Genomic DNA, 219060 nt, shown 5'->3' on the forward strand with positions numbered 1-219060 from the left:
CTCTGAGATAAAATCCCCATTGGTTTTCACAGCCAGATATTGTGGGGACTTCGCTTCCTGGAACTGGTGCATTGGGCTGGGGAGCCTGGTGTTGGGCTGTGATTCCTTGCTCCTCAGGGGGTCACCTCCAAAGCTGAGACATTCTTCCCAATTCTTAATTGCCACCATGTAGTTGTGGGACCTGCTGGTTCTGTCACCACCCCTCCTACCAGTTTTGACATGGCTTCTTTATAACCTTGGTTATAGGAATTCTGTTTAGCTAGTATTCTGGTGGTTTTGTTATGGTTGTTCTATAATTTGTAATTTTGATGTGGTCATGGGAGGAGGCAAACTGAAGAGTACTCTGCCATCTTGACTCCACCCCATGGGTTTCTTATTAACATTTATTCACCCAAAGAGATGAATATAAAATGCACCCTCTGCCCTATTTCCACCAATGTTCTTGAAGATGATTATCCCAAGCTGGATTTAAGATAAATTTGGGGCAGCCGAATCACAACAGAATAAATAAGGGTCCACTAATAGTTTGAATCCTAGCTTCCATTTACTGTGTGCAATGGGCAGTTCCCTTCATTCTTCTAGGTCTGTCTCAAGCAGAATACACTGTTGTGTGGATTAAATAAAGAAATGTTATTCAGAAAAAAAAAAAATAAAAAAAAATGTTGGGCCGGCCCAGTGGCTCAGGCGGTTGGAGCTCCATGCTCCTAGCTCTGAGGGCTGCCGGTTCGATTCCCACGTGGGCCGGTGGGCCGGTGGGCTCTCAACCACAAGGTTGCCAATTCAATTCCTCGAGTCCTGCAAGGGATGGTGCGCAGCGCCCCCTGCAACTAAGATTGAACACGGCACCTTGAGCTGAGCTGCTGCTGAGCTCCCGGATGGCTCAGTTGGTTGGAGTGTATCCTCTCAACCACAAGGTTGCCGGTTAGACTCCCACAAGGGATGGTGGGCTGTGCCCTCTGCAACTAGAAAACGGCAACTGGACCTGGAGCTGAGCTGCGCCCGACACAACTAAGACTGAAAGGACAACAACTTGAAGCTGAACGGCACCCCCCACAACTGGGAGTGAAGGGACAACTTGACTTGGAAAAAAAAAAAAAAAAGGCCTGGAAGTGCACACTGTTCCCCAGTGAAGTCCTGTTCCCCTTCCCCAATAAAAAAATGGAAAAAAAAAAAAAAAAGAAATGTTGCAGTACCTATTTATAACAGTACCTGAGAAAGAGTGCTTTTTTAAAATAATCAGCCCGTCTTATATGAATGTTCAAAAAAATATTTATTTATAAAAAATACAATGAGATAAGTTTATGCTGAGAAATGCAGCAATAAATACAGTTGAAGAAAACAGCAACTCTACATTGATACATTGGCACAAACAGGAAGAACACATGCACCACCCAGACCTATGTGTCTGAAGGCTGATTTTGTACACGCTCCTTTAGAAAACACCTCTGAAAAGATACTGTCAGCTCAGGTGAGAGAATGAGTACACATATAATCACAAATGCACACAGATCATGATTTTATTTAAAAATTAGCAAACAATACTGTAGAAACATTGATATGTAAATCTCTAAAATGCTGCATCTTAAATTTAGCTGGCAAACACCACCTTAGCTATAAGCATGAGTTTAGTCTTCCACATAGAAACCAGACACTAAACTGTAAAAAAAAAAAAAAAAAAGCTTCCTATTATTTGAAAACACCAGTTTAAGTAGAAATTGTAAAAATGCATAGATCTGTAATAAAAGAATTGGCTGTACAAGAGTACTCCCCTTTCACAGTATTCCTTTTTACTTCATATGCGAGTTATTGGTTATGCTGTAGGAATTAACCATTACAGCACTAAAAGGCAACTATTTAGGGAAGAGGCAGAAAAAGGAAAAAGGAATGTATGTAAGGCAATATTTGTTTTAGGTACAATAAGCATAATAGTGTTTTAGGAAGACAAGATAAAAATTACTCAAGGCTAGCTTGGTTCTCACTGGATAAAAACAATGGGCTAAATACTGAGCTCCTCTGTGTGCATCTAATAATCAATGCCTTGGTCACCATATTGGTAATCTCTGGGGTAGTCATCTTGGTACTCGCCATGGTACTCATCTGGGTATTCTGCCTGATAATCGCTATCACTGATTTCTGACCCATTTGTTCCTGTTCCTTGGCTTCCGTTGTGAATGACGGGTTCTGTTGGAGCAGCACAGTATTTGGGATCATATACTTGCCGCCCGAGCCCATACACACTCATTCCTTTCTGGGAAGCGACTTTGTTGGTACCCATCTGTAGAGAAATTGTCGAGTTGTCCACTGGTTGTAAGGTGAGCTTCTGATCATAGATGTCTCTTCTGGTACCGGGTGCTAACATCCCTGCCTAGAATCAGAGTATAAAAATTAAAAGAGCAGCTAAAATCTACTCTTGTGAATATTTTATAAATGATGAAATTACATTGAATGTGAGCACTAATATAGTAACTTTCCTTTGGTTCAGGCGTAAAGCTAGCTTATCAAAATATCCTGATGGTGAATCTCTCTTACAAAGCAATATTCATTGGCTTTTGAACTAGGTCGCCCTGCCCTCAAATCCTTGCTCTGCTATAGAACTGCTATGTGCCTCAAGCAAGTTACTTTCAGTTTTAGGTTTTGCATAGGTAAAATGGGGGCAATACCACCTGCTTGGATTCAGTGGAGGATTAAACATAAAAAATGTAAGAACAAAGCATCATGCTGGCACACCTAAAAGTTACATTTGAATGTCTATTATGATCACATACAGGAGCTGGGTTACCAATTTCAAAAGGCTGAGACCCAGAAGAGCCATTTCTTCAGAACAGCCACTCACCTCCTTTTCAGAGTACAGTAATTCGTACTTCATTTCTCCGTTGGTGTCAGGCACACACTTCCGCATTTAAGTCAGTAAAAAAGCAAACTTGAGTGGCAGCTATGAGAGATACAATGCCACACGTGGCAGGACGTGGCCCATAAAGGGTGAACAACACCAAATCTCCTCTTGGGGTCATTAAAAACAAGCACACTCTGGTTAGATATAAGACCTATCTGTTCACCAATGGGTCTGGGAACCTCCTTATGAGGTGCTGGTGGTCAGTCAACAAGGAAATAATTCCATCTTGTGTGGTGTTCGAATATTGGCATTCTCACCACCTGCATTTCCATCTATTGTACTCACATCCACACATTTAATAGGAATGCTAGCTAAAAACACTTCTTAGTAGGACACCAGATAATAATTTTACCTACCAAGTTAATTAAGAGCTCCTTTAAAAATAAAAATCAGAAGCATTAGAATGAACAATTTACTTGGATTTGGAGCAAGAACACTGTAACAAACATTTCTTTTTTCTTCTGGTTGGGTAGAAAGGCCAGCTGTTCTCACTGCCAACAAAAGCCATGAACACACACCGTACTTGTGCTGCTACAGAAAAGGTCCTTTCATTCTTTTACTTTCTCAGCAAAACCTCCTTTCCTAAAGGAATATACTCTAAATATACCACATAAAATATACCTACTTTGAACTTAATAAGAGTAAGATAAGTGCTCACTGAAATAGCCCTTTTGTGTGTTTTGCTGCAAGTATAAAAAGGGATTGCTTACCTGGCTGGCTCCTTTGTTGGTACCCATCTGCAGGCTAATCGTGGTCTGGTCAAAAGGTTTGTCAGTTTGCATTTTAGGATCATAAAGATGCCTCCTGGTCCCATAGGCTGTCATACCTGCCTGGCTGGCGCATTTGTTGGTTCCCATCTTTTAAGTTAAAAAATAAAATTAGCACTATTACCAGAAGTTAGCAAGATATACGAGACAGAGAAAACTTTGTTCTTCTCAAAAGATGCAAGTGGCTCGATTAAGTCCCTTCCTGTGCTGAAGCTGTGGTCAACTAGATACAAAGTCTCCTCCATGCTTGCACAAAGTTCAAGGTGCTCATCTTAAAAAGAATTTCAAACAATTCAATGGATATAAAAACTTTGTAATTAACAGTATAACAACATGCACAACAGGAAGGGATGGACAGACACAAAAAGTTATTACAGTGGCTGAATTATGGATAATTAATTTCCGCTGTTACTCTTCCCTCTTATTCTCTGTAGCACAGACAACCAAGTGAAGGGGTACCTGCTTCAACCACTTAAAAGGACAGAAGCCAGGCAACATGCTTTTCTACTCTAGGTATGTTTTGCTTAAAATGTGGTAGCAAATGCTAGATGTCTTCTCGGGCAACTTAACAGGGGCTTTTTTAAGCTTCATCAAAATCATCCACATTTTCATGGGAAAAGAATCCCATTTTATTCCTCCAACTCATGTCACTGGACAGAGTCAGACACAGAACAAAGAATGTGAACTCAACCAAGTTCAGAGGAACAATAATTAACTTCCCTTCCTCACTGAGGGTAATATGGCTTCAGAACCAACCAGTCAGTACACTTTGTCCTACTGGTTGGGGACATGTTTCTACTGTTGGTCTTTTTTCCTTAAAAAGATTTATTACAGGAAAAATTTATTACTAAAAGTAAAACATGTTCATTGGAGAAGATTCAGAAAATATAGGCAAAAAATGAGGGGGAATCACTATAATCCCACCACCCAGATATTCACTGTAAGCATTTGTATGTATCCTTCTAGTTTTACCTTATGTGCCTGTGTATGTATCTATAAATACACTTACATATAAATATATACATATACATAAAAAATGCACATGAATCTTTTAAATAAAATTGTGGTAACACTGACCATAGAATTTTATTACCTGATTTATTTTCCTTAATCTTTGAATTCTTGTCTATCATTTTTATATTACTAGTTCTTTGTTTACAGAGTTATCATAATTTAACCAACTGACTACTATCTGGAAATTCAAGTTTCCAATTTCTTACAACTGATACAATTTTGTACTGTATAAAAATAAATCCATCTCACACAGACTCAGCAAAGACAGAAGGGCACTGTATCAAGCAGGTGTCAGATAGTAAAGCCCATAGCATATTGGGCATTTAGCAATGGTGTTTTTGTGACACTTTTCAGGGAACAATGTGAAAGGAAAGAAAATACCTAAACTAAGTATTTCTGAGAAATTAAATGGACAAATTCTAATAGTGTGTGTATAGTGCTTTCTTAGTTTAAATAAATGACTTTGGCATTGAGGTTTTGTAAAAACTGCCTCATTTAGTCAATAACATTTAGTAATTTATAAAGTGCATTTTCTTACACAGCAAGTATGTAAGTAGGGGGGAAATCATTCCCTGGAGAAACAACTGTCAAGTCAGATAGCATGCCTAAGTTTCTCCTAAAAGCATCATTAGCTCATGAGCTTTAATTGGACATGCATTGTATACACCACGTATTTACCTCCAAAAACCTACATTATAGTCTTATCTATTCCTTACTTATAAGAGACACTTTGCATGGTGAGAATTAATGATATAGAATAACTGATTAAGCAATACCACATTATTTACCTGCAAACCAATTACACTTTGGCCAGCTTTTAATTTTCCTTCATCAAAACGTCTTGTTTGTTTTTCTGCATACTTAACTCCAATGTCAATGGTTGTGTGGAAGCCTTTTGTTTTAGCCTAGACAGAAATATGCACACTTACTGAAAAGAAACAATTAAATGAAGATTTTGCCAACAGAATTTTACAGAAGTAACAACAAAGAAATGATATAGTCCATGGATGAAGACTTCATTAGATATGACCCAAACTAGGGGTTAAGAACTTATTTAAGACCATTCAGTAATACACTATACCTCTAAAATGTGAGTATGCTAATTAAGCTCTTTTGTATGAGGCAGCTGATGTCAATAGCCTTTCCACAAAGCTAATAATTATGAAAGAGATGGGCTCCTCCCTGCCTAGTCTGAATTCCCATGGGAGAGCAAAGAGATAATTCATCAACATGGTGGGAATTTTTTAACGAGCCATTAAAGGCATATACGTACCAGACCTGCTAGAGCCACCAGTGTAGTCTGAACCTGCGTCATGTTTCCATTCTCAAAAAGATCATTTGCTTCAAATATGTCATGTGGCTTCATACCATAAGCCTGAATAGCTTTAATAAAGTTGCCAATGTTCTCCAACTATAAAGAAAAAGAGTCATAATTTTTGGAGGTAAATAGTGACATTCATATTATCTAAGACTTCTATGTCCTCACGGTTCAATACAAGACTCTAGGCAGAAAGGTACCGGGCAAGGACTCTTGACCATACATACTAAGTACAGCTCACTCTGGAAAAGGAAAACAGTAAAGAGAGTACTTCATATTGGGTCACATAATGGTCTTAATAGTATTTTTAAGCAGTAAATTTTTTTCATTTCCTCAAAGGCAACTTCTTCCTTACATGCTTTTAAGAATTCTGTGTCACATTAGTAATCAGAAATGAGATATAATTCCCCAATCCCTCCCTGAAAAATTTGAGTAGGATCTTACTGTAAATTGAAGGGAGTTTTGCCCTACCTCATGGATTGTGCAAGAATGAATTGCTCTAAGGCAACTCACAATGCTTAATAAAAAATCTTTATTTTAGTATTAAAAAATAATTTATTATGTTTTAATTTTTAACTTAAAAGTAAATTTGTGGTTACTAAATGCTTATTCTATCTCCAAATACATACTCAAGACTAAATTATGCAATTTTCCTTTAATTATACATATTCATAAACTAAGACTATCCTTAATACCGTGTTCTACAGTCAGCCATTAGTTATGTTAAATTCCTTGCTTTTTCCTTCTTTTGTCCTTCTTATGTTCTAGATTGTATTTCTCTGTACAAGCTGTCAAATCCCCTGAGATGAGACACACTAAATGTAAGAAAAATTCTAGGTTAAACATCTAATAATCATAGAACTAATTCTAAGTAATTATGGAAACATTAAAAATAACATGGTAAAACATAGCCATGTGCACACATTTCTGCTAAACTGTCTATTTTAAAATGGTAGTCAAGTTTTCGCTGTATAAAAATTAACCAACTAAAACAAGAGGTTGCTTGTTTGGCTGTTACCTGAGGCCAGTTTAATGAGGACTCATTGACCTTCTTCACGGAGCCTGGCTGTAGCTTGTTTATGAGTCTGAAAAAAAAAGTGTAACACCGTACTTATTGGTCATACAATAATGAGGATTGGTATGTAAAGTCAGTTCCTTTAATATCAGTAAAGGATGTGCATTTGTAGAATATCAAGGTTTCACACCCTGGACTGTGAAGCAGGGCAAGACAGCAGCTTATGGAAAGGACTAGAAGAACAGAAATGGCCAAATCAGAGTCAAAACTTACTCGCAGAGGATTATGCCATCTTTTAAGCCCAGCTGAAAGTTGGTGCCAATGCTCATGCCGGTCACTTCTTCTATCCAATTGCGAAGATCTTCTTCTGCTTGATGATCATATTTGGAAGCGATCTGAAACACAAGTAACTTTTGAGAATTTTCACTAAATCATCGGAACTCCTGACTTACGACTTGCTCTGTGATCCATTAAGACCACAGCTGTGACACGCAGCAAATTACACTCACTGGAATACATTAGCTAATCTAACCCACTAGTAAAGCTTCAGTAACTAATAAAAATGTTTTTGGTTAAGTCAGTGTTACATAAAATTTGAACAGCATGTGGAGAGAAGCTGGGACTGAGAAAATAATATGGATGGAGATACAGGAAGTGAAAAGGGTTAATAGCATATTACATTATGGCACCACACCAGCCATATTAAACCTGAAAGATTAAGTCATTATTTACCACATTTCAAGAAAGAGGATGACAGGGTTCTGATGCATTCAACCATTTTATATGGTATTGCAAGTGGCCAAGGCGTTATTAATCCAACAGTTTTGTTGTCTGGAAAACTCTGGTGTTTCTATGCCTTCTATTGAGCTTCCCTCCCTCCCTCCCTCCCTCCCTCCCTCCTCCCTCCTTCCCTCCCTCCCTCCCTCCCTCCCCCCTCCCTCCCTCCCTCCCTCCTTCCCTCCCCACTAGTAATTATTCTACAACTCTGTTTATGTTATCTATATCCTATTAGACTACTCAGAGTTACTTTTGGACCCTTAGTACCTGACATCCAAACATTTAATAAAACTAAAAGAAAATTTAATTCTTTACTTACAAAATTCTACAATGAAGGCAACTTACTGACACAGATGCTATACTATTATTGTACATGCTAAAACTACCACAGGTTTTCAAAGATCCCTTCATAAGACCATAAACCTCAGTTTTTAAAAAAAGGCAATGAAATTTATACAAAAGATGGTTAAAAATCATATATTCAAGTTCTTAGGCTTGTTCTTGTACTAAGGTCCTTAAAGAGGCAGGTCCATCAGAGTTATTAAGGAGAAGAACACAGCTGGGAAAAGGGACAGTTTGTGTGTCATTTTCCTTCTCATTAGCACAGGTGAAAATGCCAACATCACGCAGCCAGTGGAGATTATAATGAGCTTGGCAGTTACAACACTCTTGGAAATGGAAATAAATGTAGAAAGGTTTACTTCCACAAAACATGATTCAGTTTAATTACTAAAAAGAAACGAAATGGGATGATGACATTTTTGTCGTGCACGAAGCAGTCCTTCAGGTTCTAGTCTACACCAGTCAGAGGAAGTCTCTCCCCCTGGAGGGAGAGTGATCTCACCAATGTCTGTGTCATTTTGGGAGACAGCAGTCTTCATCATGGCATTTTCCTCCCAAGTTAGAGAAATGGCTCTACCCGTTTGACAGAATGGATAATTCGTTTACATTGTAGATTTACTTAACCAGGATTGCAAATGGAAATTCACTGAGCTTATATTATTAACTAACACTGTGCAGTGTTTCCTAGACCAAATTTTGGCCTGGAGGTTAGCTTATAAAAGATAAGTTTAGGCACAATGTAAATAAAGCTAGTACCTAATGTCTGGTGATTTTCTGCCCCTGGTATCTCCATCCCCTAAAAATCACATATCTATTCTGGTTTCCTGCCAGCCTGGGTTCCAAGGGCATCTGGACATGGGAACAGGGATGGAGGACATAGTGGTGCTGGAAGGTTTTGCCACAAGGACACACCGGCCTCTGGAAGCAGGAAGGAGCTACTATTCCTATTACACCTGTGATAAGTATTCTTAGATAATACATCTCCCAACATATCAAACACATGTATTCACATATGGCACCTTTAGAAAATGGAATAAGTTGGTGGAAAAAGATTTAATACTTGACTGTATTTTCACACTTGAGTCTTATTATAAATGGATAGAAGAAATTCTATATAAAAAAAATTGGGGGGGGGGTAATGGACAGAAAGAAACAGGCAAAAGAGAAAGGAGAAATTAGTACTCCCTCAACATGAACTATGGAAGGCAACCTCTAAGTTGAATTGTTTTCAAAAGTGAAGCATTTTCAACTAAGAGATGCATTTCAATAAACCTAAAAACAAAATTGATATGCTAGGGTATGTGTGTGGAGTGTCTGCCTTGGCTCTGAGCCTAGCTCCACCCATCTTGTTATGGGCCATTTGTTAATTCATCTTAACTTCTGATCCATTTACTATCTATATAAAAGGAAAGCTGCTGCAACAACATGGATGGACCTAGAGGACATTATGCTACATGAAATAAGTCAGACTGAGAAAAACAAATACGATATGATCTCACTTACAGGTAGAATCTAAAGAACAGAATAAACGAGCAAACAACAGATAATAGACTCATAGATACAGAGAAAAAAATGATGGTTGCTAGATGCGAGGGGATTTGGGGGATGGATGAGAAAGGTGTAGGGGTTAGGAAGTATACATTGGTCGTTACAAAATAGTTACAGGGATGTGAAATACATTATGAGGAATATAATTAATGTTGTAAAGACTATGTAGGGTGCCAGATGGGTACTGGACTTATTGGGAGGGGGGTCACTTCATAAATTATATAAATGCCTAACCACCTGAAACTAACATAAAATATTGAATGTCAACTATAATTATATATATGTAATATTAGTCATGGGATGTAAAGTACAGCACAGGGAATACGTCAATGGTATTATAATAGCTATGTACAGTGTCAGATCGGTAGCAGACTTAGTGGGGTTATCACTTTCTGAGGGGTATAAATGTCTAATCATTATGTTGTTTTGTACACTTGAAACTAATTTTTAAAATGTTAAAAAAATAGAGAAAAAGGAGAGGCATACATACTCGTATGTATTGGAGCATATAATAAGCACACAATGAGAAATGTTACTGATTTAATTATGCTCTAATAATAGTTTTCAATTTCTTCTAAAAAAATAGTTTACTGTTCTTTGTTTAGAAATTTAGATTCTCCAAATAACAATATTTGCACTTGCGGAAAATGAATAAGGCCACTGAGTGGGAAGCTGAGTATTAATCTAAATGTTTTAGGTAAAGAGGTAATAAATGAGTTAGGTTTTTACTTGGGATTATTGGCTCTGTATTTTAAGAAAAAACAAAGTTAAAGCTACAAGATAGCGTCATATGAGTCCTGACTATACCCAGGGACTGCTGATGTGCCTTCTTTTCCTGTCATGTCAACAGTACTGTTATGGAAGACCATCAAAAACAATACCGATGGAAACAACAAAGTCTTTGAAATCAAAGTTGGGTCTTCCTTGTTACTAAGTGAAGATCCTACAGAATCAGCTGATACACTGGCTAAAGCCACAGAAAATATGGAGTGGATTATCAGAGTGTAGTTCATGAAAACCATTCTCAGATGGTATATAACTACATGAAAACCATAGCCTATACTTACATCCCCATCTTTACAGTAACTGTGTATGTATGTATATCTAAGCAGGTGCATAAATTTTTCCTTTTTTTATTTTCATCCACACCACTTTATACAGAGGTTCATACGAATACATTTTCCATTGAGTTTATCTCAGTAGAGGACAAAGTCATTATACGACAGGGGAAAAGCACTATCCACACATCCAACAATGCACTAAATAGAACAGAGAATTAAGCCTCTGTGGGTAGGAGGTAAATATGGATTTAATTAAGCACACATTGTTGATTGGCAAGTGGAATTTTTAAATCAATGAATGTGAAAAATGGTGTGTAGATGTCAGACAACCAAAGTATGGAATAAATATAGTGGATATTGTAAAAAAAAAAAGGAAAGCTGAATTCAATGAGTACACTAGGTCTCATTTTAAGCTGTCTAAACAATTTAGTCAATCAGCAAAATTGTAATAAAACTCTATCTCTTCACTTTTTCCAATGTAGAGATAGAAGTTATGTTGGAGGGCTTTTGGGTGTTTTGTGGGGTGGTGGTGGTAATTGTTAACCAAATGAGACCAATTATTTAAACAGAAACTATAAAAGCATATTTATGTTTCCTTTGTTCAAAAAGTGTCTGAAAGACCCAACACCATGCCCGAACCACAAAGATCAAACTTGAACTATCCCAGTAGGAACACCAGAGAGGAAATTTCATCTTCTCTGTTGACTGTTCTCATCAAGGGAGTGATGAGAGAAAAATCAAGGACTGAAGTCAGATGAACCTGGGCTCAAACATGACTCTACCAGTGACTAGTTAGTTTACAGGGTGGGGCTCTAGACAGCTGACTTTGTCTCTGAGACTTAATGTAATAGCACACGCACAGAAAAAATTCATAAGCACATACATGCAAAGCTTAAGGTCCCAAGTGGTAAACTAAAATGAAAACTAGGTATGCATCCACGTGATGTCACTGTTGGTTTTGCCTTAGGGTTTTCCTACCCAAATCCTGCTAATATTTTTTAAATAAGTGAGCTTTCTGCAGTCAAGCCAGCTAACTAAAACTCAAGATTTACAAATATGTACTTCTTTTTTAAAAAAAGTTTAAAATGAAAAAAAAAAATTGTCTAGGGAAAAAAAAATCAATTCCAAATTGCCTCTTAGCTCGGTTCCACAGGATACAGAAATCTTAAGTGTTTCTTTTAAAAGTATAATATATCAGAACACAACCCAAGCAAATCTGATACATAATATCTCTAACTACAGACGTTATTTTTGAACTGTTTGATATACATATCTTAAAATCCAGGGACTGAGAGCAATTAAATATAAAAATAAAAAGTAAGCTTTGACACATAAAGTTTATTCACTGTTTTCATTTAAAAAGCTTTAATTTCTGAACATCAAGCAGAAAATGCTGACATTTTCTTTCTTGCAACAAGAAAGTTATCTTAAATTAATCTCCTCATTAATACCTCATGGAAATTTTACTCTAATTTGTTTAGAAGTCACTCTTCCAAGCTGTTTATAAACATCATTTTCTTTACTCTTCTTCAAGATTTATTTGACCTTCCCCAGCGACTTTCAGAGTTCCTGCCTGGTTCTCTCCAGTCCACAGCAGCCCCTTTCCTCAATGCCCGTACCTCCTTTCCTAAACACCCAGATTTCCTAAAGCAGTGCCTCTCCACCCTTCTCACATCAAGGCACACTTGCAAAAGACTTCCGTACAGAGGAGAACACCTGCTGGAGGCTTCTCACTAAAGCTCACCAGCATCCCCCTTGCCAAATATAAAATCAAAAAGCAAAGGCAAAGAATACTGCGATTTGCAACAACCAAGGCTGGATCTTGAGAATATCATTCTAAGTGAAATAAGTCAGCTGGAAAAGGGCAAGAACCATATGATTTCACTCACATGTCGGATATAACACAGAAAGCAATAAACGAACAAACTCAGACACACACAACAGTATGGTGGTTACCAGAGGGGGAGGGGGGAGGGGGGAGGCTAAACAGGGTAAAGGGGGTCAAATATATGGTGACAGAAGGAGACTAGACTTTGGTTGGTGAGGATACAATGCAATACACAGATGATATATTATAGAAACTTACATAATGTTACTAACCAATAAATTTAATTAATAAAAAGGGGCAAATAAAACTAAAGATGAACAAAAGCCTCTGGGGCCTTCAGTCCAGTTGACCATCTCCCTTCCGTGCTCCTGTTCCGCTCCCACCCCTGGCGCCCTGAGAGGCTCCTGTCTTCCTTCCCTTGAGCTCAGGCCCAGGGTGTCTGTCTCCAGCCCTCTGCTCTTCCTACAGTTCTCTCCGCAGAACAGCTCAGAGCACCAGTCTGGAGTCACCCTCGTGTTCAAAGGCAGCTCAGTCCTCTCTAGCTAGTGACCTTCTTTTGGATTTCTAAAACAACACTTACTAAAAAAAAAAAAAAAAAGGTAAATGGTATGTAGAGCAGGCATTCTCAATGGGGCTGATACTGTCCCCCAAGGAGGGGACAACCTTAGATACGACAATAATTTGTGACCCTCTCCAACAAACTCGACTCCTTCGCATTTAATTTCATGGAGGTTGGGAAGTAATTAGGAAAAACATCTACAAAGACTCTGGGAAAATGATGATGAAAACAGCCGAGAAACACTGAGACAGAGTGAAAAGAATAGGTCTCTCTTCACCCCGCTCCCCCCAGTCCTGCTCCCCTCTAAGAGGTAAGTGCCCACCTGCTAACAGTGAATCATGTCTGAAGCAGCACTAGAATTCAATCCCCTTCAAAACACAAGTACCAGGGCCTAAGCCCCTCCCAGGCACTGAGGTCTGTGAAGTCTCCCTCTCAATCCCTACAAGGGGTACAGAGTAATGAGGGAAACCAAGCTTCCAAAACCATCCCAACAACTGATCAAAGTGCGGCCCCGGCACTGTTTTACAGGGCTTCTCGGCATAAGCAGGGGGCATCAGCCAACGTGCAACTTAGTGAAAACACAGGGTGTACCTGGCATGAGGCAGAGTGGTAATATATGTGCCCAAGAACTGTCTCATGGGCCCGCTTACACCCAGGGATATTTGAGAATCTACTACACAGTGGAGACACGTCTTTCCCATATATTCCTTCTTACAATATATTCTCATCACAACACTTGATAAAACCTGCAAGCAGACAATTCCAGGTTACCACCTCTGGTGGTTACAACAGTGTTCTCCAAATTTCAGTCACACCTGAACTCTCAACTCTCACCAGTCTCCCTGTTTTGACCAGCAGGCCAATCCAGTATTACCCCAAACGCTCCATGTAAAATCACATTCCACATCAGCTTCCCTCTCTGAAATGTTCCTATGTGTCCTGGACTTCTCCTTCAGTTGCTTTCCCCATCACTCCTTCTTTCTGTCCTTCCAATGGCTACTCTGTACCACGCAGGGTTCAAGTGCAAAATCTCTGCCCTGAAAGCTTACATTCCGGTGGAAAGATACAAAGATTAAACAAGGTGTGTTAAGATATTTGCCAAAAAAATAAAGTAGGCTATTGAAAATAAAGGGAGAACAGAAAGATAGGAAATCGAAAAATAGGAAATTTCCATCTGAAATATCAAGACGCCTCTTCCCCTCCTTTTCTTATCACTTGCCACTTTGATTGCTCGTGCAAGACAAGGAACAGGCATTTTTCACCCACCTTAATTAGACCCCACAGTGGAGCCTCCAAGCACATCAATACCTTTGCAAGTGTTTAAGTTTTCACGTTGGGAATACAACAGACTAGTGATCACATGCTTTGAAATCAAACTTTCAATAACTTCCAAAAACTGTGTTCTCAAGTAACTGTGACCTAAGTAACTTAACCCTGGTGACCCCATTTCTCGCAGGTAGTCAGTCTCCTTCCTTCCAAGGTCACTGTGACATGAAACCCATGCCATAGGCAAAGGGGCCAGTCTAAATACCTGACACATGTCAGAATTAATACACTCTGTATCAGCTTGAGTACAGAGGTGCAAAGCTTTCTAGTCACTGAACCCCATTGAAACTAGTAATAGTTTAGCTTATTGTCTACATTTAAAAAGAAAGTCCCACTGCAGAAAGGCTCATCTCAGCTACTGCCCATCACCAATGTCTATCACCACTGTCCCTCCCATCACCGTCATCTCCATACTTGTTCCTACCTCTGTCTGTGCTCTTCTTTCTACTTGGACTGTATTTGCACCCCAAATTCTCATTCCCCCCCCCCCCCCCACATTATTGCTGATGAAAAAGATGAAGAAACTTTTTTAAAAGCAGGTTTGTATCTTACGGGGGGTCGGGGGATGGGAATTCTAGAAACAATCACTTTCTATTTGTGACAATGATGTCATCGTAGATTGCATGCCTTCCTCAAGATCATTATATAGAATCTGAGACTCCCTCTATGGCATAAATTTGCTAAAAATTTGATGGGGAATAACTACTGAGGGGAAGTAGACTTTCCCACCCCAAAATATGCCTTTTGGCGTAATATTTTAAGCTGGTTATTTTTAAGAAACAAGATTCAGGGGAAAAAATGTTTGACCGTCCCCCTAACTGCCTAAAAGAATTTAGATAGAGAACCTTCTCCAGGAGGGGAGTTATCATCTTAGATAACTAGTTTAATGTGAACTAAGTGTGATAGATAGGGAGGAACCTAGCAAGGCCCATTTTATCAAAGTCCTCTCTGTGTCCCACTGTTAAAGCTTGCCCAGCAAACTTTATTTACCAAACATTTGCTTTGCCTTCTGCCCTTGTCCTTAGCTTCATATGGCATATTAGTCTCAACTGCCCAATGCATCCTTAGGTCTCATATTCTTATGGAACCCCCATATGTACATACGTAATTATTTTGGGGCATTTTCTCCTGTTACTCTGTCTCATGTTAATTTATTAGCCCAGATAGAACTTAGAAGGTGGGAGGAAAAGTTTCTTGACCACCCACCCCGCAACACGATACATTTAAAACTATGAGAAATCACATGTGCCTCAGGTAAACAGGTATGCCAGGTAAGAGCGTTTCAGGCCCAAGTGGAGCCCTTCTTTCAGAGGTACAGGCAGATCTTCCGGTCAAGGTACCAGCATGTGGCACCAGCACAATTGTTTCCCCTCCAAATATATATACATTCAAATAAATACAAAGACATTATGACTTATATACGAACACTGTGAAACTCAGAAAAATTAAAGCTTTAAAAATAACTTAGGAGGAGTTGGTCCAGTGCCTAAAGTAAATAGTGCAACTAACAAACAGAAAGAAACATGTGGAACCAACAGAATGTCAATTTTGTCTTCTCTACCTAGAAAATGACTTTCGGACAACAAAATTTAGGATATACATAGTTAAAAGTGGATTTTGAAAGTTCTAATTTAAACAAGGAGGGAATAAGGATAGAGACTGAATTCCCAGAAGCATCTAGACTCAGAATAATGATTAACAAAGATGTGCATATTCAACAGCTCACTGTGAGAAATCTTGACAAACAGTAGTAACAGGGCCTCAGAGGGTGTGCAGGCACTTGGGGGGCAGGGCAGTCGTCACCAGGAGCCAGCACAGGCACGCAGGGCACACGTAAGAACACCTGCTGATGTCTTCTTGAGGGCAGGACAGGCTTCATTGGTCTTTGTGCCCTAGAGCCCACACTTGACACACAGTGGGTACTCAAATGATTTTTCATCCACTGACAGCATTGCTAGATGAGGAAAACACCAGATTTACAGATCTCCCTTGTTAGGGAGGCATCTGCATTTGAATGCTGTTGACTTTCACAGGCATCACATCTCCTTGATCTACCCATCTAGTAATCTTAGATGGATCGCTAGGGACGTTTTGTTTTACTTCGTGATAAAGGTCCCTTATGTCCACGGGCCTCCTTAAGTCCAGCTGAGTAATCCTAGAAGTGGGGCCTGGTCAGAAGGAACAACCATGCCCACTGTGCTGACCGACGTCAAGGCAGGAGGAGCCCCTGGTGATGCACCGAAGGCTGAGATTTAGATCTGGTCTCTTCTGTTCGGGTAACTTACGATTTGGAAAATACGTGGCATACTTATTAAACTTATAGAGTGTAAAATTCAGATAGTTTAAAAAGAAACAAAATTTGGATTCAGAAAGACAACAGCTTAATAAACAAATTATTCAACATACATGCAAAATCCTGCCCCAAAGTTCTAGAGCTAAATGGTAATGTTTACTCAGTGCGCCTAAAAGAGCTAATGCTACCATGGTCTGCACAGGTGTATAATTCTTTATAAAATACTATTGCTTGTCATATTTGTTTGATCGCAACAGCCTCATGAGGTAACCAAGGAAAGGATTACTTAAATGAAATATCACCCCTACTACAGACAGGGAAAATCAACTTGCCAAAACAATGCTTAGAATCCTCCTTTGATGGGGAGGTGCTTTGTCTGCCTGACCAAGTGACTGCATTGACCAAAACAATGTTAGGCCTTTGTAGTCAAATACAGGAGATAGTTAATAATCCCACTGTACCCTGGTAGGTTACACCGCATCTGTGGCATTACCATGATCAATTCTGGGTGCCACACTTTGAAAGAGGGCACTGAAATCAGTTTCTAGAAGGAGCAACTGGGTAGGGAAAAGATTAGAAAAATCAGACAGCCTACTGGGAGAGACTCGGTTAGCCAGTAGTGGCCATATACGACCTAGAAGGGACTTTGGGGGCAGGAGAAATACCATCTAACTATTTCCATGAAGCCATATAGACGAGGGAGTTGACTGATTCTGAATGTCAAAGGAGAGACCCAGATAAACCCGTAAATTCTCAGGAGATGGACGAGAGAAATGGAGGCGTGGAAAGCCAGCACGTGAGGGCCGATGAAGCACAGCTGGGCAGGAGGCCACAAGAAGGCCGGCTAGACAACATGCTCTTACTCCAGAGGCATCCGCTGGGTCTTGGACTTTATGTCACTGTAGAGAGCTTGCTGAAAGAGGATCTTAACTGAAGCCCCAGGCAAAATAAATGAAAACAGAGCTCTCACCTCCAGAATTCTGAAGGGCCTGCACCTTGCTCATCACAGTATTTGCAGGTATCAAGTTTTTGCTGCTCTGCAAATGTTCAAGCATCTGCACCTCCTCAGCAGCTCTCTAGGTGCCTCCTAAATAACCTTGAGTTGGACACAGGAATAGCAAAAAGGGGTTTTGTCTTTTCCCATAGTTACAAGGGATATCATGGTAGTAACTTTTCCGTAGCTTTGGAATGTGCACTCACTCGCTCCTCGTCAACTGTTTGGCAAGTTCGCCTCACAGGATGAGTCTCAGTCCATTATGACATGAAATCCACCTGCACTGTCCCAAGTATAAATTGTAGCTCATCTGTATCAACTTGGGAAACCCTGTCCATTGACCACATTCATCTGAGAGCTCCCAGCTACCTACCCCAAAACTGAGTCAACTCACACTGCGCTCCCTTCCTCTGAGCTACTGATGGGACAAGGGCAGAGAGGAGGCCAAGGAGAAACAGATCCCAGCATTTCAGTCAGCTTTCAGTAAACTGGGAGTTCCTCTTGGGGACCCAGGTCTGCATCCAGATCGTGAATGCTTTTCCCGCTCACTACTGTGGAGTCTACCATTTGAGAGGTGGCTTTACACAACCAGTGAAGCACAGAGTGGGAGCACATTGTTTTAAACATAGGACAGATGCTGGCTGGGGAGATTCCACAGGAGTCTTACAGATATATTCACTGTGCAAGGTACAGCTAGCTGCCTTTTACTCCCCAGTGAAAATTAGGTATGAAATTCCATTAAATTAAGATGTAATTTCCCATTTGCTCTTTTTCAAAAAAAATTATATTCTACCTCATATACATACAAAGATATATGATACTCACTTTTTGAGACCTTAATTAGGTAAAAACAGGGTTGGTTTATTCGGTTTTAATGGAGAGTGTGAAAAAAGGTGAAGTCAGGAGTAAGGTTCAAACACCTGCATCCACCAAGTCCTTGCTCAAATACCACCAAAGACATGCTTTATACAAAGGTTCTTGTACATCAAGACAAAGAAGGAAATAATCAAGTTACAGATTGACAGATGTCCTAAAACAGGAAATAAAAAAGCCTGCACATGGCACCCTCCACACCTTGACAGCAAACACTTCCCTGCCTGTAATGCAACCCGAGCACAGACAAGGAGGGAGAGAGAGCACTGCGTCCTCCAGCAGGTGCTGCACCCCAACACAGGTCTCCTGGAGACGGGTATGAGGGCTGGTTAAAGACCCCAGCACAAGGAGCAAAATAAACGCAACTTGGCATCCCTTCTAGATCAAGGGCCAAGGGGTGAGGACAGAGAAGCACGCAGGCTACAGAGGGGACTCAGCAGAGAAGCAGCCCATCAACCGTGTGCTCCACGCAGGCCTGGCCTGGACCATCTCCTCCAGCCCCGCTGCCTACACCATCAGACACCAGTGGCTCCGTGGCAAGAGGAATACAGCAATCGCAATGGAACAGGAGATGTCTTCCCATCAAGTTCTGTGTTCTCCTGGCCCTCTTCCTTTCCTTTCTAGCTTGCTTTGGGAACCCTCGTCCCCCTGCTACTTTGCCCCCACCCACCATGCACATCAAGACCTTCCCTTTATTTGGTACATCGATGGGCACAAACCACCCCCAGCTCGTCTGAAACAAGAGCATCTTGGATTGATCGAACATGTGGCCAGCCTGAAATACTGTCTTGTTTCTCTTTGATTTCATGATGAACCTCTCCATTTCCTCACTTACTGCTCCTTCTTACTACCCCCCACCCCTGGGAAATTTCTGAATATGATCATTCGAAGTACACCTGTGACTTCTCAACAGCCAAATGCAGTGGTCTGTTTCCAGTCCTCCTGCTGTCCTCTCTGCAGCGCTCTTGGGGGCCCCTTCAGTCTCTCTTCCTCTGGCTTTTTGTTCAACGATACCAGCCTAGAGCTTTCCTCTTTGGTCTGCCGTCTCCACTTCCCCTTGAAAGGCAGCAATCCTTCTGAGTTGTGGCTTCAAATTAAAATGTTTAGGAGCAGGGGCTCTGGAAATGGAATCCCATCTCTATCATCCCTCAGTTTCCTTTAAGTCAGAGATCATTAATAGCACTTACATTAGAGGGCTGTTGGGAAGAATCAATAACTTAATTGATATAAATCTTAAGAGCTCAACAAACGTCAGTCCTTGTCCTTCTAACCTTGCTTTGCTGGCCAGTCTTGTCCAGATACTAAATACTCTTTTGAATTCAATATATCATAAAAACCAATTACTTGACACTATTTAATAGCCATTTTGATGAGATCATTTTGATGCCGCTTAAGCTTTCTATTTAAAAAATGATTTATATTATCAAATAATTTGCAAAAGGGATGCCCTCCCATTCCTTAGCCTTATCTCACTGGCAACTCCCACTGGAGTCTGGTGGGAGTGATGGACAGAGGAAGGGTCACATGTGTCAGTGACTCAAGACTTGATACTAAAGAGCTAAAGCAATTGCCTTGAATTTTGACAAGGCTGCTCTGATATAGTCTTGTCCTAACATCAAGAGATCTTCCTTCTCTTTTGTACCATTGGTGGGAAGTATAAGCTAGTTTTTTTAGACAGCTATTTGGTAATACCTATAACACATGTAAATGTTAGGTCAAAAGTTATACACTTTTCCACACAAGTACTTTTTAAGGAAATATCCACCAGTAGGACAGTAATAAACGAATAATGGAAATCCATACAGTAGACTATAATTCATTTTCTAAAATGTAGAAGTTCCAAGTTGTGTAAGTGGTTGAGATAAGGGTTATAGGATATTTTCGCTTCTTTACTTTTATGTCTTGGTACTGTATGCATTCTTCACAACAAATATTTCACTCACAAAATAAGGATAAAAGAGAGAAGAGGTTCTCAGAGGCGAGGAACATGGCACCCCGAGGTAGATGTACTGTCTTCATGAAGAGATGACTTGTCCAAAGGGCTCGGCAGGGATTTGGAGCGAGGTCTGGCTTCAGAGCCTAAGTGTTCCTCACCACTGGACGTTCTCCCACACCCGCCCTCCTGACCCAGCTGAGAGCAACTCTATGAGGACCACAGTCTAGGGCACAGGTAACTAACTATGCTTGGAACTGTGAGTTCCAACTGTGAGTAGGAAAAGGACTAACAACAGAGCAGGGTGGTGGCATAGACTCTGCCTTAACACAAAGTCCTTTCAACTCATGGAGAAGTGACAGTCCAGAAGCAACCACCACCACCATCACTGTATCACTGGTGCACTGTGAGTAAGCTGTGGAGTTGGAGAGAGTATGGATTCCAACCAGCCCCCGGGAATCTGCAGCCTCAAAGGGCACTACCAGCATGGTTCAGACGTTCATAAGACACTTGGCAGAGATGTCTCAATTAAAACACTTTAAGTCTTCCACTCGCCCCTATAAAACGTAGCTGCCTGCCTCAGGCATGTTTCAGAAGGTGCTATAAGACAGGCTGCAGGAAAGGGTGTCAACGGCGGAGATGTCACTGAAGAAGAAAAAGAAAATTTCAAAATCAAGCCCAGAGGAAGAAAACGGGACATGAAAGCCTGGCTGGCAAAGCACATGCCTCTGTGTGTGTGTGTGTGTGTGTGTGTGTGTGTGTGGCCTTGGGGTGGGGGTGGAGGGGTAGGGAATTACGCAACATCCTAGTCTTTGAAGAAAGGTACGGAAAAAGCAGAGACAAATGCACGTTAGTCTTTGGAGCAGAGAATGGGCCCATCGGGGAAGGATCTGTCCACCTATGGACTCTGAAAAGCAGCCCTGGGGTCCCAGCTCAGTTGCTAAGTAGGACCGAGGGCCTGACAAGCTCACAGTATGATTAATATAAGTATAATCTTTATATTAGAAGTATGATTGTTGTTGCTATTTTTGCATTCAAAGTAGACTCACATGTTTGAATTATAAGAGACTTACAACACATGGTATTGATTATTTCCTCTCCTATTTCCTCCCACGTGAAACAAAAGGAGGGAGGGAATGCTGCAATCATAAGGCACACACTCTATCCATCTGTGGAGCCTTCTGCAGCACTAAGCAGGCTGAGATGCTTGGGGTAAAGAAGAAAGATCAGCATGCAAACATCTGAGAAGGGGAGAAGAAACAACAATGATATCACAGCCAGCCCCATCTAGCCACTCAGCATCTAGGATCCCTTGGAAAATCTGACGAGGAAAAAAGGAAAATAACCACCAATACTTGGGTTTTGACTTACCCGGAAGAGTACGTCTAAGCCCCAAGGACCTCCCCTGTTCCCCACACTCATATCCCCAACGCCTGGCCTTCCCCTGCTGATGCGCCCACCCAACAGGCAGCCCCTCACATCCTGAAGCTCCTGGTCCTGGGGCAGAAGGACAATGTTGACGAAGTTCCCTTCCTACCACATGGGGAAACTAGGAATTAGTCCTGTCAACTCACGACTCGCTTCACACAGTAGCCTCCAGTAACCAGCAAGGCTTAAGCACTAGAAGGTAAATATGTTTATCAGTCACTGTGGAGAAATACGAGCCCTCTCTGAAACCAAGAAATGAAAGCTGTATCTTGTTTAACAGAAATCGATCTTTTAGGAAGAAAACGCCAAGTAATACCATGACCAGAAATAAAGGCCTCAGCTCTACACAGAAGTCCTGGCCCCGAGGGCAGTGTGGAGCAGAATGAGAACAGGGTTAAACACCCTGGGATTTCACTGAGGGAAAACATCACAGGCTGCTGGGGAAGAGCTGTGGACAGGGACTCTGGGGGCAGATCACAGCCCTGACAGAAGTGAAACAGAGAGGTACAGCGTGGGCAGTGCCTTGTCTGCCGAAGCCCCATTCAGATAGGAACAGATTCATGCATGAATGTCCAATTCCTGGAGATAATCTCAACATCTAGAAGAGAAAGGAAGCTCAGGAGAACACAGGACTGAACCTAACCAGCAGAGAACCAGCCAACAAATAAAACTTTACATAATGTGTATGTATTCTTAGTTCCAGGCATTATTTTAAACACTTCACATGGATTGTCTGTCTTATTTATGTCTCCCAACAACACTATAACGGTGGGCATGACCATCGCCTCACTTTACAGATGAGACATACACAGGTTACTTGCCCAAAATTAGATTAAGAGCCAGAACCAAAATTCCAACCCCGTCCCCGCAGATCACGTTCTTAGCCATGAGGCTCCACTTTCTCACTGAGAAGAGCCTGGAGGAGACCTACCCAACATCTTCATGTGCACAGTGATTCCCATGGTCATGTTTTTATAACATTTGCAAGACATTTTTGTATGTTTTTGTAATGATGACCCCAAAATGGTATAAATTTCAGGCCCTACAAACAACGTTGATCTACCCCAGGCTCAAGAAATCCTCAAAAATCTGAGCACAGTATAGATGAGTAACAGTTAGAGTCCACGATGGCTATGCGTTCAGAGTTAAAAAGAACCAGAGCACATAGTATATATGTTGTAGGAGCCTAATGCCGAGAATAAAAGGAAACGTGCCAAAAAGTCTGAAGGACAAGCTCCCTTCCACGACCTAGTCACACTGAGAAGGGAAATAAAGCATGCTCACTCTGCGGGATATAGTGATGGCGACTGAAAAGCCAAAACCATACAATTGTGTGTGTGTGTGTGTGTGTGTGTTAACGTCACAGATAATATTAATTGTGCTTCACGACACATTGTTAAGTAAAAACACTCATTAACCCTCATGATTCCATCCGGAAGGGAAAAAGGCATAAGAGGAAAAAAGGATATACCTCTGGTTGATGATACTCTTAGAAATGGCTTCATTGTTAAGATTATTTTTGAAATGTAAAAGAATGAATAGAGGCAGATAGTACAATTTCCACAAACAGTATGTAGCTGTAGGTCACAGGATAGGGAGCTTGATAATAATACTTACTAACACTCCAGAGTAGATAAATATGAGCATTTTAGAGAAACAGCATGGCACCTCAATTCAGTAAATGTATTTCTCAATTCAGTAAAATGTATTTTCTTTATCTTCTCTATCCTTTTTGGTCAAGGGGGGACCTCTACTGTTCCTCCCTAATTTGGGAGTCTAAGAAAGAATCTCAGCAACAAAGAAAGAATTATGTTAGTAATAACTTTTCAATGTAATATTACTAATAAGAGAAACTGCTGAAAAAAAAAGCTATAAAAATCACCTCATCCTTCAAAAACATCTCACTTGCACTACAAAATTCCTTCACATAGACTACTCAAGCAGGGTTAATTTCTAAAGATAGTAAAATCTATTGCTGATGGATCAATTCATTAAATCCACAAATATTTATTGAGCATCTACTATGTGTCAAGTTCTATTCCAAAATATAGATCTTACGTATCTCATCAGTGAAAAAGAGCGAGATCCTGGTGCAAAAAGACAATAAACAAAAAGTTTTGAATTAAAAACCTATTTCTGAACTGCAAAGTGAAAAAAAAAAGATAAGCTAAACCAATCTATACATCTTTACCATGATTCTGGTGTTCTAGCTGCAAAACAAGGCAGACCACCTTAGAGTACGATTTACAGCTGGAGTCCACAGTCATCCTGGGGTTACTCTGATCGGGGGCACCCTAGGAGCAACTGCTTGATTAAATGGAACTGAGCAGGAAGGTCAGCGGGGCCTCATGGGACACTGGGCCCAAAAAGGTTTTTAGTTGTTGAGTGATACCATTTTGTAACCAAGCAGATTCTGTGAACTCAGAGCTACTTTGCTCCAATTAGACATTCCACGGGAGCAGAAAACTGTTAGATTGTGCATGCCAATTCCAAGCTCAGTATTCCCTCCCAGAAAACATACCAAGGTCAGGTCATCTCAGCTCCACCCACTGCTCCCTAACAACCCACGTCTCCTAGTTTCCTAGAGACCTACAAGAAAAGCTCCCTGAAGCATCTGCTCCAGGACATGCTTCACTGCGTGCTCAGCTTTACAGGAAACCACCCCGTCTCCAGTATTGTGTTCAGAGCCAAGTATCAGGAAAGCCTGTGCTTCCCCTCAGGACCTCTCATTTTCTCACCGCTTATAAGGCATGGAGATGTTTCCCCTTACATTCTCATCTCCAAAATACAGTCAAGGGTCTGCATACAAGATGCAGTCAAGGGTCTGTATATACATGTTGGACTTTATTACTTTAGGTTTCCATTCCTCACCGAACAACCTATACCAGCTTCTGTATTTTCCCTGACTCTCTACTATGATCTTTGTAGATTGTAAGTTACTGATCCTTTTGTTATGAAAGAGACGTCGTTCATATTCCAGGCTGAAGGATTCTACTTTTTAAGGAGGTTTCAAATACTTCCTTGCCCATTAAAAAAAAAAAAGTATATTCTACCAAGCATTATCATCTTGTCAAACAAGTATCTTAAGTTTATAGATGTTTCCCTGAAATTTTACTAAAAGTACCTAAGATCAAAGGCTTTCTCAATTCATTGATGAACTGCTTTCACAGATCAGAAATGAAAGACCAAAAGTTTATTTAATACAAATACAATTACTTAAGAGGCAATGATATACAAGTCTAAGAAATACCAACAGCTACAACATAAGTTCATTGAGTACTTACTATAAGCCAGGCACATCTCAACTACATAGAGTTTAGGGGTAGTAATTATTATCCCCCCCATCTTACTGATTAGGAAACTAGAACAGAGATATGAAATACCCTGCCCAACACCATACAAGGCAGTAAGCAGCAGAGGGGACTAGAACCCCTGTCTGCTTGACTCCAAGGTCCATTCCACATTGCCTCCTCAGGATACCTAGGCTTTTTCAACTCTGTCAAATGAGGTTTCAAGGAAAAACAAATATTCTTACATTTAAGTGACTTAATCTGTTATGTAATACATAAAGAAAAAGCAGGAAGGACTTGAAAGGTGTCCAAACCAAGCAAGGATCCTGTTCCATATACTCACTCATCAGGTGGTTCTGAGCCCTGAGTGGAAATGCAAGAGCTCATACAAAGGCCCAGCAAGCATGGAGATGTGATTCCCAAGCCCAGGACAGATTAAAACAGAACTATAGGAGTAATCATGATGACAAGAGGTGACAGGTGGGCAGAAAAATGGGTGTGGGTGGCAGACAATAGTGATCCTTCAGTACTTCACTAAACTAAGACACACTCTTAGAATTAAAATTCTTATAATATTCCAAGTTTCTTCTACAATCTTGGGCAAATCACACCCTTCCTGATTTGTAAATGATATTGGATAGTCCTCCTCACCTCACAGGGCTGTTGAGATCAAAAGACTTCCTATGAAAGGATACTGTATGAAAGGACCATGTAAATGAAAAGGGTTATTTAAAAAAGGGGTTTGGTGCTTAAAGGGATAAACCCAAAGTTATAGCTAACTTTCCAATGTTTCGGAATACTGAAGTTTTACTATTTTAAAAAAGTCTAACAGTGGTCTAGCTTCAATCTATGCCTCCGTTCAGTCTGCTCAATAATAAGTAGGAAAAGGGCAGAAGCTGCTTTATTAGTCAACAAAAAGAAATTAATATGGATATTGACATCTAAGAGAAGCCAGTCACTTGAAGGACTGCCAAAGTTATCAGCACCTCATTTACAATGCAAAAGGTAGAGAGTAGACTGAGGCCAGCCAAGAATCACAAGAGTGAATTAAAATTAATGTGTACAAGCCAGGCCAGGGTATCACATTCTACAGTGTGGGGATGCAGATTCCTCTGAAAAGATTCTTAAAGCTCCATGTGTAAATCTTGGAAAGAAAAGAACACTATTTTGCAAGTTTTTCAGTGGTTGAGGTTTGTAGTCAACCATAAAAAAACACACACAAAAAAAACACAACATAAAACTTCGAGTGAGGGCCAGGCACAAGACAAAATAAAGGACCTAAACATTTCAATTTTAGAGATATGGACTAAAATCAACTCCTTATTCCAAAGATTGCTCAGAATTTATTAAGGACTGAATTATATATGAGGCGTAGACTGTAACAGGGCATGAGAAGAGCCACAATTCTCCCTTGGGGTTTGACAAGGGTGCGCCTCCTCACTGCACAGCGCACTACAGACCAAGCACCCCCCCCACCCCCACCCCCAACACTGGGATGCTACAGCTCCCACAATGCCAGGGTACTCTAGGTGCCGTGGCCATCCCAACAGGCAGCGGCTCCCGGGAGGCGAATGGGAATTAAAACACAGCGGCTTTCCTTTGTGGCGCTTTGACCAGAACAGCAGAAAGGAGACAATGAGCGTTCTGTGCGCAGTTCCGCGCCGATTGGCTGGTCTCTCCCCCCAGAAACCCTTGATGTCATGGACTTGGAATGTAGGGAGGGAGGAAGGAAGGAGAGGATTTGGGGAGGGGGACGCCTCTCATCTCTTTCCCAGACCCAAAGTCCCAAGATAAACCCGAGGCATTCTTCTGCTAGGCAAAATGGCAAAACTGAGCGCGCCCAAAGCCAGATCACTCTAAACTACAACACGCCTCCACGAATTAACTCTGAACAAAAGAAATCCACGAAGACACCCTTGATACCGTTAGAGCCTCATGTATACAAATTTCTCAGGGTTTCGTAAAAAAAATCTCTAATCTCCAGCTGATATCACTCCAAAGCGGTGCTGTCGGGCTTTGTCTCGGTTTCCCACAGAAACAGCAATTCGCCCCAAGGCACCGAGATCCGGAAAACTGTGAAGGGTCCCCGGGGTCGAGGAGACGGGCCCCGGGAAGAGGCAAGGAACAATGGGGGCCCCCTCGTTGGCCACGTAACCGCCTAACTTTGCTTGCGGCTGCATTCGACCCGGGGATCGGGATGGGAGAGGACGCTGGGTCGGCAGTAGCCCCGGCCGGCGCTGCTCTCGGGGTCCCCAGCCGTTCGGACCGGCCCCACCTAAGAGCAGTGACCGTGCAGGAGTGCCCCCTGCCCGGAAGGCCGCGTCCTGCAGCCACGACCGGCTCCCATGCCCCAAGGCCCGCGCGGCGCGATTCCAGGAGCTGGGAATCCCCCGCCCGCCGCTCGTCCGGCCCCCGGCGCGGGAACAAAGCCAGGAGAGCGCCCAGGGCCGGCGCCTCCAGCCCGGGACAGGATACGGACGCGCAGCCACTCCCCGCAGCCCCGACGCCTCCGCTCCGCAAAGCCAGCAACCGAGGCGCGCGGGAGGTGGCGCGGCCCGGCGCCGCCCAGTCGTAGGGACCCCACCCGAGCCCGGGCGCACCTTATTCTTGACTTCGGCCGAAAGCCCGTAGGAAGGGCCCTTATTGAAGTGGGTCATGGTGATCGGCTGTGGGAAGAGGCTGCGCTCGGCTCGGGGGTTCTCCCACTCGGCTTCCCCGCTCCTGGCCCCGAGGAGTGGCCGCAGCGCCAGAGGCTCGAAAGTCGCTCCACTGGGCGTCGGACGAGCGCAGGCGGTGCCTCAGAGGCTCGATCCGACTAGGTCCCGCAAAGCCTCGGGTCGGCTCCGGAGTCCCGCACGCACTGCCCCCACCTCCGCCCGCGGCCTTTGGGGATTGGCCCGCCAGCCCGACCAATGGAGGGCTGCTTGCTCCCGCCTCGCGGGCTAGGGGCGGTGCGCTCCCTCCCCGCGGGGCCCAGGCCCCAGCCCTGCGCTCACGCCACCGAGGCTGCGGCGAGGTGGCCCCTCCTCCGGGCGGGGCAGGCCGGCGCCCTGACTGGGAGCGCCTGGGGGGTTCCCGGTAGCCTGGAATTCCCGTCAACTTCCAGGCCTCCGCCGCTGCGCCCGGGGCAGGGGAGGGAAGGGTCGCACTACCTGGGCTAGCCGGTTGTTGACCTGCAGCCTCCGTCTGCCACGTCCCCGGCGAGCCCAGAGGGAGGGCCGGGCCCCTCCACCCGCTGCAGAAAACCCGGGGAGCAGCCTTGGAGCCGGGATGCCCGAGAAAGGGGGGCCCCTTCTCCGACACCTGCTTTCTCTTCCGGTACCTCGCAGACTCCCACACCTGTTGATCTGACCTCTACCCTGCTGCCGCCACGGGGACAGTCGAGGCTTACGGGAAAGCTGGAGATTTCCAGTCCATTTTTGGATTCGCACCAACTGCTTTTTAGAAGCATCTTCACCAGGAATTCTGCTAGACCAAAACCCAGGTTGCTCGGCTTTTTTTTTTTCTTTCTTTCTTCTTCTTCTTTTTTTCTTTTTTCTTTTTTATAAATCTGGCGGCGTCTTTTAATCAGGACACTTTTGTATAAAGATAAGTAGTACCATTAAAGCCAGAAGCAGCTTCCTACTCACCACTCTTCCCTCTGATCTCAAAGAAGTAATTTAATAGAGCGGAGGAAGGGAATAGAACTTTCTTTACTCACCTGAGCGCCTGGCACAGCGGTAGATGCCTTCCAAACATTATCTCATTATCTCAAACAACTAGTAGGCATACACCAGATCCGTTGCGGAGGTGAGAAAGTTGAATCAGAGACTTATGTTCCCTGGCCTAGGTCTGACTCCATCCAAAGCTTTGCCTCTTGCCATTGCTTCCTGGGGCTCACGTAGGACATGCTCTAATCCCTGAGATTCTAGTATGAGGTTTTGTTGACTAAATACCAGCTACTGTGCCAGACGAGCCCATGGAACCAGGTGTGTGGCCACCTGCTTGTGAGGAGAAGCCAAACATCTAACCATAGTTGAGCCATCCTGGAACAGAAATGAATAAGGCAACTTCAGAAGAAAATGGATAAAACTGCTATTAACTTTTCAAGGACTTTGGAATGACTGTGGGGTGGAGAGGTGGAGGAAGCTAATAGGGAGGAAAGTTATTATGTGATTTGCTCATTTAGTCAGGAGATAGTGATGATAATTAGGTCATTCTTCCTACACAATAATGACATAATTGACCCATGGTTAGTGGCAAGCAGTTTGGGCTGTTTTTCTGCTAGCGTGATAGTGGCTACACATCATGGCAAGACCTCATCCATGTTTCTTTGGGACTACGGAGTGTGGGAAATGGCCAGGTTTGAAGTACAAATCACAGTTCTGTCACATGTCCCACCCATAAAGCTCTCCTGCTGCTATCTAAGCCTGACTGAGTGCTACTCCACAGTGAAGATGGAGAACATAGGGTCAGTTATTTTAATCTACATAAATGTCATTCCTTGCAGAATGTTCAAAAATTATATTCAGTTTTTTCATGAAAAACTTACACACAAAACGTGAGTTTTGTTTAATGGGAGTTATTGTTTAATGGGTACAGAGTTTTAGGGTTGATGAAAAAGTTCTGGAAATGGGTAGTGGCAGTGGTTACAGAACAATGTAAATGTACTTAATGCAATTGTACACTTAAGGCACACTCCTTAAGTAGACAGCTGGGTTGAGAGAAGCAACGAAGAATCCATAGGGGCCAGGAGAGCTGGAGAGAGGAGTTCATGGAGTCAGAGGGGCTAGCAGGAGCAAGGGAGTAAAGTGCTTCTTCTGGACTCCAGAGGGAGGGCTGGCCACCTCTCCCCAATCACCCACCTCCTGCCTCTATCTCCCTTACTCATGATGTCTTTCCTTCCTCTCTTCATTCCCTTTTCATTCATTAATCATTCATTTTCTATCTGTGTCTTCTTTTCTCCTTTCTCTTGCCTTGTTCCTGCTGGAAGCAATGGGTAACATCCCAGTAATTTTATCTATCTATTCAGGATCAAAGAAATTGCTGACTGTTGAGGTTTGGTGTTCAAGATAAAACCAGTCTGGAGAAGGAGCTTAGGAAGAGGGGAGAGGCCACAAATCAGGGGTTCATAATTTTTGCAAGATTTTTGTGTAGCAACTTTTTTGAGTAATGTGCTCAATTGCATTTTGGGGGAGAAGATTCTACTATTTTCATTGATTCTTAAGGGGAAAAAGGGTCAAAAAGTCTCAGGGTCTCACTGCCTTTCACCTCTATCAAATACAGTTGCTTAGTTGTAGCTTCTTTACAATAATGTGTGTTCTTGATTTTATAAGGATGTGGTTTAAAAGCTTCTGTTGGTAAGGCAAAGGGTTAACATCAAGAATCTCAGCTAAGCATTCATTTTGAAGTACAGAATGACTCACATTCCAGTGCTACATTCCAATCTTCTTTGTTGCTTATCAAAAACTTTAAATAACTTAAGATGGTATCAAAATACTAATGCAGTTTAATTCCTTTGTAAATTTGTTTACTCTAAAACATAAAGGCCAGAGTTCCCTAACGAAATGCAATTCCTTTTCACTCTTTGAGGAGTCATTTTCTCAGTGGTTTAAATTTCAGCACATAGCACTGTTCTGACAAAGGAGAGTACTGCTAGATTATGTGAAAAGTGGCATCGCACGTGTTTCTTGAAATAAATATGTCTATCTTTTGGCAATGAAAACATCTGGAAAAAAGTCTTTTCATGCAATAGTATTAAAAGCATTAATATAGTAAACAAAAAACTAAACTAGCTGAGTTTTTCTTTTATTTCTCATTTTTTAATTTTTAATTTTCTTTTATTTCTCATGGAGGTTATAAATTCCATGAGAGCAGGAACTATTCTGTTCAACATTGTATCCCCCACACTTTATACACAGTAAACATTCAATAAATATTTATCTAATGAATGAAAAACAACAAGCTGATAACAGAACGTACTTTATGGAAAGCATTTTTGAAGGCATGTCACTTGATCAACCCTTACTTCATTCAATTCATCCATTATTTGCTGAATGCCAACCCTGTACTGGGGGCTCTTGTTGGCCCTGGATACAATGGTAAATGGGACAGTTAAGATCTTTCTTTGGGAGCTTTCTATCTACTGGGGTTGGGGCACAGGTCATATTTAAGGTAGAAGAATAAGGAAGATAATTTCAGGAAGCCATGAGCACCATGGCGGCAGTAAATGGATATTGTGCTGGAGAGTGTGTGTGTTGCTTCACAGAAGGTGGTCAGGAAGGAAATATTATTCAAGCAGAGATGTGAATGTACAAAAATAACAGGGAAATACATTCTTGGCAAAGAAAGTTGTCAAAGCAAATGTATTGAGAATTAGTGGGAGACACTGAGCAAGAGAGAGAAGGAGGAAGTGGGACAGCCAGGCAGAGGCCAAGTCAAGCAAGGTATCAAAGGCTGTAAGGAATTTGGCCTTACAGAAGTAACAGTGATGATCTGAGGTCCTGAAAAATCCTTCTGTGCTTGTTTTCTGAATTAACAAGAGATTAAAATAAGCCTAGAGAAGTTAGGTATTGAGGTGACTTAAAAATATAAATTATTGAGTGATACATCTGATAATTCATGCAAAAAATTGAAATTAATAGGTGGGCCAATTTTCCAGCCATAAATAACCACCTATTATATTATAATGCTTGTTCAACTGAAATGCTTATTACTTGGGGGACAGTCAACATAATATGAAAAAACATTTCCACTTCTTTTCTGTGTTTAGAATTGGCCACTATACTAGAGTCCACTTCTTTTTCCAACTTTGCATTTTAAAATGCTTGGATCATGATTACAGATTAAAAAGATATTTTGGTCTTACTTAGTCTTTTTACAAAAAGTTTTCAAGGAAACTGCTTTGTGGATATGATTTATAAGCATTATTACAAATAAAAAATCAATTTCAGCTGTTAAAATTTGCCTTTTAATTGCTTGATTTTATTACTGTCTTATTGAAATTTATACAGGAAAAAAAAAGGGATACTTACCTCATACGGTTTTGTGAGATTTAAATGATAATATATTATTTTAAAGTTATGTTCCCAAGATGAAACTACACTTACTTTATTAAAAACTAACTCTCATTTGATGTCACAGAAATGGCAGCGTGAGGAGTGCTTCTTGAAATCTCCCCGGAAATTTATAACAAATTGAATGGCTATAATTCAACAAAGGGCTCCCTTTGTGGCATACAGGCATGGCTGAGAGACCCGCAAATCGAAATATCTAAAGATGGGCAAATTGGGTGAGCGGGGAAGAAGGGAAGGGGGAAGTACAGAGACGTGGGCCTTGGGCCTCAGAGCTCCCAGCTCCCTGCATTCCAGAGCGACCGCAGTCCTAGGAGAGGGAAGAATTCAGGCTGCTAGCTCTCCCCTGATGGTCCACAGTCTCACCTGAGGGATCAGCATATAACACAGTTGAATTCAATGCTCATGGCAGAGACCTCAGAGCAAAGACTGAGTGCGATGAGGTAAGAATGGTGGTTTAAGCCCTCACTGCCAAGCAGAGGACAGAAGACATAGACACAGAGCCTGGCTGACTCCCCCCACACCCTTCCAGAGCTTGCTCCACCCTCACCTTCCCAGTGCTAGAAGCAGATTCCGGAAGAAATGGTAGCAGTGTCTGATTAAATAACAGAGTATTTACAGCTCTGAGAACTGCAGCCCCGCAGCCACAGACTCACAGCACAAATAATTCTGGTGAAAGGGAAAGAACTGTAAGGGCAAGACAACTGTGAGCTGGTAGTTGCCATTGCTCAGAGCCACCTCTCACAACCTACCTAGCCCCCACCACCACCTATGTGTGCAGATCCCTGCAGGAGCAACCAGAGCCACTGAGACACACAGCCTCTGCATTGGGGGCCGGGGGAGCATTGGGACTTCCGAAGCTCAGAATCTATTGCTTTCCATATCCCCCGATGGAGGTGGTACCCTGAGACCCAGGTGACCTGAACACAGAGGAGAAGCCCACCTTCCAGGGAACACCCCCATCATGTGAGACACTGGAACAGTACAAGAGAAAATATAACACTACAGCATGAGAGAGAATAAAAGGCTGCAGCAGGAAAGAAAATAAAACATTCTACCAACACCTACTGGAAAGCAAAAGAAAGACCTCCTCCTATCCACCTGCTGCAGAACCCACTCCTGTAGATGCCCAGTATGAGAAATAATAATTCATTAATTGCCATGAATAACCAAGGTAACAAGGCAGCTCAGAAAAAAATGAAAACCCTCCAAGAAATGAACTTAAAGACATGGAAATATGTGACTTAAATTACAGCAAATTCAACATTTCAGTTCTAAAAGAACTCAACGAGATGCAAGAAAACACAGGCAGGCACTTTATTGAACTCAGAAACACAATCAAATAACAAAATGAACATTTTACCAAAGAGACTGAAATTTTAAAAAAGAACCAAGTAGAAATTCTGGAGATTAAGAGCTCACTAAAAGAAATGAAGAATGAAATAGCCAGCTTAGGTAATAGAGCTGACCAGATGGAGGAAAGAATCAGTGACATCAAAGACAGAAATCTGGAGATGACACAGATGGAAGAAGAGAGAGACTTGAGAGTTAAAAGAAATGAAAAAACTCTACAAAAATTTTCTGACTCCATCAGAAAGAGCAACATATGAGGTCTAACAATTAGGTTTGCGAACTTGCCACCATCTACTTAAATTGACAGCACTGTACAAAGAGTTCGGTAAGATTTCATAACCTTGGTATATCAGCTGTGTTTGTGTCGACGTGTCACGGTGTCTTGCTGAGTGGTGTTCATTATTGTTGTTGCGTGTTTTTGTGTGCCGTCACAAGAATGTCTGACCTTGAATTACAGCAACAAAGAAATATTAAATTTCTTGTTAAACTTGGCAAGAGTGGAAGTGAAATCAGGGACATGTTAGTCCAAGTTTATGTAGATAATGCCATGAAGAAAATGGCAGTGAACAAATGGATTAAATGTTTTTCTGAGGAGAGAGAATGCGTCACTGATGAAGAGAGGTCAGGATGGCCGGTAACAAGCAGCACTGATGAAAACACTGTAAAAATTCATTGAATTGTGCATCAAAATCATTGGCTGACCGTGAGAAGCATAGCAGACCAAGTACACATTAATAGAGAAAAGTAAGGAAAATCTTAACTGAAAATCTTGGCATGAGAAAGGTGTATGCAAAACTGGTCCCAAAGGAGCTCACCAATGAACAAAAGCAAAAGAGAGTCGAAGTTTGCTAAGGCCTTTTGGGGAGGCAGGACAATGTTTTGGGCTGTGTTATCACTGGTTATGAAACATGGGTGTAATAATATGACCCTGAAACAAAGCGTCAAAGTGCAGAATGGAAGTCAGCCAACTCTCCACAACCAAAAATTTCCTTAAGTGCAAATCAAGAGTCAAAACGATGTTGCTAACCTTTTTGATATCAGAGGGATTATTCATTATGAATTTGTACCAACTGGACAAACAGTTAACCAAGTTTACTCTTTGGAAGTGCTGAAAAGGATGTGTGAAATAGTTAGAGAAAAATGACCTGAACTTTTCCTCAACAATTCATGGCTCTTGCATTATGACAATACACCAGCTCCCTGTGAGGCACTGTCTGTGAGGGAGTTTTTAGCCAGTCAACAAATAACTGTATTGGAACACCCTCTGTACTCACCTGATCTGGCTCCCACTGACTTCTTTCTTTACCCAAAGAGAAAGGAAATATTGAAAGGAAGACATTTTTATGACATTCAGTTCATGAAGGATAATACGACAACAGCTATGATAGCCATTCCAGGAAAAGTTGCAATATTGTTCTGAAGGGTGGACTAGGTGCTGGCGTTGGTGCATAGTTTCCCAAGGGGAGTACTTTGAAGGTGACCATAGTGATATTCAGCAATGAGGTATTCAGCACAATTTCTAGGATGAGTTTGCGACCTTAATTGTAAGACTTCTCGTGCCCCCAATCAAGGAGCACTGAAATATACAAAGCAACTACTAACAGAACTAAAGGGAGAAATTGACCAAAACATAATTATAGTAGGGGACCTATATACATCATTGACAGTTATGGATAGATCATCCAAACAGAAAATAAGGAAATAGCCCTAAATGACACATTAGATGAAATGGACATAATTGACATATTTAGAGCACTTCATCCTTCATCTGACTATACATTCTTTTCTAGTGTACATGGAACATTCTCAAGGATAGACCATATATTGGGACATAAAATCAGCCTCAACAAATTTAAGAAGATTGAAATCATACCAAACATATTCTCTGATCACAATGGGATATCAACTGCAAAAAGAAAGCAGGAAAATCCACAAATATGTGGACATTAAACAACACGCTTTTAAAGAATGACTGGGTCAAAGAAGAAATAAGAGGCGAGATCAAAAGATACATAGAAACAAATAAGAATGAAAATACATCCTATCAAAATTATTGCAATGCAGCAAAAGAAGTCATAAGAGGGAAATTTATATAATTACAGGCCTATCTCAAGAAAGAAGAAAAATCCCAGATAAACAACCTCACATCACATCTTAAAGAACTAGAAAAAGAAGAACAAATGAAACCCAAAGTCAGCATACGGAAGAAAATAATAAAAATCAGAGCAGAACTAAATGAATTAGAGAACAAAAAGACAACAGAAAAAATTAGTGTGACTGGGTCTTTGAAAAAATAAATAAAATTGACAAACCATTGGCAGACTAAGATAAAAAGAGAAAAGACACAAATAAAATCAGAAATGAAAGAGGAGAAGTTACCATGGGACCACAGAAATACAAAGGATCATCCAAATATACTATGAAGGACTATATGCCACCAAATTCAATAACGTAGAAGAAATGAACAAGTTCTTAGAAGCATTTAGCCTTCCTCGGCTGAATCACAAAGAACTAGAAAATCTAAATAGACTGATCAACCATAAGGAAATTGAATCAGTCATCCAAAACCTTCCCAACAGCAAAAGTCCAGGACCAGATGGCTTCACTAGTGAACTCTACCAAACCTTCAAAGAGGATCTAATACCAATTCTACTTAAACTCTTCCAAAAATTGAAGAACAGACAATACTCCCTAACTCATTTTATGAGGCCAACATTACCCTGTTACCAAAACCTGATAAGGACAGCACAAAAAAAGAAAATTACAGACCAACATATGTGATGAATACAGATACAAAAATCCTAAACAAAATTCTAGCAAATTGACTACAACAATGCATTAAAAAGATTATTCATCATGACCAAGTGGGGTTCATTCATCCCAGGGACACAAGGATGGTTCAACATATGCAAACTGATCAATGTGATACATCACATAAACAAAATAAAGGACAAAAATCATATGATTATATCAATAGATGCAGAAAAAGCATTTGACAAGATACAACATCCATTTATGATTAAAACACTTAATAAAATAGGTATAGAAGGAAAATACCCTTACATAATAAAGGCCATATATGACAAAACCTCAGCTAATCTCATAATTAACGGTGAAAAACTGAAGCCCTTTGCTCTACGTTCAGGAACGCGACAGGCTGTCCCCTATCACCTCTGCTTTTCAAGATAGTGTTGGAAGTCCTAGCCAGAGCAATCAGGCAAGAGAAAGAAATAAAAGGTATCTGAATTGGGAATTAAGAAATTAAATTGTCACTTTTTGCAGATGACATGATGCTATACATAGAAAACCCTAAAGACTCCACCAAAAAGCTATTAGAAACAATAAACAAATACAGTAAAGTTGCTGGCTACAAAAGCAATGTACAAAAATCCATTGCATTCCCATATACAAACAATGAAATCTCAGAAAAAGAGGCAAAGAAAAGAATTCCTTTTGCAGTTGCAATAAAAAGAATAAAATACCTAGGAATAAACTGAACAAAGGATGTGAAGGACCAATACACTGAAAAGTATAAGACATTTTTGAAAGAAATTGAAGAAGACACAAAGAAATGGAAAGACATTTTATGTTCATGGATTGGAAGAATCAACATAGTTAAAATGGCCATACTACCCAAAACAATATACAGATTTAATGCAATCCCCATTAAAATCCCAGTGGCAGTTTTAAAAGAAATAGAACAAAAAACATCAGATTTGTATTGAACCACAAAAGACCCTGAATAGCCAAAGCAATCCTAAGAAAAAAGAACAATAATGGAGGTATCAGACTTCCTGACTTTAGCTTGTACTACAGGGCAACAATAATCAAAACAGCATGGTACTGGCAGAAAAACAGACACTCAGACCAATGGAGTAGAATTGAAATCCCAGAAATAAACCCACATAAATATGGACAGATAATTTTCAACAAAGGAGCCAAAACACACAATGGAGAAAAGAAAGCCTCTTCAATAAGTGGTGCTGGGAGAATTTGAAAGCCACGTGCAAAAGAATGAAACTAGACTGCTATCTGTCACCATGTACCAAAATTAACTCAAAATGGATTAAAGACCTAAACATAAGACCTGAAACAATGAACTGCATAGAAGAAAACATAGGTACTAAACTTATGGACCTTGGATTCAAAGAAGATTTTATAAATTTGACCTCAAAGGCAAAGGAAGTAAAAGCTAAAATAAATGAATGGGACTATATGAAACTTAAAAGCTTCTGCACAGCAAAAGAAACCATCGACAAAACAAAGAGGCAACTAACCGAATGAAAGAAGATATTTGCAAACAATTTTCTGATAAGGGGCTAATATCCAAAATATATAAGGAACTCATACAACTCAACAATAAAAAAAACAAACAATCCAATTAAAAAATGGACAGAGGACCTGAATAGACATTTCTCTAAAGAAGACATACAAATGGCCAATAGACATATAAAAAGATGCTCAACATCACTAATCATCAGAGAAATGCAAATAAAAACCACAATGAGATATCACCTCACCCCAGTCAGAATGTCTGTCATCAACAAGACAAATAATAAGTGTTGGAGAGGCTGTGGAGAAAAAGGAACCCTCATACACTGTTGGTGGGAATGTAGATTGATGCAGCCGCTTTGGAAGGCAGTGTGAAGGTTCCTCAAAAAATTAAGAATAGAATTACCATGTGATCCAGCAATCCCTCTTCTGTGTATATAACCTCCAAAAAAACTGAAAATATTTATTTGTAAAGATACACGTGCTCCAATGCTCACTGCAGCTTTATTTAAAGTGGCCAGGACATGGAAATAACCCAAGTGTCCTTTAATAGATGATTGGATAAAGACAATGTGGTATATGGTATATATACAATGGAATACTACTCTGCCATAAGAAAAGATGAGATAGTGCCATTTGCGACATGGATGGATCTTGAGATTATTATGCTATGCGAAATAAGTCAGAAACAGTCAAGAACCATATGACTTCACAGTTATGTGGGATATAAAACTGAAAGCAACAAAGGAATAAGACAAACAAATAAATAAACAAAATCTCATAGACACAGACAATAGGTTAGTGGTTACTAGAGGGCAAGGGGGAGGGGAATGGTAGAAGAGGATAAAGGGGGTCAAACATATGGTGATGGAAGGAGAACTGACTCTGGGTGGTGAACACACAATGTAATATATAGATGATGTATTACAGTATTGTACACTTGAAATCTATATAATTTTACTAACCATTGTCACCCTAATAAATTTTAATTGAAGAAAACTAACCCTCAATTATTATTTACCTTGCACTTTATTTACTCATATGTTCTTATTTTTGCATGTATGAATTAAACCAGTAATCATTGTCACACAATTAGCCTCGGTAATGATGACCTTCTTTCACACATGTGTATAGGAGGAAAAAACTTTTCTTCTACCATCTTAGTTGTGTAACTGGTGTCTGCAAATTAAACTGATAAAAGATAGATTAACAGGAGAAAAGATTTATTATGTATGCACATGGGAGCATCACACAAGAAAAGTGAAAACCCAAAAAAGTTTTTAGGTTTCAGTACTTATATGCCATTTTAACATCGGGCAATAAATTGTGGAGAGATGACAAGATAAAGAAAGGGGGTTTGGGCTTCTAGTGGTGGTAAATTGTGGGAAAGTAGATATATGGGGGGAAAACTAACGGATATAGGGTTTAGCAAACTCCAGTGATAAGAGTCTCCAGTGATTAAGAATCCTCTTCTTCCTGGTATGGGAGAGGGGAGGGCGACACCTACATAAAAGGGTATGTATGCCCTGATTTTAGTCAGAAAAGGAGAGGTCATAAGGTTCCTCCTGTACCTACTGTTTCTTAATTGCCTTCACTTCAAAATAATCCTTATGCCAAAGCAATATTTTGGGTGGCATATTCTGATCTTCTTCACGTGTTATTGCCATCTTTCTATTATATCTTAAATTCATGGGATAGAAGTCATGTTTTATATCATTTCCTTACTGGATTCTAGTTGAGTTCTGAGTACAAAGCAGGAATCCATTTATTATTTATGAGTTAAAATGCAGTATCACCTCCTGAGGAATGCTGAGTCATTTCTCATTTATATAACCATCCAGAAGATTGGTTAATATATAATTTGATAACTTCTCAGCTCCTTTAGGTGTAAGCCAAAAATACTGTTCTAGTCAGCATTAATCCACAAAGGATAAATGAAGGCTGGCGAATGGTGCTCTTAAAATATACACATCTTTTCATCCAACTAATTTATTAAGTTAGCAAATATCTATTGAGCATTCACTGTGTGCCAGGTTCTGTCCTAGACGCTACAAAAAGATAGCAGTGAGCAAGACAAAAGTCTGTGCCTTCAAAGTCATGGCTTCCCCTGCTTCGGTTTTACTATATAAGAAAAGCCAAGAGGTTTGCTCTTATATCTTTTTTTTTTTTTCAAGTTTCAGATGTTTTTAAATCAGTGTAAACCCCAACATAACACACCAACATGATTTCGTGCATTTGGAGGGGAAATATTTCCTGGTTAAGTGGAAAATTGTGCAGATGGCTTCTGGAAGACCTTCATTCTAAGCAGCTTTTTAGTGAAACATTTCATTCAGAAGTCTGGACCTTCTTTCTTCAGTTTGCTGTAATCTACATTCACTGAGTAGAACTTGTATTGCTGTTTGGGACCCGTTTTGTTCCAGGGTTCTGGGTTATTCTTTTTATCCCAATAGACATCTGGATTGAACAATGCCAGGCACATGACATACAGCGCTGCTCCAGTACCTCCAGCTCCAATAAATACAAAGAAGGGGGATCAAGCTTGGATGCTTCTTAGCCTGACCGATGATTTGGCGCAGCATGGTTATGGCAGTGGGCTGGGGTCCCCAAGCACAGGAAAACAAAACTATGAGGCCCCTGCTCTTATATCTTTGATTTAACTGAAAACACATGTGCCCAGGGATAGCGGCATACCCAGTCTTGTCCATCTATTGTGGGACCTACCTGTGCTTCCAGGGTGAAGTCTAAACATCTCAGGTTTACAAAGCCCTCTTCACAAAGAATGTCTCACATAACTAGCTTGGGAAACAAAAAGATAGGAAAAAAAGCTCTCTGAGCCTTGTATATATTTCATCTTCACATTCTATGTTCTAAGTAATGACCTGCTTTTAGTAATTTAGTAAAACAGAAAGTCTTTTCCCATATGTCTGATTCTGCTTTACCTGGCTCTCTGTCACTAGGTTCTTTAGTCATTTCCTTTAGGAAGCCTTCCCTGCTACCTCTTCCCGCTGCCCCCCTCTGGTTAAGTACCCACTCTGTGCTCCCATGACTTTTAATTTATAACCTCTGTCATAGAAATAATTGTACTATGTTATAATTGTCTAGTTCTCTTTTGCTAGACTGTGTGCTCCTCAAATCTAGAGATGAATTCTTTCACATCTGTGATGATCATATTAATGGAAAGAAAAAGAAGGAAAGAACAAAGGGAGGGTGTGTGGTGAAATTGACAAGAATTCCTCTCACAGCCCTCCCTTTTTTGGCAAGGAGGGGATTCAGACCCACTTGGTCCAAACCTAGCATTCATAATTCTCAGTTGTAAGACTTTAGGCAAGTTACTTAACTCAGCTGAGTCCTTTATTCCCGGTGCTAAGCAGGGGCTTAATAAGCATTTATTTGCTTACTGAAAGAATAATGATTATTAGAGGGCTAATTGATAATGATAGCTAACATCCATAGTACTTACTCTGTGCTAGGCACTGTTTTGAGCACTTTTCACATAGTTCTGTGAGGTGGGTACTATTATATTACTTCTACAGATGAAAGTGAAGAAACTGTGGCCCAGAGAGGGTCACTCAGGGGTCTCCAGAGTCCATTCTGCTAACAATTCCACTCTACTGCTGGGTGCAGGATGCACGGGCAAAGCAGGGGAGAGGATGAACGTGAAGAATCATCTGCCCTTAACATGAAAAACATTCTTCACCACAGTTAGTATATTTCATTTCCTGGGGATGACCCTACAATATCCCAAAAGTGCTAATCTTCAGTCTGACATTTTTTTTCTTTCATCTAAAATTCCCCTACCTACTAAAAACATTTCATATTAATTATGTCTGATTCAAGGATCTAACAGAAGAACACAGATCCTTGAATATGCTTGACTGAAGAGTCTTTCTTCTCTATTTAGGATGTCATCCTCTTTGGCAGAACGAGCAGCTTTGGGAGATCTGTATGGGGGACAAAGCTAGCCAGCCCACCCTCACATCCACAGGAGACCTGATTAACTGTGAGAGAGATGTTGGTTTCCTTTCAAATTTCTGAGACCTCCTTCTCACTCACTAATCCACTTAATGCATGTGCTTTGCTTTTACGTGTTATCAATTATTTCTAAAATAACAGATTGTCATGCAGGGTGTCATGCAGGGTCTCATTTCCTGCTCCCCACATAAGAACACAGGACATGGTGAGGCCAAAAAGGAACACCCACAGAGCCATAGATAGGGGAGTCATACCACTGTAGTCTTGCTGGCGGCTGGGTTGGAGACACAGGAAGCCATACTATCCGCAACCTGCCGTCCACTTCTCTCTGCCAATCCACCTCACTTGCTAACTGCAATTCGCTCTTGCTAGCTCAGCCACCATCTTCTTGGCAGCCCCCATTTTCTGCTAGCATAGCATGGCAGTTATATTAGTGACCAATGGCTCATTGGTCACTAATATAACAGCTTACAGCTGACGGCCAACTAGTCACAACTGATGGCCATCCAATCACAATTGATGGCCATTTACTACCCGAGTGAGCACTTTTCCACGTGAGGGCGAGAGCCTGGAAACTGCACTCCTGGCTCTGTCCCCACACAGATATATGCCTCTAGGACTTGTTAGTCTCAGTCCAGAAGCCTGGGTCCATACAGTAGATGGCCCTCAGCTGAGGACCCTTCCCATTTCATTCCCCCAAAGGGTGAGCCCCAGAAGCTGGGCTCATACTGTTTGACTCACCCCTCTCAGTTTAGCTGACTAGAAGACCAAGATGGGGCAGTCATTCCTCTTTCCTGAGTATTTGATGCTTGGTTGGTCACTTCAACTGAGGTCTTCTAAATTTAGAGGTGATAAGGTGGTCATTTTCCATCTTATATGTAGAAAAGCAAAGAAAGTAGGTATATTAGTTAAGTTACAGTTTCTGGCTTCTTTAATTAAGACCCAATATAAACAAGACCCAGCATAAACAACATAGAAGACTAATTCCTTTTCCTATGAAAGTCTGAACCTAGTCACTCCTGGGCTAATATTATGTCTCCACAGGGCTGGAGACGCAGGCTCCTCCTGGCTTGTGGCTCTGCCATCCTCTGCCCGCAGCTTCTATCTCTAGGTTCAAGACGATGGCTTCAGCTCCTGCTACCTTTATCCACACCTAGGCAGCAAGGAGGGAAAAGGAAAAGAGGAGCTCACTCTTTTCTGTTTAAGGGCATTATCTGGAAGTCGTGCGTATCACTTTTGTCTGTATCGCATTGGCCAGCACCTAATAAGTGACTATCATTAGCAGCAAGGGAGGTTTGGGAAGGGTAGACTTTAGATGAGTAGCCTTATATCCAGTTAAACCTCTGTTCTCATAGAAGAAGGGGAGGGCTGCTAGCGGGTACAAGAAGTCTTAGCTAGTCTCCAGCTCACACAGCTGGTCAGCAGGGAGTCAGCATGAAGTAGAGGCTCAGAGAGAACACAGAGGTGAGAGACTTAAAAACTCCAACAGACAGGAGAACAACTGTCATGCAGCGTCTCTGGTCCCGCTCCCCGCACCAGAACACAGGATATGGTGAGGTAAAAAAGGAACACCAACGGAGCCACACATAGGGGAGTCATACCACTATATTCTCGTTGGCAGCTGGGTTGGAGACACAGGAAGCAGGAGCCGCAATCTGCTGTCCACTTCTCTGCCAACCAACCCCCCTGTCAGTCTAGCCATGGCAGTTATATCAGTGGCCAATGCCTAACTGGTTACAGCTGATGGCCAATCAGCCACAGCGGATGGCCATCTGATTATAGCTGATGGCAATTTAATAACCTTTCCACATGAGGCCGAGAGCCTGGAAACTGCTCTCTGGGACTCTGTCCCCACAGCCACACTGGTTTTTCTTGGCACCCAATTCTTGCTTTTAGTCTCTTATTGACACCCAGCTGTTTTCCTTCCTTTGCTTATAATAAGTACTTTGCTTTACATCAGCCAGCCCAAGTGGCCTTCTCTTCCTTGACACCAAAAAGCCTGTCTAAAATAGTCAACCTAATTATATGTGCTCCTTGAAGGCAAGGACCACAGTTCATGTTTGTTCTTGATTCAGTGTTCCTGCAGTACTGATGCTCAGGAGATAAATATCTATTTGATGTAATGCATTGCCTCCTTTTGCAGCTGGATGCATTTACTATCTGTCTCCATCATTTTTGCCAGTTATAGACTGTAAACTTCCAAATCATTTCAAAGAACAGAAAGGGTGGCCCTGCAAGGGGAATAGGAATGTCTCAGTTTGAGATTTAAAAAGGAAAATACTAACCATTGTGGCATGGCCCTTCCCTGAAATCTGTCAGCACTCAGAGGGAGGGGATGTCAGCAGCAGCAGCCTTCACCCACTGTTGTGCAAACGAGGAGAACTATGAGTGAGGGCTTGCCTCCTGACTGTGTGTGTGTAAGTGTCTGTAGACAAATGTTCTAATGGATATGTGTTAAATACCAATGCATCCAATTCACTCTCAAATGAAAATGCTCTAGTCCAGACTTGGAGAAGAGTCTTGCATGAAAAATTTTCCAGTGTTCTAAATTTAACCAGCTGGAAAGAAGTTCCATTCTATTAAACGTTTTCGGGTTTTTTTTGTTTTTTTTTTTAAGTGAAGAATTTGCTTTTTTAACGGGAAACCTGCATTTTATCAAAGCGATGGAAAACAATACTCTTGACTAGATCATCTGATACGAAGTCCAGCACAACGACATACCCAGATGCTTTTGTTGACTATCTTCAGCAGAAAATAAGACGAGGGTTGGAGAGGCTTGCCTAACAGGGCCTGTAAGCTGCATTCTGCGGTATCATAATAATAACAACAGGATTTAAGTTAAACCAAAGAATTTTATGTGTCTGCCTGGAATATAGAAGGTGTTCAACTAACTCTTGTTGAATGAGTATCTTTCAAAACTGATGCTGAAGACATGAGTCTAGAAATATGAGTGATCAAACAACACGGTGAATGTTTAAATTAAAAAAAAATGTGTTACAGTAAAAGACACATTGACATTAATTCTCCTCAAAATACCCCCCTTTGCTTTGAGCATGCTTATCCCATCGTTCTTGCCACGTTCTGAAGCTGTTCTGGAAGTCCTCCTTCGTGAGTGTCTTTAGCTGCTCTGTCGTGGCTGCCTCGATGTCCTGAATCATTTTGACTTTGGGGAAGAACCAGAAGTCGCTCGGTGTCAGATCCAGTGAATAAGGTGGATGAGGACACACTGTCATGTTTTTATTTGACAGGAATTGCCGTATACCAGAAGCGATATTGACACAGAGCATTGTCATGATGGAGGGTGATTTACAGCACAGTTTAAAACACACCTTCTCTCAACTGTAGCTCACACCCAACTGATTGCACAGAACAAGTTGAAACTTGTCACACACTGTCAGTAGGGTTCAACACACTGCTTTCCATATTGAAAATCCCTGCCTTTCCATTGGATGGCACTCGGCAGCAGTATTCACTGTATATTTTAATCACACCTCATATCTACAACATGATACATTTGCATTTAACTCTGAAAACACACAGTATTTGTGAGTGGATATCAAAATTAACCATCCCTCTCAGTAGAGTCATGTGACTAGTTCCCAGCAATAGAAAGTGAGTGAAAATGATGTGTGTCAGGCTGGTTAAGAAGCAGATGGACCTTCTCTAACTACACTTTCCTTTCTGCTGGCTGGACATAGAGAACTCCGAGGGCCTGGAGGATAATGGATCATAGGATAAAAGGATTCTGGGTCTCTGAATTACCACATAGTTCAAAACTGCTCCCTGACAAAAAAACCCAGCATCTGGCTGCTCCATGAGCAAGACATCCATTCTATTGTGTTCAGCCACTGACATGTGCAGGATTATTTGTTATGGCATTGTGTTGGTCAGGGCTCTTCATAGAAACAGGAACTATATATATATATATACACAAATATGTATATGTATATGTGTATGTATATCTATACATATATATACACATACACACACAAGATATCAATATAGATAGAGAAAAAGTGATTATAAGAAGTTGGCTACTATGACTATGGAGGCTGGCAAGTCTAAAACGTGCAGGGTGGGACAGCAGGCTGGAGACCCAGGAAGAGCTGATGTTGCAGTACAAGACCAAAGGCCACCTGCTCACAGGATTGCCTTGTGCTTGGGGAATCCCAAGGTCAGATTATTGTTCTACTTAGGTCTTCAACTGATTGGATGAGGCCCACCCACATCATGGAAGACAATCTGCTTTAATCAAAGTCAAACAATTTACATGTTAATCTCAGCCAAAAACACCCTCACAAAAACATCCAGAATAATGTTTGACCACATATTTTGGCACCGTGACCAAGTCAAATTGACACATACAATTAACCATCACAAGCTGCTAACACTTCTTTACACCAAGATGTGTTGAGAACAGCAACCCACACATGAAGAAATGGCATATTTCCCATTTCTCTGTTTTCACTCAGAGGCTATTCCTACTCTGGTAAACAAGACACATTATTTTCAAAATATGCTGAAAACATCAAACTTTCAACAGAGCTATAAAGAATTATTTGCAGAAGCAATGGGGAATAAACTATAATGTTTATGCCGTAATCTGTCTGTCTGGATTGGAAAGGACAGAGCCACCTGAGTTGTGATGAACGACTTAGCAAGAGTCAGGCACAGTGAAGACAGTCCTGAAGGTGCCGCCTCACACACTCATCTTCAACAGAAGTGATTCCTGTGGTGAGTGGCCCTTAGACTGACATCACCTGACCCCTGCTGTGTTCATCACAGTGGCTTTCATGTCTTCGTTCTTATGATGGAGCTTGTAAGCAGAGTAGAACCACAGGACTGAAAAGGGACATTATACTCAGGGATCAACTAGAAAAAATAACTTCCTTACCTTCAGCAGCAAAAAGATTACTCAAAAGCTAAGTGTCTTCCCTGCCCCCAACATATCTTATAAGAAAGAAGTGGAAGGAAATGTTTACTGCTTCTTAATATTTTCTGACTGCTACAGGTTGTGTAGGTCTGAACATAACTTAAAAGGTTTATTATAAACAAAATTCCAGCCAACGGCCCACAATGATCTAGATAACTTACTACCTCATCCACAAAGCCCACCCTCACCATTTCAGGGCTCTTTATTTCAACAGGTGTGTAGTCATTTATTCAACAAATATCAATTAAGCATCTACTATGGAGATAGCACTGCAGCAAGAATTGTAAAGGATTCAAAAAAGGATAAGTTGTAGGGTCATACATCTCAATAAACTCTTAATATATAATCTCCATGTACACTAACTGTGCGTGTGCATTTAAAGGAAAATGCTGTCCTACTTTGACACTGTGTTCTTCTTGTACTTTCCTTTTGTGGAGTATCTAACACTTTGTTTGCCTGTGACCAATAGGAAGGGGCTAGTTTTCTGGGGCTCCTCCCCTGAAGGCCACTCTGTCTCTCTGATCTCTGAATTATACACTCACTACATGGACAAGAGGGGACAGGGAGATTTTCTCACATGCGGGGTCAGGGTGGGAGTGCCCAGCAGCCTGTGGCCCGTTATCCACTTCCAGAGCACAAGATTCAAAAAAGAGGTCATGGCAGGTGTGGCATGAGGAGGAAGCCTGTTGACTTGCAAAGGTCTTAGCACAGGGCCAGGGCTACTGCAGCCCCAGACCACAGGGAAGCCCACCCAACAGACAAAGGTTGGCTGGTGCACATATAACCAGAACTGCTGGAGACCAGATTCTGGAGCAAGAAACACATCTGTCTGTTACCTCCCTCCCTGCTTCAACCTTTTTCTTCTGTCATGGTTTCTTGAAGCTCAGTGGGGGTTGGAAACATGAATCTGGAACAAATGTCCCTCTTTAGCAGTGCTGGAGGGATACTCAGGCTTTCAGCCTAGGCTTGTCAGTCCCTCAGGCAGCTCTCACCCCTCAATCAGAGAAGAGGGGGGCCCTTAGGAGGAAGTTTTCTACCTTACCATGTGGTGCAGCTCTTGGTTTATTTATCAGAATGAAAGTTTAGGTGTTTTTGTTGAATTGAACCTCTAACAGTTTCCCTGTCTAGGCTTATTACAATTCCAATATCCAAGCTTACCAATCTTTGATCCCAAATTTAACTGCCTTTTTTTTTTTTCCCAGCTGATCCTTGAAAGGGCAGTCTGGAAAGTCTGGAGGAGGGTGGGATTTGCCCTTCTCTTGTCACATAAACAAGGAAATGAAGGCGGCCTCTGTACTCTTTACAGCTCCAAGCATGAAATGCTGTGAGTCTAGGCATTTCTATTGCTTGGCTGGGATTAAGGAGGAAAAGCTTTCTTTTTCATACCAATTCAATGTGAGCCTCCATGATGCACTTTCAGGTCTGTAGTTATCACTGTAATTATAATTGTACTTCAATTCATGTACTGGATGTTGTGAAAAGCTTTAATGAACAATAACAACAACAACAACAACAATAGAATAGCAGCTACTATCATTTATATCTAGGCTCCTGGAAGTGTACCAGTTGCTTTAATGTGACAGCTTTACCATTTCCAGGTATTCTTATTTTAGACTGGGTACTGAGACACAAAGAGGCAAAGCTAATAAATAAACAACAAAAGCCTGCCCAACAACATACAATAGGTCAGAGGTAGAAGCAGAATTTGAACCCAGGGTGTTTGTTTTACCAAAGTTCTTTTAATCTATTCAACCATCTGTCATGCAGGAACTCTGGTCCCGCTCCCCACATAAGAACACAGGACATGGTGAGGCCAAAAAGGAACACCCACGGAGCCATATATAGGGGAGTCATACCACTATATTCTCGTTGGCGGCTGGGTTGGAGACACAGGAAGCAGGAGCCTCAATCTGCTGTCCGCTTCTCTGCCAACAAACCAATTCCCCTGACAGTGTAGCCATGGCAGTTATATCAGTGGCCAATGGCTAACTGGTTACAGCTGATGGACATCTAGCTGAGTCAGCACCTTTCCATATGAGGTTGAGAGCCTGGAAACTGCTCTCTGGGGCTCTGTCCCCACACTATTTCATAGGAAAAACGAAGTAAATTAAATTATACTTTAAACCTGCTGAGGAGATTTGCCATATATAGGGATCTGGTGAATCCCTTCATCAAGTAAGTAATCCTTATCTGTGTAAATCCCTATGTATCTATGTATACTTGTGTAATATATAATTTTTGGCATGTTTAAAGTGAGCTCCAGGAAGCGCCCTTCTAGTTGCTGGATGGGATGCTGCCTGCTCCATGAATCGCTTAATAAAGCCAATTACATTTGCAAATTTACTGTTGAATTTTGTTCTTCACCAGGTTTGGTGGCAGCTTCAGAACCAAAGTGAACTTCTGATAGCGTTCTGGGACAATGAGAAACATAGGCCTGGCACCCACAAACCCCATTTGAGTTCACTGTCTTTCTCTCTATTTCCCCTCAGGCTGTTGGGCAGGTCAGATTGAACTGGGAGACTATTCTACCTGGAGCCAATTGAGGTGGCACATGGTTCTACCCGTAGCCAAGTCCCTACCTTTTCAGACCAAGGAAATTAGGATGTTTTTAGCTACAAAAAGACATACTCATCACCCCAACCCACAATAAGATGGTGGTAGATCCAGCAAAGTGGCCCAATACACTTCAAAGTAAGGCTACTGGATTTGCTACCAGGTTTGACAATTTTAAAATACGAAAGCACACCATGAAATATATCCTCTGTTTAATGATCTGATGGATGTGCTGACCTTGTCTTAAGAGGCCTTGAACTTCAAGAGTTCTGAATTGCAACCAGCATAACATTTAAAGCCAACTTCAATCTGATCTATCTTGCTTTTCTAAGTTTTCCTGTATGAAATAATAGTATCTGTTACCAGCAAACAAAAAGCATACTCTCCAAGTGAGCATAAGGCACCAAGTATCCAAAAAGTGAAAGTGGTATTCCCACTGCCCACACTGTATAAGGTGCCTCTTTGAAGATGGCAAAATAATTTTTTTTTTCTTTTGAGGACTGAACTTTCTCCTGGAAAAGAGGGAGAATCTATTGCTACCTTTGGTTCCACTCTCTTTATCTTTGGCACTGGAAGCAAGAGGTTGGTAAGTAAAGCCGGCCAGAAACAGAACAAACACGAAGATGCAGAGGACCCTCAGTGTGTAGAAGAGGCCCACGCTGTCAGTCAGACCCCCTTAAAAGGAAAGGCAGCAAAATTGTGAAGATGTGGCTGCCGGCAGTGACAGTGCCACTCACCAATCAGTCTGAGGCACTTCTTGAAACAATGTCCCAAAATGACCAATGAAGGCTGATATGCAAAGCAACAGCCACAGGCAAATATGTTTCCATAGGTGAGGTATAGAGGTTTGATGGAATTGTGTAAAGATGAAAAAGAGGGAAAGCAACTTACTTTATTTTTATCATGTGCTTGGTAGAATAAAACCTTAGCATTAAGAAAAAAAAAGTGAGCTACAATGTTCTGTCTTCCTATTTGGGAAAGTAAAGATGTTTCAAAGAATACTTCTGTTCTGTGCAGCTCTTCACCGAGTGTTCTGTGGGAATGCGAGAAGGCGAGCAGCGGACGGTTCCTGTCCTCACACAGTGCAGAATCTCTGGCTTGCTGGAGCGTGGCACTCCTTATTATTAGCTTGCTTAAAAAGAGAATGTCCATTTTACTTGTGGCAATAAATCAATAGCTTAAAAAACTTTATTTTCTTTTCTGTTTTTCACAGTAACACATCTCATTGTAAATACGAAAATAGCAAACATTACAAGAATATATAGCATAGTAATAGTTTGCAGTATTGCCAACCCCAAAGAGGAACGAACAGAATTATAGATGAAAAATTTAATATTTAAATCTCTTCTTCCAAAGGCGGACAGAGCATACCAGCTGGTAACCCCTGACCCTGGCTTGAGCAGCCCTGCAGGACTCTGGAGACTTTTTTCATAAGGCGGCTCCTAAGCTTGGGGCAAACAGAAACACAGCTGAAAGTAAATGTGAAACAAAACTGGCCAGAGGATCTGACATAAGCTTTTCTCCCCTGCCCTGTTAATTTATTTCCCTGAAAAACCACCAAAGACCTTTAAAGTTAGGATTGTTCTAGAAAATCCAGTGTGGATGGACACAAGATTTACTTGGGGAACCGGGGTACAGTACAGTAAACACTTGGTAGATGTCTGCTCTGAAGGAATGAAAACTCTACACTGATGTTTAGAAAATTAAAGAAGAACAAACCTGAAATGCAACCTGCTGGACTTCATAGGTTTTATAGGTTTCTAATTTACCTTCTTTTTTTATGCGTAGCAAAGGGAAAAACAGCCAAGTATTTCTTAGCTGAATTATCTATTTTGCTTTCAGTTTCTGCTATTTCAGTTCCTGTTATCACACTTTGAGATACACTGAAGTGCAGCAAACCCCAGGGGTGTCCAAGGCCGAGCTGAAAAGCCTTGACTGCAGCACAAGCAGCAGGAGATATGAATAATGCAATGTCAACACAGTCTGCACTCAGGAACCTCCAGGAAAAGAACACAAAGATATCCCTGGATCCAGGGTACACAGCCCTTTTTGAAATGCTGTACTGCAAAAGGGTGGTGAGAATTTACAAGGGCTATGAAGAAACGCATCTAAGTTAATAAAGCTCCTCACTGAGTGTTTACTGTGTATTGCAATGCTCTTTACATCTACTAACTCATTTCATCTTCAAAACAACCCTATAAAGAAGTCAAAACTATAAGCCCCACCTTACAAATGAAACAACTGAGGCACAAAGAAGCTCAGGAACTTGCCCAAGGTGAGGGTATGTGGCAGACTGGGCCCAGGGCCCCAGGGTGCAACCACTGTTCTACCGCCTGTCAGACGACAGAGACAGAGACATTGGATCAATTACAGGGTTGCCAAATTTTAGGTTGTGTGGGTTGTTTTTCCCTCCACAACATAGAAGATGTGATCAAAACAATACGGTGAATGTTTAAATAAAAGAAATTTATTACAGTAAAAGACACATGGCCATTAATTCCCCTCAATATACTCCCCCTCACTTCGAACACACTTATCCCATTGTTCTTGCCACTTTCTGAAGCAGTTCTGGAAGTCCTCTTTCGTGAGTTGTGCTGTCACGGCTGCCTCGATGTCCTGAATCATTTTGACTTTGGGGAAGAGCCAGAAGTTGCTTGGTGCCAGATCCAGTGAATAAGGTGGATGAGGACACACTGTAATGTTTTTATTTGACAGAAATCACCATATACCAGAAGCAATGTGTGACACGGAGCATTGTCATGATGGACGATTTACGGCACACTTTAAAACACACCTTCTCTCAACCATAGCTCACGCCCAACAGACCTCACAGAGCAAGATGAAACTTGTCACACACTGTTACTAAGGTTCGACGGACTGCTTCCTGTATTGAAGATCCCTGCCTTTGGGTTGGATGGCACTCAGCAGCAGCATTCACTGTATTTTGTAATCACAACAGAAAGGCTCCGTGTCACACATCTCTTCTGGTATACGGCAATTTGTGTCAAACAAAAACATTACGGTGTGTCCTCATCCACCTTATTCACTGGATCTGGCACCGTGCAACTCCTGGCTCTTCCTCAAAGTCAAAATGACCATGAAAGGTAAATGTTTTGAATCGATTCAGGACATCGAGGCAGCCATAACAGTCCAACTAAAGAGACTCACGAAAGAGGACTTCCAGAACTTCTTCAGAAAGTGGCAAGAACAATGGGATAAGTGTGTTCGAAGCGAGGGGGAGTATATTGAGGGGAATTAATGGCCATGTGTCTTTTACTGTAATAAATTTTTTAAATTAAACACTCACTGTATTGTTTGATCACACCTCATATCTGAAATGTCGACAACAACATTGTTAGAAGTTTTTACGTTTTGTTCTTAAATCTATCATTTGTTCGTTCTTTTAAAAAGCATTTATTGAGTACCTGGTATTTGTATAGCAATATGCTGGCACCTGTCAGGAAAACAAAGATGAATAAAGCATAATTCTACCCAATAGTGTTTCCAGTGAGTTCTGGAATCATACAAGTGTAGGTTGAAATCTTAGCCCCACCACCTACCAGCTATGGGACTTCAGGCAAGTTTCCTCACCCCTTTGAGTTGTTTCCTCACATAGAAGAGAAGGAGAGTGGCAGCTCTCCTTGCAGGGTTGCCCTGAAGAGTAAATGTGCTAATGTCTGTCGTGTCCAGCATAGTGCCTGAAACATTGTAGGCCGGGCTCTGACTCAGACACTTGCACCCTATGAAGATGACATACATAGACACAATGAAGGATGACTTCCCTATTGGATAACGCAGTGTGAGCTGCAGAAAACCAATGGGAAGTAAAGTCAGATGACTTCTGCCCAGGATTGTCCTATTGTAAGAATGAATAAAGTGATAATGTGAAGGTCAGTGGGAGATCGAAGGCCTAGATTTAGACCTCGCAGCCTTATTTACAAGCTGTGCTAACTCTGGGAGTCTTTAGAGGTCACTTGCTCATGTCTAGTAAGTTGCAGTTTGTCCCAAATGATGCCAAAATTTCTTCCAGTTATAAACTCTATTTCAATCAACTTTTTGGTCTTCATTCTTCCTTGAAGGCACAGAAAAAAGGAATCATGACTGACTTGCTCCACAAATAGGCCGAGGTCTTTTTTCTTTTCTTTTGAATTCCACTGATAGGCTAAGCATTGAAAACAGACAACTGCTAGCTTTGGATCTGTAGATGAACACATTGGAGCCATAGCACAACAAGCAAACACCTCAGGGTGTAGGATTCTTTTTTTTTCTTTTTCTTTAAATTATACAAGTAATCAGGGAGAAAATTCAAATTCAAAGAAATTCATACACTAAAAAAAATTAGTGTCCTTAACTTTCCTAATTTTATTTCCTCCACAGAGTAAGTATAATTTCTTTAAAAGAAGAAAATGACTTTAATAAAGTCAGTTTTAAAAACTGGTTTCTGGCCTAAGAACCAGAACGACAAAGGTCCACCTCATCTCTATGTCATGTTCTTGTTATGAGTTACTCAGTGATAGTACCTTTTCAGCTCTCACGGTAGTAGTCATGCCATTGTCTGAGTTCCAGTTATCATAAATGTGTTTTGACTGTGTATTCTTTAATAGTACTGTATGGTAAGTCAAGTCAATTGTTCTCACTTTAGGTTTTTTTAAAAAACTAAATGAGGTGGAAAGTAGGCCTGGGAGTTACAACACCCAAGTTTTCCTTAGAGCATTTGTGAACAGCCAGCTCTGCATCTTTGGTCCTGTGTCTTCACCTGTTTGAAAAAAAAAAAAAAAAAGGTGAGGATGTCCACATAAAAATTTTCTACCACTAAATTCCATGTTTTCATATCTGAGTTATTAACTTCTTTTTAGAAGAAAAATAAAGTTTCCAATTGAAATTATTTTCCTTTTGCTGACTGCCAGCAGAATTTGTTTATTTGTACTTTGGCGAACTGCTACTCTTATGGTTCTGTCTTTCGTTTCGACCCTAAAATGGCTTATTTTATATCTCAAACTTATATTCAAATAATTACATCTGATTTATTTTGCATGTCAGTCTAACCACTAAGCATATGTCATCACAACACTTAATTTACAACAGGACATAAATTTGCTGTGTCGGCTCTTCTAGCTAAAATAGAACGTAGTAACTTACAATCATGCACAAAAGAATTCACAGAGAAGACTACTAAATAACAAAGACTACTAAATAACAATAGCAACAGCCAAGAGAGCAGGAGAGAGATAGAAAATACAGGGCAGATTCCTGCAAAAAGAACAAAAAATCATTTTCTAAAAAAAAAATAAAAAAATTCCACGACTCTTTTTCCCCCCTTTTTCTTGCATTTTGCTACCCCACTCCCCAGAGAAGGCTTTACACACACACACACACACACACACACACACACACACACACACACACACACTGTTCATTTTTGGAGGAATGGGAAGATTGAATAGGCACAGGAGGAAAATAAATTGTTCGTTTGTCCATTAAATTTCAAGCCTCAGATTGAAATGTAGATTTCAAAATAAGTAAGTATATCTTTTAAAAGTCTCAGGATCTTAAGTGTAAGTTTCATATCCTTTTTGGGGGGCAGAAGAAGGGTTGCAGAGAAGCTAACGAAAACTATGGCCTATCATTGCAGACAATGCATAAATAAATCCCCAAGTTTGAGAACATTTCCATGGACCCCAGTTTAAGTATCCCTGGCTTAGTTGTTGGGGAAAAAAATTAAAAAAAAATATTGGATGTATGATTACCAGATATATAACTAATAGTGGTAAGCCAGACCCTTAGTATTCCAAAAATACTTAATGCATAATTTGTGTGTGGTATAGATTAACTGCCATTTACAATCCAGTAAACATATGGGAAAAAAAAATCTTAGCAGGCTTGGTTGAATAAAACTGAGTGTTAGATCACAGTACCCCTCTCTGGAATAGTAGAGGAAAAGGTTAGGAAATGCTTCCATTGTGTAACTGACTTGTTTTCTTCTCATAACTGAAAAATGCCTTGTAACATGTTTTGCCTTAAATCTATACATTCGGCATTCTATGTAAGCCAGGACTCATGCGGTGGCCCTTAGATACTTTAATTATGTGGACATTCACCTCTAAAATGCTGTTAGACGATAGAAGAAACAACAAATTCTTAAAATCCCTGACACTGAATCAAAATTGTCTCAATTGACAATCAAGTTAGATCCTCCACAAAAATCACTAATGCTTGTAATTCAATGATTTCTGTTGCTCAAACCAGATCACTTTTGCCAATGTCCATAGGAAGAACATATCGGCAGCTCACAAAGACAGGTTGCCACTTACCCCGTTGTTTTTAGGACAGAAATAAAAACCTGTCTTAGTTCTTTATGAATTCCTCCAGGGGTTTGCACTGATCTACACAGTAAGGCAGAATTCTAAGAAGACTTTGTTTAAAAAGAAACTGTAACAGACAGGAGGTTATACTAATAATTTGCAACATGGAGTACATGGAAACATGTGTAACTAAAGAGGAAGAGAAAAGAGACTCCATATTAGGGGTCTGGAGTGGCATTATTGAGCCCATGACTTTAAAGCATGTTGAGAGGCAGACTAGATACTTCTGTAACCAGCATCAGGAATGGAGTGTTTTCCATCAGAGAAAGGCCTTTGGTAACTGATTAGGTGATGAGGGTGGAGCCCTCACGAATGAGGTTATCGATCCTATAAAAGAAGCCCTAGAGAGCGCTCTTGCCTCTTCTGCCATGTGCAATTACAGGCAGAAGACAGCCATCTGGGAACCAGGAAGGGGGTCATCACCAAACACCGAATCTGCTGGCTCTTTGACCTTGGCTTTCGCAGGCTCCAGAAGTGTGAAAAATAAATTTCTGTTGTTTATAAGCCACCCAGTTTGTGGTACCATGTTTCCCTGAAAATAAGACCTAGCCAGACCATCAACTCTAATGTTTCTTTTGGAGAAATAATTACTATAAGACCCGGTCTTATTTTAATATAATATAAGACCGGGTCTTATATAATATAATATAATATAATATAATATAATATAATATAATATAATATAATATATATAATATATATAATATAATAAATATAATATATATAATATAGTAAATATAATACAATACCAGATCTTATATTAATTTTTGCTCCAAAAGTCATATTAGAGCTGATGGCCCAGCTAGGTCTTATTTTCTGGGAAACACAGTATATATGTCATAGCAGCTCAAACGGACTAGGACAGAGACATGGCAAAAATGAAAGAGGAAAATAGATTCTAATACCATGTTAACACTCTCAGTGATACCATGCTTTGGGTAGGAGAAGACCAGGAAGGAGAGATGGTGCAGAGAGCACAGAGGCTAAAAGCACTCTCGAGGCAGGCACACCTGAGTCTGAATTGTGGCGCTGCTGCCTGGTGGCTGTTTGACTTCAGACGAGTTATCAAGTGTCTCTAAACCTCAGTTTCCTCGTTGAAGAAAGGGACATAATAGTACCTATAGTTCACTGGGCTTTGAGGGTTCAATGTAAGGTAATTAGTGCTAAGGGACAGTTAGTACCCAAAAAATGCTTGTTATAATTATTAGTGCCTTTGAAGGAGACACTATTACAATTTAATTTCATAGAATCATAGAATTATTTTTAAAAATAGAGCTGGGAAGTCCTTTGAGAGCAAGAAGTACTCACCTCTCATATTATTTATAACACTAAAAATATGATCAGTAACTAAAATCCTCCCTATTTCCCCATAGGCTACTTTTGGCTGGATGCAAATTTAAGAACCCAGTTAGATTACTCTCTATAAGAAAGGGAGGGAATATAAAGTCCACTCCTGTATCCTTCAGCACCAAGAATAGTCCTGTGTAATAGTAGGCATGTCATAAATATCTGCTGAATGAAAACAGACTTGGAATAGGGAGAAATCTTGAAGAGTGTCACTTAAGAAAGGAAGGGGCAAAAAGTTTTTGGTTTTTGTTTTGTTTCTTAAGGGATAAGGAAACAGAAAAAGAATTTGGACACCTGGTAGTAGGAGAAAGTTTGGAGGAAAAGAGAAGTGTTTAAAGGAAACTGTACTGATGTTTTGCTGGTGATATGTGATGCCATCCTCCTCCCCCTCATCTTCAGTAGAAATCAACATTCAGAGTCTTTGGAATCATACGTGGGGGATTTTGGATGTGATAGCGCAGACCCCTCGTCTCCAGGACCAGCACTGGGCCTAGGAAGCAGAATTACGTTTGTGTTGTATCTTGATGAACAAATAGCAGCCCATAGAGGTCAAAGGATTTGCCCACAGACCTAATTAATGGCAGAATCAAGACTAGAACTCAGATCTCCTGGTCCCTATTTCCCTGACTTTCCGGTAAACTGGTGAGAGGCTCCCTTAGTCAGCTGCCATACTTGATCCATCTGATGCTGAACAAGTCACCGCATGAGCAGTGTAACCCAGTCCTGGCTCTGCCCACACATTGGGCCTGTGTTCAGATCGTGCACTGTGATTGCGCATCCAAGACTTCACCTGGCTTCACGCTGTGCTATCTGCAGAGCCTTAGAAAAGTCACAGCCTCTGAATTATTTTCATCATCTGAAAAATGGGAGCTAAGACTATTTACCTCTCAGTGCCTTTGCAGGATCGAGTGAGATGTTGTGAAAGCTGCAAGTAAAAGAATAAGTTTCGGACATGTTAATTCAGTAATTATTTCTATTATTATTTGATACACTTGCCAATATGGTATTTCTTAGATGACACTAATGAATAATGTTTCCCTTTTTTAAGTTCCCTTAACTAATGGCTCACAGTTTTTTAAAAACTTATTTTCTTTCATTATGTAGAACATCATCAAAATAAAATTTAAAAAATTAGAGAACTTTTATACATGATTCCTAAACTCAGAGATAGCCATTTTAAACATTTTATATGATTTTAGCCCTTTTTAAACTTTGCATATATTTACACATATTTTCAAATTATGCTTATAACACTTATTTGCATCATTAAAAATATTTTAATATAACATTTTAAGCATTGTTCTATGTCATTAACTTTTCCCCAACAACACTGTTTTTAATGACTGCATGACAGTCCATTATGTGGACACATCATACTCTATTAAACACTTTCCAATTTAGATCGTTTCCATTTTTTTCTATTATAAGTAGTACTTGGATTTACCCCTTTGTGTATAATCTCAGTTCTAAGCTTACTAACCTCTCCGTACCTCAGTTTCCTCATCTGTAAAGAAGCCATAAGACTACTAGCTACTTCATGGGGTTACGTGAGGATCAAGTGGGCAAATCCACGTGAGCAACGAAGACTCGTGTCTGGCACATAATGAGCACTCAGTACTGTTAGCTGCTACCATTATTATTAACGAGATAGTTGTGGTTAGTACCCAAAATATAACTAAATTGACGACTTGGTATTAAATTATGCCTTCTGAAAATACTGTAAGAATATTTTTATAGCTTTGTTCAGAAATTTGCTTTCTCAAATTACCTATAATTTGCTGGATGCTTCATTATGAATAATAATTGAAAGTACGTTTAGTTATTTTATTTTTGTGCTTCAGGATGACCTTCGAGGAAAGGAGTGGTCTTAATATATTAAAAGTCATTTCCTGGTTTTGCAGTTTAAAGGAAATCAACAAAAAACACGTGTTTAAGAGGGTTAAAATCGAGTTAAGGTGACTTCTTGATATTCCGTGGTTGGACTAGCAGCTGGAGTCAGAAGTTCAGAACAAAAAGTGAAATCTTAGGCTTAAGTGTCATACGCTTGGATCAAATATTTTCCTGTTGAATCAACTTCCCATGGTAATTTTTCTGGATGAGGCTTTGCCAACACTGCTATCTGCCACATTCTGAGTTGGCACCAATAATATAGCATGGAGCAGAAAAGCCACTGAACTGGTGGAAGACAGGACTGTCTGTGTCTCTTCAAAGCCGCAGGGATCTGCGGATTCTGCAGATTTTGTTGGGTGGCAGCATGAAAGGGAAGAGCGTGGAATCACACCCTGCTCCACACTGCAGTTTCTTCAGCAGCACAAAGAGTTTGCGGTCAGCACCCACTTTAATATTCATGGTCCACAGAGGTGACGTGTCTATTGCAATCTTTCGTAAAGGGGCAGAGGGTGTGTCCTTGGAGAAGGGGAGGACTCCATGGGAGTCAGTGCCCTTAAACCTCCTGTGAAGGTCTTGTCAAGTTGATATTGGAACACCTCAAATATTTACTGAACAATGAGGAGCAGAGCCGGAACCTGGATAAAGAAGAAGGTGACATTTTGTACTTGATAGCAGGGTTTTGAAAGGTTCGGACTTAGTATCTTAGGTCAGAAATACCTATTCAGGTTCAGGAATTAAGTTTGCAGACTGAATTGTTTTTCATGAGTTAAGCATGAAATAAAAGTAACTTTAAAATTTCCTTCCCTGTGCTCATTTTAAAAGCTAGTTTATTTCATTTTATCTATAATCAACACATTCTTTGGCTTTTGAGCACATGAAGAATTCTTACATGATCTATATTTTTAAAACTTCTAATTATGGAAAAGCTCAAACATATGCAAAAGTGGAGGAAATAATATGATGAGAGTTTGGTATAATGATGCCCTGTGTCCCCACTGTCCCCACTCCCTCACACCCCGCCCCCCACAGCTTTCATAGCAATCCTGTACAGTACATCTCGTGTCACCTATAAACTCCCCTTCCTCCCCTTGGCAATGATTTCTGAATCAAATCTCAGATCTTTTATCATTTTACCCACAAATACTTTGTTTTCTAAAAGGTTTTGTTGAGCATTTTACGCTCTCTCTCCACCTAGCTCTTTAGACTCAGCTTGTTTGCCTGGAGAGTGGAGACCAAATCTTGGGCCTTTCTAGAGACCTTGCACGGTTTAGAGATCCAGAAAATGCAGGGCCAATCAGCTTGAAAACCGAGCCTCTTTTAATTTGGCTGCCAGGCTAGAACTGAATAAGGGAACATTTTAGATACTTTTTATTCCTTGCTGAATTTCTGCCAACTCTGTATTTGGTATTTACATAAAAGTCTTGTTTCCCTTCCCTTTTCTTTGAAGAATGAAACTTCTTTTCCCTTTTTTTATGACTGTGGGTCCAGACCCCTGCCTCCCTGCTGCTGCCGCTGTGGCTGCCGCTGCCGCTGGGTTTGATTCCAGCACTGGTCTCAGTTTGCACACTCTGGACTTTGGCAATTCACATGAGGACCCAGGGATGGGGGTGGGGGTGGGGGTGTGGCCCTGATGGACGTCATGGAAGGATTATTGTACTTCAATCACTAGAGCTCAACTGAAAACTTTAAAAAGTTCTCTTTATAGTCATTGAATTTTAAATCGTTGTCCTAAATAGACTGGGGTGGGGGAAGGATTCCAAGTTAGACAGAAAAAAGATTTCACATTTCCCTGCCAGAAACATTGTTCTTATTTTCAGATGAATGGCGTGACTATTAATTAAGCCTTCCAGCTCAGCAGCTATCTCCTTTTCTACATTCTTGCTGCTAATCGTCATGTATGTGACACATGACTTCTGTTTAATGCTAAAGTTTATTAGAGTGGGAAAAAAACTCCCTTGGTTATACAGGAAAGGAAAAGAGATTAGGAATCAAGTCCAACCGTTTGCTTATTCATCTGCATATGGTTAAAAGATTTAAAAGAATCCACTGGTTTCTGTTTCACTGCTACATGCTAGCCAAGGAGCAAGAGAAAAAAAGCCTTTTCTTATCCACAATGTAGGAATACAGTTTCCTCCTTTTGCCTTGGGGGCGAGAAATCATTTCCTCTCCTAAGCCAAAGTAACCAAAGTTTGGAGGCACCAGCTCCTTATGAAAGGTTATTGTTCTAATTACCTGTTGCTTTGTAACAAATTCCCTCAAAACGTAGTGCGGAAAATAGCAACTATTTAATTCTGCTCATGGACTCTGTGGATCAGAAATTCAGGGCAGAGAAGGAGGGCTTTTTTCTGCTCCATGTTGTCTGCCAGCTGAGAGGACCAGCAAGGCTGGGGGTGACGCCCATGACAGCGCCATTGTGTGGAGGCTTCTCCCCTCCCACATCCAGCACCTGGCCTGAGATGACTCAAAGTCTGTCCTCAGAGGCAGCTGTGAACTGGAACACCTACACGTGGCCTCTCTGGGTGGTTTGGGCTTCTCACAGCATGGCTGGATTCTGAGGGGGCATCCCAAAGGTAAGCATTTCAAGAGACCAAGTCAGAACACCATTTCCCCCTCTTGCTGCATTCTAGTGTATGGCAGGTCGCTTGGGCCAGTTTCCAGGGGGAGCACCCTGACTCCTCCTCTTGATGGGGAAGTGGCCGGGTCATACTGCAGAAAAGTACACAGATGGTCAATTCTGGAAAATACAATTCAGCTCAGTCATCTTGGCTCTTTGCTGGAGTGAGGCCCTTTAATGAGGCATCTTGGGTGAGGGGTGTGGGAGGCAGTTATTTCACGCTGCCATCTTCTGCTCCAGGCCCCCTCACTAGACTCTTGGCATCCAGGTCTTATTCAGCTCATCCCCCAAAGCCATGCTGTCTCCAGCACCTTCCATCTTTGTTAGTCTCTGGCTGCAGGCCGATGGAATCACAGTGAACACTCACTCTCCTTGTAGCAGCTTCCAGACTGCTGTGCTTAGTTTATGTTTTGTCTTCTGTCAGCTATATACACACCCACAAATACTCGTATATATGGATATACATGGATAGAGTCCTTTACTATGACAGTTTTTATTTTCATTGTGAAATAATTCGCATATCATAAGATTCACCCATTTAAAGTGTATATGAGTAATTCAGTAGTTTTTAGAATATTCACAACCATCATCACTATCTAATTCCAGAACATTTTCATCACCCCAAAAATAAATCCCATACCCATTATGAGTCAGCCCCTATCTCCCTTACAGCCCCTAGCAACAATGAATCTATTTTCTCTCTATGGATTTCCCAATTTTGGAAATTTCGAATAAATGGAATCATACAATATATTGTCTTTTAAGACCGGCTTCTTTCACTGAGCATGTTTTCAAGAGTCCTTCACCCAGGTCACAGCATGTCATGTATTAGTACTTCATTTCTTTTTGTGACTGAATAATATTCCATTGTATGGATAAATCACATTTTGTTAATCCATTCATCAGTTGGTGGACATCTGTGTTGTTTCCACTTTTTGACTATTATGAATAATACAGGTATGAACATTTGCATACACATTTTTGTGTGAACATATGTTTTTAATTCTCTGGCGTATATACCTAGGAATGGAATTGCTGGGTCATATGGTAGCTTTATGTTTAATTTTCTTAAAGAATTGCCAAACTGTTTTTCACAGCTGCTGAACCATTCTATTTTTCCATCAGCAATGTGTGAGGATTCCAATTTCTCTACACCTTTGACTACACTTTTTATTTTCCACTTTTTGTGATTACAGCTATCATACAGGGTAGAAGTAGTTGCTGCACTTAGTTTAAGGAAAGCTTTCCTTCAGGCCACTTCCACACCAAGGATGTCCCCTTGATTACTTGTAGACATAAGGTTACTGAATGCTTACTGTGTGTCAGGCTCTGAGCTAATGGCAGTACACGTATCATCTACTTTGACGCTCACCACTCTATAAGCAGACACCATTATTATGTCTATTTGACAAGTAAACAAACTGAGGCACCAAATAACTTGCTAGAAAAAGGATGGAGTGTGGAAGACATACATTTCCCATATATTAAAAAAAAGAGAGAGAACTTGGAAACCAAGGCAGCAGTTTGGTGGTCTAAGTGAAAGGTTAAAAAAATTGCTTTTCAACACAAAACAAAAACCCCTGGCAGATTGTGGTTGGCAGAATTCTAAGATGGCCCCCCAAATCCCACCCCATAATGTACACACCCTTATAATCCCCTATCCTGAGGTATGGATGGGACCTGCGAGTATCATGGGATGTCACGCCCCTGATATTCTTACATTAATATGGCAAAGGGATTTTGCAGATGTAATTATGATCCCTAATCAGTTAAATGTGAGTTAATTAAAAGGGAGTTTATCCTAGTGTGTCTGACCCAATTGTGTGAGTCCTTAAAAGAGACAAAAGCACTAGTAGAGATTCTCCTGTTGACATTTAAGAAACAGGTCACCAAGAGTCCTACAATAGCAAGGAACTGAATTCTGCTTATGACAACCTGGATGAGCTTGGAAGAGGATCCAGAGTTCCAGATCAGAAAATAGCCCTGGCAGTCACTTTGATTACAGCCTTGTGCGACTGAGTAGAGGACAAGCAAAGCCCTGACTGGATGAGTTTACGTACAGAACTGTGGGACAATAAGTATTGTTTTAAGGCACCAAGTTTGTGGCAATCTGTTACACAGCAAAAGAAAACTAATACACAGACCATTGACTGACTAAAGGCTGCTGGATGAGATGAAGTCATTGATGTGCCATTATGTAGAGCAGCAGTTCTCAAAATGTGGCCCAGGGACTCCTTGGGGCTCTCAAGACCTTTCCAGGGCTCCATGAGGTCAAAGCTATTTTCATAATAACACTAAGATGTAACTTGCCTTTTTCCTGCTCATTCTCTCATGATTTTATAGTTTTCTAAATTTTACCTGATATGTGATATCATTGTTTTTATGGCTAATGGAATGTGTCCTTCTGTATTCTTGTGTTTAAAACATTTCTGTTTTAGTCTCTATTTTTATTTAAATTTCTATTATATTTAATTGACAAACATAGCCCACATAAACAAAAGTTCGTTGGGGTCTTCCATAATTTTTAAGAGTGTAATAAGTTCTTGAGACTAAAAAGTTAGAGAACCATTGTTCTAAATGAGAACCATTGTTCTAACTAAGTAGGCCTAGAAAAGTCAGAAGGTATAAGAAGTCATGTTTACCTAATGCCTACATTTTGTCTAGAACTTTGGTAGTTCTGACCAAGGGTGGAGCAAGGAAACAAAAATAGTATAAGGAAAATACAAAGAAATAATTAGCAAAATAATTTCTTCCTTCCATAGGTGTTTCTTTTCTTTTTATTTTTGTTGTTTGAATATTTTTTTTAATTTTTCAATTACAGTTGACATACAATATTATATTAGTTTCAGGTGTACAACAAAATGATTAGACATTTCTATAACTCATAAAGTGATCCAATAAATCTAGTAATCTTTTGACATCATACATAATTATTATAATACTACTGACTATATTCCCCATGTTATACTCTACATCTGCATGACTATTTTGTAACTACAAATGTGCACCTCTTAATCCCGTCCCCCCTTCACACATCCCCCAGTGTCCCCTATCTGGCAACCATCAAAATGCTCTCTATATCTATGAGTTTGTTTCTGTTTTGATTGTTCATTTATCCTGTTCTTTAGACTCCATATATAAATGAGATCATATGGTATTTGTCTTTCTCTGTCTGACTTAAATCCACTCAGCGTACCTTCTAGGTCCATCCAGGTTGCAAATGGCAAGACTTCATTCTTTTTTTTATCACTGAGTAATAAATATTCCATTGTATATATGTACTGCCTCTTCCTTATCCATTCATCCATTGATGGACACCCAGGCTGGCTCCACATCTTGGCCATTGTAAACAATGCTACAATGAGCATACGGATGCACATGTAACTTTGAAATAGTGTTTCGGGTTTCTTTGGATAAATATGAAGAAGTGGGATTACTGGGTCTTTCTTTGTCTCTTGTTACAGCCTTTGTTTTAAAGTCTATTTTGTCTGGTATAAGTATTGCCACACCAGTTTTTTTTGTTTTTTTCCAATTTCCATTTTCATGAAATAACTTTTTCCAGTCTGTGTGTGTCTTTCAATCTGAAGTGAGTCTCTTGTAGGCAGCATATTTAAGGGTTTTGTTTTCTTATCCATTCATCCACCCTACATCTTTTGATTGGAGCATTTAATCCATTCACGTTTAATTGTTAATAGATATGTAGTTATTGCCATTTTATTATTCATAGTTTTAATTTTTTTTCCTTCTTCTTCTTAAAGAAATCCCTTTAACATTTCTTTTAATACTAGTGTGGTGATGATGAATTCCTTTAGCTTTTTCTCGTCTGAGAAGCTCTTTATCTGTTCTTCAATTCTAAGCTTTGCTGGGTACAGTAATCTTGGTTATAGGTCCTCACTTTTCATCACTTTAAATATTTTGTGCCAATCCTCTCTGGCCTGCATGTTGAGAAATCAACTGACAGTCTTAAGGGAGCTCCCTTGTAGGTAACTAACTGTTTTTTCTCTTGCTGCTTTTAAGATTCTCTGTCTTTAACTTTTGGCATTTTAATTATGATGTGTCTTGGTGTTTGCCTGTTTCATTTTATCTTGTTTGGGACTCTCTGTGCTTCCTGGGCTTGTATATCTATTTCCTTCCTCAGATTAGGGAAGTTTCCTGTCATTATTTCTTCAAATACGTTTTCAATTCCTTAATCTGTCTCTTCTCCTTCTGGTACCCCTATGATGTGAATGTTGTTACACTTGATGTTGTCCCAGAGGTCCCTTAAACAAACTGTCCTCACTTTTTTTTTTTTTTTTTTTTTGGGATTCTTATTTTTCTTTTTCCTGTTCTGTTTGGGTCTTTTCTGCTATTTTATCTTCCAAATTGCTGATCTGACCCACTGCTTCATCTAATCTGCTGTTGATTCCTTCTAATGTATTCTTCATTTCAGTTATTGAATTCTTCATTTCTGACTGGTTCTTTTTTATGTTTTCTGTCTCCATTTTTATGTTTCCTATCTCTTCGTTGAAGTTCTCACTGAGATCATTGAACATTCTTATAAGCAGTTCTGAACCCTGCATCTGGCAGATTGCTTGTCTCCATTTTGTTTAGTTCTGTTTCTGGAACTTTGTTCTGTTCTTTCATTTGGGACATGTTTCTTTGTCTCCTCTTTTTGGCTGACTCCCTGTGTTTGTTTCTATGTGTAAGGTAAAGCTGCTATGTCTCCCAGTCTTGGTAGAGTCGCCTTATGTAGTAGGTGTCCTGTGGGGTCCAGTGGCCCAGTCTCTCTGGTCACCTGAACGGGGTGCTCCTGGTATGTCCCTTTTGTGGGTTGTGTGTGTCCTCCTGTTGTAATTGAGCCTTGGTTGCTTTTTGCACACCAGTGGGAAGAATTGGCCCTCAGGCTGATTGGTTTTGAGGACTGACCTCTTGGGAGGAGTTCTGTTGCAGGCCAAGGTTAGCCATTGCCTGTGACCAGCTCGGGGCCGCTTGGTGTGATTTGAAGATGGTTGTCACTTGTGCTGGACTTGGAAGTGCCTGGGAGAAGTTAAGCTGTGAACCGAGGCTGGCTAACCCTAGCGCCAGGCTTGGGGCTGCTTAGCAAGAGTCTCGGGGCACTCCAAAGTCACATGCTGCTTGTTTGGTGTTTGTGAATCTTAGAGGGATTTGAGGAAAGTCTGTAGTATGAGCCAAGACAGGCCATTTGTATGGAAAAGCCACTGGAAGCGGCTTGGGTGGGCTCACAAGTTAGGCGGGACAGAGTCTCAGGGAATCACCAGGGCAGGACAAATGTGCAGTGTTAGCCAGGTTGATGGAGACTTAGATATGGTGGCTGCCTTTGTCTGCACCCTGGGATGGGGGAGGGCTCAATAAAGGAACAATGGCATCTGCTAGCACTTCTGTCTGGAAGAAACCTGCCTCCCCCCCAGCCCATGCCCTGCAGCCAGACAACTCAGTTCCTTCCTATATGTCCCTGGTGTCTTTTAAGCTGCTGCCCCAGTGCGAGAGCTCAGAACAAGTTAGTCCCGTCGGCAAGTAAATCCATCCGCAGGCCCTTTAAAAGGAGTGCATGGGACTCCAGCTGTCTTCCATTTCACTTAGCCACAATCTCTGCTGGTTTTCACAGCCAGAAGTTGTGGGCACTGGAATCCTAGACTGGTGTCGGGATGGGACCACTTACACCTTCGAAGGGGGTACCTTGGAAGCTGAGATATCACTTCTAGTTTTTACTGCCACACATGGGTGTGGGACTATCCAGTTTCAAGTCTCCACCCTTCCTACCAGTCTCCATGTGGCTTCTTCTGTATGACCTTAGTTGTAGGACTGTTCAACTAGACTTCAGGAGATTCTCAATGATCGTTGTTCTGTAGTTGTAATTTTGATGTGGTCGTGAGGAGGCAAGCACAACACTTAGTTACCCTGCCATCTTGACAAGAAATTCCACAGGTGTTTCTATGTACAAAATATTGCAATATGATGGTATGTATTTCATCACTAACCTTAGGTATGGGTGGCTATGTCACAGAGGTGTTTAGGGAAGAAGTGGCTGAAACCAGGCTATGGGAAACAGGGAAGATTTTGTGGGAGAGGTAAATGTAAGGTGAGAGGAAAAATGGAACAAGAAGGACAAATATTTAAGGCAGTATCCTTCAGATCTCAGCTAAAATGTTGCTTTCTTAGAGAGGTTTTTCTGATCCCTACCTAGAGAACCCAGCACCTTATTCTTATCTCAGCACCCTGTCCATTTCTTATCTAGCACTTTTTATTTTAAACTCAACATAGGGTGAAGAACACACAATGGGACTTATAGATGATGTGATGCAGAATTGTACACCTGAAATCTATGTAATTTTACTGACAATTGTCACCGCAATAAATTTAATTAAAACAAACAAACAAACAAACAAACAAAAAAACTCAACATAGTTGTTCAGATCCATTATATGTGGATTAAGGAAAGAGAGTAAAAAGCAAAAAGTATTCCCAAGTTTGTTGTTTGATAGATATGATAGAGGACAGCATCAGTTAAGTACCATGGAGGGAAAAGGAATAGCAGTGTCAAATCCATGTTTGAAGTGAGTTGGCAATGAGAACACAAGTGTAGATAATTTGTTTTTAATTTTATTATTATTTTTTATTATTAGTTTCAGGTGTATAAAACAACATAATGATTAGACATTTATACCATTTCACAACATGATAACACCTCTCCCAGTCTAGTACCCCTCTGACATGCTATATAGCTGTTACTGTACCATTGACTATATTCCCTATGCTATACTTTACAAACTGTGACACACACACACACACACACACACACACACACACACACACACACACATATATATGACACTACCTAATCTATACATTATTAATTATATTCCCCATGACTATTTTGTGACTATCAATTTGTACTTTCGAATTCCTTCACCTTCTTTCCCCATTCCCCCCCCCATTAGCAACCATCCTTTTTTCTCTGTATTTCTGAGTCTAATTTGTTTTGTGTGCTCATTTGTTCTGTTCTTTAGATTCCACATATAAGCGAGATCGTACAGTATTTGTCTTTCTCCCTCTGACTTATTTCACTTAGCATAACATTCTCTACGTCCATCTATGTTGTTGCAAATAGTAAGATTTCATTCTTTTTTATGGCAGAGTAATACTCCATTGTATAAATGTACCACAATTTCTTTAACCAATCGTCTATTGATGGGCATTTCTGTTGTTTCCATATATTGGCTATTGTGAATAGCGTGGCAATAAACAGGGGTGTATTTATCTTTTTGAATTACTGTTTTGGATTTCTTTGGATAAATACCCAGGAGTGGACTTGCTGGGTCACAACGTAGTTCTATTTTTAATTTTTGAGGACCCTCATGTTGTTTTCCATAATGGCTGCACCAATTTGCAATCTCACTAACAGTATACAAGGGTTCCCTTTTCTCCACATCCTTGCCAACACTTGTTGTTTGTTGATTTATTGATGATAGCCATTCTGGCAGGAGTGAGGTGGTATCTCACTGTGTTTTTTATTTACATTTCTCTGATGATCAGTGACTCTGATGATCACTGTGACGTTTGCATGTGTCTATTGGCCATTTGTATATCCTCTTTAGAGAAATATCTCTTCATATCCTCTGCCCATTTTTTAATTCAGATGTTTGCTTTTTTGGTGTTGAGTTGTATGCTTTTTTTTTCCCTTAAATAAATTTTGGATGTTAACCCTTTATCAGATGTACCATTGGCAAACATCTTCTCCTGTTCTGTAGGATATCTTTTTGTTTTACTGATGGTTTCCTTCGCCATGAAAAAAACATTTTAGTTTGATGTAGTCCCACTTGTTTTTTTTCTTTCACTTCCCTTGCCTAAGGGAATGTATCAGTAAAAATATTACTAAGGATAATGTCAGCAAGTTTGCTTCCTATATTTTCTTCTAGGAGTTCTATAGATTCGGGTCTCACATTTAAGTCTTTAATCCATTTTGAGTTTATTGTTGTATATGGTGTAAAAAGTTGGTCTAATTTCATTTTTTGCATATATCTGTCCAATTTTCCTAAAACCATTTATTAAGTAGACTCTCTTTACCTCAATGCAAATTCTTGCTTCCTTTGTCATAAATGACCATATAGGTATGGACTTATTTCTGGGTTCTTTATTCTGTTCCATTGTTCTATGTGTCTGTTTTTATGCCAATAACATGCTGTATTGATTACTATAGCATTGAAGTATAATTTGATATCAGGTAACATGGTACCTCCCACTTTGTTCTTATTTCTCAGAGTTACCATGGCTATTCGGGGTCTTTTAAGCTTCCATATACAGTTTAAAATTATTTGCTCTAGTTAGTTCTGTGAAAAATGTCATTGGTATTTTGATAGGGATTGTGTTGAATCTATATATTGCTTTGGGTAGTATAGACATTTTAACTATATCAATTCTTCCTATCCATGAGCATGGTATACCTTTCCATTTATTTGTATCTTCTTTAATTTCTCTCTTCGGTGTCATAATTTTCTGAGTACAGGTCTTTTACTTCTTTGGTTAAATTTATTCCTAAGTATTTTATATTTTTTTGATGCAATTGTAAATGGAATTATTTCCTTAATTTCTCTTTCTGATACTTTGTTATTGGTGTAAAAAATGAAACCAATTTCTGAATATTAATTTTGTATCCTACTTTTCTAAATTCAATTACCAGTTCTAATAGTTTTTTGATGGAATCTTTGGGGTTCTCTATATCATGTCATCTGCAAAATCATGCCAGTTTTACTTCCTTTCCAATTTGGATGCAATTTATGTAGGTATGTATGTATGTATGTATGTATGTATGTATGTATGTCTCATTGCTGTGGCTAGGACTTTTAGTACTATGATGAATAAAAGTGGATATCCTTGTCTTTTTCCTGATCTTAAGCAGAATGCTTTTAGCTTTTCCCCATTGAGTATGATGTTAGCTGTGGGTTTGTCATATATAGCCTTTATTATGTTGATATATGTTCCTTCTATTCCCACTTTGCTGAGAGTTTTTATCATAAATGGATGCTGGATTTTGTCACATGATTTTTCTGCATCTATTGATATGACCATATAATTTTTATTTTTCATTTTGTTTATGTGATGTATCACATTAATTCATTTGCAGATATTGAACCAACCTTGCATACCAGGAACGAATCCCACTGGAATGATCTTCTTAATGTATTGCTGAATTCAGTTGGCTAATATTTTGTTGAGGAATTTTGCATCTATGTCCATTAAGGATATCAGCCTATACTTTTCTTTTTTGGTAATGTCTTTATCTGGTTTTGGAATCAGGGTAATAGTGGCCTCGTAAAATGAGCTTGGGAGCTTTCTCTCCTGGATTTTTTTGGAATAGTTTGAGAACAGGTGTTAATTCTGTTCTGAATGTTTGGTAAAATTCACCTGTGAATCCATCTGGTCCAGGACTTTTGTTTACTGGGAGCTTGTTGATTACTGATTCAATTTTTTTGGTAGTATTTGGTCTGTTCATATTTTCTGTTTCTCCTGGATTCAGCCTTGGAAGATTGTATGTTTCTGGGAATTTATCCATTTCTTCCAGATTGTCTAATTTGTTGGCATACAGTTGCTCATAGTGTTTTCTTAAAATATTTTGTATTTCTGTGGTGTCTCTGGTCACTTCTCTTCTTTCATTGCTGATTTTATTTATTTGGATCCTCTCTTTTTTTCTTGGTGAGTCTGGTTAAAGCTTTGCCAATTTTGTTTCTTTCTTTTTATTTTTTTTAAAACCAGCTATTGGTTTCATTGATCTTTTGTACTATTGTTTTATTCTCTATCTTGTTTATTTCCACTCCGACTTTTATTATTTCCTCCTTGCACTCACTTTGAGCTTAGTTTGTTGTTCTTTTTTACAGTTTCCTTAAGTGTAAAGATAGACTGTTGACATGAGATTTTTCTTGTTTCTTTAGGTAGGTCTGCATTGCTATGAATTTCCCTTTTGGGAGTGCTTTTGCTGCATCCTATAGATTTTGGGTTGTTGTGTTTTCACTTTTGTTTGTCTCAAGGTATCTTTTCATTTCGTCCTTGATCTCATTGTTGACCCATTCATTATTTAGTAGTATGTTATTCAGTCTCCATGTATTTTTCAGTTTTTTTCTTGTAATTGTTTTCTAGTTTCATAGCACCGTGGTCAGCGAAGACACTTGATATGATTTCAATCTTAAATTTACTGAGACTGTTGCCTAATATGTGGTCTATTTTGGAAAAATGTTCCATGTGCACTTGAAAAGAATGTATATTCTGTTGCTTTGGGGAGAAATGCTCTAAAAATATCAATTAAACCATTGGGTCAAATGTGTCATTTAAGATCACTTTCTGTATTGAATTTCTGTCTGGAGGATCTGTCCATTGGTGTGAGTGGGGTGTTAAAGTCTCCTACTATGATTGTGTTATTGTTGATTTCTGCCTTTATATTGGTCAATATTTGTTTTATATTTATGTACTCCTATGTTGGGTGTATAGATGTTCATTAGGGTTATGTCCTCTTGTTGGATTGATCCCTTTATTATTATGTAATGTCCTTTTCTGTCTTTTATTACAGTCTTCATTTTGAAGTCTATTTGGTGAAATATAAGTATTGTTACCCCAGATTTCTTTCTCATTTCCATTTGTGTGAAATATCTTTTTCCATCCCTTTACTTTTAGTCTGTGTATGTCTTTCTATCTGATGTGGGTCTCTTGTGGACAGCATAAGCATAGGTCTTGGTTGCTTATCCACTCAGATTGGAGCATTTACATTTAAAGTGATTATTGATAGGTACATAGTTATTGCCATTTTATTACTCTTATTTTTGGTCTTTGTTACTTTGTTTGTTTTTATCCTTTCTTCTGTGCTAAATAGGGGTCCTTTTAACATTTCTTGCAATACTGGCATGGTGGTAATGAATTCTTTTAGCTTTTTCTTATCTAGGAAGCTCTTTATCTTTACTTCAATTTTAAATGAGAGCGTTGCTGGGTAGAGGAGGCTTGGTGGTAGGCCCTTGTTTTTCATCACTTTGAATATTTCCTGCCACTCCCTTCTGGCTTGCAAAGTTTCTGTAGAAAAATCAGCTGAAAGTTTTATGGGAGCGCCCTTGTGAGTAACTAGCTGTCTTTCTCTTGTTGCTTTTAGGATTCTTTTTTCGTCTTTAACCTTTGCCATTTTAACTATGATGTGTCTTGGTGTGGGCCTATATGGGTTCATCTTGTTTGGGACTCTCTGCACTTCCTGAGCTTGTATGTCAATTTCCTTCACCAGGTTACAGAAATTTTCCATCATTACTTCTTCAATTATGTTCTCAATCCCTTGCTCCCTCTCTTCTCCTTCTGGTACTCCTGTGATGCTAATGTTGTTACACTTGCTGTTGTCCCACAGGTCCCTTATACTATCTTCATTGTTTTTTATTCCTTTTTGTTGTTGTTCTGAATGGGCGTTTTCTGCTACCTTGTCTTCTAAACCACTGATTTGATTCTCTGCTTCATCTAATCTGCTGGTGGCTCCTTCTAGTGTATCTTTTTCATTTCAGTTATTGTATTCTTTATTTCTGACTGGCTCTTTTTCATGGTTTCTATGTCCTTATTTATGCTTGCTATCTCTTTGTTAAAATTCTCACTAAGTTCCTTAAGCATTCTTATAATCAGTATTTTAAACTCTGTCTCTGGTAGGTTGTCTCCATTTCATTTAGTTCTGTTTCTGGAGGTTTCTCCTGTTGTTTTATTTGGGACATGTTTTTTTGTTTCTCATTCTGGCTGCCATTCTGTGTTTGCTTCTATGTGTTAGGTAGATCTCTTATGTCTCTCAGTCTTTGCTGGGTGGCCTTATGTAGTATGTGTCATGTGTACTTGAATTGTGCAATCTCCCTAATCTCCTGTGCATTGGTCCAGGAGTGTCCCTTGTGTGTTGTGTGTGCTTTTCTGCTGTAGTTGGACCTTGATTGCTTTTGGCGCATCAGTGGGTGGGAACGACTCCCAGGCTACCTGTGAGGACCTGCTTCACCCACAGTGTATGAGCTGCTGTCTGGGGGCTGACCCCTCAGAGGAGGCTTTGCCTCTGCAGGCTCTTGTGCCTGTTGAGACCCCCCTTTAGGTGTGCTGCTTGTGGTGCTAACCAGGTAGTGCTCCGGTGTGGTCCGAAGCAGCCTCTGGGTGTGTTGTTTCTGGTATCTCTTGTAGGGGCGCTCCCGTGCAAGGCAATTTTAACCTTGTCTGTTACTGGCCTGTGGCTACCTGGTAGGTGCCTCTAAGCCATATGTGGTTGGCTGCTGTGTCCCTGGGTCCAGCACACACAGCAGCCAACCACACCATGGATGGCCCTGCTGTGAATGGAGGCTGGCTTCCACCAATAGTGTGCCTGAGGCAGCTTAGCAAAAGGCCCAGGGTCCTCTAGGCCTATTGCCACCCGCCAGCTGCCTGTAAGGCCCAGCTGTTGAAAGAGGCTCCTTAGGTGTGCATGCCAGACTGGTTGACCCAGTGTTGAGAGTGCCTTCAGCAATGCAGCACTAGCTGGGTGGGGTGGAGTTCAAGGGAGTCATGAGATGTGACTGGTGGTTTTTATAGTTAATGCAGATTCAGTTCTTACTCCAGTGCCTAGCCTGTGACCACCTTGCCCAGTGCCTCAAGAACACTGCAGCACACCACCACCACAGATTCCTGAGAGCTGCTCCCGAGTGGCTTCAGTGCAGTTTTTGGGTCACTCTCCACCACCAAAATCTCCCCAGGCCATTGTGGATTGTCCGTTGCTGTAAAAAACCTCCTCCATGGCTTGAGGGGGCAGGGTGGCCACCCAGGTGCCCAGAGTGCCTCTGGCAATGCAGCTCTAGGTGGGCGGTGTGGGATTCTAGGGAGATAAGGGGTGTCCGTTGGTAGTTTCTACAAATTCAGCATAGTCTCAGCTTCCACACCAGTGCTGGTCCCAGGACCACCCCACAAAAATCCCCCGATAACACTACAGCCAGCCACTGCCTGTCTAAGGTCTGCCACACCACCTCCAGCCTGTGCTGCGGGCTGGCGCAGGTCTTGGCTTAATACCCTCCAGCAAATGCTTCCTGGGCCGCCACAGGCCATCTGCCTACTTTAATCCGAAACCTGATGGGTGGGGCCAGCAGCCTGGCAGTTAGGAATTTCCGGGCTGACACAGCACCAGCTGTGTGGAGGGCAGGAACCCAGGCGTCATCAAAGCAGTGCGCATGCGTGGATTCTACCAGGCCAATGTGGTGTCAGACTTGGCCTTTTGGGGGAGGGCATAACCCTGAAAAGATGGTGCCCCATCCCCCTGTAAGCCACATGTGTGCAGGCTCCACACAGGGTCCCCTGCATTACTGGGACAAAGGCATTCAGTTCAGTCCTTTCCCACACATCCCTAGATCTCCAGAGCTGCCACCCACTCCACCAGAGACCAGGTGAATGCCCACCAGCAAATGTGCCAGTTCTACATGAGAGCATTTCGAATTCCAGCCACCTTGTAATTCCAGCCACCAGGAAGGGCAGACATAGTCCTAGCTGATTTCCACTGCCAGATGCAGTGGGAACTCCTCTTCCCAGCACAGGACCCCTGATCTGGGGAACCCTGTGTGGGACTGGGGGGCCCCCTTCCTCTTCACGGAAGGGGATGGGGGGCCTTGGCCTCGGAGTTGACCCTCCCAACTTCAACCTCTCTGTGGGTTTGGGTCAGCCCATTTCGCGTCTCCGCCCCTCCCACCAGTCTTGATGTGGTCTCTTCTTTATATCATTATTTACAGGAGTTCTGTTCAGCTCGTGTCCAGATGATTCTTAAGGTTAATTGTTCTGTAATTTATTTGCAATTTTGGTGTGATCCTGGGATGCAGCAGGCACAGCGTTACCTAATCCGCCATCTTGAATCTCCCTAGACAATTTGTTTTCAGGGTGCTAGAGGGATGGGCCTGACAGAAGAAAGTTCAGGACAGACGAGGAAATCTGGGAGTCCGCTCATTGTGTGTCAGAGCTGAAATCTGGGGAAGAAACTCCACAAGGCCCCCAAAATTGAGCTGAATGGAGAAGGACGATCTTATTTTACACTCACAATGATGTTATTCTTGTGGATAAAATGTGCTTAATATGTTGCTATCGAACTCTTTTTGGTGAGGTGGAGCTTTTCAGAAGAAATAAAGCACTGATTTAACCTAAAGAACTGCAAATATGGGGTAGTACATTTCCCAATTTTAATCTCTCTTTGGAAGGCCAAATAAAAACGTGTTTCAAGTTGCTTTTATGAGGGGAGGCTTGGGTCATCTCTAGCAAGGACCTCTTGCTATTCAGTTTTAAAATTGTACAGTATTCCTCTTGTTGATATGATTCCATAGCACTTTTCATTCCAGGCTAAAGCTTCCTATGGTGATTTTTGGATGTCCTATTTGAAGCAGTGAAGACTTTCTGACCTGGCAAACCACCGAGGCCCTGTAGGGGCCTGTAGATAAAAATCTTTCAGGGAAGTAGGTGTGGGCAGGATGTGTGGTTTCCCTGCCTCTAATTTAAAAACTGATGCAATTAATTTTTCATGTACAGACTCTTCCAGTAAAAGCTGCATTCCAGAGCATTTCCAGAGAAAGTGGGCAGGACAAGTAGCTACTGATCTTCTTCAGTTTGAGTTGAGACTGCAGCACTATCTTTCTCAATGCCACAGACATGCACACCAGGGAAATTGTACATAATCTGCTATAATCTCAAACCAGTCCCTTTTGCTAATGTGACATTGAGGACTCAAATTAGCCATAACAACATACAGCAGAGTGTGCACTTATTTTCCAAATAATCTGAAACTGAGCAAGAAGGAGTGGTAACATGTGCCTCAGCCCGGCTCTGAATGTGTTCACAGCAGCCTGAACCCAGAGGTATTTATTTTTAAATTTTTAATGATGTAACACACACAGATTCTTTCTCTCACATTCCAGGCTAACTAACCACTGTCTGAGTTAAGGCTCTGTAAAACATCTGGGACATATATTTCTGGAAAAAATCATGGCATCTTTTCTACAACTCTCTATTGCCTAAGCATTGTGAGCTCTGGCCCGACAGGAGCCTCTGCAGCAGGATTACCTTGGGTGCCCTGGGAAGGCTGCCCTGGAGCACAGATAGGCATTAATTGTACTCAACGCAGTCCAATTTCACTCATCCACTATTTATCTAGTGCCACTTAGGAACAAGGTACAGACCAGAGCACATTTCAAACATGACTAAAATGCATGTGCTGCTGTCCCTAAAAACATGACTTTCTCTATAGAAAAGTAGAGGCTTATTTTACCTCAGCTTGTGGTTGAACCACACAAATATGCTGTCTGACGTTCCAGGCCTTTTGTCCATGGAAACAGAGCCAGTGCCTGAGATTTGAGAAGTAAAGCCAAAGCATGATAACTACCATTGGGCTGCCCCATGGCTGCTGAATACAGACAGCAAAGTGCTTTCACTATTCTGAGAGTTTTCTGCCATGTGTTCCTCCAACCAAAAACCTAAGACAATGTCCTGCTGACAGATGTGCCTACTTTATGCAGAGAAGATTTCTAAAAGAACAAGAAAGGCTAGATCAGCCTCAGCATTTTAATATTACATCATCTTGCCTGACCATGGCTCTTTTCATTAAAAATCAATCTCTTCATTAACCTTTTCCCATTTCCTTATTAGATTTAATATCATACTTATAAAAAAGATTTAAGAGGAGAAAATTAAAAATTCAAATCCTGCAAGAGGTCTTTTCCTTGTTTGTTGCCTTGTTAAAGGAGCAGAGCTTCGAGGGAGGAGCATGGACTCCTGTTTACTGAGGAGCTACCTGGGCCAGGTCCTGCACTAGGTGTTGTCCTTCTGTTGCAGTTGCCATGGCATCGTTAGGAGCACAGGTGCTCAAGCAGGACCAGCTACATGATGTGTGAGGTCCCTGCTTCAAAATATGCTAAGAAATTCAAGAGAGTGACAGCAGAATATTAAACAAAGTGTAGGGTTCTCCTAAGTGTGGGTCCCTACGGGACTGCACAGGCCACATGCCCACGAAACTGGCTTTCCTCTCACGCTAGGCTGCCTGAGCTTGAATCCTGGTTTTCAGTACACTTACTAGTAAGTGTACTAGTTATGTAATCTTGGACAAGGCATCTGTAAAATGGGGATAAAAACAGTCCCTAATTCAACGAGTTCTTATTAGGATTAAATGAGTAAATATTTGAAAAGTGCTTAGAAGGATACCTGGCATACAGCAAGTACTTAGTAAAAGGTTTAGTAAATATATGCTCTACCAAGCCTAAATGTCTCAAACTTGTTTTTAGAGTTTGACACCTGATAAAGAGAATCATGTTATTAATATGGCAATGGTCACCTTTTAACAATTAAACAAGAGATTTAAAAAGACAGTCTAGATTAAGTCCAACTACTCACAAAGCAAAATTGAAGAATTAAAAAAGACACTGGTTTATGCTCAAAATTTTGGAAGCATGTGGAGTGTAAATTGTCATGAAGCCAATTTAATATAACTGTTTCCTTTATGCTGAAAGGACTCACTAGAGACTTCGCTGCTTCCATATAGGAAATAAAGTCTGTGGTATTAGAACAAAAACTAAGAAACACCTTTCTCTTTTTTTTTTACATTGCAGAATACCAAAAAAAACCACAAAAAAAAAACAAAAATAAAAAAACCAGGAAATTTTACTAATCATACAGATCCTGTATTTAGTTCTAGAAAAATATACCTAAACCAAGTCAGAAGTTAACTTGCAGGCAGTGATAGATACTTTTATATATAAATTTGGTGCACAGAGGCATAAATACTTCATGTTTTATTGATGTTTGCTTTATAAGTTATTTCACTGGGTTATTTACACGTTTTATTCTTGACTACCAACAATTCTCAGTACTTTGAGAAGCCTTTACAAGAAACGTGGTTTTTCTCCCCACTTACAATAAATATTGTTAACTGCAGAATTCTAAAGAAGTAAATTGTCATTCATTAAACAATTCGCCCAAGGTACACAGATTTGGGATATTTCTCCTTAAGAGTCGGCCACTGAACAATGAAGTAATCGGAGAGGTGAAAGAGAATCTTTCCGGACAGGGATAAATGTTCTACTCGGCAGATGCTTTCCACGTAGACAATGATCACTTTCTTTATTCCTAGTATCCCAAGGAGAAGGGCAGATACACAGATAGGAACACATGTTCCTGGTCCGTTACACAACACCTTAAAAAAAAAAGAAAGTTGAAGGTCAAATTAAAATACAGAATAAATGAGGCATCTGGCACTAAAAACAGTCACATCTTAGAGGGGATTTTGTTTTTTGTCTTTTTGTTCTAAGTCTTGAATTATTCCCCATGTTGTTGGCTCTCCTGCTCCCCAACTCTGTGACTGGGGCAAACCACTTAACTCCTGTGGGCCTGGGCAGCCTGCCCTGTGCTACAGAAGGTGTCAGTACAGTGCCTCGTGCTCAGCCAGCTTTCACTAGACAGGTGTGTGTTGCTCTTCTCTGACTGCTTTGTGGATCTTAAATGTCACACAAATATATAGAAAACGGATAAAATCAGCTATGATTGTCTTCTCAGGTACCAACTTGTTCTTGCTGATTTTTATTCCCATCCCCCCACCCCTCTCTGCCTGTAGCAACCATCAACTTGTTCTCTGTTATCTATAGGTCTGTTTTGTTTTTTTGTTTTTTTTTTTAAATTCCACATATAAGTGAAATTATATGGAATTAGTCTTTCTCTGACTTATTTTACTCGGCATAATGCCCTCAAAGTCCATCCATGTGGCTGCAAATGCCAAGATGTATTCTTTTTCATTGCTGAATAATATTCTATTGAATATATGTACCACAACCTCTTTATCCATTCATCTACTGATGGACATCTAGACTAGTTCCATAGATTGGCTATCACTAGTAATGCTGCAATGAACATAGGGTGCATATATCTTTTTGAATTACTGTTTTTGTTTTCTTTGGATAAATACCAAGAAGTGCAATTCCTGGATTGTATGGCAGATCTATTTTTAATTTTTTGAGGAAACTCCATACTGTTTTCCATAGTGGCTGCCTTAATTTACATTCCCACCAACAGTGCATGCTCACCAGCAATTGTTATTTGTTGATTTATTGATAACAGCCATTCTGACAGGTATGAGGTGATATCTCATTGTGGTTTTAATTTGCATTTCCCTGATGGTTAATGATGTTGGGCATCTTTTCATGTGTTTGTTGACCATCTATATTTCCTCCTTGGAGAAATGCTTGTTTAGGTCCTCTGCCCATTTTTCAATTGGATTTTTTTTTTTTTTTGGTGTTGTATAAGTTCCTTATATATTTTGGATATGAACCCCTTATTGGATGCATCACTGCCAAACATCTTCTCCCATTCAGTAGGCTGGTTTTTTGTTTTGTTGATGGTTTCCTTCACTATTCAAAAAATTGTTTTGTTATCTTCACCCGAGGACACATATCCAGGAAAAAAAAGCTGCTAAGAGTGATGTCAGAGTTTATTGCCTACGTTTTCTTCTAGGAGTTTTGTGGTTTCAGGTCTTACATTTAAGTCTTTAATCCATTTTATTTTTGTATATGGTATAAAAAAGTGGTCCAATTACTTGTTTTTTGTTTTTTTTTCATGTATCTATCCAGTTTTCCTAACACCACTTACTGAAGAGACTGTCTTTACCTCATTGTATATCCTTGCCTCCTTTGTCATAGATTAAGTGACCATATAAGCAAGGAATTATTTCTGGGCATATTTCTATTTCTTAAAATAAAAATTCTCAATAAATGTGGGTGTATTGCCCTTACTATCTTTCTTCTTCACTACTTTGTAAGCTCCTTATGGGCAGAGTAAACCTCTAGGACAATCTATACTCTGTACCTGGAACAAAATAGTCACTCATTAAATTATGCTGAAAAGGAAAAGGAAGGAAAGGAAGTAGTGAAAGGAGCGAGAGAGAAGAGAAGCCTTTTTCCCTGTTGTACATGGAGTCAAATGCTCCCTTTGCCAGACTCAACCCTGTTTGTAACTCTATCACACACTCTTATCATAAACATCATGGCTGTAACTGACAGTTTTTTAAAAATTATTATTATTTTTTTAATTTTATTTTATTAAATTTATTGGGGTGACAATTGTTAGTAAAATTACATAGATTTCAGGTGTACAATTCTGTATTACATCATCTATAAATCCCATTGTGTGTTCACCACCCAGAGTCAGTTCTCCTTCCATCACCATATATTCGATCTCCCTTACCCTCATCTCCCACCCCCCAACCCCCGCCCCCCTTACCCTCTGGCAACCACTAAACTATTATCTGTGTCTATAAGTTTCTGTTTCTCATTTGTTTGTCTTGTTTTTTTGTTGTTTTTGGTTTATATACCACATATCAGTGAAATCACATGGTTCTCTGCCTTTTCTGTCTGACTTGTTTCGCTCAGCATTACTCTCTCAAGATCCATCCATGTTGTCACAAATGTTCCTATATCATCTTTTCTTACCGCCGAATAGTATTCCATTGTGTATATATACCACAACTTCTTTATCCATTCATCTATCGAAGGACATTTTGGTTGTTTCCATGTCTTGGCCACCGCAAACAAAGCTGCAATGAACATTGGAGCACACGTGTCTTTATGGATAAATGTTTTCAGATTTTTTGGGTAGATACCCAGGAGAGGGATTGCTGGGTCATATGGCAATTCTATTCGTAATTTTTTGAGGAACCTCCACACTGCCTTCCATAACGGCTGCACCAGTCTGCATTCCCACCAACAGTATATGAGGGTTCCTTTTTCTCCACAGCCTCTCCAACATTTGTTACTATTTGTCTTGTTGATGATAGCCATTCTGACTGGGGTGAGGTGATATCTCATTGTGGTTTTGATTTGCATTTCTCTGATGATTAGTGATGTTGAGCATTTTTTCATATGTCTATTTGCCATTTGTATGTCCTCTTTGGAGAAATGTCTCTTCAAGTCCTCTGCCCATTTTTCAATTGGGTTGTTTGTTTTTTTGTCGTTGAGTTGCATGAGTTCCTTGTATATTCTGGATACTAGCCCCTTATCGGAGGCACTGTTTGCAAAAATCTTCTCCCATTCAGTTGGTGGCCTCTTTATTTTGTCAATGGTTTCTTTTGCTGTGCAGAAGCTTTTAAGTTTCATATAGTCCCATTCGTTTATTTTAGCTTTTACTTCCATTGCCTTTGGAGTCAAGTTCATAAAATGCTCTTTGAACCCAAGGTCTATCAGTTTAGTACCTATGTTTTCTTCTATGCAGTTTATTGTGTCAGGTCTTATGCTTAAGTCTTTGATCCATTTTGAATTAACTTTGGTACATGGTGACAAATAGCAGTCCAGTTTCATTCTTTTGCACGTGGCTATCCAATTCTCCCAGCACCATTTATTGAAGAGGCTGTCTTTGCTCCATTGTATGGTTTTAGCTTCTTTGTCAAAAATTATCTGTCCATATTTATGTGGTTTTATTTCTGGGTTCTCAATTCTATTCCATTGGTCTATGTTTCTGTTTTTCTGCCAATACCATGCTGTTTTGATTATTGTAGCCCTGTAGTACAAGCCAAAGTCAGGAAGTGTGATACCTCCATTATTGTTCTTTTTTCTTAAGATTGCTTTGGCTATTCGGGGTCTTTTGTGGTTCCAAACAAATCTGATGATTTTTTGTTCTATTTCTTTAAAATATGCCATTGGGATTTTGATGGGGATTGCATTGAATCTGTATATTGCTTTGGGTAATATGGCCATTTTAACTATGTTGATTCTTCCAATCCATGAGCACGGAATGTCTTTCCATTTCTTTGTGTCTTCTTCAATTTCTTTCAAAAATGTCTTATAGTTTTCAGCATATAGGTCTTTCACATCCTTGGTTAAGTTTATTCCTAGGTGTTTTATTCTTTTTGCTGCCATTGCAAAAGGAATTGTTTTTTTGTATTTCTTTTTCTGAGATTTCATTGTTAGTATATAGGAAGGCAATGGACTTTTGTGCGTTGATTTTGTAGCCGGCAACTTTACTGTATTCGGTGATTGTTTCTAATAGCTTTTTGGTGGAGTCTTTAGGGTTTTCTATATATAGCATCATGTCATCTGCAAAGAGTGATAATTTAACTTCTTCATTCCCAATTTGGATGCCTTTTATTTCTTTCTCTTGCCTGATTGCTCTGGCAAGGACTTCCAACACTATGTTGAAAAGCAGAGGTGATAGGGGACATCCCTGTCATGTTCCTGAACGTAGAGCAAAGGGCTTCAGTTTTTCTCCATTAATTATGAGATTAGCAGAGGGCTTGTCATATATGGCATTTATTATGTTAAGGTATTTTCCTTCTATACCCATTTTATTAAGTGTTTTAATCATAAATGGATGTTGTATCTTGTCAAATGCTTTTTCTGCATCAATTGATATAATCATATGATTTTTGTCCTTTATTTTGTTTATGTGATGTATCACATTGATGGATTTTCGTATGTTGAACCACCCTGTGCCCCGGGGATGAACCCCACTTGGTCGTGATGAATAATCTTTTTAATGCATTGTTGTATTCTATTTGCTAGAATTTTATTTAGGATTTTTGCATCGGTATTCATTAGAGATATTGGTCTGTAGTTTTCTTTCTTTGTGCTGTCCTTACCAGGTTTTGGTATCAGGGTAATGTTGGCCTCATAAAATGAGTTAGGGAGTACTGTCTCTTCTTCTATTTTTTGGAAGAGTTTGTGCAGAATTGGTATTAGATCCTCTTTGAAGGTTTGGTAGAATTCACTAGTGAAACCATCTGGTCCCGGACTTTTGCTTTTGGGAAGGTTTTGGATGACTGATTCAATTTCGTTACTGGTGATTGGTCTGTTTAGATTTTCCAGTTTTTCATGGTTCAGCCTTGGAAGGCTATATGTTTCTAAGAACTTGTCCATTTCTTCTAGGTTGTTGAATTTGGTGGCATATAGTCCTTCATAGTATTCTTGGATGATCCTTTGTATTTCTGTGGTGTCCGTGATAACTTCCCCTTTTATGTTTCTGATTTTGTTAATCAGTGTCTTCTCTCTTTTTATCTTAGTAAGTCTAGCCAAGGGTTTGTCAATTTGTTAATCTTTTCAAAGAACCAGCTCTTTGTCACATTAATTTTTTCTATTGTCTTTTTGTTCTCTATTTCCTTTAGTTCTGCTCTAATTTTTATTATTTCCTTTCTTCTGCTGACCTTGGGTTTTACTTGTTCTTCTTTTTCTAGTTCTTTAAGGTGTAACATGAGGTTATTTATTTGGGAGTTTTCTTGTTTCTTGAGATAGGCCTGTAATGAGATAAATTTCCCTCTTAAAACTGCTTTCGCTGCATCCCCAAAATTTTGGTAGGATGTATTTTCATTGTCATTTGTTTCTATATATCTTTTTATCTCTCCTCTAATTTCTTCTTTGACCCAGTCTTTCTTTAAAAGTATGTTGTTTAATCTCCATGTATTTGTGTTTTTACCCCGCTTTCTTTTTACAGTTGATATTCAATTTCAAAGCCTTGTGATCAGAGAATATGCATGGTATGATTTCAATCTTCTTAAATTTGTTGAGACTGATTTTATGTCCCAATATATGGTCTATCCTTGAGAATGTTCCGTGTACACTAGAAAAGAATGTATAGTCTGAGGTTTTAGGATGAAGTGCTCTATAAATGTCAATTATGTCCATTTCATCTAATGTGTCATTTAGGGCTACTATTTCGTTATTTATTTTCTGTTTGGATGATCTATCCATAGCTGTCAATGATGTATTTAAGTCCCCTAGTATTAAAAATTATTTTACCATCCCACATCAATTTGCCTTTTCCTCAGGGGAACCACTGTATCCCTCACTCTGAGCTTAAGTGCTGGCATAGAGTTGACTCCATACCCAACTATAAGTAGAGGACATATGACTCCAGTGTGACCCGTCAAAGCATCGAATTCCAGGGCAAAAGTCATTTATTCCAGGGCAAAAGTCATTGGAACACATAATCCATTCAGAAACCACAGACGAAGTGGGACATTTGTTGGGGCTGCTGAGAGTATGGCACTTTCTCTGCTGTATCGGAATCTAGGAGGACATGGGCCTGGTACTATTAACATCCATCTTGCTACCATGTGGAGAGCTTGAGAATGAAGCCATCATAGAAAAAAAAAAGGACAGAGCTGAGAGATGAAGACAGGCCAGATCCCAAAGGCAGCATTTAAGATACATGAATCCAGCTGTGCCTGAAGGAAACCAGATCTAATCCTGGACTTGTTAGGTATGCGAGGGAATACATTCCATTTTTGCTTAAACCAGTTTGAATCAGGGTTTCTGTCACTAGCAATAAAAGCGTCCTTAACTGATACAGCCCTTTATTTTGTCTAACTCTCTGACTAGTCTTTGACTGACCACCTGTAGTGCCAACTGGTAGGTGTTCAATAGATGCCTATTGGGTGGATTAAAAATCAATCAATCAACTTTTCTGAGAGCAGGAAGTCCAAGAGATGTACTACAGATAATATAAGTTACGGGTCTCGAAAACAGAAAAAACAGGTCAGGGCTAACATAAATATGAAGTCATGAGGGTAGACGAGCCAGATCAAGGATCAAGAACAGTTCCAAGACGGTTGTTGTTCTATAGAATTGGGTCACCACAGCTCAAGTCCCGTTGGCCAAAGTGTAACATCGGCATTTACGAAAAAACATTTCACTTAGGTCATCTGAATTCAGCTCCTAACCTAGTAGGAACCCTACATACAGAATATGGGCCAAGACCTCGGTTGGTTTGAAGGTCAGAGACCATGAAGTGGAGGGGAAGCCAAGAGAGAGCATGTGAAGGTGAGACAGAAAGCCAGACGGAGAGTTCAATTAGGGCTGCAACCTGAAGAGACTGGGCAGAGAAGCAGAGTCCAACTCTGAGGCACTGGCCTGAAGACTAGAGTATTGGACAAGTTCTCGCTAGTGGAGATAGAGGTGGAGGCTGGAGAGAGTTCAGGAACTGCAGTAACAAGGCCCCAGGGAAGGTTGGGGGCCTCCACTGAGCTGCTGGGCCCATGGAAGAAGACGCAGAACTGGAGTCCACTGTCAAAGCACAGCTGGTCTGGGCAGGTTGCCTCTGTGGAGTAACTTGTTCTGTCAAGATCAGAACTTCTGTTTACAGGACACTGGCTCCACTATGTAGACAGGTTAAAGGGGATATGAGGAAGAGAGCAAACCCTGATGTGTAGGAACAGTCAGGAGTCACAGGAAGAAGAAGAGCTTGGTTGTAGGCTTAACAGGGAGCAAAGTCAAGTAAGGTGCTTAAGAATGCACCTTTTTATTTTAGAGAAATAAGAAAGCCACAAGGCACTCTGACTTAGCCTGTGCTCCAAAGTGTGCAAAAGATGATGAAACAACCAAGAATGTCTCTTGCAGTCAACAAAGCTGCAAACACAGAAGTGGAGAAATCTTCAGATTTGGGGAGGAGTAATGGAAACCTCAAAGGTGGCTATTTCAGTGAATCTTTGAGCTGAAATACGGGGAGGAATGAGTGAACACGTAGGGGAGAGGAGCTCAGGCAGGAGCTGGATGAGCTGAACAGGGCTGGGAAAAGGTTTATAGAATGTGAACGTAAAGATCAGGGGGAGCAAACGGGTGGTTAGGGAGGAACCGATTACACAGAACAGGGTGAGTTCTTTCAACGTTAGGAGAGAAATGTAAGAATTCAGAGTATTTAGTTTAAGGTTGATTTGGAAAAAATGTGCTTTCTGAGAACATGACAAAGGACAAAACTTTGCCCTCAGTGGATTTTCTTTTAACTCTTATCACTAACTTTTCAGCTCAATGTGAGAACGCCAGAAAAGCATTAAGAAAAAAGTAATCCTTCCATCAATCTGTTACCATTTTGGTGTCTTCTCTTCCAGTGTGTTTATATATATACATTTATATTTCACCAGAAGACATATCCATATATGCATGTACATAATTGTGAGAACTTATATATAAATATTATAAAGTTCTTTTTAGTTACATTTTTGTGTGTTGTAAAAAGTTTTTTAAAATTCATGATTTTTAATGACTGCATATATTTAATCCCATAGGTATCTCATAATTCATCTAACTATTCCTTATTGTTGGAAATGTAGGCTGACTCTTTTTTTTTTGCTATTCTAAATCATGCTATTATGAACATCTTTGTATACAAATCTTTGACCTCTAAGGTTTCAATTTTGCATTGAACTGTGTTCCAGAGTTCTTGCTGAGAGGTTAAAAGAAACAGCTTCAAGGACTTAAGGAAGTTGTAGAAAGTTTAATAAAACAACTGTCATGAATTGGGGATGGGCCATGTGGTCTTTCGCTTTTTTGTTCCTGCCTGGAATCCATCTGAGTGAGTCCCACTGCATGAGTTGTGGCAGCAGGCAGGGCCCACCTCTCACAGCACAAGTGACATATTCCTTTCTAGGTCCCCTTTGCGGTTAGTGACTAGGCCAGGGACTTGGCCAGAATATTCTGTCTAGATCTGACCAGGAGCTACGATGCAGAGAAGCAAGGCAAAAGGAGAATCTTCAGTGGCAAAGGTGCCACTGGCACCATCCCGTACTAGTGGTGCCAGCTGCAGTGTTCAATGTCCAGTAGTGGTGGCAGCAGCGTCCCCAAACTGTTCTGTGGCTGTGGAATTTTGGCCATGTTTCTAGCTGCTCAGCTCCCACCTTGTCCTTCCCTGTCTTCTAACCCTACTTTGTTAGCTTTCCCAGTAATTCTGAGAGCTGTCAATAGCTTTTCAGTAAATTCTTTCTCCGTTTCAGTCAGCCAGAGTGGATTTTTATGGTTTCTTACCAAGAACCCTAACTGGTATGGGAAGAACAAAGACTTTAAGAACAGCAAATGCAGAGTCAGAGAAGGAACAGTCATAGGATTTCCTCAGGCAGGGATAATAGTACTGGACAGTGAGTGCCGGAAGCAGACGAAGTGAAATATGGATGAGGACTATGCAGGAAAAAGAGCCCGGTGAGGGCTGCAGTGAATGGAAAGGGTACACAAAAAGCCTCATTCAATAGAGGAGGGCGACAGTAGTGGGACGAAAGCCTCAGAAAACTGAATGGAGAAGCATCTGAGGGTAACCAAGGGTAAGGAAGAAAGTGCAGGTGGAGGGCAGGGTGTCCGTAACAGCAGCGGTTAGAGTCAGGACCGGGAGGCTGGGGGAAGTGTGAGGAGGGCAGTGCTGGACGCCAGCCATCAGGGGAGGCGGACAGCAGGAAGGAAAAGGACGAGCCGCAGATGCGCTGACGTATGTGCTTGGCTCACATACGGTACACTGTATTTCTTCTTTTTTTTATGTCTATTTAATCATTTGAGTAGTAACAATTAAATAGAAATAGCTAAATATCAAGCCCAATATGAAATAATCAAATAAATCTTAAACACTACAATCACCAACTGTTTATGACCCTCAAGGTCTCATACAATTTTATTGCTAACACACAGAGAATTTCCAGAGTTGTCATCAATGTGTAGACAGCTTTTTGAGGTCTACTTTTCCAATTGTATCAGTACTTCCATGTCATGTTTCTACACAGGTGTGTCACTGCATGAACATGCCACAGTCACCGAGCCATTTCCCTACTGCTCTTTACCCAGACGTAGCTTCCATCTTCCTTTAAGCCATATGAAAAAGGCAAGTTATAAATTATTTTTATGCAGGCTAATGCACGCATATTGTACAAATACTGAATTTACTGCTGGCTCCTCAAATGCCACTTACTTGTATTTTGCTTGGTGACAACTAAAAAAAAAAAACACAACCAAGCAAAAAACCCCCCAAAACTGTTCCTGATGTAATCAAATCAAAAGCATTCCCCTTTGATCCTGCAGGTCTTGTCCATTTGGTAAGTTCCGTGTACGGACACCCAACACTGAGTACTCCAGCTCAGCCAGAAGACTCTTTCTCATGTTGCATTCATATAAGCCATCAGAAGGGGAAACAACATGGTTCATAGGCCAGGGCTTTGCAATCACAGAGCTGGGCTGGCTGCTTGACAGCAAGGTTACCAGGATAAATCACCTAACCAGTCCATGTCTCAGTTTCCTCTGTCATGAACTGGTTCATTGATTCAGGAAATATTTATTGAGCAAAGATAATACGCCAGGTACTGTGCTGGGTATTAAGGATGTATCAGTGAACAAAAGTGGGAAGTCCCTGTGCTCACAAAGTTTACATTCCTGAACATAATAGATGTAGAACAATATGAACATAGAACATAAAGCAGAATAAGGGAGCAGGAAGACGAGGAGGTCAAAGCAGAGCTGGGAGGAGGTGGCTCATGAGCACATACCTGATGATGTGCAGGGGTTTCAGGTAAACCGGCCGTCACTTAGAGCAGAGGCAGGAAAGAGGATGGTGTCTGTTCTGTGGACTAGGTCACTGAGAGCCAATGAAATGGTCTGGGAGCTTAGGGGGGATGGGAACTTGGTAATTGAACAGAGCTGTTCTGTCCAGGTGAAACTTTGTCGCGGGGGTTTGAACTTCTTGTGAACGATGTCAGCACAGATGTAGTGCAAGAGGAGACTGGTCCTGCCGGTCCTGGGGCAGGTGCAGAACCGGTGCTAACATATCTCCTTCTTGCAGGGATAGGGAGACAACATCAGGAGTGGGGAATGGTAATCCAACCAGACACAAATATAACATGGGGAAATCAGTGTCTCCTTAATAGCGTTGCTGTGGGATTAAATAATATATGGAAAGCATTTAACATAGTCATTGGCCCATGGTAAAAATTCAATAAATGGTAGCTACTATTAATATTATAATCTTTCCAAACATGAAGTAGTACACTTGAGGCATTTTTCAAACTCTTAAGAGTACTGGGTGGCACCAGGCTTGTCCCTTACTCTGTCACAGGCATGGCACTAACCTGGCATGATTTAACCTCTCCTCCAGAGGGTACCTTATAAGAATAACCCAACCCACTGTTTTGGTGTCTATTGTCTAATCTTTTTTGCCCTGCGTGACCCACACCAAATGACACTTACGTAAGAAAAGGACAGAAGGAGCCTGACTTCCGGGAGCAGTGATTGCTGGGAGTCCACAAACGGCGGTGACTGGAGGGTTCTCTCGCTTCCCTGCTCTGGGTCTGCTGAGCCTCTGTAGCGTGCTTAGCCAGTGGCCAAATGGCCTTCCATGTCAATGGCCATAACGTGACAAATAAGCCTGATCATGTTCATTTCAAAACAAGAGCTGGCTATTTTGCCCGTGTGTGGGAAACCAGACTTCCCACTTTCTCGTGACCATTCTGATTTGGGCCTGAGCCACAGTGATGGTAAGTAGGGGGCGGAGACACAGACATCAGGCTCCAATGTCCCCTCCACAACTCAGTGATACCCAATTGTAGTTTCAGTGCATGTTAGTAAGACCCTACAGACCCCAGACTCCATATGGTTTGGTTAGTCCTCCGATAAGTGCAGAGCAGGCAAAAGAGCTCAGAGGTTGTTGGTGCCACGCAGAGTTGGCATTTCATTTCTTTGCCCCGATATTCCATCATAAAAAAAAGACATAGATAATTAAAACTTAAATTTTCTTTTGTCTGAATGGGTAAGCCATGGCAGCTTTGCATCATCAGTAAAGATCATGGTCAGGCTAACCACACATTGTTTTCCTAACCTTCCTGGCTGCTTCTACATTCAGCTGACGAAATTGAATCTTTTAGTTTTCCTGTTCTCTGGACCAAATGGTCAAGGTGACGATTTCCTGCCTTTTTGGTCTTTTATTGTTTTCATTGTATTTTCAACCCTCTGAAATGTTTTCACGGAGGTCTCTGAATCCTAGCAATCCGGTTTTTTTCCCTTTTGTTTTCCCCACACCCTGTACTCAGCGGCTCTCTCAGAGGCTCAGATTGCAGAGCTAGATGCAGCCTCTGAGAGTCATGTGGTTCAACCTTTTCCCCTTAGCTGGAGGAGGAAGGGAGAGACCTTGACATTTACAGGGCAGCTACTACTTGCCAGGCACAGAAGCCAAATGTGGCATTTTGCATAAGCACCTCACTTAAACCTTATAATAAACAGTCCTCTAGGTGGACACTGTTATCATTTTTTAGACAAGGGGATGAAGGCACAGAGAAATTAAGTGACCTATGTAAGCTCACACAGTTGAGACTCAAACCCAGCTTTTAGAAGATGAGTCTGGGGCTCTGCTGTCCATTCCTGGTCTGGCGCTGTCCTATACCTGCAACCAGATCCAGCATTAGTTGGGAGTTGGCTGAAGGCAAGGCAGGCTCCAGGGCAGATATGACATGGAGAGTTTAACTGAGGTGAAATTCTGGCAATTGTTATTAATATTTTATAGCTTTAATAGAGAAATCAGTGGCAGGCTATATAACATGCCATTGGACTAAGATGGATTAGAAAAACTTTTCAGCAGATAAAATGGGGGAAATGGTTAACATTAAAAAAAATGAGAATATCCTTTCTAAACAGGAAGAACTGGCTTGAATTCAAAGCAATTACATAACTCTGACTGTCAAGGCCCTCGTAAGTAGATTAAGTGGTCTTTTCCACGTGATCCTGCTCTAATTTTTTTACATGGACTTATGTATAGTTTCTGATTGCTGAATTGACAACTAATTGGCAGCTTTCCTTAATTTATGCACAGATAATTCTGCAGTACAAAAAAAAGCTTAAGAATTTTTATAGAGGATTATCTGATTCCTTAATTCTGAGTCAAAAGGATACATAAAGGACATACTTTATAAGAAGAGTAAGAGACAGACCCATGTTCTCAAAGAAAGACAAAGAAACAGAGGCAAGAAGATAGAATTCAACAAACTGAGATGCATTAAGTACTTGTATCTTGTTGTGATTAAAGAATATGGAACTCTGGAGCCAAGCTTGGCTTCCACCTTGACGAAGCTGCCAAAGTTCTCCAAAGAACATGTGCTTCCCTTTGTGCACGTGGCTATTTAAAAGTTGTTCATCACACATTCATCAGAATCCTAGCTTTGGTGCGCCTGACTCCATCAGTGACTCAGAGAAGCAGAAGATACTGCTTGTCAAAATCAGGGTGATTTTTTTGAGGATTTTATTGCCTTCAAGCTTATCTGAGTTTTGTTAAAGATATTTGGCTGCACTAATGACGCCCTCCTATTACAACTCAAAAGACAGGAACACTGATAGGACCTGAGAGAAGCAATGAGTTTATCCCAGTTCCATTCAGAGGATCTCCTTTATACTAGCAACTAGCAAAGTGACTCTATGCTAGTGTTTCTCAGGCTTCCACATCACATTTACTCAGGAGTACTTGTCAAAAATGTACTCTTGGGGAGACCTGATGGCTCAGTTGGTTAGAGCGCGAGCTCTGAAAAACAGCGCTGCTGGTTCGATTCCCACATGGGCCAATGAGCTGTGCCTTCCACCACTAGATTGAAGACAATGAGCTGCTGCTGAGCTTCCAGAAGGGCAGCCAGATGGCTCAGCTGGTTAGAGTGCAAGCTCTCAATAACAAGGTTGCCGGTTCAATTCCCAGTATGGGATGGTGGGCTGTGCCCCCTGCAACTAAAGATTGAAAACAGTGACTGGACTTGGAGCTGAGCTATGCCCTCCACAACTAGATTGAAGGACAACGACTTGGAGCTGATGGACCCTGGAGAAACACACTGTTCCCCAATATTCCCCAATAAAATAAAATAATAAAAAAAGGCTACATACTATTAGGATTCCAACTCTATGACATTCTGGGAAAGGCAAAACTTAAAAAAAAAAAAAATGTAGATCCTAAATCAGAATCTCTGGGTCCAGGGCCCAGGAATACGCATTTTAAACAAGCTCCTCGGTGATTCTGGTGCAAACTAGAGGTTGTAAAGCTCTGCTCTACAGTATAGGAAAGGGGCTGGCTATCTTCACACATGGCACCACACCTGGATTCAGTCCTGCACAAGGGGTCTGTGTGCTAAGGGAGAAAGCAGCAGGGAGAAGGAGAAGTGGGTACTGGTGACCACAAAGGCCACTCCTCTCATCCTGCTCAAAACCTCTTTGGGGACAAGCAGCCCAGCGAACTCATGTGAAGGTGCTTTTCAGTGAGCCTGAGGTTCCCAATAGCAGGGAGAACTGCCCGAAATTGAGGAGCTCAGCCAGGACGCCCCTTCCTCAGTTGGCTAGATTTAGAGTCATCTCTGAGAAAGCAAGTATCCCTGGGAAGAGCCTTATCTTAAGGACTAGAAATCAGCTCCTTTATTATTTGTTCATGCTTTAGAAAGGATTAGTTGACAGCATTCTGAGAATAAGGACAGGATAGAGAGAAGGCACCTGAGGGGTGGGAGGACAGAAAGGGACATTAATATGGAGGTGGCGGGCGGCCAGGCAGCACATTCTCTGCTACTCACAGTTATCTTAGCTGCCAAGGTTTCCCATCCCACCCATGCTCAAGAAGCATCTCTGAGGATGTGGGGAGTGGTTTGCTGCCTGGCATTACAAACTGGGTCTTTGGGGGGAAAGCGGGGGGCAGGGCTGGACAAGAAGAGCCTTAGCAGTGGGGCTCAGTCTGTCAGTAGCACCAGAGTGACTCCTCTGCCAGATTGTCTTAAGGGTGGTGGTAACAGGTTTCGATCTAGCAGGTAATCTGGGAAACATCTTGCCTGACCAAGAGTCAAATATTATTAAATAAGAGATTCTCAGCCCAACCTCCAGGTTTTTAAATTCAAATATGAAGCCCTCTATTACTTGAAATAACAGTTCCTGTCTAAATAAGATAGGGTAATTGAGGCACTGATAGTCAGAGGAAAGGGGAGTAGTGAGAGCATGGACTCTGGGGCCAGACTATCTGGGAGAAAATCCTGACTCCACCACTTCCCACCTGTGTGATCTTTGGCTAATTATTTCACCTCTTTGTGCCTCAGTTTCCTCATCTGTAAAACAGGGATTTAAGTAGTGCTTCCTGCAATACCGTGTTTTCCCCGAAAATAAGACCGGGTCTTATATTAATTTTTGCTCCAAAAGACACATTAGGGCTTATGTTCAGGGGATGTCATCCTGAAAAATCATGCTAGGGCTTATTTTCTGGTTAGGTCTTATTTTTGGGGAAACACGGTAGTGTTACAGTGAAGATTAAGTGAGGTAAAGTCTGTAAAGCACTCAGAACTCAGCAAGTTCCTCGTGCGTATTTGCTTTTTTCTGTCTCTCTGCCTAGGGCTGCCTCAACAAATATGAAAAGATGGGTCTTAGAGCTGAAGGGGAAGCAGAATCCTTGTCATCTGTACGCTGCTGTTCTTTCAAGATCAACAGTAACTCTTTTGACTGAATTAGTCTTCCCTCCTCCTCTAACCCCTGCTGAGGGCACTGCTGGGCCACCAGCCAGGCATTTTCTGTTGGGGCAGCAGGTTCTCAGGTCCTCTTTTAAGAGTCTTTTAAGGGAAAAGGAGGTCGGATGACAGAAGAATAAATCCCTATTTTGTGTAGTTCAGCTCACTGGACAAATAATGTACATCACATTATTTATTGGTAGGGCTTCCTAGGGCAAGATCGAAAATAAAATTCTGTTAGAGGAACAGACTATTCTAGGGCATAAAATGGAATTATCTTAACCAGGATTAAATCACACTTCCTGAGTCTGACAGAGCGTTTCCTGGGAGAGTAAGTGCTGAGCAGCCTTTAATGCCACTCGTCTATTGTTGTTCATGACTTACACTCCCGCTGGCTCTGTTGCTCCATTCAGCCTCCTGCCAGCCCACAGTGGTTTGAGTCTTTGAAACAGAGAGCTGGGTCTGAAACCAAAACCAGGCTCCCTTTGGCTGGGGGAAATGGTGGCAATGGGGAATTCTGGAGGGGAACTGGAGCAAGGCACTCACAAATGTGACAGACATGAAATTTAAATTTGTTGTTATTATGAAGTATGTTAAAATCCATGTTGTAATTCTAATAACTACCACTAGCCCATCACTCTGGGTTGTCCCATCTGTATGACTTAATTAGGAAATTTATTCATGAATTCAATAGTTATGTCCTGAGAATGGTAGCACAGTGTAATGATTAGACTATGGATGCTGCAGTCTCAAGCTACTTGGGTATGAAACCTGTCTCTGCCGCTTAGCAGCCATCAGACTTCGGCCAAGTTGCTTTTCTTCCTTGTGCTCCAGTTTTCTTATCTGCCAAGTGGGCAGGTAACTAACTTACAGGATTGTTGTGAGGATTAAATGAGTTAACACCTGTGAGGCATTATTTCTTGGTACAGGGCCTGGGAAGGTGAATAAGCCATCAGTGGGCCTACAATCTAGAAACGTGGCATTGCATTCCACCCCTATCATGCGCTTGGCACAAAATGGGTGCACAACAGAAGTCTTTGGGGAGCTAGCAGAAATTGCTGATTCACTGTTGGGTCTCTAGTCAGTTTAACATCACAAAATACCTCAGATAAAACGATGGTTTTGTACATTGCCTCTACAAATATAAACAATAACCTTGTGTAACATGTCATTAGTTAAAAACTCTCTGCTTCAATACTGAGAGTCTTTAAAAACTATGAAATAGAGGGAAAAGCTTTAGTCTTTAAACAAATAGAAAAAGTAGTTTTTCATTGTTTTATGTAATCACTTATAAAACTTAAAGTGTATGTTTACCATTGATAAGCCCAATAATTCCCGCTATGAAGGGCACAGAGTAGTACTATGTCCAATCAATAAAAACCTTCAGACAATATATACCAGGCCTGACAATTAAGTTCGCGAACTTGTTGCAATGCTGTTGCTAACTTTTTTTGATATCAGAGGGATTATTCATTATGAATTTGTACCAACTGGACAAACACTTAACCAAGTTTATTATTTGGAAGTGCTGAAAAGGTGGCATGAAAAATTAGATGACCTGAACTTTCTGCCAACAATTCGTGGCTCTTGCATCACAACAATGCACCAGCTCACACAGCACTGTCTGTGAGGGAGTTTTTAGCCAGTAAACAAATAACTGTTTGGAACACCCTCCCTACTCACCTGATCTGGCCCCCAGTGACTTCTTTGTTTACCCGAAGATAAAGAAAATATTGAAAGGAAGACATTTTGATGACATTCAGGACATCACGGGTAATATGACGACAACTCTGATGGCCATTCCAGAAAAAGAGCTCCAAAATTGCTTTGAAGGGTGGACTAGGTGCTGGCATCAGTGCACAGCTTCCCAAGGGGAGTGCTTCGAAGGTGACCATAGTGATATTCAGCAATGAGGTACGGAGCACTTTCGAAGATGAGTTCGCGAACTTGTCATACCTCACAGACATAAAAGGGTGACAGAAGAACACCATAGACTGTTCTAAAGCCGTGAAGTCATCCTCCTTTCTTTGCCCTTCCCCTCCTACCTTGCAGGAGTACTCACTGATCTTTTCTTGTTTCCTGTTCATAGGTCCTTGTTTTAAATCTAAAAGTTCTTGTAACATCCTATAAAAATGGACTACAAGGATAGAGCCTATCTCAAGTCTTAAATTTCCTCCATCCAGGCAATTTAAGGTGAAAGAAGAATGTAATTTATAAAACCCAAGGAAAATATATAATCCACAATATAAAAAACATCTAGCTACTATCCCATGAAGTACTTTTGCTAGATGTTTTCTTTTTTTTTTTTTTTTGAAAAACTGAACTAAGGCTCCATGAGCGTCACTGAACAAAACAGGAGCGTCTGCGACACCCTGGCATTCTTGAAAGCATGAGGCCCCCAAATGTCCCCAACACATCGACTGACTTCTTTTTCTGCCCTTTTCCCTCCTTTCCCTTTCCCTTTCTCTTTCTCTCATTCCAGTCAGTGGAAGGCAAATCTCTGTGCTGTACCATCCCTGCAGCTTTAACCTGCTGGGGGTTCTCGCTCCAGCTCCCTTCCTGGGGACTGGCCCAGCCCCTCTAACTGGCCCAAGTCCCTCTCTCCTTTGGCTCCAAGTCTCTTTCCCAGGCTGGCTGGATTCGCCATGCCAACCTACTAATTCTCCTGGGGAGCAGGGTCTCTGGCAGCACTGCCATTCGAAATCGTATTATTTTAACTTTAGGAAACAGGCCCCTTATCTGATCTATTTCTTTCTTTCCCCCTTCTCACACCCAAATCCTGCCAATTCTACTCCTCCTAAAGCCTCTTAAATCTGGGTCTTGCTCTTGATCTACACTACCTGGTGCGGCCATCTGCCTCTCACGGGTTCCCCCAAAGCCTCCTACCTGTTTTTCTAGTTTCCCCTCCTCCTCCTCCTCCCCCTCCCCCTCTGCCTTTTCCTCCTCCTCCTCCTCAGGTTTACTCTCCATAGTGCTGTTATAGTGTGACTTTCCCCTAAAATACAAATCTGATCATGTTATCACTTATTGTCAATGGCTTCCTGATGTCTTAAAAAAAAAAAAAGTCATAGAAGGTTAAAAAAAAAAGGTAAAAATAACGAAAAAGAAAAAATGCTGAAACAAACAAACAGTCCAAATACCCTGAATTAAAAGCTCTTTCCGAAAGCACACTATTATCTATACTGCTTTTCTTCATCATATGGTTTCAAGGCTTATCTGAATTATTTTCCATGGTAATAGAGAAACTCATGAGTATCATTCAAGTTACTACAACAGCAATAAACGTGAGGAATTAAGACATCTATTTCTCATGTAATAATTGCTGTTTGTAGCCATATATTGTACTTCGTTGATCCTTCAGGTACAACTGGTTTTGTAGTTGTAAAGTAGGCTTAATTGTTCCAAATGCTTCCTTTGCACAGACTAGTGAGTTCTGTAACACAAGCCAGAATTAGACAAGATTTGGGCAGTGTGGGTTAGTTCAACCCATGTTCACTGGAAATCAAAGGCTTTAGAACCAGTGTTCCCACTTTTTTTTAAGTGAGTGAGGAGGGGAAAAATGACCAAATTGGGGTTTAGAACGAGAGGGCAGCAGAGACTTACTGGCTACTGAATGACCAACCCTATTTCAGGCTGGTCCCGTCAAAGAAGGAGTTAACAGGTACCCAGAATCTTTGTAAATAGTATCTCATTTCATTTTAGTCTGCACAGCCACAACGAAAGATAGGTACAACTATCCGTATTTTACAGGTGAGGAAGTAAACTAGTGTCGAACAAGGAAGAACTGAGCTGCAAAGTGAAACAAAAGTTTACTTGGGGGTCTTAGAGAATTCAAATCTGGCGGACACAGATTCAGGGGAAAACCTGAAATGTGCTCCACGGAAGATAAGAAAGCCAGAGCTTATTAAGGCAAAAAAACCACAAGTTGTAACAAAATAAACAGGGAGGCAAAATTCCAGGATGTGCTTCTACGGGAAGCAAGAAAGTCCAAAGTTCCCATCTCCTCTGGATTGTGGGTGTGCATGAGTCTGACTTCCCTAATGGCCTCTCGACTCCTATTTAGGGCCCTTCTACATTGTTAATTCCATTCTCAGATGATTTTCTTCACACCAGCAATATTTATTTATTTTTACTATGGTAATTGCTGGTTAAATATAATCCTTAGCGTTAAGGGGAGATCCTCAACCCTCCAGTATTCCTGCAGGAAGGGAACTTCCAGGTCCCAGGAAGGAAGTGTACAGTCTCTTCTCAGCCTCTCCCTCTGCCCTTCCCCAGGGAGGAAAAGCCGCCTGGCCATCCAGTGAGCACAGGAGAAACAGACTGAGGACGCTCAGCCTGGCCAGGCCCCATGAGCTTTTCATCCTTTTTTTCAGTTTGTCTGTCTTCAACATGCATCTACCGTCTGAACCTTGAATTGTGTGCAGAGTAGAGAGAGAGGCAGGCCTACAGGCTGATTTAGGGGAGAAGTATTAGTAAGCCCACGGTGGCTGCATACAGAAGCTTCCAATCTGACGTGTATCAGTTGATAAAGCTAATAATTAGATTTCTAGGTCTTATTTCTCAATTGGCTGTAAACATAAGAGAGAAAGACAGAGGGATTGTAAGTGGCTCCCCAAAAGCCAAATACAAGGCATATTTTAGACAGTATATAAATATTTGTTAAATGAATAAATGAATTTGTCCAATGCCACATAGCTAAAAAGCAAGAGAGTAAAAGACTTGCATCTATGTCTGACAGAAAATTCCACTTCAGTGCTTCTTGTAGAATGTTCTGTATTTCTAGGCTTCAATTCATGTATCGGTATGGCTGCCAGAAACTGGGAACACTGGTGGGTGTAGGCATTAACCACCTTAAAAGGCATGTCCGCCTAAGAACGTAGCTGACGATCTATTTGTCTACAACAGTGGCTAGGGACGAGTTTAGCATGTGTGCTGTATAACGGCCAATACTGACTGAGCCCTCAAGATACGTGAGGAGGGACCTGGAGGCTGTGGAGAAGTAGAGGTGGCACCAGCAGCGCAGGTAACAGAGAGGGGAGGAGACAGGCCAGTGGCTGAGCACGCAGCAGGACGTACACAAAAGGGACTGGGGACCACGAGGAGGATGAACGCCCAGCAGGGACTCAGGGAGTTGAGGGATAGGAAGGAGGCAGGGAAGAAAGAATGAACATAGAAATCCTAGCATGAAAGGCTGCAGGGACTGGAAATAAAAGTATGTTCAAACAAAGAACAGGGGAGACAGATAAAAGAACAGGAGTATATCACTTGCCACGAAAATAGCCCTAAACTGATTTTCTGTCTCATATCAAGATGATAAAAATTGGGAGCCGACCTGCGTGCCCGTAGCCTTCAGGCACTAAAACATAAAACACCCAGGTTGAAAACAGTTTGGGGAGCCAGAAGATGCCAAGATTCCTCCTGCAGGCAAAAGTGAAACTGAAGGACAGCATCTATTACCCCTTCTCTTTACCCTCCTCCAGTCACAAAAGAGGGGGAGCTGTTTGTCTGGCAACCATGAATGAACTCAGTGGGGACCCTGTTCTGACAGAGCTAATATAGTTGCTTTTTGAGAGTATCTGGTAGAATTCAGGATGTGTGTTCACAAACACCATATAAAAACAGGGTCGTCTTTGCCTTCCAAGCAGTTTTTTTTCACTGTTTAAAGGCCAGGCTTAGTCTTCTTCCCCCCTCACTGGAGTGGCACACAAAGAATGCTCTGACATGCTACACCCACTGCAGATGAAAGCTCTTAAGTGTGAGTGAAAGCCACAATGTTTAGAGTGACATTTACTAGCTGCAAACAGTGAAATCAGAGAGCTCCAGTTCATGGAGATTTAATGCCAGGCTTCAAACATTTAGCAAAGTATTAGCTATGGAAGGTTTTAAAATTCAAGATTTAATTTTATATTGCAAACAGCACTTAAGACATATACAAGAAGACTTTAAAGCAAGGAAACCACTGAGCCCTAAGCTGAATCAGAATCTATCTACGCGTATACGAGTGTATATATCTATATATCTATATCTATATATCTATATCTATATCTGAAAGTGAGACAATTGCAGGATAGTTACTGAGTTTGGTTCAACAGCACTGGTAGTGCTCCGTTTGTCACCATCCCAGATTAGTGAAAGCAAGGTGACATTTTCCATACTTCACACTTTGAAAGATACAAATCAAAATTCCAAACATAGGAGTTTCTAGGCACATAATTTTCCACAGTGGGCATAGATTTTTTAATTCCAAGGGTTTTACATCACTGTTTCAGAATGAATGTTTTTCAATGCACCTAGAAAAGTTAGGAGGGAAAATACATCCCTTTTTTCTTTTAAGAATATTTTCCACGGATAAATTTATTCATGACAAAATTGGCTGTCATTACCAAATATACGTGCATCTTTGTGACTAAATAACAAAACCTCAGAATTTCACAATACCAGCCTTCATTCAAAACTGCTGGTCAGCACCTTCTCTATTGTGCGCACTATGAGGTGTAGGGCAGATGCAAAGCCAACAATGATGATTAACATTTCAAATTATGTTTTTAAACAGCTTATAAATATTATATTATCTCCATTTTACAGACAAGAAAACCGGGGTTTGAAGAGATTAAGAATTTTGCCTAAGATCACAGCACGGTTAAATCATGTGGGATTCAAACTCTAGCCACTGACTCCAAAGCCTGAGCAATTAGCTTCTACTCAAGGAACTCAGACTGGCAGGTACCACAGGCATGTGAATACAAATAAAATTTAACGCAAGAAATGCCACAAGGACATGAACCGAGACACAGCCTGAGAAATTTTGTCTCAGGTCTGGGACCTGAGGAGGAGACATTTAAGCTGGGTCTTGATGCACGAGGAGGAGTTTTTCCAGGAGAAACAGGTAATAATTACTCTAGGCAAAAGGAGCGATAGTACTAAAGCATGGAAGGCTTGGCCTGCCCGTGGAACTGAACGTTCAGAGTTCACTGTGTGTGTGAAGGGGGGAGCATGGAAGCCAGGAAACAAAGCTATTACAATAGCCTGGATGAAAGCATAAAGGGAGGCTGGAGCAGGGGAAATAGAGGACACCAGAGTTGGGAAAGGCAGGAGACATATGGTCCGGTAACCTACTGGATATGCACAGTGAGGAACAGGAATCCATAGCTGCTAACTTCTTAGACTATTGTAAATACTGAAAACGTGCCTTAGATCAGGTTTAGAAAAGCTGAGTTACAGATACTGGACGGCTCTCTGGGCATATTCTCTACTTTAATAAACACCTAGTGCCTTTTGTATCAGATACTAAGGAAGTTTAAAGAGAGCAAAACTGGGTCTTGCCTTCACAGAGTTTACATACTGTGTTGTCTGGTTTCCAATGGTGGCAACGTGTCAGGGAAGTAATAGGATGATTTCTGGTTATTGTAGTGACTGAGGGGTGCTATTTGCACTCAGTGCACAGGGCCATGGGTACAGACATTATGCAATATTTGGGACTGTTTAATACAACAAAGTACTACCCTACATCCCACTGGACATCCACATGGCTAATAATCCGTTTATAATTATGTGAGCTTAGAGCTTATTCTGTTTTATGAAAAAGGACAAAATATTGTTTTGGTATGTTTCATATATACATTGAATTTTCCCAAATAGAACTACCATGGAAATTGAGGGAAGACTGTACTTGGTTTTGTTTGGACCTTTACCAAGAGCTGTTCAACATTTTAAAAAATTACGTCATGAGTTGGGGGATTGAAAAAGTTCTGTAGATGACAGTTGAACAACAATATGAACATATATAATGCCACAGAACTGTACACTTAAAAATGGCTAAATGGCAAAATTTGTTATATATATTTAAAAGTTTTTTTAAGTTATAAATTGAGAAAAAAAGAAAGAGGAAGATTACATCACAGATGGCAAACCCACCCAGTTTCTGGGTTACCAGTACCCGCATCTGCATCAGTCTGCATTGTACTCATCCTATCATTGCAAATCTATCTCCTTTACTGTCTCCTGGTGTGGGCATGCCTGGAGATATTGTAAACCATGTCATTTGATTACAAATTACTTTCTTTTTTCTTACAACGAGGGCATTATATTGCATTTTTGGAATTTTGTGCTGTATAGGTAGTTTGTATTAACTATGGGTTTCATTTCAGGATAGGAAAGGGTGTGTTATAAAATGTGTGTCATAAAAAGGATACATTAGGTTGAAAGGATTGAGAATTGCTCATGGGAGACAGACAGACAGATATATATATATATATATATATATATATATATATATATATATATATATATATGGAACTAAACTACAAGGGGATACCACGGAAGCACCTCAGAGGTAGGAGTACAAGGGAAAGAGATGTTATGGCCATGGGGCATCTGGGGAAGCCCTGGAGGAACCATGCTGTGAGCACTGACTGACACCCTCCATTAGGACAGCTCCAGAGATGTGAGGCTTGCTATTTGCCTCCAACGATGTCCATTCCTTTTGGCATGGCTTTTGTCAAGTTCCTTTCGATGCTCTTCCTGTGTCTGCCCCACAATGGCCCTTGTCCTAGGAGGCTCCAGTGGGCAGAGCATGATGACTCCCTAGCCTATAGAGTATCTTTCCCAGAATCTGAAAACTGTGGTCTCTGTAATACTTTTTGGTTAATCTTTTCTTCTTTAGGCTAAATCTCCCTACTTTCTTTAACTGTTTCTCATATAACTTGGTTTCGTATTCCCTCACCATCTAGGGCACTTCCTTCTGCACATGCTACAATTTGTCAGTGGCCCTTTAAAAGTGTGGTGCCTAGAACTGAATGCAGTTTCCAGAGCTAAAATATATAACTATATTTCCTAATATCCTCAAAGGGGAAAATGTTATTGCTGCACACAGTGAGATCAGGATGGCAGAGGAAGCAGGAAAGGATCTGTCTTAATCATTCATCATTGTATTGCCAGTCTTGAAAACTTTTCTTTTTTTGTTTAAGCATATTAAATCTGAATATTTAATACTTTCAACTAGAGTTCTGATCTCAAAGAGTGTTTTTTTTTCTAGTTTGTTTTTGTTTTGAGGATTAAATGAAAATGTGGCCTGGCTAATAAACACTAACAATTATTTCTATTTGCTGATAGCATCTATTTACCACCATCCTATAGTCATTTCTTGTCTGAAGATATTTTTCTCTTAACAGACTGGGCCCGGCCCATGTCCCAAGTCAATCTAACCAATATTGGCAGGTACACCACCCTTTCCAGGGCTTGGCCTGTCAACTGGAATTAGTATTTCTGCCTTAGGCTTGGATCTGGTGTGTATGTGGAAAGCCCCTGAATTCCTGTGTGTCTAGTGAACCTCAGTGTGAGCCCCACCACACGTAATTCCATCTAGGCTCCTGATTTTTCATCCCAGTTTTGCCCGAGACTGAAATCCTGTAATCACTTGAGTGGCTCTTGCCTCTAAAAGGCTCATGTCTTAAAAAGGAATGAAATTCTGATACGTGATACAGCATCCATAACTCTTGAAAACATTATGCTAAATGAAATAAGCCAGACCACAAAAAGACAAATGTTATATAATTCCAGTAATATTAAATACCTAGAATAGACAAATTCATAGACAAATCCAACAATTTTTAAAAATAATTATATATCACAATCAAGTAGGATTTATCCCATATATGCAAGGCTGGTTCAACATTAAAAAATCAATTAATGTAATATATCACATCAATAGGCTAAAGAACAAAAATCACATGATCATATTATAGATGGAGAAAAAACATTTGATAAAATCTAACATCTATTCATGATAAAAACTCTCAGTAAACAGGGAAGAGAGGGAAACCTCCTCAATTTGGTAAAGGAATTCTACAAAACAACCCTGAAGCTAACATTATACTTGATGGTGAGAAACTAGAAGCTTTCCCACTAAGAGCAAGAACAAGGCAGGGATGTCTCCTTTCATCACTCCTTTTCCACACTGTACTAGAAATCCTAGCTAATGTAATAAGACAAGGAAATAAAAGATGTACTGAATGGGAAGGAAAAAATAAAACTGTCTTTGCTTGCAAATGGCATGATTGTTTATGTAGAAAATCTGAACGAATTAACCAAAAAATCCATAGCACTAAGAAGTGATTATAGCAAAGTTATAGGATATACAGTTAATACACTAAAGTCAATTACTTTCCTATTGAACAACTGGAATTTAAAATTAAAAACACATTACCATATACATTAGCACCCCAAACAATAAAATATTTAGGTATAAATCTAACAGAATATGTATAAGATCTGCATGAGGAAAACTACAAAACTGATGAGCAAAATTAAAGAAGAACTAAATAAATAGAGTAATATTCCACGTTCATGGATAGGGAGACTCAATATCGTCAAATGTCAGTTCTTCCCAATTTGATCTATAGATTCAATGCAATCCCAGTCAAAATCCCAGCAAATTATTGTCAATATCGACAAGTCGATTTTAAAGTCTGACAATTAAGTTCATGAACTCATCGTAGAAAAAGTGCTACATACCTCATTGCTGAATATCACTACAATCACCTTTGAAGTACTACCCTTAGGAAGCTATGCACCAACGCCAGTGCCTTGTCCACCCTTCAAAGCAATTTTGGAACTCTTTTTCTGGAATAGCCATCAGAGCTGCCATCGTACTACCCTTGATGTCCTAAATGTCACCAAATGTCTTTATTTCATATTTCCGTTATCTTCGAGTAAGGAAAGAATTCACTGGGGGCCAGCTCAGGTGAGTAGGAAGGGTGTTCCAATACAGTTATTTGTTTACTGGCCAAAAACTCCCTCCAGACAGTGCCTCACAGGGTGCTTGTACATTGCTGTGATGCAAGAGCCATGAATTGTTGGCAAAAAGTTCAGGTTGCTTTCGTCTAACTTTTTCACACAGCCTTTTCAGCACTTCCAAATAGTAAACTTTGTTAACCGTTTGTCCAGTTGGTACAAATTCGTAATGAATACTCCCTCTGATATCAAAAAAAGGTTAGCAACATCGTTTTGACTCTTGATTTGCACTGATGGAATTTTTTTGGTTGTGGAGAATTGGTTGACTTCCATTGTGCACTTTGACGCTTTGTTTCAGGGTCGTATTGTTACACCCATGTTTCATCACCAGTGATAACAGGGCCCAACATCATCTTATGTCTCCAAAAGGTCTTGGCAAACGACTCTCTTTTCCTTTTGTTCATCGGTGAGCTCTTTCGGGACCATTTTTGCACATACCTTTCTCATGGCAAGATTTTCAGTTAAGGTTTTCCTAACTGTTTCTCTATCATTGTTTACTTGACCTGCTATGCTTCTCTCAGTGAGCCGACAATTTTGACATGCAATTCGACAATTTTTTGCAATGTTTTCATCAGTTCTGCTCATTACTGGCTGCCCTGACTTCTCTTCATCAGTAACATGTTTTCTTCCCTCAGAAAAAGGTTTAATCCATTTGTACATTGTCATCTTCTTCATGACATTATCCCCATAAACTTGGACTAACATGTCCCTGATTTCACTTCCACTCTTGCCAACTTTAACAAGAAATTTAATGTTTGTTTAACGTTGCTCTAATTCAAGCTCAGACACTCTCGTGATGGCACACAAAAACACGCAACAGCAATAATGAATGACATTCAGCAAGACACCGCCACACGTAGACAAGAACACAGCTATGAGACACTGATATACCAAGGTTATGAAACCTTACCGAGCTGTTTGTACAGTGCTGCCAAAGTAAGTGCAGTGTGGCAAGTTCGCAAACTTAATTGTCAAGCCTTGTATACGGAGAGGCAAGAGACACAGAATAGCCAAAACAATATTAAAGGAGAATAATCAAGTTGGAGGGCTGACCCTACCCACCATCAAGACTTACTCTAAAGCAACAGTAATCATCCAGGTAGTTTGCTATTGGTGAAAGAACAGACAAATAAATCAAAAGATCAGAATAGAAAGCCAGAAATAGAGCCACAAACAGTTAATTTATGTTTCACAAAAGAGCAAAGGCAACACAATGGAGCAAAGATAGTCTTTTAAACAAATGCTGTTGGAATAACTAAATGTATACATGAAAAAAAAAAAAAAATCTAGACACAGACCTTATACCCTTCACAAAAACTAATTAAAAACAGATCACAGACTGAAATGTAAAATGCAAAACTATGAATTTCCTAGCAGATAACATAGAAAATCTAGATGAACTTGGGTTTGGTGATGACTTTTTAGATGTAACACCAATGACACGATCCATAAAATAAATAATTGATAAGCTGGACTTCATTAAAAAAAAATCTATTCTTCAAAAGACATTGCCAAGAGAATGAAAAGAGAACCCATAGACTGGGAAAAAATATTTGCAAAAGACACATCTGATAAAGGACTGTTATCCCTAATATATAAAGAACTTTTGAAACTCAACAATAAGAAAATAAACAAAGTGATTAAGAAATGGGCCAAAGCTCTTAATAGACACCTTATCAAAGAAGATATACAGATGGCAAATATATGTAAAGATGCTCCACATCATATGTCATTAGGAAAAGGTAAATGAAAACAACAATGTGATACCACTACACACCCATAAGAACACTGACAACACCAAATGCTGATGAAGATGTAGAGAAAGAGGAACTCTCATCCATTGCTGATGAGAACGCAAAATGACACTTTGGAAAACAGTCTGGCAGGTTATCACAAAACTAAGCAAACTCTTATCATATGATCCAGCAGTTGCGCTCCTTGATATTTACCCAAGGAATTGAAAACTTATATTCACACAAAACCTGCACACAGATGTTTATAGCAGTTTTATTCATAATTGTTAAAACTTGGAGGCATCCAAGATGTCCTTCAGTAGGTGAATGGATAACTAAACTGTGGTTTACCCAGACAATGGAATATTATTCAGCACTAAAAAGAAATGAGCTATCAAACCATGAAAAGGCATGGAGGAAACTAAACGTATATTACTAAATGAAAGAAGCCAATCTGAAACAGCTACATACTGTATGATTGCAACTACGACATCTGGAAAAGGCAAAACTTTGGAGACAGTGAAAAGATCAGTGGCTGCCAGAAGTTAGGGGGTAAGGAGGGATGAATAAGCAGAGCACAGACACGTTCAAGGCAGTGAAATCATTCTGAATGCTACTATAAAATGGATACATGTCATTATACATTTGTCAAAAACCCATAGAATGTACAACACCAAGAGTGAATGACAGACTTTGGGTAATAATGATGTGTCAATGTAGGTTCATCAATTTTAACACATGCACCACTCCAGTAGGGGATGTTGGTAATGGGGGAGGTTATGCATATATGGGGACAGAAGGTACATGTGAAATCTCTGTGCCTTCTGAATTTTGCTGTAAACCCAAAACTACTCTAAAAAATAAAATTTATTTCTTATAAAGCGAGAGAAAAAAACAAGAAACTGTGTATGGACAATTACATTAGCCATGTGACTACTCATTTGTGAATTACGTATTTATAAACTATCACAAGGAAAAGTTAGTTACTTTTTCTATTCCTAACTTCTACAAAGAAAAGAAAGCTTTTATTGACTGGAAGGGGAAAAAAATATCAGAATATCATTCCATATTTAATGAAAAGTTCTACAAATTTGGAAGATTAAGTTCTAATTCCAACAGGGTCTAGCAGAAATAAAAACAAAGTTCTTTATTATATAAACAATGAAATTGAATAAAGTAAGAGGAATTGTTCTTACCATATATTTAGAATAGTGTGTGCTGATCTGGACACACTATGATCAGAAAGCTAATTCAGAAAAAAATGCGGGATTGTGGGGGCATCTAAATTAGCCAAGAAACTTGAAGATCCCAGTTCCTGCCATACAAAATAAAATTAAGATTTTTTTTATTCTTTATTACTGAAATTCAAAAACTAAATTAAGTGGTTTAGTCTTCACTTTTAATGAGTAAAAGTTATAAGAAGTAAAAATAAATGAAACATTTAACTAAATTTAACTTAATTATTGTTTTATCATATGAATTTCCATTCAAACATGATTTGGATTGTTCGGTGAATATCATGGTAACCAGAAAATCTCTAGTTTAAGGAAGTAATACCATCCAACTCAGTCTAAAGTAGAGTAGGAACTAAATTTTTATAAGCTATTTTACAGTTGTTTTGTCTTATTAGAGCCAGCTACCATGTTATTGTAGGATTTTGTTGCTCCTTAAGTAATAATTAGTTCTCCATATTTGTTTTTGTTTCTAATATTTTTTCTTTTTTCTTTAAATATATAAGTACAGTTGGTATACAATCTTATATTGCTTATATTAGTTACAGGTGTACAATATAGTGATTCAACATTTTTATAACTTTCAATGTGATCACCTCAGCCCCCATGTTTGTTACTAAGAAATACAAATGCCAGAGTTAGTGGTCACCAAGGCTGTCTTAGCAGAGTTAGGGGAAGTTCTGAGGTACCGCTAATCAAGCAGTGCTCTGCAGCTTAGGCACACACTACGTCATCTTGTACTGGGTTCGCCCTGAGAACATCTATGCTCTAGGCCCTAGAGTCTAGGGTCAACAGGGATGGTTCCAGGGAGCCCTGCTTGGATGGAATTTCCTGGCACATGACTTTAGAAATCAGTGAATCCAAGACTGTTAAAGCTGAAAGGAACCTTAAAGATCAAAAGGGATATTATGAGAAAAGTAAAACCTGATAAGATGTTGTTGAACCCTTTGTTGTCTTTGCACCGTGGATTAAACAACAAAACAAAACAAACAAAAAAGCAATCTAGAAGAATCTTTCCCTTTCATCACTTGTTAGGATTGCTATATATGCATAAATATAGAATTATCTCATTTTTTTCTAGTGCAGGATAAATAACAGATTGTATTTGAATTTGACCCAAAAAACTATTCTTTATTCACATTTTATCCTCAACCTCTATTTCTTTTAATGGAAGTATATTTCCTGTTTCATAATAAAAATACAGCAACCAGAATTTAGATATTTACAGTGTTTTGCCAACAACTGAAACAAATAATCCTCAAAATCTGCACTGGCTATATAGACAAAAGAAATCAAACAATTACTTCAGAGTTCTAAAATTATCTTACTCATCTAATGGGGACTAGACTCCTACTTAGATATTTTATCATTTTCAGTCCCCAGTGAGATAAAATGCTTCAGCATATATTTTTAGCCATGAGTTATGTTTATTTTAATAGCACTGCCTTTAAATCACTTTTCCAAAAAACAAAAGAAACCCAAAAAACAAAAACCACCCAAAAAAACAAAAATCCCTCTGGCATTTCTGTCAGCTTCTCTAATTGAATTATGCTATTCGATTATGAAGCAACGGTTTAGTTTACCCAACTTTTATCATTTTGTGTTTAGAATCATTCTTAAATCCAAATTGGCTGATTACTGAACAAGTTCTAATTACTCCCCAGAGACTGTGGGAGCCTAGGCTTTTCACGCTGTGCACTGTTCAGCCGGAAAACAGGCTTCCTCTTGTACGGCCCGATCTGTTATTGATTTAAAAACTGACCTAAGGGCTATGTGTTCTGGGCTCTTTGAAGCACATTTGCTGCTCCTGCCTTCTTGAACTATTCTGTCAGACATCCTGAAGCCTCGTGTCATTCTCTTCACTACGTATTTTGTGCCCCTGGAACAATGGGACACTGGCTCACTAACCTGCTTTCACCTCCAAATAATCACACTGGCACTTCTGTCTTAAACCTTGAGGAAGGTCAGTTCAGTTCCAAGTCTACATCATCCCTCCTTCCTGGCTTTGGACTTGGGGCCTTGCCTATCCCTAGACTCCTGTGAGTGTAAACGCCATCCATGTCTCATAGTCATCTCCATCTTCCATGGTGCCTACTCAGGTCTCAGTCACAGCAGCTTTTCAATGCAAAATAATTACGAATCTGTGGATAATTTATTTAAAGTTGTTTACAAATAATTTTTTATGTGTAAATAAGTTTATAAAATAAAAAAAATCCAGGAATAACTTCAAAGGATAGAGATTCAGATTATAACCAGTAAAATCTTGCTCTGATATCTAGGTTTTATAGTTGTAGGAAATGGCACCAGAAAGCAATTCTACACTGACAGTTGCAGGTCCTCTCAAAAAAATCAGAAATAAATCAATGATGACTTTTCCTTAAGAATCAAGTGGGCATTTTGATAGGCTGGCAGCAGAGGAAAACCTGAGTTCCTAAGGCTTGGTTATGTTTTTTAATTCTTTTCAATCTGAGGAGAGCTTTGCACAGTTGTAAACTTGCTGTAGCACTCTTAGAAGGCGGAAGGTCCAAGTTCCCACGTTCTTTATAACTAAAAGGACAGGATACACCCAGCTTGTGGGGAGAGAGAGAGTCACAGTAATAAGGTAATCCAGGAGGCAGTTCAAGGGTCCCCTGAACTCCATTCACCACTCAGTGGGATCTGAGGGAAAAGAGGGTGGTAGCTGAGGGAGATGTTTAACTGACAGAGAAGGAAAGCAGTGCAGCGCCCTAGGGGGAGCTGGGAATAGAGGCTGCTAATTTTTGTTCCAGTTCCTTACAATCCAGTTATTAATCAAAGGCCTCTCTAAGTACCTGACACACAGCTAAGCAACGTGGGTTATAATAATAAAGCCAGAAGCCTTAACTTTTGCCCCTTATGATGCTCACAATCTAATTTGGAGAAGGAGAAAACTAATGGAAGTAAGATGATCAGAGAACAATTAAATGCTAACCTATAAGTCAAGACAAGTTCACAGGAGGGAGAGATCAGGATGGAGTGATACTATAAGACAAAACTCAGAAGCTTCCAGACAATGAGAAAATGAATTGCAAAACTGAGAATCAGGCAGGCCCATGACGATTGAGAGGGGCAGATTCAGAAGGATGTCCTTGAATGGTGGCCCAGCAGGAGAGAGCTGGGAATCATTGATAGATCCTAACAGAATGCTTTTGGAAGGGCTAGAGTCTGTGATAAAAACACAAGAGAATCTGGGATCAAAATGGCGGCATGACGTGAGCCTCTGTAAAGCTCTCCTGGAATTTACAACTAATTGAACAATAACTCCACAAAGGACTCCCTGCACAGCAGACAGGCAAGACGAAGAGGCCCACTACTGAATTCACCTACAGGTGGGGAATCGCGCGAGCGGGGGAGGAGGGAAGGGAACTGCGGAGACGGAGCAGCCCGGGCGCAGGACGCAGACCCAGCTCAGTGCTCTGAGCTCGCTACTTCCCGGAACTACCGCAGCTGCGGGCGAGGGAAGACTCGGACTGCAAGGGCTCCGCTTATGGCCCACAGGGCTGAGGTGGCAGCATATAACACGGCTGAACCCAACGCTCACGGAAGAGACCTCGGAGAAAAGACTGAGGGAAGAAGGCTGAAAAGGGTGGTTTAAGCCCTCACTGCCGAGCAGAGAACAGAGCCTTAGGCACTGAGACTAGCCGCCCCCCTCTACACTCCCAGAGCTCGCCCCGCCCCCACCTGCCCGGTGCTAGAAACAGAACAGTAGCAGTGTTAGATCAAAAGAACAGAATATTTGCTGTTCTGAGAACTGTGGACCGCAGACACAGATTCGCAGCTCAACTAGTTCCGTCAAAGGGCAGGGAGCTGTGGAAGCAGGACCGGCTGTGGTGGTGGTCGCAGCCATTGCTCTGGGCCACCTCTCACAGCTCACCCCGCCCTTGGCCCCACCTATCTGGGCGGATCCCTGCAGGAGTAAACAGAACTGCTGAAACATACGGGCTCTGAATCAGGAGCTGGAAGAGCTTTGGAACATCAAAAGCTCTCCGCATACCCACCGGGACACTGCGCCCTGTGACCCAGGCGAACTATTAACTGAGGGCAAGCTTGTCTCCCAGGGAATCCCCCCATTCTGTGAGAAGCTGGAATAGTGCAGAGAAAACATAGCACTACCGTGTGAGAGAGGAAAAAAAGGCTGCAGTCGGAGAGAAAATAAAACATTCTACCAACAAGTACTGGAAAACAAAAGAAAGACCTCTTCCTATCAACCTGTTGCAGAAGCCACTCCTGTAGATGTCTAGGAAGAGAAATAATAAATCAGTAATTGCAATGAATAACCAAGGCAACAAGACAGCTCAGAAAGAAAGTAAAAAGTCTCCAGAAAAGGAACTTCAAGATATGGAAATACGTGACTTAAATGACAGAGAATTCAAGATTGCAGTTCTGAAAAAACTCAAAGAGATGCAAGAAAACACAGAAAGGCAGTTTAATGAACTCAGAAACACAATCATAGAACAACATGAGCATTTTATGAAAGAGATTGAAATTTTAAAAAAGAACCAAATAAAATTTCTGGAGATTAAGAACTCAATAGAAGAAATTAAAAATCAAATAACCAGCTTAGGAAGTAGAGTTGACCAGATGGAGGAAAGAATCAGTGACATCGAAGATAGAAACCTGGAAATGACACGGATGGAAGAAGAAAGAGACTTGAGACTTAAAAGAAATGAAAGAACTCTACAAGAACTTTCTGACTCCATCAGAAAGAGCAATATAAGAATAATGGGCATACCAGAGGGGAAGAAAGAGAGAAGGGAAAAGAGAATATATTCAAACAGATTGTCGATGAGAACTTCCCAAACTTGTGGACAGAACTGGATCCCCGAATCCAAGAGCAAATAGAACACCTAATTACCTCAATCCCAACAAGCCTTCTCCAAGGCACATTGTATTGAAGCTGTCTAAAATCAACGAAAAAGATAGAATCCTCAAGGCAGCCAGGGAAAAGAAGACGGTAACCTACAAAGGAAAGCCCATTAGATTATCATCAGATTTTTCAGCAGAAACTCTACAAGCCAGGAAGGAGTGGAACAAAATATTCAAACTATTGAAAGAGAGAAATTATGAGACAAGTATAATATATCCAGCAAAGATATCCTTTAGATACGAAGGAGGAATAAAGACCTTTCCAGACATACAGAAGCTGTGGGAATTTTCTAATACATGACCTGCACTACAAGAAATACTAAAGGAGGCTATTCAACCATCATCAACAGGGACAATTTTGGCAACCAAACATAATGTTTTGGCAACCAAAACATAAAAAGGGGGAGAATAAAGGCCTGAACCGGAATATGGGAATGGAGAAAGTAAGCGTGCTGAAGAAAATGGAATACTCTAAATATCAAACTCTCTTTTACATAAACTTAAGGGTAACCACTCAAAAAAAAAAATCCAGAACTGAAATATATACTGTAATAAAAGAAGAAACAGAGGGAAACATCATAGAATACCACCACACAGAAATAATAGACAACAACAAGAAGGCAAAGAAACAATGGAGACACAGCCTTACCAGAAAACTAAAGATAGAATGACAGGAAATCCTCACATATCAATACTTACCCTAAATGTAAATGGACTGAACTCACCAATAAAAAGGCACAGAGTAGCAGATTGGATCAAAAAACTAAACCCAACCATATTTTGTCTCCAAGAGACACATCTCAGTTCCAAGGACAAGCATAGACTCAAAGTGAAAGGGTGGAAAATGATACTCCAAGCAAATGGTACCCAGAGAAAATCAGGTGTAGCCATAATGATATCAGATGAAACAGACTTCAGGGTGAAAAAGATAACAAGAGACAAAGATGGACATTTCATAATGGTAAAGGGGACTATACAACAAGAAGACATAACAGTCATCAATATTTATTCCCCTAATCAGGGAGCACCGAAATGTACCAAGCAACTACTAACAGAACTAAAAGGAGAAATTGACCAAAACACAATCATACTAGGGGACTTAAATACATCATTGACAGCTATGGATAGATCATCTAAACAGAAAATAAATAACGAAATAGCAGCCCTAAATGACACATTAGATGAAATGGACATAAATGACATATATAGAGCACTTCATCCTAAAACATCAGACTATACATTCTTTTCTAGTGTACATGGAACACTCTCAAGGATAGACCATATATTGGGATATAAAATCAGTCTCAGCAAATTTAAGAAGATTGAAATCATACCAAGCATATTCTCTGATCACAAGGCTTTGAAATTGGATATCAACTGCAAAAAGAAAGCAGGAAAAAACACAAATACATGGAGATTAAACAACATACTTTTAAAGAACGACTGAGTCAAAGAAGAAATTAGAGGAGAGATCAAAAGATACATAGAAACAAATGACAATGAAAATACATCCTACCAAAATTTTTTGGATGCAGTGAAAGCAGTTTTAAGAGGGAAATTTATCTCATTACAGGCTTATCTCAAGAAACGAGAAAAATCCCAAATAAGTAACCTCATGTTACACCTTAAAGAACTAGAAAAAGAAGAACAAGTGAAACCCAAGGTCAGCAGAAGAAAGGAAATAACAAAAATCAGAGCAGAACTAAATGAAATAGAGAACAAAAAGAGAATAGAAAAAATTAATGTGACAAAGAGCTGGTTCTTTGAAAAGATTAACAAAATTGACAAACCCTTGGCTAGACTCACTAAGATAAAAAGAAAGACACTAATTAACAAAATCAGAAATGAAAAAGGGAAAGTTATCACGGACACCACAAAAATACAAAGGATCATCCAAGAATACTATGAAGGACTATATGCCACCAAATTCAATAAACTAGAAGAAACTGACAAGTTCTTAGAAACATATAGCCCGCCAAGGCTGAACCATGAAGAATTGGAAAATCTAAACAGACCGATCACAGGTAACGAAATTGAATCAGTCATCCAAAACCTTCCCAAAAGTAAAAGTCTGGGACCAGATGGTTTCACTAGTGAATTCTACCAAACCTTCAAAGTGGATCTAATACCAAGTGGGGTTCATCCCCGGGTCACAAGGATGGTTCAACATCTGCAAATACATCAATGTGATACATCACATAAACAAAATAAAGGACAAAAATCATATGATTGTAACAATTGATGCAGAAAAAGCATTTGACAAGATACAACATCGATTTATGACTAAAACACTTAATAAAATAGGTATAGAAGGAAAATACCTTAACATAATAAATGCCATATATGACAAGCCCTCAGTTAATCTTATAATTAATGGTGAAAAATTGAAGCCCTTTGCTCTATGTTCAGGAACAGGACAGGGCTGTCCCCAATCACCTCTGCTTTTCAACATAGTGTTGGAAGTCCTTGCCAGAGCAATCAGGCAAGAGAAAGAAATAAAAGGCATCCAAATTGGGAAAGAAGAAGTTAAATTATCACTCTTTGCAGATGACATGATGCTATATATAGAAAACCCTAAAGACTCCACCAAAAAGCTATTAGAAACAATCACCGAATACAGTAAAGTTGCTGGCTACAAAATCAACGCACAAAAGTCCATTGCATTCCTGTATACTAACAATGAAATATCAGAAAAAGAAACACAAAAAACAATTCCTTTTGCAATTGCATCAAAAAGAATAAAATACCTAGGCATAAACTTAACCAAGGATGTGAAGGATCTATATGCTGAAAACTATAATACATTTTTGAAAGAAATTGAAGAAGACACAAAGAAATGGAAAGACATTCCGTGCTCATGGATTGGAAGAATCAACATAGTTAAAATGGCCATATAACCCAAAGCAATATACAGATTTAATGCAATCCCCATCAAAATCCCATGGCATTTTTTAAAGAAACAGAACAAAAAATCATCAGATTTGTTTGGAACCACAAAAGACCCCGAATAGCCAAAGCAATCTTAAGAAAAAAGAACAATACTGGAGGTATCACACTCCCTGACTTTAGCTTGTACTACAGGGCTACAATAATCAAAACAGCATGGTATTGGCAGAAAAACAGACATATAGACCAATGGAATAGAATTGAGAACCCAGAAATAAACCCACATAAATATGGACAGATAATTTTTGACAAAGAAGCTAAAAACATACAATGGAGGAAAGACAGCCTCTTCAATAAATGGTGCTGGGAGAACTGGATAGCCACGTGCAAAAGAATGAAACTGGACTGCTATCTGTAACCATGTACCAAAATTAATTCAAAATGGATCAAAGACTTAAGCATAAGACCTGACACAATAAACTGCATAGAAGAAAACATAGGTACTAAACTGATGGACCTTGGGTTCAAAGAGCATTTTATGAATTTGACTCCAAAGGCAATGGAAGTAAAAGCTAAGATAAACGAGTAGGAGTATATGAAACTTAAAAGCTTCTGCACAGCAAAAGAAACCATCGACAAAATAAAGAGGCAACCAACTGAATGGGAGAAGATTTTTGCAAACAGTGTCTCCGATAAGGGGCTAATATTCAAAACATACAAGAAACTCATGAAACTCAACAACAAAAAAACAAACAACCCAATTGAAAAACGGGCAGATGACCTGAAGAGACATTTCTCCAAAGAAGACATACGAATGGCAAATAGACATATGAAAAAATGCTCAACATCATTAATCATCAGAGAAATGCAAATAAAATCCCCAATGAGATATCAGAATGGCTATCATCAATAAAACAAATAGTAACAAGTGTTGGAGAGGATGTGTAGAAAAAGGAACCCTCATACACTGTTGATGGGAATGCAGACTATTGCAGCCGTTATGGAAGGCAGTGTGGAGGTACCTCAAAAAATTATGAATAGAATTAGCATATGACCCAACAATCCCTCTCCTGGGTATCTACCCAAAAAATGAAAACAGTTGTACATAAGACACGTGTGCTCCAATGTTCATTGCAGCTTTGTTTACGATGGCCAAGATATGGAAACACCCAAAGTGTCCATCGATAGATGAATGGATAAAGAAGTTGTGGTATATATACACAATGGAATACTATTCAGTGGTAAGAAAAGATGATATAGGAATATTTGGGACAACATGGATGGATTTTGAGAGTATGATGCTAAGCGAAATAAGTCAGACAGAAAAAGCAGAGAACCATATAATTTCACTGATATGTGGTATATAAACCAAAAACAGCAAAAGAACAAGACAAATAAATGAGAAACAAAAACTCATAGACACAGACAATAGTTTAGTGGTTACCAGAGGTTAAGGGGAGAGGGCGGTGGTAGATGAGGGTAAAGGGGGATCAAATACATGGTGATGGAAGGAGAACTGACCCTGGGTGGTGAACACACAATGGGATTTATAGATGATGTAATACAGAATTGTACACCTGAAACCTATGTAATTTCACTAACAATTGTCACCCCAATAAATTAAAAACAAACAAACAAACAAAAACAAAACAAAAAAAGCACAACGAGACAAAAAAGAAAGAACAGAGAATCAAATAATCCCTGGCTGTTTTCATGCCTGAAGGGGCTCACTGTGGCATGGAAATCGACATGAAACAGACATATAACATAATCCAAGCTGGGCACTGTGCAGACATTCTTTGGCCTAAGTTTAAAAATATATATTAACTCCTTGTTAGCCTCTCGAGTTTTGGAAGAGAATATCTAACCTAGTGACAAAGTGGCAGAGGAGGACGTAGGAACCTACCACTGAGGCTCCTTGTACACATACTAATTATGTTCACATAAGACTATGAAGTAGGAATTATGGTCCCTATTCTCCAGATGAGTAAAGTAAGTTTATGGAGGTTAAATAGCTCACTTAAGCATGCACAAATATTAGAATGGCAGACCTAGATTCTGAATCCTAGTATGCACGCTGCTCAAGCCCATTTTCTCCATTCCGTGTAGACAGTATACTCTCGACTACTCTTAGAGAGGACAGAAATCAGTGGTGTTTCATTTACAGTGAGGTCTAGGGCTGAGCTTGGAGCTGGGAGTGAGAAGAACTGGGTTTTTTGTCCATGCTTTGGTTTTAGTTCTAAGAGTTTGGATTAGGCATTCCACTCTCTCGGCTTTATTACCTAAACTTTAAAAGGAGGATATGGAATTAAATTATTTCTAAGGTATTATCTGCACAAGTTTATGATTCTAACTATACAAGTGGATTCCTCACCAGGGGAAGCCCTAATGTGACTGTTCTAATAAAAAGAGAATGGGGACTATGAGAATAAACATTGATCTTTGTATATAGAAATCCACCTACATATAAATAATCTAGTAAATATTAATTGTCCTGCCAAAACAGCAGTGGTAGCTCCAGGACCTGAAAGAAGAAAGGTCTAGGGGTAGCAGGCTTGTCTTGCAGCTGCGCACCATAAGCCCATGGCCTTCACTGACGTGGCCTACAGTTAGTCCTCTATGGCATGTGTGAGGCCTTTCAGCCACCCCTATGCACTGCTACTGCCTTTAAGGTCCTCAGGAGAAGACAAACATGGTCTACTCAGGGAACCTACGTAAATAGAACAACCAGAGGTGAGAGACTGCAGAGAGCATGTATCCTGGACAGGGAAGTCACTCCTCAGCTCTGACTGATATCTGCCCTATAGTCAGCTGCTCTTCCAATTTTTCAAAAAGAGCCAGAAATATATTTTTTTAAACTTTTATTTATTTTTAAGTGGGTTTTTCCAGGACCCATCAACTCCAAGTCAAGCAGTTGTTTCAATCTAGTTGTGGAGGGCGCAGCTCACAGTAGCCCATGTGGGGATTGAACCAGCAACCTTGTAAGAGAACCACGCTCTAACCAACTGAACCAACCAGCCACCCCAGCAATATGGGTTTTTGGGCAACTTGAAACACCTTGAACAACTATGCAGTCCAAATCCTGACCATGAGACTCAGACAAGGCACGTTTTTACCCACTTGTGGCCCATGGATCATTGGTATGCTTGACTAGGCTGATAAAAAATAGAAGGCAGAGGGCCTGGTGAGTGCTAGTCTCAGAAATAGAAGAAGGGGGGTCACTGGAATAGACAAAGAAAAGGCACTGAGAAAGATCTTACCCAGTTCGCATCTGAATAAAGTTCACCAGTAATTCATAAGCTCTTACGCACGTAACTCCTATAAAGCTTATAATTTTTGTCAACATCTGTCTGCTTCCTGTAGTCAATAACAAGAAGGCCCTTAAAACAAAGGTGAGTGTGCTGGGTTCAAAGACAGAAAAAAATTGAGAGAACTGTTGAAAACGAAAATTAAGTTTTACTTCCTAATAGATCTATGGGGAGAATTCCTGCAGGAGAAGCTGATGACGACAACTGCAAAGGAGTGGAGGTCAATGGATCAAGCTCCCGGCCTTCTTGAAGAAAGTAAGGTGGGAGAGGGTGTCAAGGCAAAGATGAAAATGGGCTTCAACATGGATTCTGACAGGAGGACAGAGGTGAGAGGGAGGGAGAGGAAGAAAGAAAAAAATGGTCAAAGTATGAAAAGAGAGAAGAAGGCGGCTGACAATGCACAGGGAAAGGCGGCAGAAGAAAAATCAAGCTTCTGAATGTCTGTGTATGGTTGACAGGTGCGTAAATAAAACATAAGGAACTTCAGAAAGACTCTAAGGGCTAAGTCATAATTTAAGAAATATCCGGGGGCACCCACTGCATCTAAGATACTATGAGGTACAGGAACTCCAAGGAGTAAGTCATTCAGGCAGGAGGTGAGCAGGAGTTACGGGTTTTGAATGTAGAGAATCGTCTTCCTGGCAGAGGGGGTGGCCTGTTCAAGAACAAGTGGGTCTGATACCTCTGCTGCTTCTACTCTGGCCTCTTATTATCCCCATTTGATAGGGATGAGACGCTAAGCAAGAGAGACTAACTGCTTAGCTTTGAGCCACACACATAATTACTGACAAAGCTGAGAGAAACACCAAAACCTCCTGATTCCCACTATGGCATTTTCTTTTTCCTTCCATGCCACAACTAGGTATAATGGATGCAAACCAGAGCAAACAATTATGAAAACTTCAAGATAAATGTAAAATACTCAGGGTGAATTCTTGGTGAAACCTATATAATAAAAATGGGGAACTCTTCATGGGTGACCTGAAGACTGGAAGTTTGCTCTACATGAGCCTCATCCAGTTCCCACAGAGGGGAGGGAAATCCCTACCCCCACCCACTCCCAAGCCCCCCGCCCCCACAATTCTGTTCTCCATTGGTTGTGAGCAGTGACGAGTTTTCTCTCCCGTGTGACTTCACACGGATTTATGGCTCCTTGAAAACCTGAAACAGGAAAGTTGGCTTAGGAATAATAAAACAGCAACAGATGAAGTCCCCTGAGCTCTGGGTAATGCCTCCGCTAATAAGATTTATCTACAAAATACTGTCTTGTGTAAGCAAATCTTTTGAAAAAAAAAAAAAAGTACCTGGAGCTTTGAAGATGTGGACACAACTGATCTGAGCAAGCAACACCTGTCTTTAGAGAAAAGTAATTATTTACCCCCTAAGAGCAAACCTGTTTTCACAAACTCAGCTGTAAACATCTAAAAAAATACTTTGACAAAGATCTGTATAAACGGCTTAAATAAATGTGAAATCAGGAAGACCAAGAATGCAAAATAGCATTTTGCTAACAAGTGGAATTTGGTACGCTTTGCAATTCTACAGTTGATCTCATGACAGATTTCATTCTTTATGGCAGAATTCCAAAATATGAAAATATTGACATCATAAACTTATGAAACTTATAAATCTGGTATTCACATTTTAAAAAAGAAATGATCAGTCACAATATGTTCTTTCTGTAATGCCAAGGTCTTATCATGAGGGAACTTCTTGCTATTCTTAAGGGTGTGTAATACCAGCTCGTTAACTTGTTTTTAATTGGACCCTTTTCACTCCTCTAAATGCTAAAGTATCTTTTTCTGTAAGCCACACGATGTTTAAAAATTGTAAGGTTTTTACTCAGTCCTTTTAGTAAATCTGTGGTAATCATTGTTTCCTTGTCTCTGATTGTAAGGTCCTTTTGAAGAATATTTTTATAATTATTTGCCTATATGTCATAGAGAAAATCAGAGTTTGCCCTTTTGACCCTGTGGCAAAGGCTCTGTGGAAAGTGAAACACACTAGTGTACATCTCCTATAACCGTGTTTCCCCGAATATAAGACCGAGCCAGACAATCAGCTCTAATGCGCCTTTTGGAGCAAAAATTATATAAGACCCAGTCTTATTTTACTATAAGACCTGGTAATATAAAAATATAATATAGTATAATATAGTATAGTATAATATAATATATAATATAATATACCGGGTCTTATATTAATTTTTGCTCCAAAAGATGTATTAGAGCTGATTGTCCGGCTAGGTCTTATTTTCGGGGAAACAGGGAAAGTGCTATCTCGGTATTAGTGGAATCTCAACTCTCATGTTCTATGTTGAGAACTGATAACCTTTCTGCCACTGACTTAGCTTTGTTTACGTCTATGTCTAACACTGGAAAAAGAAATCCATGACCAGGAGGCTTCACTGTTTTCATGGTATAAAAAATAAGAATTACACCAGGAGGCCAGGGAAAAAAGGTATCACCAAAAAGCAAATTCCCAAAGAGGAAATGCTAGCCTAGAAAGATACATTTTACCCAATTTCTTGTGGGAAGAAAATGAGAAATTCAAAAGACAAAACTGTGATGGTACTTTGTCTCCAGAGGCTGTTAGAAAACATCTAAGTTTTAACCTTTTTTTTTTAAAGTAAAAAAACCCAAATTAGTTCCATGACACTTAGGCATTAAAATAAAGCAACTGTTGATGAAAATGTTTTAAACTTAATATAGGTAGTGGCTGCACAACACTGTGAATGTAATAAATGCCACCGAAGTGTACACTTTACTTATTTATTTATTCTCAGGTGTACAAAGCAAAGTAGCAGACATTTACACCCCTCATAAATTGATAACCCCCCCAATTTACTATCCCTCTGACATCATATATAGAGCTATTACAATACCACTGACTATATGGTATTGTAATGCTGTACTTTAAATCCTGTGACTATATATACCTATATCTACTTCAGCCTCAGGTGTACAGTGCAGTGGTCAGGCATCCACACAATCCATGAAGTGAGCCCCCCAGTAAGTCCAGTGCCCATCTGGTATGCTGCGTAATCTTTACAACATTATTGATTATATCCCCCATCCCTGTGATTGATTATATTGTGACTACTAATTTGTACTTTCTAATCCCTTCACCTTCTCCCCCATCCTCACCCCCTCCCATCCAGCAACCATCAGCTTTTTCCTCGAAGTGTATACTTTAAAATGCTTAATTTTATGTTATGTGAATTTCAACTCAATTTAAAAAAAAAAGCAACTATATTCTGCTTATGGAGCAGGTTCCAGTTAAGATGGCAGGGTAGGTAAACGTGCTCGTCTCCACCCATGACCACTTCAAAATTACGCTTAAATTATAGAACAATCACCCATGAGAACCATTTGAAGATTAGGTGAGCAGAAGTCCTATAACTAAGGATATAAAGAAGAAGCCATGGGGAGACTGGGAGGAGGGGCAGAGATGGGAAACCGGCTGGTGTCACACCTGACTGTGGTGGTTGAGAATTGGGAGGGACAGCTGAGCCACAGAGGTGTCCCCTGAAGAGTGAGGGATCCCAGCCTCACACCGGGCTCCCCAGCCTGGAGCACCAGTGCCAGGAAGAAGAGCCCCCAGAACATCTGTCTGTGAAAATCAATAGGGATTCCATCCTTCAGGGTAAGAAAGAAGGCTGCTGGAAGCCCAGGAGTCCCCTTAAAGAGCCCTCACAGGCACTCATCCTGGGCTCCAGCTGAGAAAGAGACTGAGTTGGATGACTTTAGAATGGAGGAAAGCCTTGATTGTCCCTGTATTGAGCCCTCCTCCAGCAAAGTAAGTGAGTGGGCACCATCTTTCCTATGTTGAGCCTTCCCCCACAAGGCCAAATCTGAATCTGCACTGGCCTGGTGAAATCCACTTGCTTCACCCTGGTGACACCCTGGGACCCTGACCAACCCAACTCGTGCATCGCCAGAGGCATTTTCAGTGGTGAGCAGCTGACTGGTGCTGCAGTATTTCTTGGAAAACTCTTGGGTGGGTTGGCAGGCTACAGGTCAGCAACTGGACTCGGTGTGCTCTGGGCCTTTTGAGTAGCCATTGAATCAGCAGGGTGCCAAACCTGAATCTGAAATAACCTAGTAAACACCATTAGCCCCAACCTGGTGCTCCCTGAGACCCTGCCTCACCCATTTCATGTACTACACCAGGCTTGATCAGTGGCTGAGCCATGTGGGCAGCTAGCAGGGGCAAAATGCTTCTGGGGGCCTACTCTGGGCTTTCTGTTAAGCTATCCTAGATCCAGCAATGGTGGCAGCTGATCTCAGTTTGCAGTGTGGCTTCTCCCATGTGCCTTCAGGTCCAGCACAGGCAGCAACCAACTGTAAATCACTTTGTAGCTGCTACCAGGCTCCCAGGCTGGGCACAGGAAGCAGCTGAACTTGGCCTTAACCAGGGCACCTACCAGAGGCCCCCAAACCAAAACACCCAGTGGACAAATTCAGACAACTACAGAGCACCACCTGATTAGTTCAACAAGAGGCACAGTCCAAAGGTGGTCTCGCCAGGCACGAAAACCCATTTGGGCAAATCCCACTCCATGGGGTCAGCCCCAAAAAACAGCCTGTAAGCAGTGGACGAGGCCAAACCCCAAAAATAGTCAGCCTGAGGGTCAATACTACCCAAAGACGTGCCAATAGCAATCAAGGCTCAACTATAACAGTAGGGCACACACTATCCACACAAGGGACACTCCTAAAGCACCTGGTATAGTTGACCATGGAGACTGTGCCACTGGGCCCCACAGGGCACCTACGACATAAGGCCATCTGGACAAGACTTGGAGACATAGCAGATCTATCCAATACATAGAAACAACCACAGAGAGGCAGCCAAAATGAGGAAACAAACAAACAAAAAATATATCCCAAATGAAAGACAAAGAGTAAACCCCAGAAAAAGAACTAAACAAAATGGAGGCAAACAACCTACTAGATACAGAGTTCAAAACGATATTTATAAGGATGCTCAAGGGACTTAGAACCTGAACAGAGACAGCAAGCATAAAAAAGGACATAGAAGCCATAAAAAAGAACCAGTTAGAAGTGAAGAACACAATAATAAATAAAGAATGTGCTACAAGGAATCACCAGCAGACTAAATGAAGTAGAGGATCAAATCAGCGATTTGGAAAACAAGGTAGTAGAAAACAATAAATTGGAACAACAAAATGAAACAAACAATAATAATTTAAAAAAGACAGTTTAAGGGACCTATGGGACAACAGCAAGCATAACAAAATTCACATCATAGGAGTATCAGAAGGAGAAGAAAGGGAGAAGGGGATTGAGAACCTATCTGAAGAAATAATGACTAAAAACTTCCCTAACCTGGCAAAGGAAACAGATTATAAGCCGAGAAAGCCCAGAGAATCCCAAACAAGATGAACGCAAACAGGCCCACATCAAGACACAACATAATTAAACTGACAAAGGTTAAAGACAAAGCGAGAATCCTAAAAGCACCAAGAGAAAGAATAGTAATTACTTACAAGAGCGCTCCCATAAGACCATCAGCTAATTTCTCAAGAGAAACTTTGCAGGTCAGAAGGGAGCTACAGGAAATATTCAAAGTGATGAAAACCTAGGGCCTGTAACCAAGACTACTCTACGCAGCTAGCATTCAAAATTGAAGGAGACATAAAGAGCTTCCCAGACAAGAAAAAGCTAAAGGAATTCATTACCACCAAGCCAGTATTACAAGAAATGTTAAAACGACTTCTTTAAGCAGAGAAGAAAAGATAAAAAGAAACAAACGAAGATCAAAACAATGAATAATAAACTGGCAATAACTATATATCTATCAATAATCACTTTAAATGTAAATGGATTAAATGTGCCAATCAAAAGACATAGGATAGCTGAATGGATATGAAAACAAAACCCATGTATATTCTGTCTACAAGAGACCTAACTCAGATTGAAAGACACACAGAGACTGAAAGTAAAGGGATGAAAAAAGATATTTCATGCAGATGGAAATTTAGAAAAGCTGGGGTAGCAATACTTATTATATCGGACAAATTACACTTTAAAACAAAGACTATAATGAGAGACAAGGAAAGACATTACATAATAATAAAGGGATCAATCCAACAAGAGGACATAACCCTAATTAACATTCATGGACCTGACATAAGAGCACCTAAGTATATAAAACAAATATTGACGGACATAAAGGCAGAGATCAACAGTAACATATAATAGTAGGAAACTTTAACACCCCACTGATACCGATGGACAGATCTTCCAGGCAGAAAATCAACATGGAAACAGTGGCCTTATGTGACACATTAGACCAGATGGATTTAATTGATATTTTTAGAGCACTCACCCCTAGGCAGCACAATATATATTCTTTTCAAGTGCAGATGGAACATTTTTCCAAGATAGACCACAAGTTAGGCAACAAAACTAATCTCAATAAATTTAAGAAGATTGAAATCATGTCAAGTGTCTTCTCTGACCACAATGGTATGAAACGAGGAATCAATCACAAAAACAAAACAAAACAAAACAAAACAAAAACAAAAAACAAAACAAAAACACCTGAAAAACATACAAACACATTGAGGCTAAATAACATGCTACTAAATAATGAATGGGTCAATACTGAGATCAAGGAAGAAATCAAAAGATACCTTTAGACAAACAAAAATGGAAACACAATGACCCCAAATTTATGGGTTACAGCAAAAGCAGTTCTAAGAGGGAAATTCATAGCAATGCAGGTCTACCTCAAGAAACAAGAAAATTCTCAAATAAACACTTTAACTTTATGCCTAAGGGAACAGGAAAAAGAACAGCAAACAAAGACTAAAGTGAGTATAAGGAAGGGAATAATAAAGATCAGAGTGAAAAATAAACAAAGTTTAGGCTAAAAAAGAAACTGTACAAAAGATCAATGATACCAAGAATTGGTTCATTGAAAAGATAAACAAAATTGACAAACCTTTAACCAGACTCATCAAGAAAGAAAAAAAGAGGTCCCAAATAAATAAAATCAGAAGTCACAACCAACACCACAGAAATACAAAGAATTTTAAGAAAATACTACAAGCAACTATACACCGACAATTTGGACAATCTGAAAGAAATGGATAATTTCCTACAAGCATGTAATCCTCTAACGCTGAATCAAGTAAAAGCAGAAAATATGAACAGACTGATTACTACCAATGAAATTGAATCAGTAATCAACAAGCTCCCAACAAACAAAAGTCCTGGATCATAAGGCTTCACATGGGAATTTTACCAAACATTCAAAAAAGAATTGATATCTATTCTTCTCAAACTATTCCGAAAAGTTCAAGAGGAGGGAAGGCTCACAAGCTCATTGTACCAGGCCACCATTACCCTAATTCTAAAACCAAAGACTTTACAAAAAAAGAAAACAATAGACTAATGTCCCTAATGAAGATAGATTCAAAAATGCTCAACAAAATTCAGCAAACAGAATTCAGCAATACATTAAAAAGATCATACATCACCATCAAGTGAGATTTACTGCTGGTATGCAAGGTTGGTTCAATATCTTCAAGTGAATCAACATGATACACCGCATAAACAAAATGAAAAATAAAAATCATATGGTCATATCAATTGATGCAGAAAAAACATTTGACAAAATCCAGCATTCATTTATGATAAAAACTCTCAGCAAAGTGGGAATAGAGGGAACACAGGTCAACATAATAAAGGCCATATATGACAATCCCATAGCTAACATTGTACTCAATGGGGAAAAGCTAAACGCATTCTCTTTAAGATCAGAAACTAGAGTGTCCGGATCGTGGTTTTCGTGGGGGCGTTAGGCACTGTGAAATGCTGTGGGATGCGGGTTCTGTGAAACTTGGTGACCATCCGGGCAAGTACTGTGGACACTCAACAGGACACTTCTGCTCCACTGCGGGGGCAGCTAGGGCATAGCCCCATGTGCTCTGGGATGAGGTTCTGCAGGTGTGGGAACAAGCTCAGCCATCACCTCAGGAGCTTACAGAAAGTATAAAAAGAATTTTAAAAACTTATTTATAACAGGAGAGTTCGAGTCAAGATGGCACAATAGATAAACACTGTGTTTACCTTTTCTCATGACGACATCAAAACTACAACTAAATGACAAAACAAACATCATTGAGAATCACCTAAAATCTTGCTGAACCGAATCCCTACAACTAAGGACTTGCAGAAGAAGCCATCTTGAGACTGGCAGGAGGGGCAGAAACGTGGAACAGGCTGGTCCCACACCCAAGTGTGATCATTAAAAATTGGGAGAGATATCTCAGACGTGGAGGTCCCTCCCTAGAGAAGCAAGAGGTCCCAGCCCCACACCAGTCCAGGGTTCCAGTGCCAGGGAGAGAAGTCTCCATAATTTCTGGTTGTGAAAACCAGTGGAGATTGTGACAGAGAGAGATGGAGGGCAGCTGAAGTCCCAGCAGATCCTCTTAAAGGGACTGTGCAAGGACTTACTCAACGACGGAATTGCTGGCTCTGAGCGCCAGACCTGAGGCAGCAGCTGGAGAGGCAGCCAAGACAAATGTTGGGGAACTGAGTTTGTCTGGCTTAGGATGGGACCCAGAGGGGTAGCTTTCTCATGGATGGAGGAGCTGGCAGAGGCCATTGTTTCTTTGTTGAGCCCTCCCTCTTCACAGCATATATATGCAGGCAGCACCCATATCTGAGTCTCCATCAAGCTGGTTAATGCTGTTCCTTTGCCATGCCCTGGTGATCCGTGACCCTGCCCAACTTTCGGGCATACCCAAGCCACTTCCAGGGCTTTTTCTTATAAACCGCCTGCCTTAGCTCATGCTGCAGACTTCCCTAGGGTCTCTCAAAGGTTTGCGGAACCCAGAAAAGCAGCATCAGGCTTGAGCGTGTCCCAAACTTCTGGGTGAGCAACCCTAAGCCCAGCACTAGTGGCAGCTGGCCTTGGTTCGCAACTTGGCCTCTCAACGCACTTCCAAGCATGGCACGGGCAGCAGCCATTTGCAGATTTCTTTGTGGCTCCTGCCGGGTGGCCCTGGGTGGGGCATGGTCTGCGGCTGAATTTGACCTGCAGTGGATCCCCTCCAAGGTGGTCCTGGGGCTGGCACCCCCAGTGGCCAGCTTTAAAACATGCTGGAGCATCACCCAGCTGCCTCCAAGAACGACACACACAAGGGGTGAATTGGGCAGTACCAGAGCCCTGCTGAGGTAAATCCAGCTCTATAGGGTCAGCCCCTGAACCACAACTCCTCCACTGTTGTGAGCCAGTCCTCACAACCAATGAGCCTCAGGGTCAGTCCCTCCCACTGATGTGCACATAGCAACCAAGGCTCAACTAGACAAGCAAAGCACACACAACACACACAAGGGACACACATGGAATGCATGGCTCAAATGACCAGGAAGAGTGCACCACTGAGCCCCACAGCACACCTACTACATAAGGCCACTCTATTAAGACTGGAAGACATAGCAGCCCTACCTAATACATAGAAACAAGCACAGGGAGGCAGCCAAAATGGGGAGACAAAGAAACATTTCCCAAATAACAGAACAAAGCTCGAGAAAAATAACTAAACAAAAAGGAGACAAGCAATCTACCAGACAGAGTTCCAAACACTGGTTATAAGGATGCTCAATTATCTCAGGGAGAACTTCAACAAAGAGATAGGAAACATAAAGATGAAGATAGAAAACATGAAATAGAACAGTCAGAAATAAAGAATACAATAATGGAAGTGAAGAATACATGAAAGGGAATCAACAGTAGATTAGATGAAGCAGAGGACTGAACCAGTGATGTAGAAGATAAGGTAGTAAAGGCACCCAATCAGAACAGCAAAAAGAAAAAAGAATCCAAAACACTGAGGAGAGTTTAAGGGCCTCCAGGACAATATCAAGCATATCAACATTGGTATCATAGGGGTACCAGAAGAAGAGGGAGCACAGAATTGAAAACCTATTTGAAAAAAGAATGACAGAAAACTTCCCTAACCTGATGAAGGAAATAGATATAAAAATCCAGGAAGCACAGAGAGTCCCAAACAAGATGAATCCAAACAGGCCCACACCAAGACATAATAAAATGCTGAAGGTTAAAGAGAAAGAATCTTAAAAGCAGCAAGAGAAAAGCAGTTAGTTACCTACAAGGGAGCCCCCATAGGACTGTCAGCTGATTTCTCAACAGAAACTTTGCAGGCAAGAAGGGATTGGCAAGGAATATTCAAAGTGATAAAAAGCAAGGACCTGCAACAAAGATTACTCTACCCAGCAAAACTATCATTTAGAATCAAAATATAGATAAAGAGCTTCCCAGACAAGAAAAAGCTAAAGGAGTTCACCACCAACAAACCAGTATTACAAGGAATCTTAGAGGGACTTCTTTTAGACAAAAAAACAAAACAAAAACAAAATATGAATAAAATGGCAGTAACTATACACCTATGAACAATCACTTTCAGTGTAAGTGGATTAAATGCGCCAATCAAAAGATAGGGGGGCTGAATGGATAACAAAACAAGACCCTTACATATGCTGCCTACAAGAGATGCACTTCATGATTGAGACACATACAGACTAAAAATAAAGGGATGGAAACATATTTCATGAAAATAGAAGCAGAGAAACAAAGAAGAGCTGGGGTAGCAATACAAGCAATACAAGAGACAAAAAAGGACCTAGTAATCCCACTTCTGGGTATTTATCCAAACGAACCCAAAATGCTACTTTGAGAGGATGTGCTCATCCATATGTTCATTGCAGCATCACTTACATAAGCCAAGGCAATCTGGGTATCCCTGAATGGATGAATTGATAAAGAAGAGGTGATACATACATACAATGGAATATTACTCAGGTGTAAAAAAGAAGGAAATCTTGCCATCTGCAACAACATGGATGGACCTAGAGGGTACTGTACAATATAGCATAGGAATATAGTCAATAACGTTGTCATAACTTATGTATAGTGTCAGATGGGTACTAGATCTATGGGGTGATAGATGGGAGGGGGTTTGGGGGCAGGGTGAAAAAGGTGAAGGGATTAAGAAATATAAATTGGTAGTTACAAAATAGACATGGGGATGTAAAGTATAGGGAATATAATCAATAATAGGGTAATAACTATGTACAGTGCCAGGTGGTACTAGTCAGGGGATCACTTCCAAAATTATATAAATGTCTAACCAATATTCTATGCACTTGAAACTAATATAAAATACTACTGAATGTCAACTCTAACTGAAAAATTTAAAAAGGGAAGATCAATAATATTGTCATTGCATGATACAATGTCAGATGTTTGCTGGACTTACGGTGATCACTTATTTAGCACAGGAAATATAATCAATAACATGGTAATAACTCTGTATAGTACTAGTTGGGTACTGTTGAATAATTATGATGTACATCTGAAACTAATATAATATCGTATGTTACCTACATTTTAATAAAAATCTTAAAAAAAGAAAGATCAGGAACAAAATAAGGATGCCCACTTTCACCACTTTTATTCAACATGGTATTGGAACACCTAGCCACAACAATCACACACACACACACACACACACACACACACACACACACACACAAAAGAAACAAGAAAAAGAAAGAAAAGAAAGAAAAGGCATCCATATGGGAAAGGAAGAAATAAAACTGTTATTATTTGCAGATAACATTTATATATAGAGAACCCCAAGGATTCCACCAAAAATCTATTAGACCTGAGAAATGAATTCGGTAAAGTAGCACGATACACAATTAATATTCAGAAATCAGTTGTATTTTTATATACCAATAACAAACTATCATAAAGAAGTTAACAAAACAATCCCATTTGCAATTGCATTAAAAAAAATACGTAAGAATAAATTTAACCAAGGAAGCAAAAGACTTGTACTCAGAAAATTATAAGACATTGAAGAGAGAAATTAAAGAAGACACAAATAAATGGAAGCGTATATCATGCTCATGGATAGGAAAAACTAATATAGTGAAAATGTCCATACCACCCAAAGCAATCTATAGATTCAATGGAATCCTAAAATACCAATGGCATTTTTCACAGAAATAGAACAAATAATCCTATACATTTATATGGAACCATAAAAGACCTCAAATAGCCACAGCAATCCTGAGAAAGAATAAAGCTGGAGGTATCAAGCTATTTGGTATCAAATTATATTACAAAGCCATAATAATCAAAACAACATGTTATTGGTATAAAAACAGACACATAGATCAATGGAACAGAATAGAGAACCCAGAAATAAATCCATGCCTATATGGTTATTTAATCTATGACAAAGGAAGCAAGAACACACATTGGGGAAAAGACAGGGTATTAAATAAATGGTGCTGGGAAAACTGGACAGACACATACAAAAAATTAAATCGGACCATCTTCTTATGCCATATACAACAATAAACTCAAAATGGATTAAAGATTTAAATATGTAAGACCTGAATTCACAAAATTCGTAGAAGAAAAACTAGGCAGTAAATTCTGAGACATTACCCTTAGCAATATTTTTACTGATATATCTCCTCAGGCAAGGGAAGCAAAAGAAAAAAACAAACAAATGTGACTACATCGAATTAAATGCTTTTCACAGTAAATGAAACCATCAACAAAATAAAAAGACATCCTACCGAATGGGGAAGATATTTGCCAATGATACATCTGATAGGGGGTTAATATCCAAAATTTATAAAAAACTCATACAACTCAATATCAACAAAACAAACAACCCAATTAAAAAATGGGCAGAAGGGATGAAGGGACATTTCTCTAAAGAGGACATACAGGGTGGCTGGATGGCTCAGTTGGATAGAGCGTGAGCTCTGAACAACAGGGCTGCTGGTCCGATTCCCACATGGGCCAGCGAGCTGTGCCCTCCGCAACTAGAATGAAGATAACGAGCTGCCTCTGAGCTGCCACTGAGCTCCCAGGCGGCCAGATGGCTCAGTTGGTTGGAGTGTGAGCTCTCAACCACAAGGTTGCTAGTTCGACTCCTGCAAGGGATGGTGGGCTGTGCCCCCTGCAACTAAGATTGAAAATGGCAACTGGACTTGGAGTTGAGCTTTGCCCTCTACAACTAGACTGAAGGACAATGACTTGAGTTGGAGCTGTTGGGTCCTGGGAAAAACACACTGTTCCCCAACGAAGTCCTGGAAATACACAGTGTTCCCCAATAAAGCCTGTTCTCCTTCCCCAATACAATATTAAAAAAAGAAAAAGTGGAAACCTGGAGGGGTCCCTCATGATTATCCACAGAGGGCATGGACACGATGTCTGTCAAAAAGCAGAAAGTGTTAAAAAAAAAAAAAAAAGAGGATATACAGATGGTCAATAGACACATGAAAAGATGCTCAATGTCAGTGATCTTCAGACAAATGCAAATAAAAAACAATGAGATACCACCTTACTCCTGTCAAAATGGCTATAATCAATAAATCAACAAACAACAAGTGTTGGTGAGGATGTCCTGAAAAGGGAATCCTTGTGCACTGTTGGTGGGATTACAGATTGGTGGCAGCCACTATGGAAAACAGTATGGAGGTTCCTCAAAGAATTAAAAATAGAACTACCTTATGAGTCAGCAATTTCACTCCTGGGTATTTTTCCAAAATCCAAAATACTTATTCAAAAATATATATGCATCCCTCTATGTTCAGTGTAGTGCTATTCATAATAGCCAAGATATGGAAACAACTGAAATGCCCATCAATAGACAGCTGGATATAAAAATTGTGGTACATTTATACAATGGAATAAAAAAGAATGAAATTTTACCATTTGCAACATCATGGATAGACCTAGAGTATAAATATGCTATGTGAAATAAGACAGACCGAGAAAGACAAATACCATATGATCTCACCAATATGTAGAATCTAAAGAACAGAATAAACAAATGAACAAAACGGAAATAGACTCATTGATAGAACTGATGGTTGCTAGACGGGAGGGTGTTAAGGGGATGGGTGAGAATAGCGAAGGGATTAAGAAGAACAAATTGGTAGTCATATAATAGTCATGGGGATGTGAAATACATTATGGGGAATATGGTCAATAATGTTAAAACTATGTATGGTGTAAGATGGGTACTAGACTTACTGGGAGTATGACTTCATAAATTATATAAATGGCTATCCACTGTGCTGTACCCCTGAAACTAACATAAAATAATATTGAATGTCAACTAAAATTAAAACAATACACAGTCACGGGATGTAAAGTACAGCATAGGGAATATAGTCAGTGGTATTGTAATAGCTACGTATGTCAGATGGGTAGTAGACTTGTTGGAGTTATCACTCTGTGAGATATGTAAATGTCTAACAATTATGTTGCTTTGTACACCTGAAACTAAAAAAAATAAAATAAAAATCTGTTAGTCCTCATCATTGATCTTGACTTGAAGTTTTGCATCTTCAACAGTTACTTTCATGTTGAATATATAGAATTCAAGTGAATTCTGGGAAGACACCTTGTCCCTCTGCTTTTCAACTTCAGCTTTGTACTTTTCAGCTTCCTGAACCATGTGCTCGATGTTTTCCTTGCTCAGATGATCCTTGTTGTTAGGGGTGGTAATCTTGTTCTTGTTTCCTGTACTCTTATCAACAGAAGAGACATTGAGGATGCCCTATCAAAAGTGACCTCAGTCTGAGGAACACCACAAGGTGCAGGAGGTATGCCTGTGAGTTCAAACTTGCCAAGCAAATTGTTATCCTTGGTCATGGCCCACTCACCTTCATAAAGTTGAATGAGTGCACCAGAATGGTTATCAGAGGAGGTAGTGAAGGTCTGCTGTCTGCTTGGTAGGAATGGTAGTATTGCACTTGATGAGGACGGTCATGACTCCAATAGTTTCCATGCCAAGACAAAGAGAAGTGAAAATCATGAATGTTTTTAGATTTGTCTCCAGATAACATGACTGCCTGAACAGCTGCACCATAAGCAATAGCCTCATCAGGATTGATGCTCTTATTCAACTCTTTCCCATTGAACAAGGCCTGTAGGTGTTTCTGAACCTAGGGGATATGGCTAGAACCATCCACCAGGACAACATCATGGGTCTGGGAGTTTTTTGTTTTTTTTTTATAAATTAAAGTTTATTGGGGTGACAATGGCTAGTACAGCTATCTAGGTTTCAGGTGTACAATTCTGTAATACATCATCTATATATTACATTGTGTGGTCACGACCCAGAGTCAGTTCTCCTTCCATCACCATATATTTGATTCCGTTTACCCTCATCCCACACTCCCTCCCCCCTTACCCTCTGGTAATCACTAAATTACTGTTTGCGTCTATGGGTTTTTGTTTCTTTATTTGTCTAGTTCCTCTGTTGTTTTCAGATGAAATAGGACCATTTGTGACAACATGGATGGATCTTGAGATTATAATGCTAAGCGAAATAAGTCAGAAAGAAAAAGTAGAGAACCATATGATTTCAGTGATGTGTGGTATATAAACCAAAAACAACAAAAGAACAAGACAAGCAAATGAGAAACAAAAACTCATAGACACAGACAATAGTTTAGTGGTTACCAGAAAGTAAAGGGGGAGGGGAGTGGTAGATGAGGGTAAAGGGGATCAAATATATGGTGATGGAAGGAGAACTGACTCTGGGTGGTGAACACACAATGTGATTTATAGATGATGTAATGCAGAATTTTTTTTTTTTTTTAAACACAATTCAAAAAAAAATGTTTTTACTGGGGAATATTGGGGAACAGTGTGTTTTTCCAGGACCCATCAGCTCCAAGTCAAGTCGTTCTTTTTTTTTCAATCTAGTTGTGGAGGGCTCAGCTCACTGGCCCATGTGGGAATTGAACTGGCGACCTATGTTATGAGCACTGCTCTCTAACCAACTGAGCCAACTGGCTGCCCCGGGACTTGTTGAGCTTGGCATCCCAAGGGGCTTCCTCTATAGGACCCAGGGTGCTACAGAAAAGGTCACCATTCAGTTCTTCAAATCAGGCATGAGTGATAGAGGTATTGAAGTCAATTCCTTCATTAATTGAATCAGTCTCATTACTGGCCTGGGTGCTGTAAGAGAGAGTACACTTGGACGTTCGTTCACAAGCAGTATGGAGGCAACGGCTAGCCCTCTTGTTCTTACTGATGTCCTTCTTATGCTTCTGCTTGAACTCTGCAATAAAATGGCTGACCATTCAGTTGTTAAGGTTTTCTCCACCTAAGTAGCTATTGCCAGCTATAGATGTGATCTCAAAGATTCCATCTTCAATTGTGAGAATTGACACATCAAAAATGCTACCTCCCAAGTGCAAGATCAGCACATTTCTTTCAGCTGCAACCTTTTCGTCTAAGCCACGAGCAATAATAGCAGCAGTAGTTGGCTCAGTGATGAGTCTAAGTACATTGAGACGAGCAGAAGTTCCAGCATTTTTAGCAGCCTGACACTGAGAGTTACTGAAGTAAGCAGGTACTGTGACGATAGCATTGGTCTTCCCAAGGCAGGCTTCTGCAATTTCCTTCATCTTCATTAAAACCATAGATGACACTTCCTCTGGATAGAAACTTTTTGCTTCTCCATTATATTTTACTCGGACCTTGGGCCTGCCAGCATCATTCACCACCACAAAGGGCCAATGCTTCACATAGGATTGAACAACAGCATCATCAAATCTATGACCAATGAGGCATTTGACATAAAAAACCATGTTGTTGGGGTTCATTGCAACTTGCTTCTTTGCAGCATCACCGATCAATCTTTCGGTATGAGTAAGGTGACATAACTTGGGGTGGTTTGGTTTCCCTGATTATTGGCAATTATTTCCACTTTTCCATGCTGGAAGACACCCACACAAGAATAGGTGGTATGGAGATCAATGCCAACTGTAGGTCCCTTAGACATGGTTGCTTCAGTGTATGTGCAGCTTGGGAAGAAGAGAGATCCTGACAGCTACCCCCTGTTCAATGAGACCTAATTGACTCTTCTTCATGTTTTAAAGACATGTCAAGCAATAGACCAATAAAAAGTATATATACTATGCCAACAGTGGTGATCCTGGTGCCACCCAGTTTGTGGCTCACCACAGAAAATGCCTAACTGAAAATAAATCACAGTATCCCACTTATAGACAATAACCCACTATCCATGTCACCAGCTTGCTATTGTTATGAACTTAGACATTTCACAGTTCAAACTGGGTATGAAACATGGAAAAAAATGACTAAGTAAAATAATAGTCTTCTTTCAGATAGAGCATGAGTGTACATGTAATAAATACATCTAAATTTGTCTTGGTGAGTTAAATCAGCTTCAGCTTTAGGCAAAGAGGTACAGTATTAGGCTGAAACGGTTCATTTATTCCCAATTTGTTATATATGTAGAATATGAAATTTATTTTTCACTTGATTAAAATTAAATTAGGTTTCATTTTTAAATGCAGACCTCTGTTTGAGTACTTCATTTAACTACAGCCAGGTTGGAATGAAGCCAGGAATAAACACTGCAGACTCAGAAAACCCTTCTAGCTTTTCAGTCTCTTCATGAAGCCTGAGAAGAGCACCAGTGTAGGCAGCGGGCGTCTTTGTCTTTGTGATGACTCACATCGTCCAGGATTCAATCATTTATTTTTAAGTCATTCCACAAATATGTGAAAGGCACTTCTCTAGGAAGGGCCATGGGAACCACAAAAATACATGGCCTTTACCCTCAAGAACTTTACAGATTTCCCCCCCACTAATATAAGCAGTCCTTGTACTTTAGTTTAATGACCAACAACCTTACAAATTAAATTTTCTCTTCTCATTGAAACAAACTCATTTTGCCTCAGGGGTATATTTTCAATAGAGTGCGAGATCAGCCTACTCAATCAAAGACTAACTCAAAGACTCTTACTTTTTGGAAAAACTAGAGAAGACACAACAGTGAAGAAATCTTTGGGTTCCAGATGCAAAACAGTGAACTACAAGGAGTAGTTAAAATTCATATTACTATGGGATCAATGTGTACATTACACTAGGGGGAAAAGGGCATAGAACAGATTATGAAGGGCCAAAATCAGGGGGACTATTCAGACACGGTTTTAGAAGGGCTACCAAAGTGTTCCATGTCTCTTGGCTGCTATCAATGGAACTATATCAGATAGAAAATCAGCAAAGATATAGAAGAAGTCAACAACATCATCAACTAATAGAATCTAACAGACAATTTTACAACACTCCACACAACAAAGCAGAACACACATTCTTTTCAAATACTCATGGAATATTTACCAAGATAGACCATAACATTGCTCATAAAACAAACCTCAACATACTTAAAAACAGAGTATGTTCCCTGACCATAATGGAATTAAAAATAGAAATCCATAAGAGAATAACAGGAAAAAAATTTTCTAAATACTTGAAAATTAAACAAAGCATTCTAAATAATACATGGGTCAAAGAGGAAGTCTCAAAAGGCATAAAAAACACTTAGAACCAAATGAAAATAGAACATAACATTTGTAGGATAAAGCTAAAACCGTGCTGAGAGGAAAATTTATAGTACTAAATGCTTACATTAGAAAAGAAGAAAGATCTTAAACCAATAATCTAAGCCCCTACTTTAAGAAACTAGAAAAAGAAGAGCAAATTGAACCCAAAGCAATCAGAAGAAAGGAAATACTAAATATGAGAGCAGAGAAAATAAACGAAACAAAAAGCCGATACTTGGAAAAGATCAGTAAAACTGGTGTCTCTAATAAGATTGACAAATATAAAAAGAGAGAAGACATACATTGACAGTATAAGGGATGAAACAAGGAATATAACTACAGATCCTAAAGCTGTATAAAAGGATAATAAGGAAATACTACAAACAACTCGACACACATAAAGTTGACAATTTAGATGAAATGGAACAACTCCTTTAAAACTACAAACTATCGAAATTCACTCAGTATGAGACAGATAACCTGAATAATCCTAAAACAATTAAAGAAATGTAATTTGTAACTAAAAAGCTTCTGAAAAAGAAATATCCAGGATCAGATGATTTCACTGAAGAATTTTACCAAACATTCAAAGGAGAATTAACGTCAATTCTAAACTATCTCCTCCAGAAAACACAGAGTGAAACACTTTCCAATCATTTCATAAGGCCAGTATTACCTCAATAGCAAAACGAGAAAAAAACAGCCCAAAACAGAAAGGTAAAGATGAATATTCCTCATGAATGTTGTCATAAAAATTCCCAACAAATTACTGGCAAACTAGTCCATCTCTATATTAAAATTTTACACCATGACCCAGTGGGATTTAATTCAGGAGTGCAGTCTATTTCAATACTTGAAACTCAATCAATATAATGCACCATATCAATAGGTTAAAGAAAAAAATCACATAATCATATTAATTGATACAAAAAACGCATGTGACAAAATTCAACACTCATTAATGAAAAAACTCTCAGCCAATTAGGAACGGAGATGTGATGGTTAATTTTATGTAACAACTTGACTGGGCCACAGGGTGCCCAGACAGTTGATCAAACATTAATATGGGTGTGTCTGTGAAGGTGTTTTGGATGAGATTACTATTTATAGACTGAGGAAAGCAGACTGCTCTCCCTAGTATGGTGGGCTTTGTTTAATCAACTGAAGACCTAAGTGGGACAAAAAAGCCGAGTAAAATCTTCTTCTATCCATTCTGGAGAACCCTAATACAGAAGGCAAACTTTCTCAACTTGACAAAGAGCATCCATTAAACAAACTTACGGCAGCATCATACTTAGTGGTGAAAGAACGAACACTTTTCCCTTAAAATTGGGAACAAAACAAAAATGTCTGCTCTCATCACTCTTATTCTAGAAGTCCTAGTCAGTGTAATAAAGCAAGAAAAGGAAACAAATGATACACTGGTTGGAAGAGAATAAAACTTTCCCTGTTTAGAGACTACATGATTGTGTCTATGTAAAAAATCCTAGGAAATCTATTTTAAAAACTCCTAGATTTAATAAGTGAGGTCAGCAAGATCACAAGATATAAGATTAAAAAACAAAGATCAAATTGTATTTTTATATGTTCGCAACATGTAGAAACCAAAGTTAACAACACAATACCATTTATAATTTATAATAGATACAAAGAAGTGAAATATCAAGTTACTAATTAAAAAAAATGTACATGATCTATATACTGAAAATTACAAAACATTGATGAAAGAAATAAAAGGAGATCTAAATAAATAGATTGACATACCTATCCATGGATTGGAAAATTCAATATAGTAAAGATGTCAAACTCCCCCAAACTATCAGACGCAGTCGGACAATTAAGTTAGCGAACTCATCCTAGAAAAAGTACTACATATCTCATTGCTGAATATCACTATGGTCACCTTCAAAGTACTCCCTTTGGGAAGCTATGTACCAATGCCAGTGCCTCGTCTACCCTTCAAAGCCATTTTGGAATTTTTTTTCTGGAATGGCCATCAGAGCTGTTGTCGTATGACCCTTGATGTCCTGAATGTCATCAAAATGTTTTCCTTTCAATATTTCCTTACGTTTGGGTAAAGAAAGAAGTCATTGGGGGGCAGATCAGGTGAGTAGGGAGGGTGTTCCAATACAGTTATTTGTTTACTGGTTAAAAACTCCCTCACAGCCAGTGCCATGTGAGCTGGTACATTGTTGTGATGCAAAAGCCATGAATTGTTGGCGAAAAGTTCAGGTCATCTAAGTTTTTCACGCAGCCTTTTCAGCACTTCCAATTAGTAAACTTGGTTAACTGTTTGTCCAGTTGGTACAAATTCATAATGAATAATCCCTCTGGTATCAAAAAAGGTTAGCAACATCGCTGCAACAAGTTTGCAAACTTAATTGTCAGATCTCGTATAAATACAATACAATTCCTACCAAAAGCAAAGTTTTGTTGTACATATAGAGAAACTTATTCTAAAAATTACATGACAAAGCAAAGGAACTAGAATAGCTAAAACAATTTTGAAAAAGAAGAATAAAGTGGGAGATACCACTCTTGAAGTTCAGACTTAATATATATATAGCTGTAGTGATCACAACAATGTAGTAGAGGGACAGACACAGAGATCAATCGAGCAAAGATTCCAGGAGTAGGTCAACACAAATACACCTGACCAGTTTTTTTTTTTTTTTAATTTACAATTGATTTTTGACAAAGGGACAAAAACAATTGAGTGGAGAAAGGTAAGCATTTTTTAAACAAATTGTGCTGGGCAGTGATAGGCAAAATGAGCCTCCATCTAAACCTCACATCTTATGTCAAAATGATTCATGAATTTAAATGAAAAACATAAAACTATAGAACTTTTAGAAGAATTTAAAATCTTGCATGAGGAAATCTTTGGGATCTAGGGCTAGGTGAAGAACAACAGAAGTATGATTCATTAAAGAAAAAAACTGATAAATTAGATTTTATCAAAAGTCAAAACTTTTGCTTAGAAAAAATGCAGAGAAACTGGTGCTCTCATACGGTGTTGGCGAGATATAAAATGGTACAGCCACAACGGAAAATAGTTTGACAGCCACAATGGAAAATAGTTGGACAGTTCCTTATAAAACTAAACTTGAACTTTCTATCAGACCCAGTAATCTTATTCTTGGGTATTTACCCAGAGAAACGAAAACTTATGTTTATGCAAAAACCTGTACATGAATGTTCATAGAAACTTTACTCATAGCAGCAAAAAACTGCAAACAATTCAAATGTCCTTCAATGGGTGAATGGTTAAACAAACCGATACATCCATACACTGGAATCCCATTGAGCAATAAAAAGGAATTATTGATACATGAAAAAAACTGAATGGATCTCAAGTATATTATAGTTAGCAAAAAAAAGGGCAAGTTCATAAGGTTCCATACTGCATGATTCCATTTATAGAACATTCTTGAAACTATAGAGATGGAAAACAGATTATTGGGGGCTGTGGGACAGGGCTTGGGGTAGCACAAGGGAGTTCCTTTGTGGTATGGGACAGTTATATATGCTGATTTTGGTGGTGGTTACATAGATAAATAAATGAATAAAACAGCACAGAACTAGACATACACTCACACACACAATAACACATGAATACATAATAAAAGTGATGAAAACTGTAAGATCTGTAAGTCTAGTTAACACTATTGTGCTAATATCAATTTTCTGGTTTTGATATTATACTAGTTATATAAGACATCACCATTAGGGGAAGCTGGGTTGAGGGGTACATGGAACTCTTTGTACTATTTCTGCAACGTCTTAGGATCTACAGTTATTTCAAAATAAAAAAAATGCTTAAAAAGGATGTATTCAAATGCTTTTTTAAAAGGCTCTCAAGTAGCAGAACAAGCTGTAGGCTGCAGAGATGGAAGAACTATTTCTGATTTAAATAGTTTTTAAATTAAATTTATTGCGGTGACAATAGTTAGTAAAATTACATCAAATACATGGTGATGGAAGAACTGACTCTGGGTAGTGAGCACACAAGGTGATATATAGATGATGTATTATATTATAGAAATGTACTTGGTTTTTTCCCCAACAGAATTACTCTCCATTTCATGTCTACCTGTTGTTTGTTGTTTCTTGACTCTATTTTTCTTGAAGCTAACTACATATTAAGCTTCTTGAGGACACTGGCTATATTTCATTCATCACTTTCAATGCCTGCTACAATGCAGATGCTACAAAAGTACTAGTTAAGTTTTTAATTGAGCAAGTTAGCTAATACTGGCAGAATCTGATGCACTTCTAAAGAGAACTGGAGTTATGCTACACTGACTAGCTCTGTGACTATGGTACTTAGACCTCTCTGAACTTTGAGCTCCCCATCTATAGAAAGGAGGCACATAGTACTATGTCAGAGGACTGTTAGGAGAATTAAATGAGTTAATATATGTAAAGTACCGAAATTGTACCTGACACATAGGAAACATTCAATAAATGTTATTTTTCTAAAAGATTTTAAAAATACGACTTTTAGGTGGATTCATTCACATGAACCAAAATGATAATAAAATGCTGAAGTGGCCATTTCCATTAACTTCCATTGGATTTCAATATTTCAATGAAAAGAAGTCTGTGGGGATTACGGAAAAGCCAAATGTGTCATCTTAACAGTACTTACATATTTAGCCTTAAAAAAAATGACTACCTTACCACTGCACTGGCATTTCAAGTTCCAGGTCCCATTAATTTCTTATAACATTAAAATATTCTGCGTAAAATTCTAATTAATAAAAGTATAGTTTAAATATTTCAACTTTATATACATTATGTGACTCTTATTCAATGGACTCACTAATGTGCACTCTTGTTAAAATGACCTTTTTCTCTTTTCTGACTGATCAACTCTTACCCATCTTTGCTTAAATGTTACCTCCACTCTGAACCTTACCCAACTCTGCACAGAGGATCTATCACATGTAATCACCCAGCTGTGGGCAAGATTGCTATCTACTGTGCTGACTTTTATATCTCTCAAACATACTATAAATCCTGTCACAGAGCAGGGTTCTAACAAATATCTGTGAATATATGAACTGTTGACTTCATGTAATACTCCCAGAGTGATTTTCACTTCCCACCATTAAGGCACTTGACGTACTGTGTTATAATTACTTTCCCATTTGTTGTCTCCACCAGAGTGTAAGCTCTTTGAATGCAGGGCCCATGTTTCACTCATGCTTGCACTGAGTTAACCAGCACAGTGACTGGAATATTCATTAAGGATATATATTGAGAGGCTACCAGGGCTCTGGCACTATGGCGTAAGTACAGTGAAAAAGGCAGTCACAGTTCTTACAGAATGAAAATAAACAAACATGTAGAAAGATGATTTTTTTTATTGGGATCAGTATTATGCAGAAACTAAAGCAGGGCAGTGTGAGGGGGATGAAGCTGAGCTGGACAAAGTGCCAGGAGTCAGGGCCGGTCTTTGTGAGGAGGTAACATCTGAGTTCAGAGCTAGTCCTGTTTAGATCAAGGTCAGAGTCCCAAGCACAGGGGTCAACAAGTACAAAGCCTCTGAGATATGAATCAGCTGGGTTTGTTTTAAAAAAAAAAAAAAGGGCAGTCCTGGCTCACACATAGTTAACTAGGGGAAGAAAGGAGAAAACGTCAGAGAAGCAAGTTGGGACGAGTGTGCAGGTCACGAAGAAGTTTGGACTTGATTCTAAGAGCACCGAAAGCCACTAGAGGATGTTAAGTGGGAAGTAACAGAACCTATTACATTTTTTAAAAACAAATTGGTTGTTAAGTGGTGAAAAAGTTGCAGAGCATCATGAACTTCTTCTACAGGCAGACAAGTTAGGAGACATGCACTGGGGGCTTGGATGGCAAGGTGGTAGAGAATATGGGCAGAAATGGGCAGATTGGGTGACAAATTCTGAAGACATGGTTGGCGGGACTTGCCTATTGAACATGTGAAATAGGGTGTGGGACAGAGGAATCAATGATGTCTACTGGACATCTGACTCAGGCAAATTTACCAAGCTGGGGAAGAGGAGGAAATATCTACTATTTTGAACCAAAAGAGACTGAGATGCCTATTAGATATCCAAGTGGAAAAGTAGCACCTAGCGGGCACTTGAGATAATACTTTTAATAGCTACCACTTCAGTGACAATAGATTCACCTACTAATCAAACACATAATATAGCATTCCAAGTTTGACTAACTCTATTCACTTGCTTCCAAGGTTACAGAGATAAACAAAAAATAATGAGACTGAAATGACCAGAGAGCTCAGTTCATGTGATGAAATATGCCATTTTTGGCTGCTTCTGCTGCGCCCTGACCCAGATTTTTAATAGAAAGGTGCTGAATTTTATGCCAGAAATTTTAGACAAATGCTGTCAAGTTAATTTAAATATTTGTTCCACTTCTCTAGGCCTTATAAACACTGAAGTGGTTCAGTGTCAAGAAAGCAGGGAGAAACGACTCACCAAATCACTTTTACTCAAAGATTGTTAAATGCCATATGTAAGGCTACGGAAAGCCAAATATTTTGATGCTTTTGGCAATTACACATATTTTAATCCACTTTTAAAAAAATTCATATTGATTGAGATGTAATTTACATACAGTAAAATTTATCTTTTAGTGTACACGTCTGAGTTTGAAAAATGCGTACAATTAAGTAACTACCACCATTGCCACAATCAAGATAGAGAACAGTTTCTTACTCAGAAAAGTTCCTTCAAGTCCTTTTGTAGTCAATTCTTTCCCCAATCCCTGACACTGGCAACCATTGATCTGATTTTGGTTACATTTTTTTTTTTTTTGGTTACTGGTCTCTCAGGAGATTACAATCTCTTTTTAAAAAACATTTTTATTAAAAATATACAACATACAATATTATATTAGTTTTAGGTATACACCATAGTTATTCAACATTTATATGCCCAAAGAAGTGATCACCATGGTAAGTCCAGCAACCACCTGACACTGTACCACACTATCACAATATTAACGACTGTATTCCCTATGCTGTACATTACATCCCCATGACTTACCTGTTTTATATCTGGAATTTTGGACCACTTATTTCCCTTCACCTTTCCCCTCTTTTTAAATTTTTAAATTACGATTGACATTCAATATTATTTCACATTAATTTCAGGTGTACAGCATAGTGGTTAGACATTTGTATAATTTAAGAAGTGATCTGCCTGACTAGTCTAGTACCCGCCTCTCACTATACAGAGTTATTACCATATTATTGACTATATTCCCTATGCTTTATATCCCCATGACGATGTCTTAACTACCAATTTGTACTTCTTAATCCCTTTTCCTTTTTCACCCTGCCCCCAGCCCTCTTCCCATCTATCACCATGATAAATCTAATAACCACCTGACACCATACATAGTTTTAACAATATTATTAACTATATTCCTTATGCTATACCCTACATCCCCATCACCACGTTGTAACAAACAATTTGTACTTCTTAATCCCTTCCCCTTTTTCACCCACTATCCCAATCCCCTCCCATTTGGCAACCATCAAAATGTTCTCTGTATCCGTTAAGTTTATTTCTGTTTTGTAGTTTGTTTATTTTGTTCTTTAGATTCCACATACAAGTGAAATCACATTGCATCTATTTTCTCTGTTTGACACTCCACTCAGCAGCACAATACCCTCCAGGGCCACCCATGCTGCTGCAGATGGCAAGAGCACTTTCCTTTCCATGGCCAAGTAATATTCGATTGCATATACGAGTATGTACCATCTTCTCTTCACGCATTCATACATTGATGGAACCCAGGCTGCCTCCACATCTTGGCCATTGTAAACAATGCACATGTCCCCTTGAAGTAGCATTTTGGGTTTCTTCGGATAAATACCCTGAAGTGGGATTACTGGGCCCTTCTTTGTCTCTTGTTATAACCTTTGTTTTAAAGTCTATTTTGTCTGGTATAAGTTTTCCTGCTCCAGCTTTTTTGTTTGTCTCCATTTTCACGAAATATCTTTTTTTCTATCTCTTTACTTTCAGTGTGTGTGTGTCTTTCAATCTGAAGTGAGTCTCTTGTAGGCAGCATATGTAAGGATTTTGTTTTCTTATCCATCCAGCCATCCTATGTCTATTGATTGGGGCATTTAATCCATTTACATTGAAAATAATCATTGATAGATCTGTAGTTATTGACATTTTATTCATACATTTTCTTCGTTGTCTCCTCCCCCTCCCTCTCTTCCTTCTTCTCCTTCAAGAAGTCTCTCTAGCATTCCTTGTAATACATATTTGGTATTACTTTAGCTTTTTCTTATCTAGGAAGTTCTTTATCTGTCCTTAAGATTTTAAATGATAGCCTTGCTGGATAGAGTACTCTTGGTTGTAGGTCCTTGCTTTTCATCACTTTGAATATTTCCTCCCACTTCCTTCTGTTCTGCAAAGTTTCTGTTGAGAAATCATCTGACAGTCTTATGGGAACTTCCTTATAAGTAACTAGTTGCCTTTCTCTTGCTGTTTTGAGGATTCTCTGTCTTTAACTCTTGCCATTTTAATTATAATGTGTCTTGGTGTGGGCCTGTTTAGGTTCATCTTGTTTGGGACTCTCTGTGCTTCCTGGGCTTGTATGTCATTTTCCTTCACCAGGTTAGGAAAGTTTTCAGTCATTATTTCTTCAAACAGGTTCTCAATTCCTTGCTCTCTCTCTTCTCCTACTGTTACCCCTATGATGAGAATGTTGTTACACTTGATGTCCCAGAGGTCTCTTAAGCTATCCTCATTTTTTTGGATTCTTTTTGCTGTTCTGATTGGATGTTTTCTGCTATTTTTGTGTTCCAATTCACTGATTTGAGCCTCTGTTTTATCTAGTCTGCTGGTTATTCCTTCTAGCGAATTCTTCATTTGTTATTGTACTGTTCACTTCTGATTGATTCTTTTTTATGGTTTCCATGTCCCTTTTCATTCTTGCTCTTTGTTGAAATTCTCAGTAAGTTCCTTGAGCATCCTTATCACCATTGTTTTAAACTCTGTATTTGGTAGGTTGTTTGCCTCCATTTCATTTAGTTGTTCTTCTGGAGTATTCTCCTGTTCTTTCATTTGGGATGTATTTCTTTGTTTCCCCATTTTGGCTGCCTCTCTGTGTTTGTTTCTATGTATTGATCTGCTATATCTCCTAGTATTGGCCAGATGGCCTTATGTTGTAGGTGCCCTGTGGGGCCCAGTGGCACAGTCTCCCTGGTCACTTGCGCTAGGTGCTCCAGGAGTGTCCCTTGTGTGCGTTGTATGTGCCCTTCTGTCATAGTTGAGCCTTGCTTGCTATTGACACATCAGTGGGTGAGACTTACCCTCAGGAGGACTGGCTGTGGGGTTTGGCCACATCCACAGCTTACAGGCTGCTATGTGGGGGTGGACCTTAGCAGGTCCACCTGCTAAGGGGTGGGATTCACCTTAGCAGGCTCTGGTGCCTGCCAAGACCACCCTTTGTGTGTGCTGCTTGTGGGGCTAATTGGGTGGTGCTCTGCTATGGTCTGAAGCCAACCTCCAAGTATGTTGGTTTTGGGCCTCTTGGGAGGGCTCTGGTGCAGGCCCAGGTCACCCACTGCTTGTGACCAGCCAGGGTCTACCTGGTAGGAGCTACAAAGTGATCCACCGTTGGTTGCTGCATGTGCAAAACCTGGAGGCACGTGGGAGAGGTCATGCTGTGAACCAAGGAAGGCTGCTACTAGTACTGGGCCTGGGTAGCTCCACAAAAAGCCAGAACCCTCCTTCCCCCCAAGGCCTGCTGCCACCTGCTGATTCCCATAAAGTTTAGCTGCTGAAAAAGCCTCATGTGGTATATGAGTTGGGTGAGACAGGGTCTCAGGGAGTCACCAAGGTAGAATGACGGCTCACCAGATTAATGTAGATTCTTGTTTGGTGTCAGTGCTGAGCCTGGAGCTACTCAGCACAAGTCTCAGAGTCCACAGAGACCAGCCACCAGCCACCTGGGGCCTGTGAACCCAATAGTTGTCCAAGAAAGTGTGCACTGTGGGTGGGGCTGGTTGCTCTACCAGGAAGTGTCTCCAGCTTTGGGTGAGTTGGGTGTGGCGGGGTCCCAAGCCACCAGGGTGGAGCTCACCAGTCCAATGCAGATTCAGATTTGTGTGGGGGGAGGGTTCAACATAGGAAAGACGGCCCCTGCCTGCTGGCTGCACAGGAGAAGGACTCCACACAGGGAGCCATAACACCATAGAGTCCTAAAGTCATCATACTCAACCTAGCTGTTGCCAGTGAAAGTGGCCATGCCTCTAGTGATTTGGTAAATGTAAACTTGAAGTTTCCAGCTTAAAATGTGAAGACCCCTTTTCTCCCTTTGATTTTGTCTCCTGAGTTTTAGAAATAAATAAACCTTTCAGGACAATAGTGATCCTTTAAGGAAACATCTGAATTCCACACACTACAAATGTGTTTGGAGACTGAGATAAATTTATTCTGTCAAAAATTTAAAAATAAATATAAGCAAAATTAATCTATGGTGACAGAAATCAGAAAGTGGTTGCTTGGGGCTAGAGGTTGATTGGGAAGGGGCAGGAGAACAACTTCTGGGGTCAAGGAAACATTCTTTATCTTGATAGAGATGTGATCAAACTATACACTTAAGATCTGTACATTTCACTGTGTATAAATTATTTCTTTTAAAATCAACCTAAGCTACTCATGTAGAAAACGCAGATTTCAAGATTCTCATCCAAGGGAGGGACTTGAATTGCAATCCAGCTGGTGAAAGGTAATGACCAAAATTATAGAGATCCTTCAAAATTACTGTAGCTAAGTGAATTTCTATTCATCTATTCATGAGAAAAATATCCACTGTGCCCAAACTCATGTACATGGAAAGCAAGTAAAGGATTTCCTTTCAGGCTATGCTGATTAATGGATTCTGCCTTAAATAGGAATGAGAGTATTATTTAAGAACTGTGCACACTACTGTGATAACATATCCACTGCTCTGCATTGTCTACTGAAGTGCATTTAGAATTTAATAATAGAACTTCCTCCTAAAGACCACAGAGAACTTAAGACCTTTATAGATAAGGAAGGTAGGGTTGCACACAGTGCACTAATTAAGTTTTCATATTTCTATTTTCCGTATTAGTTTCCTATAAAAACTTGAGTGTGTATGACCTTCTGCTCACTGCATACCATATTTGGTAACAGAGTCTTGACAAAAACAAGAAGAGTATTGAAAAGGAATGAAAAATTGGCTCTTGTCACGCTGACAAACACATGGTGTTGGCTCAGGAACCACAGGTGAATAGCAGCACAAATTAGTTGAAGATACTGCTCTGTTAGTGTCATGAGACCAGGAGGAGAAAGGGGCACATTTTGAGTTCAAGTTATAGCTAGAAAGGGAAGACAAATTTCTCCCCTCTTTCAGCAAAGTGCTTTTAAGTGATAAATGTTAGCATATGTTTAGTGAAAGGTCTAGTATTGTAACTGGCACACTTATAAATGGTAGCTGTCTAAGAAAACAACATGTCCAGTTACTAATGAACAGTCCATAGGAGTGATGGTCATACATACCAAATCAGGCTTCACTCGGTAAGTCAGGGGAAAGGAGAGCCACGAGGCGTACAAGGTAGTGAGCACTGTGGACGGCCAGGACTGCTGAACCTCACGGCTTCTGGGAATACGGTGGATATAATATTTGGGAAACTAGAAGGAAATAATAAAAATTCAAGTCAACTAGCCTGCTGATACCCAAGTTAAACATAGTAACAGTTAACACTGGTATGTATAATAGGAAATGCTTTCTTGATTATTTAAAATTTTCAATCTAGCTATTTTTAAACTAAGTTATAAAGTCTTTTTCATGTTTTATACAACAGACATTATTGGGTTATGACAGAAAAGTTCCAAAATATGATTCAAAATGTTAAAGTCAGCTTTGACAATAAGTTGGGGAAAATTTTCTATAAAATATGTTTTAGGCAAAGAGCTTAACATGTTGACCTACAGAGTCCTTACAAATCAATATGTAAGACCAATAACCTAGGACCAAGATGGGCAAAGAATATGCACTGATAGTCCTAAACAGAAGAAATACAAACAGCCAATAAACATAAGGAAAGATGGTTAACAATTAAATACAAAATAAAGCAATGAGTCATTTTTCACCTACCTGATTGACAAAGATTGCAGATACCCAGTGTTGTGGAGGGTGGAGGGAAACAGACATTTACATTCCCTGGGCAAATACATTCGTAGAACTTTTTGGGAGGGCAATCTGGAAAGATCTATCAGCATTTTAAGCGTGTCTACTTTGGATCCAGCGTTTTTGCTTCCAGAAATATAACCCCGGATTTACCCACATGCTATCCACTATACCACTGTTTGTATTTGTGGAAATTGAAAACAGCCTAAATATCCTCTAATAGGGAATGGAGAAGTTCATACAATAAAATACATGGAGATATATTAAAAGGAACCTAGATTTATATGAACATATGTGAAAGATGTGCCAAGGTACGTGGTTAAGTGAACATGCATGTTGCAGGACAGTGTGTCTAATAGGAGCCAATGTGTATTAACAAATCACACACCCGCATGTGTTTGTATACACATATGTATACATATTAGTATTTGCATGGAGAAGACTCTAGGACTATTTGCCACAAATTGTAAAGTGGGTGATATAATAGGATAGTTTCATTTTCTAGGTAACATATATCTATGTTTGAAATTTGAAACAAGCATGGATTATTACTTTCATAATCAGAGAAACCAATGTTCTTCCCTGAATCAAAGTTCCAGGTGTATTTGTTATCTTTTCCTGAATAACAGATTACCCCAACGCTTAGCAGCTTAAAACAACGAATACTTGTTTCGCCCAGTTTCTGGAGGCTAGGAATCCAGGAGTGGCTTAGCTGGGTTATTCTGGTATGGGGTTTCTCATGAAATTGAAATCAAGGTGTTGAATGGAGCTGCAGTCATCTGAAGGCTGGCCTGCAGCTGCAGGTGGCTCACTCACAAGGTTGGCAATTTAATGCTGGTTTCTGGCAGGATGCCTCACTTCTTTGCTACATGGACCTTTCCATAGGGCTACTTAAGCGTTCTCATTACACAGCAACTACCCTCCTCAAAAGCAAGTGATCCAAGAGGGGCAAGGCAGTAACTGCAATGTCTTTCATGACCTAACCTCAAAAGTCATACTTCGCCATTTCTTAAAAACCTTACTAGTTAAATAGGCCAATCCTATTTGATCTGGAAGGGACTCCATGAGGGCTTGAAGAGCAGGAGATAAGAATGACTGGGGGTTTCTTGGAGCCTGACTACCACACAGATGAGGTCAGAGAGCAAAGGATTGAAGATTTAATATATTCCCCTCCCCATCCCCACTTTGGCTTGGAGGAACAATATGATCCTTGAAAATAGAAAAGCTTTTCCTAAACTAGTGAATACACACAACTACTGGTCCTAAATTTTTCAGAATTTGGAAAAAGGCATGAAACTGTGTCTGAAAGCTTCTGTTATGCTCCAGGGGGGTATGCGTGTAGTTCTTATACACTCAGCACATGTGACCACTCTGCTTCACATATGATGATAAAGGTTATTTCCTCCTCCTTCTATGTTATAACAGTGGAGAAGGAGTGATCTGGGCTCAATATGGTATTCACTATTTTTATTTATTAATTATTTATTAAATCAATGTTGTTTTTCCTTCAGGATTAGGATTAAGGTACTAAATGTTGAACTAGAAAATAATACTGAATAGTTCTCAAACTATAAGACTATACAGGGAGCAGTAACAGAGCGAGGACAAATTGTAAGGACTTTTGTTTGAGGTTTGTGCTTGCCTAGTTTGTGGAGATTATTAATTGAAAAACATGTAATAGGCAAATAGTACAATAGAGCCAAAATTCCTTATCAAAAACCATGTGGGTCAGAAGTGTTTTGAATGGATAATATGGTACATATACCATATATTACATAATATCCTCTTTGAGTTTTGGGGAACCAACCAAACATATTAATATTTTTGCAGCAAAACATGATTATTCACACGAAGTGAGATAAAGACTATAAGCCTCACACCAGTTCAAATCAGATTGTGCTCGCAAAATAAACTTGTGACAAACTCGGAATTTTTTCTTTCAGTTTGCAGAGCTTTTTAGGATTTCAGATCAGGGACTGTGAACTTGTGCTCAAAACACATTTGGATTCAGTAAGATGTGCAGGCAAGTGGACGGGAACCTGGGGCCACCTTGACAGGCACAGGACTCTCGGATTATGCTTCACACTCAGAAGTTGGTGCTGGGGTATGTGATGTCCTATGTCACCTAAAGGAAACACTAAGAGCCAGGCTGTGGCAAAATCTTAAGAGTTTTTATTACTTTATATAGTTCTTGAAAATAATCAAATATATAAAAGTCAATGAAAAAATTATCAATAGGCTGCTTGTATTTTGGTCTTAACAAAAGTTCCTTTGAAGACAACGGAATAGTACAGAGTTTCAGCCACAATCAGGACTGGCTATGACCCTGGCCCAGTCATTCCCAGGTGTTGTGCATCTAGTGAAATCCAAATGAAGGTATCTTTATAGATGTTTCTGTAACTCTGTACCTTTGCCTTGAGAGAACTGTCCCTGACTCTCGTTTATGTCCTATTATGGGCTGCAGGACATAAAGACTGCTTCATTCATCATTTTACTCTTACCTCCAGAACAAACATTTGGTTCAGAGTGACCACATGACAAGCATCGTCAGTCTTCTCCTGAATTCTTATAGAGACACAGGGAAAGTTCTTCCTTTTAGGGACACTGTGGGCTGCTAAACTGGCTCTCAATCCATTCTCCTGGGGCTGAGAAGTACACACATTTTTTTATTGCTCTTCTATTAACTAGGCTTTTGTATATAACAACTCAAACTGAACTATCATATTCGCCACTTAAACTTGCTATTCCTGCATTCCCAAGCCAGAAACTGACAAATGAACAGCAGAATCTATCATAAATAGATGTTCTGCATAGACATGAAGATTTATGTTGGGGTTGGCAGGGACGAGGGTGGGGGAACTGTCCCATATTTCCTTCTTCTAAAACCTCTACTTACATTCCACATCTACCCATCTATTCAAAACGCCCCTGCTACTCCCATGGTCCAAGCAATCGCCATCTTCACCATGACTACAGTCGCCCCTTGACTTGGCTCTACTTCTCCTCTTGTTCTCTACAGACTCTCCAGAGCAATCTTTTAATAATGCACAGAAGAACTTTCCTTTCATTCTCCTCCTTAAAGCCCTCCAAAGGCTTACCAATGCACTTGGGATAAAACTCAAGTTCCTTACAATTGCCTGTAACGCCCCATGGAACCAACCTGGTGCTGGCTTCCAGCTCCAGTGGTTCCTTGCTCACTCACTCCGGCCACACAGATCTTCTTTCTGCTCCATGAATGTGTTAAACCCATTCCTTCTTGAACACCTTTTTTGCTCATTCTGAGCAGTCTGCTTTGCTCGCCCCAGGCTGTCTCAACACTTATATCCTTCCTCCAAATCAGGTGTTGCTTGAACATTATTTCCTCAGAGAGGACCCAGTTTTCTCCACCAGCCCCTTCCCCCAATACATGGTCACTCTCCACCACAGTCTTATTTTACCATCTGCATAGCAATTATTAGCACCTCAAATTAGTTGTTCATTCATGTGTTTGTCTGCCTCTCTCCCAAGAATACAAGCTCTATGACAAGAAAGGATTTCATCACGTTCATTCCTGTAATCCCAGTATGCAGAACGGTGTTTCACACATCATAGGTGCTCAGTCAACGCTTGCTGAATAGATAAATGACTGTCATTACAGTTTCCAGAAGTCTAGTCTGTGGTCTGTGCTGGGAAGATGCTGACTCTTTACCTCATAACATCTCAGGACTGTAAGAGACAAACAATCCTACCTCCTCACTTCACAAATGAGGAATCTGAACTTTCCCTAGGTGACAGAACTCAAATGTGGTCGAGCCAGGACTTCAACCCAGGTCTTCCATGTGTTCTGAAATATGCTCCTGACCCAACCTTCTATGGGTTATTCTTGGATCTCTGCTTCACTACCAAGGATCTTATCTTCCCCAATACACAATTAGCTGAACCAGCTTCCTATGGAGCTGTGCTCCCTGCCTCCTGTTGCATATATACAGAGGATGCCAAAAAACACACATATGCACATTTTAGGAAAGGAAAACACTGTATTAAAATTGTAATACTCAATACATACTGATAACAAATGACGAACACAAGTCACGTGTATACATTTTTTTGGCACCCCTGGCATACATGTGTGCACGTGCGTACATGCGCGCACACGTGTGTTGTGTGTGTGTGTGTGTGTGTGTGTGTGTATGCAGCTACCCATCCTGACCCATTTCCTTTTTGTTTTTCAACTCACCTACCCTACATGCCTACAGCCTCCAACCCCTAGAGCTTAGTGTCTTTCCCTGGCTCTATGGAAACTGAGCTCGCTCCCTGCCTTCTCCTGCCTGTTTGTTCTTTGTGCTCTGTTCTGCACTGTAGATTTGGCATGCCAACCCCACTTACGACTATGACCAATGGCTCTCTCCCCTGCCTTTCTAGGGAAAAAACCAGAATAAAAACCTAGGGCCTTAGAAATATGCAGACATTTCTGTTGAACCTTAGGCCCCAAGTCCCTCCTGGCAAGTTCTGCTGCTTTGCTACTGCTCCTCCCTGGCAGCCAAGTCAGTTATACACTCCTAGAAAGCAAGTTTTCCTTGAGTCCTTTCTTTCTGTGCAGCTCAATGTGTATCTCGCAGTGCGTGAATGTCTTATAAAGTGATCCAGTCCCTTTCACACAATGGGCAATAATATAAAAGACAAAGAAGTGAGACTCTCTTGCTCTTATTCTCTCTCCACTACCGTGTTTCCCCGAAAATAAGACCCAACCGGAAAATAAGCCCGAGCATGATTTTTCAGGATGACATCCCATGAACATAAGCCCTAATGTGTATTTTGGAGCAAAAATTAATATAAGACCCGGTGTTATTTTTGGGGAAACACGGTATATAGTTAGTGAAACACCCTTTCTATCTATCTATCTGAGCTTTCTAATGAAGAAGGGGCTGGGACAGTACTAAGTATGCCCACAGAGTCTCCCAGGGTTCCACACACATACTTGATTGATGCATAACTAAGTAGCAAGATAGACCAACGGTAGAATGCTTAAGAATAAAAATATAAAGTGGAAAAATGAATTTTTTCAGGCTTCTAGTTTGTCTGAAATTATGTGAAACAGAGTTAAATTCTAATAGTAATGACAACTTGTAACTTTCAAAGTACCTTTCAGAATTACATCACTGCTAATAATCACAAACATACCTGGCTTTAGATTTGTGATAAACTAAATAGAAGTTTATAGTGATTTAGACAGGGATAATTCCACCAAGGAATCCAGATGGTATCACAAACCACAACAGAGCAGATCAAGTGGTCTATGAAGTCACTCTTTGCTTCTACCACACACTAAAACGTACAATGTGTTTATTATTTAATGAATGCCACAATACTGCAGAATCTTGGAAACGAAACTGAAATGGTAAAACTTCATTCAACCAAAAATGGTTTCAGCTTACATAACTTTTTTTCAATAATGCAAAGTATAATATACATTCAAAGTATATTGGATGGTTCAACCAATCAATCTGAAATCAGGTTGACCATAATCTACCACACCAAAAATGTTTTCATATGCATGTCTGTTAAATACTTGGGAGCTGCTCACTTCATGGAGCTGATGAAATGCCACGAAGGAGTGAAGAAGCTATTGGTTCCAGACTGGGTCCTGCTGATAATCAGCCTTGTCGCCTTGATTGAGTCCACCTCTCTGGACCCCAGTCTGTCACTGTGAAGTAAAGAGCTCTTGGTGATCAGGAATCTCCAACTAGCCACAGTGACTCTACAACTGGCTCTCAACTCTGACTTGTCAAAGACAAACGAGACTGCTGCTCTAGGCCCTTTTCCCCACCTCCCCAAGGCTTGCAGCCACTCCTCACTTTACCTTGAGAAGCCCTTCCTTGCCTCAGACTTCAGGAAAATAAAAAAAATAATTTGTTCTTGAAACAATTATGGGATTCTGGCCCCCCAAATTTCTACAGTCCTTCATAATTAATATTAGTTGTCTTCTTCCCAGTCTTCTATTGTGCCCTTCTTTTGTTCACAATAGCCCAATTTTCCTTTGGACAATGCGCTCCTCTCAAATTCTCAGCCAGATGTTTTTGGTGGGATTTCAGTCTGGTTTCCTTTACCCCCAATGTCTAGTTCCAAGAGTAGGCGGGAATGGCTTAAACAACATGGAATAACCCTCAACCCTGGCCACAAAGATTGGCTGAAAGAAGGGCAACAACCCAATTGGAGACCATTAGGCAGGAGATGTTTACTGGGACTGCTAGGGAAAGAAGCTTCAAATTCTCTCCCTCTCTCTCTCTCCCTCCCTCCCTCCCTCCTCCCTCCCTCCCTTCCTCCCTCCCTCTCTCCCTCTCTCTCTCCCTCCCTCCCTCCCCCTCCCTCCCTCCCTCTCTCCCTCCCTCCCTCCCTCCCTCTCCTTCCCTCCCTCCCTCTCTGTCTCCTGTATGCTGTAAGAGACTTTCTTCTCCCTTAAATGGTCTAGTGCAAAAACATGAAGCCAGTTTAGGGTTAAGGTGAGGTTTTTGCAGTAGTAGTATTCTGTTGTAAGTATCCATAGGCGTTTCACTGACACAGGAAAACTGCAATGTTAATCACGGTTATTTCAATTCCATCGATTCAAAATCTGATTCAAAAAAGGTTTAATCTAACTTGCCTTTCTTGCAGAGATGGAGGATGCAATAATTAAGACTTAGGAAGGAATTTAAAAGAGTAAGTGATGTGAAACACTTTAGAACCATGTATACATCTATCTGATGGACTGTTTTCAAAATAATCATTTATTCACTGAAATAGACACATCAGGATCTCTATTTGCAAAAAATTACAAATATTTTCTTATTCAGTTATTCACTTAAGAGTGATCTTCTAAATTAGAAGTATTTTTGTTTAACTTTACCTATAATTGAATACAGTTAAGGTCCATTATAAAGGGGAAAAATACATAAACACATTAGTCATACTCTAAAAATGAAATTGTTAAACCATGAATTGTAATACATACATGTAATGCATACATGTAATACATAACTTAGAAACTAAAACAAAACAATTGCAATTATATAGTTTACACACATTTTTTTTTAGAATTGTTTGGGAATTATGAGAGATACCAAATGCATTAGCATTAGAAGTGTCAGCAGTTATATACAGTCTTAGTCCACTGTGTGAAGTTAGCACCCCACCTTGTGGAAAATAACAGGTGTTGTTAAATAAATGCAAGCATGTCATGTTAATTTCAGAGGTACTGACTGAGATAAATCTTGCAGTCACTAAACTGTCACTGTTACAGACATGTATATGGGCTAAGAGATGCAATTCAAAAGAATGCCTATTTGTTAAAGTAACAGAAAAACTAATGCACTTTCAAATACAAGCAGACTAGTCCCAAAATATTGGTGTTTATGATATGTGTTTGGGTTATTTAGAAAATAAATATTTCATATCAGTAGGTTATTATTTCCACTGGGACTTTTTATCTCTTCTTCCCTTTTATTTTATTTTTTTAAATAACTTTGTTTTCTAATTGTAAGCTTAGAAAATACAGGACATGTTCAAAGACAAAAACAAAAATCAACTATTATCCACATTTTAGAGATGTTTCCTTTACCCTCTCTGTATAGCCTTGAAATATATTAGCTCACTTAAACCCTTTCCTCAACTGAAAACACTCTAAGATGACCTCAGTTTTCCAAAACTGAAATAATTTGTCTTGTAATTTAGAGGACTTCTTTCCCAATTTTCTGTCACGATTCATGTCAAAACACACCCTCTATTTGTACACGTCTTGCGCTTTCCAACTTCTTTACTTTTTCCCATGCTGTCTTCCCCTCTTCGTATTTCCCTACCTTTTTGGAGAAGCCAGCACCCCCACCCCAACACTCTAGCCCAGAGATTTATGCCTCCCCTGCATTCAAAGCACTTATCGTTGTTGTTTTTTAATCAAAGCAATATATATACATGGTTTTGAAGTTCCCTATAGTACTCTCAGTTTGGTCAAACATATCATTGTTTTCTTGGTGCCATCTCCTTTGGAGCTCTCTGTCCCCTTGATCCACTGTAGGCCTGTTGTATGCAGTGGACTTCACACCAGAACTCCCTTCACTGCCATCCTTAGAATTCCCCTCGCTTCTCTCTGGGGATGGAGCCCAGATTCCAGGACCAAAGTTTTCCTCCTTCTTAGGTCCCCTTGTTTTGGTGGAGCACATCCTCTGAGAAAGGTTCTATGGGAATCAGTTTGAGGACACTGCTCCACTGTCAGTCTGAACGCTTGAGAAGTTTGTCAAGTGGAGGGTACAACAGGACTTGATGATTTCACTGGGAGAAATCCTAAGTGTCAGAATCTATAATTCTATGCTTCTGAGTAAATCAGTTTCTTCAGAGCTAATCTTCCGTTTCCTGCCTGGGGGGATAAAGTGTAGCATTCTGGGAACTAATCAGAAAAGGAGACCTAAGCGATGTGTGTTGGGGGGACACAGAGTAGTTATTCCCTCCCCTAGCCTTCTGTTTTTAGGGCAATGTCTTACCTCATTCACAGTTTGGCTTCGTGTTCCCAAAGTCAAAACCTCTTTAGTTCAACCTTTACAGTGGTTAAATCTTGGTTTTCTAGCAGGGTAGGGTAGAGAGTCTGGGAGTCTAACTGGTCTACAAGGCAGACTTCAAATAAGAGGCCTCTTTTCAGCTCCACCCTGCACTCCAGGCTCCAGCAATACCTGCTGCCTTTATTTTCTCTCATAGGCACTGCCCAGCAATAACTTCTATTAATTAAGTTCTAAGGTTTCCAGTATTTGTGCTTTTGCCTCTTTAACTGCACAAAAAACTTCTTGAGGCTAAAGGGCACTTCCTTTCCTCACTTGTATTCCTTATAAAATTAGTCCAAATTTTGCACACAGAAACTACTCAACCAACATCCACTTGATTTTCAAGGGTTTTACTTTTTGGAAGACAAAACTCCTAGGGAGCTGTTCTACCTATCTCAAACAAAGAACAACATAAAACAAATACAGCAGTACTGCAATCTCAGCAAAATATTTGGTAAATAAAGTCTTTAAATAAAAACATTATCCTAAGTGGAAAGACTGCTCTAAAGCCATATGGAGCCCTTTCAAAACCATCCCCATCAAGGATAGATGATGTTTCTTTCTAAAAAAGAGTGGAGACAATCTCTCCTCATCTTTCCCATGCCAGATCAGTTTTTACATATACTAGAAATCTCCACTCTGTCAGCCATTGTGAAGTTCAGCCCTCTCTGGCCTCTGCTGAGAAGTTAGGCCGGTCCCAACAGCTCAATGTTCAGCGGTGCACTGCCACCTTGTGGCTGCAAGTGGGGATGACTGACATGGGCTGGAGAAGCAGCAGAGGAGAGAGAGTACATTAATAGAAATCCTTCAAAATCCAGAACTCTGCAGGATCATTTCTGAAGCTTGAAAGACTTTTCTGCGATGGGAGAGGGGGAGAGAGAGGGAGAGGAGAGAGAGAAGAGGGGAGGAGAGGAAGAGGGGAGAGAAAAAAGGGAGAGAGACAGCGCAAGTGGGCAGGACTCAGGAAATGGTTCAGAATCAGTGCAGGGAGGGCCTGGGCATCCTGTCTGAGTCCCAGGTTCCTTTAGCTAATGCAGAGACTATTGATTTATTTGGGAGGAATGAAATATTATTTATAATGACACTTGCAGACAGGGATGCTCCCAAGGTCAGTGATGGCAACTCCATTCTTACAATTGCTCAGACCAAAAGCTTTGAAGTTCTGCTTGACTTCTCTTTTCTTTACATCCAATATGTCAGGAAATCCTATTAACTTTACTGTCAAAAAACATCCAGAATCCAACTATTTCCCCCTATTCCTCTCCCTACTGGTGCAAGCCACACTATCTCTTGCTTAGATTGCTTCAACAGCCTCTGAACTGGTCTCCCTGGTTTCACCCTTGTCCCCTACAGTCTATTTGCAGCAACCAGAGTGGTCTGTTTAAAACAGCAGTTAGCTCATGTCACTCCTCTGAGCAAAACCTTCCAACAGCTCCCAATTTTCCTTAGAGTAAGAGAGGAAGTCCTTACAATGGCCTCCAAGGCCCTATACAGCCATATCTCAGAGATATTGTGGGATCGCTTCCAGACCACTGCAATAAAGTGAGTATTGCAATAAAGCAAGTTGTAATTTTTTTGCTGGTGCAGGGTCTTGCCTTCAGTTTGTAAAACGCAACATCTCGCGACTCTGAAGCATAATAAAGCCAAGTACAACAAAACCAGGTAGTCTTGTATCGTCTGGCCCCTGACCACCCTCCCATCTCCTCTCTAGTGTCTCTCCCCCCACTCCCTGTGCTCCAGCCACCAGGACTCTCAGCTATTCCCCCAACATCCAGGAATGCCCCACTCTTGTGGCTTTTCCAGAGACAATACCCTCTGCCTGAAACACTCTTCTCCCAGGGTCCCCATCTTCTTCAAGGCCCTATAAGCAGTTACAACTTTTTCCTTCTCATCAGAATGTCCAATCCCCTATCCCCGTGGAATCCTCCAATAGCACTGATCACCTTCTAACAAGCTTTACGAAAGGTTAACAATTAAGTTCACGAACTCATCCTAAGAAAGGTGCTACATACCTCACTGCTGAATATCACTACATTCACCTTAGAAGAACTACCCAATGCCCTAATGCCAGCGCCTAATCCACCCATCAAAGCAATTTTGGAACTCTTTCTGGAATGGCCATCAGAGCCATTGTTGTATGACACTTGATGTCCTGAATGTTATCAAAATGTCTTCCTTTCAATATTTCCTTTATCTTCGGGTAAAGAAAGAAGTCATTGGGGGCCAGATCAGGTGAGTAGGGAGGGTGTTCCAATACAGTTATTTGTTTACTGGCTAAAAACCCCTCACAGACAGTGCTGTGTGAGCCGGTGCATTGTCGTGATGCAAGAGCTCCTTCGGGAACATTTTTGCACACACCTTTCTCATGCCCGCTACAGTCATACCAAGATTTTCAGTTAAGATTTTCCTGTTTTTCTATTGATGTTTACTTGGTCTGCTATGCTTCTCACGGTCAGCTGATGATTTTGACGCACAGTGCAATGAAGTTTTGCAATGTTTTCGTCTGTTCTGCTCATTATTGGCCGCCATGACCTCTCTTCATCAGTGACGCATTCTCTCCCCTCAGAAAAATGTTTAGTCCATTTGTACACTGCCATTTTCTTCATGGCATTATCCCCATAAACTTGGACTAACATGTCCCTGATTTCAATTCTAGTCTTGCCAAGTTTAACAAGAAATGTAATGTTTATTTAACGTTGCTCTAATTCAAGCTCAGACACTCTTGTGATGGCACACAGAAACACGCAACAATAATGAACGCCACTCGGCAAGACACCGCTACACGTCGACAAGAACACAGCTGTGAGACACTGATATACCAAGGTTATGAAATCTTACAGAGCTGTTTGTATAGTGCTGCCACTGTAAGTGCACCGAGGCAAGTTCACGGATTTAATTGTCAGACCTTGTATAACAAGGGAAAAAGTTGTATCAGCAAAGCTGGTGCAATGTTCACCACTAGAGAGTGGGATTAGGGTGGGGACAGGGAAATTCCACTTTTTACTTTACATACTTCTTTACTGTTGTAAAGAATAGTTTTTAAATTAAGGCACAACAACAACAACAAAATAAATAAAATTTGGAAAGAAAAGAGTAAAGAAACAAAGATAACCACTTACAATCCTGCCACAGTTAATTCTGGGGCATTTCAATAAAAATTTGCTGAACTATTTACATAAGCATAGTGTCTTATACAGAATCGGCACTCATTTAATATTTTTTGAATAAATTAATAAACAAATAATCTCTTTTGGTAAACATTATAAGCTTAATTATAGAGTAGTGGGAAATCTAATGAAGTGACCTGGAAGTAAAGCAAGTTGGCTTTAATTTTTGACCCATCAAATCCGTTTTTAGCAACTTCTATTGTTTTATATATGAAGCAAGCCCACTCTTTAATGTTTAAAAATGTTTTAGTCAAGAGTCACTAAGCTTTTTTTTTTCTTTTTTCTTTTTGATAGGATCAGACTTCAGTGTACTTCCATATATACATGATCTCATTTGAATTTTTTTTTTACGTTTGTTTTTTATCAGTTTCAGGTGAGCTTTTTTCGTTAGTGATACGATCTTAAGGTGCCAACTTGTGCTGTAACAGGAGTTATAAGGAATAATGCTTGTCAAGAGAGGTGGTTAACGGATAAGGGTCAGACTGGGAAGTAAGTAAAAGGATGACCCTACATCCACAGGGCATTGCGCTGAACCTTGTTTCCTTCCATGTCTTGCAGGGGGATGTCCTTGCTGAAACACAGCCAACAAGGGGACTGCTGCTCTCTAGGAAGAAAGCTCTGGTTTGACTCTTCACTTACCATGATATGATACAGCTCTGGTTCTATTTGGAGAGGCTGCTATCCAATTTTCTGAAAGATATTACTTTAGCTACTCTTTACTTTAGAACTAATCCCAGGGGAAATTACATTTTCTTTGGAAGGTTTTTCGAGATGCTTTTTCATATAAGTAATTTCACAGCTAAACATTTTTTTATTTTTTTTTGCTTTTTTTTCCTCTTTAGCTTTCCACTACTTACCTTTCTAATTTCAGTTGCTTTATTCGAGTGGGATTGAGACACTTCTCCCAAGGGAAGCCTGTTTCTCTTAAGAAGCTAATGAAACCACTCAGAGAAACACAGGCTAATAGTAGAGTTTAAAAGTATACAGAAATAATGACTTCTTTTCACTCTTGTGTACTTACAAATAAAGTGAATTACGTACCTAAAGATTTTAAATACTATTAAAAAATTACACTGAATCTTAGGAATCAGGAGTAATTTGAATGGAGTTTCTGCAACAAAAGTAGGTCATCTCCACCACCGAATTAACAAAATTACATTAATTCAAAATTTAGCTTAACATATGCTGTATATTTACATGCAGCATAAGAGGGTAAACACCAGCATTTAAATACTTTTTCTATAAACTAGCAAAAAAAGCATTTAGAAATGTACTGAATAATTTCCTATCAGGATGTTACAAACCAAACAACAGAAAGTTCCTATGCTACTTGGGTATGTGATTAACAACTGGTAATTACTATCTTCTGATTTCTGGGAAGGTCTTTACGTTTTTGGAAGAGCAGGCTTGTATTGACAGTGTGAGTTTGGGCTTCTCCCCAGAACCGAGTGTGAATTGGTGCCCTCTCACCCAAGTGCCTAGGCACAGAGTGCCATTACTGTCAATGCCTTAAAATGGTACAGATTTCCTGGTTCATTTAAGAAGTCTGAAAAAATTAAATCATAAAGAGACAGTCAAAGCCCTTAACCACTGGAGTATTATCTGTAGGGAGGAAACTTCTGTTGGTACAGTTACATCAGAGAAGAAAAACTGAGGAAACTGTATGGGTTGGGTGGGGGTGCTATTTATATAACCAGCCCAGAAAAGTATCTACACAGAAGATATATTAAAACTCTCACTTTAATTAGAATATGAATTTGACTTTGGTTTTGGTAGGTGATATAAACTAGCCTGAAAACCTACCTTCTATAAACAGATTAAAATACTGTAAGAAATATAACAAAATATTATTTTTTCTGAACTTGGAAGAAGGGAAATCCCTACTTGCCAGAAACAAAAAAAATAAGGGATCAGACAGCTTGTACCACTGAAGGTTGGGGAGGAAGACATGCCAGCAACCTAGGGCTGGGGTTTGATTATCCCTGCAGGTTCAAAAGAGAGGCTGATGTTTCCACAATAACAGCTCTCCTATATTTGAAAGTTAGATTGCTTGGGGCTCAGTTCCTAGTCCTCTTCTATTTCTTAACTACACTCAATCCCTGGGTGAGCTCACCCAGTTTCTTATTTTAAGTACCATCATGTAAACACAGATGACTCAAAAATTTACATCCCAGACCAGACTTCCCTCTTTAGCTTCAGAGTCACCAAACTACATAGTCAACGTCTTGCTTACGGACATCCCACACTGACACTCCTTCTCCCTCATGTAAACAAACGGCAACTCCATTTTGCTGGTAGCTCAGGTCAAACATCTGCATGTTATCCTCCACTCATCTTTTCCCCACACCCATGTCTTATCTGCCAGCTACTCCTATTAGCTCACTTTCAGAATACATCCACAATCTGACCACGACCTATTCAATCTCCCACTGCCATCTTGGTCCACTCCACACTGGTCTCTCATTTGGATTACTGCAATATCCTCCAAACTCCTTTCCTTGCTTCTGCCCTTCTCCCTTTTACTTTATTCAGCAGCCAAAATAATCCTATTATTAATAGAATCTAACTCAGACCACATCACTCCTTTAGCGAAAACCTCCCAACGGCTCCCCATTTCACTTACAGGGAAAAAAATCTGACACTGAAAATGGAGCACATGGCCTTAAAATATCTGACCCCAACATCCCCATCTTGACCTCTGTGGCCTCATAACTTACTCAGCTCTCCCTTGCTTACTTTGCTTTGGCCACACTGATCTTCCTGCTATTTCACAAACATACCAGGCACAGCTCTACCTCCGGGCCATATTTGTAGTTGTTTCTTCTCCAAGAATTCCCCTTCCCCAGAGAGCTCACTCCCTTCAGGTCTTTGTTCGGATGCCACCTTCCTTGGTCAGTCTACCTAAAATTGCAACCTCCCTTTAACCATCCCTCCCCCAATACTCCGTATTCCCTTTCCCTGCTTTATTCCTCTCCTCAGCATTTATCATTAACGCACTATGTACTTTACTTAATTGTCTTTTTTATCAGCCCCCATTGAAACAGGCACTATGAGGGCATTGTTTTATTCACAACTGTATTATTAGCACTTACTACCGTGTTTCCCGCAAAATAAGACTTAGCCGGACAAACATGTCTTTTGGAGCAAAAATTAATATAAGACCCAGTCGTATTTTACTTATAGTAAAATATATATAATGCAATATTTATATAATATATTATATAATATAAGCCTGGATCTAATATAATATAATATAATTAATATAATATAATATATACTGGGTCTTATAGAATATAAGACCGGGTCTTATATTAATTTTTGCTCCAAAAGACACATTAATGCTGATTGTCCGGCTAGGTCTTATTTTTGGGGAAACATGGTGGGTAGTTAGTCAATAAATATTTGTTAAATAAATGAATGCTGAATTCACATTTAGGATGTAAAAAGCTCAACCAAGAATTCTAAATGCAGAATGCAATCGAGGGCAAGGAGCTGGCTGGCATGCTCGCATCCTGTGTGGACTTTACTCTCACAGGCAGCGGTAATAAAGCACATGTGTCCCACACGACCCCGGGAGTCCCATAACCATCACCCTCCAGAGTCTCTGAGCCACGGGGAGGATGCCTGGAAAATCCTGAGTGGTCCAGACATAATCACCCCGTCACCGCCCTACATGTCAAGGTGTCATCATCTTACGACTGCCCTGGAACACCTGTTCTGGTGTGTACCTGCCTGACAAAAACAGATGGTGGAATATGTAATCACCGTACTTGCCCCGTCTCACGACCACATCAAAATTACAACTACACTACATAGCAACCATCACTGAGAACTGTGTCTAGCTGAACAGAAGTCCTACAACTAAGGACATACAGAAGAAGCCACTTTGAGCTGGTAGGAGGGGCGGAGATGTGGAACGGGATGGTCCCACACCTGTGTGTGGCAGTTAAAAATTGGGAGGGATATCTTGGCTTTGAAGGTACCCCCTGGAGAGGCGAGGTGTCCTAGCTCCACACCAGGCTCCACAACCCAGGGTTGCAGTGCTGGGAAGAGAAGTTCCCATAACTTCTGGTTATGAAAACCAGTGGAGATTGTGGCTAAGTGAGACACAGGGTGGCTGCAGTCCAAGGCGCTCCTCTTAAAAGCCCTCACACAAACTTACTCACTGGCATACTCACTCACTCTGAGCTCCAGCACTGGGGAAGCACCTGGAAAGGCACTAGGGACATACGGGGAGGAACTGAATTGTCTGGTTTCTGTGTGATGGCTAGAGGGGCAGCTTTCTTCCAGACATAAGTGCTGGCAGGCACCACTAATTCTTTGCTGAGCCCTCACCATGCTCAGGGCACAGACTTAGGTGGCTGCCATATCTGAGTCTCTATCAACCTAGCTAACACCATTTTCCCAGCCATGGTGATTCCGAGACCCTGCCCCAGTCAAATTGCAGGCACACCCAAGCTGCTTCCAGTGGCTTTTCCACATAAATTATCTGTCTCAGTTCAAGCTGGAGGCTTTCCTAAAATCTCTCAAAGGTTCACAAACCCCAAACAAGCAGTATCTGACCTTAGTGTGCCCTGTACTTCTTGCTAAGCAGCTGCAAGGCTGGCACTAGCAGCAGCCAGGCTTCGTTCTCAGCTTAGCTTCTCCCAGGTACCTCCAAGCCCAGCACAAGTGACAATCATCTGCAGATCGCTCTGTAGCTCATACCAAGTGGCCCAGGCAGGAAACAGGCAGTGGCTGACCTTGGTCTGCAACAGAGCCCCTCCCAAGAGGCCCCAGACACAACACACCTACCCTGTTTCCCTGAAAATAAGACAGAGCTGGCCAATCAGCTCTAACACGTCTTTTGGAGCAAAAATTAATATAAGACCCGGACTTATATCATATAAGACCCGGTTTTATATGATAGTAAAATGAGACTGGGTATCATATTAATTTTTGCTCCAAAAGATGCATTCGTGCTCATTGTCTGGCTAGGTCTTATTTTCAGGGAAACACAGTAGTAGCTCGTTTCAGACCACACCAGAGCACCACCCTACCACTTCCACACAAAGACAAACACAAAGAGCAGACTTGGCAGGCACCAGAGTCTTGCTTAAAGTGAATCCTGCTCCATAGGGTCAACCCCTGCACAAAAGATCATCCACTGTAGTCATGGCCAGTCCTCATAACCAATCAGCCTGAGGGTCAATCCCTCCCACTGATGTGCAAACAGCAACCAAGGCTCAACTACAACAGGAGGGTACATACAACCTACACCAAAGACACATGTGGAGCACCCGGCTCAGGTGACCAGGGAGACTGGGACACCAGGCCCCACAAGACACTTACTACATAAGGCCACTCTACTAAGACTGGAAGACATAGCAACTCTACCTAACACATGGAAACACAGTGAGGTCACGAAAATAGGGAGGCAAAGAAACATGTTCCAAATGAAACAACAGCACAAAGCTCCAGAAAAAGGACTAAACCAAAGGGAGATAAGCAATCTACCAGATGCAGAGTTCAAAACTGGTGATAAGGATACTCAACGATCTCAGTGAGAACTTCAACAAAGAGACACTAAACATAAAAAAGAACCAGTCCGGAATAAAGAATACAATAACTGAAATGAAGAATACATTAGAGGGACTCAACCATAGATTAGATTAAGACGAGGAATAAATCAGCGATTTGGAAGATAAGGTAGCAGAAAATACACAAACAGAACAGAAACAGAAAAAAGAATCCAAAAATAAAATAAAATAAAACAAAAACAAATGAGGAGAGCTTAACAGGCCTCTGTGACAAAATCAAGCATGACAACATTTGTGTCATAGGGGTACCAGAAGGACAAGAGCCAGGGCAAGGAACTGAAAACACATTTGAAGAAACAATAGTGGAAAACTTTCCCAACCTGTTGAAAGAAATAGACATACAACCCCAGGAAGTGCAGAGTCCCAAACAAGATGAACCCACACAGGCCTACATCGAGACATCATAATCAAAATGTCAAAGTCAAGACAAAGAGAATCTTAAAAGCAGCAAGAGAAAAGCATTTAGTTACCTACAATGGAGCATCCATGAAACTCTCAGCTGATTTCTCAACAGAAACTTTGCAGGCCAGAAGGGATGAGCATGAAATATTCAAAGTGATGAAAAGCAAGGACCTACAGTCAAGATTACTCTACCCAGCAAAGCTATCATTTATAATTGAAGGATAGGTAATGAGCTTCCCAGACAATAAAAAGCTAATGGAGTTCAGTATTACAAGAAATGCTGAGACGTCATCAAAATGGCAGCGTGAGGTGAGCCTCTGTAAAGCTCCCCTGGAATTTACAACTAATCGAACAACAATTAACTCCACAAAGGACTCCCTGCACAGCAGACAGGCAAGACAAAGAGGCCCACCACTGAATTCACCTACAGATGGGCGAATCACGCGAGCGGGGGAGAAGGAAAGGAGAAGTGCGGAGACAGAGCCGCATGGGCGCAGGATGCAGACCTAGCTCAGTGCTCCTAGCTCGCTGCTTCCCAGAACTACCGCAGCTGCGGGAGAGGGACGAACTCGGACTGCTAGGGATCTGCTTATGGCCCATAGGGCTGAGGGGCAGCATATAACACGGATGAACCCAACGTTCAGACAGAGACCTTGGAGAAAAGACTGAGGGAATAAGGCTGAAAAGGGTGGTTTAAGCCCTCACTGCCGAGCAGAGAACAGAAGCCTTAGGCACTGAGACTAGCCGCCCCCTCTCTACACTCCCAGAGCTCGCCCCGCCCCCACCTGCCCGGTGCTAGAAATGGAACAGTAGCAGTGTCACATCAAAAGAACAGAATATTTGCTGTTCTGAGAACTGTGGACCGCAGACACAGATTCGCAGCCCAACTAGTTCCCGCAAAGGGGAGGGAGCTGTGGAAGCAGGACCGGCTGTGGTGGTGGTCGCCGCCATTGCTCTGGGCCACCTCTCACAACTCACCTCACCCCTGGACCCACCTAACTGGGTGGATCTTGGCAGGAGTAAACAAAACTGCTGAAACACACGGGCTCTGAAACTGGTGCAGGAAGACCTTCGGAACTTCAAAAGCTCTCCACATACCCACACGAACACTGCACTCTGTGACCCAGGCGAACTATTAACAGAGTAGAAGCCCGTCTCACAGGGAATCCCCCCATTGTGTGAGAAGCTGGAATAGTGCAGAGAAAACATAGCACTACCGTGTGAGAGAGAATAAAAAGGCTGCAGTCGGAGAGAAAATAAAACATTCTACCAACAAGTACTGGAAAACAAAAGAAAGACCTCTTCCTATCAACCTGTTGCAGAAGCCACTCCTGTAGATGTCTAGGAAGAGAAATAATAAATCAGTAATTGCCATGAATAACCAAGGCAACAAGACAGCTCATAAAGAAAGTGAAAAGTCTCCAGAAAAGGAACTTCAAGATGTGGAAATATGTGACTTAAGTGACAGAGAATTCAAGATTGCAGTTCTGAAAAAACTCAAAGAGATGCAAGAAAACACAGAAAGGCAGTTCAATGAACTCAGAAACACAATCAAAGAACAACATGAGCATTTTATGAAAGAGATTGAAATTTTGAAAAAGAACCAAATAGCATTTCTGGAGATTAAGAACTCAATAGAAGAAATTAAGAACGAAATAACCAGCTTAGGTAGTAGAGTTGACCAGATAGAGGAAAGAATCAGTGACATCGAAGACAGAAACCTGGAAATTTACACAGATGGAAGAAGAAAGAGACTTGAGAAGTAAAAGAAATGAAAGAACTTTACAAGAACTTTCTGACTCCACCAGAAAGAGCAATATAAGAATAATGGGCATACAAGAAGGAGAAGAAAGAGAGAAGGGAATAGAGAATATATTCAAACAAATTGTTGATGAGAACTTCCCAAACTTGTGGACAGAACTGGATCCTCGAATCCAAGAAGCAAATAGAACAACACCTAATTACCTCAATCCCAACAGGCATTCTCCAAGGCACAATGTATTGAAGCTATCTAAAATCAATGACAAAGAAAGAATCCTCAAGGCAGCCAGGGAAAAGAAGACAGTAACCTACAAAGAAAAGCCCATTAGATTATCATCCGATTTTTCAGCGGAAACTCTACAACCCAGGAGGGAGTGGAACCAAATATTCAAACAATAGAAAGACAGAAATTATGAGTCAAGAATAATACATCCAGCAAAGATATCCTTTAGATATGAAGGATACAGACATACAGAAGCTGAGGAAATTTTCTAATACACAACCTGAAATACAAGAAATACTAAAGGAGGCCATTCAGCCACCATCAAGAGGGACAATTTGTGGCAACCAAAACATAAAAAGGGGGAGAGTAAAGGCCTGAACCGGAATATGGGAATGGAGAAAGTAAGCGTGCTGAAGAAAATGGGATACTCTACATATCAAACTTTCTTTTACATAAACTTAAGGGTAACCACTCAAAAAAAATCCAGAACTGAAATACATACTGTAATAAAAGAAGAAACAGAGGGAAACATCATAGAATACCACCACACAGAAATAATAGACAGCAACAAAAAGGCAAAGAAACAATGGAGACACAACCTTACCAGAAACTAAAGATAGAATGACAGGAAATCCTCACATATCAATACTCACCCTAAATGTAAATGGACTGAACTCACCAATAAAAAGGCACAGAGTAGCAGATTGGATCAAAAAACTAAACCCAACCATATGCTGTCTCCAAGACACATCTCAGCTAGAAGGACAAGCATAGACTCAAAGTGAAAGGGTGGAAATTGACACTCCAAGCAAATGGTACCCAGAGAAAATCAGGTATAGCCATAATGATATCAGATGAAACAGACTTCAGGGTGAAAAAGATAACAAGAGACAAAGATGGACATTTCATAACGGTAAAGGGGACTATACAACAAGAAGACATAATAGTCATCAATATTTATGCCCCCAATCATGGGCACCAAAATATACCAAGCAACTACTAACAGAACTAAAGGGAGAAATTGACCAAAATACAATTATACTAGGGGATTTAAATACATCATTGACAGCTATGGATAGATCATCCAAACAGAAAATAAGTAACGAAATAGCAGCCCTAAATGACACATTAGATGAAATGGACATAATTGACATATATAGAGCACTTCATCCTAAAACATCAGACTATACATTCTTTTCTAGTGTACATGAAACATTCTCAAGGATAGACCATATATTGGGACATAAAATCAGCCTCAGCAAATTTAAGAAGATTGAAATCATACCAAGCATATTCTCTGATCACAAGGCTTTGAAACTGGATATCAACTGCAAAAAGAAAGCAGGAAAAAACACAAATACATGGAGAGTAACACGTTGCATACGGATCACGGATCACGAGAATCTTCACGAGGGATTTAAACACCGCCGTACGCAACGTGTTAAACAACATACTTTTAAAGAACGAGTGGGTCAAAGAAGAAATTAGAGGAGAGATCAAAAGATACATAGAAACAAATGACAATGAAAATACATCCTACCAAAATTTTGGGGATGCAGCGAAAGCAGTTTTAAGAGGGAAATTTGTATCATTACAGGCCTATCTCAAGAAACGAGAAAAATTCCAAATAAATAACCTCATGTTACACATTAAAGAACTAGAAAAAGAAGAACAAGTGAAACCCAAGGTCAGCAAAAGAAACGAAATAACAAAAATCAGAGCAGAACTAAATGAAACAGAGAACAAAAAGACAATAGAAAACATTAACGTGACAAATAGCTGGTTCTTTGAAAAGATTAACAAAATTGACAAACCCTTGACTAGACTCACTAAGATAAAAAGAGAGAAGACACTAATTAATAAAATCAGAAATGAAAAAGGGGAAATTATCACGGTCACCACAGAAAAACAAAGGATCACCCAAGAATACTATGAAGAACTATATGCCACCAAATTCAATAACCTAGAAGAAATGGACAAGTTCTTAGAAACATATAGCCTGCCTAGGCTGAACCATGAAGAACTGGAAAATCTAAACAGACCGATCACCAGTAACGATATTGAATCAGTTATCCAAAACCTTCCCAAAAGCAAAAGTTTGGGACCAGATGGCTTCACTAGTGAATTCTACCGAACCTTCAAAGAGGATCTAATACCAATCCCGCTCAAACTCTTCCAAAAAGTTGAAGAAGAGACAGTACTCCCTAACTCATTTTATGAGGCCAACATTACCCTGATACCAAAACCTGGTAAAGACAACACAAAAAAAGAAAACTGCAGACCAATATCTCTGATGAATACAGATGCAAAAATCCTAAACAAAATTCTAGCAAATTGAATACAACAATGCATTAAAAAGATTATTCATCACGACCAAGTGGGGTTCATTCCCGGGGCACAAGGATAGTTCAACATCCACAAATCCATCAATGTGATACATCACATAAACAAAATAAAGGACAAAAATCATATGATTATATCAATTGATGCAGAAAAAGCATTTCACAAGATACAACATCCATTTATGATTAAAACACTTAATAAAATAGGTATAGAAGAAAAATACCTTAACATAATAAAGGCCATATATGACAAGCCCTCAGCTAATCTCATAATTAATGGTGAAAACCTGAAGCCCTTGCTCTACGTTCAGGAACACGACAGGGCTGTCCCCTATCACCTCTGCTTTTCAACATAATGTTGGAAGTCCTTGCCAGAGCAATCAGGCAAGAGAAAGAAATAAAAGGCATCCAAATTGGGAATGAAGAAATTAAATTATCACTCTTTGCACATGACATGATGCTATATATAGAAAACCCTAAAGACTCCACCAAAAAGCTATTAGAAACAATCAACGAATACAGTAAAGTTGCTGGCTACAAAATCGACGTACAAAAGTCCATTGCATTCCTATATACTAACAATGAAATCTCAGAAAAAGAAATACAAAAAACAATTCCTTTTGCAATTGCAACAAAAAGAATAAAATACCTAGGAATAAACTTAACCAAGGATGTGAAGGACCTATATGCTGAAAACTATAATACATTTTTGAAAGAAATTGAAGAAGACACAAAGAAATGGAAAGACATTCTGTGCTCATGGATTGGAAGAATCAACATAGTTAAAATGGCCATATAACCCAAAGCAATATACAGATTTAATGCAATCCCCATCAAAATCCCAATGGCATTTTTTAAAGAAGTAGAACAAAAAATCATCAGATTATTTGGAACCACAAAAGACCCCGAATAGCCAAAGCAATCTTAAGAAAAAAGGACAATAATGGAGGTATCACACTTCCTGACTTTGGCTTGTACTACAGGGCTACAATAATCAAAACAGCATGGAATTGGCAGAAAAACAGACACAGACCAATGGAATAGAATTGAGAATCCAGAAATAAAGCCACATAAATATGGACAGATAATTTTTGACAAAGAAGCTAAAAACATACAATGGAGGAAAGACAGCCTCTTCAATTAATGGTGCTGGGAGAATTGGATAGCCACTTGGAAAAGAATGAAACTGGACTGCTATCTGTAACCATGTACCAAAATTAATTCAAAATGGATCAAAGACTTAAGCATAAGACCTGACACAATAAACTGCATAGAAGAAAACATAGGTACTAAACTTATGGACCTTGGGTTCAAAGAGCATTTTATGAATTTGACTCCAAAGGCAATGGAAGTAAAAGCAAAAATAAACGAATGGGACTATATGAAACTTAAAAGGTTCTGCACAGCAAAAGAAACCATCGAGAAAATAAAGAGGCAACCAACTGAATGGGAGAAGATTTTTGCAAACAGTGCCTCCCATAAGGGGCTAATATCCAAAATATACAAGGAACTCATGAAACTCAACAACAAAAAAAACAAACAACCCAATTGAAAAATGAGCAGAGGACCTGAAGAGACATTTCTCCAAAGAGGACATACAAATGGTAAATAGATATACGAAAAAATGCTCAACATCACTAATCATCAGAGACATGCAAATAAAAACCACAATGAGATATCACCTCACCCCAGTCAGAATGGCTATCATCAACAAGACAAATAGTAACAAGTGTTGGAGAGGCTGTGGAGAAAAAGGAACCCTCATACACTGTTGGTGGGAATGCAGATTGGTGCAGCCGTTATGGAAGGCAGTGTGGAGGTTCCTCAAAAAATTACGAATAGAATTACCAAATGACCCAGCAATCCCTCTCTTGGGTATCTACCCAAAAAATCTGAAAACATTTATCCATAAAGACACGTGCGCTCCAATGTTCAGTGCAGCTTTGTTTCCGGTGGCCAAGACATGGAAACAACCACAATGTCCTTCGATTGATGAATGGATAAAGAAGTTGTGGTATATATACACAATGGAATATTATTCGGAGGTAAGAAAAGATGACATAGGAACATTTGTGACAACATGGATGGATCTTGAGAGTGTAATGCTGAGCGAAATAAGTCAGACAGAAAAAGCAGAGAACCATGTGATTTTACTGATATGTGGTACATAAACCAAAAACAACAAAAGAACAAGACAAACAAATGAGAAACAGAAACTCATAGACATAGACAATAGTATAGTGGTTACCAGAGGGTAACGGGGGTGGGTGGTGGGAGATGAGGGTAAGGGGGATCAAATATATAGTGATGGAAGGAGAACTGACTCTGGGTGGTGAACACACAATGGGATTTATAGATGATGTAATACAGAATTGTACACCTGAAATCTGTGTAATTTTACTAACAATTGTCACCCCAATAAATTTAAAAAAACAAAACAAAACAAAACAAAACAAAACAAAAGCTATAACAAGAGACAAAGAAGAACTCAGTAACCCCACTTCTGGGTATTCATCTGAAGAAACCCAAAACAGTACTTTGAAGGGACATGTGTATCCATATGTTTATTGCAGTATTATTTACAATAGCCAAGATATGGAAGAATGGATAAAGAAGACGTGGTACTTGAACACAATGGAATATTACTCAGCCATAACATAAATAAAATCTTGCCTTCTGCAACAACAGGGATGGACCTACAGGGTACTGTGCAGAGTAGAGTAAGTCAGACAGAGAAAGACACATGACATATGATTTGACTTATGTGAAATCTAAAGAACAAAATAAATGATCAAACAGAAACAGACTCATAGTTACAGAGTCAGACAAAGAAAGACAAATGCCATATGATTTCACTTACGTGAAATATAAAGAACAAAATATACAAACAGAAACAGACTCACAGATACAGAGAACATTTTGATGGTTGCCAGAATAGAGGGGAATTGGTGGGCAGGGTGAAAAAGGTATAGGGATTAAGAAATACAAATTGGTAGTTACAAAACAGTCATTGGGATGTAATGTCCAGCATAAGTAATATAGTCAATAACATTATAATAACTATGTGTGGTGTAAAATGGGTACTAGAATTATTGGGGTGATCAGTTTGTAAGTTAAATGTCTAATCACTATGTTGTACACCTGAAGCTAATATAATATTGTAGGTCAACTGTAATTGAAAACTAAAAACAATTATTTAAAGAAATGCAGAACGTAATCAGAGGAAGGGCAAAACCAAAACATATTTGCAGGCAAACAAAAAATATGGAAAGAATAAATCACTTACAATCTTTCCATGAAAGAATTAATAAAAGATATACTTCTAGAAGAAAGACATTGGATTCAAACAGAAGGAGTAGCAAGGGTAAGCAAAGAAAATGCTATATAAATCTAAATAAATGCTGACTGTATAAAACCATAATACCATGTTTCCCCGAAAATAAGACCTAGCCGGACCATAAGCTCTAATGTGTCTCTTGGAGCCAAAATTAATATAAGACCTGGTCTTATTTTAATATAAGACCTGTCTTATATAATATAACATAACATAATACTACAATATAACATAATATAATTCCCGGTATAATATAATACAACACAATATAATATATCAGTATTTTACCAGGTCTTATATTAATTTTTGCTCCAAAAGACGCATTATAGCCGATGGCCCAGCTAGGTCTTATTTTGGGGGAAACACGGTAACACCTAGCTGAACCATCAGATCTAATGCGTCTTTTGGAGTAAAAATTAATATAAGACCCAGTTTTATTTTAATATAAGACCCGGTCTTACTTTAATATAAGACCAGTCTTATAATATAATAACCAGCCTTAATATTAATTTTTGCTCCAAAAGATGCATTAGGGCTGATGGTCTGGCTAGGTCTTATTTTCAGGGAAACACAGTAGTAATAAGTAACTTAGATGCAATAAAAACAAAGTAGAACCAAAATATACTAAACAATATGTACAACATGGGAGGAGGTTGAAAACGTTCTAAAGATTTTGCTTTTCAGTAGGAGGATGGAGATACTGAGTTTTTTATTTTAAATTAGGTACTCATGTGAACAATCTAAGGATAACATCTAAGAGAACAAAATAATTTCCATTCCATTCCAGAAGAAAAAAAGGGAGGATGAAGAAAGCTCATTTAGTCTATGGCCATCTCATCTGATCTCGTTTGATCTCGGAAGCTAAGCAGGGTCAGGCATAGCAAAAATGCTAGTTAAAAGGCAATGATTTTTGGTTTTGAATTTTTACAATTGTGCTGTAGTGATGTCACAGAAATGGCGGCATGAGGAGTGCTTCTTGAAATCTTCCCTGGAAGTTATAACATACCGAACAGCTACAATTCAACAAAGGATTCCCTGCCCTACACAAAGCATGTCTGAGAGACCTGCAAACTGAATCATCTGAAGGTGGACAAATCGGATGAGCAGGGGAGGAGGGAAGAGTGGAGATGTAGGCAGCAGGGCTGCAGGATGCAGTCTGGAGTTTCCTGTGGTCCCGGGAAAGGAAAGAACTCAGGGTGCAGTCACACCACCTGTGGCCCACAGTCCTACCTGATGGATCAGCATATAATATGGCTGAACCCAGCACTCACAGCAGAGACCTTGGAGCAAAAACCGAATACAGAAGGGTGAGAATGGTGGTCTAAGTCCTCACTGCCAGGCAGAAAACAGAAAAGAAAGGCACGGAGCCTGGCCAGCTTCCATCTCCCCACTCCCAGGGCTCACCTCACCCCCACTGTCCCCGTGTTAGAAGCAGGCTCCAGAAGAAATAGTAGCAGTGTCAGATTAAACAACAGGATATCTACAGCCCTGAGAACTGGAGTGACAGTTCTGCAGTCACAGACTCATAGCACAACTAATTCTGGTGAAAGGGAAACAACCATAGGAGCAAGACAGTTATGGGCTGGCAGTCGCCATTGCTCAGAGCCACAAAGGACCAGCCACCTTAATCATAGACCACCCCACCCCCAACTTTCTGGGTGGATCCCTTCAGTGCAGCTGAGACACACAGGCTCCACATTGGGCTGAGGAGCAATATTGGGATTTCAGAAGCTCAGAACTGTATTGTCCTCCACATCCATCCTGAGACCCAGGCGACCTGCTCACAGAGGAGAAGCCCACCATCCAGGAAACCCCCAATTGTGAGAAGCTGGAACAGTGCAAGAGAAAACATAATGCTATACCATGAGAGAAAATCAAAGGCTGCAACAGGAGAAAAAAACAAAATGTTCCAGCAACATCTACTGGAAAGAAAAAGAAAGACCTCTTCATATCAACCTGCTGCAGAATCCACACCTGTGGGTGTCCAGGAAGAGAAATAATAATTCAGTAATTGCCATGAATAACCAACATAACAAGGCAGCTCAGAAAGAAAATGAAAATGCTCCAGAAAATGAACGTAAAGACATGGAAATATGTGATGTAAATGACACAGAACTCAAGATTTCAGTTCTGAAAGAACTCAATGAGATGCATGAAAACACAGACAGGCAATTTAATGAACTCAGAAAAACAATTAAATAACAAAATGAACATTTTACCAAAAAGATTGAAATTTAAAAAAGAACCAAATAGAAATTCTGGAGATGAAGAACTCAATAGAAGAAAGGAAGAATGAAAAAGACAGCTGAGGTAATAGAGCTGACTAGATGGAGGAAAGAATTAGTGGTATCGAAGACAGAAATCTGGAAATGACACAGAAGGAACAAGAGAGAGACTTGAGAGTTAAAAGAAATGAAAAGAACTCTACATGAATTTTCAGACTCTATCAGAAAGAGCAACAAAAGAATAATGAGTATACCAGAAGGTGAAGAGAGGGAGAAGGGAAGAGAATGTATTTTCAAACAAATAGTCAACGAGAACTTTTCAATCCTGTAGAAAGAACTGGATCCTCGAATCTAAGAACCAAACAGAACACCTAAGTACATTAATCCCAAAAGCCCTTCTCCAAGGGACATTTTTGAAGCTGTAAAAAATTAATGACAAAGAAAGAATTCTCAAGGCAGCCAGGGAAAAGATGATTGAGTAAGCTAAAAAGGAAACCTCTTTAGGTTATCACCAGATTTTTCAGCAGAAACTCTACAAGCCAGGAGGGAGTGGAATCAAATATTCAAACGATTGAAAGAGAGAAATTAAGAGCCATGAATTACATATCCAGCAAAGATATCCTTCAGATATGAAGGAGGAATAAAGATCTTTCCAGACATACAGAAGCTGAGGGACTTTTCTACGGTAACACACAACCTGCTGTACAAATATACTGAAGGAGGCTATTCGACCTGAAACAAAAAAATCAAAAGAATACAAAACCATGAGCTGTATTACAAACAGACAGACAGAAGCAGGAAATGGCAACCACTGCATAAAATAGGGCATTATACACTTAAACAAAACATAAAAGGTAAAGAAGAAAAAAAAAATTGAAAAAGGAAAAAAGAAGAAAAAGACAACTTGCTACTGCAACTCAGAAATCAACTCACAGCATAACTAGGGATAACTTGTGACTACAAAAACATAAAAAGGGCGAGAGTAAAGATCTGAATCTCCAAAGGGGAATGTGGCAAAGACGCTTGCTGAAGTAAAAGGATACCGTATATATGAAAGTTTCTTTTACATACACTTAATGGTAACCACTCAAAAAAAAAAAAAAAAAAAAAAAAATCCAGAACTGAGATATGTAACATAAAAAAAGAAGACACAGAGAAAAGAAACATAGAATACCACCACACTGAAATAACAGACAGCAACAAAAAGGCAAAGAAACAATGCAGACACCGAGCCATCAGAAAACAAAAGATAGGATGATAGGAAATCCTCAAATATCAATAATCACCCTAAATGAAAATGGACTGAATTCACCAATAAAAAGACAGAGTAGCAGATTGAATAAAAAAACTAAACCCAAGGATATGCTGCCTCCAAGAGACACATCTCAGCTACAAGGACAAATGTAGATTCAAAGTGAAAGGCTGGAAATTGATACTCCAAGCAAGTGGTAGGCAGAGAAAAGAAGGTATAGCCATTCTTATATCAGATGAAACAGACTTCAGGATAAAAAAGGTAACAAGAGACAAAGACGGACATTTCATAATAATAAAGGGGGCAATACAACAAGACATAACATTTACCAATATACGAGGTTGGGCAATTAGGTTTGCGAACTCATCCTAGAAAAAGTGCTACATACCTCATTGCTGAATATCACTATGGTCACCTTTGAAGCACTCCTCTTGGGAAGCTATGCACTGACACCAGACCCTAGTCTACCCTTCAAAGCAATTCTGGAACTCTTTTTCTGGAATGGCCATCAGAGCTGTCATCGTATTACCCTTGATATTCTGAATGCCATCAAAATGTCTTCCTTTCAATATTTCCTTTGTCTTCTAGTAAAGAAAGAAGACATTGGGAGCCAAATCAGTTGAGTAGGGACGGTGTCCCAATACAGTTATTTGTTTACTGGCTAAAAACTCCCTCACAGACAGTGCCATGTGAGCTGGTGCATTGTTGTGATGCAAGAGCCATGAATTGTTGGCGAAAAGTTCTGGTCATCTTTTTCATGCAGCTTTTTCAGCCCTTCCAATTAGTAAACTTGGTAACTGTTTGTCCGGTTGGTACAAATTCATAATGAATAATCCCTCTGATATCAAGAAAGGTTAGCAACATCATTGCAATAAGTGCACAAATTTAATCGTCAGACTGCGTGTATGCCCCCAATCAGGGAGCACTGAAATATACAAAGCAACTACTAACAGAACTAAAAGGAGAAACTGACCAAAACACAATTACAACATGGGACTTATATATCACTGACAGCTATGGATAGATCATCCAAACGGAAAATAAGGAAGGAAATATCAGCTGTAAATGACACCTTAGACCAAATGGATGAAATTGGTATTTATAGAGCTGTTCATCCTAGGACATCAGACTATACATTCTTTTCTAGTGTACAGGGAACATTCTCAAGGATAGACCATATATTGGGACATAAAATCAGTCTCAACAAATTTAAGAAGATTGAAATCACACCAAGCGTATTCTCTGATCGCAAGACTTTGAAACTGGATATCAATTACAAAAAGAAAGCAGGAAACAACAGAAATATGTGCAGATTAAATAACAGGCAATTAAAGGAAGAATGAGTCAAAGAAGAAATAAGAGGAGAGATCAAAAGATACATAGAAAAAAATGGGAATGAAAAATACATCCTATCAAAATTATTGCAATGCACCAAAAGCAGTAACAAGAGGGAAATTTATACCATTATAGGCCTATCTCAAAAAATAAGAAAAATCCCAGATAAACAAATTAACATTACCCCTTGAAGAACTAGAAAAAGAAGAACAAATGAAACCCAGCAGAAGGAAGGAAATAATAAAAAATCAAAGTAGAGCTAAATGAAATATAGAAAACAAAAAGACAACAGAAAAAATTAATGCAACAGAGTGACATCATAGGAATGGCAGCAGCGAGGCGGACTTCTTGAGCTCTCCTCCGGAGCTTATCACAAACTGAACATCAATAACACATCAAAGGACTCTCTGTTCATCACACAGAACACCTAAGAGACTCGTACAAGGATTACTTGAAGGTGGGCAAACTGGGCAAGCAGGAGAAGAGGGGAGGGAGCAGAGTGGAGATGCAGCCCGCATCTGTGGCTGCGGAGATGGAGGGGATTTCAGGACGGAACAGAGACCACAAGAGCCAGGAGATGGGCTCTTTCCCTGCGTCCCACAACTGATCTCTCCCGCAGAGAGGGCAGCATATCCAGCATTTGAGGAAGTAACCTCAGCTGAGACCTCCAACTGGGCCCTAGGTCGGACAAAGGACATAAACTGCATACCTGGGCCCCTTGCCCCACTCTCCCAATCCTAACCCTGCCCTTCCAGAGACTTAAGCTGGCCTCTGAACTGAGGAGTGGTGTCAGATTACAGAGGAGCCGTAGTGCTCAGGATCTGGGAAGACCCGGCATGCAGCTCTGACCCAGGGAAGAGGCTGGGAAGAGTGTGATACTACTGGGTTTGGAGAGAGAAGACCCCTCTATCCCCGACCCCCACCTTTCCTGGCCTGCGGGAAGAGTGTGACACTGCTGGGCTGGGAGAGAGAAGACCCCTCCATCCCCAGCCCTCACTCTTTCTTGCTCGCCTAGGGCAGGGCAATTACATCTGCGGAGACACTCCCAGGGATCAGCAGTAGGTGGCAGACGCAGCTCTGGGCTTTCAGCAGCTCTGAAATCTCCCGCCTGCCATATATACACACATGCGCAGGCGGAAGAAGTGCCCTAAGACCCAGGAGAACTGGGCACAGGGCTGGTGGTGTTACTCTCAGTGTGCAAATGTGCAGGCAAGAGCAGAAACTGCACTGACTTTGTAGAAACTACCATCCAGACTCCTTAGCCCCACTCATGGAAATCTGCAGTCCCAACGTCACTCTGGGCACCAGGTGACCGGCTCTGCCTGCACAATACGCAGAGGACTCTTTGGTACAGCAGAGGACAACCTGGAGATTACTTGGTGGGCTTAAGCCAAGACTGGCACTGCTTTTTTTGTTTTGTTTTGTTTTTATATCTTTGATATTTTTGCCTGTGTTGCCTGTGGGTTATCGGTTGTTTTTACATGTGAATGTATTTGGTTTTTTCTTTGTTGTTATTGTTATGCTTGGTGACTTGCTTTGTTCTGAAATTGCCCTACACCAGGGCCCAGCTCAAGAGGCACAAGATTCAACACACCCAGAGGCCAACTCCAGACCAAACCAGAATACTACCAGGTTTGACCTACAAGTGGACACACCCAGAGGGAATTCTCTACAGGCACAAGAGCCCATAGAGGCCAAGCCTCATTTAAGCGGTCAACCCTCACGCAGCAGAACACCCTGCAGGGGGCAGAGCCAAGTCCCACAACTAGTCAGCCTAGGAGTCAACCCCACCTACTCACAAGCGAAAAGCAATTAAAGATCTTCTTTAATAGGACAATATACACAACACAAGAGTCACCTTTGGAGCACACGCACAGAAGAAGGAAGTGGTGCAAGTCAAATATAAAGGACACATACTACATAAGATAACCCAGCAAGAACTAAGAACCCTAGAGGATCTACCTAATACATCGAAGCAAACACAGAGAGTCAGCCAGACTCTTCAGGGAAACAAAGAAACATGTCTCAAATAAAAGAACAGAAGAAACCTCCAGAAATGGAACCAAATGAAACAGAGGTAACCAACCTATCAGAGACAGAGTTCAGAACACTGATGATAAGAATGTTTAAGGGGCTTAGTGACGACATAAAGAAGGACAGAGAAATCATAATGAACAACGAGTTAGAACTAAAGAATACAACAACTGAAATAAAGAACACACTTGAAGGAATTACCAGCAGGTTAGATGAAGCAGAGGATCGAATCAGCGACTTAGAAGACAAGTTAGCAGAGATCACCCAAACAGAATAACGAAAGAAAAAAGATAAAAAACAATGAAGATGGTTTAAGAGACCTGTGGGATAACATCAAGCCCAACAACATGTGCATCATAGGAATACCAGAAGGTGAAGAGAGGAAACAAGGGACTGAGAACATATTTGAAGTAATAATGTCTGAAAACTTCCCTAACCTGGTGAAGGAAACCAACATACAAGCCCAGGAAGTGCAGAGAGTTCCAACCAGGATAAACCCAAACAGGTCCACAGCAAGACACATTATAGTTAAAAATGGCAAAGGTTAAAGACAAAGAGAGAATCCTAAAAGCAGCAAGAGAAAGACAGTGGTTACATACAAGGGAACTCCTATAAGACTATCAAATGACTTTTCTGCAGAAATATTGCAGGCCAGGAGGGAGTGGCAGGAAGTACTCAAGGTGATGGAAAACAAAGGCCTACAACCTAGATTGCTTTATCCAGCATGGCTATCATTTAAAATTGAAGGAGAAATAAAGAGCTTATCAAAAAAGAATAAGATAAAGGAATTTATTACCACCAACCCAGTATTACAGGAAGTATTAATAGGGCTTCTGTAAACAGAAGAAAGATGAAAACAATCTAACTACAAATTTAAAAAATGGCAATAACTATGTACCTATCAATAATCACTTTAAATGTAAATGGATTACATGCTCCAATCAAAAGACATAGGGTGGCTGAGTGGATAAGAAATCCAAGACCCTTGTATATGCTGTATACAAGAGACCCACCTCAGATCAAAAGACACACACAGGTTGAAAGTGAAGGGTTGGAGTAAGATATTTCATGCAAATGGAAATGAGAAAAAAGATGGAGTTGTAATACTTATATCTGACAAAATAGACTTTAAAATGAAGAAAATATTAAAAGGCAAAGATGGGCACTGTATAATAAAGGGATCGATCCGACAAGAGGACATAACCCTAGTAAACATCTATGCACCCAACATAGGAGCACCTAAATATATAAAACAGATATTGACTGACATAAAGAGAGAGATCAACAGTAACACTATCATAGTAGGGGACTTCAACACACCTCTGACAACAAGGGACAGGTCTTCCAGACAGAAAATCAACATGGAAACAACGGCCTTAAATGACACATTGGACCACTTGGATTTAATCGATATTTTCAGAGCATTTCACTCCAAAGCTGCAGGATACACGTTCTTCTCAAGCGCACATGGAACATTTTCCAAGATAGACCACGTTTGGCCACAAAACAAGTCTTGATAAATTTAAGAAAATTGAAATCATACCAGTTGTCTTCTCTGACCACAGTGCCGTGAAATTAGAAATGAACTACAGGACAAAAACTGGAAGATACACCAATTCATGGAGGCTGAATAACATGTTACTAAATAATGAATGGATCAACCATGAGATCAACGAAGAAATCAAAAGATATCTCGAGACAAACGAAAATGAAAACACGATGACCCAAAATCTATGGGATGCAGTGAAAGCAGTCCTAAGAAGGAAATTCATAGCAATGCAGGCCTACCTAAAGAAACAAGAAACATCACTAATCAACAGTTTATTTTCACACCTAAGGGATCTGGAAAAAGAACAGAAAAATAAGACCAAAGGGAGTAAAAGGAAGGAGATAATAAAGATCAGAGCGGAAATAAATGCAATAGAAACCAGAAAAACAATACAAAAGATCAACAAATCCAAGAGTTGGTTTTTAGAGAAGATAAACAAAATTGACAAACCTTTAGCCAGACTCATCACAAAAAAGAAATGACCCAAATTAATAAAATCAGAAATGAAAGAGGAGAAGTGACAACAGACACCGAAGAAATACAAAAAATTTTAAGAAATTACTATAAGCAACTATATGCCAACAAATTTGACAATCTGGAAGAAATGGACAATTTTCTAGAAGCATACAACCTTCCAAGGCTAACTCACGAAGAAATGGAAAACCTGAATAGACTAATTACCACCAGGGAAATTGAATCAGTAACCAACAAGCTCCCAACAAACAAAAGCCCTGGACCAGATGCCTTTACAGGTGAATTTTACAAAACGTTCATAAAAGAATTATCACCTATTCTCTTCAAGCTCTTCCAAGAAATCCAGAAGGAGGGAAGGCTCCCAAACACTTTTTATGAGGCCACTATCACCCTGCTCCCCAAATCAGACAAAGACACTACAAAAAAAGAAAATGACAGGCCAATATCCCTAATGAACATAGATGCAAAAATCCTCAACAAAATATTAGTGAACAGAATTCAGCAATACATTAAAAAGCTCATATACCATGATCAAGTGGGATTCATTCCTGGTATGCAAGGTGGTTCAACATCCGCAAATCAATTAATGTGATATACCACATTAACAAAATGAAAAATAAAAATCATATGATCATATGAATAGATGCAGAAAAGCATTTGACAAAATCCAGCAGCCATTTATGATAAAAACTCTTAAGAAAGTGGGACTAGAGGGATCATATCTCAACATAATAAAGGCCATATATGACATACCCACAGCTAACATCATACTCAATAGGGAAAAGCTAAAACCATTACCCTTAAGGTCAGGAACAAGGCAAGGTTGCCCACTTTCTCCACTTCTATTCAACATAGTGCTGGAAGTTCTAGCCACAGCAATCAGACAAGAAAAAGAAATAAAAGGCATTCAAATCGGGAAGGAGGAAGTAATACTGTCATTATATGCAGATGACATGATACTATATAGAGAGAACCCTAAAGACTCCACCAAGAAACTATTAGATCTGATAAATGAATTTAGTAAAGTAGCAGGATACAAAATTAATATTCAGAAATCAGTTGCATTTGTATATACTAATAATAAAATATCAGAAGGAGAAATTAAGAAAACAATCCCATTTACAATTGCTTGAAAGACTATAAAATACCTGGTAATAAATTTAACCAAAGAAGTAAAAGCTCTGTACTCAGAAAATTATAAGACACTGAAGTAAGAAATGAAAGAAGATACAAATATATGGAAACACATACCATGTTCGTGGATAGGAAGAATTAATACAGTTAAAATGTCCATATTGCCTAAGGCAAGATACATATTCAATGCAATTCCTATCAAACTACCAAGGACATTTTTCACAGAAATAGAACGTATAATCCTAAAATTTATATGGAACCATAAAAGACCCTGGATAGCCTCAGCAATCTTTAGAAATAAGAACAAAGTGGGAGGTATAACAATACCTGACATCAAATTATACTACAAGACTACAGTAATCAAAACAGCATGGTACTGGCATAAAAACAGATACATAGATCAATGGAACAGAATAGAGAGCCCAGAAATAAATCCATGCCTATATGGTCATTTAACCTACGACAATGGAAGCAAGAATTTACGGTGGGGTAAAGACAGTCTATTCAATAAATGGTGCTGGGAAACCTGGACAGACACATGCAAAAAAATGAAGCTGGACCACCTCCTTACACCATATAAAAGAATAAATTCAAAATGGCTTAAAGACTTAAATGTAAGATCTGAAAGCATAAAATTCCTAGAAGAAAATATAGGAAGAAACTTTACAGACATTACCCGGAGTAAGATTTTTACTGATATATCCCCTCGGGCAAGGGAAGTAAGAGAAAAAAATGAACATGTAGGATTATATCAAACTAAAAAGTTTTTTCACAGCAAAGGAAACCATCAATAAAGCAAAAAGGGATCCTACTGAATGGGAAAAGATATTTGCCAATGATATATCCGATAAGGGGTTAATATCACAAATTTATTAAAAAAAACCTCACTCAACTCAACTCCAGAAAAACAAACAACCCAATTAAAAAATGGGCAGAGGACATGAAGAGACATTTTTTTAAAAAGGCAGAAGGCAAACAGACATATGAAAAAATGCTCAACCTCATTAACCATTAGAGAAATGCAAATAAAAACCACAATGAGATACCACCCCACCCCAGTCAAAATGTCTATCATCAATAAATCAACAAACGACAAGTGCTGGTGAGGATGTGGAGAAAAGGGAACCCTTGTGCACTGTTGGTGGGATTGCAGATTGGTGCAACCACTATGGAAAACAGTATGGAGGTATCTCAAAAATCTGAAAATGGAACTACCTTATGATCCAGCAATTCCACTCCTAGGTATCTATCTGGAGAAATACAAAATGCTAACTCAAAAAAGTTTATGCACCCCTATGTTTATTGCAGCACTATACACACTAGCCAAGACATGGAAACAACTGAAATGCCCATCGGTAGATGACTGGATTAAGAAATTGTGGTACATTTATACAATGGAGTATTATGCAGCCATAAAGAAGAAATAAATCTTACCATTTGCAACAACATGGATGGACCCAGAGAACATTATGTTAAGTGAAATAAGTCAAAGACATATACCATCCGATCTCACTTATATGTGGAATCTAAAGAAAAGAATAAATGAATGAACTAATCAGAAACAGTTTCAGAGACATAGAGGAAAAACTGAGGGTTGCTAGATAGGAGGGCGGTGGGGATAAGGGGGATGGTGAGGGGATTAGAAAACAGTCAGTAACCACAAGATTGCCACGGGGTTACGAAAGTCAATTTGGGGAATGTAATCAATAATGTTGTAAAGATTTTGTACGGTATCCGATGGACACCTGTCTCGTTAGGGAGACCACCTCAGGGAAGATGTAGATAGATGCCTGATCACTGCACTGTACACCTGAAACTGAAGCTGAACAATAATGAATGTCAACTACAAGTTTATATATTATGTACATAGTTACAAGAAGTGGAATACAGCATTAGGAATGTAGATAGTGGAAATGTAATGGCTGTGTGCGATGTCAGAGACATAGTGGATGGGGGGAGAGGGGTTGACACAGTGTGAGGGATATAAATGATAAATGTCTAACTATTACATTGTTTTGTGCACCTGAAACTAATAAAAAAAATAAACAATTAATGCAACAAAGAGCTGGTTCTTTGAAAACATTAATAAAATTGACAAACCCTTGGCTAGATTCACGAAGATAAAAAGAGAAAAGACACAAATAAACAAAATCAGAAATGAAAGAGTAGTTACCATGGGACCACAGAAACACAAAGGACCAGCCAAGAATACTACGAAGGATGATATGCCACAAAATTTAATAACCTACACGAAATGGAGAAGTTCTAAGAAACATATAGCTTTCATAGGATGAATCATGAAGAACTGGAAAATCTAAATAGACTGATCAACAGTAAAGAAATTGAATCAGTCATCCAAAACCTTTCCAAAAGAATAAGTCCAGGACCAATGGCTTCACTAGTGAACTCTACCAAACCTTCAAAGAGAATCTAACAGCTGTCCTTAAACTCTTTCAAAACATTGAAGAAGAGGTAATACTTCCTAACTCATTTTATAAGGTGAACATTACCCTGATACCAAACCCTGGTAAGGATAACGCAAAAAAAGAAAATTAACAGACCAATATATCTGATGAATACAGATGCAAAAATCCTAAACAAAATTCTAGCAAATTGACTACAACAATGCATTAAAAAGATTATACATCATGATCAAGTTGGGTTTGTTCATTGCAGAAGCACAAGGATGGTTCAACAAATGCAAATCGATTGATGTGATACATTACATAAACAAAATAAATGATAAAAATCGTATGATTATATCAATAGATACAGAGAAAGCATTTAACAAGATATGACATTCAATTATGATTAAAACACTTAATAAAATGGGTATAGAAGGAAAATACCTTAACATAATAAAGGCCATATATGACAAACCCTCAGCTAATATCATGATTAATGGTGAAAAACTGAAGCCCTTCTCACTCTATGTTCAGGAACAAGACGTGGTTGCCCCCTATCACCACTGTTATTCAACACAGTATTGGAAGTCCTAGCCAGAGCAATCAGGCAAGAAAAGACATAAAAGGCATCCAAATTGGGAATGAAGAAGTTAAACTGTCACTTTCTGCAGATGACATGATTCTTCATATAGAAAATCCTAAACACTCCACCAAAAAGCTATTAGAAAGAATAAACAAATACAGTAAAGTTGCTGGCTACAAAATCAATGTACAAAAATCCATTGCATTCCTATATACTAACAATGAAATCTCAGAAAAAGTAATTTAAAAAAACCACAATTCCTTTTGCAATTAAACAAAAAGAATAAAATACCTAGGAATAAACTTAACAAAGGATGTGAAGGACCTATACATCGAAAACTATGAGACATTTTTAAAAGGAATTGAAGAAAACGCAAAGAAATGGAAATATATTCCATGCTCATGGATCAGAAGATTCAACATAGTTAAAATGGCCATATTACCCAAAGCAATTCACAGATTTAATGCAATCCCCATCAAAATCCCAATAGCATTTTTTAAAGAGGTAGAACAAAAAATCATCAGATTTGTATGGAACCACAAAAGACCCCAAACAGCCAAAGCAATCCTAAGAAAAAAGAACAAGGCTGAAGGTATCACACTCTCTGACTTCAGCTTGTACTACAGGGCTACAATGATCAAAGCAGCACTGTATTGGCAGAAAATCAGACATACAGATCAATGGAATAGAACCGAAAACCCAGAAATAAACTCACATAAATATGGACAGATAATTTTCACCAAAGGAGCCAAAACACACAATGGAGAAAAGAAAGCCTCTTCAATAAATGGTGCTGGGAATACTGGAAAGCCACGTGCAAAAGAATGAGACTAGACTGCTATCTGTCCCCATGTACCAAAATTAACTCAAAATGGATCAAAGTCCTACACATAAGACCTGAAACAATAAACTACACAGAAGAAAGCACAGGTACTAAACTTAAGGACTTGGGTTCAAGGAGGATTTTATGAATTTAACCTCAAAGGCAAGAGAAGTAAAAGCTAAAATAAATGAATGGGATTATATCAAACTAAAAAGCGTATGCACAACAAAAGAATCCATCTGACAAAACAAAGAGGCAGCCAACCAAATGGGAGAAAATATTTGCAAACAACGCTTCTGATAAGGAGCTAATACGCAAAATATATAAGGAACTCATACAACTCAACAACAAAAAGACAAACAATCTAATTAAAAAATGGGCAGTGGACATGAACAGAAACTTCTCCCAAGAAGACATACAAATGGCCAACAGATATATGAAAAAATGTTCAACTTCTCTAGCTATTAGGAAAATGCAAATCAAAATCACAATGAAATATCACCTCACACCTGTTAGAATGGCTATCATCAACAAGACAAATAATAAGTGTTGGCGAGGCTGTGGAGAAAAAGGAACCCTCATACACTATGGGAATGTAAACTGGTATGGCCTCTATGGAAAACAGTATGGAGGTTCCTCAAAAAATTAAGAACAGAATTACCATATGAGCCAGCAATCCCCCTTCTGGGTATCTATCCAAAAAAATCTGAAAACATTTATCGGTAAAGATATATGTACTCCGATGTTCACTGAACCTTTATTTATGGTGGCCAAGACATGGAAACAACCAAAGTGTCTTTCGATAGATGATTGGATAAAGAAGATGTGGTATATATACACAATGGAATACTACATGGCCATAAGAAAAGATGAAATACTGCCATTTGTGACAACATGGATGGATCTTGAGATTGTTATGCTAAGTGAAATAAGTCAGACAGAAAAAGTCGAGAACCTATAACTGCACTCATATGTGGGATATATGACTGAAAGCAATAAAGGAACAAGACAAACAAAGGAACAAAAACTCATACACTCAGACAACAGTTTAGTGATAATCAACGGTAAGGGGGGGAAGAGGTAATGGTAGAAAAGGATAAAGGGGGTCAAATATATGGTGATGGAAGGAGAATTGACTCTGGGTGGTAAACACGTACTGCAATATATAGATGATGTATTACAGAATTGTACACTTGAAACCTATGTACTTTTGTTGACCTTTGTCACCCCAATAAAGTTTAATAAAAAAAATTGTGCTGCAATCATATATAAAAAACATACCTAAAACACAATGACACACCAAAAAGTGAAAATAAAAAGATGGACGAGGATATACTATGCATACATTACAGCACCATTTTCAGAAATGGTAAGAGAACATTATGAAAATAGCTATGTCAACATATGTGTAACCTCCCCCCACCCCAAAAAAAAAGACATAATCCTAGAAAAATATCTTAGCAACACTGACCTAAGGAACCAAAAGTCTGAAGTGTCCTAAAACCATAACAAAAAGAACACATCAGGGCCAGGTGGTTTTATAGAAAAGTTGTACAAAACTTAAAAATTAATTCCATACTTATACAAAGTCTTTCCAAGAACAAAAAACTGTGTACACTCTACTTGCATATGAGATTAGAGTAAGCTTATACCAAAACTAAAGAATAGAAAAAGTATATGGCAATCTCACTCATAAACATCAATGAAGAAAACGTACACAGCAATCTCATTCATGAACATCAATGAAGAAACCCTAAGCAATATGTTTGTAAACAAAAATCAGGAATGTATTAAAATATAACACACTATGAACAATCTGGGTTTATTCCAGGAATTCAATAATAGTTTGTACCATATAGTTGCCCACATAAACAGATATAGTTGGAAAAACTATATGACCATCTCTGATGCAGAAAAGACATTTGACAAAAAACAAACAACTGGGCCGGCCTGGTGGCTCAGGCGGTTAGAGCTCCATGCTCCTAACTCTGAAGGCTGCATGTTCGATTCCCACATGGGCCAGTGGGCTCTCAACCACAAGGTTGCTGGTTCAACTCCTCGAGTCCTGCAAGTGATGGTGGGCTCCGCCCCCTGCAACTAAGATTGAACACAGCACCTTGAGCTGAGCTGCCTCCCAGATGGCTCAGTTGGTTGGAGCGTGTCCTCTCAACCACAAGGTTGCCGGTACGACTCCCGCAAAGGATGGTGGGCTGCGCCGCCTGCAACTAGCAACGGCAACTGGACCTGGAGTTGGGCTGCACCCTCCACAACTAAGATTGAAAGGACAACAACTTGACTTGGAAAAAAGGCCTGGAAGTACACACTGTTCCCCAATAAAGTCCTGTTCCCCTTCAAAACAAAACAAAACAAAACAAAAAAAACCCAATATGATTTAAAATAAAACTCTTGGCAAATTTTTTAAATCATAGAATGCAAGGACGACTGGTTCTACTTATTGTTCTGGAAGTTTTAACAACAAAATGAGCAAAAGAAATAAAAGGTGTAAGGATTAGAAAGAAAATCACAATTGTTACTATTTGCAGATGATGAGATTATCCTCATAGATAACACAAAAGTATACAAATTACCAGAATTAATTAGAGTGTAGCAATCTAATTAATTCTTCTACAATCACTATACAGAAACCAATTGTATCTCTATATATCATAATACAGGAAATATCATTGAAAGATATATTGCTTATGACGATAAAATACAAGGTACCTAGAAATAAAAACAACAAAAGATATGCAAGACTCTTAATTAGAAAACTAGAAATTTTACTGAAAAACACTAAAGGAGATCTAAATAATGGAGAGAGAGAAATGATGTTCCTGGATAGGAAGATATCATATAGGTGCAAGTTCTCCTCAAATATGATGTATTGATTCAATTTAATTCAAATAAAAATTACAACAGGGTTCTTTTGTGAACTTGTCAAAGTTACTTCAATAACTTACATTAAAAAGTAAGAAGAATAAGAGACTTCTGAAGACTAAGACTAAGGGAGCTTGATATTAGTGCAGGGGTAGACACACAAACCAGCTAACAAAGAAGCAACTTGATGTAATAGTGGTAGCACTGCAGATCAATGGGACAAGGACTATTTATTTGATAAGTGGTGCTGGGCCAGTACTGGCGGCTGCTGTACTAGACAATACAGAGCTCAGTTATTTGTATTTGTGGATGATGAGTGCTCTGCTAGCAAATGTATTGATTAGTATTGATTTCTTCAGCAAGACTCTCCTCCACCTAGTGTTGTTAGCTCCATGGAAGGCACAGGCGAGCGGGCCTTCAGGCACAACTTCCCTAAGCTGTAGTGCAGAGAGACTAAGTGGATTCCTCTCTTTAGCAAGGCATGGTGGGAAGGAGTCTTCACTGTCTCTTCTCTCTGAACTGTGGCACACAGGTGTTGCCAGCAGAAAGGACAACAGGCATATTCATGCTACCGCCCTCAATGGCTCTCCTCTGTATCTCTGCAGAAAGTCTTCCAGCTTCAGAGTCATGAGACAACCTTTCAGGTACAGAATAGTGTTTTTTCTCTAACAGAGGTTGCACTGCCCCACCGGTAAACTAACTGATGAAGGAAGGAAGTAAAAGAGAGACGCTCAGTGTACATTGTGCCACTTTGATAATTAAAAAAAAAAAAGGGGGGGCATTTAAAAAACCCCAAATCTTTATCTTTTTTACTAAAGTGCAGCAAACCCAACTACTGGATTCTAAAGCGGTATTGATCCACAGTATATAACAATCTTGTAAATGTTTCACTAAACCATGAAATAATTCAGCAAATAAACAATTCATATGGACCTAGGGGAAATAGTACGTATGCTGAATTAAAACTGGAGCCTCCAAACTGGATACTACTTCAGAAAGAAAAAAACCACATACTAACAATTGGGCAAAAACAAAGATATGTGTTCATTATGCTGGAAGCAATAAGAATTTTGTAATTATTTGACCTTTATATTTTGGTAAGTAGTCCATACCACCGCTAAATTATAATACTATATATATCTCATGTGAAAAATCACTATCATTTTCTCCAAAATTTCCACCAATTCTCATATACACTCTAAGATAAGAGATTAAATGACTTTTAGTTTCTGATGTCTTGGATAAAAATTCCTAAAGCATTCTTTTCTCACTTAGTTTTTTGAATTGAGGCCTGGCTCTGGAGAAGACATGTTTAGGTACATGCCACATATTTGGCGGGACTATGGCCAATTATTTCCATCTCTGAGGCTCAATTTTCTCATTTGTAAAATGAGGATACTATTATCTGTCTCACACAATATTGGAAGGATCAATTACTGGTACACATGGAGGAATAGCGTTCTCCAAAACTTCATGTTCACCTGGAACCTGTGAATGTGACCTTATTTGGAAATGAGGGTCTTGTAGATGTTATCAAGTTAGTATGAGGTCATATTGGATTAGGGTGGGCCCAAAATCCAATGACTGATGTCCTTACAAGAAGGGCATGTGAAGACAGAGACACAGAAATGGCCCTGTGGCCATGAAGGCAGAGATTGGAATGCAGCTACCACAAGCCAAGGAAGGCCAAGGACTACCGGCAACCATCAGAAGCTGGAAGAGGCAAGGAAGAATTTTCCCCTGGAGCCTTCAGAGAGAGCATGGCCCTGCTAATGCCTGGATTTCAGATTTCTGGCCTTCAAAACTGTCAGGAAATAAACTTGGGTTGTCTTAAGCCACAAAGTGTGTGGTACTTTGTTATAGCAGCCCTAGGGACTATTACAGTACTGATTCCTAAAACAGGTAAGAAGCATTTTTTTTTTTTCTTCCACACAGAGAAAACATACCATACATTCTGCTATGGCTGAATATAGCAGCAGAGTCCAATCCCGTCTGACATGGATTCTCCAAGAATACATTTTAATAGTGTTTTAGTTAGGGATCATGTTTACAAGACTCAACTGAAACAAGCTTTAAAAGGTTGGGGGAAGCAGAAGGACGAATGAGGGGTGAGGGGAGAGGGGCTGTGTTAGTGGATCCTGTTTTCTAAGACAGGTAAGAACCACCAAGCCAGGACCCACGCAGAGGCAGCTGGGCCTCTGGAGTAACTGAAGATAGGACTCACCAAACGGTTTCCCATTTGATTCTTAACTTCATTTGATTCTTAACTTCATTCTTTTCTCTATCTGTAGTCTGTCTTTATCCACCAGGTGAAGACATGACTGCCAGGTGCTCAAGTTTTATCATTTACAGAGTTTGCCCCTGAAGAAAGACTGCCTCCATTCTCCAGTTCTCCAAGTCCAAAATGCCTCAGAAACACTTTGAGCGGCCTGAGCCAAGTCACTGAACTACCAGTTGCAGCCCCATGGTGGGACAGAGAGAGGGATGGATGGAGATGACTATACAGGAAGAGCTCTAGTTTCCTTCCTTGATAAAGAAAGTTTCACTTTTTTTCTTTTACCCCAAATTCTAACTAAAATGCTAAAATGAATTCAGCAACTGGGGATAGAGAGGTAGTTCTAAAGACAGATACAAATACGATTTGAAGAATAAGAGGTAGCTATAGATAAATCAAATTATCACTAAAATGCAATACATCAATAAAAAGCTTTAAAGAAGAGGCAAAAAGCACATGAACTGGATGCTTTATGTATGTAAGTATAAATAAAACAATCTTCACAGTTGGAATTAACTGAAAAATAATTTTCTCTATTAAAAAAATAAAAGAAAATATAAGAAATTAAGCAACCACTTTTATGTGAAGATTTATTTTAAAGAAATGCTTATCTTTTGGTAGTAAAGGAAATGTATTTCATCAGCAATAAACATTTGACTTCCTTGAGTGGGCAGGCCACTGAAGTGCCATGAGATTGTTTCTAGATATAGTTAAACTTGATATACAACTCGTAACTTTTTTAGAAATAGAAATTATCACTTACCATGGTACTGGGGTCTCTATCAGCCCGATATAATTCAAAAGAACTTATTTTCTGGGCACTCATTTCATCAGTGTCAGCAATGATGTAATGTCTAGGGGAGTAAGCACTGGACAAATGCTCAAGCAGCCTCAGGATCTCAGTGGTGTGCCCACCTGGAAAAAATATTGGAAGGCCATAGATTAAGAAACCCATAATGGACATATTTATTTGATTATGTTATATTGTTATGTTTTGTGTATTTCTCAAAAGACAGAAGGAACAATTGGAAACAATAATCTCTGCTTTTGTATAAATACTACTTTTATTTTATATAGGAAAGAGTATAACAAATGTATAAAAATAAAACCAGCACTAGCAGTAGGTGCCAAGGAAGGTACAAAGAAGTATAATACAGCTCCTGTTATCAAGAAGTCTGGTGGAAGAGGGGCAGGACACACAGACATATAAAGAGTGATGCAAGACAATAAGTAAATTTAAAGCGGGGTGGTGGAGGGAAGCAAATGGTTGTGAAAAACCAATGCTATAAGGATAGGGAAGATCCCTGGTAAAGGCTGCAATGACTTAAAAATGAAGCTAATGGAGAGAAAGGAGTAGGAAGGCCATTGGGCAGAGGTGGGATTATTAGGTCATGAGATGGCAAGATCTGAGAGGCGTGTTCAAGGGATGGTGGGACTACTGCGAAGACGAGGGTGAAGTAAGGTTAGGAAAGTAGGTTGAAAAATGGGAAGACAGTCGCAGAAGGTTTCTGTGTTGAGAAGTAATGTCAGGGAGGCGTGAGCACTTACCTACAGGGCTCAGGTCTTCCTAAGGAAGACTTCTGTTCACCACTGTAACCCTAGCTCCATTTACGGAGGTTAGCACATCGCAAGCCGTCAAATATTTACCAGCTTCACCAAACAACTACATGTTCGGTTTTTGAAATTGTACAATCTCCAAAATTTTAATACTTTAATTGCAAAACCATGAATTAAAAAGAACCAACTGTGTTCATTGAGGTTTCCTTCACGGAACACAAGCCCAAAAGGACATCTACCTATCACATTAACTACTGGGGGTACCAAAAAAATATATACACATGATTTGTATTCACTTTTTGTTACCAGTATATATTGAGTATTACACAATTTTAATACAGCTTTTTTCCTTTCTTAAAATGTGTATACATTTTTTTGGCACCCTCTGTATATGCCACTGAAGCAAAATAATCGAACTCTTTATCAACGAGTTCTATCATATATTTAGTTTCATTTACTTGTTATCTCCTCCTTGCCTCTGGTCACACTGTTCCCCCTACCTACGAAGCTCTCCCCTTCACCCCCTCAGTTCCCTTACGGCTGAAAGAAATTTTCAATAGTGACACAGTGAGAAAATAGAAGGATAATCAAACAAATTAAGCATGTGATTTCTCCCAATGCATATATTTTCTTATAGTAGAAAGGCAAGTATTCCTCTCTAGATTCTAGAAAATTAGGTATAGAAATAAAATCAGCATTTCAGGAATTAGTGAGTTTCAGGAATTAGAATCATACTTTAATTTTGTAACTTGTCTCCCATCTTCTTATCTGGGGCAAGTAATTACACATCTGATTTATACTCATTTTAGTATTTTTGCTTTAGCCTTGAAAAAGTGTGGTGGTTTGCCAAGTATGTACTTCTTTTTACAGCTGGAACAATAAAGGATAAAACCTAATATTGACAATATCTTCCCCTGCAATTAAAACATCATTAAACCTGCTTTAACAGTCTTTTTTTTTTTTTTTTTTTTTTTAATGGAAACCCTCGCTGGATACATTCCTTGAAATTTAAACTTGCTATGAATAAAGTCATTAAAATGATGGGCTTTGTCTTGAATTTTATTTTTATTAATGTTTATTATTTGGGAATGAAATTTCAGTTCTACCTTAAAATATATCCAAAATCAAATCACTGCTCACCACCTCCTTTACTACCACACCCTGCTCCAAGCCACATCACTCCCCTTGGATTACGACCATAGCTTCCTGGTCTTTTGCCCCAACTCCACTTGTCCATTCAAGTGTCCACTTCAGTCTGTTCTCAACACAGCATCAAGTGTAATCCTTTTAAAAAGAGTTGATCAAATTACTGACCTCTGCTTAAAAACCTCCAATGGCTTCCCTTCTCATATGGAACAAAAGGCTTCTTATAATCTGACCCCTTAATCTGTTTCCTCTTGGACCTCATCTACCTTTTCCCCATTACTCAGTATATTCCAGCCACTCTGGCCTCCTTGCTGTTGTACATCTGTCATCGCCCCAGGGAGGCTTTCTCTGACACAATCCTGTCTAAAATGAAACTCCCTCTCCCTACCTCATATTATGCAATCTATTTCTTATCTCATTGTGGCAAGCACCCATTTTGTTTTGTTAGTTTTTCTATATTGTCCATTTCATTCACTGCTGTATCTCATAACTGTCACAAGGCTTGGGACATAGTCAGCAGTCCATGGCAAGTAAAATTAAGTCAGCTTTGTTATGTCCAGAGCTCAGCTTAGTGTCTGGTCTCTCCTATGGCTCAAAATATGTTAAATGAATAAAGTAATGAATTATACTTGAATATAAGTTTAGAACATTTGCTCATACTATAAATATTATTCTATCTGGATTCAATCTCCTGGCATTTCAAAATGTACACAGCATATAATGTCTATCTCTATCCGAAATGCCATTTAAAATTGTTACTAGCGCCTACAAAGCTGGTGGACTCTGTTTAGTTGGTATTACCTGATGCTCACACCCTGACACAATAGCCTCAAGTGTGGGTTGTCCTATGTTTAGCAGAGAATTTTATCCTTGTGGATTTTGTACATGTATATTTACAAATATAATTCACCCTGCCTCATTTATCATGTAGCTTTCATGATTCTTAAACTACACACAAAATGCCTAGGTTAATAATGCAAAATAGCAATTTTTATTCAGGTAAATTGCATGTTGGCATGAAAAGGCTTCTGCGTCCTCTCTGTTCACTAACAATTTGTTAGAAAAAATATACGCTGAAGAGAAGCTTAATTACACACAAGTGCAAATTACTTATTTGTCACTAAAGACTTGACCTCGGGATCAGCATTTTGTCTGGCTGGGCAGGCCGGTTCCGGTAACGCAAAGAAACTACAAATCCCAGCATGCAATTGACGCACAGAGCGCTAAGAAAACCGGGGAACATAGTCGCGGTGCACTCTGGGGTTTGTAGTGCTCGACCCCAGCTCAACAGTCACCGCCCCGATACTTACCGGATCCGACTACCACCATGAGACTGAGAGATTCCCGGGGCACAACGACCCGGGAATGAAGCACGACCCATAGCCGCAGTGCCAGGAGCACTGCAACCACTCCTGCAGTCGCTGCCAGAATAAGGGCGCTCGCCATTCAAAGGAACAACGCATGCGTGCTAACCCACAGCACGGGCCCAAAGGAAGGGTTAAAGTTCAAGAACTACGGGCGCCGAAGAGACACACGCAGCGTATCCAACGTCGTGCGGACTGGGCTTGTTTGCGCTGGGCGGGGTTCAGGGTCAGGGGCGGAAGTCCTGGTCGGGAAGGCTTTGGCCTCTACGCCGGGACCGCCCCCAGCGAAAGCTGAAATCCCGGAAGTTAAGCGCTGAAGAGGTTGGATTGAGGCCCGTGGTGAATTCAGGCCAGTTGTGCGCCCTAAAGAGCTTAGAACTTCCACGTTAATAGGTGTCCCAGCGCTGCCAACTTTGTGAATTCCACCTGCGGCCCTTGGCATAATGGCATTAATCGCTTTTTTTCTTTTTCTTTTTAAATGCTAAGGGAAATGTTTCCATTGCACATGCAGACATTTACTGAAAGTGTTTACCTGTAAAAGGTACCTTAGTACAAAAAATTGAATTCAGGGCTCTCACCCTGTTAACCGAAGGGTGTAGACAAATAATAGCGTTTGGATTGCTGTGGAGACAATGTGTCTGAGATGGCTTTGTGAACTGACATACACGGGCACTACAGGTGTCGGGCATATTAAACATTGCTAGGCGCCAGACCCCAGAAGACACCCTTGCACCCTCATTGCCCCATCACCTCACTACTGTAATTACCTGTATCTGTAGGAAGAATCCGTTTGACCAGGCTTGGCTTGCAGCTGTAATGAATGGGGGTGACCGAGATTTAGAGGCTGCCAGTAAACACACAGAATTAAAGCAGCAGGCATTGTTTGCAGTTATGGGTTGAGTTATTTTGGATTAAAGCTAGGGTCAGACTTGACAAGGAAGTCGAGGACTTTCCGGGAGGAGCTACGTGGCAGGCAAGGACAGGAACAAAGTTGGGAACTCCTGAACAAAATAAATGTCTATCAAGTGAGCGGAGTCCTGGGCTGTGCCAGGGATGGAACATATAGATAATAAGAAAGTCCAGAAGCTGTACTAGATTCATCAGGAAAGGCAAGGAAGGCTGAGAAGGAAGGAGCAACAACGGAAATTTCTCTTTGGGAGTTAAGTTGCACTGACAATGCAGATAACAGATGCACGGGGGTATGAAAAATATACCCCCAGGTGGAAAGCATGAAAAATAATAATTGACAGAATGAAAAATGGTATTGAGCCATAACCAATCACATGTAAAGTCGGTCTGGAAAGTGATTTTTATTATCTTCCTAAATCTATTTCCTAACGTTTCTGTGGCAAACAGCTATTATTCATGAGTAGTTTACAAGTTTAAATTATTTTGCACTATTCAGTAGGATTGTACTTGTTAATTTACTCAATATATTTAATGAGCACTTGCTATGTGCTGGATTTTGGTGCAGGGTATCTTATATGAGTAGGACAGTCACTCAGACAAGAACCTTAGACTAGGAAGATGACAGTGCATGTAGATGGCCGTAGTCACGATGGATTATATATTGGGAATCAAGATGGCTCCTAGAGTTTTGGCTTCAAAACTGGTTGGATGGTGTCATTTGCTAAGAATAGACAGACAGGAAAAGAAACAAGCTTTTGTGAGTAGAGAAAGGGGTGGAGAGGGTGAAAATAAAAGAGTTCTGTTTTGGATGTTAGTTTGAATAGCCTGTTAGACATCCAAGTGGTTATGTCAAATAGGGAGTTTCGTCTACAAACCTGAAACTTGGGTCAGAGCTAGAGGTTTAAACTTAGAACTCAGTGTATAGATGATATTTAAAGCCATGGGACGGGTGAGATCACCTAGGGAGGGAGTCCCGGTCAGTCCTGTTCAAGAGAACTTTCTGTGATGATGGAAATGTTTTATGTGCATGCTGCCCACTCTCCACAAGTGCCTAGTGAGCACTTGAAATGTGGCTAGTGAAGCTGAGGAACTGAATTTTAATTTCATTTAAATTAAGCTTAGACAGTAGCTAGTGACTACTCTATTGGACAGCTCAGGATAGAGAAGAGTCTGTCATGATTAACATTTAGAGGTCTAGTAAAGGAAATTGAGCCAGCAAAGAAGATGGAGAAGGAAAAGCCACCGAGGTAGGAGGAAAATCAGGAAAGAATGGTGTCTGCAAAAACCAAGAGAGGAAAGTGATTCAAGAATGGGAGTGTAGCCAGCCATGTCACATGCTGCTGAGAGGTTGGATCAGGTGACTTGGGCACAAATACGTCACTGGGGATCGAAACAAAAGCAGCATTTCTATTGAATGGTGGTTGTGGAAGGCAGATGGAAATGGGCAGAAGAGAGAACAAGAGGTGAAGAAAAGTAGTCTCTGTAGGCAGTCATTTCAAGGTTTTCTTCAAAGGGGAAGGGATGAATTGGATGGGAAATGGAGGAGAATTTGAAATCAAGGAAACTTATTTTTTAAGATGGGAGTCATTTAACCTATTTGTCTGATGTTAGAAATGATTCAGTAGAGGAAAATTGGTGCAAAAAGAAGGGGAATAAAAAATAGTAACAAATTTCTTCAAAAAATGAAAAGGGTTGTAATCTAGGGTACAAGTGGAGGGATTGGGCTTTGACAAGAGAAGGGATCCTTATTACATGGTAAGAGGGTGAAGGGCAGGCATATGGATGTAGATCCTGTGAGGTTTGTAGAATTGCCAGTGAGCAGGTGTGGAGACTGGGGGGTAGAGTATGAGAAACTTACGGAGAAAGAATGTGGGAAATAATTCATCTTGAAGAGTAATTGGCGCATGCGTGAGGATCAGCGTATGATTTCTGGGTAGACTAGCATGCCCATTTGAGGCTTATGATGTCAAATAGAGAAACTAGTCAGTGGAATTTTGTGTCTCCCCCGCCCCCCCAGTTCCAAGGCACATAATTGGTTTTAACCAGAGTTAGATTTTTGACAGTAGCTAGTGACTTATTTTTTAAGGTGAATACATTAGAGAGAGAAGTTTCTTTTCAAGGTAGTGAGGTCCAAGGAATTTCCTCTGCACATAGTGGAAAGTGAAGACAGGAGAGTGGAGGTGGCAGAGTGGATGAATAGTGGAGGAGTGTAAGGTCAATGAACTGGAGGCCTACAGAAGGTTGAAAAACTGCGTTGAAAAAAACTAGTTAGTGAACTATAGAGATAAGAGGTGGTGGTCTGAGAGTGGGATGCCTGAAGTCAATATTGTGTTATTACTGGTAGTGTTTAGGGTATAACTATAGGAATGGATGTAAAAGATCACGGGTAGAGACACCCACGTGGATGTGGAAGTTACAAAGATGAGGACAGGAAGAAAATGAGCTAGGAGCTCAAGGTTTCAAAGAGTAAAAGGTTGGAAGATGACAGCAACCACATTGGGCATTGGGTACAAACTGGGTATTTTCCATTTGTCCCTTAGGTCCATGCTTCTCCAACCCACTCAGTGCCATGGGAACTGAAACCTGTGGATTAAATCAACAGGTTTCTTTGCTCTCTGGTTCTGGTTGGGTTTGGCCAATGGGGGTCCTCAGAAGATCTGATGGAGGGAGGCTGTGTCCTTGAACTGAAGGTCTCTGCTCTTCGGTGTGGCCTTCTGTACACATCTCTCCTCTGGGTCCCAGAGCTCCTGTTTCTTATTCTTCCAGGCCAAGGGGTGATAGCAATTCCACTGTTACTTGCACTATCCCTCATGCCTTTCCTACCTCATTCACACCTTTATAAATAATCCTTTCATTAAATCATCCTCAAATTAACCTTTGTATGCCATCTATATCCCGTTGGGGACAATTATACAGGTGGTACAACTGCATGACAAGAACTTCCAAGGAACTGGAGTTTTTGAAAGGAGAAAGGGTCTGGAAACAGTGATAGGGATCAAGAGGGATGCCATCCCCACCTCCTGTAGGGGGTGAGAAACAAGTGGCCTCTATTTGAGAGACATACTGAAGAAGTTTGGGAGAGCTTGGCTTTAGCTTATGCAGGGAAGTGGACAAGACATTCAAAAAGAAGATGAAGGTATAGTGGAAGTTTGCAGATCAGAAGGTCCAAAGTGTGCAATGAAAGGGTTTGAAGGGTGGTGACAATGGGGGTTGAGTCAGACTAGAGGGTGTCTGTAAGTGACTATGGAGGTAAGAATCAGTATGGTAATGGCTGATCTTGGAGCTTCTGGGGATTGAAATAAATAGAAATGAGGTGAATACATTAGAGAGAGAAGTTTCTCAATTCATTTCAGTTCAGTTCTAGTATCTATTATGTGCTCCACACTGGGCTAGGCACTGGGGGTACACTGATAGGCAGTAACAGTTAACACCCAACCAGTGACTTAACAATGAGCCTGACCATGTGAACCGCATACCTCTTAACAGGGCCTCCTAGAGAAAAGCACCCAACGCACACTTTCATGGGCTGCCTTGGAGTGTGAGCTGCGAGAGATCCTGGCAGCTAGGCCCCTTCTCACCACAGTTCAACAATCTTCAATCCTAATGAGGGCAGTAAAGTAAGGATAAAGAAGACTGAAGCTTTTCAGCAAGAGCCAGGGAGACCACTTTGGTCAGCATTATGTTCACCCATGACAAGGTAGGGTAAAGCTGGAAGGGGGAGTTCTTAGCCTGGCCGGAGACAGATCTGTGGGCACCAGGACTGCTGGTTGTACGCCTTACCATTTAAGATCTTCTGGAAGGCTGGGTAGGATGGTGACAGAAATTGTCCCAGTACAGCCCAAATAATCTTAGTTACAGGCAAGACTTCTTTTTTCCTTGTCAAATATACTAATATATGTTTAAGTCATAACCTTTTCTCAGATGAAGCCAGTTCCTAGGACTTCTTAAACCAGGGGTGTCCAAAGTTTTTTCAACGTTTTTCACCAAGGGCCATATGCGGTAAAATACACAAACAGCTGGGCCACTCACTCGAGGTGAGGTACGTATTGCCTCACCTGGTTTATTTAAGGAAACTAAATATATTTTTGGAATTTGCTGCGGGCCGATTAAAAATGGATTGCTGGCCACAGTTGGCCCACGGGCCACAATTTGGATACCCCTGCCTTAAACGCTAACCCTTGAAGACTAAGTCAATTATTGAACACTTAATTGGTATTTACTATGTGCTTATTCTATGCCAGGCACTCAAAACATGAATTAACTAATTAGTTCTCACAGCAACTCTATGGGGTAGACATTATAATGACCCCCATTTTACAAATGAAGATGTTAAGGTACAGAGAGATCACATCACATCATTTGCTCTTGGTCACAAAGCCAGCAAATGGTAGTCAAGATTCAAAAAAGCTCACTCTTACCTTCTACAGTATCATTAAAAGTATTCATTGCCTATTTATACCGGCTACTGTGCTATACATTAAAGATAGCAAGATAGAAATACATTATTTACTTTCTCTGACTTTTATAAAATTACAACTAAATAAGTGGAAAGGGATTTTGAAAAAGTGGCTTTTTTTCACATGCCAGTCAAGAATTGCTTTTTTGTTTTCTAGCTTTTCTCCAAGTACATTCAAAAAGGATACCAGATTAGATAGATAGACATATGAGGTCCAAAAACTAAGTTCGCGAACTTTTCACCTTAGACAGTGGAAAGTTTGCGAACTTAATTATCCTACTTCAGTATGTATATCTGTGTCTCTCTGTATATACATATGTACATATAAACCACTCTCGATTCAAGCCTTAAGATGAGTTTACAGTGAAGTTACTAGACACTAATTTTATTCTGTCATTTCATGTCCATTTATCTTAGATATAGCTCTCCAGATATGTTTATAAATCCCTTGCCCTAGCCCTGTACACTCAAAATGCTTTATCAGTTTCAAATATAATAAGACATAAAAATCTTATTTTAAAATACATCCCCAGATTATCATGGTAAGTGTCATACTACATTATACTGTTTCATTAATGACAACTACAACAGTAGTAGCTCCTTTAGTTTTCAAAGTTCCTATTCAGTTTTATAGCAAGTAAGAAAAATTCTATTTCTGCACTAAACACTGCTTGTCTTTGAAATCTGTTGGATTAATTTTCTCTTCATACCCTCTTCATCCCCTCGCTCCCCACAAAGCCTTAGCCTAGCACCTCCATCAACTATGTCTTTTCTTCTTCATTGTACATCTGCCCCCCTTTTTCTACATCTTTCTCAAATTCTTTTCTGCCGCCAGAGAACTTTTTGTCCTTGATAAAAACACACAAATTGTATTTTCACTCTTATCTGTACCTTAACTTTATATGAAAAAACACGTGGCAAACCTCCTGTAAAATTCACATACATAATAATACATGCCATCTACCATTTAGGAGGTATTTATGTTCTTCCTCAATTATTTCTCACAACCATCTTATGAACTTAAGTACTATTATTACCCCCATTTTGTAGGTAAGGAAATTGAGGCTTTACCATGCTAAATCAATGCCGCTGGTACTTTGATTTGACTTCCTGTGGATGTACAGTGGCCATCTAGTGGCTTCAGGAATCTAGTGACGTTACTTAGGAAAGGTACTTAATGCAGAAAATATGTTACTTTAAGAAGGGGATAAGAAGAATGAAATTTACAGATGTGCGACTTAAAGTTAGTGTTATTTTTCTCTTAGAAGTTTTGTATAAATAATATATGAATACACTTTACAACAGCAGATATAGAGCTTTTATTGTGCCCTTTAACCTGGTTTTTCAGTGTCTCCATAATTTACTTAATATCCTGTTCATCTTTCATCAACATTAGGTGCTTTATTCATTGTTAGTGCCTTCTCAATTTGTTACAAATAGGCTTGTTAACTTACTGACAAATATTTTTGATAGCAATCTTAGATGACGTGGCTACTTCTTAAATTTAAGTTTCCCTTCTCCCTACCAGAACTTCAGTGGCAGCTTTGCTGGCTATTATTGTTTTTAGAGCAATGACTCATCAAGTTGTTTTCCTCTGAGAAGAATTCTAGTACTAGCTGTTGAGAGAAGTGGTTTAACTTCACTATCGTAGCAAGGTGTCTTTGAACCAGGGTAGGGTACTGAGGATAGATTTGGATCAGACAAGGTGTAATCGACTCATTTGGCTGGAGTAGCCAAGAAAGTAAGTAGTCCAAGGGAAGGGGGTAGGGCTAGTGAATGGATAATGAGATAGGGAAACCAAGATCACTTCCACAAGAGTAGTGTGACTATCAGACCTAAGGGGCAAGTGTGAGGTTGTAAATAAGAGAGGAGGCCAGGGATCTAGACTAAGAAAATCAACCCAAAGAGCTCTATTATAGACTCTTGACTCTTTGTGAAAGGAGATTTGTGCTAACTACTTTCATATATGTAGCACTTAATAGTGTTAGACACACAGTAAGGACACAACAAATGTTGGATAAACTGAACCCTTCACCTCATGCCATTCCTGAAATCTGCTTCTCTTTGTGTTCCTGGGATTTTGTTGTTTCGATACATATCAATCTACTGTGTCTGAATAAGTCAAGCAGCATTGTTTATTTCTAAATAACCTAGGAAAAAGCATTAGTATGTATATTTAACATGTTCTTCCTTCAAAAAGACATAACCTAGACATAATCTCAGTGTATTTGTATCACATCAAAAAATTGCAATACACTACTGTTAATACCACCACCATCATTTATTGGGTGTCTGGTCTATCTGAAGTACAGTAGCAGGTGCCTGTCTCCGTCCTTTCATTTAAGCCTCATAATGACCCTATTATATTCATTTTCCAGATGAGAAGACTCTGGCTCAAAGAGGTTCTCTTTCCTTAGGTCATGAGGAGTGGCAGTTTGTCTGACTTCAAAACTTGATCATAACTCCAGCCTTTGCTGCCTCATAACTGGCTGCCCTGCCTCCAATTTCGAAATCTTTGATCTCATTCCCTTGCTTAAAACCCTTCATTGTTTTCTTATGTCCTCTTGCACAGACTCTGCAATATTTACTTTGGCATAATTTAGTTTTCACAATCCCTGCCTACTTCAGGGACCTTGTCTTCTGTTTCTGTTTCCATAAGTGCAGATTGGGTTCCAAACATTCCTGTTTCCTGGGAACATACCATGCTTCTCCATGCTGCCAGGTTTTGCATATTCTCCCTCTTTTTCCTGTGCTATTCCTCCCCGTCTGTCTGGGCTTTAAAACCAGAGACCCAATTTCTAATCAGTCTCTCCTGGGACATCTCATTATCTCTTTGGGTTTTGATTCTCCTACTCGTAAATTGAGATGACATTTCCTACATATTGGAAAGAGATTACCTGGAATCGATTGTCGCTTTGCCACTCACTGGCTGTATCATTTTGGGGAAGTAACTTGATTTTGATAAGCCTCAGGTTTTTTCTCCTTCATGAAATAGGATAATGATGGTTATTTAAAACATGATGACACATAGTGTGTACTCCGTTAGAAGACCTATTATACAACTCTTGTACAATTTAAATAGGATTAACATATGTAATGATCTAGTACAATGATTGTTAGCACCCTGTACTTCCTTAGGGATTTCCTCCTCACCCTTCAAGATTCAGCTCAAATTCACCTTTACAATGCTTTTCTGGAAGCAATCTGTACATTCTACATATGGTTAGCCATTTTGTCAGTTGTGCTTACACACCTCTATTTTCACTTATATTCCATGCAATTATTATGCCCCCAACTGGAATAATATTTTTAAATAATTTTTAATTTTTCAATCACAGTTGACATACAATATTATATTAGTTTCAGGTGTACACGATAGTGATTAGACATTTATATAACTTACAAAGTGATCACCCCAATAATTCTAGTACCCATCTGATACCACACATAGTTATTACAATGATGTTGAATATAGTCTTTATGCTGGACTTTACATCCCAATGACTATTTTGTAACTACCAATTTGTATTTCTTAATCCCTTTACTTTTTTCACCTTGCCCACCAACCCCCCTCTATTCTGGCAACAATCAAAATGTTCTCTGTATCTGTGAGTCTTTTTCTGTTTGTTTGTTCATTTATTTTGTTCTTTAGATTTCACAAGTGAAATCATATGGCATTTGTTTTTCTCTGTCTGACTTACTCCACTCAGCACAGTACCTTCTAGGTCCACCTCTGTTGTTGGAAAAGGCAAGAGGTTATTTTTTTTATGGCTCAGTAATATTCCATTGTATATATGTACTATGTCTTCTTAATCCATTCTTCCATATCTTGGCTATTGTAGATAATGCAACAATAAGTATTTGGATGCACCTGTCCCTTCAAAGTACTGTTTTGGGTTTCTTCAGATGAATACCCACAAGTGGGGTTATTGGATCCTTCTTTGTCTCTTGCTATAGCCTTTGTTTTAAAGTCCATTTTGTCTGGTATAAGTATTACTACATAAGCTTTGCTTGTTTGTTTGTTTCTATTTCCATGAAATATATTTTCCATCCCTTTACTTTCACTCTCTGGGTGTCTTTTGATCTGAAGTAAGTCTCTTGTAGGCAGCATATGAAAAGGTCTTGTTTTCTTATCCTTTTGGCTATGCTATGTCTTTTGATTGTACTATCTAATACATTTACATTGAAAATAATTGTTATGAGAATCTCTCCAGGCGTCATCAAAATGGCAGCGTGAGGTGAGCCTCTGTAAATCTCCCCTGGAATTTACAACTAATCGAACAACTGTAACTCCACAAAGGACTTCCTGCACAGCAGACAGGCAAGACGAAGAGGCCCACTACTGAATTCACCTAGAGGTGGGCGAATCACGCAACTGGGGAAGAGAGAAGGGAGAAGTGCGGAGATGGAGCTGCACGGGCACAGGACACAGACCTAGCTCAGTGCTCCGAGCTCGCTGCATCCCGGAACTACCACAGCTGTGGGAGAGGGAAGAACTTGGACTGCTAGGGCTCCGTTTATGGCCCACATGTCTGAGGGGACAGCATATAACACAGCTGAACCCAACGCTCACGGCAGAGACCTCAGAGAAAAGACTGAGGGAAGAAGGCTAAAAACGGGGGTTTAAGCCCTCACTGCCGAGTAGAGAATGGAAGCCTTAGGCACTGAGACTAGCCACCCCCTCCCTACCCTCCCAGAGCTCGCCCCGCCCCCACCTGCCCGGTGCTAGAAGCAGAACAGTAGCAGTGTCACATCAAAAGAACAGAATATTTGCTGTTCTGAGAACTGTGGATCGCAGACACAGATTCGCAGCCCAACTAGTTCTGGCAAAGGGGAGGGAACTGTGGAAACAGGACCGGCTGTAGTGGTGGTCGCCACCATTACTCTGGGCTACCGCTCACAACTCACCCCGCCCCTGGCCCCACCTATCTGGGCGGATCCCTGCAGGAGTAAACAGAACTGCTGAATCACACGGGCTCTGAATCTGGTGCAGGAAGAGCTTTGGAGCTTCAAAAGCTCTCCGCATACCCACAGGGACACTGCACGTGGTGACCTAGATGAAGTATTAACAGAGGAGAAGCCCATCTCCCAGGGAATCCCCGCATTGTGTGAGAAGCTGGAATAGTGCAGAGAAAACATAGCACTACCGTGTGAGAGAGAATAAAAAGGCTGCAGTCGGAGAGAAAATAAAACATTCTACCAACAAGTACTGGAAAACAAAAGAAAGACCTCCTCCTATCAACCTGTTGCAGAAGCCACCCCTGTAGATGTCTAGGAAGAGAAATAATAAATCAGTAATTGCCATGAATAACCAAGGTAAGAAGACAGCTCAGAAAGAAAGTGAAAAGTCTCCAGAAAAGGAACTTCAAGATGTGGAAATATGTGACTTAAATGACAGAGAATTCAAGATTGCAGTTCTGAAAAAACTCAACGAGATAAAAGAAAACACAGAAGGGCAGTTTAATGAACTCAGAAACACAATCAAAGAACAACATGAGCATTTTACGAAAGAGATTGAAATTTAAAAAAAGAACCAAATAGAATTTCTGGAGATTAAGAACTCAATAGAAGAATTTAAGAATGCAATAACCAGCTTAGGTAGTTGAGTTGACCAGATGTAGGAAAGAATCAGTGCCATCGAAGATAGAAAACTGGAAATGACACAGATAGAAGAAGAAAGAGACTTGAGACTTAAAAGAAATGAAAGAACTCTACAAGAACTTTCTGACTCCATCAGAAAGAGCAATATAAAAATAATGGGCATACCAGAAGAAAGAGAGAAGGGAACAGAGAATATATTCAAACAAATTGTCGATGAGAACTTCCAAAACTTGTGGACAGAACTGGATCCTCGAATCCAAGAAGTAAATCGAACACCTAATTACCTCAATCCCAACAGGCCTTCTTCAAGGCACATTGTATTGAAGCTGTCTAAAATCAACGATAAAAAAAGAATCCTCAAGGCAGCCAGGGAAAAGAAGACAGTAATCGACAAAGAAAAGCCCATTAGATTATCATCAGATTTTTCAGCGGAAACTCTACAACCCAGGAGGGAGTGGAACCAAATATTCAAACAATTGAAAGAGAGAAATTATGAGTCAAGAATAATACATCCAGCAAAGATATCCTTTAGATATGAAGGATACAGACATACAGAAGCTGAGGGAATTTTCTAATACACAACCTGAAATACAAGAAATACTAAACGAGCCCATTCAGCCACCATCAAGAGGGACAATTTGTGGCAACCAAAACATAAAAAGGGGGAGAGTAAAGGCCTGAACCGGAATATGGGAATGGAGAAAGAAAGCATGCTGAAGAAAATGGGATACTCTAAACATCAAACTTTCTTTTACATAATCATAAGGGTAACCACCCAAAAAACATCCAGAACTTAAATATATATCATAATAAAAGAAGAAACAGAGGGAAACATCATAGAATACCACCACACAGAAATAACAGACAACAACAAGAAGGCAAAGAAACAATGGAGACACAGCCTTACCAGAAAACTAAAGATAGAATGACAGGAAATCCTCACATATCAATACTCACCCTAAATGTAAATGGACTGAACTCACCAATAAAAAGGCACAGAGTACCAGATTGGATCAAAAAAGTAAACCCAACCATATGCCGTCTCCAAGACACATCTCAGCTAGAAGGACAAGCATAGACTCAAAGTGAAAGGGTGGAAATTGACACTCCAAGCAAATGGTACCTAGAGAAAATCAGGTGTAGCCATAATGATATCAGATGAAAGAGATTTCAGGGTGAAAAAGATAACAAGAGACAAAGATGGACATTTCATAATGGTAAAGGGGACTATACAACAAGAAGACATGACAGTCATCAATATTTATGCCCCCAATCATGGGGCACCAAAATATACCAAGCAACTACTAACAGAACTAAAGGGAGAAATTGACCAAAATACAATTATACTAGGGGATTTAAATACATCATTGACAGCTATGGATAGATCATCCAAACAGAAAATAAATAACGAAATAGCAGCCCTAAATGACACACTAGATGAAATGGATATAATTGACATATATAGAGCACTTCATCCTAAAACATCAGACTATACATTCTTTTCTAGTGTACATGGAACATTCTCAAGGATACACCATATATTGGGACATAAAATAAGCCTCAGCAAATTTAAGAAGAATTGAAATCATACCAAGCATATTCTCTGATCACAAGGCTTTGAAACTGGATATCAACTGCAAAAAGAAAGCAGGAAAAAACACAAATACATGGAGATTAAACAACATACTTTTAAAGAACTACTGGGTCAAAGAAGAAATTAGAGAGATCAAAAGATACATAGACACAAATGACAATGAAAATACATCCTATCAAAATTTTGGGGATGCAGCAAAAGCAGTTTTAAGAGGGAAATTTATATCATTACAGGCCTATCTCAAGAAACGAGAAAAATCCCAAATAAATAACCTCATGTTACACCTTAAAGAACTAGAAAAAGAAGAACAAGTGAAACCCAAGGTCAGCAGAAGAAAGGAAATAACAAAAATCAGAGCAGAACTAAATGAAATAGAGAACAAAAAGACAATAGAAAAAATTAATGTCACAAAGAGCTGGTTCTTTGAAAAGATTAACAAAATTGACAAACCCTTGACTAGACTCACTAAGATAAAAAGAGAGAAGACACTGATTAACAAAATCAGAAACGAAAAAGGGGAAGTTATCACGGACACCACAGAAATACAAAGTATCATCCAAGAATACTATGAAGGACTATATGCCACCAAATTCAATAACCTAGAAGAAATGAACAAGTTCTTAGAAACATATAGCCTGCCTAGGCTGAACCATGAAAAACTGGAAAATCTAAACAGACCGATCACCAGTAACAAAATTGAATCAGTCATCCAAAATGTTCCCCAAAGCAAAAGTCCGGGATCAGATGACTTCACTAGGGAATTCTACCAAACCTTCAAAAAGGATCTAATACCAATCCTGCTCAAACTGTTCCAAAAAATTGAAGAAGAGACAGTACTCCCTAACTCATTTTATGAGGCCAACATTACCCTGATACCAAAACCTGGTAAGGACAACACAAAAAAAGAAAACTATAGACCAATATCTCTGATGAATACACATGCAAAAATCCTAAACGTAATTCTAGCGAATCAAATACAACAATGCGTTAAAAAAATTATTCATCACGACCAAGGTGGGGTTCATCCCTGGGGCACAAGGATGGTTCAACATCCGCAAATCCATCAATGTGATACATCACATAAAAAAAATAAAGGACAAAAATCATGTGATTATATCAATTGATGCAGAAAAAGCATTTGACAAGATACAACATCCATTTATGATTAAAACACTTAATAAAATAGGTATAGAAGGAAAACACCTTAACATAATAAAGGCCATATATGACAAACCCTCAGCTAATTTCATAATTAACGGTGAAAAACTGAAGCCCTTTGCTCTATGTTCAGAAACACGACAGGGCTGTCCCCTATCACCTCTGCTTTTCAACATCGTGTTGGAAGTCCTAGCCAGAGCAATCAGTCAAGAGAAAGAAATAAAAGGCATCCAAATTGGGAATGAAGAAGTTAGATTATCACTGTTTGCAGATGACATGATGCTGTACATAGAAAACCCTAAAGACTCCACCAAAAATCTATTAGAAACAATCAAAGAATACAGTGGAGCTGCCTACTACAAAATCAACGTACAAAAGTCCATTGCATTCCTACATACTAACAATGAAATCTCATAAAGAGAAATACAAAAAGCAATTCCTTTTTCAATTGAAGCAAAAAGAATAAAATACCTTGGAATAAACTTAACCAACGATGTGAAAGACCTATATGCTGAAAACTATAATTCAATTTTGAAAGAAATTGAAGAAGACACAAAGAAATGGAAAGACATTCCATGCTCATGGATTGGAAGAATCAACAAAATTAAAATGGCCAAATCTCAATGGCATTTTGTAAAGAAATAGAACAAAAAATCATGAGATTTATTGGGAACCACAAAAGACCCCGAATAGCCAAAGCAATCTTAAAAAAAAAAAAAAAAAAAAAAGAACAATACTGGCGGTATCATATTCCCTGACTTTAGCTTGTACTACAGTACTACATTAATCAAAACAGCATGGTTTTGGCAGAAAAACAGACACATAGAGGAATGGAATAGAATTGAGAACGTACAAATAAAACCACACAAATATGGACAGATAATTTTTGACAAAGAAGCAAAAAACATGCAATGGAGAAAAGACAGCCTCTTCAATAAATGGTGCTGGGAGAATTGGATAGCCACGTGCAAAAGAATGAAACTGGGCTGCTATCTGTCACCATGTACCAAAATTAATTCAATGTGGATCAAAGACTTAAGCATAAGACCTGACACAATAAACTGCATAGAAGAAAACGTAGGCACTAAGCTTATGGACCTTGGGTTCAAAGAGCATTTTATGAATTTGACTGCAAAGTCAAGGGAAGTAAAAGCTAAAATAAACGAATGGGACTATATGAAACTTAAAAGCTTCTGCACAGCAAAAGAAACCATTGACAAAATAAAGAGGCAACCAACTGAATGGGAGACGATTTTTGCGAATAGTGCCTCTGATAAGTGGCTAATATCCAAAATATACAAGGGACTCATGAAACTCAACAACAAAAAACAAACAACCCAATTGAAAAATGGGCAGAGGACCTGAAGAGACATTTCTCCAAAGAGGACATACAAATGGCAAATAGACATATGTAAATATGCCCAATATCACTAATCATCATCGAAATGAAAATAAAAACCACAATGAGATATCACCTCACCCCAGTCAGAATGGCTATCATCAACACGACAAATAGTAACAAGTGTTGGAGAGGCTGTGGAGAAAAAGGAACCCTCATACACTGTTGGTGGGAATGCAGACTGGTGCAGCCGTTATGAAAGCAGTGTGAAGGTTCCTCAAAAAATTATGAATAGAATTACCATATGACCCAGCAATCCCTCTCCTGGGTATCTACCCAAAAAATCTGAAAACATTTATCCATAAAGACACGTGTGCTCCAATGTTCATTGCAGCTTTGTTTACGGTGGCCAAGACATGGAAAGAAGCAAAATGTCCTCCGATAGATGAATGGATAAAGAAGTTGTGGTATATATACAGAATGGAATGCTATTTGGTGGTAAGAAAAGATGATATAGGAGCAATGTGACAACATGGATGGATCTTGAGAGTATGATGCTAAGCGAAATAAGTCAGACAGAAAAAGCAGAGAACCATATAATTTCACTGATATGTGGTATATAAACCAAAAACAACAAAAAAACAAGACAAACATGAGAAACAAAACCTCATAGACACAGACAATAGTTTAGTTGTTATCAGAGGGTAGGGGGTGTGGGAGGTGGGAGATGAGTGTAAGGGGGATCAAATATATGGTGATGGAAGGAGAACTGACTCTGGGTGGTGAACACACAATGGGATTTATAGATGATGTAATATAGAATTGTACACCTGAAATCTATGAAATTTTACTAACAATTGTCACCCCAATAAATTAAAAAAAAAATTGTTGGTAGATGTGTAGCATTGCCATATTATTATTCACATTTTTAATATCTTCTTCTTCTTAAAGAAGTCCCTTTAATATTTCTTGTAATACTAGTTTGCTGGTTATGAACTCCTTTAGCTTTTTCTTGTCTGGGAAACTCTTTACCTGTCCTTCAATTATAAAAGATAGCTGTGCTGCGTAGAGTAATCTTGATTGTAGGTCCTTACTTTTAATCACTTTGAATATTTCATGCCCGTCCCTTCTAGCTTGCAAAGTTTCTGTTTAGACATTAGCCGAGAGACTTATGGGTGCTCCACTGTAGGTAACTATTTGCTTTTCTCTTGCTGCTTTTAAGATTCTTTCTCTTTAACCTTCAGCATTTTATTATGTCTTGGTCTGGGCCTGTTTGGATTCATGTTGTTTGGGACTCTGTGCTTCCTGTGCTTGTATATGTTTTTTTTTTTCCAGGTTAGTGAAGTTTTCCGTTATTATTTCTTGAAATATGTTTTCAATTCCTTGCTGTCTATATTCTGCTTCGGGTACCCCTATGATGTGAATGTTGTTGGTACGCTTGATGATGTCCCAGAGGCACCTTAAACTGTCCTCGTGATTTTGGATTCTTTTTTCTTTTTCCTGTTCTGTTTTGGTATTTTCTGCTACCTTATCTTCTAAGTTGCTGATTCGATCCTCTGCTTCATCTAATCAATGGTTGATTCCCTGTAATGTATTCTTCATTTCAGTTATTGTATTCTTCATTTCTCACTGGTTCTTTATGTTTTCTATCCCCACTTTTATGTTTCCTGTCTCTTTTTTGAAGTGCTCCCTGAGATCATTCAGCATCCTTATAACCAGTGTTTTGAACTCTGCATCTGGTAGATTGCTTGTCTCCATTTGGATTAGTCCTTTTTCTAGAGCTTTGTTCTGTTCTTTTATTTGGGACCTGTTTCTTTGTCTCCCCATTTTGGCTACCTCCCTGTGTTTGTTTCTATGTATTAGGTAGGGCTGATATGCCTCCGGTCTTAGTAGAGTGGACTTATATAGTAGGTGTCCCGTGGGTCCTAGTGGCACAGTGTCCCTGGTCACCAGAGCTGGTTGCTCCAGGTGTGTCCCTTGTGTGTGGTGTGTGTGCCCTCCTGTTGTAGTTGAGCCTTGGGTGCTGTTTGCACATCAGTGGGAGGGATTGGCTCTCAGGCTGATTGGTTGTGAGGACTGGCCATAACTACAGTGGAGGAGCTGTTGTGTAGGGGCTGACCATACAGAGCAGGATTCACTTTCACAGGGCTCTGGTGCCTTTCCAGTTTGCTCTTTAGCTGTGTCATCTGTGGAAGTGGCCTGGTGGTGCTCTGGCATGGTCCAAAGCTGGCCATCACGCATGCTGGCCCCAGGACCTCCTGGGAGGGGCCCCACCACAGGTCAAGTTCAGTTTCCACCTGTGCTCTGCCCAGAGCTACTGATATGAGCCACAAAGTGATATGCAGATGTCTTCCACCCACGATAGGCTTGGAGGTTCTTGAGAGAGGCTAAACTTTAAACGAGGGTGGCGGCTACCAGTGCCAACCTTGGGGCTGCTTAGCAAGAGGTATGGGGCATGCCAAGGCCAGATGCTGCTTGTTTGGGGTTTGTGAACCTTTGAGAGATTTTAGGAAAGTCTTCAGCATGAGCCAAGACAGGCAATTTGTATGGAAATACTACTGGAAGCATCCTGGGTGGGCCTGAAATTTGGGTGGGGGTGGGTCTCAGGGGATCACCAGGGCGTGTCAAACATTTTTAGCCAAATTGATGGAGACTCAGATATGGTGGTCACTTGGGTCTGCATGCTGGGAAGGGGGAGGGCTCAACAAAGAAACTGACTTCTGCCAGTATTTCTGTCTGGAAGAAAGCTGCCCCTTTATCTCTCACCCTGAGCCAGACAATTCAGCTCCTTCCCATATGTCCCTGGTGCCTTACAAGCTGCTACCCCAGAGCTGGAGCTCAGAGTTAGTGAATGCATCAGCAAGTAAGTACATGCATGGGTCCTTTAAGAGAAGTCGCGGGGCTCCAGCAGCCCTTTGTCTCACTCGGCGAAATCTGCGCTAGTGTTCACGGTCAGAAGTTATGGGGACTTCTCTCCTTGCCACTGGAACTCTGGGCTGGGGAGCCTGGTGTTGGCTGGTACTCCTCCTCCGTGGGGACTTCCACCACCAACATATCCCTCCCAAAATTTAACTGCCACATGGGTGTCTGAACAGCCTGATTGGCGTCACTGCCCCTTCTAACAGTCTTAAAGTGGCTTCTTCTGTATGTCCTTAGTTGTGCGACTTCTGTTTAGCTAGACCTCAGGTGATTCTCATAATACCGTGTTTCCCTGAAAATAAGACCTAGCCAGACCGTCAACTCTAATGCGTCTTTTGGAGCAAAAATTAATATAAGACCTGGTATTATATTATATTAACCTGGTCTTATAGTAAAATAAGACCAGGTCTCTTATTAATTTTTGTTCCAAAAGATACATTAGAGCTGATGGTCCAGCTAAGGCTTATTTTTGGGGAAACATGGTAGTTGTTCTGTAGTTTAGTTGTAATTTTGATGTGGTCATGAGAGGATGCGAGCACAGTTTTTACCTACTCCATCTTCACCAGAATCAATATTTATTTTTTTTACTTGGCAAAAAGCCATGTGATAACATTTTAAAAAACAAAATTGCAAACAATCAAATGCATTACCCATCACAGAAGAGGGTCTGGCAACAGTATAAAACATCCTGCTTCAGATCTTTTTTTAAAAACATACAAGCTGGTTTACAGTGGTAGAAGTTGTGTGTGCACTAAGAGATCTATACCTTGTAGTTAAATAATAGAAAAAAATTAAGACAATTAAAAGATCTATAGCATCCAGCATTCTGTTAATTCCCTGGGTCAGAAGATGAGAATTGTAGAAACTGTGGTTTATGTCTTGTACCACTAAGATAGGGCGCACCTGCTGTCTTCCTGCCTCACCAACCCCTGTCATCAATGAGAAGATATTCCTTTTTAGTCTCCCCACTTCAACTCAGAGCAGAAGGGCATACCTAGGAGAGCAACTTAGAAACTGGATATGAAGTTCTCATCTCCTCAAATAGCCTGGACTCCTTGGAGACAAGTATGTTTTATTATCCACCCAAACCTAGCGCGAATAGGTATTTGACCCACGTTGGTTGATTGACTAAATGAGTACCTTCATTGATAAACAAGAATGGGTCTCAAGGAATTTATAGTTAGTAGTACTACTACCACTGTACCACTAGTACTACAACTATTGGGTAATATTGATCGAGTATCATATGGCCAACACTGTCCTAAGCTCTTGGCACTCATGAACTCATTTAATTCTCACAACAGCTCTATTAGGTAAGTATTATCTCCATTAAAACTTTTTAAAATTATGAAATTTTGTTATTATTTTACAGATAAAGTAACGGCGGCTCAAAGAAGTTAAGTAACATACTCAAAGTCACGTAACTAGTAAGAGGTATAGAAAAATATTTGTGTTTCAGTAGAAAAATATGCATTGCCTAGAGGACAACTTCCAGGTCATCTGACTCCTGCCTTTCACTATCTTTGATCTATTGTACATTTATTCTGAATTATCTGATTGTCACCTTTCATCATCTTTGAGCCATTTTACAACTCTATGTAAGTGTATGTTTTTCAGATTCTCTTTTGAATAGATTATAACATCTTCTTGGTTCTGCCTGTTTCCTGCATTGAATGAGTTAAATAAAATGTTTAACTTTTTCTTTTCTATCTGTATCAGAGCCATGATTTTAGCTTTTTCTGAAAATTATTTTTAACAGAAGTATAACTTAAATGCAACTCCCAGTCTGACTAATTTAAAGGCCTATTTCTTAGCACAAGGGTCTTTAACTCTACTGTGTACTTTACTGAGGAGCTTGCTTTTAAAATGAGTTCTGAGTTCTACCTCAAGAAACTCGTATTCTAGGGTTTTATTTTGTTCTTAACAAAACTCCAGTTATTCTGTCGCAGGTGGTCTGAAAAGTACTGCTTTGAAAGACTCTATGATAGTACTTTTTCAGTAGGAGAAATAAAATACTTGTACAAAGCAATTTATAAACAAAGTTTCAAAGAAGGAGAGAAGAGGAAGAGAGAAATTCTGTCTGGAGGAATCTGTAAGTTTTATGAAGAAAGTGGCATTCGATCAGGGCCTCAAAACTAGCAAAGTTTTTGACAGGGAAAGATGAAGAAAAGATATTCTGTGTTTTGAAGCAACATGAGTAATAAATAGCAAAGAGGCAGGAGAATGCATAGCATTTTGTTTTGGAATAACTTGTGGTTGAAGTTGGCTAGATTGAGCAAAGAACGTACGAGGCAGAGTATGAATGATACACCTGGACAGGTAAGTGTGAGCTAGAGTGCAGGACTTGAATGCCACGCAGTCATGTGACCAGGTAAGTGTGAGCTAGAGTGCAGGACTTGAATTCCATGCAGTGATGTGACCAGGTAAGTGTGAGCTAGAATGCAGGACTTGAATGCCGTGCAGTCATGTGACAGGCAATAAAGAATAATGGCTTTGGTTGGAGGTAAAAGGATAAGAAGATAATCAACAGTTGGTTAGAAAAATCCTAAGAAACATAGGTTGGAGAGAGAGGCAGTCTATGGATGACCAGGAAAGGAAAGATGCTCAGTCACAAGGATTTGAAGTCTCTTCTGTAATTAATGAATATTAATAAATATTGATATTTGGTTGTGTGTGAAACATGTGGTACTAAGCACTGGGAGAAGATAGGAAGGAAATTATTATCCTGATACATTGTGTATAAAGGCTCAGAGAGGAAAGATGTCGGAGAGACACCAAATTAAAGCACGTATATGGGCTTAAACTTGGTGAGTGAAAGGGAAAAGAAGAGGAGGTAAATATATAAAAGATATTTAGGGAGTAGAATTGACAGAATTTGGTGTCTACTTGGATACAGAAAGGCTAAGCAAAAGGGAGGAGTCTATGAAAATTGATGGGTTGGGTGATTAGAGGCACGATGGCTCTATAAATGGAGAAAAGTGAGAAAGAAGACGGGGGATGGATAATGAGTTACACTTTATTGTATTTGAAGAACCTGCAAACACATAGTAGAATATTGGGAATATAGATCTGGAGCTCAAAAAAGGGAGTTTTAAACAGCTATTGTTTAAGTGGACTTGGTATCAGATAGTCCTTGGTATATTGGGTAAATAGGGAGGACAGAGTTAAGCCAAAGCTGAGATCAGGTTCAAATTGGATGAGGCCATTAACTGGAGTGGGTGGAGCAAAAGGTTAATTGCAAAATTTAGTGGTCATAATTCAAGCAGAAAATCCCCTAAGTTAGGTGCAAGGAGTCATCAAAACCTGGAGATAAAAAGATCAAGGGCTAAGGGAATGCAAGAGCTCATTGAGGAATGAGAGCAAAGGAGGTGGATCAAGTTAAAGAAATTTTTTCCCAGGACTTGTTTTAGAGATAGTGCTGTATTTGTTT

General features: G+C 39.9%; 2 protein-coding genes and 1 pseudogene across 3 annotated transcripts; all 3 read right to left on the reverse strand.

Annotated features, from left to right (window-relative positions):
* Positions 1–1246: 1246 nt before the first annotated feature.
* Positions 1247–28434, reverse strand: CNN3 (calponin 3). Of its 2 annotated transcripts, none has more exons than XM_074318362.2 (7): positions 28412–28434; positions 7281–7402; positions 7011–7077; positions 5948–6085; positions 5463–5579; positions 3604–3750; positions 1247–2365 (listed from the first exon to the last, which is right to left on the reverse strand). In XM_074318362.2, exons 2-7 carry the CDS (start codon positions 7334–7336, stop codon positions 2024–2026), a joined length of 867 nt encoding a protein of 288 aa, XP_074174463.1. In that variant the 5' UTR covers positions 7337–7402; positions 28412–28434; the 3' UTR covers positions 1247–2023. The 2 variants fall into 2 exon arrangements, with proteins under 2 accessions (XP_074174463.1, XP_019572405.1); XM_019716846.3 differs by lacking the exon at positions 28412–28434 and adding an exon at positions 27860–28267.
* Positions 28435–40113: 11679 nt separating this feature from the next.
* On the reverse strand, positions 40114–40515 carry LOC109437542 (cytochrome c oxidase subunit FA4 pseudogene; annotated as a pseudogene).
* A 37846-nt stretch (positions 40516–78361) lies between these two features.
* On the reverse strand, positions 78362–197867 carry ALG14 (ALG14 UDP-N-acetylglucosaminyltransferase subunit). The gene is made up of 4 exons (XM_019716850.3): positions 197601–197867; positions 194351–194502; positions 148640–148771; positions 78362–78777 (listed from the first exon to the last, which is right to left on the reverse strand). Exons 1-4 carry the CDS (start codon positions 197734–197736, stop codon positions 78547–78549), a joined length of 651 nt encoding a protein of 216 aa, XP_019572409.1. The 5' UTR covers positions 197737–197867; the 3' UTR covers positions 78362–78546.
* Between the last annotated feature and the right edge of the window lie 21193 nt (positions 197868–219060).

The sequence above is a fragment of the Rhinolophus sinicus genome, chromosome 7, assembly GCF_057876585.1.
Source record: "Rhinolophus sinicus isolate RSI-liver-muscle chromosome 7, RSI-T2T, whole genome shotgun sequence".
Taxonomy (NCBI): Eukaryota; Metazoa; Chordata; class Mammalia; order Chiroptera; family Rhinolophidae; genus Rhinolophus; species Rhinolophus sinicus.

Excerpts from the sequence above, each read along its gene's own strand:
- CNN3 (XM_019716846.3), bottom strand. The coding sequence starts at position 27,916 with ATGACCCACTTCAATAAGGGCCCTTCCTACGGGCTTTCGGCCGAAGTC. Across the intron at positions 7,403-27,859 it reads CGGCCGAAGTCAAGAATAAG|ATCGCTTCCAAATATGATCA; the intron begins GTGCGCCCGGGC and ends CTTGTGTTTCAG. Across the intron at positions 6,086-7,010 it reads CCTCATTAAACTGGCCTCAG|TTGGAGAACATTGGCAACTT; the intron begins GTAACAGCCAAA and ends TTTTCTTTATAG.
- ALG14 (XM_019716850.3), bottom strand. The coding sequence starts at position 197,736 with ATGGCGAGCGCCCTTATTCTGGCAGCGACTGCAGGAGTGGTTGCAGTG. Across the intron at positions 194,503-197,600 it reads CATGGTGGTAGTCGGATCCG|GTGGGCACACCACTGAGATC; the intron begins GTAAGTATCGGG and ends TATTTTTTCCAG. Across the intron at positions 148,772-194,350 it reads ATAGAGACCCCAGTACCATG|TTTCCCAAATATTATATCCA; the intron begins GTAAGTGATAAT and ends ATTTCCTTCTAG.